This window comes from Balaenoptera acutorostrata, chromosome 3 (assembly GCF_949987535.1).
Source record: "Balaenoptera acutorostrata chromosome 3, mBalAcu1.1, whole genome shotgun sequence".
Taxonomy (NCBI): domain Eukaryota; kingdom Metazoa; phylum Chordata; class Mammalia; order Artiodactyla; family Balaenopteridae; genus Balaenoptera; species Balaenoptera acutorostrata.
The window spans coordinates 134,968,145-135,232,236 of NC_080066.1; the positions used below are offsets into that span (position 1 = coordinate 134,968,145).

Here is a 264,092-nt window from a genome sequence, read left to right on the forward strand (position 1 = left end):
TGGGGCAAAAAAAAAAAAAGGAATGTTTCTTGCATTCCTAGTTTAGGTGATTAGGTTCACTACCTACAGGCTACGGGGTCCTTCAAAGAGCAGCAGGCCACTCCAGTGGCCCCAGCACCTGGACAGGTTGACAATCAGTGACGGCTGGGGCCTCTGCCTAGGTGGAGCAGGGAATGGGAAGACCACCCAATAGAGGGAATTATGTGGTCACCAGGCATGGACAGAAAAGAGGCAGCAAAACCCTTGCTCCTACTTGGAAGTTTTGCCCAGGCAGGCTTTTCCCTATAAAAGGGAGGGAAACTCTTCCACTCCCTGCACTGCCCAGCTCCCTGCCCCAGCCAGCTCTTCCCTCCTCAGCTGCTCCCACACAGAAAGCAGTGGAGTTCTCAGGAGCTGCAGTTATGCAAAGTTAGGCTTAGAACAGGGACATGAGGGCCATTCAGATTCCTTACTCTTACCCCACATCTGTCCTTCCCATTACTGCAATAGGGTGAGGACAGTAATACCCAAACTGAATACCAAAGGGAAACAGAGAGACTGGGGTAAATTTATGTCTGGGATTTATATTCTAATAGCTTGATGGCTGAGACAAGCCCTTATGAAGGGTATCTTTGCTAAAACAATGCAGTAAAAATAATTGAATTTATTGACATATCTATAGCAGTGGTTCAAAAAGAAACTACTTTCACAAGAACAAAGTCATAACACTTTAATAATTTGAATAAAACCAACTTCAGGAACAATATACATACAATTTGAACAATTAAACTGAACAGTGTATTTAAATGCATTGAATTCTTAAAAATCCTCAAAATGAACTCAAGTCCACAGATATGAAAAGGTAATTTTGAAGTACTACAGACCAGAGTAAAACAGACAAGGTAATTACTTTGCATTTATCAATACTCTAGACCAATATTGTGGATACTGTAGACCTTTATGAGAACACTTCTAAGGAATGTTAGAATAAAGAGTCATTAAAAAGGAATACAATTGATCTCAGAAAGATGAATTAACAGCTAACAATTTCTTTGGTCCTCCAAGTCACAGGTGTAAAAACTTTAAAATACCAAATGTGAGCTGAATGTTTAATTCTATCTCTAAATGTTAAGCAGGATAATGTTTATATCAGGTTAGATTTTAAAAGGAACTCAGAATCAACCACCACTCTACTTTAGAAACTCCAGGTAAAAAAAATATATATAGGAACTAGAAGTAGGGAAGATTTAAAATTCAAAAAACAAACAAACAAAAAAACTGCCATCTGGCCCTAGCGTAAGCCAAATGGCATCAGAGTGGCAGAGGCAGGACTACCAGAGTTACAGCAAGCATTGTAGTTAATCCTTGCTAAGGTAACGGGATAAATTTGAAGAGCACAATGTCAACCAAATAAGAGACTTCTCCATGGAATAATTGTGTTTGTTTTTGCGGAGAGTTGGGGTTTTTTTCGTTTGTTTGTTTTAATTTGGCCCACACTGCCCCAGTGGAGGAAATTTTAAGATAATCATTAATAAGGCAGCAGCTTCCTGGACTAAAAGACCTATCCCACTTGAACAGTTACACAGAAGACAAGATCCACGTGGACCACAAGGGAAACCAGAACACTGGTTTCCAGAAGCTTCCAATCACTCCAGAAAATGACGGTGCATTTTTACAGACACCAACAATACAGCTTTCATTAGACATGGGACGTAGCTCAACACAGTCCACAGTGCAATTCTGCATTCTCTCATATTCACAGAAGCTATGGTCCTGCAGACCTGAAAATGATGGACACTTTCAAAAGTTTCTGTAAATACTTAGAAAAATATTTGATAAGTTAAAAAAAAAAGTTTTGAGGCATCTACAAGGAACTCACAAAGTAAGGTCCCAAGAAACGTGTAAAGGTAGAACTGTGAGAGCTAGTTATTTGCAGTGTCAGTACTAAGTCTTATAAAATAATGGCTTTTAAAAAAAAGGCGAAGGTATCTACACTCTAAATGGTGTGATATTCTCATCAAGGCACAGAGAGTTAAATGTCTAAATCCCTGTATACTGACATGAGAATACACTCGTAAACAACTCCAGGAACTAATTCCCTGTACTTGAATTTTAAAAAGAATAGAAGGTAGAAATTGCCTTTTTAACTCACAGTGAAATTAAAAAACATAGATATTCCACCACCTTCCCTTGGTGACATATGTTACAACTGGATAGTTAAAAAATAAATATATAAAAAATAAAGTGTCACTGGCAGTTAAATAAACATGATTAAAGTGGAGCCTGTTGGACTTTGAATATGCAGAGCAATGCTGCACTCTACATACATTATTTTAAGCACTAGGCCATTTTTGCTTGGGGAGGATAAAATAAATATATTGGTCATAGTTTTCTCCCATTCCCAACACTCCTGTGCTTCTGAATCAAATTACCATACTCTGAACAAAACACATGAATTCTTCTCCCTTCCCAGCACCCTCAGGTTACCTGAAAGGCAGTGGTTTTATGCAGGTAACTTACACTATTGGCAGTTTGCTTGAATGTTGCCACTAAAAGGTGGCCAGAAGAAAGTAGATTAATTACCCCTTTATGAATTATCTTTATTTGACTTGCTTTAAATAATTATTAAATACAGTTAGTGACAAGGAATAAGCAACAAGTGGAAATGGAATGTACAAACAATTAAGACCAAATGATTCTACTAGCTGCACAATCTGTAAACCATGTGGCACACGCTGAGGTTCAGCTCTTAATGAGAGTCAGAAACTCTTCCCGGGTCTTCGGGTCCTCGCGGAACACCCCCAGCATCGTGCTGGTCACGGTTCTGCTGTTCATTTTCTGTACCCCTCGCATTACCATACACATGTGTCTGCAAAACAAGGCAACAAACGTGGCTTCAAGGAGTAGACAGTTGCTGGTTTGGTATTTAAAATAAAAGCAGCCTGAAAGATTAAATCTGATTCAACTGAGTTCACAGTTACCAACTATATCAAAATGTCGCTTCTTAGACAAATTTGGTCTAAAACTTTTTTTTTTTTTTTAAGTTCCTAAGCTTTATAGCTCTTATTCTTATCAGTGGTTGAGTCCTTAAGGCATCCAGTCGGAGGGGGAAAAATAGAATTTTCTTCCTGGGTGAAACTAATACAAAGTGTCTACAGAGATACACAACTTCTAGATAAAAAGAAATTCAGGATTCTCACTTGATCCATCTTCAGGATCGAGACAGCACTAAGCTAGCTTAGGTGTTCCGAGAAATACTGAGGCACGCTGGTCTCACCAGGCAGAATCCAGAGAACGGTGACCACAGTGGGTGAAGCTGGACAGCACCCATAGTGCACAGTTCACGCCATGACAAAGAATGGGTGAAAACTGCCCACAAGATGTTCGCAATTCTCATAATTCATTCTAGCTTCAAGTGTCTTCAGTTGCCCTTTGTACCTATTCTTAAGTACAACTCTTTATTTTTCAAATGTGTGACAAAATATTGGGAAAACTCTGCTCTTAGGAACAAAGAGCTAAAGAAGAAATCAAGAGAAGACTGATTTGCACTGTTGTGCAAATTCTCTACACCTAAGCCTATGACTCTCTACACCTCCAGCCCAAAACACCACTGGGACATTATTATAGGCAAACACGGACTTACGTCGCTTCAACCACTACCCCCACTCCAGCAGGTCGCAAGGCCTCTGTGATTGCTACAGCAATTTGTTTCGTAAGGCGCTCTTGAACTGTGGATATGACAAGGAGCTCAGTTTAAGAGTCTGACACGAACAGAGACCTGGAAGCTTTTGTTGTCTCTAGAATATTTGAAATCTTAAAAAGCAAGACTTTGGTGAGGTTTAAGAGCCAAGACACACCACCTTTTACCAGTTTGCTTGCTCTGCTGTCTGGGCCACAGGACGCCCCTGTTCAGTCCCCTCACCTGCAGTACAGGTGCCAAGGGGAACTCAGGAACCCCCGGTGCCCTCTAGAACCACTGGAAGGAACAGATCAGAATGACAACTGTCTCTTTAGGTGTGCGGAAAGACTGACCCAATATTGATAACAAGCACCCCCGTGGAGGCAGAGTAAAGTAAAATAAATAAATATTATTAAATAAATATTTAATAATAAATAGCTTGAAGCAGGGTTAACAAAGGAGCTACAGTCCAATTATTGAATTGTACTTAGAGCAACGTTGAAAACCAACGATTTAACCTAAATAATGTAGTTCCTGTGCTGAATAAACAACATCTTTGAAAACATTAAGTGTTCAGCACTGCATCTATTTGAAAACCAACAAAATCCCCAAATATCAGAGCAGGAACTGGTTAAATCAAGCCACAGCGTAGCTGTACAATGGAATGCTGAACAGCCAGCAAAATGAATGAGATGGTTACATGTATGTGAAAAAAATGTTTAAGATTTGGTAAGTGAAAAAGTAGGGAAAAAAGGTGACACCAATTTTCAAATACTATAAAAAAGTAGATTGATTTTTTAAATGTTGGTATATGCAATAAAATGTGAAGGAATGTGCAAATACAATGATTTGTTCTGGAGGCTTGAAACGCAGCAGACTTTCTGTTTTATAATTTTTTTTTTTTTTTTTTTTTTGGTCACACCACACAGCTTGGGGGAATCTGAGTTCCCTGAACAGGTATTGAACCCCGGCCACCACAGTGAACGCACCGAGTCCTAACCACTGGGCCGCCAGGGAATTCCCTTGATTTTTTATAAGCCATATGTATTACACTTGTAATAAGAACAAAAAATACTTTTTCCTTAATAAAAAATGTTTTTCTGTAAATAAAATAGTTTCAAAGTTTACCTTGTAATCTTCTACTATAGATTTCTACAATCCTAGAAAAGAAAGAATTGTTTTAGTTAATTATAAATTGTTTGAAGTGAAACTGGCAAGGCTTCCCCATAAGTCTAAAGAATAATTGCTTTATTGAAGTAAATGTAGGGTCTGGGCAGGAGATAAATGCTTACAGGAGGAGGATAGAAAGATACAAAAACTACAAGTAAATGAGAAGAGGAAGGGTCTAAAGGAGACCACAAACCATGACACAGTGGTGCTTCCCTAAGTCCCCAAAGACAGAGAGAAGTAAGAGTAACATTCACTTAGGAAAAACAACAATTAGAGGTGAGTAATTTTCAAGCTCCCACATGATCAATTTTAGGTCACATCTCATGTGTTCTAATTAATCATACTGTTTAATAAGAGCTTAAAGCTCAAGTTAAAAATAAAGACTATTTGTTAATTAATAGCAGACAAATATCAACTATGTACCAACTAAACCTATTAGGATAATCAGATTAGACCTAAACAGACTTCTTCAGACATTTCTTTATAATACAGGTCTACGTAAGCACTCAGTAGGATTAACCGGCCCCTCCAAATAAAAGCCCCTGATCTTAGCTCATAACACAATCTGTCAAGTGATGAATTTCCCCTTTCAACATCTTTTACTCTGGCTGTAAAATATAAAGATGGCTACAGAATTACACATTTGAGGATTGCAATTCACGTGAAGGGTCTTTTCTTTAAAATTTGGCCTTTTAGTCATGAATTTGGACTCAGTTTAAGGATCAGCTTACCTATGAGGTAGGTTATGGCCCTTTCCCCCACTGTGCCACTCAGACAGAACTGATGACTTGCTTCTTGATACCTGTGACAGCCAATGAAGTCAGTTACAGGTGGGCCGCCTACCCTAACAGGAATGCCTCTAACATTTCACTGCCAGCCCGGGTGTCTGCCTGTTGCTGGCGACCGTGCCAGAAGAGGGTCATTCGTTATTGAGTGCCTACTGTGCATATGATTATGTGGCGAACAGGGCCCCTGTGCTCAGAGTTTATCATTTCTTATTCCTAGTTTGTTTTTCTTTTTCAAGTAAAGAATAGGTGTCGGATTTCTGTCTTCTCAGCATTAAAGATAATCACATAGTGTATGAAGGCCATTCAAGATGGCTGTTGTCTTGCTCTCCCTACATCTCCTGCTTGATGAGTCCCTGCTTCACTCACATGACTATCCAATCCTCTTCATTACAGGGCTTAATCAGTAACTGCCTCCATGCTTGCCCCCTGCCCCAGCCGCTGGTTTCCCTGGTAACTGATGAACCAACCTGATGTCAATTCCCCCTATAAATGGTAGCCTCCTTCTCCCCCCGGGGAGTGAAGGTTGTTGCCGCGCACGGTGAGGTGTTGCTCCAGGACCTGGCTTTGGACTGGTAAGATCCTCCTCTCCACTAAACCGTTGATGTCTCTGTCACTGTTTTGGGGCTCATTCTTCAGTCTTGAGGCTGGGCAATCAATCATAAGGCTTGCAGGCCTTCGAGGCGCAGCCCAATAATTGCTGAGCCAGCCAGGAGGCCGAGGAAACTCCCGTGAATGCAGACATGTCGGGAAATACGGGTGGGGAACGGAAAGCTGGGGGTGGGGGGGAGGAATCGCGAGGTGTCTGTCCACTAGCCATGTGGGGCCCTGTGGCAGCTGACTACCATGAGAGACGCCTTCTTCTTCCATTATATTGATGATAGCCTGTTACCCTCAGAGTCTCTTTCCAATTGAAAAGTAGCAGCCCCGCGCTCATAGCTCATCTGACTGCACTGGGCTGGCTGGTGAACGCAGACAAAACCCAAGGACCTGGAATAGCTAGAAAATAGAAGCATACCCCAACTCACCATCCCTAAACAATTACAGACACAGGCTTTAGGGATACTAACTCAGGGGCAGGCTTGCAAATTGGACGTGGCCAGTTACCTGGGAGGATTTGGTTGGGGTCTGTGGCAACGGCAAACTAATACGAGTACCCATGGGCTTCTGGTCCCAGCTGTGAAAGGGGGCGGAGCAACCATATAGTGTCATGGAACAACTGCCATATGCAGGCTACAGTGCATTACAGTAGGTGGAAGACGCTACAAAAGGCCTACCCGCGTCATCGAGCAATGCACAAGACCATGATTTGGGATCTAGAACAGCTGCTTGTGACACAAAGGACCCTCGTGGACATCGATAGTGACCAAGGAATCCACTTTGCCAGCTGTGAAGTTCAGGAATGGGCTGATAGAAATGACACACTGGCATTTCCACCTGCCCTACAACCTCACTGCTGCCGGCTAATTGAAAGGCTGAATGGACTACTTAACAACTGAGATGGGAAACCGACTCTCTCAATGCATGGGCCAGGAGGCTAACTCAAGCCCTACAAACTACAACTGAACATCCCAGGATCAGTTGTCCCAGTGCCTACGTCATGTTCACCCAGAGGTAACCAGTCAACACCATCTGAGTTCAGCTGTTGACCACAGGACAATAACTCGTTTTTGCCCTTGTCACAGGATCTAACCCCAAGGGGAACACATTATAAAATGGCCCTGGAACTGACAGTAAGTCCCAGGTGGTTTGGGTTTGCTGCCCCATTGGGAAATAGGATTAGAAAGGGACTTAGTGATTTCACCTGTCTCCTACCCAGCCCCGCCTAAGACTGCTGAGGTAATTAATCTGGGCCCCTACCGGAGAAAGGCAGCGTTATATTAACCCTGTGGTCGGTTGTTACACCACCTCTCCAATACTAGGCATGGCTGTGGGGACTGAGGGTGGACAGGCAGTGTGGTCCTGCAGGCCAGGACAAAAACCACGTTATCTCAGGATGCTATTATTGCTTATGTTTTGCTTAATGGTCATGACCTCCCCTGTATTGTGCCTGTTAAACGTCTTATATTTTGTCCCTTGCCTGAGGGGAGGGAATCCGTTCCAGGGCTGGGTGACAACAGTGGGCTCACCACAAAATGAGCCTGCCCCTGAGTTAGTATCCCTAAAGCCTGTGCCTGTAATTGTTTGGGGATGGTGAGTTGGGGTATGCTTATATTTTCTAGCTATTCCAGGTCCTTGAGTTTTGTCTGTGTTCACCAGCCAGCCCAGTGCAGTCAGATGAGCTATGAGCGTGGGGCTGCTACTTTTGGAAAGAGACTCTGAGGAAGAGGGGTGACCAAGGTTGTAAGGGTTGTGCAGTGTATGTAAGGGTAGAGGGTATGGTCGGGCCATTCAAGATGGCTGTCCTCTTGCTTGATCAGTCCCTGCTTCACTCACATGACTATCCAATACTCCTAGTTATAGGGCTTCATCAGTTACCGCCTTTGTGCTTGCCCCCTGCCCTAGCCGCTAGTTTCCCTGGTAACTGATGAGCCAACCTGACATCAATTTCCCCTATAAGTGGTAGCCTTCTACCCCGAGTAGCGAAGGTTGTTGCCGAGCACGGTGAGGTGTCACTCCAGGACCTTTCTTCGGACTAGGAAGATCCCTCTGTCCACTAAACTGTGGATGTTTCTAGGTTCTTTCTTCAGTTTTGAGGCTGGGCAACTACAGGGCTTGCAGGCCTGTAAGGTGCAGCCCAACATATAGCTTCACTGAATTTAAAAAAAAAACTTTATTTTGCCCTCATCTGTCAAGATAACTTGCCGAGAGGTACTTATTGGGAATAGAATTCTAGTTTGACACTGACATTTATCTGCCTTTCAATACTGCCATAGGCAAATCAATGGTCAGTCTAATTGCTGTTACCTTGTAGGTAACACTTTTCTGTGTGGCTGCTTTTATGGTATTTGAGTATGTGCACTCTTGCCTATGTTGTGTCTAGACGGGGGTTTAATTTCATTTGTCCTGTTTGGGATCCATTAGGCTTCCTGAATCTGAAGACTGATAGGCTGCATATGCTCTGGAAACGTCTCAGCTGTTAACTTCTCTAATACTGCACCTACCCCATTGCCTCTTACCCCCAGGAATTTCAATGAATGGCATATTATACCTTCTTAGTCTTCCATGTCTTACACTCTCATTCATACTTCCCACCTGTCTGTGTTCCATGCAGTTTCTTCAGACCTTTCTTCGGGTTAACTCATTTTCAGCTGTGCCAAATCTGTTTGATGTGAGTGTACTGGACTTCGGATTCCATTATCACATCTTTTCTTCCTACAAGTTATATTTGGTTCCTTTTCCAATCTGCCTAGATAATTCTGGAAGTTTCTTGCCCCTTTGTCAAACTTTCAGTACTCTTATTTTTCTAACACACTTGTATATTCTGTATCTGATAACTCTGGTATCTGCCCTATTTGACCAATTGTTTTAGCTGAATCTGGCTCATGGTGACTTTCTTTTACTTTCAGTGAACACATGCTCTTAGGAACATTTGTGGGAATTCTTTGAAGCCTGGATAAGGGTATCCAAACACGCACTTGTTTCTGCTAGGTGCTAGAAGGCTACCTCCTTAGTGACATCTTAAATAATTGCCTTAGGTTTTTTGAGGACCACACAGGTAATGTGAATTCTGACCCCACACCTGAGTGACTATGTGCCTAGGGGTGGTTCTTCCTGCTCTCCCCAGAATATTTAGGGGAGAATAGGGAGGACAAAACCCTGACTTTGGCCCCAGTGCTGGGTAATTCCTGTGGATTCTTACAATAACTGCTTCATATTTCCCCCAATGTGTGAAATGTTAATACATGTTATATCTTAGTAGCTATACCAAGATATCATTACAATCTAGTTTACCACACTCTTGGAATCAGTAGTTCTCAAATTTTAATGTAACCTATTTTTGTATTCTTGAAGTAAAGCTCCTTGGATGATGAAAACAGTACTTGTAGCCTACTGAAGTAGGTTTTTTGATATTTAGGATTTTTACGACTACTCATAATTGAGGGTAGTCTATAATTAACAGCTTTATCAGGCTTTGTTATCAGGGACAGACAGCTTCATCTAATTAATTGTATAGCTTTTCAGGTTTTTCCATGCTCTTGAATTACTTACACAACATGAAAACTAGTGGTTACTTAGAAGTTTGAAAGAATGCCTAGTAAATTGACTGGGTCCAGCCCCTTCCCCTCCACCCCTCTCCCAACATTAATTTTACTTTTTCTAATGGTTACTAGCTGATCCAGGTTTTCTAATGCTTGCTTCATTCCTGTCCATCTTTTTCTTTAACCTGTTTTTTAAAGTTTTTAAAGCATATTCTTAGTTACATAACCCCTCATTTCTTTTTTTTTAATTATTTATTTATTTATTTATTTATTTTTGGCTGTGTTGGGTCTTCGTTTCTGTGCAAGGGCTTTCTCTAGTTGCGGCAAGCGGGGGCCTCTCTTCATCGTGGTGCGCGGGCCTCTCACTATCGCGGCCTCTCTTGTTGCGGAGCACAGGCTCCAGACGCGCAGGCTCAGCAGTTGTGGCTCACGGGCCTAGTTGCTCCGGGGCATGTGGGATCTTCCCAGACCAGGGCTCGAACCTGTGTCCCCTGCATTGGCAGGCAGATTCTCAACCACTGCGCCACCAGGGAAGCCCCCTCATTTCTAAATAGAATTATTCTCTCAGACTTATAAGCAACTTATGATAGATTTTCATGCTTTCAGCTTGTCACCATTGAATAAGATGTTAGCTGTGGGCTTGTCATATATAGCCTTTATTACACAGGCAATGAGGTAGGTTGCCTTTCTACTCTGAGTTTTTATCATGAATGGATATTGAATTTTGTCAAATGCTTTTCTACATCTAATGAAATGATATGATTTTATCCTTCATTTTGTTAGTGTGGTGTATCACATTGATTGGTTTGCAAATGTTGAACCATCTTTGCACCCCTGGAATAAATCCTGCTTGATCATAGTGTGTGATCCTCTTAATGAATTAACTGATTTCAGTTTGCTAACATATTGTGGATTTTTGCATCTATATTAATCAGGGGTATTGGCGTGTAATTTTCTTCTTGTAGTGGCCTTGTCTGGTTTGGTATCAGGATAATGTCTTGAAATGAGTTTGGAAGGGTTCCTCTTAAATCTTTTGGAAGAGTTTGGGGAGGGTTGGTGTTAGTTCCAAAGAATGGCTTTGTAGTAAAGATTGTATACAATTTATATAGTGTTAGCATCATGATTTTTTATCATGTCTAAGGAATTTTTTTAAATTCTGACTTCTAAGTAGTTGGGTTTTTAATCTTGAATTTCTAGTTTTCTTGTTACACAACAGCCTGTTCAATTTTCTTAAGTTTAAGCTTACCTTTTGGCCAAAATTCTATTACTCTGCTGTGTACATCCTTTTTGTCCACCTCAAAGACTGAGAGGTAATTAGTGTTCCTACTCCTTTCAGGTTTGTTTCTCTATGCACTTCAGCCAGTTCATGTTTTGTTTTGAACCCATTTGATGAAGATTCACGCCCACTTTTATTATACAACCTTCTCAAAATAAGAGGACTCACTTTATCCCCTTTGACAAATTTTGCCTTGATTTTTATTAACATTTTATTATTTTAAAAGGGGGACACGGTTGGAGACTAGATTTAACCCAGCGGACAGCTTATTTAAATAGCCTACTCACTGGTCTTATAACATCTGTGCTCGATCCTCTGTTTTCTCTTGCATTATGCTTTCTCTCCTCTTCCTCCTCTGGCAACTAGGAAAGTAATCTGGTGATACTTTTGCAGGAGGAACCCCATGGATGGTATAATTTAACCCTTGCAAACCTTAGAAGTATTCCTGATGCCTTCATATAACTTGACAAGCTAGACTTGACACTGGGCTGCAAATTCTCAAGTGTGGCTAGAGCAAAAAGTGGAAGAAGAGCAAGAAATAGAGCCAGATCACAGTGGGACTTGTCAGCTAAGGTAAGAAGCTTGAACTTTATTAAAAGCTATGGAGCTGCGAAGGGGCAGCATGGTCAAATCCACACTTGAGAAGGAACATCCTAGCAGCATATGAGAGCAGATTTAAGGATCCTAAGAGATGAGAGGACAGGACTTAGGAATTTAACACGTAATCCAGGAGGAACATGAAGGCCCAGAGAGTGGCAGCGAGAATAGCAAGAAGGCAGCGTGGTGGTGATGCGAGGGAAGTGGAGGTGTTACAGGGGGTCAGTGAGCATACAACAGCAATGGATGGACTCCCCCTTACCCCTTGCCCCAAAATACATTTCCAGATGAAGCAAAGATCTAAATATAAAAATAAAGCCATAAAAATAACCCCCAAAAACATGAGTTTATGGCTACATAAGTTTTAAACTTCATGAAAAATACTAGAAAACAGACAAATGACAAGCCTGGAAAAATTATTTGCAGCTTTAATATTCAGAGAGCTCATACAGATCAGTAATAAAAAGACAAGCAACCCAATGGAAAAATTAGCAAAGACTAAGAGCAGGAAGTTCCTGAAAAAAATTCAGCCTCACCCAATTAAATGCAAATTAAAACAACGGGTACCATTTTTTACTTACCTGTTTGCGTTTCACACTCTTCAATGTTTGCCAGTGTTGGCAAAAGGGTAGAGAAACACACACCTTTAATCTTATTATTAGAGTATAGATCAGTATGATCTTTTCTGGAGAGCAATTTGGTAATATCAAAAATTTAGCTACCCTTAACCCAGCAAATCCTACTCCAATGTTACAGACTCAAAGTAAGGAAATAGATAAGAACGTGTTCACCAAAGTTCTTCTTTTTCCCATTTTTGACAGTAGTCTCAAACTGTAGGCTATACTTATATCAAAGACTGGTTAAATGAATTATATTAAAGAAATACTATGTAGCCATTAAAAGGAACTTTTTTAGACTAAAAGATGTCCAAGGAATTTCAAGGTATTTTAAGTTTTAAAAAAAGAGTAGTATAGAATGTAGGATATGATCCCCTTTTGCCTCGTTTAGCTAGTAGTTTTAAGGCTACATGTTCGTGCTTGCGTTGACATCTTCCAGGAGGATAGTGAAAGATCTCTAGTGGGGAATGGGAATAGGAAAGAAAAGTTTTCCCTTTACTCACTCACTTGTATTTAAGTTTAACTGGTGTGTTACTTTTATAGCATAGAGAAACAGGAAAACAATGTTCCCTTTGTAATCTAATGTTCCCTTTGTGATCTAATCTACCCTTGTTAACTATCTCCCAGTCACCTCTGCCTAAATCTCTTTTATCAATCAACCTGCTCCCCATCCACTGGAAGATGCCTTGCTCCTACCCTCTGATTTGCCTTTGTTTATGCATTCACTATACCTACAGGAATTTCTCTTCTGTTCAGAATTCTGTTCAGCCCTCTACCTCTGGGTCTCCTCAGTCCTGCCAGGCCACCGCCATCTTGGCTTCTCTGAACTCAGACCTCCTAACCAGGCACGTCTGTGGCACCTGCTGCCGAGTTCTGTCCGCTCTCCTTGAGGGCAGTGGCTCTGTCCTACTTCTCTCTAGCGGCCACGATAACTGGCACATTGTCCTTTCACAGTAGGTGCCCAACAGTTGAACCATGGCTACCTGAGGCACTGCAATTCTATATTCAAGATTTAATTGTGTTCAATTTTCTAATTCAAGAAAATGAATACATGTTCAATGGATTTTCAGCAACAGAAGGAATTTCTATTCAAACTAAATTCACTCTAGAATTCTACTAGAGTTAAACCAGATCAACTCACTTTTGGCATTTTCTTGTTACTTAAAGCTTTACTGTTTGATATTTGACTTCCCTGGCACTGAAAGGTCATTCGTTTAAAGGCAAGCATATAACAAACTTCACATACAAGATTAAAACGAGCAGTGAAGTTTTGCTAAGACATTTAGCCTTATTTATTCCTCTTCATTCCCTAAATATTCCAACTTCTCATAAGGAATAAGAAGTTGGATAATATCTTAGTCTCCTGTTTCATTTAATAGACCCTTTATTCAAAATTTTTACAAAATATCTGAGTTCAGTTCTTTGGTTTACTGCTCCATTTTTTTTTCTTACATTTTAATCCTATTAGTGTAAGGACAAATCCCCATGCTAATAATTAACTCCTTTGTATTGTTCATAAAAGCTTAATTATTGGAGAGCTTTTCCTTTCACTAGGAAAGGAAATAACCAAAGACTATTCCCTTCTACCCCCAAGTCACCACTTTTTCCAAGATCTCACTAGATCACTCTCAAATCCATTTCTATAAAGTGTTACCCACGGCCTACATAGTGTGGTCTTCTAGAGAAGACGGCTTACATTAAGACCATGGCCTAGTGTGGTCTGCCAAGCTTTTTATAATATGAAAACTGTCTATGCTACACCTTTCACACATGGGCGGTCTGATACAGGCAGGAGCAGTGTCAGGATTTCTATATAAGGTGTAGGATTGGCAATCTTGCTGGAAGAGAGGGAACCAGGGGAGTGAGCCTACAGCTATGTTTGCACAGCAAGCCTACTGATCTTAGACCATGTATTATAAAACAGTAAGAATAATCAATTATAATAAAGACACTTGTATTCAGCTGATATAACTTTATCGCTTGGGAGTAAGTTATTGGAGAGGAGGTTGCTAATAGAAATTATAAGGTTGATTACCCCCATCACCACCAATACTATTTTTCAGCCACTCCTTGGCACCGCCATTGGGTACAGATCACTGAAAGGCACCGACATGTTTGCGTATTTGTATTAAGAGCCTGATTGCAGTGAAGCAATTATAGTTATGATGTAATAACATCCTTTCATGGTACCAAGTAGTCCTGTCTGGTAGTGAGATTGCTGAGTAGGAATAAAACTAGGGAAACTAGTCAGAAACTAGAGAAGTTAAATTTCTCTCTTCTACCTACTTTCTCCTTAATCCCTAGAAGAAATGAGTAAGAAAGTGGAAGTGAAAACAAAGTAAAAAGAACAGCTGTGGAGAGCAGGCATCAGATTGCAGGGGTGGTGTTTACAGAGTCCAACACAGAATTGAAAAAGATCTGGACCACCATTTCAGGATTGTCTAAGTGGAGAAGAAGCAGGAACATATCAGAGCCACAGATAGTCAGTTGGTCACAAAGGTATGTTTATTCCAATTTTGATATGGTCACTTTCACCTCAATCAAGTTATCCAAACTTAGCTTGGCTTATTTTTAGAAGGAGGGGGACTCTTGACGGCATTTCATTACCTACTCCTTCATTTTAACTCTCCTTTAACACATACACCTCCCAATATTTTCCCATCACCCACAACTCGCTAACTCTATACAAGGAAACTACACAAAAGGGTATTTAGGTCTAGTCCCCAGTAGTTTATTGTCCCTATCAGAGATATATGAACACTGACTCTCAGTTTGACTTCTAGTTAAACACAGGAGACCATGCTTGTATATATCACCACTCTTTCCTAAAACTCAAAAATGATAGCAAAGGCCAGGACCCACAGGATAAAGAATGAAAAGACTGTAGCAGAAAGAGAAAGAGAGAGTTAGTATTGTCCCAGAATAGAGCTGAGGGGAAAAAAAAGAAGCTGAAAAAGCCAAGGAAGGCATGGTCTTGGGTCTGTAGAAGCAACAGAACCAGATGTGAACCAACTGGCCCTACAGGATGCAGAGATGTGTGGAGGTACCCAGGTACAGTGGAAGGCAGTGTTGAGGCCCCCACTTCAAAGTGCAGTGCAGTTAGACCTCTGTGCCGGTTTCCTCTCCCCTGCAGTTAGCTAAACCACCCTTAAAGAATGGGGGCTGAACTGAATGCACCCTCAGGTGCTCTCCAGTCAGCGAAGGCTCTGCTGAGAGAAGTGTGAGGTAAGGCTTCAAGGATGTGCAGGTGGGAGGTGGAGAAGGAAGGCAGGCAATAGGGGAGCAAGAAGGAAAGGGCATTTGTGTTTTCAGGTCCTCTTAGTCTGTCTTAGACTATACTTATTGTCTATATATTGTCTCTGCAACTATGAAGTAAGTTGCAATGTACCTTCCAAGTTAGATCCACACTGATCAAGAGACAAAGCCTGATAAGATTCTCACCATGTAGGGGCAGGTCCTGTACACCTGTCATCTTATTCACTACACAGTCATACTTACCTAGCAAGTTTGCTGAGGCCAAGAACTTGCTTGTTAGGAAGATAACCGATATGGACCTTCAGAGAAGAGACAGAAATCATGAGCTAAGTGAAAACACAGTACTTCTTTGTGACGAAAGGAAACATAATACAGTATACTTACAATGCAGTTCAACACAATGAAAACATATTTTTAAAACATTTAGAAGCTTTAAGACATAGAAGATGAAGCACTTACATAAGCAGTTAAAAAATCACATAAATTAAGTAAAAGGAAAATAAGAATGACTATTAATAAAATGACAAATTTGAAGTACAGTCGTGGTATTTCCTGGTGAAGTTAAGCTCTTGATGCAATTCTTAAAATCTTTCCTCTGTTGAGGGGAAACTTTCTCAGGAAAGTGCTAATTATCCCACAGCAACATTAAAATATAGCTAAGAAAACCTCCTTTAAATGGCTGAAACTGTAAGTATAAATATTGCCATTCTACACATCATGGTGGCCTTAAAAATCTTGCCCTGTTGCACAGAAAGAGGGTCTCTGTGCTCTTTGCCATCCTGGGCAGTCCCATTTCTAAGCTGCTAGAGAACACCATCCTCCTGACAGGAAGAAAAGGACACAGCTACAAGTTGTGACTCAGAAAGAATCTGGATCCTAAGACCTAAGTTCTTGTAGGACCTACTGTAAGGCAAAGCCATTTTTATAATCTTAAAAAGCACTGATTAATATCTAATATGAAGAAGTTACATGTCTTTCAGCCAAGTGTTAAGTATGAGAGAATATTAGTTCTCCAAAAAGATTAATAAATGGTCACTTATAGGCAATCAATTTACCTAATATAAAATGATCAACTCATTTGCATCATGGTTTGCCAGCATTTGTTGCATTTGTTCACCTAATATTTACTGTACACTTGAATAAGCCAGGAGTAATTAGTGGTTTTGTTTTTTTTTTTTTTCATCTATTAGGCACTATGCTTTGGGAGTCTGAATACCAATTCATTGCCTTCCTGCTCAGCAGAAGGAGAAAGTTAAGTAGCACCTGAACACTGGGTATTTCAAAGAAAAATTAGAGTTGAAACTTTCCCATAGAACCAAGGTACAGAAGTACCACTTGAAATTTATACACTTATATACAGAGCTATAATTTATTTGTTTATACTATTTTTAGTCTTCCCAAAGATCCTGTCATCTAAATGGTCACTTTTTATTTTTTTTGGCCATGCCGTGCAGCTTGTGGGATCTTAGCTCCTTGACCAGGGATCGAACCTGGGCCCTCGGCAGTGAAAGCGCGGAGTCCTAACCACTGGACCACCAAGGAATTCCTGTAAGTGGCCACTTTAGGCAATCATCACTGAACAATATGTTTAAAAACCGAGTTAGTAAGAACACAGACACAGAAGTAATCAGAGCAGAAGGTAGGAGGATATAGTGGAGAGAGGCTGAGTACAGGATCAAGTTCCTGGGTCTGACCCCAGCCAAGTCACTAACTCCCTATGTCCTCTTGGACAATTCACAGCTTCCTGGGCCTGATATTTTCACTTAAAATAAAAGGTAGCCATGAGCTCAAAGGTTCCCTCATTTCTGAAAATCCATAGCCCTGCTGTCACGGCCCAGCATCATTAGTTGTGGGACTACCAGACCATATATGCCTCCTCATGTGATGGAACACAGAATCCTCAGCACCCCGATGAACTACTCTTGTCAAATATGTTTAACCTTAAACTTAGGAAGTTTTAGATCTAATCCAGTTTATAGAAAAATGCAGAGATTGAATGGAGCAAATCCAGAAACTGAGACACTCTACAGAACAACTGGCCTAGTTTCTCCAGTAAAGAACGTCATCGGGGTGGGGCTGGAGGTGGGGCTGGCAGAGGAGACTATTGTAGATTAAGAGACTTAAGATGCATAACAACCAAATGCAATGTGAGTGCAAATTTGTAACCCTTACTTGGATTCTGGTTTAAACCAACAAGACAGCTGAGACACCTGGAAACATGTAAATATCAGTTAGTTATTAGATGCTATTTAGGAATTACTGTTACTTTTGTCTATGGTAGTGCTACTGAGGATAAGTAAGAATATTTTAGAGATAGGTAGTAATAATTAGTAATGAAGAGTCGTGTTGTCTATAACATACTTCAATATATTGAAGGATTTACTGCCAACTTTTTAGGTTGATAATCAAATCAGTTATGTTTCTTAAAAAAATCCTTATCTTTTAGAGAAATATGCTGGAAGAAATTATAGAAAAAAACCAATGTTATCTAGGATTTGCTTCAAAATAGTCCAGTGGGGGACGTATATAGAACAAGATTGGTCCTTTACTGATAACTGTTGAAACTGGTTGATGGGAACATGGAACGTTATATACTAATATACCTATTCTTAGATATGTTTGAAATTTTCTGTAATAAAAGGTTTTAAAAAGAGATACCACTACACACACATCAGAATACTAAACTTAAAAAGACTGAAAGTGCCAAATGTTGATGAGGATGTGAAGTGACTAGGACTCATGAGAGTATATGAAATGTAAGCTGGTACAACCAATTTGGAAAACTAAAAGTCTGTATTCAATAAGTTGAACACAGGTATACCCTGTATCCCTGTGCATCCACTCCTAGGTATATTCCATAGAAATGCATGCAAGAGGAGGATCAAGATGGCGGAGCAGGAGGACGTAGAGCTCATCTCCCCCAACAAGCACATCAAAAATCCATCTACACATGGAACAATTCATACAGAAAACCAACCGGAAACTGGCAGATTTCTTATATAACCAAAGCTATAAGAAAGTTCTCTGTGTAACCAGGTAGGATGAAAAAAAAAAAAGGCATCAGGACAGGACCAGTGCCCCTGGGAGGGATCTGTGAAGGAGGGAAGGTCCACAGGGGCAGGCCCAAGCCCTGAGGGGCCCCCTTGCCTACTGGGAGGTTTGCTGGAATAGACAGAGGGGCTAGAGGGGCCTGGACTCTGCTTGCAAGGAGTGCGCAAGCTGGCTGGCCAGCAATCAGGGGAGAGAGGGGGCACCGCTGGCACCCACCTGGCCACACTTCCAGTCCAAGACGCTTGCCAGGGCTGGGAGGGGTGCTGCTAGTACACACAGGGCTTAGGCACTGAATCCCGGATGGACAAGTCCGAAGAGAGGACCCAGCCTAGCTGCAAAGAGACAGTCCAGAGGGCCTGGGGTGTGGTCGGGGCCAAACCTCAAAGTCCACTGTCAGCATTCACATGGTAGGGGCAGTCCAACCATGGCGGACTTGGTCAGCACGCACACTGGGTGGTACCACAGAAACGTCTTGGGTGGACAGCCTCTGGGGAGGAGTAAACAATGGCTCACTACCTGCCAGGAGCACTCCAGGTCTGCCCACCCCACACTACAGCTCGGTGCCAGATCTGGGGCAGATAGGTCCTGGAAGAGGTCCACCACAGAGGCAGCCCAGGTCCCAGGCAGCAGCACAACCACCTGGATTCCTGCAGTCATCGCACCCTGGCCCCCTGCACCAGCCCACTTCACATCACAGCCTAGAGCTAGGCCTGGGACGAACACAACAGAGAAAGGGACATGGCCTTGGGCTGCTGCTGAGCAGAGGTGAGGACACCTGCGTGGGCGGTGCCTGGGTTCACTGTGACCATGTGGGCTTCACCTGCTTCAGCAGCCACATGCTTTGAGACAGGGCATGCATTCAAGGGCCATGGAGCCTTACTGAACCTGACCCTCTGGGCTTCTGCTCCAACAACTGGGGAGCACACCCCACCCCGTGTGTCACAGCCACGGAGCAAAGAGGAGACCCCACCCGACATCCAGCTCAGGCTCTGGACACACCACCAATCACATCCGCTATCAGGAGGATGACGGCCAGTACACTTTGAGGAAAGACGTGGCTGGCATGCATACCAAAAACAGCCCTTGCATCAAAAATACAGGACTCACACAGTCTACACAGGGACACTCCCACATTAAAACAGCCCTTCAAAACCACAGTAGATTAACTTTATGAATTTAGGAGAAACAGTTAAGTAAAATGAAAAAGCAGAGGAACTGCTCCCAATTAAAAGGACAAGAGAAATCCCCTGAAAGAACTAATAATGAAACAGGCTTTACCAGTCAACTAGACCCCAAGTTTAAAAATTAGGTAATAAAAATGCTAAAGGATTATAGATGGAAATGCAGATCACTGTAACAAGGAACTAGAAACTATAGAGCAATCAATCAAAATTAGACAACTCAATTCCCAAGATAAAAACCAATCTAGAAGCAATAAAACAGAACAAATAAGTGATCTGATAGAATAATGGAAATCATCCAATCAGAACAGCAGACGGAAAGACAAACAAACAAACAAAAAAAAGAAAGCACCATATGAGAACTATGGGATAATATAAAGTGTGCCAACCAACTCGTAACGGGTTTCAGAAGGAGAAAAGAGAGAAGATCAAAAATGTATCAGAAATTATGGCTGAAAACTTTCCATACCTAAAGAATGAAATACATTCAGGTACAGGAAGGATAGAGGGTTCCAAACAAGATGAACACAAACAGACCCAGACCAAGATATATCATAATTGAAGTGGCAAAGGTTGATGCAAGGATTCTAAAGGCAGCAGGAGAAAAACAGTTACAAGGGAACCCCCATAAGGCTAGCAGCAGATTTCTCTGCAGAAGCTTTGCAGGCCAGAAGGGAGTGGCATGATATATTCAAAGTCCTGGAAGGGAAAAACCTGCAACTCTACCCAGCAAGAATATAATTTAGAATAGGAGAGATAAAGAATTTCTCAGACAAGCAAAAACTAAAAGAATTCAGCAATACTAAACCTACCCTTAAAGAAATATTGAATGGTTTTCTCTAAATAGCAGAGAAGCAAGGATCTATAAGGGGACTTCCCTGGTGGCACAGTGGTTAAGAATCCACCTGCCAATGCAGGGGATACGGGTTCGAGCCCTGGTCTGGGAAAATCCCACATGCCGCGGAGCAGCTAAGCCCATGCACCACAACTACTGAGCCTGTGCTCTAGAGCCTGCGAGCCACAACTACTGAAGCCTGCACGCCTAGAGCCCATGCTCCGCAACAAAGAGAAGCCACCACAATGAGAACCCTGCGCACTGCAACGAGTAGCCCCCGCTCGCCGCAACTAGATAAAGCCTGTGTGCAGCAGTGAAGACCCGATGCAGCCAAAATTAAATTAATTAATTTAAAAAAATGTTCTCAATTAAAAAAAAAATCTATAGGATAGGGAAAAATCACAATAGGAAAAGCAAATATATGGGACTTCCCTGGTGGTCCAGTGGTTAAGAATCCACCTTCCAATGCAAGGGACGTGGGTTCGATCCCTGGTCAGGGAACTAAGATCCCACATGCCATGGGGCAACTGAGCCCATGCTCCACAACTAATGAGCCTGTGTGCCGCACCTACAGAGCCTATGCGCTCTGGAGACTGTCTGCCACAACTACAGAGAAGCCCAAGCGCCACAATGAAGAGCCTGCATGCCGCCATGAAAGATCCCACATGCTACAACTAAGACCTGATGCAGCCAAAAATAAAATAAATATATAAAAAAAGAAAAGCAAATATATAAAAGGATTGAAGATCACTTAAATAAGCCAGTACATAGATTAAAAAACAATAACTGAATCACTGTGCTGTACACCTGAAACTAAGATGACATTGTAAATAATGTTTACATTATTTACACTGCAAAAAAATCAAAAAAATTTGTAAATGCAATTATAACTACAATTAACAGCAAAAGAATAAACATGAAGATGTAAAATGGGACATCAAAGCCATAAAATATGGGAAAGGAGAGTATAAAAATGTAGATCTTTTAGAACATGTTCAAACTTATATGATATGACTATCAGTTTAAAGCAAGTAGATATAGTTATGGGTCAACATACTTGAAAACCAGGATAACCACAAATCAAAAACATACGACAGATTCACAACAACCAAAAAAGAAAGGAACTCAAGCATAATATAAAAAAGAACCATCAAACCACAAAAGGAAAAACATAAAGAGATGAACAAAGAAGAACTACAAAATCAACTGGAAAACAAGGTTTCAAATGGCAATAAGTACATACTGATCAATAATTACTTTAAATGTCAATGGACTAAATGCTCCCGTCAAAAGACATAGAGTGGCAGACAATAAAAAGACAAGAAACTAAAATGCGCTGCCTACCAGAGACTCACTTCAGGGCAAAATACACACACAGATTGAAAGTGAAGGGATGAGAAGAGATATTTCATCCAAATAGAAATGACAAGAAAACAGAGGTAGCAATACTCATATTGGACAAAATAGACTTTAAAACAGAGTCCATAAAGAAAGACAAGGACATTATATAATAAAGGGATCAATACAAGAAGAGGATATTATACTCATTAACATATATGCACCCATTCTGGAATAACTAAATATATTAAAATACTAACAAAGGGAGAAAGTGACAGGAATACAATAATAGTAGGAGACTCTTAACACCTCACTGACATCAATGTATAGATCTTCCAGACAGAAAATCAATAAGGTAACAGAGGTCCTAAAATGACACTAGACCAGTTGGCCTTAACTGATATCTATAGGATGGACATTACATTAAAAAAAAAATCTTTTCAAGCACACATGGAACATTCTCTAGAATAGACCATATACTAGGTCATAAAACAAACCTCAACAAATTTAAGAGGACAGAAATTATTTCAAGCATCTTTTTTGACCACAATGGTATGACATGAGAAATCAACCACAAAGAAAAACAGGAAAAAACAAAACAAACACATGGAGGCTAAATAATATGCTACTAAAAACCCAATAGGTCAATGATGAAATCAAAGAAGAAATCAGAAAATACCTTGTGACAAACAACAATAAAAACACAACCTTACAAAAATCTATGGAATGCAGCAAAAGCAGTTCTAAGAAGTTCATAGCAATACCGGATTTCCTCAAATAAGAAAAATCTCAACCTAACCTATCACCTAAAGAATTAGAAAAAGAAGAACAAACAAAACCCAAAGTCAGCAGAAGGAAGGAAATCAGAAAGATCAGAAAGAAAATAAATAAAATAGAGATTAAAAAAAAACAGAAAAGATCAATAAAACCAAGAGCTGGTTTTTTGAAAAGATAAAATAGACAAACTTCTAGCCAGGCTCACCAAGAAGAAAAGAGAGAGGACCCAAATATACAAGAAGTGAAAGAGGAGAAATAACAACCAATACTGTGGAAATACAAAAAAAAAAAAATCATAAGACAATACTATAAACAGTTGTATACCAACAAATTGGACAACCTGGAAGAGAAGGACAAGTTTCTAGAAAACTATGGCCTGCCAAAACTGAGTCAAGAAGAAAGATAATTTGAACAGACCAATCACTAGAAGTGAAACAGAATCTGTAATAAAAAGTTTAAAAACAAAACCTCCCTGCAAACAAAAGTCCAGGACTTGATGGCTTCACTGGGGAAATTCTACCAAACATACAAAGAAGAACTTACACCTATCCTTACCAAACTATTCCAAAAGACTGAAGAGAAGGAAACACTCTCAAATTCATTCTAGGAAGGCACCATCACCCTAATACCTAAACCAAAGACACTACAAATAAAAGAAAATTACAGGCTAATATCTTTGATGAATATAGATGCAAAAATCCTCAACAAAATGTTAGCAAACTGAATCCAATAATACATAAAAAGGATCATACAACATGATCAAGTTGGATTCATTCCAGAGTTGCAAGGATGGTTCAACATACAAATCAATGTGATACATCACGTTAAGAAAAGGAAAGACAAAAACCACATGATTATCTCAATAGATGCAGAAAAGTTATTTGATAAAATTCAACATCCACTCATGACAAAAACTCTCACCAAAGTGGATATAGAGGGAACATATCTCAACATAATAAAAGCCATTTAAGACAAACCCACAGCCAATATAATACTCAACAGTATAAAGCTTAAAGCCTTCCCACTAAATTCAGGAATAAGACAATGATGCCCACTCTCACCACTCCTATTCAACATAGTATTGGAAGTCCGAGCCACAGCAATCAGATAAGAAAAAGAGAAGGTACCCAAATTGGAAGTAAGGAGGTAAACTGTCACTATTTGCAGATGACACAGTTCTCTATATAGAGAACCCTAATGACTCCACACAAAAACTATCAGAATAAAAGAAATCAGCAAGGTAGCAGGATACAAGACTTAATATACAGAAATCTGTTGCATTTATTTACACTAACAATGAAATATCAGAAAGAGAAAGTTAAAAAATTCTGTTTAAAATCACATCCAATTAAAATAAAAAACAAACCTAGGAATAAATTTAACCAAGGAGGTGAAAGACCTACACGCTAAAAACTATAACACATTGATAAAGTAAGTAAACTGAAGATGATTCAAAGAAATGGAAAGATATCTCATCCTCTTGGATTAGAAGAATTTATATTGTTAAAATGGCCATACTACTCCAAGCAATCTACAGATTTAATGGCAATCCCTATCAAAATACCCATGACATTTTTCACAGAATTGGAACAAGTAATACTAAAATTTACAAGACCTAGAATTGCCAAAGCAATCCTGAGGGAAAAGAGCAAAGCTGGAGGCATAACTCTCCCAGACTTCAGACAATACTACAAAGCTACAGTAATCAAAACAGCATAGTATTGGCACAAAAACAGACACATAGATCAATGTAACAGGACAGGAAGCCCAGAAATAAACCCATGTACTTAGAGTCAATTAATCTACGACAAAGGAGGCAAGAATATACAATGGAGAAAAGACAATCTCTTCAAAAAGTGGTGTTGGGAAAGCTGGACAGCTACATGTATATCAATGAAATTAGAACACTCCCTCACACTGTACACAAAAATAAACCCAAAATAGTTTAAAGACCTAAATATAAGACATGACACCATAAAATTCCTAGAAGAGAACATAGGCAAACCATTCCCTGACATAAGTCATAGCAATATTTTCTTAGATCAGTCTCCCAATTCAAAAGAAGTAAAAGCAAAAATAAACAAATGGGACCTAATCAAACTTACAAGCTTTTGCACAGCAAAGAATACCATCAACAAAACAAAAAGACAACCTACTTAATGGGAGAAAATATTTGCAAACGATGTGACCGACAAGGGGTTAATATCCAAAATATACAAGCAAGTCATACAACTCAATATTGAAAAAAAAAACCCAATCAAAAAATGGGCAGAAGGTCTAAATAGGCATTTCTCCAAAGAAGACACACAGATGGCTAACAGGCACATGAACAATGCTCAACATGTTAATTATTAGAGAAATGCAAATCAAAACCACAATGAGGTATCACTTCACGTTGATCAGAATGACCATCATCAAAAAGTCTACAAATAATAAACGCTGGAGAGGGTGTGGGGAAAAGGGAGCCCTCTTACACTGTTGGTGGGAATGTAAATTGGTGCAACCACTATGGAGGTTCCTTCAAAAACTAGAGTTACCTTATGATCCAGCAGTCCCACTCCTGGGCATATATCTGGAAAAGATTAAAACTCTAACTCAAAAAAATACATGCACCACAATGTTCAGAGCAGCACTAGTTACAATAGCCAAGACACAGAAACAACCCAAGTGTCCATCAACAGACAATTGGTTTAAGAAGGTACAGTATATGTATACAATGGACTATGACTCAGCCATAAAAAAGAATAAAGTATTGCCATTTGCAGCAACGTGGGTTGACCTGGAGAATACAATACTAAGTGAAGTAAGTCAGACAGAGAGAGACAAATATCATATGATATCACTTATATGTGGAACCTTAAAAATAATACAAATGAATGTACAGACAAAACAGAACCTTAAAAATAATACAAATGAATGTATAGACAAAACAGAAACAGACTAATAGACATAGAAAACAAACTTATGGTTACCAAAGGGGAAAGGGATAAATTAGGATACAAACTATTATACATAAAATACATAGGTAACAAGGATTTACTGTATAGCACAGGGAACTATATTCTATATCTTATAATAATCTAGAATGGAAAATAACCTGAAATACATATATATATACACACACACACACACACACACATATACATACAGCTGAATCACTTTACTGTACACCTGAGACTAATACAATATTGTAAATCAACTACACTTAAAAAATAAATTAGTGAGTTCCCTGGTGGCCTAGTGATTAGGATTCTGGGCTTTCACTGCCGTGGCCCAGGTTCAATCCCTGGTCAGGGAACTGAGATCCCGCATGCTGTGTGGCTCGGTAAATAAATTAAAAATAAATAAATAAATAATTTCAGAAAATTTAAAAATAAATAAAAATTTTAAAAAGAAATGCATGCATCTGTGCGCCAAAAGAATGCTGGTAGCAGTACTGTTTGTAATAGCCAAAAACAAAAAAAACACCACCAACAACAACCAAAAAACCCAAACAGAGAGAGAGAGGAAACAATACAAATGTCCTCCAAGAACAGAATAAATTGTGGTATGTTTGTACAATGGAATTATATATAGCAATGAAAATATAATGACAGGCAATAACCTAACATCAAGGACTCTTTCAATATGGAACAAAAGAAGAGAAACACAAAAGAGTACATTCTGTAGACCCCACCTATTTATATATAGTAATTGAAAAACAAGCAAAACTAATCAATCTATAATGTTACAAATCCATATACTGGTTACCTGTGGGGACAAGATGGGTTAGGGATTAACAAGGGGCACAAGGTGAGCTTCTAGGACACTGATAATGTTCTAGTCCTTGATCTGTGAGGTAGTAGGAAATACCCTAATGATTTGTGCATTTTTCTACGTTTCACTTCTATAAAAAATGAAAAAATGCTTTAACAAAAAAATATAAAGCAAATGTTAACACATTAAATTTAGGTGATGGGTGTTTAGATATTCATACCACTATTTCCTGTAAGTCTTCTATTTGAAAATTATTAACAAAAAGTCAAAATAAAATAAAATTATGATATGCGGGGAGGGAAGAGAAAAGGACAACTCTTGGTAACCCACATGTTCTCAAAAGTAGGTTTAACTACAGCAAACTAGATAACATTATCTAGCTCACAGATTCATTTTTCCTAAAATAGAAAGGGTTGGAAACAAATTAAACCCACTAATACTATAACCTCTGCCACAAGAAATTCTGCAATCATTACTGCTCATGTCATATTATACAAAAGTATATCTTGGATCAAGTCAAAATAAAGGGCAAAGGTTTTCAGAGCCTGCAGCAGTTACCTAAAACAAAAAGATGGTCTTTTTAATCTCATTATTTTAACCTATTAACATGGTATTGACTGTGAAATGCTTGCCCAGAGGGCCTTCTGCTACTTTGTTTTTATTTTGTTAATTTCCAGCTATTAGATTAGTAGGGTTGATAAAGAGTAAATGTTTATGTGTCATTCTAAATATCTGGGATATTAGGAATTAGCAGGTGACAATTCAAAATATAATTATCCTAACTTTAAAACTGTGATTGTGCTTTTAAACACTGTTAGGAGACAACATAGAAAAACTTACCTTTCCAACAAATGGAACTAGATGATGTTCACACATGGAAAACATGTCTATGTCCTTCACAATCACCATCTCATCATGATCTTCATCAAATATAGCATCGTTTAGGACATCTGAAATCAGAGGCTTGCTTTAGTAATGTTTCCAATTTTATAGTAAGATAAAGAATAGAAAAGCTAACACCCTGTAGGTAAGTGTAAATTGACAGTCAACATAAGAATGTTAATCCTAACTAAAATATTAATGGCATGCAAATTAAAACTAGTTATTTTTCTCCCACCACATTAGCAAAGTCTTTTTCTTTAAATGGTGGGGGAAATCCTTATGATGTGGTATTACATAAAAAGTGCAGGATTACCAATGTATTTGTAGCATAGGAGAGGGAGAGAAAAAGAGGGAGGGAAGAAAGGAGATAGATTATGAAAAACAAAAGAGTGGGTATTTCTGGTGATAGGAATGGTCTACTTTCATGTTCTTCCTTACATTTTCCTGTACCTAACACTTTCTCTATAACAAATGTGTAGAAAACTATGTCTGAGAAAAAACCAATTCTTACCTCTCTGATTTCTGAAGCTAGATCCAGATACCCATAAACTTGACCTCTGTTATTACCACCCCAAATAATTTTCTATTCTTATAAAATTTTCTAGTTATTGTATGCAAGCATCAGACTCATTCTAAATAGTTGCCTTCCTCCTCCCTTCCTAAGGAAATTAATTCTATAGTTTCTATGTGTGTGCCTGTCCAGGTTGGCTTTGGGTGATGAACAGTGTCTTGTTTAACCTGTGGACTCTGTCATATATGGCCAGGCTTACAACAGACATTTAGAAACAAAAACTTTATTTTTAAAAACTGCACTCATATCTGAACAACTTGGCAGACCAGATACATTCAAGTCATCTAGGTATGTGATTTCAAGCATTTGGGGATACCCAATCTACACAGCATGAGACAGAAGGGAGGAGATGAACAGAGCTTTGTAGCCACTTACTGCTATCTCCCCTTGGAAAGGCAGGCTGCTGAGTGAGGCACAGGGAAGATGTGCAAATGTCCACCCACACAGCCTGACCTTCAGTGGCTCCGTTGCTACCAGAAGAGAGGCTCACAGATATTGAGTTATCATTTAACCACAGGTGTCATCCCCTGATTTAGGCTATCCAGGGACACATCTGACTCTGTAATACAGCAGTTATTAGTGTGGTAAACAAAAGTGAACATGTGGGGTTTAGACACACAGATAAACATGACACCCTGGTTAAGAGAGGCTAAAAAAATCCAGGGAGGAGAAGGCTCAGGGCCATTCTTTAAGTAAATACTCCTCCAAAAGCAGTTTTCTCTTCTGAATACTCTGTCCTAACCTTCAGTCCTATTTTTGAAAGAAGTCCAAAAATAGATCCTCAATGCTCCCCAAAGTATCTTGGAGTTCTCCATGATTTTAATGTAATGTTACTGCCATGCAGAGCTGACTAAAATCTTTAGTCACACAAGGAATCTTCCTGAAAGTAAAAACAAAAAAATTTTTCTTAAAGAACAAAAGAGAATTGTCAAATATAGGAAGTGTTCATTTGTTTTCTCTGGCAAAAAATGAGAGCATCCCCATTCTAAGCTCTGACAACGACCATATGGCACGTGTTAAATGCTGGCCCTCAAGTTAGGCTTATGTTAGCATCTGGCTCCACTGCTAACTGCCAAACCTTGGGCAAGGCACTCTGTGCCTCAATCTTCTCAGCTATAAAATGGGCATGAAAAAAGTATCTACTTCAAAGAGGTATCCTGAGGATTAAATGAGATAATCCACTTGTGTTTAGAAATATGCAGGTGGGGTATGCGATAGATAACATTATTACTATTACTATAATTAAGATTAAGAGAGTTGCTAAACTATGTTCCCATGCACATTGATGTACACCAGAATTTAAAAAGCAATAATTTGCTTCTAAGGAACAGACTGCAGAAAAGGAAAAGTAATAAATTTACTATGGAGAAACCTGGCAGACACTGCTTGAATCAAATAATTAAGGTTAACTTTACCAGTAATAAGACATACTGATATCATGTAGCTCCTGACATAAGACCATGAGAAGCGCACATCACCTCTCTGGAATTCTTCCCCAAAATCTGTAACTGCAGTCTAATCACCACACAAATTGACGGACATTCTACAAAATACCTAAACAAGAACTCTATTTAAAAAGACATGGAGGGAATTTCCTGGTGGTCCAGTGATTAGGACACTGCACTCTCACTGCTGTGGGCCTGGGTTCAATCCCTGGTCGGGGAGCTCAGATCCCACAGGCCAAGCGGCGTGGCCAACAAAATAAATAAATAATTAAAAAATAAAAAGACATGGAAAGACTAAGGAACTGTCCACGCTAGAGGAGACTAAAGACACATGACAACTAAAAGCAACAGATAAACTAAAATCCAAATAAAGCCTGTAGTTTCGTTCATAGTGTTGATGATTGCACCATGGCCATGGGAGATGTTAGCATTAGGGGAAGCTGGGGAAAGGGTATATATAGAATCTCTCTTACTATTTTTATCATTATTCTGTAAGTCTAAAATTATTTCAGAATAAAAACTTTAAAAAAACACAACAGAGGGACTTTCCTGGTGGCGCAGTGGTTAAGAATCTGCCTGCCAATGCAAGGGACACAGGTTCAAGCCCTGGTCCGGGAGGATCCCACGTGCCGGGGAGCAACTAAGCCCATGCGCCACAACTACTGAGCCTGCGCTCTAGAGCCCACGAGCCACAACTACTGAAGCCTGTGCACCTAGAGCCCGTGCTCCACAACAAGAGAAGCCACCACAATGAGAAGCCCGCACAGCGCAACAAAGAGTAGCCCCTGCTCGCTGCAACTAGAGAAAGCCTGTGCACAGCAACAAAGACCCAATGCAGCCAATAAATAAATAAATTTTTAAAAATTAATTAATTAGGGCTTCCCTGGTGGCGCAGTGGTTGAGAATCTGCCTGCCAATGCAGGGGACACGGGTTCGAGCCCTGGTCTGGGAAGATCCCACATGCCGCGGAGCAACTAGGTCCGTGAGCCACAACTACTGAGCCTGCGGGTCTGGAGCCTGTGCTCCGCAACGGGAGAGGCCGCGATAGTGAGAGGCCCGCGCATGGTGATGAAGAGTGGTCCCCGCTTGCCGCAACTAGAGAAAGCCCTCGCACAGAAACAAAGACCCAACACGGCCAAAAATAAATAATAAATAAATTTTTAAAAAATTAATTAAAAAAAAGACACAACAGAACAATGTCCATCAACTGGAATATATAAGCAATGGAGTACTACTCAGCAATAAGATGGGATAAAATAATGATGCAAGTACTAAGATGGTTGAACCTCCAAAGAATTATACTAAGTAAAAGAAGTCAAAGACATACACACAAAAAAAACTATGCGAGATTCTAGGAAAAGCAAATATAGTGACAGAAAGCAGACAGAAAGTTTACCAGAGACCTCAGAGGTGTGACAGAGGGATTGGCTGCAAAAGGATATGAAGACATTTTTTTTTTGGTTGATGGAAACCATCTAAACCTTCGTTGTACTGGTGGCTATGCAACTGTATGAGTTTGTCAAAATTCAAATTGTGCATATAAAGTTGGTAAATTTTATTGAATATAAGTTACACCTTAATAGAGCTAACTTTAAAAGAAACTGTGGTATACAGGGACTCCCCTGGCAGTCCAGTGGTTAAGACTCCACACTTCCACTGTGCCGGGGTCACAGGTTCTATCCCTAGTTAGAGAAGTAAGATCCCACGTGCCGCACAGTGCGGCCAAAAAAAATAATAAAAACAAAAAAAGTTTAAAAGCTGTGGTATATTATGAAACCTTTTGTGTAAAAGTCGAAAGGAGATACGAACATATACACACATATATACACTTATCTTCAAAAGGAAACACTAGAAGAATAAATCAAAAAGCAAATAAAAATGATTACCCATAAAGGACTAAAAGAACAGGCAAAAAGGGATATGATAAAATGAGACATCTTTGAATAAAATTTGTTACATAATTTTGACTTTGAAATCATGTAAATGTTTTACATACTCAAAACTAAACTAAAAAGAAAACAACTAGCGACCCCATACGTTGTGATGCTTTGTGTGACAATGGGGTATTGATGCTTTGCCTATATCCCATTTCATTAAAATGGACCCAGACTATAAACTTGACCCAGCCTAATCATTTTTCTTCAGTAATGAAGTCTCCCTGCTATATTTATTTATGTTTTGCTCCAACATATCTGAAAGCTACCATCTGTGGCTAATAAGAACAAAACACTATCACGGATTGTTTTAATTTCCTGTCTGTTATCAGCAGCAAGGAGGTAACCCTGGAAACAAGGATTTATGGCATTCTATTTCCTACTGTTGGTCATAACCAACAAAAGAAACCACAGCCACCTCCAAAAGTTAAAGGCCTATCTATAACAACACCACGCACAAAAAGTATAAAAGCATACCTTTCTCATGTCATTAATGACTAAGCAATGACAACAAACAACCCTGCTGGGCAGCCATCCCTCAAGCATTCTGTCCCCTCCTGAAAGTGCATTAAGGCAGGCCCACTAATGACCCAGAGTTAAGTATTTAAGCACCCTCTGAAGCAGGAGTTCTGACTCCCCCAGTGAGCTTGCTAAAACACAAATCCCTGGACCCCACCCCCAGAGCATCTGATTTAGGAGGTTTGGGTGAGCCTGATAATTTGCATTTTTAACAAGTTCCCAGAAGATGCTAATGCTCCTGGTCTGGGAACCACACTATGAGAGCCGCTGTTTTGAGGTGTTCCATGTTCTGTGCTGCTACATAGAATCTTTACACCTTGAAAATGCTCCTACGGATACATCATATACATTAAGGAACACAGACCTGTTTCTGCTGGGGTAAAAGGAAACTCCTAGGGGAAATTCCACACAAAAGGAAAATTATATCTAAGGAACTTTCTTTTGCATGAGTGGTAACAGTAATTAGCACTATCCTGGATGTTTTGTGATCAGCACCAAAAATTAGAGATCTCTGAGGAAGTCAGAATTGCACAGATGATCCATCTTCCTGGGGGACAGCATTTAAAGACAATGGAAGAACACCTGGAATGCTGAACATGCGTCCATCCTAAGGGACAGGAAAGAGAGAATGGGGTCTTCTTACTGGTTTTCGAATTAAGAGAGAACAAGACGCAGAGAGTGAGACCTAACAAGGCATCAGGCTTCTTCGCTCTTGGCTGGAATTAAATCAACTCAAGGGGCTAACAAAGACAAGCCCACCTGATTTAGCGGAGAAAGATCTGAATCACTGGCCCAAACCCTCTAACATTAGAGCTGCCTCAACCAGCATAGAGTACTTACTTCATTGTACTTCCTGGTACCACTGTTATCTGTGCTGATTTCTCCCAACCTTGGAGGTAAGCGTTGTAGCTGAAGGCTTTGGAGTTTCCACACAGTACCCTACACACCACGCACAGAGCCAAAGCTAAACAGAGATCTTCCATTTTATCTAATTAATATCTCAGTCTTTACCCTGTGATTTACTTCCTTAAAATAGAAGAGACTCCAAAGAAGCTCACGTGGCCAAGGGAACATAAGAATTCTCATTGCAACATTATTGGTAATAACAGGAATTTAAATGTGCATCAGAAGAACAATTATACATCTTACTTAGAAAAGCACTAAAACCATTAACTAAGGTATCTCTTCCTTGTGAGTAGCAGTAACCTTCGACCAAGATGTGTGCTTGATTATCCTTTGTCAAAATCACATATGTACTGACCTCCCCGCTTACCGCTTCAGAACAGTTCTCAAAGTTCTCTGAGAGACTGTCTCTCAGGTTATAATCCTCAGGTTGGCTCAAATAAAATTTTCCATTTCTTACTTAGATTGACTATTGATTAATTTTTTTCATTGACAAGAGTATGTCCATTTAAATGAAATAGAAACAATACTACCTGTTGTTTGTGGACACACACATAAAATGAAAGTATAAAAACAGGCATGAGAGTAAGAGATCAAATTCAGGATAGTGGTTAACTCTGCGGAGGGAGGTTAGCAGGATCAGAAAGAGATAACTATGAGCTTTATCTGTATTTTTTAAAGCAATTATAGCAAAATATTAAAATATTTGCTAAAATTGGATGAATGTTGGCTAAATTCATTCTTTATACTTTTCCTTGTATATTTGAGATATTTCATTAATAAATATTAATATTAATTAATATTAATTTGAGATATTTCATAATAATAAAAAAATTAATATTTTTAAACTGAGGAGTTCATGCACATGCTGGTGTTTTGTTTTTTTCCTGAAAAAACAGCAAGCAACTGAGGTTACCCTTGCACAGAAGAACTGGGACTGGAGAAGGATTCCACAGGAAAGGCACAGCCTGCTTCACGCAATGCTGCAAACGCCTTCGGAGACCTCCCTAAATCACACTCTGCCATTAAAACAAAGGCTTCTGCCCTGAGTGTGGCACTGAAACTTTTTGCTTTCCACCTCCTGTTTGAAAAGTTTGTCCTATGAGTAAGAGCAACATTAAAAAAAATTAAAAGAGAAAAGAAAATCACTATCTCTGCTTTCATTTGCATCATGGTAGTACACCTCTTGTTAGTATTCCAACAGGCAGAGCTTTTTGCACTTAACAAGACAGAGCTAACATTTGTAAACTGGCCAAAATAAGCATGAACCCGAACATTCCACAGACTGACATAATGACAGAAACTAAGATGACTTTAGACAACCATTCGCACCATCTGCTGAAGTAGGCAGAGCTGCTGCGCAGCTTTGATATGCTCCATGAACTTACTTCGTAAACTGCAAGTTTGTCAGCAGGAAAGATCCAGTGCATTGCAAAGAAAGTCAAAGTTCGGTTATTTTGGAAATTTTCCTTCCTGCCATCCTTGGCAGAGATAAATTCCCATGTTGCAACTAAGCAACTACAATATAGCTAAGACAACATGAATGGACCTTGAGGGCATCATGCTAAGTGAAATAAGTCAGATGGAGAAAGACAGTGTATGATCTCACTTACATGTGGAATCTAAAAAAGCCGGACTTGTAGAAACAGGGAGTATAATGGTGGTTCCAAGAAGCTGGGAGGGTGGAGGAGATGGGAAGAGGTTCGTCAAAGAGTACAAACTTCCAGTTAGAAGATGAATACATTCTGGGGATTTAACACACAGCTTTCTAATTATAATTAACAATACTGTATTAAATATTTGAAAGTTGCTAAGAGAGTAGATCTTAAAAGGGTGGTAATCATATTGCAACATATAAGTGTATCAAATCAATACATTGCACATCTTAAATTTATACAATTTTACATGTCAATTATATCTTAATAAAGCTGGGGAAAAAATACAGAGCCAAGGCTATGGAAATAAATGTGCTGGCTGCCCTCAAAAGAGTATGGATATGCATGTTTCAGCAAATATAGTAGCAATATGCTCTTCCCATCCTCTCAGCAGCCGTTGTAATGAACACAACATCTCTCCCTGAGAGACAAGTTTCATATATGAAGTTAATTAAGACCTTTTTCTTGATCACAACAGTAATGTTTGTTACAGTTTATCTACAAGACATTAAAACACTGGAATGAGAAAATGGAAGCACATAAAATCTCTCTACCCACAATGACTTAACTGGCTCTTAGGGAACCACACGCACAGTCGTTCAAGAAGTAGTGTGGTAAAGTAGAAGGAATGAGTTAAAAGAGTCCAGAGACCCGAGTTCTCTTTCAAGCTCTGTGCAGACTGTGACCTGGGTGGCCGGGTCCTCACAAGTAAGAGGATGGTTTTGAAAAAGGAATTCAACATGACTCCCAGGTTCCTGGTTTGCACAACTCTGCGAGTGTTGGAAATCGATGCCAAATTACATCAGAATTACCCTCCCACTCCACTGGTCAGCTTCTGAGATGTGCACAGCAACGGCTAGTGGCTTTCTGTACTGAGGAAGAGAAAAGCACCTGTTTTAAACTATTCAGATTTATTCATGGATAAAACTGAAGCTTCCCAATCATATACACTATTAACTCTCAAAGTTACCTAAGCCAAAGAACTCTCATTCTGGTCACAGTTTACTACTCTGAAAATCTGTGGTAAAAGTTTCTTATTTGTGGAAAATAAGATCCTTAAAAGGCTGTTTAAAGAAAGAAACACGGTGTATTCAAGGAATCATTAAAAAAAATACACACCTGTCAAATTTAGTTTTTTAATTGGATAATTCTGTATACCTTTCACAATCCAGCTGTTAAACTGAAAATGGAATTTACAAAACAGATGGTGGTAACAAGGTCTGGTGTACAGTTCTGAAGAAAGAGCACACCAATCTGATAAACTATCCATTTGCTTCAAAGCCTTTAATAGGCTCATCCCTTATCATCCTACTTTCACTTCTGCCATGAGATTTCACACTGACAGATGTTATGGAACCATTTGTAATGCTATCCGACAAATAAGTACCAGCAGGGTGTGCAAGTCTCTATCATTCATGACAAATGATTAAGGGACAAGGGATCACCTTTTAGAACAGTGGCTCCCAAATATAGCCAATCATAGGGAGCCTTGGAAAATACAGCTTCCCAAGCCACCCTGACAAAGTCCGATTCACTGGGTGTTGGGGTGATCCCAGGATTACGTCTTTTAAAAACCCAAACGATTCCGATAACCAGTCAAGCTGGGAGCATAGGCTCTTAAGGGGTGAGAGAGGATGAAGGTTGAAAATGGACCCACTACTGGCTCTAATTTGCTGTTCAGCAAGGCCGAATGGTGGGCAATATAATTCCTCACCATAAACCCTCACTACAGTCACCAAGTCACAGGGTGACAACTTGCACGGAACACTGTGAGCTCTGCAAAGGAGGCCTGGAAGAGACACTGAGGTTGGAGGTGGTGGGGTGAGTGACAAGGAGAGACTAAGGGAAGAAGCTGGAGTCACCTTCAGAGCGGGTGGCAGAGAGGACCACATGGCCCAGCAAAAAATAGAGGAAGGAGGATCTCACACAAGAAAGTTGTACCCATCTCCCAGAAAAAATATCAGCCATTTAAGAAACCAACTGGCCCCTACAGCCAATGCACTAGAAATCAGTTTCAAAGGTAACATGATCACGTTTTCATAGAACTCCTATACTAATTTACAAGCTGGACACAAATATATCAGACTGTGACCTCAAGAACCTTAAGATCTGAGGAAATAAGAAGTCTATGTGTAAAAATATTTGGAGAATGACTATAGCTAAACTACAAAAGCAATAGTTTACATAAAGGGAAAATTATGGGCCAGGAGAAGAAATAGGGCTAAACTGAAGATAAAGATTTGAGCCAGGCCTTAAGGATGGATACGAGGAAAGGAAGAGAGGGTTTTCTAGAGGGCGCGAGGGAAGGAGGTACTATATGAGATGAAATACAGAGGTGGGAAACAATAAAAGGAGAGGTACACTGCCTGAATGGATCATGCACTGGGCAGAAACCAAATTCCCTTCTGCTTTAGAGCATTTTTCAAGTTAAAATTTACATTTAGTTCGTAACCTCTTTCAAGTCCTGCCACACTCTGCATTGGTCAAAAGTTATTATCCTCATTTGACAGATGAGGAAACTGATGCTCTATTTGGAAACACTAAGTGCCTGCTGAAGAAGAGCCAACTGCTGGTGTGAGGGCTGGATTTTGACCCCTGTCCTCTGACTTCCAGAAGCCACCAGAAGTCTGAACCTGGTGAGCCCAGTGGCTGGAAAGCCAAATCAGGAGTTGCTGCAGCCATGAGGTGACAAGGCCTAGAACAGCAAAGGAAGTGAAGAGAGCAAATCTGATTCTTTAAAAGAAAAATAAAATATCAATAGTTATGTATATGGAGGCTGAAGGAGAAGAGAGGGTCAAGCTAACTGCCAGCCCAGGAGAGCAGCTAGAAAGAGTGGCCTGATACCAACTATCTGCTAGAGCCCAGAGCTGGTGCACCTCAGTAGCAAAATACTGTTTAACCAACTATTTATTTGGTTTATATGCAGGAAAATTCAGTAATTTAATGCTACTTTGACCTTTACTTTTCGAAATCAAACTGGAACAGTTTCAGGGGAAAGGAGAATCACATTAAATCTTCAAACTAATAAAAAGGCTTTTTTTAAAAAAAGGAGCTTCTCTATGGAAGTTTATCCTAGGAAACCAGTAAAAGCTTTTCAAACCAACTAGAGTCTTACAATCTTCAAGATCCAAATATTGTGTCTCTCCTGATTGTGATATTGCATGAAGAAAACAGCATTCCTAATAAAAATGTTTTCCCTGAATTTAATCAAGTCTTTAGACCTAACTTCCAGTTTCCAGGAATATGAGGGATAGAGAAACAAATTAAATGAAAACAAGAAGAAAATAATCATACAAATCTCAAAGGTGGAATATCTTACAGGATAGCTGACAATCTCTGATAAATCAGGGGGAGGAGGGTAGTAGGAACTTTTCTAGATTTAAACCTAACAATCAAATGCAAATGTATGGATACTGAGTGGGTCCTAGTTTGAACAAATCATGAGTGAAAGACATTTGGGACAACTGGGGAAATCTGAATGTAGATTAGGTACTAAATGATATGAAGGAATTAATAGTTTTACTAAGGATAGTATAAACGGTTAAGAAGAAAAACACCTTCAAGGGTGACATTTCACCTCTAAATACACATCTCTGATTTGCTCTCAGTAAAAGAATAGACCATACCAATATGACAAAACGTTAATTTTGAATCTAGGTAGTAAGTATACAGCTGCCCCTCATACAATTTTGTCTACTTTTGTGTTTGGAAATTTTACATAATAAAAATTAAAAGTAAAATAAAATGTCATGATTCTAACAGAATATCAGTTTTCTTGGTATTACTGTTTAACCAATGAATCCAATAATTCCTCTTCTAATTTATATAAAGCTTTATTAATAGACTAAAACCTCAAGTGCTAGTATGACTAGCAACTGCTTACTCTTCTTGGAGAAGTGTCTACAATACTCCTGAGGGGAAAGTCTTTAAATAAATGTTTTGTCCAAGCAAAGGGGCTATAGGTTAGAAGATCACCAACCCTAAAGAGCATATCCACGAAGAACCTTTTAAAAAATCTGCGTCACAAGAAAAATAAGAGAGACCTGTTACCATAGAAACTATCTGTGTGGCTTGAATGTTTCAAAGGAAAACAGCACCTCTAGCAACAAAAGAAGCCTGAGGTCCTTGCTAGGACCTCACCTGTCAGCTGCTGGAAGTCAACAGAGTGAGCAAAGAGAGAATGCCGACAAGCGTGCCCATACTACAGAGACCTCGGCGAGACAATCCAACTCTAGCGTAACTGCCTTTCCCTGCAGACCAGATCCACAATAGTCTTGAAAGTGACTTGTGCAGGGTCATAAACTAGTTAGTGCAGATGCTGTGACTAGTCCAGACTAGTTGTTCTTCCCATTATACCAGGATGAGGCTTTGTTAACACACTAAAATGGTTTGAGAAACACCAAATGGACGCTTAGCATCAATATTATATCAGTGAACATTTCTAACATGCTAAATATGTAGCTAAAAGACTTGTCCCTCTTATAAGCTACTTGACTTGTAAAGGGCCACCCTTGAAAAGGCTCAGTTTGTTGTGCTGGAGGGGTACAGAAAGAGAGTTAAGATATTAAAATGAGAGAAAAAAAACAGCATGGGCTAAGCTTGGCCTCCACGGAGGCAAATCCTGAAGGCGCTGACAGCTGGAGGCTGTCAGCTAACTGCACCTTACCCTTATGGCTGAAAGGCAAATTGTTTCTGATGGGAAACCAGAGTGGCACTCCTCCACAGTTGCCTGTGCATTAACAGAAGCACTTGTATCTTGAAGGGGTGGTGAGCTGGAGAGGTGTGATCTACAGCAGCTCTACCTTAAAGTGGTCTGGAGTTCTGCAGAGTCCTCGCCGAGTTAACAGCCTCTCAGTTGAACTCCAGCACCCAGTACCTTCATCACTGCTCAGGAACATCTTACTGCGAGTGCATAAACTATACCATCAGTGTAATTGTATTTTAAGCTATTTTAGTGACAAATTCCTTGTTCGGGACATTTGTCAATGGCCTCTGTTGAACTGGGCTCTGATTCCTACTTAGAATAAAAACTAATACATGTATGATCATGCCTCACATCAATAGCCAGGAACTTCACTGAAACAGCATCTGGACCAACCAGATCTCAAAAAAATTCAACCCAGAACTCAGCAACTGCCAATTTCCTCACCTAAACCTGGGTGCTTGTTCACAGAACTCTAGAGAGGCAAAAGGTGTTGAGTGGTGGAGGTGGCAGGGGGGTGGATTCTCATGGTTAGCAGCCAAAACCAAAAAAAAAAAAAAAGCGGAACGATTAGAGGAAGAGAGCAGGCATAAGGGCCAAATATTGCAGAACAAGCCTCATATAGGACTTCTGCATCAGTCTCCAGCTCCAGTGTGAGAAGGAGACAGGGTGCATTTTCAAAACAGGCTATGCACCAAGCTATGCACTAAACTAAAATGCTAAGTTGCCCTCGTGAGGAGGTGGTGATGGAAGAGAATTTAAAAATGCAGGCAAGAGGCTGGAACACAACAAAACATTACAGCCATGGTGAGGAAAGACAGGAGGAAATCAGTCAAGTGTTTCTGGAAGGAAGAGATCTACTCGATGTCTGTAAAATCACTCTGGCACTGATGGATGGGAGCAGGACAAGCTAGGAGGCAAGACAGCCAGTAAAGAAGTGAGAAATGACTAAGAGTCAAAGCAAGAGAAGGTAAGAGAGTCTAGAGATATTCAGGAAGTATAAGAGTCAGGACTTGGGGCACGAGTAACCAAGGGGATTAATGAGAAGGAAGAATTGCAAGATGAAACGAACGACCAGATTATAAAGCCTGGACAAGCAACACGTGTTCAGGTAAAGTTGTTCATCAGAAGGGCTGACTGGTCAAAATGGACTTTAGAAACATCAGAGAAAGGAGCCAGCCCTAATGCCTTCCCATGCTGATCTTTAAAAAGTTTAAAATAAACCTGCTTTGAGGGCTTCCCTGGTGGTGCAGTGGTTGAGAGTCTGCCTGCCAATGCAGGGGAAACGGGTTTGAGCCCTGGTCTGGGAGGATCCCACATGCCGCGGAGCAACTGGGCCCGTGAGCCACAATTGCTGAGCCTGCGCGTCTGGAGCCTGTGTCCCGCAATGAGAGAGGCCGCGACAGTGAGGGGCCCGCGCACCGCGATGAAGAGTGGCCCCCGCCTGCCACAACTAGAGAAAGCCTTCGCACAGAAACGAAGACCCAACACAGCCATAAATTAATTAATTAATTAATTTAAAAAAAAAAAAAACCTGCTTTGAAAGCTTCATTTAATTTTAGCTCTATGGTACAGACAACTATGAATATTAGTGTATTCTTTTTATTCCAGAACACCTAAGAGCATAATCTTCTCTTAACTATCATGGACTATTTGTTTAAAAAAAAAAAATTCAAAATGAATTTCCTTCTAGGTTCAGCTCAAAATCTACCTCCTCCATAGTCATCTGTGGTTTCAAGTCTCTCCGCCATAAGAACCCACCTTCCTTCTGACCACACAGCACCCCACTTGCTCCTCTCTGCAGGAACTTAGTGTCTGGTTCCGGCTAGCACAGACCAGAGGCTCCCTGAGGGCCAAGCCAAGGCCAACCAGTTTTGCTTCCCTTTTAACAGTTAGCTCAGGGTCATTCACAGGCCTGATGTTTGATAAATAAATATGCACACAGTTAATATATCTTCAATTCTGAAGATTTCTTAAAATAAGAAAATAAAATACTTACAAATTTAAGAACATACAACATTCTACAGATGAGTTACTGGCTCAAACAAGGACCAAACGGTTCTTCTCTAACTTTAAAATGATGCTCTTAACATGGACGAACCTTGAAGACATTATGCTAAGTGAAATAAGCCAGACACAAAGGATAAAATGATATGATTCCACTCATATGAGGTCCCTAGAATACTCAAATGCAGAAAGTAAAATAGAGGTTACCAAGGGCTGAGAGGAAAGAGGACCAGGGAGTTATTGGTTGATGAATATGGTTTCAGTTTGGGATAAAGAAAATGTTCTGGAAATAGCCTGTGGTGATGGTTGCACAACAATGCGAATGTACTTAATGCCACTGAACTATATACTTAAAAATGGTTAAAATGCTAAGCTTTATGTCGTGTATGTTTTAAAGCAAACAAATAAAAAAAAGAATATACAACATTCAACTGTATGCATTTCAACACAGTTGCAAACATGCAGTAGGAAACACAACTGGGTAAGTTGGTAGAGATGCAACATAATTATGTTGTATTATTTTGCCTAATTATTCAAAGAGAAGATAAAATAAATTGTATCTCTGAAATTTACATACCACTGTAGTTACAGAAAAAATTACTTCAAATAAAAGGAAAGATTAAGAATTTATAACTGCATTTAAGAAAAAGTACAAACCCTAAAAACAAAGATTTAAAACAAAACTGAAAAGTTTCCAAATAGTAAAACCATTAAAACAGACTCACATTTGTAAAGTATAAATGATCAAAATATAATTAAATGTGCTTTAGACAAAATGTATAAAATTTTGGTTTTCAAATATCTCCCTCAAAAGATTAAGTGGGGAAAAGTTTGTTAGTTATTAATCTACCTTTGAACTGAATGTAATTTAGCTAAATTTTCTGCAATTATTCACAAATTCCCCTGATTAAAAATTTCATGAACTATCTTAAAGTCAGGATGTTAAGAAATGCCTCAAAACTAAAACTACTTGGCTTTCTGTTTGCTAGAATTCAAGAAGAAAAACAGAATGCCTGTGGATTACACTGCTCACATCTTAATTAAATGGATCGTCATATGAAAATGTAACATAGGCACTTAAAACCGGAGGGGGCACGATGTCCATTGGAACATGAGCTCTGTCGTCACACACACCTGGGTTTTGCTCTGTGCCCTCTGGCAAGTGACTTGACCAGAGGCCTCTCAGTTTCCAACTCTTTATAATGAGTACGGCCTCCAAGTTGACAGGAGGATCATATGAGATCACACGTATACAACCTGGCCCACTTCCCAGGGTTTGGGTGCCCATGCTCTTCTCCTCAACACCTAACACTTTCATTCACCAGCAACCAGCACACTGCTGCCTTGATACACACCAAGGGGAAGGCTCACGTGATCCTACCGGTCAGGAAAAAATACCTCAAAAAATTTCTTATTTTCTGTAATTTGTTAAATTACTCCCTAAAGTCCTACAATCTGGCTTCTGAGCACATTAAGCTATTGAAACTACTAACACCACCTTCAAATAAAATCTCAGTACTCATTGCTAACACTGACAAAATGTCTGTAGCACTTCATACATGCTGGGCATTTCTCTCAGCACTTTATATGTACTAACTCACTTAATCCTCACAATAACCCTATAAGATGGATGATTACTATTAACTGCCCCATTTTACAGATGAAGCAATTAAGGCACAGCTGGTCAGTAACAGGATTTGAAGCCAGGCAATCTGACTCAAGTCTACTATGTCTCGGGACCTTTTCCTTCTGTTCCACGTTCCTTTTAAAACCATTTTCTGCCAACACTTACACTCCTGGATCTCCTGCCTCTCACATCTCCCTTTAGGGCGGTCTCCGCTGGTTCTTCTCTCACTCTCCTTAGTGTCAGAATGCTGACGTCTCCTCTTCTCACTCCTTTGAGGAGCTCAGGCACTCTCCGAGCTTAACTCTCAGCTTTATACTGATAATTCACAAATTTGAATTTCTAGCCTTAAACCACCATGCCATCTCTTGGCCTGTTTAAGTCACTCCCTTTTCCTCTGCACAAATGCAAATTTTAACCACCCTCATCTCAAACTCTGGTCCAGTTGCTTTTGGTGCATAACAGAACATCCCAGAATTTAGTGGTGTACAACTATTTTATTATGTCCTGGGATTCTGTGGGTCAGGAATTCAGACAAGGCACAGGAGAGATGACTGGCCTCTGGTCCACAACGTCTGGGGCTCAGTGGGGACAACTCGTTGGCTGGGGGCTGGAATCACCTGGAGGAGTCTTTACTCGCATGTCCAGTGTTTGGTGCTAGCTGTTGGGTGGGACCTCAGCTAAAGCCATCAGCTGGAACACCCAGTTGTGGCCTCGCCACGTGGCAGAGCTTCCTCACAGCATGGCAGCCTCAGAGTAACTGGACTTTTTACACGGTGGCTCAGGGCTCCAGAGTATCCCACATTCTTAAAACACTTTCCAATTAATCCAACCCCATAGTTCTTCCTCATCATAAAAGCAGGAATATATTAAGCATCAGGTGCTTTTCGCATACCTTCTTAATTCTTGTAAGAGCCCAGGCAAAGCAGGTATTACCATCCTTTATAAAAAGAGAAAGATGAAAATTAAGTTTGGAGACATGCCAGTAATTATACAGATAGTTAAGGGACAAGGTCACATTCAAACTCAGTCTCTTTCTTTACACAATATGGATCACAATGAAGATCAAGCTTGCAAATATATACATCTAACTATTTTTCTCTAATTCCAGGGTAAAGGTTTTCAGTAACCAGATTTTTCTTATTAGCTAGCCCTTAAAAAGTTGTATTTCCTTTGCTCCTAGATTTGAAACAACTCTGTCACAATGTTTTTAATTTATCTATTTGAAAATACATGTACATACTTCAAAGATCAAAAACTGAAAATATAGTGAAAAGTCTTGCTTCTACTCTGGTCTGCCATCTGCCCAGTTCATATCCCTGATTAACATATAACCACTTGTGTATCCTCCAATTCTTAATGTCAATATAAACATTTTATTGTCCCCCCCAACATAACTCCTCTGCATCATTTAGCCATTCTAAGGGACTAGACATATAGGATGGTTCTTTTCATGGCTGCAGTGACTAACCTTGAGCATATGTCATTTCGTGTATGCAATTCCCAGAGGCAGGATTTTCAAATAGGATATATGTATTTGTATATGTATGTATTTGTATTTAATATATGTTGCCAAATTATCCTCCATAAAGATAGCTACACTCTCAACAGTAATATTTGTTTCCCTATAACTTCCATAATGTAATGCAGTATCAAGTTTCTAGACTTTGGCCAATCAAACAAGGAAAAAGTATATCTTTGGGTGGTCTGTGTGCATTTCTCTTATTGAAGGTGAGGTCAAGCATCTTGCCATGTATTTAAAAGTCATTTGTATTTCCTTTCCTGTGAATTGTCTGCTTACATGTCTTGCCAATTTTTCAATTGTGTTTTTGGCCTTTCTCTCACACTAATTCCTAGCATCTCTTTTATATTAGTATGATTATCCTGTTGTCTACATTATGAATTGTAAATATTTCTTCCCAGTTTATAATTTCTGTTGGTATTTGACCTGTGAAAGTTCTTAGTTTTTATATAAAGTAACAATTATTTTCTTTTATGGCTTCTAGACTGAGGCATAATTAGGTCAATCTCCAGTGCAGAATTAAAGAAATATATTAGAGAAATTAACAACCTTATATATCTTTAAGCTTTATTTAAAATACTTTTAAACTTACTGAATAGTTGCAAAAATGGCCTAAAGAGTTCCCATGTATCTTCTTTATAGAAGAACTCCAGTTAATAAATTCAGAAGGAATTAAAGAACCAAACATCATTATTTTTCAACTTCTAAAAAATACTGGATCTAGGCAATCACCAATGGCTTCTAAAGTCAAGTGAAATGCTGGTGAGAAGCTCTGTAATGGACAACTTAGGCTGATAACGCTTAAAGCTAATCGATTATAACATCACAAAAAGACAACTAGATATTTAACTGCTTACCGATGGAAGCACATGCCACCACCTATGAAGTATTCTTGACTAAATTTAAGAGTTATTTGGTGGGGGTGGGAGTGGGGAGAGGCAGGAAGGCAAGTGTCTAAATCTAACTGCTAGTATATAAGCAACACAGGTGCTAAAGGAACATGTTAAATTAAATCGTGAGAAAAATAACGAGCAGAACCCAGAATGTGGGAAATTCTATAGGACAAATGACCCTGGTTCTTCAACAAATTGTTAGGGGATAAAAAAGAATACCAAACTAACAAATTTTTTAAAAACTTGAAGACTTTTATCAAATATAATACGTGAATCTTGTCTGAATCCTTATTCAAACAAACCAATTTGTAAAGAGATATCTATGAGAAAAATCAAAGAAATGTAAATATTGGTTAGATATTTGATATTAAGGAATTACTGTTGATTTCAAGGATGACAATATTTTTAAGTCTCTATTTTCAAGATATAGTAAAGTATTTATCAATGAAGTGACATATCTAGGATTTGCTTTAAAATAATTCAGTGGGGGAAGGTGTGTGACAAGAGGAACGAAGCAAGACAGACCTATGTTTATGTTAAAGGTTGGGTGATGGGCACATAGAAACTCATTATACTATTCTAATTTTGTGTACATTTGAACACTTCTACAATAATTTAAAAACTGACTGCAGTCCTGACAGATTTTCTAGAGATTCTTCCCCATGAGAATTTTGATGTGCCCGGGAAACACGCCAGTTGCTTCAATTGATACCTTGGAATAATATGTTGACTGGATATAGAAGAAGCCATCTCGCCAAATAGGTGAGTTTCTACAGGCGCAGGACTATGAAGGACACAAAGATGTCTAAAGGATGACCTCTGGCCTAGAATAGAAGTGTTCAGGAGATCCAGTAGAAATAACTTCCATGGCTTTTCCATAAAGCTAATCCCCTACGTTTTTCTTTAGTGTATATAAAAAAGCCAGCATTTATTGAGCACCTATGCACAGAGCACTGTGGTAGGAGAAAGACAAGTGTTAAGAAGGGGTTCTTGTCTTTTTTTTTTTTTCAATATTTATTTATTTATTTATTTGTCTGCGCCAGGTCTTAGTTGCTACACACGGAATCTTAGTTGCGGCCTGCGGGATCTTTAGTTGCAGCATGCAGGCTCTTAGCTGCGGCATGCGGGATCTAGTCCCTGACCAGGGATCGAACCTGGGCCCCCTGCATTGGGAGCACGGAGTCTTAACCACTGGACGACCAGGGAAGTCCCAAGAAGGGGTCCTTGTCTTTAAGAAATTAATTCAAACATTCATCAAGTTATCTACATGTGCTGGGCAATTCGCTAGGCATTTAAAGGTGAGTACAGACAGTCCCTCTTCTAAAAAACTGTGACTGAGGCTATAACAGAACCAAATTCTAGTGAGTAAATGTCCTCTCACTCTTGAGTATAACAAATTTACCTTGATTCAGACAATCTTTGATTAACCCCAATCTAAATTATCCCTCAATCTAATTGCCATAAACTCAGTAGAAAATGTATAACCATAGGGAACATATTCATTACATAAACTGGAGTTATGAATTGTTCATATAATCTAGGATTCATAACCTAGGATTCATCAAAGATTAGATAGTTGCCCTCTCCTGGCAAATTTTATTACTGCAGTCTGACTCAACCAAATACTGGACTCAAATAGAGGTATACTGCAAATGAGTCAGTGGGGGAATGCCCAGGCATAGAAGAGTTTCTAGAGCTGGACAAAGAAAACAGCAGAGGGCTTCCCTGCTGGCGCAGTGGTTAAGAATCCGCCTGCCAATGCAGGGGACACAGGTTCAAGCCCTGGTCCGGGAAGATCCCACATGCTGCAGAGCAACTAAGCTCACGCGCCACAACTACTGAGCCTGCTCTCTAGAGCCTGCGAGCCACAACTACTGAGCCCACGTGCCACAACTACCAAAGCCCATGTGCCTAGAGCCTGTGCCCCACAACAAGGGAAGCGGCCGCAATGAGAAGCCCGCGCACTGCAACGAGAGAAAGCCTGCGTGCAGCAACGAAGACCCAACGCAGCCAAAAATAAATAAATAAAATAAAATAAAATAAAATAAAAAAGAAAAGAAAACAGCAGAGAAGATACAGAAAGGGAAGGGGAGGGGAGGTGATTCAAATAAATCAGTAAAATATTATGATTAAAATTAAGTAGACTATGAGAGATTATGATGATTCTCATTCTCTATCATTCTCCCAGTGCTGCTACTTTTCAGATATGATCTTGTGCAAGTTCTCTCTGTGCCCCAGTTTCCTTATCCCTAAAAACAGGGCTAATATTACCTACCCCGTAGGGTTATTGTGAGGGTCAGTGAGGCAATACATGCAAAGAACTCACAACTGTGTTCAGCACATAGTAGTCAGGAGTGTTTGTTGTTATTCAGATGTCAGCTCAAGCATCCACACTTCCCATCTCCTAGCACAGATCAAGTTCCTTTGGTAAATGCTCTCACTGAGCTGTGTTCTTTTTATCACTAGATTTCTCCATCTATAATCACACTCATTCATGTGATTCTGATGAATATCTGTTTTAGCCTAATAGACTGTCTGTTCCATGAGGGAAGGAACCATACCTGGTTTTGCTGAACCTGCTTCCCAGCATTCAGTGCAGTAGTTGGCACTCAGTGAATAAATTAAATGAAATTATAAAGTTCCCAGTCAGTCTTATGAATAATAGCATTTAACACTGGTATAGGTTAAACTGTGTTGAAGGTTAAGTTGAAGTCCTAAATCTCAGTACCTCAGAATGTGACCTTGGAAATAGAGTAACTGCAAACGTAATTAGCTAAATTAAGATAAGGCATACTGGTGTAAAGTGGATTCACTCCTATGTGACTGATGTCCTTAAAAGAGGAAAGTTTGGACACCGACAGAAGCAGAGATGGGAGTAATGCAGTTGCAAGCTAAGGAACACCAAGGATTGACAGCTACCACTAGAAGCTGGGAAGAGGCAAGGAAGGACCGCACTCCCCTCCCCATTCCCTGTGATTTTCAGAGGGAGTATGGTTCCACCGACACCTTGATTTCAGACTTCTAGTCTCCAGAACTGTGAGACGATAGATTTCTGTTTTTTAAACAGTCCAGTCTGTGGTACTTTCTTATGGCAGTCCAGTGAAACTAAAACAAGTACCAGTTTGTTTAGTATTTCAAAGTTATGTGTAGGACTTTTCCTCCCAGGCCAGAAACAAATGTTAACAGATAATACATTTTTAAAAGAAACTAGTAAGACTAGATTTTCTCCTCCATTCTCAGTGACTCTTAACAGCTTTAATCAACTTTGACTACTCCCAAGTTCCAGTCATATACTTCAATAGTCTTGTTATTTTTTCTTCTTTATTCATAGTACCTTTTCTGGCAATACACAGAACTAAGTCCTATGTAAGAAGTATTCATTAACAAAATGAAAATGAAACTTATTAGTGAATCAAGATTTAAATGAACTATACACATCTAAAATAGCACCTCTCAATAATGACATTAACTCTTCTACAACCTACTTTAAAACATGGGACATAAACTCACCTTTTGCCCACAATATGGGAGGCTATGATAAATAAGTATTATCACATCTTAGAAGTTGTTACAATTCTTAGTTCATCATGGCAGTCTGATTTGGTAAATCACAGACGTTCATGATTCAAAAAGAAAAACATTTTGTGAGTGCTGGCACGTTTCAGTATGAAGTGGCTAAGACTCATTTTTGTGTAAATAAACTATCTAATTGCCTCGCTTTAGCTTTAGAGAATAGTTGTCATCTTGCAGTGAACATGGTTGAGGCAGGGTGGGGAAACAGTCAAGAAGTCCATCACTGGGACTTCCCATGTGGCACAGTGGTTAAGAATCCGCCTGCCGATGCAGGGGACATGGGTTCGATCCCTGGTTCAGGAAGATCCCACATGCCGCAGAGCAACTAAGCCCGTGCGCCACAACTACTGAGCCCGTGTGACACAACTACCGAAGTCCGCACGCCTAGAGCCCGTGCTCCGCAACAAGAGAAGCCACCGCAATGAAGCCCGCGCATCGCAATGAAGAGTAGCCCCTGCTCGCCGCAACTAAAGCCCGTGCACAACAACGAAGACCCAACACAGCGAAAAATAAATTAAAAACATAAAATAAATTTATAAGAAGTCCATCGCCTGTGATACCATCTCCACTTCCTGCATTATATACAGGCTCACAGGCTTCCCAAATTTGGACCACTGTCAACTTGATTTATGAAAACTGCCTTGGCATCCTGGATAAGACAAGCTAAAACCTACTTCAACTAGAAATGTGACAGAAGACTCAAGACTCTTGTGTACTCCCATAAACTTATAAAAAGGACAATTGATGAGACAAGTTACATTCACTTAACCTTTGATGGATAATACTATCTAAGAGGTTGTTCCCATTTACACCCAGGACAGGACAGGGAAAGGGAAGGGTCAGACACAAGAACACGAAGATCAAAGACCTCAGGCAACAGCAGACCCTCCAATTTAATTAGGATTCTGAATTTAAAAAATAGTGGAAATACAGGAAATATATAGAAAAGAAGACCTCATCAAAGGTTCTCTGAATATGTAAGAGAACTAGGATATGGTTAAATTGAAATGGGATAGCAACAGATAAAGATGAGCTGGTCCAAGGATCACCCTGTGATGCTATTCAAAGGACAGCCATTCCTGGGAGAGGTGATAGTGTCTCTTCCAGCACCCCCTCCACTACAAGCTACAGCCCAGTGGTGAACAGTAACCAGGAGACTTGCACAACCTTGACAGAGCCCCATTACAGGTGACCACAGATGCACCCATTATAAGGTACATACTGGAAAGTAAAGAAAGGTGTACCACGCAAGGGTCATGAAAATACGCTGCAGTGCAGGGAGAACTGACAAATACCCCAAACACCAGAAATTAGCATCAATTCACTCAAGAGGAACTAAAAAAAATAACAATTTGGGGAATGTAAAGTACCAACTTATTTTATTTATGTTTTACAAAACTTAAGTCAACACTAGTAACAAGTAATTAATATACAGAGATATAAAAGATGTTAAGTAGCTTATCTACAAGCACAGAAAAGTGACAGTTTCAAAGAAGTTTGCTTCTATCCAAAATAATCTATAGTGGTCATTGACTTATACTCTCTAAAGAAGTAAAAATTAGGGATTGGGTAGGAGTGTTTTCTCTATTACTTACTTCTGTATTTTCTATAGATTTAAAGTATCCTTCCTTCTCCCACCCAGGTTGGTCCAAGGCCTGGACCACCACCATTTCAGGTTCATTCCTTTAAGTTCAGCATCATCCTTGTCATCCTCTCCTCTCTGTCTTCTATTTATGTACCTCTAAGTAATCAATATTAAGTCCTTAAGTGTGATCCTCTAGACAGAGGCTTTCAAACTTTTGACCACAACAAATACAAGAAATACTACATTCTACAACTGGAGCCAGTACATACCAGAAAAAAATCACACCTATAAAACCTACTTGTAAGCTTCTCAAAACATTTACCCTTACAACATATGATAGACTGATTTTCTCCATTCTACTCCACCTTATTTTAATGCTGGTGACCCAAGTATTAGGTCAGAACTCAGTTTGAAATGCTTAGTAGAGAAGATACACTGACATATCTCACTAAGTAGCAACATAAGGAAGCAGGTAAGAGTTCTGCATTCAGGCTGCATAGATTCCATCACCAGCTCTACCACCTGAAGCTGTCAACCTCTCTGCCTCAGTTTCCTTATCATGGGGTAAAAGGACAGTGTTTACCTCAAAAATGAGGATTAACCAAAGACCATCCACATAAAGCACTTAGAGCATAAAAAGTATTCAATTAATGGCTATCAATAATTCTTAAATGGTCTGTGACATTTTCACTGTCGTAAAATACATATAACTCATCATCTTAACCATTTTAAAATGTGCAATTCAGTGGCATTTAGCACATTCACAATGTGTGCAACCATCACCACTCTCTAGTCCTAGAACATTTTCATCATCCCAAAAGGAAACCTGGAACCCATTAAGCAGTCACTCCCCATTCCACCCTCTCCCCAGGTCCTCTTGGGTAGGGAGATGATTAGAGTCCCCCTAATCTGATTTCTGTTCCTAGGTCCATGGACTTTTTAAATAAGAAATTAACACTTGACTAGAACTGTCTTCTAAGGTAGAATGAAGTGTTCTTTGCAGTCATTAGTCCTATGGCTCATGAGACAAACTTCTGCTAATCATTTCTTAAGTAAACCTTTTGAGACACTTTAGGTCTCAAAAGTCGGGAGGACCCCCCCTACTCTCGAGGTCAGAAATCCCTCTCTCCTGTGAATTCCATTAGGGCAAGATTCCCAAAGCCTGACCAAGTGCGGTGGACACTTTCAGTGTCCACAAGAGGCAGACTGAGCAAGGCCCTAAGAAGATGTTTCTTCATTACATCGTGGAATATCACCAAATGGTAGAATATTCACCAAATGAAGAATGTTTATTCTTAAGTCTTTGCATTTTGAAATTCTGTATTTTTGGCCCCAAACTTTTACCAACAAGGGTTTAAAAAGTAAACTTGGACACAGAACTAGATATCTATTTCTTGGCTTTAAGATGTAGTGTCATTTCCTTTATGTGCCTCACCCCTCTCACACTGATTTCCCACCCTTCCTTTGGGGTGGGGGAGACTGGGCAAAAATAACTGTTTTTCCCCAGAATCTATTCAGGAAGTCTCCAGAAATTTGATTGGGGAAATAACCTGAGCAGGGAGGTTACCTTGCAAAGCAGCAGCACTGTTATTCTTTGAGAAATGGTGACGGCAGAAGGCTTCTTAGGCCAAAGGAATAAATGTCACCAAGAGGTACAGAAGATGTGAACTGGAAAACAATGCCCTTGGTCCGAGCTGTGCAAGACAGAGCTTTTTTAACTTTTTTTTTTTTTTAATTAATGACCAACATCGCTCACCCAGCAATTAGGCAGCGAAGTTCTCAATCATTTTCCACCGCCACCCCGCGCCCCCTGCTTCCCGGCCTCCTGGGCAAAAGCCTGACCCTCCTCAGGCGCCGAGGGCACTGGGCCAACCCCGCTCCTTTGGGATGCGTGGGTGGGAGGTGGGTGATAGAGGGACTCCGGGTCCCACAGCCCAGCGAACCTCCCCGACTCCCAGGAAGTCGCTTTCCTGCTTTGGGGTTTGGGGAGTGGGGGAGAAAAGGGGGAGAAGGCTTTAAGCAGCAAACTAACCCCCCAAAAACCTCACACTTCAAACTCCAGGAAAGCCCATGCCCAGAACTATGCCAAATTCTGGCAAAGTCCTGAGCTGGAGTGAACTGGATGTGAACAAAAGAGAGAATTACGACTTTCGGAACACCTGGGTACCCTGGCAAGTCAGCGAGAGTGAGGGTCCCCGAGTTTGCAGCAAAGGATCACCCCCGGCTCCAGACACACAAAGCCAAGGCTTCACCCCAGACCTACCAAAAATGAGACCTCCAGAGCAGAGATGACCTAGGAAGCCGTCACTTCCACGAGCCCAGGTGCACGTTCCTCGGGCATCCGGCCCTGGGCGCTCAGGCGAGAAGGGCTCCAGGCTCCCACCCGGGGGCGGGGGTACGGGGCGTGGGGAGGCTCTGTGACCGCGGTCCCGCCAACCCGAGGCTGGAGGAGAGGGCCGCGTGCAGTGAGCGGGGAGGACCCCGCGAGGGCCGCTTCAACCAGTTCCCGGGTGGAGAGACCGCTGACTCCCACCGCGCCCAAAATGCGTCCCACGCAGGGCCCTCTCCTTGGCCAGACGGCTGGGCCAGGGCCGAGGGCAGGGTTCGGAAAGTGACAGCACTCGGCTTCCTCCGCCAAGAGTGAGCAACTCCGGGAACTTCCCGGAGCCGGCGCGCGCTTCCTGCAGCTACCTCCCCAGTGCCCGGCACGCCGGCCGGCGGGCGCACTGACCTGAGATGGTCTCCTGGTAGCCCTTGGTGAAGAACTGCATGGCCGTGGCCGCCCTCCAGGGCGTCTTTAGCAGCCCCTGCCGCTGGGGGTCCTCGCCCAGCGAGCGCAGGATGGACGAGTAGGCGGCCGCCAGGGTGGGGAGGTTCAGCTCGTTGTCCTCCTCGCTGCGGGGCCGCTCGCCCTTCCAGCCGTCCGCCGGCTGGACGCTCTTGCTCTCCGGCCGTGGCGGCTTCTCGGTGGGCGTGCTGGGCCTGGGCCGCGGCGGCTCCCCCTCGGGGAACCCATTGCTGCACCGGGCGTCCCGCGGCTTCGCCTGCACCCGCCCCGGGCCCTTCTCCATGGACCTGCCGCAGCCGCCCCGGAGGGATCCTCGGACGCGTCAAGGGCTGCAACTGAACTTCGCCGGCGGGCAATGGGCTGCGACCGGAGTCACCTGAAGAAGGTAGGCCTCGGGCCAGGGGTACACTCCGAGCCCGGAACAGACGAGACTGAGAAGTGCTGGAGCGCCTCCTTTTTATGGGCTGGCGGCTCGGCCGGCGCCGCGGGGCGTTTCCATTGGCCGAGGCTCCTGGCGTCATGGCTCTCACTCCGCCCCCTCGCCCTGCCCTCCGCCGGGTGCTCTGGAAGCCGGCGACTGTAGCGCGGACTTTGTCCGAGTCCCTCCCGCGCCAGGCAGGAGGATTGGGTTGGACCCCTCCGGCTATTGCCGGATGAACCGAATCCTAAAGGGGGCAGGTGTCCGGAGCTGGAACCTCGGCGAGGGGAGGCAAGGTCTGGGTGCCCCGTCAGCCCTCTCCTCTTAGGGCAAAGAGTACGCTGCATCAGAAGTGTTCTGGTCGCCTCGCCCTGTGAAAGATGAGCAAACAGGTGGCCTCGCTGGGGAAGAGACTGGGTTAAAATGTAGGTATAGAAACCAACTCATACTTTTAGGGCAAGAGAATAATGTGAATTGAAACGACTGCGTTTGTTAGTTAAAAATATGTCCAACGCACCGGCCTCCAGCTGCTGTCAGGAGGAATGTTACACCAAGTGGTCCTTAAGTGAGTCCCTATATCTAGGAGGACGGTATCTGTGGTGGTAAGAACTTTGACCCTGCAGAAATTGGTTTGCGAGCGAAGAAAAATTAGGGCTCTCATTAAAAACCCATTTGCGTTTTGTGGAAACGCAATTGTGGAAATTTGGTGCTGATCGTTTTAAGAGTGACATGCTGAGTGCCTTTCTCCTGATGCTGACAGAGATTGTGAAACGTTATTGATCAACTGGACTCTTAACCAGTGACATCTGCTTTGACTGTTTAAGATTTTTTAAATGGACTTTTTTTTCTCACTAGAGGGATTATTTCATAACACCAAAGGTGAGTTTTAAAACATGTATCAAATTAATATTTTATGATTTGCCCAGAGAGTTTCTAATGCTGATTTTCTGACATATAAACACGTATTTAAAGGCTTAGGATCAGACAAACCAGGAGGGAAGCCCCTGGAATTATTCTATACTAATAAAGTAGCTCAGTTATTTTTATTAGTAATTTGTATTTATTGGATGTCTGCTCCAGGCATATTCCTGTTCTAAACATTAAGGAAAGAAATATGGGAAATACCTAGCCTCCTAGGTACTTTTAGTCTAAAGTAGAAGGATTATTGGTGTAAGTGGGGTTTTTCAAAATAGATATTGGATTTCTATATACATTAAATATCAAATTACATAGATCAAGAAATATGAACATCCCTTGGAAAGCCTCTTTGTCACTCTCCTAATATTTATTGTCAGTGTTCCCCCCCGTCCCCATCGTTAAGGTCCTATAATATTTTTTCCCTCTAACTGCTCTGCCCACTGTCCAATGATACTTCCTGGTCAGAATTATCCACTGGGTCTCAAACTATTTCAAGCTGGAGACAACATTAAAGGATGGCCTTTTATGTAACAGATGAAAATAAAGATACCAAATGAAGTATTTTTAAAACAGAGGGATTCAATGGAGATGCTTTCCATGAGATTTTCTTTTTTTTAGTGGCAATCATTTGCCTTCCTTTAAAAACACTTGTAAACATTAACTAATATATTTCCCAAAGCAATTTCTAATGAAATTTTTACCCTAAAAATTAACTTTGTCTTATAAACACTGCCACTAAGGCATTAGCATTTTTATTGCCAGTTACCAGTACAAGGTCTCTGGATTTGTTCTATATTTACTTGTAAATTGGAGGCAGTGTATTTCAGCCAAATGCCCAAAGGCAGTACAAGGAAGCTTTAAAATCATGAACACTATGCAAACAGTTTAACAGTGAAATGTAGGTAATTGGCAGGGATGGTTATAAGTAGAAATGGGAGAAGAAGAGGGAATAAATTAAGACAGGAGGGATATATCCCACAGAATTAATTAGCATAAAATGGTTCAGCAGTGAAACTCTGAGCATTCCAACCAGGAATTACAACAGCATTCATGTTTTTAACCCAGTAAGGGGACTCATTTTCACCTTGGACCCAACCTGGGAGTTGCTTTCTATCAAAAAGCCAGGAATTTTTTTTTCTAAAGTTCTCCCATTTCTAGGGCAGTAGCAAAACAGAGAAGCAGATGAGTGAGATACACAGCACCAAAGACTGAAAATACTGCAGGGCTACAGACATATGTAGTCACTTGCCAAGGGTAACAGGTAAACTAACATTAGGCATTTGGCAATGGTAATTGGAAAAAAGCAAATTTCTCTAAGTGTGCTTGATGAAGGTTCTTTATTTGAAATCCAAACTTTGGAGGAGATTCTGGATCAACATTGGACATAGGGCTTCCCTGGTGGTGCAGTGGTTAAGAATCCGCCTGCCAATGCAGGGGACATGGGTTCGAGCCCTGGTCCGGGAAGATCCCACATGCCGTGGAGTGACTAAGCCCGTGCGCCACAACTACTGAACCTGTGCTCCTGAGCCCGCGAGCCACAACTACTGAAGCCCGTGCGCCTAGAGCCCGTGCTGCGCAACAACAGAAGCCACCGCAATGAGAAGCCCGCGTACTGCAACAAAGGGGGTAGCCCCCACTCTCAACAACTACAGAAAACCGGCGTGCAGCAGCAAAGACCCAATGCAGCCAAAAATTAAATAAATGAATAAATAAATAAATTTATATAAATAAATAAATAAAAATAATTTAAAGATTGGACATAGATAATAACAAGGTGGAAACAAGAAAGGTGTCCTTGTTCCACTCCTAACTTCCAGAAGCTAGCCTGTGGAGTCAATGCAATCCTGAGATGTCTCACTAAATCCCCCAAATGTAGGGAGAAGCAAAGTGAATGGAGGCCCTTATGTTTCTTCTCTTCTGAATGAGGAGGAATGGAACAAGAGAGAAAATGGGAGAATGTGAACACTGAGCTGACTTTCTGAGATGGAAGGGAAGGCTTGAGGGCACCTCACTGAGTTGAGAAAACTATCCACAGCCCAAAGGTACCTCACAAGGGAAGAATAGACATACCCCAGATAGTCACCTGTCCCTGGTAGAGGATCTTTAATACCACCTCGGAAGAAAGGGCAGATGCTAAAAAGGGGATGTTAATGGAGAGTCCAGCCACCACAGCTGAATTCTGTCCTAATCATCACGATCCCTCAGGGAAAATGAGATACAACACAACCTCCTCCAGCCCCAAACTGTAGCAGAGTGAGGGAAACAAACAGGCTTCCACTGTAATAGGAAACACAAAGAAGTCACCCTCAATAATATGAGGCATGGACAGGAGGCAGAGAATCAGCATGGCGACCGTGCAAACATACTGTACAATGGCCAGATGGAACAAAACTAAACAAAGAAAGATAACAATGTAGCATGTAAAAAACACAACATCAAAAAGTGCAACTGAAAACAAACTCACAGAATAGAAGAAAATTCTTCACAAATGTTTCGTTTGTTTGCTTGGTGTTGGACACCCATTTAATGCGGACACTCAAGGCCTGGGCAGACTAGGGAGCACGCAGGAGTTGGGCAGGCAGGCAAGGTGGGTGGGTCACTGGCCCACACCTGGCCCCAAGAGGGGATGCTGGAGGTGGGAGCTGACCCAGGCATGCCAAGGGAAGTACCAGAGGGTGGCCTAGGCAGGCAGACCCCCCAGGAGACCCGTAGGCCGGCCCTGGAGAAGGTGTCTAAGCCAGAGGATGAGTGCTCAGGCCAGAGCCTTGCCCAAGGAGGCAGGGCTGAGGCCTGGCTGGGGGCTCCCGAGCTTAGGGGCTGGCATCGCTGGGTGCCTCCCCAGTTGGATTCAAGCAGCTCCTGGAGGCTTTATTCTTTATTCTTCTTCTTTATTGAAGAAGTTCCCAGAACTTCTGCTACCAGGGTCCTTGTCCCCACCATGAGCCACAGCCACTGCCCGCCTCTGCAGGAGACCCTCCAACACTAACAGGTAGGTCTGGTTCAGTCTCCCCTGGGGTCACTGCTCCTTCCCCTGGGTCCCGATGTGCACACTACTTTGTGTGTGCCCTCCAAGAGTGAAGGCTCTGTTTCCCCCAGTCCTGTCGAAGTCCTGCAGTCAAATCCCACTAGCCTTCAAAGTCTGATTCTCTAGGAATTCCTCCTCCCGTTGCCGGACCCCCAGATTGGGAACCTGACGTGGGGCTCAGAACCTTCACTCCAGTGGGTGGACTTCTGTGGTATAAGTGTTCTCCAGTCTGTGAGTCACCCACCCAGCAGTTATGGGATTTGATTTTACTGTGTTTGCGCCCCTCCTACCGTCTCATTGTGGCTTCTCCTTTGTCTTTGGATGTGAGGTATCTTTTTTGGTGAGTTCCAGTGTCTTCCTGTCGATGATTGTCCAGCAGCTAGTTGTGATTCTGGTGTTCTCGCAAGAGGGAGTGAGAGCACGTCCTTCTACTCTGCCATCTTGGTTCCTAATCTCAACTGATTTTCAACAAGCGTGCCAAGACAGTTCAATGGGGTAAAGAAGAGCCTTTTCAACAAATGGTACTGGGACAATTGGATATCCTTTTGCATGTAGCAAAAGAAATAAGTTGGGACTTCCCTGGTGGCACAGTGGTTATGAATCCGCCTGCCAATGCAGGGGACACGGGTTCGAGCCCTGGTCCAGGAAGATCGCACATGCTGCGGAGCAACTAAGCCTGTGCACCACAACTACTGAGCCTGTGCTCTAGAGCCCACGAGCCACAACTACTGAAGCCCACATGCCACAACTACTGAAGCCGTGGGCCTAGATTCTGCACAACGCAACGAAGAGTAGCCCCTACTCACCGCAACTAGAGAAAGCCCACACACAGCAACGAAGTCCCAAAGCAGCCAAAAATAAGTAAATTAATCAATTAAATAAAAAAAGAAAAAGAACTAAGTTGGATCTCTGTCTCATGCTACAAACAAAAATCAGCTCAAAATAGATCAAAGACTAAATCTAAGAGCAAAAATTATAAACCTTTTAGAAGAAAACATAGGCATTAATCTTCATAACCTTGGATTAGGCAATTAGATTTACTAGAAATGACACCAAAAGTGGAAGCAACAAAAGAAAAAAAAAAACAGATAAATTAGACTTCATCAAATTAAAAATTGTTGTGATTCAAAGGACACTATCAAGAGAGGAAAAAAACAACCCACAGTTAGGAGAAAATATTTGCAAATCATATATCTGATATGGGACTAGTATCTAGAATATATAAGAACTCTTACTACTTAATAATAAAAGGACCAATAACCTAATTTTAAAATGGGTAAAGGATTTGGATAGACGTCTCTCCAGAGAAGATATACACATGGCCAATAAGCATGAGAAAAGATGCTCAACATCATTAGCCATCAAGGAAATGCAAATTAGGGTATGACTGAATACTACCTCATACCCACTAGGATGGCTATATTCAAAAAGATAGGTAATAACAAGTGTTTCTGAGAACTAAAGAAATTAGTATCCTGGGCTTCTCTGGTGGTGCAGTGGTTGAGAATCTGCCTGCTAATGCAGGGGACACGGGTTCGAGCCCTGGTCTGGGAAGATCCCACATGCCACGGAGCAACTAGGCCCGTGAGCCACAACTACTGAGTCTGCGCGTCTGGAGCCTGTGCTCCGCAACAAGAGAGGCTGCGATAGTGAGAGGCCCGCGCACCGCGATGAAGAGTGGCCCCCGCTTGCCACAACTAGAGAAAGCCCTCGCACAGAAACGAAGACCCAACACAGCCAAAAATAAATAATAAATATATTAAATTTCAGTTAAAAAAAAAAAAAGAAATTAGTATCGTTATACACTTCTGGTAGAAATATAAAATAGTCCAGCTACTTTAAAAACAGTCTGGCAGTTCCTTAAATGGTTAAACATAGAGTTCCCATATAACCCAGCAGCTCTACAGCAATTCCAAGAGTAATAAAAACATATATCTATACAAAAACTTATACATGAATGCTTATAGCACCAGTATTCATAATATCCAAAAAGTGGAAACAACCCAAATGTTCATCAACTGATGAATGGATAAACAAAGTGTGATATATACATGCACTGGCATATTATTCAGCCATAAAAATGAAGTACTGAATACTAACATAGCCTATAACATGGATAAATCTTTTTTTTAAATGTATTTATTTATTTATTTGGCTGCGTTGGGTCTTTGTTGCTGTGTGCTGGCAGCAACTCTTCATTGCAGTATGCGGGCTTCTCATTGCAGTGGCTTCTCTTGTTGTGGAGCACGGGCTCTAGGTGCATGGGTTCAGTAGTTGTGGCTCGCGGGCTCTAGAGCACAGGTTCAGTAGTTGTGGTGCACGGGCTTAGTTGCTCCACGGCATGTGGGATCTTCCTGGACCAGGGATTGAACCCGTGTCCCCTGCACTGGCAGGCGGATTCTTAACCACTGTGCCACCAGGGAAGTCCCACATGGATGAATCTTGAAGACATTATCCCAAGTGAAAAAAGTCAGGTGCAAATGGTCACGTACTGTGTGATACTATTACATGAAATGTTCAGAATAAGCAAATGCATAAAGATAGAAAGTAAATTAGTGTTTGCCATGGCCTGGGCAGAATGGGAAATAGGGAGTGACCACTAACAGGTATGGGGCTTCTTTTGGGGGTAATGAACATTCTTTGGAATTAGATAGTGGTGACGATTGCATAATTTTGTGAGTATACTAAAAATTACTGAACTGTACACTTGAAAAGGATGAACTTTATGGTGTGTGAATTATACCTCAATAAAAAAAATTAGTTCTCTTAAAAATACAGTTGGCAAAAAATACATATATTTGATTGGCAAAAAAAATTCATTCGGGTTTTTCCATAAGATGTTTCAGAAAAGCCCGAATGAACTTTTTGGCCAACCCAATAGTTTTCTAGAACATATTGTTCTAGAAAACATTGAGACAGAAGGCTTAACTTAACTCCAAGCTAGATAAAATTCAAGGACAAAGACAGCTTCAAGGATAGAGTGTTTTAAGCATCCAGGCAAAAACCAAGCCAAACCAAAACAACAAATTGCCTAAAAGAAAGGGGTTGGGAGTAAGGACATAGGCTACCCTCCAAATTTTCCACAGCAACGTCCATTGCCAAAAAACAAACAAACAAAAATTTGGAGGAGACAGCTTTATAGCTTTAAGGAAAGTAAGCTATACTCAGTGAAGAAAGCATTCAAGTTATAAGGGTGCACCATCTCAAAGATCTATGAACTCAGAAAGCACAACTCCTATAAGTTTTTATTGAGAAAACCACTTGACATGAGATCTTGCTAATTGAGATAATCAAAATAAAGAACTCAAGAGTGAAGAAATTATGGTAAACATTTAAGTGTAAAACCAATTTAAAATATTTAAATATGAAAACAGTGCTAAGTATAAAGCCAATACTAAATAACTTTTATAATCATCATTACAAACCGAAGAACATGAACAGTGTGAACCTGGACAACATAAGAATAAGAATACAATCAACCAAAACTAAGAATTGGAGAAAAGGAGATATGCACAGTCTTCACCCTTCATAAAAAGAAGTCAATAATATTAGTTAAACTGAAACATAGTAGTAAAAAAATCTTCATGGAGTTTATAATTTCTTTCTTTTTTTTTTTTTTTAACTTCAGAGAGATTGTTAAAGAAATATTACTGGAGTGGGGATGTGAAGAAATTTTGTGTCAACTTGACTGCACTAAGGGATGCCCAAATATCTGGTAAAACATTTCTAGGCATGTCTGGGAGGGTGTTTCCAGGAGAGATTAGCCTTTGAATTAGTGAACTGAGTAAAGAAGATTGCCCTCCCCAATGCGAGTGGGCATCATCCAACTCCTTGAGAGCCCAAATAGAACAAAAAGGCAGGGGAAAAGCAAATTCACTCTCTCAGCTTGAGCTGAGAGATCCATCTTCTCCTGCCCTGGGCCTCAGTCATCAGTCAGTGCTTCTGGTTCCCCGGCTTTCCAACTCAGATCATGGCTTACACCATCAGCGCCCCCTCACTCCACCCCTGTTCCCAGGCCTTTGGACTCAGACTGAATTACAGCACTGGCTTTCCTGGCCTTCCAGCTTGTAGATGGCAGATCGTGGGACTTCTCATCCAACATGACCGTGTGAGCCAATTCCTATAATAAATCTCCTCTTATATATATATATATATATATATATATATATATATATATATATATCCTATTGGCTTCATTTCTCTGGAGAATCCTTACTAATACAGATTTTTCAAAATAGATTCCTTCAGATTTGCTTCAGATCCCTTTTCTTCTATTAAATTCAAATAAAATGAATTTAAGTGTTTCTATTAAAAATAGCATTTCTGGTAGGATGCCATTTGGCAAAGAGTTTCAACCAGTTTGTAGTGAAGAATTAGAAATTCACATTGGGATGCCACTGCATGGTATTCATAGTTACTGATCCAATAAACTGTATTTGGTTCTCATCCTGCTGGGTAGGTTCAGTTATAAATCACTTTAAAGTCCCAAGTACGTCGGAATTCCCTGGTGGTCCAGTGGTTAGGACTTGGCGCTTGGGCCGGTTCAACCCCTGGTTGGGGAACTAAGATCCCCCAAGCTGCAGCACGACCAAAAAAAAAAAACAAGTCCCAAGTACAGAAGAAGCCATGTGGAACCCCAACCGAAGATTGGATCCTGATGCCCACAGTCAGCAATCACGTAAATGCCACTGATTTAAAACACTGAAGGCTGTTTTAGCAATGATTCTTCTCTGGGTGTACCACGTGTTAATTGCAGCACAGGAAATATGGTCAGAGAGGACAAAATCCAAGCTTCTGTTTCCTGACGAGCTATAAAAAAGTCAGGCAACACAAGCTGTCACACCCTGAGGTGCCTTAGGGAGAATTCATAGGGAGAGCTGAATGTGAAGCATTCTTTAGTCTGCTTGATGATGGGGGCTGGGAGTGGAGCTTCAGTCCTGGGATCCCTTCCTCCAGTTACTGCCCTGGTTCAGGACCACCTGCCCACCCACAGGTGTGTTACAATACAACAAGCCTCTTTCCATCCATATTCCATCTAACCTTGTCCATATCAGTAGGCACAGATAGAAGACTCCCTGGAGACAGTTTCCCCTATTCTATACTGGATCCCAAGCCAGATGTGAACATTGAGATTGAGAATCCAAGCCAAGAAGGAGATATTTAAAATTTCATATAATTGTCCAAATGTTTTCACTTTGAGCCAAGTCACTCAGGATTTCAGTCAGTTCGAGTCAGGTGTTTGTCCTTTTTGGTCTATCACCTGCAGTGTGCAAAATATTTGTGGTTTTAAAGACTAACAAAAATTAAGCTTGTAAACTACCCTGGCAGAGTTAAATTTCAGAGAGGGGCTCTACTGCCATGGAGAAAGAGTGCCCTCATGATGCCATCAGGATTAGGTGTCATTCAACAAATATTCAGTGACCATCTGCTACATGCCAGGGTCTGTATAAGGCATAAAGGAGTACAACAGTGAACAAAAGAAACAAAAACTCCCTGCCTTCAAGGAGCTTCCATTCATTCATTCAACAAGTTCTTTGATGTTGTTACCTCTAAGGCATATGTGCTTTTTTTTTTTCTTCATTGTTTTTGGAAGAATTCTAGGGGCTTTATTGCCACTTAAAAAGTAAAACTGGGGATTTCCCTGGTGGCACGGTGGTTAAAAAATCCTCCTGCCAATGCAGGGGACACGGGTTCGATCCCTGGTCCAGGAAGATCCCACATGCCACGGAGCAACTAAGCCCGTTAGTTGCTTCGTGGCAACAACTACTGAGTCTACGTTTTAGAGCCCGCAAGCCGCAACAACTGAGCCAGGGCGCCTAGAGCCCATGCTCCACAACAAGAGAAGCCACCGCAATGAGAAGCCTGCATGCACACTGCAATGAAGAGTAGCGCCCGCTCGCCGCAACTAGAGAAAGTCCAGGCACAGCAACGAAGACCCAATGCAGCCAAAAATAAATAAATAAATAAATAAATAAATTTTTTTTAAAAAAGTAAAACTGGGTAAGCTCACAAATTAGAAAAAATAAGGGCTATGTCATGTAGTGGTTAAGAAACAATCTGAGGTGTCACCCTCCCTGGGTTCGTGCCCTTGCCTCCATCGGTTATCAGCTTGTTGACCATGGGCACGTTTCCTAATTTCTTTAAGCCTCAGTTTCCTCATCTGTAAAATGAGTATACTAATAATAGAATATTCTTCATAGGCTTGTTAAGGGAGTTTGAGATAATCTATGTAGAGAATTTAGCAACAGTACTAGAGACAGAACAATTGAGTGATAAATGTTAGCCATTGTTAATGGCAAGAGTGTTTAAAATACAAAAAGAATATTCTGATTATAGAAAGATCCCTTGGAAAATGAATATTTAACTGCTAATTTACTTAAGGGAAACTAAGTACATACCAGAAAAAACTTAGTGTTATATCTTATTAACTGAAAACTAATCAGAAGTTGAAATAAAATATTTCTGTAATTATAATGTAAATCCATAAGAATATGATTTGTTTCAAGCTTTTCAGTAATAGATTGTGTTAAGTGAGGTAAAACTGTATTGTAAATACTGTGAGTTTGGTTTTTTTTTTTTTTTAAGCACACTGTGCAACCCCTGATCATGGAAGTACAGAATTATACTTTAGACAATGCATTTTGCTGAATATTGTTTCCTAGTAAACATCTATTTGTTGAGTTCCCAACCAGGCATTGTGAAATGGCACAGTTCAATAAAAGGTTGTCAGACTCATGTATGATGAGAACACTGGGCTGGAGCTCTGTCATCTGAGACAAAGATGATCTGAACACTGACCAACATTTATCTGCAAAGAGTGCCATCTCCAACACAGCCGTGTCTGATGGCAAGGCTATACATCCAGCCACATATTTCCACTGCTCATGCCTTCTCCCTGATCCCCTCTATCAATTAGTGTGGGAGTTATTTCTGGAGGATGCCTAGTTTATCCAGAGTAGAGGATTTGTTTTCTAGTCAGCAGATGCTTTCAAGTGGTAATTTAACTGTCAATGAAAAATAAATAAATGGTGTTGCAAATTCTGGATGATCTTAGCAATTCTTGGAAGCTCTGAGTTATTGAATGTATCTCCCTCTCAGTTGCCTGGGGAACTGCATTTTAATGTCACACGTCAAGCAGTTCTTTCCTGAATGTAATTGTAGTTTTTCTGATGCCATGCTTAAAGCTGTTCAAATGTTTGGCTTCTGGCAAATATTTCCTAACATCATTCATGACAGTGATGGATCTGAAGCAATTTTAATACATTTTTAAATCCCACTAACTTGTTAAATAACCAGAGAAAGAATCCTATATAAATTGAAAACATCTTTATTACCAGAAGAGATGTCTGGGAAGATATATGCGAATCTGTATTGATCTGATGTTTTCAAGACCATGGTTGGTCCTTTGCAGGATCAAATCTTAGAAGCCAGTCATGCATCTTCATATAGTGAGATGAAGCCCAATACTGGGTAGACCATTGGTTTCTGGAAGTCACTGCTAGATGCCTACCCAATATTCTTTCTCCCCTTCTTTTTTTACTGAAATATCTCCAACTTAGTTCAGAGAGGCAGTGTGCCTGGACTTGGCTAAAAACACAAATTTTCCAAGTTTCCTGGAGCTGCAATGATCACATATTCTGTCCAATGAGTTATCCGTTGCTAGGTGGCACTTCTGGGAAAGGCCTTTGAAAGGGTGAAGATAGGTGCTCAGCCTATACGTACCTCCTGCCCTTCACATTCTTTCTCTTGCTAGGAATGCAGAGGTCATGCAGAAGTGGATTAGCCATCTTGTGCCACAAGCACATGCTCAGGATAACTGAGCAGAAAGATAGGAAGATCCTGAGTCCCCACTGACACAGCAGAACCTCTGTTCCAGCCCTGGATCACCTCACCCCGGCTTGCCATTACTTGAGAAAAGTGAAACAAATTACTGAGCCACTGGTGTTTGAGTCCCTGTCATTAGAAGCCAAACACAGTTCCTAACCTGTAGTGGAATGCTACAAGTAAAATGGGAAACTAAGTGTTTGACAGAGGGCTTTAAAGATCCACCTACTGGAGCCTGGAAGGCTAGTGGTCCCTGTTTCAGCAAGGTAAAGCATTTGGTCAAACTGTTCTCTGCTATACCTTTCTTGCAGTACTTCAGTCGTCACTCTGATAGCAGAAGAGGAAGAGAGATGGGACCTTGTTCATTGATAGTATTGCCAAGTCATTCTAGACCAGCTCTGCCACCCCTAGACCTCTTATTGGGTAAGAAGAATGATCCTTTATATTTTCTTTGCATTTTACATTATAGAGTGCATTCTACTTAAGGCATATAAATGAGAGGAATAATTCCAAATACCCTGCATGGTACCCGGCATATGGAAACTATTTAATAGAAATTTGTTGGGGGGGCGGTGGTGGTGGGATGAATTGGGAGGTTGGGATTGACATGTATACACTGATATGTATAAAATAGATAGCTAGTAAGAACATGCTATATAAAAATAAAATTAAATTAAATTTTAAACCCCCTGATTCCTGATCAAACCGGGATAGTTGGTCACACTGTTACACTTAAAATATGTTATCCTATTTCTTTTCTCAGAGCTTCTCAGTTTTTATCTACCGCTACCTTTCTACTTTCCTTCTTACTTTCATTCTCATGTGTCATTTGTTGTCCACTATGTGTCAAGTATAATGTTAGGTGTTGGAGAAGTACAACAAAGAGTAGTCGGATCAGAAAGTTTCCATCTACTAAAGGAGACAGATGTATAAATCTAATTATAATACAGTATAGTACATTCAGTTGAAGAGGTAAGTGTGAAATATTTTGGGAATGCAGAAGAAGTAATTTAAGGTACTGAGTGATTTAGGAAAGGGCTTCATAGAGAAGGGGACATTTGATGTGCATCTTAAAAATGATTAGATAGTCATCAAGCAGGGAAGTTGCTGAGTAGTTGCCTCTTACCACTTAAACCTTCCATTTTAATGGAGCTTTAATCTGAACAAAAGATCAGTATAAAACAAATCCAGGAAAAGGATGCTCATTATTCATGATTTCTTATCTTTTATGAAATTTTTATCTGAATCTTTCTCCCACACAGAAGCAAGTTCTAGTAGTTCTGGCTAAAGAAATGCAAACAGAAGTTGTTGGATGGGTGGGAAGACTGATTAAAAGGGACAGACAGAGTGTCCTTGTCCCCACAGTGAGCTACAGCCAGCACCTGCCTCTGCAGGAGACCCTCCAACACTAGCAGCCCTGTGGCTGACAAGGTCTTGGTGCTCCAGCTGGGTATCAGGCCTGTGCCTCTGAGGTGGGAGAGCCGGGTTCAGGACATTGGTCCACCAGAGACCTCCCAACTCCACGTAATATCAAATGGCAAAAGCTCTCCCAGAGATCTCCATTTCAACACTAAGACCCAGCTCCACTCAACGACCAGCAAGCTAGAGTAGTGGACACCCTATGCCAAACAACTAGCAAGACAGGAACACAACCCCACCCATTAGCAGACAGGCTGCCTAAAATCATAATAAGGTCACAGACACCCCAAAACACACCACCGGTCGCGGTCCTGCCCACCAGAAAGACAAGGTTCATCCTCATCCACCAGAACACAGGCACCAGTCCCCTCCACCAGGAAGCCTACACAACCCACTGAACCAACCTTAGCCACTGGGAACAGGCACCAAAAACAACGGGAACTACAAACCTTCAGCCTGCAAAAAGGAGACCCCAAACACAGTAGGTTAAGCAAAATGAGAAGACAGAGAAACACACAGCAGATGAAGGAGCAAGGCAAAAACCCACCAGACCAAACAAATGAAGAGGAAATAGGCAGTCTTCCTGAAAAAGAATTCAGAGTAATGATAGTAAAGATGATCCAAAATCTTGGAAATAGAATGGAGAAAATATAAGAAACGTTTAACAAGGACCTAGAAGAACTAAAGAGCAAGCAAACAATGATGAGCAACACAATAAATGAAATTAAAAATTCTCTAGAAGGAATCAATGCAGAATAATTGAGGCAGGAGAACGGATAAGTGACCTGGAAGATAAAATAGTGGAAATAACTACCGCAGAGCAGAATAAAGAAAAAAAGGAATGAAGAGAATTAAGGACAGTTGTAGAGACTACGGGGACAACATTAAACACACCAGCATTTGAATTATAGAGGTCCCAGAAGAAGAAGAGAAGAAGAAAGGGGCTGAGAAAATATTTGAAGAGATTATAGTTGAAAACTTCCCTAATATGGGAAAGGGAATAATCAAGTCCAGGAAGCACAGAGAGTCCCATACAGGATAAATCCAAGGAGAAATACGCCAAGACACATAATAATCAAACTATCAAAAATTAAATACAAAGAAAAAATATTAAAAGTGGCAAGGGCAAAATGACAAATAACATACAAGGGAATCCCCATAAGGTTAACACCTGATCTCTCAGCAGAAACTCTGCAATCCAGAAGGGAGTGGCAGGACATATTTAAAGTGATGAAAGGGAAAAACCTACAACCAAGATTACTCTACCCAGCAAGGAGCTCATTCAGGTTCAGCAGAGAAATTAAAACCTTTACAGACAAGCAAAAGCTAAGAGAATTCAGCACCACCAAACCAGCTTTATAACAAATGCTAAAAGAACTTCTCTAGGCAGGAAACACAAGAGAAGGAAAAGACCTACAATAATAAACCCAAAACAATTAAGAAAATGGGAATAGGAATATACATATTGATAATTACCTTAAATGTAAATGGATTAAATGCTCCCACCAAAAGACACAGACTCGCTGAATGCATACAAAAACAAGACCCATATATATGCTGTCTACAAGAGACCCACTTCAGATCTAGAGACACATACAGACTGAAAGTGAGGGGATGGAAAAAGATATTCCATGCAAATGGAAATCAAAAGAAAGATGGAGTAGCAATTCTCATATCAGACAAAATAGACTTTAAAATAAAGACTATTACAAGAGACAAAGAAGGACACTACATAATGATCAAGGGATCAATCCAAGAAGACATAACAATTGTAAATAACTATGCACCCAAGATAGGAGCACCTCAATACATAAGGCAAATGCTAACAGCCATAAAAGGGGAAATCGACAGTAAGACAATCATAGTAGGGGACTTTAACAACCCACTTTCACCAATGGACAGATCATCCAAAATGAAAATAAATAAGGAAACACAAGCTTTAAATGATACATTAAACAAGATGAACTTAATTCATATTTATAGGACATTCCATCCAAAACCAACAGAATACACTTTCTTCTCAAGTGCTCATGTAACATTCTCCAGGATAGATCATATCTTGGGTCACAAATTAAGCCTTGGTAAATTTAAGAAAATTGAAATCTTATCAAGTAACTTTTCTGACCACAACACTATGAGACTAGATATCAATTACAGGAAAAAAACTGTAAAAAAATACAAACACATGGAGGCTAAACAATACACTACTAAATAACCAAGAGATCACTGAAGAAATCAAAGAGGAAATCAAAACATACCTAGAAACAAATGACAATGAAAACACGAGGACGCAAAACCTATGGGATGCAGCCAAAGCAGTTCTAAGAGGGAAGTTTATATCAATACAATCCTACCTCAAGAAACAAGAAACATCTCAAATAAACAACCTAACCTTACACCTAAAGCAATTAGAGAAAGAAGAACAAAAAAACCCCAAAGTTAGCAGAAGGAAAGAAATCATAAAGATCAGATCAGAAATAAATGAAAAAGAAATGAAGGGAACAATAGCAAAGATAAATAAAACTAAAAGCTGGTTCTTTGAGAAGATAAACAAAATTGACAAATGATTAGCCAGGCTCATCAAGAAAAAAACGGAGAAGACTCAAATCAATAGAATTAGAAATGAAAAAGGAGAAATAACAACTGACACTGCAGAAATATAAAGGATCATGAGAGATTACTATAAGCAACTATATGCCAATAAAATGGACAACCTGGAAGAATTGGACAAATTCTTAGAAAAGCACAACCTTTCGAGACTGAACCAGGAAGAAAGAGAAAATATAAATAGACCAATCACAAGCACTGAAATTCAGACTATGATTAAAAATCTTCCAACAAACAAAACACCAGGACCAGATGGCTTCACAGGCTAATTCTATCAAACATTTAGAGAAGAGCTAACACCTATCCTTCTCAAACTCTTCCAAAATATAGCAGAGGGAGGAACACTCCCAAACTCATTCTACAAGGCCACCATCACCCTGATACCAAAACCAGACAAAGATGTCACAAAGAAAGAAAACTACAGGCCAATATCACTGATGAACATAGATGCAAAAATCCTCAACAAAATACTAGCAAACAGAATCCAACAGCACATTAAAAGGATCATACACCATGATCAAGTGGGGTTTATCCCAGGAATGCAAGGATTCTTCAATATACACAAATCAATCAATGTGATAAACCATATTAACAAACTGAAGGAGAAAAACCATATGATCATCTCAATAGATGCAGAAAAGCTTTTGACAAAATTCAACACCCATTTATGATAAAAACCCTCCAGAAAGTAGGCATAGAGGGAACGTACCTCAACATAATAAAGGCCATATATGACAAACCCACAGCCAACGTTGTTCTCAAGGGTGAAAAACTGAAACCATTTCCACTAAGATCAGGAACAAGACAAGGATGTCCACTCTCACAACTATTATTCAACATAGTTTTGGAAGTTTTAGCCACAACAATCAGAGAATAAAAAGAAATAAAAGGAATCCAAATCGGAAAAGAAGTAAAGCTGTCACTGCAGATGACATGATACTATACATAGAGAATCCTAAAGATGCTACCAGAAAACTACTAAAGCTAATCAATGAAGTTGATAAAGTAGCAGGATACAAAATTAATGCACAGAAATCTCTTGCTTTCCTATACACTAATGATGAAAAATCTGAAAGAGAAATTAAGGAAACACTCCCATTTACCACTGCAACAAAAAGAATACAATATCTAGGAATAAACCTACCTAAGAAGATAAAAGACTTGTATGCAGAAAACTATAAGACACTGATGAAAGAAATTAAAGTTGATGCAAAGAGATGGAGAGATATACCATGTTCTTGGATTGGAAGAATCAACATTGTGAAAATGACTATACTACCCAAAGCAATCTACAGATACGGTGCAATCCCTATCAAACTACCAATGGCATTTTTCACAGAACTAGAACAAAAAATTTCACAATTTGTATGGAAACACAAAAGACCCCGAATAGCCAAAGCAATCTTGAGAAAGAAAAACGGAGCTGGAGGAATCAGGCTCCCTGACTTCAGACTATAATACAAAGCTACAGTAATCAAAGACAGTATGGTGCTGGCACAAAAACAGAAATATAGATCAATGGAACAGGATAGAAAGCCCAGAGATAAACCCACACACATATGGTCACCTTATTTTTGATAAAGGAGGCAAGAATATACAATGGAGAAAAGATCGCCTCTTCAATAAGTGGTGCTGGGAAAACTGGACAGCTACATGTAAAAGAATGAAATTAGAACACTCCCTAACACCATACACAAAAATAAACTCAAAATGGATTAAAGACCTAAATGTAAGGCCAGACACTATAAAACTCTTAGAGGAAAACATAGGCAGAACACTCTATGACATAAATCACAGCAAGATCCTTTCTGACCCACCTCCTAGAGAAATGGAAATAAAAACAGAAATAAACAAATGGGACCTAATGAAACTTAAAAGCTTTTGTACAGCAAAGGAAACCATAAACAAGACGAAAAGACAACCCTCAGAATGGGAGAAAATATTTGCAAATGAAGCAACTGACAAAGGATTAATCTCCAAAATTTACAAGCAGCTCATGCAGCTCAATATCAAAAAAAAAAACAAGCCAATCCAAAAACGGGCAGAAGACCTAAATAGACATTTCTCCAAAGAAGATATACAGATTGCCAACAAACACATGAAATGATGCTCAACATCACTAATCATTACAGAAATGCAAATCAAACTACGATATCACCTCACACCAGTCAGAATGGCCATCATCAAAAAATCTACAAACAATAAATGCTGGAGAGGGTGTGGAGAAAAGGGAACCCTCTTGCACTGTTGGTGGGAATGTAAACTGATACAGCCACTATGGAGAACAGTATGGAGGTTCCTTAAAAAACTAAAAATAGAACTACCATATGACCCAGCAATCCCACTACTGGGCATATACCCTGAGAAAACCATAATTCAAAAAGAGTCATGTACCACAATGTTCATTGCAGGTCTATTTACAATAGCCAGGACATGGAAGCAGCCTAAGTGTCCATCGACAGATGAATGGATAAAGAAGATGTGACACATATATATGATGGAATATTACTCAGCCATAAAAAGAAACGAAATTGAGTTATTTGTAGTGAGGTGGATGGACCTAGAGTCTGTCATACAGAGTGAAGTAAGTCAGAAATAGAAAAACAAATACCATATGGTAACATATATATATGGAATCTAAAAAAAAAAAAGAAAAAGAAAAAATGGTTCTGAAGAACCTAGGGGCAGGACAGGAATAAAGAAGCAGACGTAGAGAATGGACTTGAGGATCTGGGGAGGGGGAAGGGTAAGCTGGGATGAAGTGAGAGAGTGTCATGGACATATATACACTACCAAATGTGAAAAAGATAGCTAGTGGGAAGCAGCCACATAGCACAGGGAGATCAGCTTGGTGCTTTGTGACCACCTAGAGGGGTAGGATAGGGAGGGTGGGAGGGAGACGCAAGAGGGTGGAGATATGGGGATATATGTAAATGTTTAGCTGATTCACTTTGTTATAAAGCAGAAACTAACACACCATTGTAAAGCAATTATACTCCAATAAAGATGTTTAAAAAAATTAAAATAAAAAATTAAAAAATAGTCAAATTCAAGGAGACTGATTAGTAAGTGAATAGAAATATATCTTTTAAAATAAAATATTGGCTGTCTATAAAAAAGGGGGGGGGGGACAGACAGCTGGGCAAGCCCTTTTGCCATTTCCTCTTTGCTTTGTTGGAATTCAGAGGTGATGACTAGCACTCCCGCAGACATCTTGGACCATGAGGCATCTTTGAAAATGAGTGCACTAATGGTGGCAGATCAGAAAGATATAAGGAATCTGGTCCCTGATAATTGTGGAGCAACCACAGACTCCTGAACTGCCTACCTCAGAACTTTTACAAGAGAGGAAACTAATCTTCCGTGTATTTATAACAATTGCTATTTAGGGGTTTGGGTTGTATGAAGTTAAACCTAAACACAACGGTTATAAGTAACAAGTCAAATTTTTAGTGATAACTTTAGTGTATTAACAGTCATATACCCACAACTACTATTGAGTAAGAATTTTCTGACATAGTACAAAATATGCAGACATCATTGTAGATAACAGCAGACAACCTTTGGCCATATTCCTCTTCAGTCCAACTAGGGCTCACATCTCCCTCCAGATCCTGGATCCCTCTCCTACCACTTCCCCTCTTCTCAAGGTTAGCTTTGTTTGCCTACCACCTCAACCATCTCGTTCCTGTCCGTTTATTCTGTGAATGAGTTAATCTACCACTCCAGACCTCAGCCTAGCTCAGCGCTGATGAACATGTACTTTCTACTCCCCAAAGATATTTTGCTTATTGTAGGTAATTTTCCTCCCTAAAAAGAATTCCGATTGTAAATCAACTATATACTCCAACCAAAAAAATAAATAAATAAGAATATTGTATTAACTCAAACTGATATTTTTCCTCTACTACATATATTTTTTAAAAATATTTTTGTTTAAATATTTCTTTATTTAGGCTGCACCGGTCTTAGTTCCGGCACACAGGATCTTCATTGTGGCATGCGGGCTTCTTAGTTGCGGCATACGTGTGGGATCTAGTTCCCCAACCAGGGATTGAACCCAGGCCCCCTGCATTGGGAGCACAGATTCTTACCCACTGGACCACCAGGGAAGTCCCTCCTCTACTACATATATTATCTCAAAAATTCCAAAACTTACTCAACCAATTTTTACCTATTTGTTGAAGTCCTGTGTCATTTACTATCCATGGAAAAGCTTGGTCCACGAAGGAAACTCCTAACCAAAAATGTATAGATTGAGTTTATCGTGTTAAAAGATAAACTGAGGCATATTAAAATTTTAAGTTTATTTAAGCAAAAATCAATTCCAGTTGGGCAGTGCTAAATCAGAAGTGGTTTGGGTGCGCCACAGAAAGGAGCCAGCGAAAAGACTTTTATAGAGAAGTCACAGAAGCAAAGCAAGGAATTTATTTGATTGGTTATAGCTTAAGCAGCTGCCTTATTTGGGAAAGATTAGCTGGCTGTTTGTGATTGGTTGTCCTTAGGTTTTGATTTCTTAACCTTGAGGCATTTACAGGTTTAGGATTTGGTTTTCTTACTTAGGCTACTAAGGCATTAAAGCCTCCTCAGTCTAATGACCTCCTTGTTTAATTAATTTAACAATCCAAAGCCCTAACAATTTCTCCACACTCCATCTGCATAGCACAAGTTGCTTTCTAAATCTCAGAAATGTGATAAGAAATATGACATACCCATCACGTCCCAGAAAAAATTCTGAGTTAATGTGCAGTCCTATTCATGTATCAGTCTTACATTTTCTTGATGAAACCTAGAGACAAAAATGTTAAAATTTTAGGCTGGTAAGGAGGTATTTTTGAGCAGGTAAGCCTCAGTCCCCCCTCAGTTTCCAATGTACAAGAAGTACCCCTGACCTTCAGCCTCTGAATAGATCTGTCTTTGGCTTCCATGTACTGCGAGGTATAGGGGAGATGAGAGACACTTCAATGGAATTGGACAAAGGGATATCCTAGCAAGAGCAGTGAATCCTAGGTCTTGGGAAATAGCATCAGGTGGGTCTGTGTATTTGCAAAGTTGTGGAGAATCTAAAAGGAAAATTGTGGAAACTGGGACTTCCCTGGTGGCCCAGTGGTTAAGAATCTGCCTGCCAATGCAGGGGACACGGGTTCGATCCCTGGTCTGGGAAGATCCCACATGCTGTGGAGCAACTAAGCCCGTGCGCCATAACTACTGAGCCCACGTGCCACAACTACTGAAGCCCACACGCCTAGAGCCTGTGCTCTGCAACAAGAGAAACCACCGCAATGAGAAGCCCGCGCACTGCAACGAAGAGTAGCCCCTGCTCGCCGCAACTATAGAAAGCCCATGCACAGCAACGAAGACCCAACAAAGCCAAAAATAAATAACTAAATAAATAAAATAAAAGGAAAATTGTGGAAAATTTCCTCTCCAAGATCACCTCATTTTCCTTCTCTTAACTCCCTAGTTTTGCTTGACCTGTTTCTTTCTTCTTTTGGCTTCTTTCATACCCGCCAAAGTCTGCTCTTCTCACTTTTATCATATACATAATATTAATTATTATTTTAAAAAATGAAATATTTCCAAACTGCTGAGATTATATATATATGTGTGTGTGTATGTGTATATATATATATACATATACGTATTTTTTCTTATTGAAATCTACATAGAATAATATAGAAGCAGACAGTTGTAAAACTTGTGAATGCATTTGGGAGATATAGTTTAAAAGATATAGTTGAAAGATCAGTGAGACTTTCCAGAATGTTAACATGATAGGAGCATGTGTTTAAACTGTATATTGCAAGCTTCAATCATTCAAATACTATCTGGCTGTCAGGATTGTCCCTGTTTCTCAGGATGTTTTAAAAGCTCCGGGATCCACCCCATACAACCAAAAACTTGGAGGGAAGTTCAAAAATGTTCCCAGCCTTGTATGTTATAATTGTTGCAGGAAGGGAGACCCCTTCCAGGGCCCGAGAGTGGGCTCTTGTCTAACACTGGGTAGTGAATTGTCCGAGGAGACACATGTGCTGACAAAGCAAGAGACTTTATTGGGAAGGAGCGCCTGGGAGTAGAGGAAGAGGGTAAGGGAACCCAGGAGGACTGCTCTGCCACGTGGCTCACAGTCTCGGGTTTTATGGTGATGGGGTTAGTTTCTGGGTTGTCTCTGGCCAATCATTCTGACTCAGGGTCTTCCCTGGTGGCGCGCGCATTGCTCAGCCAAGATGGATTCCAGCGAGAAGGGTCCTGGGAGGTTGGTAGGACATATGGGCTGGTGTCTTCTCTCTCCTTTTGACCTCTCCCGAATTCTTCTGGTTGGTGGTAGCTTGTCAGTTCCGCGTTCCTTACCAGGACCTCCTGTTGTAAGATAACTCATGCAAATGGTTACTATAGTAACCATTTGGCCAGGGCGGGCGGTTTCAGTCAGTGCTTCCCCTAACATAATCACCAAACTTAAATAGATTCAAACCATGAAAGAGAACAGGCCCTTTGGTAGCCAGGCTGGAGAATGGTATCCATCTGAACAAGGACGAGACAGAAATAACCAAATGACCAGAAAGCAGAGAAACTCAACACTTACCCCAGGTCCCTTCACCACACTTGCTCGAGGTAAGGGAGAAGGCCACAGCCAAGCACCAGTCTAATCCAGTCTTTGCAGGAATTGAAAGGACAGGGATTCTTTGGGAAGAGCCTCTGAAAGGCACTGGTTCTGGTCTTCTGATCAGAAGCTAAATTGATAGATTGTTCCATCTCATTAAACCAGTCTCTTAGTCTTGACACTAGGGCAGTCCAGTTAAATTCATTTAAGAAGGCAGTGATATAGGTGGGCTTTCAAAGTTAGGCCTATAAAGTGCAAGCAATCAGGTATTTAACAAGAGGCATTTCTGTGGAGACAAAAGAAAAACAAATGTTAATGATTGGAGCAAATTATAAACCAGTTTCTGAACCTGGGGGCAGTCGTTTGAGAAGAATTCTAGATGTCAGAGCTGAAGCATTTTGCAATTTAAAATGTCTCTGGGGGCTTCCCTGGTGGTCAGTGGTAAAGAATCCACCTTACAATGGAGGGGACGTGGGTTCGATCCCTGGTCAGGGAACAAAGATCCCACGTGCCGCAGGGCAACTAAGCCCATGCGCTGCAACTACCGAGCTCGCGCGCCTCAACTAGAGCCTGTGTGTCGCAAACTACAGAGCCCACGTGCCCTGGAGCCCAGGCGCCACAACTAGAGAGAGAAAACCCACACACCACAACTAGAGAGAAGCCCACGCACCACAACGAAGATCCCGCATGCTGCAACTAAGACCCGACACACCCAAAAATAAATAAAATAAATAATAAATTTAAAATAAAAATTAAATGTCTCTGATGATGTCATCAGGTGTTCAGGTAATTTTTCTGAGTGGCTTACACAGCAACAAGCATGAAGATTGTGTAAGCATGGGCTATTGTGGTAATCTCTATCACGTTTATATCAAGTTGTTCAGCTTCAGAGGGCTTCAGGAAAAGGGCAGCTTTAGTTCTCAATGATTCCAAGTCAAAAGTGGGAGAAAAATTGGAAATGTTACTTCGGAGAGTTGTAGTTAAATTTTTGAGGAAACTAGAAGAATTTAGAATCCAGTCCAGTTTACAGAAAAAGAAAACCTCAAAGATGATTAACAACTAGAATCTAATATCCACAAGTGTCTATTATAGTTTCTGCTGAAACACAATCTTTTCTCTCTAAAATCACCCTCAGTTCTACCAAAGATAGCCAAATTAAGACAAATTTGTTTGCAAAATAAGTTTAGTCTCATTAAACTTGGCCTGCTTATTTACATAAGTCCAGCAAGAAAAGCAATTGACCATAGAGGTTCTTTTGAATCTGCTTTGCGTGCACGTTTCATAAGGAATCCCCAGATTGAACTTTTACATGCCTCTCGAGACCAGGACACCATACCAAGAACATGCCATCAGACTTGTCTGTAATACCTATAGATTTGGGTGAATTCCTCTCTTCTTAAGGTCCCCCGAAGATCCTGAGGTTCCTGCATCTGCTGGGAAGTGGCCTCCCTTACTCACCTGGTAAGGCTGCTGGGAACCCTGTAATCAAGGTACCAGGCTCTTTTTCCAAGGGGCTTTATGGCTTCATAAAGTCAACCTTAGTTCCTTAAAGCCATCCAGTCATATCTGAGTCTATGCATGTCTTTCTCAAATATGACATTCTAGTCAAAGCCTTGGTAATATAACCAATGTTCCCAAATGTGTCCTATTATAATAAAGAAGACAGATTCTTAATGAACTTATGTAAATAACTATATTGCCATGAGAATAAGAATATTCACTAAGAGTTTCCAAATTCTGGAGGAATCAGGTAGGGATAAATGTTTCAATTCTGTTTACAAATGCATAATTTACTAAATTGCTGTAAGTCATAGTATAAAAGGAAATGTTTCTTTATATCTGGAAAACAAAAATTTAGTATTTCAGACAAAGAGTCATAAAAATTATAATCATATTCATCAGTTTATTCAGTCCCATGTGATTAATTCTTGTTGATCTTGGTCTTCTTTTAGCAGTTTTATGGAGCCATCAAGTTTTTCATTAGTGTTCTGTAATTTCTTGCCCAATTCAATGGTATGATCTGAAAGTTATCAGAAAACTGTATATGTCAAAAAGTCCATTCTATGAATCTTCTTGAAGATGAAGCTTTTTTGCAAAAGCATCAGAGTAAAATAATAACTGTTTATAAATAACAAAAATGGCATGGTTAAAGATCTAATCGCAATGCAGTTGACAAAGAAATTTGGTTATTTCTGCAATATACAATATTTTAAGATAATAACTAGAATTGTGATGGGTAATATTATATCAGGACATATCTGAATTTTAGAAATTTCATATAATTTCTAGATCATTTGTATTAATAATGTTTATCCACACAATATAACCTAAGAAGGTTTACCAACACCCTTTGACAATGCTTCCCATGTAATTTAACATACCAAATAAAACTAATTAATTTAACATTGCTCTTTTGAGATGTTTCAGGGCCCTCTGAAACATCCCAAAGTTAGCTAGAGGTCAAAAGGACTCCATTTAGAATTTGATTGCAGAAAGTTTGTCAAAGATATCAAAATTTGGGCTTCCCTGGTGGCGCAGCGGTTAAGAATCCGCCTGCCAATGCAGGGGACACAGGTTCGAGCCCTGGTCCAGGAAGATCCCACATGCTGCAGAGCAACTAAGCCCGGGTGCTACAACTACTGAGCCTGCGCTCTAGGGCCCGCAAGCCACAGCTACTGAGCCCATGCACCACAACTACTGAAGCCTGTATGCCTAGAGCCCGTGCTCCAAAACAAGAGAAGCCACCGCAATGAGAAGCCTGTCGACACAACTAGAGAAAGCCCATGCGCAGCAACGAAGACCCAACACAGCCAAAGATAAATAAATAAAATAAATAAAAATTAAAAAATAAAAGATATCAAAATTTGTTTAAACACTTGGTCAAATAGGATCATAAGTCACTGTGAAACAATATTTATTCATGTAATCAAAGTGACAATAAAAGATTTCAAAGGCAAATAAAGAAAGTTACAACAGATTACTTAAAAGGTAAAAAAACTTTATAATCTGTTATCAAAAGCAGATCAATATTCTAAGAAAACTCTGTCCTCTTAACAGAAAGAAAATCAAATTCTAGTTTTGTACCAGCTTATCTTTAATATTAAAATGCATTCACTCACCAAAGCTATCTTGAGAAAGAAGAACAGAGCTAGAGGTATTCATACTCCCTGACTTCAGAAGATATTACAAAGATACAGTAAACAAAACAGTACAGTACTGACACAAAACAGATACACAGATCAATGGAACAGAAATAAACCCACACACGTATGGCCAATAAATCTACAACAAAAGAGGCAAGAATATACAATGGAGAAAAGACAGTCTCTTCAATAAGTAGTGCTGGGAAAACTGGACAGCTATGTGTGAAAGAATGAAATTATAACATTCTCTAATACCACATACAAAAATAAACTCAAAATTGATTAAAGGTCTAAGTGGAAGACCAGAAACCAAAAAACTCCTAGGAGAAAACATAGGTTAAACAATCTTTGACATAAGTCATAGTAATATTTTGGGGGCCTGTCTCCTAAGACAAAGGAAACAAAAGAAAAAATAAACAAATGGGAGCTAATCAAACCCAAAAGCTTTTGAACAGTAAAGGAAACCATCGACAAAAGAAAAAGACAACCTACCAAATGGGAGCAATATTTGCAAATGATATGACCAATAAGGGGTTAATATCCAAAACATATAAACAACTCATACAACTCAATATCAAAAAACCAAACAACCCAATTAAAAAATGGGCAGAAGACCTGAATAGACATTTTTCCAAAGAAAACATACATATGGCCGACAAGCACATGAAAAGATACTCAACATCACTAATCATCAGGGAAAAGCAAATCAAAACCACAATGAGATCCCCTTGGGAGATCCCAGTGACTGGGGCAGGACCCTGAGAGGTATTTCTGGGTGTTAGTCATGTTTTATTTCTTTATCTGTGAGCGAACTACATAGGTGTACTTACTTTTTGACACCCATGATTTGTGTACATTTCTTTATGTATGTTACACTCAAATAAAAAGTTTGCTTGAAAAAAAAACACAATGAGATATTATTTCAAACCTGTCAGAATGGCTATCATCAAAAAGAACACAAATAACAAATGTTGGCGAGGATGTAGAGAAAAGGGAACACATTGTACACTGTTGGTGGGAATGTAAATTGGTGCAAACACTATGGAAAACAATATGGAGGTTCCTCAAAAAACTAAAAATAGAGCTACCATATAATCCAGCAATTCCATTCCTGGGTATATATCCAAAGAAAATAAAAACACTAGTTCAAAAAGATTCATGCACCCCATGTTCATAGCAGGATGATGATGATGATTATCAATAGCCAAGATATGGAAGCAACCTAAATGTACATCAGTAGATGAATGGATAAAGATGTGATATATATATATATCACATATGTATATAGGAATATATATTCCTATATATATATATATATATAGGAATACTACTCAGTCAAAAAAAGAATGAAATTTTGCCATTTGCAACAACATGGATGGACTTGGAGGATATTATGCTTACTGAAATAAGTCAGACAGAGAAAGACAAATACTGTATGTTATCACTTTTATGTGGAATCTAAAAAATCAAACAAACAAATGAATATAACAAAATAGAAACAGACTCCAATATATAGAGAACACACTAGTGGTTACCAGTGCGAGAGGGAAAGGGGTAAGGGCAAAATAGGGGTAGGGGACTAAGAGGTACAAATTACTATGTATAAAACAAGTAAGCTACAAGGATATATTGTACAGCACAGGGACTCTATAGACAATATTTTATAATATTGGGTTGGCCAAAAAGTTCATTCAGCTTTTTCCGTAAGATGGCTCTAGTAGCACTTAGTTGTCTGTAACTTCATTTGAAACAATTTTGTTAGATTGTATTGTGACAGCTGTCATATCAGCGTGCATTAAAAAAAAAATTATCAAAGTTGGTGAATCTTTGTGTAGCCATTTTACTATTAAAGATGGAAGAAAAAAAGCAACATTTTTGGCATATTGTGCTTTATTATTTCAAGAAAGGTAAAAACACAACTGAAATGCTAAAGAAGATTTGTACAGTCTATGAAGAAGGTGCTGTGACTGATTGAACGTGTCAAAAGTGGTTTGCGAAGTTTCATGCTAGAGATTTCTCGCTGGATGATGCTCCATGGTCGGGTAGACCAGTTGAAGCTGGTAGCGATCAAATCGAGACATTAATTGAGAACAATCAACGTTATACCACGTGGGAGATAGCCGACATACTCAAAATATCCAAATCAAGCGTTGATATCATTTTTCCAGCTTGGTTATGTTAATCGCTTTGATGGTTGGGTTCCACATAAGTTAAGCGGAAAAAAACCTTCTTGACCATATTTCCTCATGCGATTCTCTACTTAAAACGTAACGAAAACGTTCCGTTTTTAAAACAAATTGTGACGGGCAATGAAAAGTGGATACCGCATAATAATGTGGAAGAGAAGAGATCGTGCGGCAAGTGAAATGAACCACCACCAACCACACCAAAAGAAGGTGATGTTGTGTATATGGTGGGATTGGAAGGGAGTCCTCTATTATGAGCTCCTTCCACAAAACCAAATGATCAGTTCTAACAAGTACTGCTCCCAGTTAGACCAACTGAAAGCAGCACTCAACAAAAAGCGTCCGGAATTAGTCAACAGAAAACGCATAATCTTCCATCAGGATAATGCAAGACCGCATGTTTCTTTGATGACCAGGCAAAAACTGTTACAGCTTGGCTGGGTAGTTCTGATTCATCTGCCCTATTCACCAGACATTGCACCTTTGGATATCCATTTATTTCGGTCTTTACAAAATTCTCTTAATGGAAAAAATGTAAATTCCCTGGAAGACTGTAAAAGGTACCTCGGACAGTTCTTTGCTCAAAAAGATAAAAAGTTTTGGGAAGATGGAATTATGAATTTGCCAGAAAAATTGCAGAAGGTAATGGAACAAACAGTGAATACGTTGTTCAATAAAGCTCTTGGTGAGAATGAAAAATGTGTCTTTTATTTTTACTTAAAAACCAAAGGAATTTTTGGCCAACCCAATATTTTATAGTAACTTTAAGTGGAATATAATCTATAAAATTTTTGAATCACTATGTTGTACAACTGAAACTAATATCATATTGTATATCAACTATACATCAATAAGGGACTTCCCTGGTGGCGCAGTGGTTAAGAATCCGCCTGCCAATGCAGGGAACACAGGTTTGAGCCCTGGTCTGGGAAGATCCCGCATCCCATGGAGCAACTAAGCCCGTGTGCCACAACTACTGAGCCTGCGCTCTAGAGTCCGTGAGCCACAACTACTGAGCCCACGTGCCGCAACTACTGAAGCCCTCATGCCTACAGCCCATGCTCCGCAACAAGAGAAGCCACCGCAATGAGAAGCCCATGCACTGGAATGAAGAGTAGCCCCCGCTCGCCGCAACTAGAGAAAGCCCGCACACAGCAACAAAGACCCAACTCAGCCAAAAATAAATAAATTTATTTTAAAAATTATACACAAATTCTTTTTGCACAGAGGCTTGATAAGGGCAATCAACAAGAGACTTTCAAAAAAGAATGTTGAATAAAGTTCAGTAGAGGGAAGAGAAATGGACATATAAATTTAAGGAGAAAAATGAAGAAAAAGAAGAGCTTATTCAATAATTTGTTTAACTGGATGGTGGTAACAAACTACTATGTATTTACATTCCATTGGCTACTCTCAGAATGCTGTTCTGGTTTTGTTTTAAAGTTCGTGTTTAAAATACACCACATCTCCAAAGAAGACATACAGATGGCCAATAGGCACATGAAAAGATGCTCATCATCCCTAATTATTAGAGAAATGCAAATCAAAATAACAATGAGGTTCCATCTCATACCAGTCAGAATGGCCATCATTAAAAAGTCTACAGACAATAAACTCTAGAGAGGGTGTGGAGAAAAGGGAACCCTCCTACACTGTTGGTGGGAATGTACGTTGGTGCAGCCACTGTGGAAAACAGTATGGAGGTTCCTCAGAAAACTAAAAATAGAATTACCATATGATCCAGCAATCCCACTACTGAGCATATATCCAGACAAAGCTATAATTCAAAAAGATACATGCACTGCTGTGTTCATAGCAGCACTATTCACAATAGCCAAGACTTGGGGGAAAAAAAAAAAGACTTGAAACAACCTAAATGTCCATCGACAGATGAATGGATAAAGAAGATGTGGTACATATAAACAATGGAATACTACTCAGCCATAAAAAAGAATGAAATAATGCCATTTGCAGCAACATGGATGAAACTAGAGATCATCATACTAAGCGAAGTAAGTCAGAAAGAGAAAGACAAATACCATATGATATCACTTATATGTGGAATCTAAAATATGACACAAGTGAACATATCTATGAAAAAGAAACAGACTCACAGACATAGAGAACAGACTTATGGTTGCCAGGGGGGAAGGGGGAGGGGGAGGGAAGGATTGGGAGTTTGGGATTAGCAGATGCAAGCTAGTATATATAGGATGGATAAACAACAAGGTCCTACTGTATGGCACAGGGAACTATATTCAATATCCTGTGATAAACCATAATGGAAAAGAATATGAAAAAGAATATATATATAACTGAAACACTTTGCTGTACAGCAGAAATTAACACAACATTGTAAATCAACTATACTTCAATAGAGTAAAAATAAAAAATAAAATAAAATACACTGCAAATATATCCTTTACAACTACAATCTTATAAAACTTTTAGTAATCAGTCTAACAGTGTATGTGTGAGGCAGGGAAAAGGTAGACGGACACATAGATTTCTAAAATTCTTTTGGAGGTACTTGAGCAAAAATGTTTGGTGACAACCACTGTGGGATTTGGAAACTTAAGTGGCAGCATGTAACCTCACTTCCCCTCAACCTGTGCTGTGCAGTGCAGTAGCTACTAGCCAATATCACTCTTGAGCACCTGAAATATCGTTAGTCTGAATAAGAAACAAATGCTATAAGTGTAAAATACATACTGGGTTTCAAAATTTAGTATTAAAAAATGTAAACTATCTCATCAATAACTTTTATATTGATTACATGTTGAAATGACAATATTTTGGATATACTGGGTTGAATGAAATATATTATTAAAATTAATGTCACATTTCTTTTTTAATGTGGCTAACTAGAAAAATTTTAATTGTATAGGTGACTTGCATTTGTGGCTCACATGATATTTCTATTGAACAGCTCTGTGCCTAGACAAATGTTTCCCACATCCCAGGCATCCCTGGAGCCCTGCAAGAATTTTGCAATATCTGCTATTACTGGTGGTATTATTATTATGTACTTAATACTGACTCACATTTTTACTTAAAGTTATTTTTAAAGGAAGCTATATATCATGGGCTTAATATATGAGCTCAAGTTGTTAATACACATTAAGTAAATATATAACCCTTAAAATAAAAATTGCTTGTGTCTCAGGACTTCCCTTGTGGTCCAGTGGTTGACTCCGCCCTTCCACTGCAGGGGGCATGGGTTCCATCCCTGGTCGGAGAGCTACGATTCCACATGCCGTGTGGTGCGTCCAAAAAAGAAAAAAGAAATGTTCTGTCTCAGTGTACCTCTGAAATCATGTTATGATGTGGTAGTAACAGACCCACATGTGTTGGGAAACTCTTCCTTGGACGAGGGAAGAGGAGTTTGGGGGGAATTTCCCCAGGTGGTAGAAGCTCTAGGCCCACTCCTGAACAGTGCTATTTCCGGCCACCCAAAGACTGGCCACCACGAGCCGTGGCCCTGGAGGCAGCAGTGAGGCAGAGTGGGATCCGAGCTTCCGAGGAGGCGTGGAGCTGCCTCTCTGATGGGGATTCAGACAGCTTAGATGGCAAGCATCTCAGTAGCAATCAGGTGGACTGAGCAATAAAGACCTTTATTTTCCATACCCCCTCAAACACCCACCTCAACACCCCATTCTGGTGTAGTCCTCCAAGAAAAGAGTGCCCCACCTTGACATAGGGGTTGAAGTCAGGTTAAATTTGATTTAGAAAATAACATGATTTCTTTTTTTTTTTTTTTATAAATTTATTTATTTTATTTATTTATTTTTGGCAGTGTTGGGTCTTTGTTGATGCGCGTGGGCTTTCTCTAGTTGTGGCAAGCGGGGCCTACTCTTCGTTGCTGTGTGCAGGCTTCTCACTGCAGTGGCTTCTCTTGTTGCGGAGCATGGGTTCTAGGCACGCGGGCTTCAGTACTTGTGGCACGCAGGCTCGGTAGTTGTGGCACATGGGCTTAGTTGCTCTGCGGCATGTGGGATCTTCCCGGACCAGAGCTCGAACCCATGTCCCCTGCATTGGCAGGTGGATTCTTAACCACTGTGCCACCAGGGAAGCCCCAAACAACGTGATTTCTGCCTCCAGGATTGTGAAGTAAAATTCAGATCCCTTATACGCCTCTGCAACATGGGTACTGTTATCCTTATATGTAGATGAAACTCAGATGATGTAAGGGACCCCTCCAAGGTCATGCAGCTAGCAAGTGACACCTAGCTGACTTCAACCTTGGAGGCTTTGCTATTTCCCTCTGCTCCCATTTTGCAATAGGCATCATGGACACAAGAGAGATGTGATCCTACCCTCTACACACTTGAAATCTAATTGGGACCCAAAATATTTTCCCCTCATATTATCAGGAAAACATCAGAAAAAATTTTCACTGGCAAACATACATCCAACTCATTTCCATAAACAAAATTTAAAGCCATATTCAACATCCTTTTGGGCCCACAAAGTAGTTTCTTTTATTTTTTTAATTTATTTATTTATTTTATTTAATTTTTTATTTTTGGCTGTGTTGGGTCTTCATTGCTGCACACGGGCTTTCTCTAGTTGCGGCGAGCGGGGACTACTCTTCATTGCGGTGCACGGGCTTCTCATGGTGGGGGCTTCTCGTTGCAGAGCACGGGCTCTAGGCGCGCAGGCTTCAGTAGTTGTGTCATGTGGGCTCAGTAGCTGTGGCTTGCGGGCTCTAGAGCTCAGGCTCAGTAGTTGTGGCTCACGGGCTTAGTTGCTCCACGGCATGTGGGATCTTCCTGGGCCAGGGCTGAAACTCGTGTCCCTTGCATTGGCAGGCAGATTCTTAACCACTGCGCCACCAGGGAAGCCCTAGTTTCTTTTATTTTAATATTTTCCTCTGACCACAAGGAAATGACCATTTGGCAGATATGGTAAAAATAGTCCAGGCTGATGTCTGACAGACCTGGATTCCAAATCCTAATTCTGCCCTTTACTGTGTGACCTTGGGGAAATAATCTCTCTGGGCTGCAATCTCCTCACTTGTAAAAAGGGAAAAGTTGTTTTGAGAATTAGAAATAATGTATGCAAAGGACCTTGCAAAAGTACCATAAGTAATAATTATGATGATGATTATAGTAAATGATCATTCCTTACGCCTCTTTGTCCTCAAAGTCTTCCTTCAGCTTTAATACAAAATGAGACCAAGGCTTTCGTCTTTCAAAGAAAAAAAAAAGCCTAAAGGGTGTTTATGTGGCTGCACCTGTCTGTTCACTTACTTAGTGTCATCATCTCCTGGGAATCAATATGATTATTTGCCCCTGGACATAGTTTCCCGGCAACACACATCTTGAGCCAATTCAGGTGAATTTTCTCTGTCATTATGGTCACCTGGCTCCTGCATCAAGTGGCTCCTTGCAACCTTCCATAAATATTAGAATTACGTTGGCTAGAGGGAAATTGAGCAAAGGTTATGTTTATACACCGTCTTTCTCTTGGGATTTTACAACACTGAGCAAAGAGTCATCAGCTGAGGCCACCACAGTCTCTTTGAAAGCAGCTGGGTGGGTATTTTTGTGCCATGCAAACAGAGCAGAACAGATTTATTCCCAGGGTTTTCTGACCAGAAGGAAAAGGAGTACCCTCAGTGAATCCTCAACAACTATTGTTGACGATCGGGAGAGACCCAGGAAATAATCTGATTTTTCTGAACAAGGGTCTACCCTGACATTTTCTCTTTCTTTCCACTGGGAGCAGGCTGGCAAATACGTTTAAAGCAAAATAACAGTCAAGTTATTGCTAAACCATTTAGCAAACAGTATATGAATTTTCCATGTTTTAAGTGTAAATATTCTTCACTTTAAATTCCCTTTATCCTTCCAAGTCTGATTTTTTAAAAAATTTTTATGTTGTTTGAATTCCTGCAGGCAAGCCTTTTACTTTGATATTCATTAAATAGGTTTTTGTGATTGCTAAGCAAACATATTTTTATTAATTATGTATAGGTTTTCTAATTTGAAAAATGATGACAAGTATTTTTTTTAAATTTATTTATTTATTTATTTATGGCTGTGTTGGGTCTTCGTTTCTGTGCGAGGGCTTTCTCTAGTTGTGGCAGGCGGGGGCCACTCTTCATCGCGGTGCACGGGCCTCTCACTGTCGCGGCCTCTCTTGTTGCGGAGCACAGGCTCCAGACGCGCAGGCTCAGTAATTGTGGCTCACGGGCTCAGTTGCTCCGCGGCATGTGGGATCTTCCCAGACCAGGGCTCGAACCCGTGTCCCCTGCATTGGCAGGCAGATTCTCAACCACTGCGCCACCAGGGAAGCCCAAATGGTGGTTTTATTTTGTATTTTTATATTACATTGGCAACATACTTTTTTCTTTTACCACTATATTAATTTTTCCATGTTACAACAAAACTTTCATAACTACTTTTTTAAAAAACTGGCTTACTACCCAGTTAATTTGATAAAAATCTATTAACGATAGAGTACTTCATCACTATCACTCAAGGACAATCACTTTAAGAGAACAAATGTATGGGGCTTCCCTGGTGGTGCAGTGATTAAGAATCCACCTGCCAATGCAGGGGACACAGGTTCGAGCCCTGGTCCAGGAAGATCCCACATTCCACGGAGCAACTAAGCCCATGCACCACAAGTACTGAGCCTGCGTGTCACAACTACTGAAGCCCACATGCCTAGAGCCCGTGCTCTGCAACAAGAGAAGCCACCGCAACGAGAAGCACGCGCACTGCAACGAAGAGTAGCCCCCACTCACTGCAACTAGAGAAAGCCTGTGTGCAGCAACGAAGACCCAACGCAGCCGAAAATAAATAAATTAATAAATTTTAAAAAAGGGAGAACAAATGTATGGACACCAAGGGGGGAAAAGGGGGTGGGATGAATTGGGAGATTGGGATTGACAGCCATATGTACACTACTATGTATAAAATAGGTAATTAATGAGAACCTGCTGTATAGCACAGGGAACTCTACTCAATGTTCTGTGGTGACCTAAATGTGAAGGAAATACAAAAAAGAGGGGATATATGTATACGTATAGCTGATTCACTTCGCTGTACAGCAGAAGGGTCTTCAATTTGTATTGATAAGTAAATTACTGTTTGCTTGTAAGGTATTTTTCCTTATTCTGAACTTACATAAAAATCTAAAGTACAAGCAATGTGACCTTGTGTAAGTTATTTAGCTTCTAAACTCTGCCTCTTTATCTGTAAAATGGGAATAAGAGAACCCAGCTCAAGAAGATGTGAGATCAGTGCCTCTCATACGCTAAGCCATCAATAAATGCTATTGATAAAATGTATGTTTTAAACAGGATTCATTTCCCATCAAAATAAACGGAAAAGGAACAGTTGGACTTTTCCTAACAGATGTCCAATTAGGTTACAATCTTGCCCAATGTGTAGGGGGCAGCTAAAGGAATGTAAGTTGTACAGTCAGTGGAGAATGTTATCTCCTGATCCAGCAGTGTAAAGCTTGCCTTCGTCAGCCCCTGCCAGCTCTGTCTCTGGCAGAGTCACAGACCACAGCACAGCGGCACCTCCGGGCTCTGCACTGGTCAGCTCAGTGCCTACCCCCCAAGCCTGCCCATCCTGTCCCTCTCAGCTATCAAGCAGATCTTAATGCTTTCCTGCAAAGCACAGGACCTGTTATTTCTCTTTAGCCTTCAAATATCTAGATGTTATCCCAAACACAATTTTGTAATTTGGAGCCCACATTTGGAATTTATTGAAAGCTACTTTTCAAAGATTCTGAAATGCCTTTTATGGGGAAGAGGAAGAAAAACTACCTGATTTTCAGAGTTTTTAAAAACATTTCATACTGAAATCATTTTAGATTGAAATTCACAAAAATAGCACAAAAAATTCCCCTGTACCCTTCTACAAGATCCCCTAACTGTGAACATTTTACCACGCTTGCTCCTTCCTTCCTTCTTAAAGTCACTCAGTACTGTGTATGAGTTCAACACATTTCCTTTACAGCCACTTCCTTCATGTGAACTGAGATGTTCTCTATGATATTTGTCCTATAATTTACCACTCAGTGTATGCTTTAAAAATATCTATCTATATCTACACACACACACATTTATAATTAAAGTGATACACACATATAGTCCAAAAACCAAATAGAAAAGATGACCTTATGATGTGGGAAGCCACAGTTCCACCCTCAGCTCTGCTCATCAGAGGCATATATATATATATATATATTATATATTATATATATATATATATATTTTTTTTTTTTCGGCTGCGTTGGGTCTTCTTTGCTGCGCGCGGGCTTTTTCTAGTTGCAGCAAATGGGAGCTACTTTTCGTTGCAGTGTGTGGGCTTCTCATCGCCGTGGCTTCTCTTGTTGCGGAGCCTGGGCTCTAGGTGCGCGATGTTCAGTAGTTGTGGCACGCGGGCTTCGGTAGTTGTGGCTTGTGGCCTCTAGAGCACAGGCTCAGTAGTTGTGGCGCACAAGCTTAGTCGCTCCGCAGCATGTGGGATCTTCCCAGACCAGGGCTCAAACCACTGCGCCACCAGGGAAGCCCAGAGGCGTATTTTAAGCAACACTTTTTTTTTTTTTTTTTTAAGGATTTTCTTTTTAATTAATTAATTAATTTATTTTTGTCTGTATTGGGTCTTCGGTTCGTGCGAGGGCTTTCTCCAGTTGCGGCAAGCGGGGGCCACTCTTCATCGCGGTGCGGGGACCGCTCTTCATCGCAGTGCGCGGGCCTTTCTCCATCGCGGCCCCTCCCGTTGCGGGGCACAGGCTCCAGACGCGCAGGCTCAGCAATTGTGGCTCACGGGCCCAGCTGCTCCGTGGCATGTGGGATCTTCCCAGACCAGGGCTCGAACCCGTGTCCCCTGCATTAGCAGGCAGATTCTCAACCACTGCGCCACCAGGGAAGCCCAAGCAACACTTTTTGCTTTGGGTTTTTCGCAAACCCACACATCTCAAAACAATATGCTTCTACTGCTATTTCTTACTAATCAACTTTGGACATTTAGTTTTAACTTCCCACCATGAAAGACAAGAATTTAGCCCATTTAATCCCTCTCTCCCTTAGTGATATCATTGTTCTTAGTTCTTACTCTAGTCACCTCTGTATCTTCAATCAACATACTTAAGTCTCAGCTTTGGCTCCAGTCACCAAGGAAAGTGAAATGACCTGCTTAGTCAGCAGAGGATATTAACATTCTAATTCCTTACCCTCTTCCCTTCACCTAAAGGCTGTACCTTTACTTTTACATTGTCAATATATAACATTTTCATTCTGTTCCAGAAGCACCATTCAAACGTCCATAATTTGTCTATGAGTTCACCTTAACAAGGTGGAAAGCTAATAATGTACATTTCCATGACGATGTGACCAAGTAGCATGCTAGGAGTCCTTCTCCACAGGGCGGGATCATGACCACCTGTCACTTAGTGGAGAAGTTCCCTGTGTCAAACTGAAGTGGGATTCTACCTTTTACCTCCACCAAATCCCTGAATCTTATCTTTGTGATTTTCCAAATCCTGGCTACTACCTGATCAGTCATTGTCCTGGCATCTGTGTTTTGTCTCTGGCTTATTCCTTCCTTCTCAGTCTTTGTAACCATCAGGAACACCACTCCCTTACCCTCCGCCTTCCCCTCAGCCCCCCACCCCTGCCTTCGGAATACCAGAACTCACTGCTCTGGTTCCCCCTAGGAAATTTGCTCACTTTCTTTAGAATAGCCTTCCATTTTAATTAGTTGCCAAAAATGAAACAAATTCAGGAGACTTCACACAAATTCTAGACTTCTGTCTTCTACCGAAAATTGTAAGATTGGGTAACTCTGGGCTCAAATTCTACAGCAATGGCCTAGGGTGCAACTGTACTAGCTTTCTTCCCTTTACCTGTCTGGACCCTATGGTAATGGGTTCTCAACCCTTGAAATACAGACTTACACTTAATCTCCTTGGCTCCAGCCCCACGTCTCACTCCTGCCCTGATCGGTATCCTCTCTCATGTTCCACAGGGCAGGCTGTGCCCTCCTGGGCCATAGCCCCTCCTTATATATTCTCCCTTGTTACTTACTCAACAGGTGGTCCTCGGACCAGAACAGCCTCAGTGGCATCACCTGGGAGCTTTTTAGAGATGCAGAACCTCATGCCCCACCCTAGACTTACTGAACCATAATCTGCAGTTTAATGAGATCTCTTGGTGATTAGTAGGCCAGTTAAGAAAACAGCTGGCCTAGGTTATAATTTCCCTGCCTTGCTTCATTGGGCATCCCTCTCTTTTTGTCCTAAATTTACTGAATTCTGTCATGCATGGATGTCCCTCATCCCTTTCACTTCATCATTGATTTTGTGGATTTATTTACTTTCTATTTTCATTTCTTTTCCATTGTTTTGTGGGATCTCTGGAGGCAAAGGGAAAAAAATTTTGCATGGTCAGTAATTCAGCAAGCAGTTTGACAGTTTTCGGACACAGGTCTTAAAACACTGGAGTGTTTAGAGTAAACACTAGAGTAATAGAAAGTGTTGCTATGCCCTGTTTTTGTTTTGTTTTGTTGGCTCAGTTGTGTTTTATAGCTGTTCTCTCAGTAAGAACACAGATGTGAGAGGGGATGATAGATGTTTATGATCTTGATGGAACAGTTCTTCATGTGAGAGTCTCCTGATGCCCTTTGGTTGCCTGACTGAGCAAGGGCTTGTGTGCCTGTGGGTAGAAAATCAAACTCTGACAGCAGGTGTTTGCAGCAAAGTAAGGGTTTACTGGAGGGCGCCAAGCAAGGGAGTGGGAGACAAGCCTCAGATCCACTGCCACTTGGTCTTTTTTTTTTTTTATTTTTGTCTGTGTTGGGTCTTCGTTTCTGTGCGAGGGCTTTCTCTAGTTGCAGCAAGTGGGGGCCACTCTTCATCGCGGTGCGCGGGCCTCTCACTATGGCGGCCTCTCTTGTTGCGGAGCACAGGCTCCAGACGCGCAGGCTCAGTAGTTGTGGCTCACAGGCCTAGTTGCTCCTTGGCATGTGGGATCTTCCCAGACCAGGGCTCGAACCCGTGTCCCCTGCATTGGCAGGCAGATTCTCAACCACTGTGCCACCAGGGAAGCCCTCCATTTTTTAAAAATTGAAGTATAGTTAATTTACAATGTTGTGTCAGTTTCAAGTGTACAGCAAAGTGATTCAGTTATACATATATATATTCTTTTTCAGATTATTTTCCATTATAGGTTATTACAAGATAGTTAGTATAGTACCCTGTGCTATACGGTAGGTCCTTGTTGTTTACCTATTTTATATTACAGTAGTGTGTATATGCTAATCCCAAACTCCTAATTTATCCCACCCTCCTTCTATCCCCTTTGGTAACCATAGGTTATTTTTCTATGTCTGTTGAGTCTATTTCTGTTTTGTAAGTAAGTTCATTTGTATCATTTTTTAAGATTCCACATATAAGTGACATCATATGATATTTGTCTTTCTCTGCCTTGTGAAATTTGTTTTTTTTTTGGCTGCACCACGTGGCATGTGGGATCCCAGTTCCCCAACCAGGGATCGAACCTGCACCCCCTGCATTGGAAGCATAGAGTCTTAACCACTGGACCCCCAGGGAAGTCCCTGTGACATTTCTTAATCGTAGTTTCAAGAGTCTGGATGCCTACAGTTTATGAGTCTCTGGTCTGATGGTCCAATGGCCCGGGTGATCTGTTAGCTCATCCTGCCCTAGAGAAAACAACCTGTATGTTACTGATAAGTAATTGACAATAGCAACTTTAGCACATTACCAAGGTTATTGACAACAGAAATTTTAGTCCTCTGACTCTGGTTGATTAGTCTTCAGCATGCACAGGATTGAGGTCAGAGGGGACAAGACAGGGAATAAAGTTTTGTACAGAGAGGTTAACCATAAACTCTTCAGGGGAGCTTGGTTTTAGGGGGACCTGGTTTCAGTTGATTACTTTACACCTGAAAAACTCAGAGACACTGCTGCCTGTAAGACTGGTGGCCACCATTTTGCCAGAAGATATCAGCATTAAAAAAGCAAATTGGAAATTACAATAAAGACAAAGGGAATGGATATAGCCTCAACCACCAGAGGGCAGACAACAGAAGCAAGAAAAACTACAATCCTGCAGCCTGTGGACCAAAAACCACAGTTACAGAAAGACAGAGAAGATGAAAAGGCAGAGGGCTATGTACCAGATGAAGGAACAAGAAAAACCCCCAGAAAAACAACTAAATGAAGTGGAGATAGGCAACCTTCCAGAAAAAGAATTCAGAATAATGATAGTGAAGATGATCCAGGACCTCGGAATAAGAATGGAGGCAAAGATTGAGAAGATGCAAGAAATGATTAACAAAGACCTAGAAGAATTAAAGAACAAACAAACAGAGATGACCAATACAATAACTGAAATGAAAACTACACTAGAAGGAATCAATAGCAGAATAACTGAGGCAGAAGAACGGATAAGTGACCTGGAAGACAGAATGGTGGAATTCACTGCTGCGGAACAGACTAAAGAAAAAAGAATAAAAAGAAATGAAGACAGCCTAAGAGACCTCTGGGACAACATTAAACGCAACAACATTCGCATTATAGGGGTCCCAGAAGGAGAAGAGAGAGAGAAAGGACCAGAGAAAATATTTGAAGAGATTATAATCGAAAACTTCCCTAACATGGGAAAGGAAATAGCCACCCAAGTCCAGGAAGCGCAGAGAGTCCCATACAGAATAAACCCAAGGAGAAACACGCCGAGACACATAGTAATCAAAGTGGCAAAAATTAAAGACAAAGAAAAATTATTGAAAGCAGCAAGGGAAAAACGACAAATAACATACAAGGGAACCCCCATAAGGTTAACAGCTGATTTCTCAGCAGAAACTCTGCAAGCCAGAAGGGAGTGGCATGAAATACTTAAAGTGATGAAAGGGAAGAACCTACAACCAAGATTACTCTACCCAGCAAGGATCTCATTTAGATTTGATGGAGAAATCAAAAGCTTTACAGACAAGCAAAAGCTAAGAGAATTCAGCACCACCAAACCAGCTCTACAACAAATGCTAAAGGAACTTCTCTAAGTGGGAAACACAAGAGAAGAAAAGGATCTACAAAAACAAACCCCAAACAATTAAGAAAATGGTCATAGGAACATACATATCGATAATTACCTTAAACGTGAATGGATTAAATGCCCCAACCAAAAGACATAGACTGGCTGAATGGATACAAAAACAAGACCCATATATATGCTGTCTACAAGAGACCCACTTCAGACCTAGGGACACATACAGACTGAAAGTGAGGGGATGGAAAAAGATATTCCATGCAAATGGAAATCAAAAGAAAGCTGGAGTAGCTATACTCATATCAGATAAAATAGACTTTAAAATAAAGAATGTTACAAGAGACAAGGAAGGACACTACATAATGATCCAGGGATCAATCCAAGAAGAAGATATAACAATTATAAATATATATGCACCCAACATAGGAGCACCTCAATACATAAGGCAACTGCTAACAGCTATAAAAGAGGAAATCGACAGTAACACAATAATAGTGGGGGACTTTAACACCTCACTTACACCAATGGACAGATCATCCAAAATGAAAATAAATAAGGAAACAGAAGCTTTAAATGACACAATAGACCAGATAGATTTAATTGATATATATAGGACATTCCATCCAAAAACGGCAGATTACACGTTCTTCTCAAGTGCACACGGAACATTCTCCAGGATAGATCACATCTTGGGTCACAAATCAAGCCTCAGTAAATTTAAGAAAATTGAAATCATATCAAGCATCTTTTCTGACCACAACGCTATGAGATTAGAAATGAATTACAGGGAAAAAAACGTAAAAAAGACAAACACATGGAGGCTAAACAATACGTTACTAAATAACCAAGAGATCACTGAAGAAATCAAACAGGAAATAAAAAAATACCTAGAGACAAATGACAATGAAAACACGACGACCCAAAACCTATGGGATGCAGCAAAAGCGGTTCTAAGAGGGAAGTTTATAGCTATACAAGCCTACCTAAAGAAACAAGAAAAATCTCAAGTAAACAATCTAACTTTACACCTAAAGAAACTAGAGAAAGAAGAACAAACAAAACCCAAAGTTAGCAGAAGGAAAGAAATCATAAAGATCAGAGCAGAAATAAATGAAATAGAAACAAAGAAAACAATAGCAAAGATCAATAAAACTAAAAGTTGGTTCTTTGAGAAGATAAACAAAATTGATAAGCCATTAGCCAGACTCATCAAGAAAAAGAGGGAGAGGACTCAAATCAATAAAATCAGAAATGAAAAAGGAGAAGTTACAACAGACACCGCAGAAATACAAAACATCCTAAGAGACTACTACAAGCAACTTTATGCCAATAAAATGGACAACCTGGAAGAAATGGACAAATTCTTAGAAAGGTATAACCTTCCAAGACTGAACCAGGAAGAAACAGAAAATATCAACAGACCAATCACAAGTAATGAAATTGAAACTGTGATTAAAAATCTTCCAACAAACAAAAGTCCAGGACCAGATGGCTTCACAGGTGAATTCTATCAAACATTTAGAGAAGAGCTAACACCCATCCTTCTCAAACTCTTCCAAAAAATTGCAGAGGAAGGAACTCTCCCAAACTCATTCTATGAGGCCACCATCACCCTGATACCAAAACCAGACAAAGACACTACAAAAAAAGAAAATTACAGACCAATATCACTGATGAATATAGATGCAAAAATCCTCAACAAAATACTAGCAAACAGAATCCAACAACACATTAAAAGGATCATACACCACGATCAAGTGGGATTTATCCCAGGGATGCAAGGATTCTTCAATATACGCAAATCAATCAATGTGATACACCATATTAACAAATTGAAGAATAAAAACCATATGATCATCTCAATAGATGCAGAAAAAGCTTTTGACAAAATTCAACACCCATTTCTGATAAAAACTCTCCAGAAAGTGGGCATAGAGGGAACCTACCTCAACATAATAAAGGCCATATATGACAAACCCACAGCAAACATCATTCTCAATGGTGAAAAACTGAAAGCATTTCCTCTAAGATCAGGAACGAGACAAGGATGTCCACTCTCACCACTATTATTCAACATAGTTCTGGAAGTCCTAGCCACGGCAATCAGAGAAGAAAAAGAAATAAAAGGAATACAAATTGGAAAAGAAGAAGTAAAACTGTCACTGTTTGCGGATGACATGATACTATACATAGAGAATCCTAAAACTGCCACCAGAAAACTGCTAGAGCTAATTAATGAATATGGTAAAGTTGCAGGTTACAAAATTAATGCACAGAAATCTCTTGCATTCCTCTACACTAATGATGAAAAATCTGAAAGAGAAAGTATGGAAACACTCCCATTTACCATTGCAACAAAAAGAATAAAATACCTAGGAATAAACCTACCTAGGGAGACAAAAGACCTGTATGCAGAAAACTATAAGACACTGATGAAAGAAATTAAAGATGATACCAACAGATGGAGAGATATACCATGTTCTTGGATTGGAAGAATCAACATTGTGAAAATGAGTATACTACCCAAAGCAATCTACAGATTCAATTCAATCCCTATCAAATTACCAATGGCATTTTTTACGGAGCTAGAACAAATCATCTTAAAATTTGTATGGAGACACAAAAGACCCCGAATAGCCAAAGCAGTCTTGAGGCAAAAAAATGGAGCTGGAGGAATCAGACTCCCTGACTTCAGACTATACTACAAAGCTACAGTAATCAAGACAATATGGTACTGGCACAAAAACAGAAACATAGATCAATGGAACAAGATAGAAAGCCCAGAGATTAACCCACGCACCTATGGTCAACTAATCTATGACAAAGGAGGCAAAGATATACAATGGAGAAAAGACAGTCTCTTCAATAAGTGGTGCTGGGAAAACTGGACAGCCACATGTAAAAGAATGAAATTAGAATACTCCCTAACACCATACACAAAAATAAACTCAAAATGGATTAGAGACCTAAATATAAGACTGGACACTATAAAACTCTTAGAGGAAAACATAGGAAGAACACTCTTTGACATAAATCACAGCAAGATCTTTTTCGATCCACCTCCTAGAGTAATGGAAATAAAAACAAAAATAAACAAGTGGGACCTAATGAAACTTCAAAGCTTTTGCACAGCAAAGGAAACCATAAACAAGACGAAAAGACAACCCTCAGAATGGGAGAAAATATTTGCAAATGAATCAACGGACAAAGGATTAATCTCCAAAATATATAAACAGCTCATTCAGCTCAATATCAAAGAAACAAACACCCCAATCCAAAAATGGGCAGAAGACCTAAATAGACATTTCTCCAAAGAAGACATACAGACGGCCACGAAGCACATGAGAAGATGCTCAACATCACTAATTATTAGAGAAATGCAAATCAAAACTACAATGAGGTATCACCTCACTCCTGTTAGAATGGGCATCATCAGAAAATCTACAAACAACAAATGCTGGAGAGGGTGTGGAGAAAAGGGAACCCTCTTGCACTGTTGGTGGGAATGTAAATTGATACAGCCACTATGGAGAACAATATGGAGGTTCCTTAAAAAACTAAAAATAGAATTACCATATGACCCAGCAATCCCACTACTGGGCATATACCCAGAGAAAACCGTAATTCAAAAAGACACGTGCACCCGAATGTTCATTGCAGCACTATTTACAATAGCCAGGTCATGGAAGCAACCTAAATGCCCATCAACAGACGAATGGATAAAGAAGTTGTGGTACATATATACGATGGAATATTATTCAGCCATAAAAAGGAACGAAATTGAGTCATTTGTTGAGAAGTGGATGGATCTAGAGACTGTCATACAGAGTGAAGTAAGTCAGAAAGAGAAAAACAAATATCGTATGTTAATGCATGTATGTGGAACGTAGAAAAATGGTACAGATGAGCCAGTTTGCAGGGCAGAAGTTGAGACACAGATGTAGAGAATGGACATATGGACACCAAGGGGGGAAAACTGCGATGAGGTGGGGATGGTGATGTGCTGAATTGGGCGATTGGGATTGACATGTATACACTGATGTGTATAAAACTGATGCCTAATAAGAACCTGCAGTATAAAAAAACAAACAAAACAACTAATACTAAACTTTCATTGGGTTATTTGTATGGAAATATGTTAATATAAATGTTTCAGACATTACATGAAATTTCTAAAAATCTTATATTTGTATTTGTATGGAAATATGTATGGAAATATGTTAATATAAATGTTACAGACATTACATGAAATTTCTAAAAATCTTATATTTGTATTTATATGGAAATATGTATGGAAATATGTTAATATAAATGTTTCAGACATTACATGAAATTTCTAAAAATCTTATATTTGTATTTGTATGGAAATATGTATGGAAATATGTTAATATAAATGTTTCAGACATTACATGAAATTTCTAAAAATCTTATATTTGTATTTGTATGGAAATATGTATGGAAATATGTTAATATAAATGTTTCAGACATTACATGAAATTTCTAAAAATCTTATATTTGTATTTGTATGAAAAAAAAAAAAAAAAAAAAGACAAAGGGAATGGAACAGCTTAGCAGAGTTGTGCAAAGCCATGTTTCTTTGTTGTTCTGGGTGTATTTGTATTTTTAGCATCACAACTGCTACTGTACACTTGTCCCAGCCAGTCATCCAAGTATTTGTGGAAATTAACTGCAATGTTATGAATGTTTCACAGATGGATGAACCAAAACTGATGAGAAAACAAACTGGTTCTGATCTTTTCACCATTTGGGGAATCTGAGTTTTATCTGGCTGAAATAAATGTTTTCAATCAGAAACTGTATCATGAAGGATATTTTTTTCCTGCCAAAAGTGGAATACCCAACTAAAAGTGGCCTGGACTGGTGGTTCTCAAAATTGGCTGCACATTGGAATGACCTGGGAAACCTGACTCCTACATGGTGAAATCTGATTTCATTGGTCTGGGCTATGACCTGGGCCTTGAGAGGGATTCTCAAGTGCAGCCAAGGTTGAGAACCACCTGCTTAAACAATTCAGACACATTGTTTCGCTTAACCAGAGTCCTGGAGATGGCATTGTAGGCATGGCTGGGAGACTCAATAATGTTATCAAGGACCCAGGCTCTTCCCGACTTTCTCCTTAGTCATTCTCAGCATGTTGTCAGTGTCTGCCCTTCCAGACACAGATGGCTGCTGTCGCTCTGAGCATAAAGTGTTCAAACACAGCAGGGAAAACGAAACCACCTCCTCCTCTTTCTTTGTCAGCGAGGAAGACTTTCTAAGAAGCTCCCCACCGCCACCCACCCCAGGAGATTTCTCATTTCTTTGGTTAAAACACAGCCACCCAAAGACCAACTGCTGGCAAAGAATGGCTTACATCAATTGTTGCTGTTACAAAACAAAATGAGGGTGCCATTAAACTAAGTAAAAAGAGGGAAAGGCTGTTAGGTAGGCAACCAACAGTGTCTCTGTAGCCTTGTTATCCAAAGCAAATTAGCCATACTGTATAGCCGATTGTGTTAGTTGGGTACCTAGGCTAACTTTATTGGACTTATGAACAAATTGGACTTACAAACATGCTCTAGGAATGGAACTCGTTCATATGTAGGGAACTTGTTCATATGTTAATGATGTAATTCATCATTAACCCGTGGAATACCATCAGCCTCCACTGAACCTGATACTAGTTTTTTTGTTTTTTTTTTTAAATTTTATTTATTTATTTATTTATGGCTGTGTTGGGTCTTCGTTTCTGTGCGAGGGCTTTCTCCAGTTGCGGCAAGTGGGGGCCACTCTTCGTCGCGGTGCACAGGCCTCTCACTATTGCAGCCTCTCTTGTTGCGGAGCACAGGCTCCAGACGCGCAGGCTCAGTAGTTGTGGCTCACGGGCCCAGTTGCTTCACGGCATGTGGGATCTTCCCAGACCAGAGCTCGAACCCGTGTCCCCTGCATTGGCAGGCAGACTCTCAACCGCTGTGCCACCAGGGAAGCCCCTGATACTAGTTTTTAAATTTTCTTTTGGAGCAGTTCTAACTATTTGTAAGAAGTAATTTTTTTTTTTAAATTTATTTATTTATTTATTTTTGGCTGCATTGGGTCTTCGTTGCTGCGTGATTACCATATGGGCCACTGACACTTTTATAAATCTAAGATACATTAGGGGATTTTACTGATCTCATTTTTCTTATTTCAGGTTTTGCCATTTCATCATTTAAGAAATTCTTTTTTTTTTTTTTAATAAATTTATTTATTTATTTATTTTTGGCTGTGTTGGGTCTTCGCCGCTGCGCGCGGACTTTCTCTAGTTGCGGCGAGCAGGGGCTACTCTTCGTTGCAGTGCACGGGCTTCTCATTGCGGTGGCTTCTCTTCTTGCGGAGCACGGGCTCTAGGTATGTGGGCTTCAGTAGTTGTGGCACATGGGCTCAGTAGTTGTGGCACGCGGGCTCTAGAATGCAGGATGAGTAGTTGTGGTGCACGGGCTTAGTTGCTCCGTGGCATGTGGGATCTTCCTGGACCAGGGCTCGAACCCGTGTCCCCTGTGTTGGCAGGCGGATTCTTAACCACTGCACCACCAGAGAAGCCCTAAGAAATTCTTTTATCAAACACTTCAATTTTTCCCAGCTATATTTAAAAAAGGAATTAAATTATAAGAAAATGGAAAAATGATGGAATCACCTAAAAGGATGATGCAATGTTTAAAAAAATGTTATCCTGCAGTTTTCTTATTATAATGCCCAAAGTATTGCCTCATTTTCAAGAAGGAAAAAAAGAAGACTGGAGGGATTATCTTTATAGTTTGCTTTAAGATTTCATAGAACAAGTTGAGAATTCAGAATTTTTCATTTTCCATCCATAGTGGCAAAGAAAAGGAAATTGACAGGGGAAGATGTTTCAAAGTTATTAGATGAATCAGAAGATAAATGCAAGGAGACAAATAGCAGCACTCTAGACTCTATTAATGATGGTGGAATTGGTCATATAAATGAAATGTCAGGTTATGAGTTTTCAGATGAAGTTATCGTAGATGAATTTTTCTCAAACTCAAGAATTAATGTGACCTATATATTCCTAAGGACACAAAAGCAATGTGGTATTTTCATCCAGTTAGTCATTTGACAGGAAGCATGTCATCATGCAATATTTTGTGACAAGAACTTGTACCATCTTGTTTTGCCAAAATGATGTATGATGATATTCTTTAATTCTTTTTATTGTTTGTGCACCGGTGTTTTGAGTTGAAGAGGTTTGCTATGTTTTAATTCTTGTGAACATTCCTAATAAAGTTTTCTTCTTACTATCCCTTTATTCTTCTGCAAATTAATCATACAATGACTTCAAAAATATAATGAATATTTTTCTTGGTATATTGACAAAGAACATTCAGATTTCTCAGTTGTGAGCTCAAAATCCTTTATCAGTGTTGACAAGAGAAACATACTGATTATCTTGTTTAGGAGAGGCACTGTGCCAGGTTCTGACAATACAAAGAAACCCAGGTCTGCTCTTAAAGAGCTTATAACCCTGTTGGGGGGTCAGGAATATAAATTCTCTTCCATTAGCTACAAATGCCTCATTAGGGTTTTTCATTTCCAGTTGCAGGATATCCTCAGATATCCCCTCCCAGTGTTAATATCTTACAGAACGATAGTATAATATCAAAACCAAGAAATTGACACTGAAATAATCTGTACAATTTATTCAGATTTTACCAGTACAGACTTACTTGTGTGTGTGTACCTCTATGCAATTTTATCACATGTAAATCCTTGTGAAACCACCACCATAATCAAGATACTCAATTATACCATCACCACAAGACTTGCTCGTATTCACCCCTATATAGCCACATCCCTCCTTTCCCCATCTTTAACTCTGGCAACCACTAATACATTTTCCATCTCTGTATTATTTCATGAATGTTATATAAATGGAATCATGCAGTGGAATAGAATCAAAACATCCTTTTGAGATTGGCCTACTTTCACTCAGCTTAATTTTCTTGAGGTTATTCCAAATTGTTGCTTGTATCAATAGTTTGTTCCTTTTCATTGCTGAGTAATATACCATGCATGGTATGAATGTACTATAGATTAACTATTTAGTCATTGAGGGACATTTGGGTAGTTGCCAGTTTGGTGCTATTAAAAATAAAGCTGGGGCTTCCCTGGTGGTGCTGTGGTTGAGAATCTGCCTGCCAATGCAGGGGACATGGGTTCGTGCCCTGGTCTGGGAAGATCCCACATGCCGCGGAGCAACTAGGCCCGTGAGCCACAACTACTGAGCCTGCGCGTCTGGAGCCTGTGCTCCACAACAAGAGAGGCCGAGATAGTGAGAGGCCCGTGCACTGCGATGAAGAGTGGCCCCCGCTTGCCACAACTAGAGAAAGCCCTCGCACAGAAATGAAGACCCAACACAGCCAAAAATAAATAAATAATTAAAAAAATAAATAAATAAAGCTGCTATGAACAATCATGCACAAGTTCTTGTGTGAAAATAAGTTTTCATTTCTCGGGGATAAGTGCTTAAGAGGGCAATTGCTGGTTATATAGTAAGTCCCTTTTAGTTTTGAAAGGAACTGCCAAACTGTTTTCTAGAGTGGCTGTACCATTTTACATTCCCACCAGCAACATGAGTGATCCAGTTTCTCTGCATCCTTACTTGTATTTGGTGTTATCATTATATTTCATTTTAGCTGTTCTGATAGGTGTGTAGTGAAATCTCACTGTAGTTTCAGTTTGCATTTCTCTAATAATTAATGCTATTGAACATCTTTTCATGTGTTTGCCTTTTGTATATCCTCTTAGTGAAATGTGTTTGTGTCTTTTCCTAATTTCTAATTGGATTATATGTTTTGTTTTTAATGCTGAGTTTATGAGTTCTTTATATATTCTAGATATGCCCAGCTACTTTTTTTAATCAGCTGCTATAACATTTGAGGGAGAAATGATGTCATGAAGAGTCTCTATCTCATTGAAGCACATTAATACTCCTCCCTCTTTAGAAAAACCATCTGTATCAATTCCAATCCAGCTGTTTTCAGAGAGGAACACTCTTTGTGGGGGCCAGTTTCCAACCTTCAGTGAACACTTTATTTGCCACTAATCTGCTCCACACTATTCTTGAGGAATTAGAGTGCCACTCTTCATCCTCCTTTCTCTAGGATTTTTAAATGTTTTTTTTTTAAAGTTATACAATTGTTATTTATTTATTTATGGCTGTGTTGGGTCTTCGTTTCTGTGCGAGGGCTTTCTCTAGTTGCGGCAAGTGGGGGCCACTCTTCATCGCGGTGCGTGGGCCTTTCATTATTGCGGCCTCTCTTGTTGCGGAGCACAGGCTCCAGACGCGCAGGCTCAGTAATTGTGGCTCACGGGCCTAGTTGCTCCGTGGCATGTGGGATCTTCCCAGACCAGGGCTTGAACCCGTGTCCCCTGCATTGGCAGGCAGACTCTCAACCACTGCGCCACCAGGGAAGCCCCTCTCTAGGATTTTTGTTACCAGGGCCACCAAAGCAGCTGAGATAATGTTGACCTGACAATTTTTGTTTTTCACTTTTTCCTCACTTTTCCGCTTTCACTAGATGTATTTCCTCTGCTCATTTCTCTGCTTTCCCACAACTTTAGCTTTCCCCTGCTGTTGTTATGACACTTGCTTCTACATCCCTGTGCAGCTCAGTTCCTCAGATTAAACGATTCTGCTTCTGTGTCCAAATTCCAAATATCAGGGAGAGAGATGGGATCACTGAATACTGGAGTCAGTCGTGCAATTCTGGTGCAGTGTGGCCTGCGGAAGTGACAACAAGTGATATGTGACTATCCTGGGATGGTTCTCTGAGAAGGAGATCTGAGCAGAAAATTGCTGTCATTTTTATTACAAGGACCATAGGAGTTAGAGAGATTAAGTGGTTCCCAGAGCCACATAGCTCCAGTGGTAGAGGCAGTATGTAAACCCTAAGCCTACCGAGTTCCAAAGATTATACTGTATCTATTATGCCCATCACCCCACCAACACAGTTCCTGCCCTTGAAAACCTGGGTCTCTTGGTGAGATCAACAAGCATCTACAATTATTGATATAATAGAGACACATACAATCCGACAGAAAAATATACCCGGAGAAAACAGAAGACAGAGGTCTATTAAATGAAATACAATTTACAACTAAAAGAACAATAGCATTCTTCTCTTTTAAAAAAGTTTGGCAGTAGTTTAAATTTATGCTTATATTATTACCCTCTTGTGTTTATGAGCCCTTGGGTGAAATGGTTCAGTAACATACAAAGTTAATTCCATACAGTGTCAGAAAAAACCAGAATGGCACAAATCCCTTTAAACAAGATACATACTTTTATGCAAGACACTTTAATTTTGTCCTTTAATCATCATTAACTGACTTTCTAATGTTACACCAATGTTGTATTCTTGTGGGTACTAAATAGTATCTTGTTTTATACAATGTTGGATCTGGCCTACTAAAATTTTTACTTAGGAGTTTTCTTCTATGTTCATGAGTGAGATTTGTTTAAAATTTTCCTTCTTAAAACTAACCTTGTCAGGTTTCAACATCAAGGTTATGACAGCTGCTATACTAAATAACTTGTAGATGATTGTAACTTTTACTTGACTGTGATAGAACTTGACTCTTCACCCAGAATTTTAAATATAGACTAATTTTTTAAATTGGTCATAGACTATTCAGATTTTCTATTTCTCTGAGTCAGTTTTTTTTCTTCCAGTTTTATTGAGACATAACTGATGTACAGTACTGTATAACTTTAAGGTGTAAAACATAATGATTTGGGACTTCCCTGGTGGTGCAGTGGTTAAGAATCCGCCTGCCAATGCAGGGGGACATGGGTTCGAGCCCTGGTCCGGGAAGATCCCACATGCCATGGAGCAACTAAGCCTGTGCGCCACAACTACCGAGCCTGCACTCTAGAGCCTGCGAGCCACAACTACTGAGCCTGTGTGCCACAACTACTGAAGCCCGCGCACCTAGAGCCTGTGCTCCGCAACAAGAGAAGCAATCGCAATGAGAAGCCTGCGCACTGCAATGAAGAGTAGCCTCCATTCACTGCAACTAGAGAAAGCTTGCATGCAGCAACGAAGACCCAACCAGCCAAAAATAAAAATAAATAAATTAATTAAAAAACAAAAAACAAAAAACATAATGATTTGACTTACAACATGAAGTAATTACCACAATAAGTTCAGTGAATATCCATCATCTCATATAGATAAAAAATTAAAGAAATTAAATATTTTTCTTGTGATGAGAACTCAGGATTTACTCTCTTAACTTCCAATATATTGACATAACATATAGCAGTGTTAATTATATATATCATGTTGTACTTTACATCCCTAGTACTTATTTATCTTACAGCTAGACGTTTGTACCTTTTGACTGTCTTCATCCAATTCCCCTCCCTTCCACCCCTGCCTCTGGTAACCACAAATCTGATCTCTTTTTCTGTAAGTTTGTTTGTTTGGAAGTATATTTGACCTACAATACTTTGTTGGTTCCCATTAACACAATGTAGTGATTTGATATTTTTATACATTTCAAAATGATCACCATAAATCTAGTTATGATCTATCACCAAAGATATTACATAATTATTGACAATATTCTTCACACTGTACATTTCATACCCATGACTCATTTATTTTGCAACTGGAAGTTTGTACCTTGATTCAGTTCTTTTTATAACTTTAATAGAGACATAATTCACATACCATGTTCACCTGCTTAAAGTGTACAATTCAGTGGTTTTTAGTAAATTTAGAGTTGTGCAATCACTGCCACTATCCAATTCCAGAATATTTTTGTCACTCCGAAAAGAAACCCTGTACTGATCAGCAGTCAGCTACCCACCCTTTCCTCTACCCCCAGCCCAAGGCAACTACCAATCTACTTTCTGTCTCTATAGATTTGCCTAGTCTGGACATTTCATAGAAATGAAGTCATATAAAATATCATCTTTTGTGACTGGCTTCTTTCACTTAGCATGTTTTCATGGTTTGTCCATGTTGTAACATGTATCAGTACTTCATTTCTTTCTATTGACAAATAATATTCCATTGTATGGACATACCACCTTTTGTTTATCCATTCGTCACTTGATGGACATTTGGGTTGTTTTAACTTTTGGGCTATTATAGATTAATGGTGCTCTGAACATTCATGTACAAGTTTTTGTGTGGACATGTTTTTATTACTCTTGGGTTTATACCTAGTTGTGGAAATGCTGGGTCATTTGATAACTCTGCGTTTAACCTTTTGAAGAACTTCCAAACCACCATCTTACATCCTACCAGTAAAGTCTGAGGGTTCCAATTTCTCCACATCCTCACTAACACTTGTTATTGCCCATCTTTTTCATTATAGCCATCCTAGTGGATGTGAAGTTGTATCTCTTTGTGATTTGATTTGCATTTTCCTGATGCCTAAGGATACTGAGTATCTTTTCATGTGCTGATTGGCCATTTGTATATTGTCTTTGGAGAAATGTTGATATATTTTAACATTTAAGAGTTGTTGATACATTTTAGTTACAAGTTCCTTATCAGATATATGATTTCCAAAAAACTTTTCCCTTTCTGTGGCTTGTTTTTTGCACTTTCTTGATGGTGTTCTTTGAAGCACAAAAATTTTTAATTTTGATGATGTTGACTTCATCTATTTTGCTTGTGCTTCTGGTGCTATATCTAAGAAACCATTACTTAGTCCAAGGTCACAAAGATTTACACCTATGTTTTCTTCTAAGACTTGTAGTTTTAGTTTACATTTATGTCTTGATACATCTGGGATTAATTTTTTTATTATAGGTGTGAGATAGGGGTCCAACTTCATTCTTTTGCACGTTTCCAGTTGTCCCAGCACCGTTTGTGGAAAAAGACTATCCTTTCCCCATTTACTTGCCCTGGCACCTTGTCAAAAGTCAACCGACTGTGTGAGAGTTTATTCCTGGACTCTCCATTCCATTGATCTGTAGGTCTATTCTCATGCCAGTACCACACTGTCTTGATTAATATAGCTTTGTAGTTAAGTTTTTAAATTGGGAAGTATGAATCCTCTAGCTTGTTCTTTTTCAATATTATTTTGGCTATTCCAAGTCCCTTGATTTTCTAGATGAACATTTGGATTAGCTTGTCATTTTCTACAAAGAAGCCAGCTGGGGTTTTGATAGGATAGCATTGAATCTGTAGATCAGTTTGGGGGGTATTGCCATCTTAACACTAGTAAGTCTTCTGCTCCCTAAACACAGGATCTTTCCATTTATTTGTGTCTTTTATGTCTTTCAACAATGTTTTGTAGTTCAAAGAATAAGTTTTGCACTTGTTAAATTTGTTCCTAAGTATTTTAGTCTTTTTTGTAGAAACTTGTTCATTTCATCGGAATTTTCCAACTTACTGTCAGAAAGCTGTTTAAAAGTCTTGAATTAGTCAGTGTTCAACTGGAGAAACAGAACCAGTAGGATATATATATTGATTTATTGCAAGAAATTGACTCACATGATTATGGAGGCTGGAAGGCAGGTCTGAAATCCCAAACCATAGGGGAGACCTTCAGGAAAGGCAGGCTGAAAAATCTCAAGGCATGAGTGGAAGCTGCAATCTACCGGTGTCGTATCTTCTTCTCCCTCAGGGAAGTATCAGTTCCTCTCTTAAGGCCTTTCAACTGATTGAGGTGGGACCATGCAGACTATCTAGGATAATCTCTTACTTAAAGTCAACTGATTATGAACTTTAGAACAATCTATAAAACTACCTTCATAGCAACACATAGGTTAGTGTTTGATTGAATAACTGTAGCCTAGCCAGTTGACACATAAAACTGACCATCATAAGCCTCTTACCTTTAAAAAATCTGTACTGTTTTTGTAGTTAATAATTTCCTTTTCATCCCTAATATTACTTATTCATGCTTTTCTCTTTGTATCATGATTAATCTTGTCAGATATTTTTCTAATTTATCAGTCTTTCAAAGAACCAACTTTTGGCTGATTCCATTATGTTTACTTTCTACTCCATAAGTTTTTGCCCTTTATGACACAGCTCCAGAGCAGGTAGAACACTACAAACAAAAGGCCACACTTTAAACTGCAGGCTTGAGTTTTTTCCTTTTCGCTTCTACTTAGCATGAATTTGGACTGCACACCTATGTAAAAAAAACAAAAAACCACATATACAGAAAAAAGCCTAATGACATACACTAAAATGTTAACAGTGGTTATCTCTGGATATTAGGATTAGGGATGATGTTCTTCCTCACTCTTTTCTGTATTAAAAAGTATATACTTCTATTAATTAAATACAATTCAATATTCTTTTTTTAAAAAATATTTTATTTGTTTGTTTATTTATTTTTGGCTGCATTGGGTCTTCATCATTGGGTCTTTGTTGCTGCATGCAGGCTTTCTCTAGCTGTGGCGAGCAGGGGCTACTCTTTGATGCGGTGCATGGGCTTCTCATTGCGGTGGCTTCTCTTGCTGCCGAGCACTGGCTCTAGGCGCATGGGCTTCAGTAGCTGTAGCACGCGGGCTCAGTAGTTGTGGCTCACGGGCTCTAGAGTGCAGGCTCAGTAGTTGTGGTGCAAGCGCTTAGCTGCTCCATGGCATGTGGGATCTTCCCAGACCAGGGCTCGAACCTGTGCCCCCTTCATTGGCAGGCGGATTCTTAACCACTGAACCACCAGGGAAGTCCCAATTCAACATTCTTGATTGATCCTAGATTTGGGGGGAAAAAGGCTAAAAAGGGCACTTTGGGGGAAATTTTTTTTAAAAATATATATTTATTTATTTATTTGGCTACGCCAGGTTTTAGTTGCAGCATGTGAACTCCTAGTTGCAGCATGTGGGATCCAGTTCCCCAACCAGGGATTGAACTCAGGCCCCCTGCATTGGGAGCGTGCAGTCTTGCTCACTGGACCACCAGGGAAGTCCCAAAGATTTTTTTTTCTTAAAAGAAGTTTAATATTATATAGAAAAGGAATAAGTATGATATTTCTTGGTTTCAAAGTTCTGATTTGTAAGTTAAACCAGGTCAATACAAAAACCTTCCTTCAACCAAACAAAAGTAGGAGATTAAAAAAACCTTTTGCAGGGACTTCCCTGGTGGTCCAGTGGTTAAGACTCCATACTTCCACTCCCAGGGGGTACGGGTTCAATCCCTGGTTGGGGAACTAAGATCCTGCATGCCGCATGGCGTGGCCAAAGGAACGAAAGAAAGAAAAAACTTTTTGCAAATCCTTGGTGTTATCAGGTTCCTATGGATCTGAAATATAACACTCAAGGATTATATCCTTAAGTATTATACACTGTGGTAATAAGTAAGTTGAGGAAGTAAAAACAAAATACATGTCAATAAACATGCTTTCCAAAGTAATATAAATAAACTTTTACTTCAGGATCTTGAAATCAAAATTAATTCATTCATAATTAATTCAGAATCAAACCTAATGACAAAGCAAGATGAACCAGCCAACAGCATAGTAACAATAGCTGATATGTATATAAAACATTACTATGTGCCAGGTAAGTGCTTTTACCTCATTTAATTCTCATAACAACCCTCTAAAGTAGTTACTATTAATATACCCATTTTACAGATGAGTGGACAAAGGCTAGAACTTGCCCAAGGTTATTTAGCTGGTAGTATTGCAGTGGTCCTTTGAGCCCAGGTAGTCTGGCTTTGAAATCTGTGCTCCTAACCTCTATGCTACAGTGTTTCTCAATACCAGCTACTAATTAAACAATCAGAAATGTATTCCTTCCCAACCTTAATCATCATGAGACAAAGAATATCCTTTGGCTCCTACACATCTAAATTTTCAACATATTTTGTTCCTTCCAACCTATAAAACTACCCTCGATTTTGAGCCACCTGACTTTACTACTATCCCCCTATCCCAACCCCACCCCTTGTACTTTGTCCTCATTAAGTGGCTGCATTTGTATTAAGTTCTGCTTAGAATACTAACCAAAAAATGTATGAACTACTTAATTAAATCTTGTTTGTTCAAAATAAAAGAGGAGTTAAACACTTCCCATTACTCTTCAACCACTCTCTTATCAAGGCTTCAAAGACTTGCTCAGAAAAGCACTGCTGATGCTGATAACCAGAGTAGCTTACAGGAGCACATCATGCGCTGGGCTGCAATGCTATCAAAACAGTATCTTCAATCCTCTTCTGTGTGTATACTGTGTAATAGGATGGGGGGTGGTAGAAATTACAGTAATAAATATACAATATATTTTCTAGAAACACTTCCATTTCATGGAAATACAATGTGAAGGGCATATCAAGCTAAATATGGAAATGTGAAAGTTTTATTTAAAAAAAAAGGCTACACAAATAATTAAAAGTAATATATGAAGAAACTGCCAAAACAAACAAAAGGTCTCATCTACAAAATTATTTACATGTTTACGGCCCATATAAAAAAAATACATGGTCCCCTGGGGCCAGTATAGACATAGAGAGCAGTCTATGGTAACACACTTGGGAAGAGGACTTCTGTAGTACTTCCCAGTACATGACATGAACCAAACAAGGAAAACCCTACAAGGTACTTCAATGCTCAGAGGTTTTAAGACCTTGGCTTTGATGATTTTGAAGGTAAGAAACAAAATCAAATCAGCTTCCAATAGGACATGACAGTGGCCTCCAGTCAGTGACCATGACCACAATGCTTCTGAATGGCCCTCCATTTGGGGACAAAGTAATCTGAAGACATGATAGTTTTTACAGATGCCCTGCTACCTACACCAATATAATTACTACATTATCTTATAAAGACAAACAGCAGTCTTTAAACTCTTTTAAAAATATATAAAGAGTTTCCTAAAGATTTTTTTAAAAGGTCTGGATTCATCAAAGATGAGTAAAAAATCCATTACTTTCCTAAGTTCACTTCCTTACTCTATTCCTGATTAAATGCAAAAGCTGACAGTTTCTGATTTGTAGAAAGATCTAAAGGTTTTTGCTTTTTAGGCAAATTCAGATTCTCCTTCGTTCTTTCTTTCTGGTTTTCAGTTTCGTGACTATCCTCGACCACACGTTTTCGTTTCTTTTCTTCAGCTCCATCACTTGCAGTTCCTCCTTTGGCCTTGGCAGCCCATGCCTTTATAAAAATATTGCAGGAGAAAAGTTTTTAGGCACTAACAAAGAAATAGGAAGGACATGATTTTGTTACTTTTGCAGGCAACATTCCTTTATGTAAAGCAGCATAATTAGCACTTGAATTGTTAAACTAATCATTAAGGGTTCTTGTTTTTTTTTTTTAAACAAATCTCTTATTACTTAATTGCAGGGCACCTTAAAAAATTTACATTCTACCTCTATAACATTTCAATCTAAACTCTGCTTGTATTTAACCATATTAAGTGCAAAACACTATAACTGCAGGTACTTTTTTAAAAAGAAAACCTTTTATTTTAAGATTATTATAGATTTCCATGAAGTTGTAGGAAATAATACAGAAAGCCACCGTGTTCCCTTTACTCAGCTTCCCTCAATGGTGGCATCTTGCAAAACTGTAGTGCGCTATTACAACTAGGATATTGACATTGATAAAATCCCCTTTTTTATTTCTACTTGTTTGTGTGTGTGTGTGTGTATAATTCTATTGTAGGCTGTGTATTTATCACCGCATTCAGGATACAGAACAGTAGTTCCATAAGCATGAGGACCCTACATGTTGCCCCACCCCACTCCTCTCCCAGGCCCTAACCCCTGGCAATCAGTTCTCTGTTCTTCATCCCCATCACTTTGTCATATCACGAATGTTATATACAGTATACGCTCTTTTGGGATTGGTTTCTACTCACTAAGCAAGAACCTAACAAGCTTCACTCATTTCATTTACCTCTTAAACCTCTTTTAATCTATAACAATTCCTCTTCCTCCTACTTTATTTTCCTTCCTAGTCATTATTGTTGAAAAGGGACCATCTGACCTGTAGTATTTTTCACATTAACAGACTGGATTTAAGAAATGTTTAAGGTTTACACTAAAAATATTGATTACATTTTTAAGTATTCAAAAACACAATCACAACTTTTGCCAAGTCTCTTCCTCTTTTCCTAATATGGTCTTATTCACTCAGATGTCATTTTATCTAATTCTTTACGATTTTTATCCTTTTATAAATACTTATAAAAAATGAGACATACAAAGATGCTAATGAGATTCTAAAGGAGGCTAGAGGTGGTAAGACCAGTTTCTAGCTTCCTCATTTTGCAATACTTTTATTTGTAAAAACCAGCTTATCAAGGTAAGTAACTATGCCACAAGGTGCCCATGCTGCACGCAGCCATTCCTAGGGAAGGGAAGTCTGAGATTTATTGATACGACACACACAATCCTTCCCCTTGCAAAAGAAAGCTGCTCTTAGCCTTCTTTCACATGGCAGAAACTGACATGAGGAGCAATAGGTACAAGCCACCTGTCCTAAATTTCACATGAAAGGCTAGAATAGAACATCAGATTTTTCCCCCCAAAGCAGTATTCTCATTTAGTATTCAATGTGGAAGTAAATAGCATTTTAAGAAATTCTGCTTACAAGGACTTCAGAGTAGTAGTCCAAAAATGTGAATTAATTTCATTTTTACTTATTAATCTTTTTTGCTTTTGATAAGTAATGCACTTTTTTTTTCCTCTCCACCAAGAGTTTATCAGAATGTATTCAATTTCTAAAAACAGAAAAAGGCACTTTCTTTAAGAATTTTTAAAACCTGGGAATTCACTAAAGTCCCCATCTCAGTACAATTATCCTTACAAATGGGACCTAATGAAACTTAAAAGCTTTTGTACAGCAAAGGAAACTATAAACAAGATAAAAAGACAATCCTCAGAATGGGAGAAAATATTTGCAAATGAATCAACGGACAATCAAAGGATTAATCTCCAAAATATATAAACAGTTCATGCAACTCAATATCAAAAAAAAAACAACAACCCAGTCAAAAAATGGGCAAGACCTAAATAGACATTTCTCCAAAGAAGACATACAGATGGCCAAGAGGCACGTGAAAAGCTGCTCAACATCACTAATTATTAGAGAACTGCAAATCAAAACTACAATGAGGTATCACCTCACACAGGTTAGAATGGGCATCATCAGAAAATCTACAAACAATAAATGCTGGAGAGGGTGTGGAGAAAAGGGAACCCTCTTGCACTGTTGGTGGGGATGTAAACTGATACAGCCACTATGGAGAACAGTATGGAGGTTCCTTAAAAAATTAAAAATAGAATTACCATATGACCCAGCAATCCCACTACTGGGCATATACTCAGAGAAAACCATAATTCAAAAAGACACATGCACCCCAATGTTCACTGCAGCACTATTTACAATAGCCAGGTCATGGAAGCAACCTAAATGTCCATCAACAGAGGAATGGATAAAGAAGATGTGGTACTTATATACAACAGAATATTACTCAACCATAAAAACGAATGAAATTGGGCCATTTATAGAGACGTGGATGGACCTATAGATTGTCATACAGAGTGAAGTAAGTCAGAAAGAGAAGAACAAATATCGTATATTAACGCATATATGTGGAACCTGGAAAAATGGTACAGATGAACTGGTGTGCAAGGCAGAAACAGAGACACAGATGTAGAGAACAAACGTATGGACAGCAAGGCAGAAACAGAGACACAGATGTAGAGAACAAACGTATGGACAGCAAGGGGGCAAAGCGAGGGCGGGGGGATGAATTGGGAGATTGGGATTGATATATATACACTAATATGTATAAAATAGATAACTAATAAGAATCTGCTGTATAGCACAGGGAACTCCACTTCACTGTACAGTAGAAACTAACAGAACATTGTAAAACAACTATACCCCAATTAAAAAAAACAAAAAAAAACCCCTGGAAATTCACTCAAGTCTCAATCTCAGTACAATTAACCTTACTTACCTTCCTTTCTTCAGTTGACAATACTCTAAATCGAACCATTCCTTCTTTTATTATGTCTGCTTCATCTGAAAAGTCAGGATTGTCAGACAAAATATTACATCTGTTTTCTTCCAGCCACATCTGGAACCCGGTCTTTGGCCTAAAATAGCAGTTATGTAAAAAAATTTTATAATTAAGACACAGTCTTAAAGTGCTTCATGATTTTTCAGGTTAGTGATTAACCATTAGCATACCTATATATAAAGTAAAAGAGACACAGTTAATTACACTTGTTAATATTCATAATTACATATTACTTAAAACTGCCTAGAGACTGCAGGAATAATGAGCTGAAAAAATCCTTTATAAGATCAATTCAAAGGGATTACTCACATTTGTATTTTCCAAGTGCAGCAAAACTCTGAACTTTCAACTCTTTTATGAATGTTGACAGGCTCAAGGTCTCCAATCCTACTTAGCCCCTCTAGCCCAATATAACCCTTCCATGTATCTTTGGTAGCCTTTCTCCATTTCCCAAACCAGCTATTTGAAATCGTCACAACTTCTCTCAAGCTCCTCACCCCTGCCCTCACAGCTGACCTGGGAGTGTGGGTCCTTTCTTGTACCATTATTATGTAAAGCATGAACACAGCATACTTGTCAGTTTTATTAGATTTCAGTTCTGACACAAACTGTCTTTAGGTCACAAGTGAAGATTTAATGCAAACATTTAATATTTACTGAACACTTTTTTTCTGTATAGCCTGTTGATAGTATAAAAAATGGAATCTTCTTAAATAAAAATTTCAGTGTTTAATATCTAAATTAAATTCAGAACAAAAGAGGAAAAATAAAAACCACAGCTATCCCTTCAAATTAAATTGGTTAACATGAGATATTGGTTAAATGAGATACATAACACTAAAAATGAGATGGTGACTTCTGCAATTTAGCTGATGTATTTTAAATAAATCTAGCATACAAGAGATCAAGAAATCTGGTAACACTGAGTTGGCGGACAAACAGGATATGGACAAATAGGAACTCTCATATTGCTGGGGGTGTACAAAATAATACAACATCCATGCAGAACAATTTTGCAATATCTATCGAAATTACAATTGTACATTAGCTTGAACCATACAGGAATCCATCTTACAGCTATAGGTATATAATATTCATATAGTTATTCACTGTACTACTATTTGTACTAGCAAAAGACCAGCAACTACCTTTTGTCCACCAGTAGAGAACTAAATAAATTATGGTATAGCCATTCAATGGAAGTAAAAAGATTAAAGAAACTCTTCATGTAGTAATAAGAAATCATCTGCAAAAGCTATTAAATGAAAAAAATAAGGCACAGAACAATGAGTATACTACCATTTCTGTAAAACTAAAAAAAATAGATAAATCTAAGTGTACATGCATAGGATAATTCCAGAAGGCTATATAAGAAACTTGTGCAGTGACTATTTGTGGAGGGGAAACTGGGTGGACAGGGAAAAGATTTACTCTTCATCACACATCTTTTTCTATCTTTTGACTGTGTTTCTCCCATGTAACTATACTAACGATTTAAAAACAAACAAATGAAAAAATGAACTAATTATAAAATATAGTGTCCCAGCAAAACGTATCCACAATTTAAAACATGTATGCAGTTTATCAAAGCATACTTTAATAAGTAATATAAATAGACATTAATCAATATTTGTGGCTTCCCTAAAGTTACAAGTGTTCAGAATGCCTACTACCTGTGCCAATGTAGTATTTACATGAATGAATAATAGGGCCACATAATTTTGTATTGCTACTTCTGTATGCCTTTTATTGGAATACTACATCTTGAGAACACTAAATTTCTCTATGTACTGACCTTTGATTTTCAGTGTTTTGAGGACACATAGCTGGGGTTTCAGGTGATGGATTTTTAGGATTTTCTTCTTTTACTTCCTCAGTCCTATCAGCTTGGGAAGTTCTTTTCTGGAAAAAGGATGCTGCAGATGCCTGTAAACACAAACATAATGAATACCGCAACAAAATCTAGTATGATTTTATATGTTACAAGCAAATTTTGAAAAATGTGGAGAAATATTTATAATTATTTAGAATTCTTACACCAACATGTGAAGTCCCGAGAGGTTCTCTGTCGAAAATAAACATGTATAAACACACACACAAAACCCAAAAAAACTGTACCTCAAATTTCATGTATTCTAGATGAATAAAATTATATGAAATGGAAAATACAAACGGCAGGTCTATTTTACTGATGACAAATCTGTGATAAAATACCAAAACTGGGACAAAATCTGGGAGGCAAAATCAGAATACAGAACAAGGAAGGATTAGGGCCAGGTACTAAACCAGCTGTCATTAAATAGGGACATGCATCAGAACCACTTGGAAAATGAAAAAAAAATACAGATAGATGCATGAGTCCCTGTCCTGGGTCTACATATTTTTAAAAAGTGATTCTGATGCAAAACCAGAATTGAGAACCATTGCCCTCACTAGACAATCACTTATAAACAACTGGAGCCTCGTGTCTCATACCTGAAAGAGTGAACAGAACTAAAGTAAGACAAACAGACTATGAGTTGTGTACTGCAGATGGGGGCAGGTGAAATCATACCTGCTTAGACTTTGGTTTTGGAACCAGAGGCTTTATAACTGGAGACTTTTCATAATTTGTAGCTCGATTAAGTGCAGTAGATTTCTTGGATGATTTGTTCATATTGTCTAAAATATTAGTTGAACGTACTGAATTCACTGAAATGGATGGCTCTTTGGAATTGCCTGATACCTAAAAAGCAAACTAATATTAGCATTTAATGTTTAAAGAAGAAAAAAAAATGCCAAGAGATTTATTTTTCCTTTAAATTTCTGTTAAGTTTGTACTGTAGTCTCACCTTCGGAATTGAATATATTTGGTATAATCCAAATTAAGACTGATGCGCATATTCCCAAATACCACATCCCCAAGTTTTGAAAACCTTCAAAACTGTAGGTTCTCAGAAGATAAGTAGAAAATGTAACTCTTGGTCCAAGCAGGAACTAGTGCTGCTTTCATCTTTGTTTATTTTAAAATATTTACTTATTTAAATATTTTAAAATTTAATCTGTTGTAGTCTTTAATGCCTCTTAAGTCTGGGGAGGGTCATCTGGTAGTTTGGAAATATTTCTCTGTATGGAAATGTATTTAAATAATAGAAAACGTCACTGAAAGTTTACCTTGAAGGGGTTTATTCGTCCTTGGTTGCTAGAGGTAACTGCACCTTTCATAAGAAAGAAACCCTCACTTAATAGTGGTAAAACTCAGAAGACTTATGACTTCTATAAGAATAATGGAATATTTTAATCTGTATTATATGAAAATAATGTACTTTGCAACTTTAAAACTATTAATAACTATATATGACCGCCTTCCTATTTCTAAGTCAAAATAAAAGCTATTAGATGATGGGAACTATCCCAATTTGCCACTATGAAATATACAGATACAATATGTAGAGATCTATTCTTTTCTCCTGTTACCAGGGAAGAATGGTGCCTTATTTTAGCTAGTTAATAATTCCTCTACGAATGCTCTAGATCCCACCCACTCCTGCTTTTCAAGAAACTTGTGCTATCAATGGCTACATGTGTCATCTTTGACTTTTCCTTCTTTATTGGCTCAAGTTTCCCAACTTAAAGAAACAAACAAAAACCAAACACGTTCTCTGCCACATCCCCTTCTCGCCCCCCACATAATTTTCTTTCACCTCCCCTAAGCAGCCAAATTTCTCAAGAGTTGTCTACATAGCTATTCCCATTTCCTCACTATTCATATGTTCCTCCATCCAATACATGGCTTCCAGCCCTACTACCCTGCAGAATCTGCTCTTGCTAAGAACTCAGTAAACTCTATGCGGCCAAAACTGGTGGATCTTTTCCAGCCATCACCTTGTTTGACCTCTCATCAGCACTCCACACAGCGGAGCGTTCCTTTCTTCTTGATACTATCTCCCCTTTGACTTCTGAGATACTGCATTCCCTGGCTTACCTCCTTCCTCATTTTCTTTTGATGGTTCGTCCTCCTCCTCCTCCTCCTCTCTAGGCCTAACCTCCTTTTCTCCTCACTTTGATCCTCCCCCAGTGCTCACTCACCCATACCCATGGTTTAAACTGCTATACTTATGTCAACAATGTTCACTTTATATCTCCATCCCAGAGATACTAGTTTCCTGAGCTCCTGACCCAAACAGCCAATAGTAATTCATCGTCCTCCTATCTAAACCTACGTTTCCCTAGTGTTTCCTGACTCAGTAAATGACACCATCATTCACTCAAGCACTCAAGCCAGAAACTGACAGTTATTCTTCACACCCTGAACTTCCATACTCTCTATATCATCTTCAGAAACACCTCTTCAATTCCTCCCATTCTTTCTACCAGCAATCACCACCACCCCAGTCTATTCAGTCTCACTTGGGACTACCTCAGAAGTCTCCTTATATGCAGTCCTCCTCTTCACAGTGCGCCATACTCTGCCCCTGATTAAAGCCTACAACAGCCTCCCAGCAACCTCAGAATAAAGATCAAAATCCTACCATGGCCTACATGGATCTGCACAGTTTGGCTCCAAAACCATTCAGCACCCCTTTCTCTTTGCTCTCTGTGCTCTTCAAGCCTCTCTTACAGTCTTCACACATGCTGTTCCTTAAGCCCACATGCTTTTCTTCTGCTCCCACCCACCTTTGCCTGGCTGACTCATTCATCCTTTAGATCTCTGCTTTAAACATTCCACGTGGTGGCTTCCCTGGTGGCGCAGTGGTTAAGAATCCGCCTGCCAATGCAGGGGACACGGGTTCGAGCCCTGGTCTGGGAAGATCCCACATGCTGCAGAGCAACTAAGCCCCTGCGCCACAACTACTAAGCCCGTGTGCCACATCTACTGAAGCCCGCGGGCCTAGAGCCCGTGCTCCGCAACAAGAGAAGCCACCGCAGTGAGAAGCCCGCGCACTGCAACAAAGAGCAGCCCCCGCTCGCCGCAACTGGAGAAAGCCCGCGCACAGCAACAAAGACCCAATGCAGCCAAAAATATATTTAAAAAATAAATAAACATTCCATGAGGCCTTCCTTGGGGTCCCAAACCATCCCCCACCACTGACTAGATTACAGCCACCTGTTACATGCTCTTTTTTTTTTTTTTTAATTTATTTATTTATTTATTTTTGGCTGTGTTGGGTCTTCGTTTCTGTGCGAGGGCTTTCTCTAGTTGTGGCAAGCGGGGGCCACTCTTCATCGCGGCGCGCGGGCCTCTCACTATCGCGGCCTCTCTTGTTGCGGAGCACAGGCTCCAGACACGCAGGCTCAGTAGTTGTGGCTCACGGGCCTAGTTGCTCTGCGGCATGTGGGATCTTCCCAGACCAGGGCTCGAACCCGTGTCCCCTGATTAGCAGGCAGATTCTCAACCACTGCGCCACCAGGGAAGCCCCTACATGCTCTTTTAATAATCTGTACACATGTAAAAGTATATTAAAATCAAACTTATATATATATATATACTTCTAAAAGCCAGCTGGTACTATAAGGTTTATGCAGGGATCAGACATGCATGTCTACTTGACCGCTGTAGCCCCCCACCCCAGGCAAATACTAGACACAAAATAGGCATTTAATAAGTATTTGTTAAATGACCACTGTTTCACAAACATTTCTGATTAAAAACAACAACAAAACAGGCCCTGAAGAGTAAGGTGTATTTGAGTAGATGTATCACTGTAAAGACTACTTCAAAATTTTCTCGATATTACAAAATCAAAATTTTCTTACCTGACTTAATAGCTGGCATATCAGAGGAATTTACACTTTTGAAAAATGGGTTTTCTCCTACAGAATAATTAAGATAAAACAATACAGTGTAACTGGGAAGATAAAGTCATCTTCTGTAATCAACAATCAGATAGGAAAGATGTCTTGAAAACGTATGGGTATTCAATTTCCCTCAGCCAAGTAAAAGGGGAGAAGTCACACACATGACACATCTCATCTTTAAACTGCCTTAAAAATGTTATCTTACCATGTTTGTGTATTTCTGGTTTTTCTTCTATATCATCAGCTTCTCCAGTATCCTCTGAATCTTCTTCAACTTGATTTCTGAGCCTTGGCTGACTCCACTCTGTAGGAGTATTACTGTAACTAAAAGACAATGATATTATTCAATAAAGAGCTATAAAAAGACCAAGTCAACATTCAGGATGGTAAAACTCAAACGTTTCTTACCCAGCATTCAACTTTTTTCTGAAATCCTCTTCTTCTTCTTCCTCTTCTTCAGCTTGGGTGGCTGCCGATTCTGCTGCTTTCTCTACAGCCAGTTCACTAAGTCTCTGGGCCAGTATTAATCTCCGAGAACGAGAAGCATATTTAATGGCTAAATTCACAGCATTTTGAGTCATTAGATCAGCAAGTTCCACACAACGAAATTCCCTCTCCAGTTTACAAGAAAGCTAAAGGAAAAAAAGGGGGAAAAAAGTCAAATTATGTTGAATAAAACTTTTTAAAAATAAAAGAATGATACTACTAGTAGAACTGAGAAAAGTTTTCTAGATACTGTATCCCTGATTCTAAGAGGCACATTTTTACACATTTTAACATCTCTCTCTGAAGTTGAGAAGTGTCTTACAATTGATGGTGAGTCAGTTTAATTGGCAGCATTTCTTTCTGTCTTAGTGACTTAAATAAGTAAAATAATGGTGCATTTTACAATCAACCATGAAATATGACATATCATTTCAAGTTATTGATTGCAAGGAGAGTAAGAGATTTATTTAAAAATTCAAAAATGGTTCTCCTAAATTTGTTTTCCTGCCCATTCCACCACCTGCACTCACAAAACAGGGTAGCAAATTGAAAGAAAGAATAAATTGTAAATGATTTGTTATTATTTTGCCTAGAATTGGCACACAAATGCTACTAAGTGAATGTGGGTAGGCAAATAGATTCATCCATTAGCTTTTTAAGTATGATTGTCCATGATCTCTAACTACCAGAAACAGTTATACAACTTCAACTACAAATTAGCAAACAACCTCCTTTTTCTTGCTCTATTTTTTATACTTACAATATAAAATGAAAAACATTCATTTATCATGACTTTTTCTTTTGCTATGAATTTTGACAACTCAAAGTGAGGCAACTGAAGTACAATGTGAGGAAAACTAATACTTCGAAGACCACTAAAGGTCTCATAATTCATAGAAGTATTACTTTGTTACTTAGACATGTCAAGTCTGATTCATCAGCACAGACGCTTCAGATATTTACCTGCATGTCCTTCTCAAGTTTTCCAGAATCACTTATCTGTAAGCAGTACTTCTCAATCAGGGTGGTACTCTGCCTCAGAGGGCATTTGGAAATGAAAGTAGTATGGTTTTCCCAGTAATTAGGTGGAACTATGGGCATCTGCCTGGGGGCAGGAATGCTAAAGAACTAACAGGGTGCTACTAGCACCCTGCTAAGGAACACTTCACCCCAGCGGAAAAGCTCCTCTATGGCTAAATGGTAAATACATCAAACATGTTTGCTTACATATGTTGCAGGAAATAAAAAGGTTACTAGTTCATGTTGGTGTACAAATGGGACTTTGTGAATGGAACAAAACTTACTCTATAGTAAACTAATTAAACTTCTTTAACACTAAATGCAAGGCAGTGTTGCAGAGGTGACAGTAGTGAATATCACCTTTTGGAGACAAGTTACAATAAGCTCAGATATCAGTTTTCCCTCAGGAGTTTTTTTCCTCAACTTTAAAATGAAAAGTCTGGGCCATTTACTCTCTTAGGAAATACTGAGGTGCACTATGTATCAGACACTACATCAGTGCCTGGCATACAGTAGTGAACAGCACATGGTCACTGCCCTCAAGGTGTTTACAGTCTAGTGCAAGAAGAGCACAGAAGAAATTACATTATACTCCTCCTCATAAGCCAACCTGGAATGAGGACACAAACTTATGAATCTTATGTTTCAAAAAGTTCTTTTGTCTCTAATGATAAATGTACTTAAATATCCAGGGGACCAAACCTGGTCACTGGCTACAGACAAACTTTTACCTAAGAGGATAACAAAAGGCAGGCATATCTAAAAGCCTGATCAAAGTTCTTAAGACTGCTCAGCCTGCAGACCTAAAAGTCTACACTCAAACTTTATTTGCTGCACATGATAAGAGAGGAGCTAGAGCCAGTTCTCAAACTTTATTAATGAGCATCTGAATCACCTACAGGGCCTATTAAAACACAGACCAGGACTTCCCTGGTGGCGCAGTGGTTGGGAATCTGCCTACCAATGCAGGGGAGACGGGTTCGAGCCCTGGTCTGGGAAGATCCCACATGCCGTGGAGCGACTAAGCCCGTGAGCCACAACTACTGAGCCTGCGCGTCTGGAGCCTGTGCTCCGCAACGGGAGAGGCCGCGACAGTGAAAAGCCCGCGCACCGCGATGAAGAGTGGTCCCCACTCGCCGCAACTGGAGAAAGCCCTCGCACAGAAACGAAGACCCAACACAGCCAAAAATAAATAAATAAATAATTTATTTTTTAAAAAAACAAAAAACAGCTTACTCTTTAAAAAAAAAAAAAACACAGACCAGTCGGCAAAAACAAAAAAGGGAGGTAGCACCAGAAGAGTTTATTTCCTCCTATGATCTTAGATACAAGGCAATGTCTTAAATATTTTAACTGCAACGTGAACTGGGAAACTGAACTTTTAAGGGAGAAAAACACCACCAGATACAACTTAAGAATTCTAGGTTGTGGAACCTGGTGCTAATTCACATACCATTAAGAAATATATGTATAACTGATTCACTTTGTTATAAAGCAGAAACTAACACACCATTGTAAAGCAATTATACTCCAAAAAAAAAAAAAAATTATCAGACAGAACTAGTAAAAGATCACTCTGAAGAATATGCCCCTGGAATATTTCCCCTACGTTTGGGTCATTCCAGGAACAATAGCAGGTACTAAACTGTATGGGTAAAAGTCAAAGGTACAATAAAGAGATGTTTCCTATACATAGGGGCTCTTGGGTACAAAAATTAAATTTCAATAATTGTAATAAAAAATGGGAATGATTAACAACCTCTAAGTGGAATTTTTATCCTATATAAGTAGAATTTAACATTCAGTTCACATCAGCACAGTATGATGTTAAAGACCGATTAAAAGAAGAAAAAAAAAAAAGAAATTCAACCTAGAGAAAAGCAATTAACTTTTCTTCCCCACTATACTTATTTTACTCACCGCAAGCATTTTCATTAAAAGTTCCTGTTGTTCTTTTATTGCTTGATTTTTAGTGCTCTCTTCATATTCATAACCATTTTTAGCTAAATAATCAAGGTGGTTGTGAAACGTAACTGAACGCCAGTACTGTTCCTGCAAAAGTGGAAAAACTGCTTAGAGCCAACTATCAGCTGAATACCACGCAAGTGTTAAACATTTATCATACGACACCAGTTTCTGAATAAAATATTTTCTGAAATATTCCTTTCTACAGCTTATTTTACAATTCTAATGTGATATTATGCCTTGACTTAATCTTCTATCCTTAAAAAAAAAGAGGGAAATACAGTGACCCTTGAACAATGTAACAGGTAGAGGCGCCTACCCTCTGTGTAGTTGAAAATCTGCATATAACTTATAGCCAGCCCTCCATATATATGCGGTCCCTCCATATCTGAGGTTCGGCATCCTCAGATTCAACCAATCTTGCATGGTGCAGTACTGTAGTATTTACTACTGAAAAAAACCCATGTATCAATGGACCCACACAGCTCAAACCCATGTTCTTGAAGGGTCAACTGTATATAGCATTTTAAAGTTTCCTAGCTATCATAGCTGATGCTCAGAGAACTTGGTAAACTTGATTTTTATAAGCTGATTTGTTTCTTGTTTAGAATAACTAACTGCAAGACAGCGAATGACTTTTGATGACACAGGGCTGGGAGTACGGTGAGGCAAGCCTGGCGCCCAAGGGAACAAAATTCATGGAGGCACGTCCTCTTAGGCGCTTGTCCAAGCCCGACAGTGAGCGCCTTACCCTAGTGAGGCCCTGACAGTCACACCCATTTACCTCGTAGACAAAGTCCCTGGAAGCAGCCCTCTTCCCTCACAGCTACTGCTATTTCTTTAATTATAAAATAATGAATACTCAACACTGGTCATCAGAATAATTTTAAATGTCTGTGTCACAGGCAGGGTATTATCAAACTCAGAGTGTCGAGGTAAGATGTGTGCATACCTCCATTTGTCCTTTCTCTGTGGCAGTCTGACAGTAAGGAAGCTTAAAGGATAATACAGCTACCGCAGGGCGTGGAAGGGTGGGAGGAAATCGAGAACCTTTGCAAGGAATACACCTGTCAGGAAAGAAACAGTCTCACCATAAAAACTTTCTAAAATATCATAAAAACTGCTACATTATAAATTTTCCAAAAGTTAGTAACTTGGAATAATATTATTCCAATAGCTGGCTTAATAATATACAAAAGATTCCTCTTTTAAAAAAGTACTTTAGACCTGATTAAGTATCAAAATTATCCCTCCACGTACTTCAAGAACTTCAAAAATCCCTCCTCACATCAGCTTTATTAAATTAACAATCACTAAAAGTGAAATCAGCTCTTTTCAGATTTTCCTTAGCAAAATGCCCACTTTCAAAATACAGAAATTGTGTCATAAACACTTGTTATGGGATCCACGTTATAAAACAGACCGCCCTAAGATAAAATGCTGATAAAGAATATTCACTTTCATTCATCAGTTGGAAATACTTGGTACTGTTGGTAGAAAGTGTCATATAAGAGAAAAAGAGGGTGAAATGTCCAATAAGTGTTTTTTATTAAGATATTGGTGAGAGTGAAGCAGAAAATCCATTATCATTATAAAAAGGTTATACTGTATATCTGCTCTGCTAAATGAAGCATTGCCTTATGTGGTAATAGTTCAGTTGGCAAGGACTTTTCTGACTAGAATATGTAAGGCACTCATATATGCCCATCAGGATGAGTACCAATGCAATTTATGAATTAAAAAGCATTCATCAGGGCTTCCCTGGTGGCGCAGCGGTTGAGAGTCTGCCTGCCGGTGCAGGGGACACGGGTTCGAGCCCTGGTCTGGGAGGATCCCACATGCCGCGGAGCAAACTGGGCCTGTGAGCCACAATTACTGAGCCTGCGCGTCTGGAGCCTGTGCTCCGCAACAGGAGAGGCCGCGATAGTGAGAGGCCTGTGCACCGCGATGAAGAGTGGCCCCCGCCTGCCGCAGCTAGAGAAAGCCCTCGCGCGGAAACGAGGACCCAACACAGCCAAAAATAAATAAATAAATAAATAAATTTAAAAGAGAAACCTTTCATTAAAAAAAAAAAAAAAAGCATTCATCAGAGTGATTTATATATGCAGAATACTCTTTTAATGTATGTACTCCAAATTATTTATAAGAAAAACATAATTGCACACTCTAAGTACTATAGACAAATTTTCTAATTTTTATAAAGTCATTTAAAAAACATAGATCCTTGTTCAATGCTTACTAACATCCATCCGGTAATACAGCCTTTTCATCAGGGCTTTAAGTTATGACTTTCTTGAAGGAAAATACTAAGTAGAAATTAGGCCCTTAGGTTTAAATTTTTTTTCATAAATATCTTCTAATATTATCAAATGTCCACTAGAATAGTTAAAAAATAAGTAAGTGGCATTACCCAGGAATATTACATAGGCTCCCTTTCTAGTAAGATTTAAATACTCCCTTTCCTTCTTTTTGCGAAAATATAGTAAAAACAAACATGTTTTTAGAGTTCCAATATTTTTTAACATAAATCCTCATTTCTTTCTACCTCCTCCCCTTTTATGATTTCACATAAATCAGTGGTTTTCACCACATAGTATGAGGTGGCAATGTGAATACTCAGCGTTTGAAAAACCTCTTGTAGCAATTGTTATGCACCTATTCACAAAACCATTTTAGTCATGCAAAACGGAAGACAGAACATGTGCATTCAGAAAGGACGAGTGCAATTACATACGCATATATGTACATTAACAAAACTAGGAGGAACATTGGGAGTAATCTTAATTGCCTTAACATTCTTTTTTCTATAAAGTGACTTAGACTCTCCTGTTTAAAAACATTTTACAACTCTAATACTTTATTTAGTCATAGTAAGCGATTATCATAAAGAAAAATTGATAAGGATTTTACTAATAGCTTTTTTAAAGCCACATTTACATCAAAGCAGAGCACCAATTCACATTTCTTATCCTTTTCTTAGCTTTAAAGACTTGAAGTAAAAAGACCTTTTCTCTGTTAGGTATCTCTTTCATGGAAGAGGAGGAAAAAACAAACTCATTTGACTGCTAATTTGATGGGTTTTGCCTACAATGAATGAGTTTCCTGGAAACTGTGGCTAAACCATTTGGAGGATAAAATGTGAAAAAATAAACCACAGTTTACTAAGGAGACAAAATTACTTCAATTCCTTTCCAAACAAATCACAAAATTTGTTCTCTTATATTAAAGAGTTGAAAAATATCAAACTGGAGAAAACTGGGGCCAATGTCCAGATTAAGTTTCTAAGAGTTAGTGAGTTTTGCTTGTCTTCTGTGTTGCATGGGACTCTTTTAGTGTTCGAGGGGATTTAACTCTTTTAGAGCACTGACTCAGGAGTAGATAATGATTTTACCAGCCAACTCTTCAAGGCTGCTGGCCCAATTTAACTTCATGTAGCACAGGACATGTAGTCAGTATTTTTAGCAAATGCTTGTTAAATGAACATAACTTGCAAAAAAAAGTTTGTTTTCAAGTGCATTAAATAACTCTTAAGAGTTTTTAAAAACCAAAGAGAATGCCTGATATGATATGAAGTGCCTGCATAAAATATCGTTAAATAAATATGTTCCAACATCAAAAAGTAAAGCAGAATAAGGTAAAAAAACAAAAACAAAACTAAACTAAACTAAAGAGAAAAGGAACGCTGATGTTTGTAGAAAGCAAATTAGATTGTGGCATGAAAATTAGTAAACTCTCAGTTATGTATTAACCAGTGGTGACAATAAAAAAAATCTTCAGAGGAAACCATAAAGACAGTTTCTGCTAAACTGAAGTTCATTTCAAACAGGTAGGAAATCAGATACACTACACAGCAGTAATTAAAGGCAGGTGTTTTGTACTGATTCAAATGAATTTTTTAAAAATTATTTTTAACAAAATGTATTTCCTCACCAAAAAGAAAGCATAAATACTGCTGAATCTGGGTTAGAAAATATATTTTAAATGGAAAGATTATAGAAACAGATAATCATTAACCATGAAATACAAGGCTAAATGCCTTAAAGTAGTGACGGTAGGAAAACTACTGTTGTTATTAACAACTGACATTCAATGAACACTCACTAAGGGCCAGGCACTGTTCTAAGTACTCCTACATCACTTCATCTTCACATTAGTTCTTTGAGATGGGTACTAGCTTCATCCTGGTTTTAGAAATGAGGAAACAGAGGCACAGAGAGTCTAAATGTCATGGCCAGGGCTACACAGTGAGCATTTCAGCCAGGATACTGCAGCAGGCTCCAGCACTGGACCATTATGAAATGCTGCCTTTCCAGAGGAGCAAGTGGTTTGCTATCTTTACCACGAACACTGAGAGCAAACGGAAGCGTTAAAGATTTAAATAAATATAAGAATGAATTTCTTGATAGCAAGGATAATTAAGTCTCATTAAACACAGCAGCAGGCTACTAAAGATGGTTGTACAGTTTTCTTCCCTGGGCTTTCACGGACCTCTCTATCAACAGGAAGGAAATTAATCATCCTCTACATGTGTCTAAATGTAAGGAAAGCTAGTATGAGAAGTGCAGTAGGCCATACTGAGAAATGTAGCTTCCAATCTTTGAAAAACATTCTTATTCAAGTTGATTCTTCCAGAATAAAGCCAGGAAAAAAATGAAAAACATCCTGATCAATTTATCACGGTATATACAAGTACATATATTTTTCAGCATTATCTTCTCAGTGTTTCAAACGTCAGCCGTATGCGATTCCCCTCAGTAATTCAATTATTCCCCTAGAATAAGCCAGTCCTTAAGGGGTAAGTTTATTCTTTCAATCTATTTATCAACTCAACTTCCACTGTTCCTGTATTTCAACAGAGAAAATATAGGAACTTTTTTGCTACTAACTAGCTGTGTGATCTCAAGTTACTTAATCTTTTTGGGCCTCAGTTTTCTCACCTGTAAAAATTGGGGAAAAGGACCAGGAGTAAAGACAGAGCACAGGAACTAGACCAAAAGAAACTGGTGGTTCTCACTTTTTTTTATCCCTGTAGGGCTGCTGAGCTTTGCAAAGTGACCATGCATTCACACGGGCACCATGAACTGTCTACAGCATGAATAAAATAACTTCCACTTTATGTACTAGAATTTTCACATGCATGTACATGATATAACTTACAATACAAATTTATGTTCAAATATAATCTTTAGGTCTACAGAAACTTTCTGCTATTACGGATTTTCTCTATCAACTGATACTCACTATACAAGCTGCTATCATTTGTAGGTCATGAAATGCTTTGACATTTAAAAGGACTCTTATGCTTAAAAATGTCAGGAGCCACTGGCCTAGACAATTTCTAAAATCCTTCCAAGTCTAAAACTGTAATTTAGAGTCCATTATTTTTTTTTATCCCATGTTGAATTTTTTTTTTTTTTTTTTTTTAAAGGATTTTCTTATTTATTTATTTATTTATTTATTTATTTTTGGCTGTGTTGGGTCTTCGGTTCGTGCGAGGGCTTTCTCCAGTTGCGGCAAGCGGGGGCCACTCTTCATCGCGGTGCGGGGACCGCTCTTCATCGCGGTGCGCGGGCCTTTCTCTATCGCGGCCCCTCCCGTCGCGGGGCACAGGCTCCAGACGCGCAGGCTCAGCAATTGTGGCTCACGGGCCCAGCTGCTCCGTGGCATGTGGGATCTTCCCAGACCAGGGCTCGAACCCGTGTCCCCTGCATTAGCAGGCAGATTCTCAACCACTGCGCCACCAGGGAAGCCCTTGAATTTTTTTTAAATTAATTAATTAATTTATTTTTGGCTGCGTTGGGTCTTCGTTACTGCATGCGGGCTTTCTCTAGTTGTGGTGAGCGGGGGCTACTCTTTGTTGTGGTGTACAGGCTTCCCATTGCGGTGGCTTCTCCTGCTGCGGAGCACGGGCTCTAGGCGTGCAGGCTTCAGTAGTTGTGGCTCATGGGCTTCAGAGCGCAGGCTCAGTAGTTGTGGCGCACAGGCTTAGTTGCTCCGTGGCATGTGGGATCTTCCCGGACCAGGGCTTGAACCCATGTCCCCTGCACTGGCAGGCGTATTCTTATCCACTGAGCCACCAGGAAAGCCCTCCCATGTTGAATTTAAGTTAAATGTTACCAGCTGTAATTATCATGTCTTTTAATGACAGTTAAAACTCTTCACAGATCTTAACTATAAAGCAAGTAAGAAAAAAAAGCCAGCTGTACAAATTATTAGAGGGTGTAAAAATTGAACTTGACGAAATAGTTTTAATATTAAATGAAAAACCAAAATTATTCATTACAAATGAATAACTTCACATACTTCCTTAAGATAATGATATTAACAAACAAAATGAATCATCTTACTTGAATAAACATTAGATGGAGTAGTAAAAATCCTTCTAGGTTCAAAACTAAACCTCTGATTAAGATAAAATATGAATTCTTTCATTCAAGTTACTAAAAACTTGATTCCTGGAAACAGACATGTAAAAAAAAAAAAAATCCCTGAGAACAACCTACACTCTAAGAGCTGTTAGAAACAGTTAACTAGGGACTTAGCCGGCGGCGCAGTGGTTAAGAATCCGCCTGCCAATGCAGGGGACACGGGTTTGAGCCCTGGACCGGGAAGATCCCACATGCTGCAGAGCAACTAAGCCCGTGCACCACAACTACTGAGCCTGCGCTCTAGAGCCCGCGAGCTACAACTACTGGCCCGCGTGCCTAGAGTCTGTGCTCCGCAACAAGACAAGCCACCACAATGAGAAGCCCATGCACTGCAACGAAGAGTAGCCCCCGCTCACCGCAACTAGAGAAAGCCCACGTGCAGCAACAGAGACCCAACGCAGCCAAAAATTAATTAATTAGAATTTTTAAAAAGTTTAATAAATTCCTTCTGATACTAAATATGTCAATAATGGACTATCTGGAGACTTTGAAAACACATAACATACAGAAATAATAACCAGCAATTCCTCTATGATTTTCTACTAAGTTCAATTTCACATTCTTCTCAAACATCCACACTGCCAACCAATGCCTTCAAAAATACCCTCTATCTTGCTTCAAAATCTGCCACCAAAACAGAAGGCATCAGACAGGAATTCCTGTCACCTTTCATCCACTAAATCTATCTGCATTTGCACCTATCTTCTTCCTTCTCATTACATATGATAAAATATCTTTAAAAAAATCATGTATATATACATCTTCTTTATCCATTCAGCTGTCGATGGACACTTAGGTTGCTTCCACAACATAACTGTAAATAATGCTGCTACGAACACTGGGATGCATGAATCTTCTCCAATTAGTGTTTTTGGTTTTCTTCAGATATATACCCAGCAGTGGAATTTCTGGGTCATTTCTGGGTTTATTTTTAGCTTTTTAAGAAACTTCCGTACTATTCTCCACAGTGGCTGTACCAATTTACATTCCCACCAACAGTATATGTGGGTTCCCTTTTCTCTGCACCCTTGCCAACATTTATTATATGTGTTCTTTTCCATGGATTATACTTCAAATAGCAAGTACTAGTTTTTCAGCAGGATAAATCATAAAGACACATTCACTGGGTCAAAGGGCATATGCATTTCTAATTCTGATAGTTCTTGACAAATTGCCTTCCGCAGGGATTGTGATCAACTTACACTCCCGTCAGCAATACATAAACGTGGTTATTGCCCCACAGCCTCACCAGCTAAGAGTGTTATCAAATTTTCAGATTTTTCTAATTTAATAGGTAAGAAGAGAAATCTCTTTTTAGTTCTGATTTGTGTTTAATCTTACTTCAAGTGACATCAATCATCTTTTCATATATTTGAAAGCCACTTTTATTTCCCTTTCTGATTATTGCTTCTTGAAATAGTCTCCACTTATAGTTTCTATGACATGACCCTCTCCAGGCGATTTTTCTCTTAATTGCTTAGCTAATCTTCCTTTTTCTCATTCAAAAGCTTCTACTCCAATAACTGACCTCTAAATGCTGGAATTTCTTTGGGGTTGGACTGATATCTTTTGTCTCTTTCTTCTCATTTATTACTATAACTTTATATACCTTCTATAATTTGATGATTCCCAAATGTATATAACCAGCCAAAATTTCTGAGTTTGAATCATATATTCCAATACCTTCCTTTTTTTTTCTTTTTAAAGTTAAGCATTTTCTCTCTTTTTTTTTAAATTTATTTTTGGCCGTTTCGGGTCTTCGTTGCTGCGAGCGGGCTTTTCTCTGGTTGCGGTGAGCAGGGGCTACTCTTTGTTGTGGTGCGCAGGCTTCTCACTGCGGTGGCTTCTCTTGTTGCGGAGCACGAGCTCTAGGTGCGTGGGCTTCAGCAGTTGTGGCATGCAGGCTCAACAGTTGTGGCTTGTGGCCTTAGTTGCTCTGTGGCATGTGGGATCTTCCCAGACCAGGGCCCGAACCCGTGTCCCCTGCATTGGCAGGTGGATTCTTAACCACTGTGTCACCAGGGAAGCCCCCAATACCTTCTTGATATCTTCCTTTGGATACTGTGCAGGCTTAACACACCCAAGAGAGTATTCATTTTTATCTTCCTTATTTCTATAAATGGTACCACTATCTATCTAGTAGCTTTAACTAGAAATGTAGGTGTCATTGATTCTTCTCTCATTCCCAACCTCCAAACTACCTGCAAATCCTGTTTCTATCTTGAATCTGCTTCTCTTCATTTCCACTGCCCCACACTAGTTCCAGCCTACTCTGAATGATAGAGTAAGTCCTAATCCTTGTGACAACTAAAAACAATACCCCACATTTCCAAACATCCCCAGAAGAGTGGAAAAACCCCTGGTTGAAAAATTGGTCTCCCTGCTTCCAGTCCTACCCTTGCCAATCCATTTACCACATACATTTTTCTTTTTATAGTATAAATCAGATTGTATCATTCCCCTGGATAAAACCCTTGAATGACTTCTTGGTATACTTCAAAGAAAATCCAAACTTCTCTATCATGGCCTATAATGCAGCCTATGCCTAACTTACTGATACCAACTTGGATTTATGCTCCCTGCTACCCCTTGCTTCTTTGTACTCCAGCCACATTTATATCCTTTTAATTCCTCAAACACACCAAGTTCTTTCTGACCTCACAGCCTTTGTACATGCTGTTTACTCTGCATGGATTGCTTTTCAATCCATTCTTCCATAACAGACCCCCTTGGCCTCCAGGTCTCATTCTAAATACTACCTCCATTAAGAGTCTTCTATGACTGGGACTTCCCTGGTGGCGCAGTGGTTAAGAATCCGCCTGCCAATGCACGGAACAGGGGTTCGAGCCCTGGTCCAGGAAGATCTCACATGCTGCGGAGCAACTAAGCCTGTGCGCTACAACTACTGAGCCTGAGCTCTAGAGCCCGCGAGCTACAACTACTGAGCCATGTGCCACAACTACTGAGCCCGCAAGCCTAGAGCTTGTGCTCCACAACGAAGTGTAGCCCCCACTCACTGCAACTAGAGAAAGCTTGTGCGCAGCAACGAAGACCCAACGCAGCCAAAAATAAATAAATACATAAATTTATTTTAAAAAAAAAGAATCTTCTATGACCATACTATCTAGAAAATGCTCTTCTGTTATTCTTCATCATGGGTCTGCTCAGATTAATGGGCATTTATTCTAAGTAGTAATTAATATTTACTTGTTTCTGTTATCTGTCTCCCCAATCAGACTATAAGCTCCATGAAAGCAGAGACTTATTTGTTCACCAAGTATCTGTACAATGTCACTGACAGTCTTTTAGACCAAGAAGATATCTGGTGTCAAAAAAGAGGTAAATACTCAACACAATACTGAATAGGGACTATATGTACTGAGAATTCTACACTTGCAGTCAACTACTAAATTTCTACTAGCTCACTCCCCTATAACAATAATTAAGCTAAAAATCTCAAAAAACACCTAAATTATATATTCAATCCTAAATCAAAGTTTAAAATGAAAGGCTATAATAAAAGATGAAATGTGAGGTTTACCCAAAACTCCCCTCCTTATCTGGCTGAAATAATGCTAGTCACACTAATAAACTTGTTTTCTTTTCTTTTTTTTAGGCCATGCAGCTCGGCTTGCGGGATCTTAGTTCTCCGACCAGGGATTAAAACCATGCCCCCTGCAATGGAAGCGCAGAGTCCTAACCACTGGAGCTCCAGGGAATTCCCTTAGTTTCTATTTTGCTCAATAGGTTCCAAGTCAAGCAGTTGGTTGAAAACTTCAAAGTGAATGTAAACAAATTCCTAATTTAGTGAATATGGAGAGCAAGTAAATGAGCTAAGGTTAAAGATTTTAAAAATACCTTTAAAGATAAGCATAATAAAGAATTTCAAAGTACTTTTTAAAAAGAGTCAACTAAGCATTTTCTAATAGCCCACCTCAGTTGCTGGGGATTTTCATGGATACCAACCACCCAGTAGTGATCAGATTTTCCTTTGCAGTGTTCTCTGGTGTTACATACAGGAGTCCACGTATGACCAAGTCCTCTGTTAAGCATTCGAACAATGCCTTCTGAATCCACATAAAATGGGGTACCTATATAACAACAGAAAAACAAATCACCTGGAAACATAGCTATGTATTTGTTAAATAAATCCTTTTTCAAATACACACACCAATCAATCAACTTTCAATTCAAAAGCAAAACAAAAAACAACCAACCAAACAAAAAAAAAAAACCTCCCCAAAACCAGAAAGACAAATAATCCAAGATTATTTCCCATAAAATTTCACTAACCACAGAGAGTAAGACCTAACTGAATCAAAGGAAAAAAAATTGCATGGGATGTGACTAAAATTTATCCAAAAAAAGAGGGAAAAAAAAACCCTGATCAATTCAGTGAAAACTATGCCACCTGCTGGAATAGAGCAGTTTTTTAAAGCCAATTTCAGTAAAGAAGTTAAAATTGAATCTGAAGTTTCCTTGGTCAAGAGAGACTTGGAAAAATGACGAGAACCTAATGCAAGGTGACAATGTAGAGAAATCTGTCTTTAGTACTCTTCTTCCTCCCGCCTCTCTTGGCCTTGTCACTGTTCTGTTCCCCAACAGTTCCCCACTGTTCTGCTCCTAGACTTACCTAGGAAACAAGTAAGCATCCCTGTTTCCCACCTACTCTGCTCCCATTTCAGGAAGTACATGGCAAATTCCCTAATCATCCTTTATTTATCTGTGACTTCACACCCCTCTTACTCTGCAAACAGCAGTTTCCTCAGGGTCTAGATCTGATTGGTAACTGGGAGAAAAAAATAAAGCTATATAAATGGAAGTTATTAATGGTCACATTATTAAAGCATAAGTGACTAATAATATCCCAATAGAAAACACATCCAGAAATGGTTGGGTTTTTTTAAAGACAAACTGGAGTTTCCAATGATGTAATTAAAGGGCATGAATCTCCAATAATAGAAATATTTAAGCCAGAAGACAGGGTTAACAGGTGCCTTAAAATAAGGTACTCCTCAGTGTCCTTCAAATCATCTGTCATAACCCACTATTAAGTGAGTCTACAACAGCACACTGTTCAATAGAAATATCATGTGGGCCACAAATGTAATTTTTAATTTCCTTCTGCCTCATGACAAAAGGGGAAAAAAAAGTGAAGTTAATTTTAATAATATATTTTGTTAAATCCAATATATCCAAAATATTATCATTTTAACATGTAATCAATGTAAAAGAATTATTGAAATTTTTTACATTTTTTTTTCATACTAAGCCTTCAAAATTTGGAGAGTATTTTATAGTTATAGCACATCTCAACTCAAATTAGACACTTTTCAAGTGCTCTGTATATAGCCACATGTGGTTAGTGGTTACTATAGTGGAAATCAGTAGAAAATTCCTGATTTTCATGTAGAATCTGCTAAAAAAGCCAAAACTTGAACACTGATTTGTATCTCCTTTTTGCTAGCTAATAAACTTTCAGAAAAGTTTATTTCCCTCTTTGTAAGTTTTCTAATCAGAATTCTGATGAAGAAGGGATCTTGTACACAGAAGAGTGGCTACCTCGCCTGGAAATTCCAGTTTCCAGTTCTGCCAATATATTAAAATAAATAAATTTAAACATAAAATATAGACAATTTATCTTTAAGCAAATTAATTAGGAATAAATAATGAAGCAATTTTCTTCTTGAAAAATGACTTTAATATAAATGAATTTATCTTGCCTTCAGCTGAAAAGCCAACCCACACAAGGTAGGATTTCCTTGTAAGAGGAAGAGGATCCCCATGTAAAATTTGTTTTTTCTTCTTCCCCAGCTCTAGCAGTTGAACTCCAAGGCACTGATCCCCATCAAATCCTGTACCTAGTGAGAAAATGTAAATATAAATCAGGTATCAAAGGTTATTTAGCTATGAGGCAGTTTAAATTATTTTCTCTGAATTGAATTTTATTTTGTGATAAATTCCTAGATTAATTAGCAGTACTTTTTATAGATAATCCACTTACCTGAGGCACCATTCAGGGATTAGAAGCAGAATAGTATGTTACATGGCCTATTTATATAAAGTGTTTATAAGTGGTAATTCATTCACTCAAGAAGTATTTAAAGAGAGCTTACTTTGTACCAGGTACTGAGGCTACAATGGTAAACAAGACAAAGTCAGTGTTCTCCTGAAACTCATATTCAGGTAGGAGAGGAAAAACTAATTTAAAAAGAAAGAAAATACTAAGTGTCATTATCAAAGATTAAAATACTAATGTGATACAGAGTGTCAGACTGAGTGGCTACTTTAGATTGGACAGACAAAGGTGGCCTTTTGCGAAAGTGAAATTTAACCTGAGATATGATTTGCAAGTTGGAGTCAGCCATCCAAATGATAGGCGGAGGAGCACTACAGTAGACAGGGAAAAGCTAATGAAAAGGGCCTAAGTTGGGAACAAGCTTGGTGAGTTTGAAGAACACAAAGAACCCAGCAGGGCCAGAACCAGTAACAAGAAAAAAAAGTGGTAAGAGATGAGGCTGAAGAGGCAGGCAAAGGTCAGATCATGTAGGACCTTGCCACCTGGGATAACAAGTTTGATTTTTATTCTAAAGCAATAGGAAGACATCAGAGGATTCGGAGCAGAAGAGGGAAGTGATTGGATTTGTGTTTTTAAAAAATCACCTAGGCTGCTATGTGGAGAATGGATTGTGGCAGGCAAGAACTGAAGCTGAAAAGCTAGTTAGGAGGTTATTCCAACAGGCCAAGAGATGATGTCTGGGTTGCACTGGGGTTTTAGTGGAGATAAAAAGAGACAGATGTGCAATGTGTCGTGTGAACTGACATGATAATGACTTTGCTGACAGAGTGATGTGGGGATGTGAGGGAAAGAAAGGATAACTCTTAACATTTCTGGCTTGAGTAGCTAGATTGATAGTATGCTGTTTACTGAAATGGAAAAACTAAGAAGCAAGTTTGGAGGGAAAAAGAAAGCCCAGAGGCTTTATTGTGACCAAGTTAAGTATGAGATAAATATCAAAACTCTACATAGAGATTTCAAGTCGGCAATTGGATATGTAAGTCTGGAGACACAAGGAGGGGGTAGGGCTGGTGATATTAATTTAGAAGTCATGAACACATAGATGTATTAAAGCCATGGGTGTTAATGAGATATCCCAAAGTAGTTTCTCAAACTGCATTTTTTGACCTGTGAGTCATGAAATCAATCCAGAGTTACAACCAGAATTTAAAGAAAAATGAAATCAAAGAGTAAATATTGTCCATGAGACTTTCATTCTAGTTCTATCTGCAGGTATGTATAGAATAGCAACATAGAATATATTTCTCACTAGGGCTAAGCAGTCGAAAGACTAATAGCTCCTGACCTAGTGAAAGGAAGAGAAGGGGGCTGTGACTGCGCCCCGGAGTACTCCAGCTAAGAGGCGGGCATAGGAATAGGAGCCAGCAAAGGAGCTGAAAGAGTTATCAGCTCCTAAGGAAAAAAAATGGGAGAGTGACATCACAGAAGCCAAGAGAATAAAGTATTTCTGGTGGAATTACTTAAATAAATAAGCATAAAAAGATCATCGGTAACCTTAATAAAACCAGTCTTAGCACAGCGATGGGGACTGAGGACAGAATACGAAGTGAGGAAAAGGAGGCAACAACTTTTAAGTCACATTCAAAGTTGCTTTGGTCCTTCACACAAGGAGTTAGTTTATTTTTTGAGGCATTTAAACTCTGATAATTCTTATAAGATATAAATATGGAAGCAATTAACCAAACTCTACCTTAGAATTCTTTCTATAGTACAGTTTTTCTATAAATAAAATGTTTTCGTTTTCATTGCTATTAGTGAGTACAACAAAATTCTGTACAAAGACTATATTGATTCAAATACTAAAATAAATGCAAAAGGAGATACAATCCAAAACAGAGAGGAGAAAAGCTTAAGTAATTTCCATTTTACTTCAGGTCACGGTAAAACTATAAAATAGTAGAAAAAATCTACCTCTGTGATAAACAATGACAAGCTGTTCTCCATGTCCTGCCACTGACACAACAGGCCCAGGGAGACTGAAGACCTCTTTTTGAACACCTCCAATGGTAAACAAGCGAAGGAGCAAGGCGCTAGTGGCAGCAGCAGCCCATCCCTGACCAAGACATATGGCTTCAATGTTTTCATTCTGAGGCATGTCTACTATCCACTCTTTGCTTGAATCCCATGAACTAAAGTGCAGGCAGTGAAGCTTGCTAAAAATTAAAACAAGACAGAAACAATCAAACTTTCACATTTGATATTTTACACATATATATAACTAATCATTACACCCAGTAACAATCAAATAGTTTATTTTTCTATTATACACAAATAATACAAAAATGGCTTTAAGGGCTTCCCTGGTGGCGCAGTGGTTGAGAATCTGCCTGTCAATGCAGGGGACACGGGTTCGAGCCCTGGTCTGGGAAGATCCTACATGCCACGGAGCAACTGGGCCCGTGAGCCACAATTACTGAGCCTGCGCGTCTGGAGCCTGTGCTCCACAGCAAGAGAGGCTGCGATAGTGAGAGGCCCGCGCACCGTGATGAAGAGTGGCCCCCGCTTGCCACAACTAGAGAAAGTCCTCGCACAGAAACGAAGACACAACACAGCCATAAATAAATTAAAAAAAAAAACAAAAACTTGACCTTTAAAAAAAAAAAAAATGGCTTTAAGAAAGTAATTATGAAATATCCTTAAAATGAACTATGTTAAAACCATTAATAGTCATGTTACTGAAGAATATTGAAAGATACAGGAAAATGCTCACAATATAATGTTAAATGAAAAAAAGCAGGATAAAATCAGTAGAGTGTGATCCTAGGCTGCAAATACACACAAAAATCACAACCAAATTTTTAAAAGGGAAGGAAGCATCAAAATGTTAGGCAAGGGCTTCCCTGGTGGCGCAGTGGTTGAGAATCTGCCTGCCAATGCAGGGGACACGGGTTCGAGCCCTGGTCTGGGAAGATCCCACATGCCGCGGAGCAAACAGGCCCGTGAGCCACGACTACTGAGCCTGCGCGTCTGGAGCCTGTGCTCTGCAACAAGAGAGGCTGCGATAGTGAGAGGCCCGCGCACCGCGATGAAGAGTGGCCCCCACTTGCCGCAACTAGAGAAAGCCCTCGCACAGAAACGAAGACCCAACACAGACAAAAATAAATAAATAAAATTAAATTAAAAAAAAAATGTTAGGGCTTCCCTGGTGGCGCAGTGGTTGGGAGTCTGCCTGCTAATGCAGGGGACGCGGGTTCGAGCCCTGGTCTGGGAAGATCCCACATGCCGCAGAGCGGCTGGGCCCGTGAGCCACAATTACTGAGCCTGCGCGTCTGGAGCTGTGCTCCGCAACAGGAGGGGCCGCGATGGTGAGAGGCCCGCGCACCGTGATGAGGAGTGGCCCCCGCTTGCCACAACTAGAGAAGGCCCTAGCACAGAAACGAAGACCCAACATAGCAATCAATCAATCAATCAATTAATCAATAAAAAAATTAAAAAAAAAAAAAAAAAAAAAAAATGTTAGGCAAGAGTCCTCTCATTGCAAAAAAAAAAAGAAAATTTAATATGGGAGAACAAAGAGAAAAAGAAAAAAAAAATTCATAATCCCACCAGCAAGATTACCAACCACTGCTAACAATCTGATTTGTGTTTCCAGTCTTTTTTCTTTGCATATTTACATACATGCAAGTTATTATGAAACTTAAGCTTCAAAATGTAGATACCATAGTATTTAGAATCAGAGGCAGTACTGACTTCCTAAACAGTAATTTTAAATTCAAATTTAAAATAAAGGGAGATGAGGGACTTCCTTGGTGGTCCAGTGGGTAAGACTCTGTGCTCCCAGTGCAGGGGGCTCGGGTTCCATCCCTGGTTGGGTAACTAGATCCGGCATGCATGCCACAACTAAGAAGTCCGCATGCTGCAACTAAAAGATGCTGCATGCTGCAATGAAGACCCAGTGCAGCCAAAATAAATAAATAAAATAAAATAAAGGGGGATGGGAATTCCCTGGTGGTCCAGTGGTTAAGATTCCGCGTTTTCACTACCGAGGATGTGGGTCAATCCCTGGTCAGGGAACTAAGATCCCTCAAGCCATGCAGCTCAGCCGGGGAAAAAAAAGGGGGGCGGGGGTGGACCTAGAGATTATCATGTTAATCGAAGTAAATCAGAAAGAGAAAGACAAATACCATATTATATCACTTATATGTGGAATCTAAAATACGACACAAATGAACATATCCACGAAACAGAAACAGACTCACAGACATAGAGAACAGACTTGTGGTTGCCAAGCGGGAGGGTGGGTGGGGGAGGGAAGGATTGGGAGTTTGGGATTAGCAGATGCAAACTAGAATATATAGGATGGATAAACAACAAGGTCCTACTGTATAGCAGAGGGACCTATATTCAATACCCAGTGATAAACCATAATGGAAAGGAATATGAAAAAGAATATATATAACTGAATCACTTCTCTGTACAGCAGTAATTAACACAACATTGTAAATCAACTATACTTCAATAAAATATTTAAAAAATAAAATAAAAGGATAACATTGTATATGACTGTGAAATAATATATCTAGGAAAACAAAGAGAAGAACAATCATCAATCAGGAAATCATAACAATCTTAACAATCTGAAATCAAAATTGCACATGGAGCCAAGGGGGAAGGGGGATATGGGGGGATGGATTGGGAGTCTGGGGTTAGTAGATGCAAACTATTATATACAGAATTGGATAAACACTGAGGTCCAACTGTATAGCACAGGAAACTATATTCAATATCCTGTGATAAACTATAATGGAAAAGAATATAAAAAAGAATGTATACATATGTATAACTAAATCACTTTGCTATACAGCAGAAACTAACATAACATTGTAAAACAACTGTACTTCAATTAAAAAAAAATTGCCAGGGAAATAAATGTTCTAATTATGTAAGATATTCTGAGTTAGAGACACTGAGTCAACAGTGATTATTTTAGTAAACTGATTTAATTCAATAATAAAGTATTGAGTTGATTTTACAATGTGTAAAATTAGGAAACCAATTAAAATATCAAAATGACCCAATTTGGTGTTTCTCAGGCTTTAATGCATACTCTATCACCTGATGATCTTGTTAAAATGCAGATTCTGACTCAGAAGGTCTGGGTTTGGGTCTGTGATTCTGTGTTTTCAACACGCTCCCACGTGACCCATGCCCCTAGTTTGTGGACCATAATTTGAGCAGCGAGGAACTAATGTATCCAGTCAGAAGGAATTTAATTTCAAATCACCTGGGAGTTAGTAAAATCTATGATCAAGTGTATAACCACTATGATCAGCTGAAAAAATTACCAGGGCAAGCTGGCTGAAATAACAAAGCTGAATAAAATATTTTTTCTTCTTTAAAAAAAATACAGATTCTGCATCCATTGCTTTTCCATCATAATTTTCTTGTCTCTATATCTACATACCTACCTGGCAACCAACCAATATATCTAAGAAGTCTAAAGTTTTTTAAGTTAAAAAGTCAAAATGACAAATAGTACTAATAACATTTTTAGTGTGTTTTTCCTTTTTTTTTTTTTTTTTAAAAGAGAAGTTTCAAATCTAATCTATAGTGACAAAACCCACATCAGTAGTTGTCCAAGGCTGGGATTAGATTAACTGTTAATTGTTAACAGTAGTTATATCTGAGAGTAGAATTCTGGGGGGAATTTTCATTTTCTAAAAATTCTGTACTACTTAAGCTTGCTTGTTTACAGTTAATCCGTGTATTACTCTTATGTAAGAAGGGGACAATTAAGCAAAAACAGACATATGTTCTGAGGTATTACAGGTGTGCTGCTATTTGTACTAAACTCTTCCTTCTGAAATTCCATACTATAAAAGACATAATTTTGTTTTTTGTCTTACAAACTTTTTGTACTGAATTTCAACATTTTAGTATAACAGTTCAACAGTAACAAATTCTTCCTAATAATCTTGAATTTACCTTGCTAGTTCATCAGTGCTTTCACATGCCAGCAAAACAGCTTCATGGGAAAGATCTGCTACTGTGTAATTCAAAGTGTTTGATAAGTGTGTTGCATGGTGTATGGAGGTATCATGGAACTCCACATCTATGGCATTGTCTTGCTCATCATTATAGCAGCGAATAATTCCAATAGAGTTCCACACCTACAAACATGTAAGGTTAAATACAGGTCTGAGAAAGAGTAAAGTTCTTAGAATCAATAGACTAAAATAGTACAGATTAACAAATAATGTAGTCTGTATCAGGGATTAAGTTATGGGAGCAACCACAGCTTACTTACCTCTAAATAGTTTCAGGTAATAGTAGTAACATCAGAGCAACAATTACTAATTATTCTTTTCCTCATGAGGAGAAGGTACATATATACTTATTTATTAGCAAATGGAATATTTTACCTAATATTTTTAAAAATTATATTACTGTCATAAAAAAATACTTTACAATTCACCTTTGAACAACTGAACCATTAAATTCCTCAAACAAAACATTTCAAAAATGTATTTACTTACAAATATGGATATAAATGACTGCATATTTCTTTTGGTCCAACTAACTGGTTTATAGTTATGGCATAAATATATACATTTTAAGGCAGCATAGGACTTCCCTCATGGCTCAGTGGTTAAGAATCCGCCTGCCAATGCAGGGGACACAGGTTCAAGCCCTGGTCTGGGAAGATCCCACGTGCCACGGAGCAACTAAGCCCGTGTGCCACAACTACTGAGCCTGCACTCTAGAGCCCGTGAGCCACAACTACTGAGCCCACGTGCCACAACTACTGAAGCCCACGTGCTCTAGAGCTCATGCTGCAACTACTGAGCCCGCGTGCCTAGAGCCTGTGCTCTGCAACAAGAGAAGCCGCCGCAGTGAGAAGCCCGCGCACCGCAACAAAAGAGTAGCCCCCGCTCGCCGCACCTAGAGAAAGCCTGCTCGCAGCAGCGAAGACCCAACACAGCCAAACCTAAATAAAAATAATTAATTAAACACGCATGCACGCACACACACACACACAAAACAGGAATTTTTAAAAAAAAGAAGGCAGCATAAATTGATACCATTTGGAAAACTTGTCTTCTACTCATGTACACTACAGGCTCACACTAGGCAGGGTAGGCCCTAGTGTTTCCTTTCCTCTACCACAAATACAACTATAAAGTACTTGACAATATTAGAAAAATTAAGCTCTATTACTTGATGATGATTACTGACGGCAATAAAAAGGTTGTTTTTTTTTTTTTTTTAATAAAACAACACCTTTAATATTTATCTACAAATTTATGCCAGGACCATACCATTTAAAAAGGACAACCGTCAAAGTCCTCAATGGAAAACCTCAAATAATCAACAAATAAAAATATTAAACTTTTTTAGCGCTCAAACTTAAGACGAAAAGTTAATATAGTCATTCATCCATAAATATATCTTGAATGCCTATTGTGCCATACCTTGTTCTAAGTGCTATCAGTAAACAAACCAGGAAAATCTCTGTGCTTGCGGAGAATATGTTCCAGTGGCACGGGGAAAAGGGGCAGATAGCTTTTTTTTTCATAGCACTTATCACCTTCTAATAGTATACCGTACCAGTGGTTGCTTTCTAAAAAGCACCTTCTAACTAGTGTTCTGGAATCAGTACAATCTCCTATATAAAAACTAATGTGAGAAGTAAAGTTTGGAAGTATAGCCAAGAGGTACTGCAAGATATACATACAGTCACATTTATTATGTTCATTATATGTCATTTTGCAAAGCAGAATTTTATTTAACACAACATTCAATAATAAGGTTGAAATAAGATTAAAACTGTGAGTTAACCATAAAATCAATCAAGCACAAAATTATAATCAACCAAAGTGCTCCAGGCCAGTTAACCAAGGTTTTTAAAAAAATATTTTTACCAAACAAAATTAACTACAGTGAGATAAAATGCTTAAAAGTGAGATAAAACTATTTAAAAGTTACATGTAGATGCAAGGCTTACCATGAATCTGTGAGTGAGATGCAAGGGTGTAGAACCTGACTGGAATGGCCTTTGCCGGGGCGTTGGCATAGGACCATCATAAAATGGCCTTTGGGATGTTACAACTGGTAGATTGTGAATGCTGCCTGCCTGATCATCTTCCTCCTCTTCTTTGAGAAAACTAGAACCAGTTTTTATCATTGTAACATCTAGAAAACAAAGGATTATAATTAGAGAATCATAAATACCTATTACCTTGAAAAAGAAAAGCATTATGAAATCTAATAACCTTGTCCATTCTTAGTTAGTAATATTAACATTTTAATACTATTTGCCTCTTTCACTGTGTTAACATCTGCAGTGATAATTCGAAAGCAATGGAGGGTAAAACTGCTGGTACCTTAGCATGAATCAAAGCAGTGGCACCAATCTGTATTAGTAGTCAGTGTATTGTTAACCAATTGCAGTAAAAATATTAATTTTATTAAATCTTGATCTTTGCATAGATTTTTTAAAAATGTTCTCTGTGTTAAAATGGGAAGTGTGCATAAAGAATTGTGATGGGGGATTTCCCTGGTGGTCTAGTGGTTAAGACTCTGTGCTTCCAATGCAGGGGTTGTAGGTTCGATCCCTGGTCAGGGAACTAGATCCCACATGCTGCGCAGCACGGTCAAAAAATTAAAAAAAAAAACATGCTGCGTGGTGTGGCCAAAAAATTAAAAAAAAAAAAAAGAACTGTGATGGTTATCTCAAAAAAAAAGCATTTCTGCAATTGAGTTGTAAGCTGAACTAGCTAATTTTTTCATGTAACACCATTTTTACTTGAAATACCAGATAAACTATGGTTATACCAACTCAGTATGTGGCAAACATTTTCTTAAAAATGAAGTGAGCTGGTCATTTAAGAAAAATAACTGACAGAATTTGTGGTCAATGATAAAATTTGAGCTTTCAAGCGAAAATCAGAATAGTGAAAAATGTGTACCTGCCACCATGAGCTTGACTGCTTTGTAATATTTAAAAACTTCTGATGAGATTGGCGATGATACTAACAAATATTATTCTGGATAACGTGTCAATATTAGGAAGGTCTGCAAAGCTCAGGAAACAGTATTTTCCAAATTACCAATGCATATGTGAAAAAAATCAAACATGGTAAAAGATCCATTCAAGTTAGACCAATGGATTTTAATGTAATAATAGAGTTGAAAAGTTCACCAAAAAGTTTTCAGATTCGACATCGCAAGTAATCTTTAAGAAACTATCATTTGTTGCGTTTTGGTGCAACATCGAAGAATATCCGCAATTCTTTCAATAGGCTATTAAAATACTTCTCCTTTTTCAAACTACATATTGTGTGAGGCTAAATTTTTTTCACATACTTCAAACAAAAACAAATATATGGCAGTAGACTGAATCCTGAAGCACATGAAAGAATCCAGCTGTCTTCTATGCTAAGATCTGCAAAAGGGTAAAATAATACCATTTTTCTAGAGTTGTTTTATTTTCATAAAAAATGTTATTTACGTTTACATATAATGAGTTTATTAATGTTACTTTAAAGTGAATAAATATTTTTTAAATTTCTCGGTTTTAATTTCTAACATAGTAAATAACAATAAATATAACTCCACAAACAATTTTTCTTTGGGGTCCTCAAAAAATTTTAGGAATGTAATGAGCTCCTGAAACCAAACATTTGAGGAGTGCTATCCTATAAACCCTATATGCTTTAAATGCAGCACAACCACTGTACACTGGCATTTCACTTGGTAATGTTCAAATGTGTTAATTTTAGCATATAAGTTTAATAGTCACTTCATTTAAAGGTTTTTCATTACAATCCCAATATCTTTAACAGATACCAAACTATTCAGGTTACCTATTTCTTTTTGTTTAAAAATTTTAATATTTATTTATTTATTTAATTGGCTGCACCGGGTCTTAGTTGCCACGTGCGGGATCTTTAGTTGCAGTACCCAGGATCTTTTAGTTGTGGCCAGGTTACCTATTTCTTGAGTTAGCTTGGTAGTTTGTGTCTTTCAAAGAATTTGTCCATTTTATCTAAGTTGTTGAATTTATGGACACAAAGTTGTTCATAATATTCACCTATTAAACTTTTGTTATTAATAGCAGTGCTATCTTACAGAAATATAATGTGAGTTACATATGTAATTTAAAATTTTCTAGTAGCCATATTTTAAATAGTAAAAAGAAACAGGTGTAATTAATTGTAATAATATACTGCATTTAAAATATAATCTCAACATGTACTCAATGTAAAAAACGACCAAGATATTTTACATTCTCTTTTTTGTACTGTCTTGAAAATCTGGTTGCATTTTATACTTAAAACACACCTCAATTTGAACTAGCCACATTTTAAGTGCTCAAAAGCCACAAGTGGCTAGTGGCTATCATATTGGATAGTGAAGATCTATGGGATACACGGTGATGATACCCCTTTCATTTCTTATATTAGTCATTTGTGTCTTTCCTTCTTGACCAATCAGGATAGAGATTTATCAGTTTTATTGATCTTTTCAAAGAATAAGCTTTTGGTTTTATTGACTTCTCTATAGCTTTTGGTTGTCAATTTCACTGAATTCTGTTCTTTATCATTTCCTTCCTTTTGCTTGCTTGGGGTTTAATTTCCTCTTCTTTTTCTAGTTTGCTAAAGCAGAAGCTTAGATCATTGTTTTGAAACCTTTTTCAACATACGTATTTAATGCTATAGCTACATTCTACCAATCCAGTACTGACTTTAAATAATAGTTTTTTTTTTTTTTTTTTTTTTTTTTTTTTTTTTTTAAATATTTATTTATTTATTTATTTATTTATTTATTTATTTATTTATTTTTGGCTGTGTTGGGTCTTCGTTTCTGTGCTAGGGCTTTCTCTAGTTGCGGCAAGCGGGGGCCACTCTTCATCGCGGTGCGCGGGCCTCTCACTATCGCAGCCTCTCTTGTTGCGGAGCACAGGCTCCAGATGCGCAGGCTCAGTAATTGTGGCTCACGGGCTTAGTTGCTCCGCGGCATGTGGGATCTTCCCAGACCAGGGCTCGAACCCGTGTCCCCTGCATTGGCAGGCGGATTCTCAACCACTGCGCCACCAGGGAAGCCCTAAATAATAGTTTTAATAAAAAATTGAAAATATTGATCAGTAAGATGGATCATCACATTCACAAAGTCAATTCATACCAACTGAGTTTTCATCATCTTCTAGGATATGACTTCGCTGTCTAGGACGACCTGAAGCCAGCATGAGGTCATCATCATCTTCCTCATCATTTATAATCCCTTTTGAAAAAGAGCGGGTTTCGACTGCATTGTCATTTAGAAAATCACCGGCACTACTTGTATCTTCTCCATCAAAAAGATCGTTATAATCCTTTTCTACTCTGCTAGATACCTTGAACAAATGAATACAAATTAGAAAGTATTAGTGAACTACTTATATAAACACAATTACTCAAAAGGCAATCTTTTAATATGCACCTATAAACTCTACCAAGTAAGCAAGTGACTTGGTAAAAATAATTAGCAAATATGTTTATGAGGATTATATTTATATTTATATAAGACCTAGTCCTTACTTTAAATGCCTTATAGTCTACGGATAAGGTGGAAGTATAAGACAGACATGTAAAGAAATACATGTGTACACCCAAATATAAAGCAAGATTTTAGGGCTTCCCTGGTGGCGCAGTGGTTGAGAATCTGCCTGCTAATGCAGGAAACACGGGTTCGCGCCCTGGTCTGGGAAGATCCCACATGCCGCAGAGCAACTGGGCCCGTGAGCCACAACTACTGAGCCTGCGCGTCTGGAGCCTGTGCTCCGCAACAAGAGAGGCCGCGATAGTGAGAGGCCCGCGCACCGCGATGAAGAGTGGCCCCCGCTTGCCACAACTAGAGAAAGCCCTAGAACAGAAACGAAGACCCAACATAGCAATCAATCAATCAATCAATAAATTAAAAAAAAAAAAGAACTTTAAAAAAAAAAAAAAAAGCAAGATTTTATTCCTCACAATCATTCTCCAGAAAAGTCACCTATGAGTCCTTACAAAGTCTCTCATTGTAAGATATTCTCTCATTTACTTTTATTTTGAACAAGATACTGCTTAGGTAAGATGTTTACTTTAAACGATCTCAGTTAAAGCTCATCTTTGGGGTATTTTTTTGATGCTTATAGAAGTAAACAAATAGAACCAAAAGAAAAACAAAAGTGGCAAATAAATTCAACATTAATCATTGATTCCTAGGAATATGAACATATCATTGCAAGTACTGAATGTCACTGTAAACGATTTTTGAGATCACTTTAAAAAGTGAATAGTAAGCAGATACATTGTAAGGATCACAATTATTCCTATAGAATGAATAAAAACTGTACAATGTTAAGTCAATGGAAACTTATAGTTGGGTATAAAAGTCTAATGAGAACACCATTAATGGATTCAAAAGGGACTATATCACAAATCTTTTAGATGGAAGTGCATATAACTGTGTTCTGGAAAGTTGACATTTAAAGAAATGAGAGAACAGAAAAAATACTTCTAAATTCAAAAGTTTAAACAAATGATTTGAATAATTAAATTAATAACTATTGATAAGTGCTATAAGAAGATATTTAACTATTTTATCCATAGTCCTAAAAGTTTATGTACTCAAGTTGGTTAAAAACTTTTTTCGGACTTTATCAAAAATGAGGGTTTTAACTTATGGTGAGAGGTGTTGTAACAGAAACATGTACTATGAGAAGTAAAAGCAAAAAGGAGAGAGTGGGCAATTCTGGATAGAAGGGTTAAGGTTTTATAAGAGGTGACATTTGAACTAAAATTTTTTTAATTTTTAAAAATTTTATTGACATATAGTTGATTTACAGTGTTGTATTAATTTCTGTTGATTCAGTTATACATATGTATTCTTTTTTATATTCTTTCCCATTATGGTTTATCACAGGTTACTGAATATAGCTCCCTGTGCTATACAACAGGACATTGTTGTTGAACTAAAAATTATTTCTCAATTTAATTTGCTTTTTTATCAATGTTAGACATGCATATAAATTAGTCAGCGTTATAAGGTTTAATATAAAAATGAAAACAATCCTCTGCACAGCCTCTGACTTACTTCTCTGCTCTCAATTGTTTCTTTTGATACTTTCCTCCACACTTGTAAATCATATTCCAGTGAAATTTTTTGATTTTTCAGTTTTAATTATCTATTTAATAGACGTTACAAACTTCTTTCTGTTAAGGAAGATGAGGATTTGGTGCCATTTTTCAACCACCACTACTCCCCTTGTATGCATATGCACCATTCTCCTACTCCTGTCCACCCAATGTAGATATATTCTCATTCTGCTTGGATCAATTTACAGTATTTAGATTTATTATGACCACGTAAATGCTATTCATAGCTGAACCCTAGAGCAAAGGAAATAAAAGCAAAAATAAATAAATGAAACCTAATTAAACCAAAAAGCTTTTGCATAGCAAAGGAAACCTTTGACAAAACAAAAGGACAACTTACTGAATAGGAGAAAATATTTGCAAATGATATGACCGATAAGGGGTTAGTATCCAAAATACATAAACAGCTCATACAACTCAACATCAAAAAAACAAACAACTCAATTAAAAAATGGGCAGAAAAGCTGAATAGACATTTTTGCAAAGAGGAAATGCAGATAGCCAACAGGCACACAAAACGATGCTCAACATTGCTAATCATCAGGGAAATGCAAATCAAAACCACAATGAGATATCACCTCACACCTGTCAGAATGGCTATCATCAAAAGGAACACAAATAACAAATATTGGCAAGGATGTGGAGAAAAGGGAACCCTCCTACACTGTTGGTGGGAATGTAATTGGTGTAGCCACTGTGGAAAACAGTATGGAGGGTTCTCAAAAAACTAAACATAGAACTACCATATGACCCAGCAATTCCACTCCTGGGTGTACATCCGAAAAAAACCAAATACGCTAGCTGGAAAAGATACATGCATCCCAATATTCATAGCAGCATTATTTACAGTTGTCAAGTTATAGAACCAACCTAAGTGTCCATCAACAGCTGAATAGATAAAGAAGATGTGATATAGATAGACAGATAGATAGATATTGGAATACTACTCAGCCATAAGAAAGAATGAAATTTTGCCATTTGCAACAACATGGATGGACTTAGAGCTTAAGGTATTATGCTAAGAGAAATAAGTCAAACAGAGAAAGACAAATACTATATGATATCACTTACATGTGGAATATAAAAAATATAACAAACTAGTGAGTATAACAAAAAGAAACAGACTCACAGATACAGAGAACAAACTAGTAGGGAGAGGGGTGGGGGGAGGGGAAATATATGGGTAGGGGATTAAAAGGCACAAACTATACTGTATAAAATAAGCTACAAAGATATGTTGTACAACAGGGAATATAGCCAATATTTTATAATAACTATAAATGGAGTACATCCTTTAAAAATTATGAATCACTATATTGTACACCTGTAACTTACATAATATTGTACATCAACTATACTTCAATAAAAATAAAAAAAAGAATCTCTCTGTTTTGGTTTTTTCTTACACGGATTCCCCAAAGATCTTCCAATCTCCTGCCTGAAAAACATAAGACTGGCTGACAATGCTCTGGGAGCCAAGTATGAAAAGTGAGCTGGGAATTTCAACATTCAAGTATACACACTTTCATTTAATCCTTTTCAGTACAGTATTCCTCCTTCACCCAACACCACTCAATTGTACCCAGTGTCCCTGGATCAGTGACCTCTGTTTTACCTCATCTTAGAGAATAAATCTCCAGCTTTCTGCCAGAATGTATACAGGGATGAGGGAGGGCAGTTACCTAGCTGTGCCCACTGTTGCTGAGATTGGAGGGATCTACTTGCTTGTTAAATCAACCCTCCTGTTTTCAGCCCCACTTTTTTTTTTTTAAGGTAGTTGTCAGCCATATTGTTCTTTTTTCTCCCCCCTAGCTTATGTATTTATTTATTTATTTTTATATTTATTTTTGACTATGTTGGGTCTTCGTTTCTGTGCCAGGGCTTTCTCTAGTTGCGGCGAGCGGGGGCCACTCTTCATCACGGTGCGCGGGCCTCTCACTATCGCGGCCTCTCTTGTTGCGGAGCACAGGCTCCAGACGCGCAGGCTCAGTAGTTGTGGCTCACGGGCCCAGTTGCTCCGCGGCATGTGGGATCTTCCCAGACCAGGGCTCGAACCCGTGTCCCCTGCATTAGCAGGCAGATTCTCAACCACTGCACCACCAGGGAAGCACCCCCCACTTCTTTTTTTTTTTTTTAAATATTTACTTATTTATTTGGCTGCACCGGGTCTTAGTTGCGGCACGCAGGATCTTCAGTTGTAGCAGGCAAACTCTTAGTTGCAGCATGTGGGATCTAGTTCTCTGACCAGGGATCGAACCCGGGCCCCCTGCATTGTGGGCGTGGAGTCTTAGCCACTGCACCACCAAGGAAGTCCCTTCAGCCCCACTTTTAAGTGCCTACTGCTACCAAATTCTGAATCTTTGGGGACTCAAGCAAGCTAAGTGGCACCTCAGGGGAAATAATGAACCAAAACAAGGAAGTATAAAACAAGGCAGCCTGTTTAGAGCAGTTCAGTCAGGCTGTGCAGCTAAGCATAAGAAGTATATAGTTAGCTCTAAGAGTTAAGGCCAATTCATGACAGAAAAACTTAGGCTAAACTAAGTTACAGTTATTAATAATTTTCATCTATAAAACATTTATTTAATTAAAAACACCTAGAACACCAGGATACTAAAATATTACAGTTTTTTACAAAGGTATTCCTTGGAAAGCCATGAAATATTAATGGATATTATATGGAGGGAAAGAAGTTCCTTAGTAAAATGTATTTGGGAAACATTAGGTTAAACAAGTTTAAACATTCTTTGTGATAGAGCATTACTGGGCATCTAATAACATAAATTATAATTTTCAAAGAAAGTAATGTAGTTTGTGGTGTTTCCCAAATTCATATGACCACAGAAAGACTTTGAAGAAACTGTTCTACCCTATTACTTATTACCTTACTGCTTGACATCTTTCCACTGGGGTCACAAACATTCTCCAGGACTCCTAGATTTCCTTCTGCATCAGTATAAGCTATTTGACCACAAGTAGGATGCCATGACAGGCCACAAATTGCATAACCTTTCTCATGTTTCACCCTAAAATTTAAAAAGTGAATTCTTAAAACACTGTCAAGAAAAATATAAGCTATACATTTCTTTAGGTAAATTTTAGTTAGAAAAAATTTTGATAAACATAGCTATATGTCTGCATTTTAACAATCTAATGATTGCAGATTTGAAATGTTTAATAATATAAAAAACAAAAATCTAATAGAAATAAGCAAAAAAGAGACAAAAGATTTACTGAATCATACCTTTCCATGCAATCTTTGGTTTCCACATTCCAAACTATAATTAAACCATTAATACTCCCTGCAGCTAAATATTGTCCACAAGGAGACCAGGTTACTATATTTAGGGTCTAGTAAAGAAAAACAATAAATAAATAATAATTCATATAATTTAAAACTAAAAACTCATTTTATTACCAAATTCAAATTTTTATAACCCTTATTGTATGCAATTTCTAATTAAATCTGATACATAAACAGCAAGACAAAGTTTGCTTACTTTTTAACTTTCTTTTTCAATAATATTCAACAATCAAAGTAATAGCAGCTATTACTTTATCACAAGAAAATTACACTAGCACAATTTTAAAAGCAAAAGCTAAAAAATGTTTTTATCCCAGAAAGAAAGACAATGCAAGTTATCCTCTTAGCAGTCACCATCAAGATGAAGAGAACCAGGAAGTGAAGTGAATCATACTAAGCCATTGCTGACCTACTGGGCCTCTGTTTCCTAACTGCAAAATGGGTATGTATGAGAGAAGGGGGCGGGGGGAGGGAGAGAGAGAGAGAAAGAAACACAGACTAACAACCTTTCCTGCTCTAAAATTCCAGTGTCTATAGTCACAAGTCTCAATGAAACTCACTTAACAATAAATATTACTAATAATGTGAGAATTACCTATTCTAATACTATGCTAGGGTTAAATTTGACTTCTTATAAATTAAAAGATTTTTCTTATCAAATTTCACAAAGGAGAAAGGTCAGATAGGACCTAGCAAAGACTTATCTACTAGTTATTCACTAAGTGAAGAAAAGCTGAGGGGTAGAAGGTGGACACATGCACAGCAGTCCGGAGTTGTTCTCCATTTCCAACAATATTTAGCTGTAATTGTATTAAAGCAAAGTATGCATTAAATATTCCCATTAGCCTACTGAAAGTATCACTTACAAAACCTACCTGAGAGATGAAATTATCTGAAAGATCAAATTGATTACTCCAAGTTTCTCTTCTATATAGCTTAACAGATTTTTCCACAGGAACTGCTAGTAACTATTAGGAAAGATAAATGATTTAAACAAAAGTTTACACTAAATTAAGTTTAAAGAGAAAAAAAAGCAGAAAATTCATCTAAATAAGACTACAAAACATAAAAGCAAATTTGTATTTTAATTGGCAACTAACAAAACTCAGAAAGCTACTTAAAATTTTGATAAAGAATGGGTGATGATCACTGTATTGCTTGCACTGAAAGACAGAGAACTTATAGTTACTAATATTTTTAATACTATTTCTTAAGGAATATAAGCCCTTTGGATCTAAAAATTCATCGTATTTGCTGGAAGGAGAGAAACAGAGCCAGAATACTTTGAATATCTTTGGAAAAGGAAACATCTTCTTACATATACTTCCAAAAAACAGATTAGTAGAAAAAATAAAACTGACATATTCTTTCCACGCTTATCAAAAAAAAGAAGAAAAATGTATTATTTATGAATAGTAAAACTATGTTTAAAATTTTTTTTAATTATTAGATTAACTGATGTTTCATAAGCAAAGAAGAAATACATACTGGATTTCCCAACTATCACTTTAGTGCAGAATGTACCCTTAAAAGTTTACATGACACAAAAGGTCATACATTGAAAAGAAAGTCTCCCTCCAATCCCTAAATCCTATTCCTGCTTCCCAAAGGCAAAAAACATAAGCATAGACTATATAAGAATGCGTATGTACATATATACAAGTAGACACACAATTAAACAGTAGCATTATCTACTATCTATACCTACTGCTCTACAGCTTGATGTTTTTAATATATCTAAAGACTGATTATTCCATGTGAAGACACACAGATATACCTCATTCTAACAGTTGCAGAGTATTCCATTTTCAGGAATAAATTCCACAGTTTATTTAACCAGTTCTCTATTAATGAACATTCAGGATGTTTACAATCTTTTGCTACTACAAACAATGATGCAACATTTTCATTATACATACTCTGTAGTGCATATGTATAAATATGTTTAGAGAATATATGCCTAGAACTAGTACTATTGGTCATTCGTTCTAATAAAAACTGCCACATCCTCTTCCACACAGTATATATCAAACTTCTGATCTTTGACCATCTGACAAATGAAAAACAGACAATCATATTTCAATTTGTATTTCTTTTAGTATGAAAGGTTGCATGTATTTTCATATGTTAAAAGCCATCTGTGTATCTTTTTCTGTACACTGCTCATGTCCTTGTTCATCTTTTTACTGGGATCTTATTGATTTATAAGAACTCTTTGAATATTAAGGAAATTAGCTCTGTCATATTGTTTCAAACTTTTTCTCAGTTCATCGTTTGTCCTTTGACACTGAAATATTTATTATTTTACTTTTCATATTGTCGAGTTTATAAATTTTTTCTGGAAATTTTCACATATACAGAGAAGTTAAAAAGATGATACAGCAAATACCTATATAATGAGATTCACCATGTGATAGGAAGTCTCCAAGATGGTCCTCGGTAATTCTCACCTCCTGGTATTCATGCCCTTTGCCAGTACATTTATTAAATCTCCTTTTCTCCACCTTTATAATACACTAAATTCCCGTATATACTGGCTCTATCTCTCTGTTTAATAGATAGCTGTCTATTCATGAATTAGTATCACACTTTTAATTCCCATAGCATTATAATGTTATATCTGATTGAATTAGACTTTACCACTTTTCTTTTTCAAGACTTTTGCTTTTCCATATGGCTTTAGAATCAGTTCTATTTGGTCCCCCCAAACATCTTACTGATATTTTATATTGAATGTTTCAAAACTATAGATAATTCAGGGAAGAACTGACATCTTTATAACAAAAATTCATTTCTAAGAATAGGATATATTTTTCTATGTGTTTTTCTAAATGTTGCCATTTGCAACAACTTGAATGAATTAGAGGGTATTATGGTTAGTGAAATAAGTCAGACAGAGAAAGACAAATACTGTATGTTATCACTTACATGTGGAATCTAAAAAATAAAAATAAGTAAATAAAATGAATAAATATAACAAAATAGAAACAGACTCAGAGATATAAAGAACAAACTAGTGGTTACCAGTGGGAAGAGGGGAGGGGGGAAGGGCAAAACAGGGGTGGGGGATTAAGAGGTACAAACTATTATATATAAAATAAATAAGCTAAAAGGATTTATTATATAGCACAGGGAATATAACCAATATTTTATAATAACTTTAAATGGAATATAATCTATACAAATTTTGAATCACTATGCTGTACACCTGAAACTAATACAACATTGTAAATCAGCTATACCTCAATAAATGAATAAATAAATAACAAAAAAGAATGGGATATATTTTTCTATTTAAGTTTTCTTTTACTCTTCTTTGTAGCATGTTTAAATTTTCTTTACATAGCTCTTCCACATTTTTTGGTAAGTTTATCCCTAGTTATTTTATATTTTTTTAAAATTTTTAAATCTTTTTTGATTTCACAGTTAGTGCATTATTTTCTCTCACCATATCTTCTAAATGGCTATTGTTTGTATATAGGACTATAGGCTTCATATATTAATTTTGCTTCCAACTATCTTACTGAATTTTCTTATTAGTAATATTTTCCCCCCAGCTGATTTTCTTGGGATTTCCTCGTATACAAGCATTTCATTTTCAAATAATGAGCATTCTCCTTCCCTTCTTTCCAACCTCTCATATCTTTCTATTGTCTAACTGTATCAGCTAGTACCTCCAAAATGTTAAACACTAGTAGTAAGAGTTGATATAACAAGACTGTTTCCAAAGTTGTCCCATTAAACAAGAATGTAAAGAAAAAGGTAAAATCAATTCATTCCTGCCAAATGTACTCTTCAAAAAGAACCTTTAAAAAGTTGAAATGTTTCTTACAGCATTTCAATAATAATTAATTTGCTTGGAGCTCTAAAATTTATAATCTAAATGAAATAGTTACAATTAAAAAAACTATTCTTACATTCAAAGATAACAAGGACTGGAACATATAATTAAAACAAAATAAGGGACTTCCCTGGTGGTACAGTGGTTAAGCCTCCATGCTCCCAACGAAGGGGGGCCCAGGTTCCATCCCTGGTCAGAGAACTAGATCCCACATGCATGCCAGAACTAAAGAGTTTGCATGCCACAACTAAGGAGTCTGTGTGTCGCAACTAAGACCCAGCACAACCAAATAAGTAAATAAATAAATATTTAAAAAACAAAACAAAACAAAAAACAAAATAAGAGTCACTCACCTTCCCACTTTTTGGCTGCCAAGCAAGTCTGCAGATTGATTTTGCATTTACCACATCATTGCATTTTTGCAGCAGTGGCCAACTAATAGCACATGTCTGATTTAAAAAAAAAAAAAAAACAAGAAAATGTAAGTCTTGTGACTGAATAATAATCTTTTTAAATAACTAAAAATGAAAAATAAAATGCCAAAAGAAAAAAAAGAAAATTTATTTCCCCTTATGAAAATTCTCCCAAAATAAGATATGCAGCACTGAATACATTTAATAAGTGGTTTCTTCAAACTGATAGATAGCTCGGAAAAAAGCAACTTAATTCACTTTAACCTAATTATAATACTTGATTTACCTAAGTTACTTTAAGTTTTTCACAGTTATAAAGAGCACAAGTCTTAAATAATTAACTCAAATAGGAGTATTTCCTATGTAGAATAAGCAAACAGTATACTCACTGAGTAAACGTACACAAACAAAAAAAAACCGCAATACATTAAAATCTTAAAGTAACTATGAAAATAAACCTGAGGGCTTCCCTGGTGGCGCAGTGGTTGAGAATCTGCCTGCCAATGCAGAGAACGCGGGTTCGAGCCCTGGTCTGGGAAGATCCCACATGCCGCGGAGCAACTCGGCCCGTGAGCCACAATTACTGAGCCTGCGCGTCTGGAGCCTGTGCGCGGCAACGAGAGGCCGCGATAGTGAGAGGCCCACGCACCGCGATGAAGAGTGGCCCCCGCTTGCCACAACTAGAGAAAGCCCTCGCACAGAAACGAAGACCCAACACAGCCATACATACATACATACATACATAAAAAGAATGTAAGCAGACAAGAATATCATTAAAAAAAAAAAAAAAAGAAAGAAAATAAACTTGAGAGATCTACTACGAAATGTTAAGGTGTCAAAGTCAATCCTTTTAAATAGTTCAAATGTGAGGGAAGAAACTGTGGCTATGAGCTGAAGCATATCTGTGAGGGATGTTTTTCTCATCAGCCGCATCATTCCTAGAGACGCCAAGCCTTCTCTGATTGCCTCAGGAAGAATTCATTGTTCCCTCTGCCAATCCAGAAAGCATTTTCTTCATAACTCCTTTAAAGCTATTACCAGGCTGGGTCAGAGTAAGTTATGTGACTCTCCAAATCAAGTGTGGCCCATGCCTTACTTTCGTATCCCCAACATCTGGGGACCAACATATGGTTTAGCTTATAAATATATAATGATTGAATTTCCCTTTGTGATTGGATACAGAATCAATTAGTCTTCAACATATTTACTTTTGCTTAGATTGTTGGGGAATTTGATCACAAAACCAGTATTTAATGCTACTCAAAAGAAACAAACTATGAAGAAGAAGAATTATTAATTTGGTCCAATAATATATTATGTAACGCCCAATATATGATGGAAATAGGCAAAAAGTTTTAAATTCAAATTAATGAGCTTACCTGATCTGAAATTTGCCACACCTTGACAGATCCATCACAACTAGCTGATGCCTGCAGGAATAAAACAATAGATTTCTCTATAGTTACAGCCATAATACTATATGGAGACTGGTTCAACTGATAAATTAAAGAGGCTTTTAACAATTGTGTGAAACTTTTTGCTAATTCTCTTACAGTTTTAAACATATTCGTAAAAAATGCAAAAAGAGAGGGAAAAAAATGATTACCAGAAAGATGTCCTTAGGGTCAAAGGAAAGACTTAAAACAGGTGCATCGTGTCCTCGAAATGTTTTCTGTTGGCTGCAATCCACCACATCCACAACTTTGACTAGAAAATCACTAAGAACAAGAGTAACGTACATCAATAAATGCCAATACAAAAGGCTCTCAAAAGCTATGACTCAAATATTTCAAAGTAATTAGAGTAAATGCCATAATTTCTTTATAGCAACATGTGAAATTTGGCACCCATATTACCTTTTAGTTTTGGTCTATAAAGATGCTAAAAATACAACTCAAGATTTCCCATATGTTAAAATACAAATACTTTTAGAAAGTGGCTTCCTTAGTTAGATCTTAAGCTTCTATTAGTTGCTAATCTAATTACAGCCACAACCATTTTTAAAAGCACTATGCCTTTTACTCCAACTCAGCAATTCACCAATTACATTTTTTTCCTATGACAAATAAGCAACAAGAAAAACAACAAAAATCCTGATTGTACAGTCTAGGTTGTACCTAAAATAATTTTTTAAATTTTGTATCCAACTATCATCTTTCCCCAAACTTTTCCAGCATTTACTGAGCAGGCTGTCGGCAAAGCAATATACCTCAATTCACAAAGAAGCACAAGTTTGTCATCAAAAACCTTTACCAGAAAGAAGACTTGAATATAATAATTAAATAACAACAACAAAGAAGGAACAGAGTCCTGAAAATGTTACCCTGAATCCAATGAATGAGGCCATTTTGTTCTAATATTATTTCATTTTCTGATATAAAAGAGCCTTACCTAGATCCAGCAGCAATTTTTGCACCATCCCCATTAAAGATCACATGGTTTGCATTTGTGGTGAAGCGAGTCAATATACCATCTGGAATTCCTTCAGGAAACGTGTGCACTTGAACAGTATTGTTAGATACTGCAGTGACCAATTTCCCATTCTAAAAGAAAAATGAAAGAAACATTGGCAAAAATTAGTTAATTAATTGGGAGTCTCTCCATAGTTAAAAATCCCGTAAAAAACAAAAAAAAACTTATAAACGTAGTTCATGTCAAGAGAAAAATAATCAATATATAATTTTTCTGAAATGGCTATTAGCGAGAAAAATTTACTTGCTGCCTTTAGAAAATTTAATTCCCTCTTCATCAGCCAAACTTTTAGCCTCTGATTTCTCTTGTACTTCCGGCAAGAAAAATATTTAAATAGTGTTTTTGTGGATTCCCAAATGTCATAAGAAGGAGACTCAGAACAAGAAAACATAGCTAATCTCAATGAGAGAAGAGCACAATGGACACTATTAGTATTGCCCTGTGTTTCCAGAAAACAATCATTAGATGTCTTTTCAGAGTAGGGTAAAGTCTAAATGCGAACCCACGAATCCATGTATCCTTTTTTATTTTTATTTTTTTGGCATACTGCAGGGCATGTGGAATCTTAGTTCCCCAACCAGGGATCGAACCTGTGCCCCCTGCAGTGGAAGCGCAGTGTTTATTTAGTGTTTTAAAAACACTAAATAAATAGAAAGTTTTAGGATCCGAAAATGATCTGCAAACACCGTTGTTCTGCACAGCTTTCAGCTAAGAATCATAAAAGGTCAGGGATCTGCCCTACCACCTTAATTTTATTACTTACCCAAGAGGAATTAAGTCTTGATGGACTAAATCATAGTCTACCAACCTCATACACAATTCGATATATCATATGGTCAGTTTATTAATTTATATTAAATGATAACTACCAAAAGAAACAAACTACTCAAGTTTGTTAATGAACATACTTTACCCTATAGCAATAGGTCTCAGCCATATTTGCACACTTAGGACCCTTAGCTTATCTACAGCGTCTGCTCCCTTTCTAATGAGAAAAGAACCTGGTAATACAATGACATGTTACCATATAGCAATATTTGGGGAAATGTATACATCTGTTCAAATAACAGTATAGATGATTCAAATTTGAACTGTGATAAACACCTTCAATTATTGGAAAACTGGTGAAAAATACTGTTTATGCCTACATTGCAACTACTGTATATAATTAAATCCATAATAAACTAAATTCATAATGTTGAAGTTAAGCTAACAATAATTTAAATGTGAAAACCAGAAGAGAATCAACAAAAACCTATAACCAACTCAATACAACACTGATGCTGCTAAGTGTTCTTTGGCAAAACTGCAGAAACACCAACTATTTATTTGTGTGCATGTACAGAAATTTTGCAACCTTGGCTGTGCTTCACTTCGCAGACAGATTTCTTAGTAGAATACTGACTAAGCATCCTCAGTTAGCTCTAGTAAAGAATCTTGGTAATTCTTTAACAAAACGTTAACTAGCCCTCTATTCATGTGAAAATGTTAAAGTATATAACTGCACTAACTCACCTGGGAGACCTGAATAAAGGCCTTGCTTTGAAGTCATTTTCAAACAAATCTTCTGGGAAATCAAATCACTACCAGTGTACGGTGTCAACTAGTAAAAATTTTTAAAAAAGAAACCATGCAAAGGATCAGAGCTGTGGTCCGGATCTGGTCAGACTATTCTCTCTGGTGGATAGGGAGGAATGGAACCCAGCACAGGATGACTTGGGCCCACTGTGTTCCTTACTATGTCATTTGACTTTCCTCTGAGCTTTGATTTTCCCAAGAATAAAACGGAGATAATTCCACGTACCTCTCCTTACCTTTGTTAAAGACAACGTAAAATACTATGCAAGCGTTAACTATTACTACCTACAAATATGTTGATATATCCCAGTTTCACTATTTTGGAGGGTGATTTTTTTTCTGCTTTGTTCTCAAATAAAGCACCTAATTGTACTTCCCTATACCACTGAATCCATAAAGTGCGTATTTATAAGCAATTAGGCTTTAAATGAAATTGTCAACTTTGCATGGCTATTTGGTAACATCGTTTCATTGAAGAACTGTAAACTCCATTCCTAAAGCCAAACATTTTAGCACTGAATATGAGCCTTGTAGTCGGTTGAATAGTGGCCCCTAAAAGACATGTCTAAATCCTAAGCCCAGATACCTGCTACCGTAGCCCTAGGAAACTACCATAAGCCCACTTTCATTTTTTTCTTCTTTAAAGTCTTTTTCGTATACAAAAGCGGTACATACTTATTGTAGAAAAAAAAATACGAAACTGTCCTGAGCAGACAGTGAGTTTCCCTACTCTTGAGAAGTAATTTCCATTAACATGTTGGGGTTAAGTCTTTTTAACTTTATTCTATACATATGCGAATTACAAATATTTGTGTACTTAAATCCTTTATTTTAACAAACATAAGACTATTCTATAAGACTGTTATGAAACTCTATTTTTCATTTTTTCAATTAACTGTAAACATCTTTCCAAATGAAGGTATACAGCACTCCCACATTTTTTTAGTGGCTGCATAGTATTACATTATATGACTACCAAAATATATAAAATGTATTCTCTATTCAGGGACACTTCAATTGTTTCTTTTGCTATTATAAACAATGGTTTTACTAATATTCTTGTCCACACAAATGAATGTGTGTACTTCCTTAGGGTAAACAGCCAGAAATGACAGTGTGCATTCTAACTGTGATACATCATATCAATTTATTCCAAAACAAGTTCATCAGTTATACTTCCAGCAACTGTTGTGTGAAAATACTGTGAAACAGAAAATATATATTGGTCTCTACCCTCAGTTCCTGGCACAGAGCTCCTAAAACCCTTCAACTGTCCTAAGTGATAAGAGCACCAGGAGCATCTTTTGTTCCAAAATTTGGTCTTTGACTGATTCCTGACACAAAGCTCCCAAATCCCTTGGAACCTTCTGGGTGACAGGAATGTCTTTTGTTCTAATGAGGTGCGTCTTGGTGGGCTCCTGGATAGCTTCAGGATGGTGGCTGGTCACCAGAAAGATCAAATCATTATCAGAAGCTTGGAACTTTCAGTCCCACACCCCTATCATCCAGGAAGGGGAGAGGGGCTGGAAATGAAGTTAATAATCAGTCATGCCCATGAGATGAGCCTCCATAAAAATCCCAATAACACGGGGTTCAAGGAGCTTCCAGGTTGGTGGTGCACCCCAACTCCACATCTCCACTCTCCAGACCTCACCCCACGTTCTCTTCATCTGGCTGTTCATCTGTATCCTTTATTACGTAATAAACTGGTAAACGTATTTCCCTGATTTCTGTGAGCTGTTCTAGCAAATGATCTTATCCAAGGAGGGGGTCATGGAAATCCGCATTTGCAGCCAAGCTGAACAGAAGTTGTAGGTAATCTGGGGACCTAATACTTGCGACCGGTGTCTGAAGTGGGGGCTAGTCTCGTGGGACTGAGACCTTAACCCGTGAGGTCTGAGCTAACTCCAGTTAACGTCAAAATTGAACTGAACTGTAGGACACCCAGTATTGCAAAGAACTTATTGATATGGGGAAAAACCCATATATCTGGTGTCAGAAGTGCTGTGAGCATGGTAGTGTGAGAGTAAAGGAGAAACACAGGAGAAGAGTTGTTTTTCCTTTATAAATACTTCTCCAAGCCCTCACTATTACTGGGATCAGGAATATTTTTCATCCTTGTCAATCTTACAGGAAAAAAAATCCAATTGTTTAATTTGCATTTCTTTGCTCATTAGTGAGATTTAGCTCATATTTAATGTACATTAGTCATTTATATTTTTTCTCCTGCGAATACATTTTCCATTATATATGACCATTAAAAAAAAAGTATCTAAAGACCATCTCATCTACCTTAATGAGTCTGGGTTTGAAAAAAAAATGAATTCTGTAGAAAGATTTTTTTTTTCCTATCCAAATACAATACACTCAACTTAAAATTCATCACAAATAAAAAGGTTAGATACTTAGTTTGCAAAGTCCTTCTGAAAACATATCTCCATTCTCCAAGTAACCTACATCTCATTCCTATATTTACATTACATAAAACATTAGAAATGCGAAATAAGTATATATCTTGAAAAAGTTAATGAAACAGTCCTTTTTTCCAGTACAATTCCTCAAGTCATCTGAATTAGTGAGCTAAAAATTTGAAACTGCACTGAGTTTTCTTTCAAAGAAAAAAAAAGATACATTTAAATCTCTTAAAAGATAAAGTATAATTTCCTGCATATATTGTAATTGGCTCATCATTACTATCCATTAATCACCTTTAATAAACCATTCAGATTTTACCTGTAGAAGTTTTGGGCAAATTATGGCATTATTACACATTTTTAAATATTATTATTTCATAAGAGAAATGAAAAAGTTTATCTGTATTCAAAACTTCTATAAAAATATTTTTCATCCAAGTATAAAACATCACATGGCAGTATCATTTCATATCAGTTGCTGTAATTGTTTTAATACCTTCAAAGCACATGAATATGCTTTTTCTCCAACATTAATGGACTTAGGATCATCATCATCCAAGTCTTCCCAAATCCTCACATCACCATCACTTCCACAAGTTACAATACAACTGTGAAGGAAACACACTCGTTATAAAGTCACCCAGTTTTAGGCTTATTAATTTTTTTGGAATGCTACTTTATCTCTTTTCTAATAAAATCAAGGTATTAGCCAATATGTTTCCTCATTTTTCATACATAAACCTCAATAACAAGGACTGTTAACCTCCTATTCTGTAAAATGAAAGGTAAGTTTATGCTTTCTACAGTTTCTCCTTGGCATAAAATTCCTTATATATTTGTAACAATGTAAGAAAAATGAAGGTAATCTCTGTAACAACAGGGACCAGGTCTACTTTGCTTACCATTGTGTCTCTAGCACAAAGTAGTCTCTGACAAATAGAAGCTTTGATAAATGTTGAATGAATAAATGGATGAATGGAAGAGCTCAATTAACCAAAGCTGATTATTCAAATGGCTATCTGTCAACTCCCAAATCTCGTTTTCTGAGTGCTTTTCTTCATTCGGTATGTGTCCTCTCTGGGCACATACAAAAGCAAATAAAATACAAAAATAAAATGGTAAATGGTGGAGTCTCGATGTGCAACTGATCCCAAGTTAAGATGGAGCAGGGAGCCAAGGGCCTAAGCCAGTGGCATGTAGCTCTGCACCAGTTCACAGAGACCCGCCCACAGGATTCCCACTCAGGATACTGAGAAGTCAATGTCCATCTTGGACGTGTCTTCATCTCCCGGAAGCAGTGGAGTGCACACCTCTTGGAACCATGGCCCATCAGGCATTCAACCTGTTCCTCAGTGCACAGAGCTGGGGAGGATCGCCTTGGTCTCTGCAGAGGCACCCAGGCAGAATGCCAGTGAAATGGGGCCACACTTCAGTATGTCGCTGCCTGACCACAGTGTGAGCTACTGCCCTCAAGTGATTTTCACTCCTTCCCAGATGATTTACAACTCAGGGAATGTCTCCTTCCCAGCCAGGAATGATGATTTTCAAGGGGCCCCAGGTGATGCCCTTAGGAGAGCCCAGGATTCCAGGGGTGGCCCCAACCTTTGGTGGAAATCTAAGGATGCCCCCCAGGGGGCCGCCAGTCTCACCTGCCAGTGGAATCCCAATGATGTCCCACATCAGAAGGTGAACAATGCCTTATTCTGGCCTCCCAACAGTAACTTCTAACAGAGGCCCTTTAACACCTAAAACATTATTGGATCCAACCATGCCTTCCACTGAGGCCCCAGCAATGCTCCCCTCTTTGGATCAGATGTTGCCTCCTAGAAACCCCACAACTTTGGGATGCCCCCAGCTGTATCCCCATTATTGCTGGCTTTGGAATCCCAGGGCTCTTTTGTGAGCCAGCCAGTCTCCCAGGAAGACCCCTTCCTACCTAAGCAGCCCTTACCTGCTCCACGGAGAGCAGAGCAGTACTCTGGGGCCCAAGAAAGGGCTCCCAGGAGGAGATCCCCAGTTTCAAGGCCTTACCACTGTGACTATGAGAACTGTGAAAAAGCTTATACTAAGCACTCCCACCTCGTGAGTCACCAATGCAAACACACAGGTGAAAGGCCCTATAGATGCATGTGGGAAGACTGTACTTGGTCCTTCTTCCGTTCCAGTGAACTTAGAAGACATACTCGGATACACACCAAATACCGACCACATAAATGTGACCAGTGCGGCCGACAATTTATGAGATCTGACCATCTCAGGCAACACCAAAGGACTCATATGCGGGTGCCAACATCCCCAGACCCTTCGGCTGACAGTGGACATATGGCTGGTCCTCCTCCTGCTCCTGGTTTTTAGGTCAATCTGCTCTTCCCCTCATTTTGGCTTCTCTGCCCAGATCCTGTCTGCCTCTGACCAGCTAGTCTCTTTGATAGGTGTAGGCTTTGATGAAGACAGAAAGATTATGAGACAGTGTGGAAGCCCATATGAGCTCTGGACCTAGTCGGGGCCCCTCAAAAACTGTCTTGGATGTCCTCACATCTCTGGGGCCACCTACTTTTGTGCCAAGTTCAGCCACATGGGAAGATGGAGCAAAGTAGATTGGGAGCTTTAGAAAAAGCTCTTTATCTTATGTCACTCCCAGCTTGAAACCCTTTAGCCACTCTCCTTTGCCTGCTACATAAAATTCAAGTTCCTTATCTTGGTCTTTGACAGTTTCCAGAGACAGACTATGTTCAAATCCTGAATTTACCACTTACTAGCCATGTGACTTTGGGAAAGGTCTTTGATCGTTATGCCAGGTTCCCTCTTCTGGTAAAAGAATAACAGTACTGGACTGTTGTGAACACATCTTATGTACAAAATCAGATTCTCTCCGGCACTCACCAGCCTCATGCCCAGAGTTTGTCTCCTCCCATCATTTCCAGACTTGGATGGAATGCCCCCACAGGACATGGGATCTGGCACCTCAAGTAGCCACCAGCAACCCAGGAATGTGGAAGAGTTAGTGCTCCTGGGGTAACATTTGACTAATGGGAGATGGGAGAAATCCAGGCCGATAAATTCCCTCTTCTTCCCTCCCTTCCCTGAACTGGTGCAAGACACCATTTCTCCCAATGGGGAGACCTCCCAAGTAGCCAGTGGACACACCTTCTGCGCCTCTTCCAGGCTTCTCATGAAGCAGACTCAACCTATCACCTGGCATTGCCTCCCATTCTTCCTTGCGTTGAGTCCCTTTTCTCACTCTCAATGCTCTGTATTTGCATCACCCAAATAAAACATTGGTACTTAAAAAAAAAAAAAAGAAAAAAAGGTAAATGGTGGGACTTCCCTGATGGTCCAGTGGGTAAGATTCCACGCTCCCAATGCAGGGGCCCCAGGTTCGATCCCTGGTCAGGGAACTAGATCCCGCATGCATACCACAACTAAAGAGTTTGCATGCTGCAACTAAGAAACCCGCAGGCCACAACTAAGAGCCCCCATGCCACAACAAAGGTCCTGCGTGAAGACCTGGTGCAGCCTAAATAAATAAATAATAATTTAAAAAAGGTAAATGGCAAAGAGAAGCCATATAAAAAACTATGGATGTTCAGAAGACAAAACTTAATTCCCACTTGGAAAATCAGAAGGGTTCATAAGCAAAGTATTTACATTGGGAAATTAAAGGACAGGTAGGAGTGGATATGCTGAGATTGGTGAAAAGGACAGTTCCAAACAGACAAAACTACATGAACCAAAATATGAACTTAGCAAAGCATAGGAGAGTTGACATGGAGCAGGCAGGCCAGGAAATTGAGGGGGAAAAAAGTAGATTAGGGTCATCCTATTTAAGATGACCTTAAAGCCAGAGTAAGGAGCTTGGTCTCAGTTCTATAAGAAATAAATAAGAGGACTATAAGTCTCAGTTTGCCCAGGACATTCCTGATTTATGCATCCAGCTGGTTTGGCATTCGTCCTGATTTTTCACTTTAAAACACATTAGTATTAGTTGCATCAAAATTGGTGAGTTTGACAGACTTCTTTGCACTTCCAGCTTCTGCCATGATCTTGTTTGGTAGTATAACATGTGCAATGAATAGTGTTCTCACCTCAACATGTAGGTAAATCTGAAAGACAACCAGTGATAACCCATCTCTCCCTTTCCAACCCTTTCTTGATGCAACATAACACCTCCTTTCAAGGACAATAGGTGTTAACTGATAAATAACTGGAGTCAGACATGAGCCCCTAGAAAGAGCAATTTCTTTCCGTCTCCAGTGGTGATGGGAGGAGCATTTCATATCCCCGTCCCTACTGGCTATTTGGTGTATCAGCTAGGTGCACCGAGGGAGATGTTACAGGTGCCAGATGGAGACGCCAGTGGGAAATTACAATGAAATAATAGCGGAATTAATGAGAAATATATGGAAGAAATAGAGTTAAGCAGTCCTTTGAAGGGCTTTTGGAGTAGTCTGAACATTCTTCCTACAATGTTTTGTCATTTACTGTAGGAATAAAAGTAACTACATATTAATTTTATTGTTGGCTATGCTTTTAAAATTTTGCAAAAAAACAAAACAAAACCCTTTCAGTAATGAGATGGAAAAAAATACATCAAGTACATGTTTAATAAAAAATTAAACACTAAATTTCTGCTTCTCGAAAAGTTCATAATGAAAGTATAAGTTGAACTAAATGTTAGTTGACATTTACCATGAGGGGGTGTGGTAATACCACCAACCACAGCAAAGTCAGTAGACACAGAACTCCTGAAGAAGCATCAGCATCTACTTCATAACATAGTAGTTACCTCAAGACTGCCTGAAAACGTTGCTTCTGCAGTAGCACAAAGTGAGTCTGCATCTTGTCAAGCATGACTTTTCATAAGAATTCAGTGCTATTCAACAAAACTTTCTGAGATAATAGAAATGGTCTACATCTGGCTACTGAGCAATTAAAATGCGGCTAGTGTGACTGAGGAACTGAATTTTTAATTCAGCTAATTTTAATTAATTTAAACCTAAATAGCCACATGTGGCTAGTAGCTACTGTATTGGACAGATCAGTGTTAAAACAAATGACAGTTGTTTAAATTAATTTTGTTCATATTTCATTCTAAGTTTTCTAGTGCAAGTATGAAAAGTAAAGTAATAGCTATCAATATGTTGTCTCCCTTAGTAAAAAGACTTTCCACACAGTTAAATGATACTGGTTTTATATCAATGTTATCAGAGGTTTTAAAAAGAAAATCAGTCAGATATCCTATAATGGTTTGGTTTTCCCTTCAGTTCATGGAAACAAAGTAAAGCTTCTGGAAGTTCATTCCATAGAAATTGAAATATCTGACATTACTGGGGGTTCTATCTAACTTCATTTGAAAAGTTCAGTGCTAAACATAAAATTCTTAATTTTTATAGTAATAATACATATTTTGCTAAAGTACAGCACTGTAGTAAAAACAATATTCTTACTAAATTAAGAAATCTATGTCCTACTGTATAGCACAGGGAACTATATTCAATGTCCTGTGATAAACCATAATGGAAAAGAATATAAAAAAAAAGAATGTTGATACGTGTATAACTGAGTCACTGCTGTACAGCACGGACTGGCACAACATTGTAAATCAGCTACACTTCAGTTAAAAAAAAAGAAATCTATGGAACACAAATGTACTTGGAATTGGAATTATAATTCATAACTGTGCCCAATGAATTGTGACAATGTACCAATCAAAACAGAAGCCATAGTTGTCAAGTTCTTAAATAATTTTATTTATACCCAGAATAACTGAATGAAATTTTTGTAACAAACTTATGTTAAATACACAAAAATACTTCAACTGAAGACGATACTTTCTCTGCTGCCTATCATCCATTAGATTTTTTAAATATTTGAGTCTGAAGAGTGATCCTATAATAGCTGTCTTATAATGATGGTATTATTATTATTATTGGAAGCAAGTTCTCTAAATCTTAGTTTCATTTTGTTCAAAATCAGTTAGAAATCTTTAATCAGAGTATTGAACTTAAGCCTTTGAAGCTTTTAGTGAAATGCAATTAATGATAACAGAGCTTGTACAGAGGAGACACTGAAATTTAATCTCTACAGAAGCAAATGAGAATTGAACAAGCTGTATATTAAAACGTGAAATGGTGAATGATTTAATTCTGAAATTCTGTGATTGCTCTTTGGAATATCTTGACTTTTGGGAAGAATCTTTTGATACACCTCTTCTTTTTAATTATATAAATTTATGTTCTGTGCCAAAATGAAATGAAGTAGGCTTAAAATTTGTGAAACATTCAAGGGAATCATGAGTAGAGAGAACTTACTTGATGAATTTTGTCTTTAAAAATATTGTAGGCCTTACTATCGAAAAAGGGTATTCTAAAAGCAGGTGAAAAGACAGAACCTGTAAAAATACTGAAGGTGAAATACTTATCCATTTCAGGTAAGGCAAATTTTTAAAAATTGAGACTCTTCCATTTAGTAGAATTTGCTCTAAGCTTACCAGGTATTGAGAACCTAAAAAAGAGTGTTTTCTCGGGCTTCCCTGGTGGCGCAGTGGTTGAGAATCTGCCTGCCAATGCAGGGGACGCGGGTTTGAGCCCTGGTCTGGGAAGATCCCACATGCCGCGGAGCAACTAAGCCCGTGAGCCACAGCTACTGAGCCTGCGCGTCTGGAGCCTGTGCTCCGCAATGGGAGAGGCCGTGACAGTGAGAGGCCCGCGCACCGCGATGAAGAGTGGCCCCTGCTCGCCGCAACTGGAGGGGGCCCTCGCACAGAAACGAAGACCCAACACAGCCAAAATAAATAAATAAATAAATAAATAAATTTAAAAAATAAAATAAAATAAATAAATAAATAAAAAAAAAAAAGAGTGTTTTCTCATTGAAAAATATTATGATATAAAGAAAAGAATTAACTGAAGGTCTCACTTCAAATTTATTAACCATAAAATGCAACTCTGAAGAAGACTGCAGCCAGTTTTATAAGAAAAATAAATATAAGAGTATAGTGAAAAAAACATTTTTCAGAAAAATATCAGCTACATCATGTTAGACTAAACAAATTAATTAAAGTACATGAATATGTGCCAAGAATGACTATTTTACTTATGTTAATGTTTAGATGGTACATTCAATGTAAAGAAAATTTTTTTAATGTTTTAATGTCAAATTTTTTTTAGGAAAAATTGTTTTGAAATAGTTTTTGAACAGAAATATGTTACAGACCTACCAAAACAGAATAATTTGCCAATCAAAAAATAATTCAAAAAAAACTGTACTTTTAATTATTGTGAAATCCTTCTCCCCATTCTCAATGGTGTGCTGGTTTAGGTGATAAATTAAGAAATCCACTGTAAGTTTCAGAGCAAAGGACTAATTTTTTTTTTTATTTTTTTTGATGTGGACCAGTTCTAAAGTCTTTATTGAGTTTGTTACAATATTGCTTATGTTTTATGTTTTGGTTTTTTGGCCTGCAGGCATGTGGGATCTTAGCTCCCCCGCCAGGGATCGAACCCACACCCCTGTCTTGGAAGGTGAAGTCTTAACCACTGGACCACCAGGGAAGCCCCAGCAAAGGACTACTTCTATCATGCCTTTATCCTCTTTATGACATAACTCTAAGAAGCCAATGATTACCAAGGCATTTCTCACTATCTGGATCCTCCATCCTCCCACAGCAATGTTCTTTCCCTAATCTGACCACCCCTCCCTAACCCTTCCACTGGGCCTCATGAGATTTCATCATCAGGCACCAGCAAAATCAGCATTTTTCTGAACATTCCTCTGAGGACACCATTTCCTCTTCAGCCCTCTTAAGTGGTGGCTGATTTCTTTTCTACATCCCTCTGGGATCTGGAGGTGGGCCTTTCCTGCACTTCATTACCACTTCCATTCTACTGCCACACCCTACTCTCTCTTTAAAAAAAAAGGCCTGAAACTGTCATCAGACCAGCTACAAATTCCTCAAGAGAAATCCCCCTTGCTCCCTAAAGATTTTTGGCACAAGGCTCATTGTTATTCCTTCTCTAACAACACTATTCCTATCATAATTCTTAGTATTTTCAATAACCATGTAGATGAAACCTTCTGACACTCGATCTTGTCCTCCACCCCATCTCAGACTCCCGTGGTTACAGCCTAGATTCTGTCTTTACCAACATTACAACTGCTTCATAATCTCAACTTCAAGCATTCTAATCACTTATCGTTTCATCTTATACCCTTAATATCCTAACTCCAACAATTTTTAAATTCTATTAGGATCTACAATCTATGGAAACTACCTTTCACTGTTTCTCACTCCCTCAAATTCTCACATCCCTCCTAATCTGGTTTAGATTCCATAGTCTGTCATTAAAATCACTCCTTTGCATTACTCTCAAATCCCTTGGCCTTCTTTCACTTTGTCATACTTACCCAGAAAAACCCGAACCCTGGTTAAATCCAACTCTCTGCCTATTAATAAATTTGCACTTACAGAGCTAAATAGGGCTGGAGAAAACACATAACCAGGTTGTTTGATCTCACTTTAAATTCATGATCACTAATTTGAACTAAGTCTTTAATCCTGCCCTGCAATCCAATTACATTTTCCTAGTCCATTCAACTTTCCCTCTCTACTAACCATCTATCTCATATCTACTTCTCTTTCTTCAAACCTCTACCTCCTGTCCACTCTCGACTAATGACTTTACTTCCTATTTCACTCAGAATACAGAAGCAATCTATAGACATTATTCACATGTTCTCCCTATTCCTCCTAGGTGTTCCTTCCCTCTACTTATAAAATTGACCATGTTCCTATCTTTGGCCAATCTCTCCTGCTTTTCACTGTATCGTAGCTCCTCTCATCTACTCAAAGACACCACTCCAGCAACTTTCCCTCTTTCTACTCTAACAACAGCTTATCATCCCTCTCTGTTGGATCATCTCCACTCACATATATGCTGTAATCTCTCTCACCTTAAAACAAAAATCACCTTTCCTGACTCCACATTCCTATCCGACTACCCTCATTCTTTGAGTGTCATCCTCATAAAACTCCAATTCCTCCCTTTCCATTCTCCTGAATCCACTGCAACAAAGCTTTTATTAACACTCTGTTAAAAAAAAAAAAAGAAAAAAAGCTCAAGCTCATCCATAGCCTCCACATCACTACAGGCAGCATTTGCCATAGTTTATTATTTCCTCCTCCTTAAAATACTTTATATTTGGCTTACTGATACCATTCTTGTGTCTTGGTTTTCTACTTTTCTAGCCATCCCTTATTATTCTCTTTAGCTGGCTCCTCCTTCTCTTACTTAATCTCTAAATATTCTGGAGTACCCAGGGTTTAGCCCTCAAACCTTTTTTTAAAAATACATTCACTCCCTCCCTAGGTGGTTTCATCCAAGTTCACAGCATTAAATATCACTTGTATATTGACAACTCCCCCATTTAGATTTTCAGCCAGTACCTCAATCCTGAATTCCAGGAGGTATCAGCTGAAGATGTAGATTTCTATCTTCTAACTCAAGTTTCTTCTCTGATCTTTTGACCCATTTATCTAACTGTCTACATCTCTACTTGTATTTCTCAAAGAAATCTTACACTAACTAGGTTCAAATGCAAACTCATAATCTCCACCCCCTGTTCTACCTCTGAAATATGCTCCTCTCCAAATGTTTCAGGTTATCTCCTAATGGCCAATTACTTCCCCAAACATCCAGAAACGCAGATGTTATGCCAGAAACCTCCCTCTTCTTCAACTTTAATATCTGATCCATTCTACTGATTTCACCTTTTAAATATTTCCTGAATATATCCTCTTTCTCCATACCCATGTCTACTCTAGTCCAAGCTTCCATCACACTCAACCGGACTAATACAGATACCTCCTAATAGTCTCTTTGCATCCATTCCTGCTCCTTTTCCAATTCATTCTCTATGTATCTTTTCAAAAACAAGACTGATCACGTCTCTCTGCTTCAAATCTTTAATACCCTCCTACTGCTTTTAGGATAAAAACAGGATTCCTTAATAAAGCCAAAAAGGCCTTGGACAGGATGACCACTCCCTACCTTCACAAATTTCTCTCTCACCAATCTTTGCACCACTCTCTACACTTTAGCATGGCTAGCTTTCTTTCAGTCCTTTGAGAATATCATGATCCCTAACCCCACTAGAACTTTGCAGAGTGTTTCCTCTGCCTGGAATGCCAACATCACCACCCCACTGCCACCATCACCCATCTCTTTATACTTCTGAATGTCTAACTCAATCTTCAGATCTCATCTGAAGAAACACTTCCTCAGAGACGCCTTCCCTGCCTTCTCAAATTAGACCAACTTCCCCTCATAGATGCTTATCACTGCATATATCACTTAATATTTCTAAGTGTAATTCTAAATGTACATTTATTTTTGCGATTAATCTGTACTCCATGTCTGTCAATCTACAAAGACCTTAAGGTCAATAAGGGAAAAGACTGTGCTTTGTTTGCGCTATTGTATCTCTAGCCCCAGTGGAGTAGACATGCAAATATTTGTTCAATGAATGAATCAATATAGGAGTGACAGCAGAAGCCATACAACTGGACAGTACTGCATAGGAATGGGATTTAGAAAGACAAAAGGGATGATGGAAAAAATATTCACATATTGAGGTATGGGGAAATCACTGTGGCTTATGCATGATTTAACTTAAATTTTATGCTAACTAGATCAGCCTGTCTTATGGCCTGTCAAACATACACCATACACCTGCTTTAACCATAAAAGAAAAGAATACACTTAAAAATCAAAAAGGAGTAACTACAGTTCAGGCATTCAATATGGAGCTGGGTGGCCATTGTGGATACGGTTTTAGACACGTTCCTGCATTACTGAGAACTTGAATTTTCTGAACTGTATCATACTCAAGGATATCATCAGCCGTTCTCAAAACAATATCTGAGAGCAGCTGCCAACTGCAACCTTATGGTCTCAAGGTCTCCCCTTATAACTAGGCATCATATTGGACCCTAATCCTTACTTAACAAGCACCCTTACTTCTTGCAACTCCAATTATAATTCTCACAAGCAACTTATGTAATTTTGCAGTCTGTGCTGTTATAAGCCTCCCCCATTTTGTAGTCCGACAGAATGCAATTCAAGTGCTTCTTTAATCTGTGTCTCCTGGGCTATAGTCCTCAGTTTGGCTCAAATAAAACTCTTTTCTATTCCTTGCACAGATTGTTTATTGATTATACCCCTCCACAGGGGTTAGAATAACCCTGAGAAAATATCACCATTTAGGAATCAAGCAGAGGAAATAAATTAGAAAAAAAACAGTCAGAAAGTTAAAAACAATTTAAAAAAGGAAAGAGCATCACAAAAGGCAAGGGAAGATAAAATACCGAAAAGTTAGAATGGGCCACTAAATTTGACAAGCAGGCAGCTACCGTTCGGACAAAATAACTGATAATGTGAGCTGCAGAAAGGAAGTGAACAAAGGGGAAATGTAGGGAAAAGCTCATATCATTCCAACTCCTCTGGAAGTAAGATTTCACACTCGTTGCCTTTCTTGATATACTAAAACTGCCATGCTGGTCCGAATTAAGCAGTAAATCTAAGAACATTTATGTGCCGTTTTAGATATCAACCTTTTTTCTATCTGGACGAGTAATTTTAGGCAGAACTGCTGACATGACATACAAGAATAACTGTTCTAATGTTCACACCTGAAACGTTCTTTTTGCTTCTCAAAGTACCTTACCTCCCAGAATCATCAAAACAGACATCTGTGTGTCCCTCTGTGTGCCCATATCTCATCGGCTTCTGTGTAGCAGGCATTTTTTCCTTTACCTATCTGAAAATGTTTTATAAAAGTTAGTATTATTTTAAAGGACAGGAAAGCCGGGGGCTGAACAGGAAGAAGGGAGGTTAGTCTCCTGCGGGACACGCCCTCGGCAGCCCCTTTTCCCCCACCCGAGGGGCACAAACAGGGAATAGGGATGGGTCTGTCCGACACTAAGCCGGGAAGAGGACACACTTCTCTTCGTTGGGCCGCACGCACGCGGGCAGCGGGAGGGAGCACTCACCGAAGCTCCACGACTGAGGAAAGGTGACGAGGAGCAGCACCGGTGGGGTAGCAGCACCAATGCAGGGCGCTTCCCGCGCTCGGCGTGCTCCCACACTGCGCCTGCGCCGGCCCGCCCACGCCCGGCGCGGTCCCGACCCAGGTCGCTGGGCGGTGGCGTCAGCTGCGCGCCCGCCGGCTGGGAAAAAGCCGGTTGCTGGGGGAGTGAGGAAGAAAGGGAGGGACCCGAACACGGAAGTGGTGGCAGCGCCGGCGAAGCAGGTGGAGGCGGTGACTGCGACGTCTGAGATGAGAACCCCGCACGGAAGGGTGGGGGCTTGCAGACGGGCATCCGCCTTAGAGGACCTACATGAGGTGCCGGAGTGGTTGGGTCTCCCTTCTCCAGCTTAGCGAGCACCCAGAGTGATGGCGGTGGTGATGGCGGCAGTCACTCGGACAGCCCCAGTTAAACTGCGCTCCGAGAGGTGAGTGGGGGAAGGGTGGTTGCTGCTTGGCCTTGCCCAGCGGGGTCTGCTTCTACTTTCCGGGCGCTCCTCACAGGCAGCCATATCCGGGTCCCCGTACGGGTCCAGCCCCTCCTTGGGACCCGGCTAGAGAACGAGATGTTTGGGCATGTTCTTTCGAGAAAAGGAAGCCGAGACCCTTCTCAAGCCTTTAATCTTGGCATCCTTGGCGCCTTCATCTTGTCATTTCTATACCGGTAAAGGAGGGAAGACTTAATCTCAGTTCATGGTTCCTGGAGGTCTGGCGTGTACATTAATGCTTATTCTATAGGACATTTTACATATATCCCTTAAGAAGAAAGTAATTCGGGTTTCCCTATTCAAACCCAACCTAAAGTTCACTGAAGTGCATATTTAGATATAAAAGAAGAGCTAGAACTAAAGTATATTGTTGAATACTTCCTTCGATCCTTACAGTCTTTGCTAAGGTCTTGGCCATTAAGTTTATGCTTTGCTTGGGTCTTCACGTTCTCCATGTTGGGAGACCGGTCTCTGATTAAAACCTTCACAATGATATTTTTCGTGCTACCCACCTTCTAGTCTCAATCGGAACTTGTTTATGACATAAGAGAAACGTTTTTCTGTTGTAGTGTTTTCCCCATTGTTTTTCAGTCTAGTTCCATTGGGAAAAGTTGCAAACACATTTAGACAAACCGTGGTATAGTTCTTACCGTGGTGGCATTGTGAAGGATGTTGCTTTGAGTACTAGGGCTCCAAATAGGCTTGCTAGACACTGAGGTTTGGTACGTGAATGAAGAGGAAGAGTGATTGGCTGAAAAAGAACTTGGGATTTGTGGAAAAATAACCAACCTATCCTTGATTTCCCACAAGAGCAAAAAATACCTGAGATGATTCTTTCCGCGTGACTTAATTTTATTTGGAGAGCATTCGTTGTTTAGATAGACTGATTTCTAATTTTTTTTAAATCCAATTATCACTGGATAGACTGGGGTTCAAGAAGAAGTCCGATAATACATCAAATAAATCATCATGAGATTTCAGTGTAGTGCTTTTCAGAGCTCAGCATAAGAAGAATCTGCCAATTTGGAACAAGATTTATAGCTATAAAATGCCGTAACTATAAAATATGTAACACCATGTGACTTTAAAACTATGAATGGTGTTTGCGCTTCTCTCCTTTCACTCTGCTTTAGCAATGAACACGTTTGATTCATAGGGTTTTTTGTTTTTTGGGGTTTTTTTTTACAAATTTCACATGTATGGAAAGAGCTAGGGCCTTAGAGTTGAACAACCCTAGATTTTAATTTTGACTCTGACAGTTACTCGTGTGACCTTGAATATACTTCTTTACTTTTATTGAATGTCAGATTCCTCATCTCTAAAATGAAGATGACCCCTTCTTCCATAGAATTGTTATAGTATATAGAAGATACTCATGGATGTATAAAACTAATTGTCTTGTGTTATTAATGGGGTACTTTGGGTGGGCATTTAATGGTTTCATTTAAAATGGAGTTGTCTGAATCATTATCCAGTAAATTTTTTCAAATGTTAAAAGATGTATTCTTGCTTTTGCCAGTATGTTTTCACGTGTCCATTTCTGTTTCAGTCAGATTTTAAAAAGACAAATTTTAATGTCCTCAGTGAATTCATGATCTTGGTGAGGGAAACAGACATTCAAATAATATGTACAAGACAATAGTGTGGTAATGAAATGTGTAACTTAAATCTTAGTTAAATTGCCTGGTTATTTAAGATAATATAGCTTTTAAAAAGAAACCAGTGTAGCTGTCCGTCACCAATGTGGCTGTCAGGTACATGTCTCATAGGAGTGGATAGCTGAATGGACTTACTGAAAATCATGCCAAGGTCGCAGCTTCAATTGCAGTGAAGGTTAGTTACCGTTTCTCTGTTGTGACCATGCTTAGTACCCTTAGGCTCACAAATATTGTTGTTCTCAAGGACAGTAGGGTGAGAAAGCATGAATATATTACCATTCTACTTGTGGCAGTATTATCTATATAAATAATAATGACATATAATCTTAGTTTATCCAGGAAGCATATCAGTATTGCCTTATGAGAGGAGTTTTAAAAATTCCTTTTTAATAAAATATGTATTGATATTTGATGTAAACATTATTAATCCTATAAAAGATAAGGCTAGAAGAAGAGAGTAATAAGAAAACTGAGAACAGAGTATTGAAAAAAAACATTGAAGGCAGTTTAGAAATCTGAAGATTTTTATATCTCTGAAAGTGTCCTGAATCTTACCAGCCTATTTAATTTATTTTTAGGGTAAATAATACTTGTGCATGTATAAACTTTCTAAGGTATAAAAGGGAATAGAGGAAAGTCCTACTCTCAACCTACCCAGTTCCTATCCCAGTTTCTAATATTTGACTCTTGTGTTGTTACAGTGGCAGTGGATCCTTACCACAGCGAGACAGATATTATCATTGTTTTATGAATGAAAAAACCCAAGGCTCAGAAAGGTTGTGAGTTGTCCAAGGTCACACACCTAACCAACTGTCTGAACTAGAAATAGAACCCAGGTCTATTAACTTCTGATCCAAGTAGTCTACCATACTGCCTCTCCAAGTCATAACTGTTGCCATAAAACTTAGAATTTAGTTTTATCAGAACATGAGAACAATTTATTTAATTCTAGAATAACATTATGCTAGTTTGTAGGTAAAACTTGTTAACCCAAGCTTAAATGTAATCATACATAGTTATCATAAAACTATGAAAAGAATAATCTATGATCAGTTTTTTTTTAAAAAACTTTGCCTACTATTTCTGTTGAAATCTGTTTATTTACTAAGTTAGCTTGTAAGAAATTACAAACTTTTATAATTAAGTTTGGTTATTTACACCCATACTACTTTTCAAGAATTTAAAGCTTAAAAACACTTTTTAAAAGAACATGTTTAGTATCAGAAGTAATAGAAAGTGCTTTATGATATTTCAGAAATGCCAAAGCATCCTCAGCCTCAGGTTTTTGAGATATGTTTTTGTCTGGATTTTCTAGCCTTATATGTAGCCTTTGTTTCCTTTCATTCTTTTTCCTTAATTTTGCCACTTTCCCATCTCTCATTTTTAGAAATTAGCTTATTCTACATGGAAGGTTCTGAGAAGACAGAACGTGTTACAGAACGTAGTATGTATTCTCATTAAGCTCAATGTATGCTGTTTTCATAGATTTTAATCCTGGCAGTAAAAACTTGGGGCAGCTGACAGTATCCAGATTTAACAATGTGAACACTGAAGCTAAATGAGATTCTAAAAATCAGGAGAGATAGCTAGTAGGTGACAAAGTCTAAATTTTAGACCATGTTTGATGATTTAGCAACTCATGCTGTTGTTTCATCTGTACCATGCTTCATTTTTAAATATGGTATAGTGAAAAACTAGATTGTTAATTTTTTATAGATCTTTATAACTTAAAAATTTCCTCTTCAGACTAAATTGCACTCACAGAAAGAAAGACTACAAGGAAATTGGCCAAAATGTCTAAATTGATTGCCTCTAGGTAATTGAATTACAGGTTTTTTTCCTCCTTTTTGAACTTTTCTGAATGTTCCATACATTTTATAATGAGCATATATTATTTTTATAATTAAAAAATTACAAATTGAAAAGAAGAAGTACATCTGTACAATCCAGTTTATTCTCTAAGAGTCACAATTGAATATCTTAAATATTCTGGTTTCTAAGATTCTGTTAAGGTTCTTGCGCTTTTAAATTTTTTTTTAAATAAATTTATTTATTTTATTTTTATCTTTGGCTGCGTTGTGTCTTCATTGCTGTGCACAGGTTTTCTCTAGTTGCGGCGAGCGGGGGCTACTCTTCGTTGCGGTACGTGGGCTTCTCATTGCGGTGGCTTCTCGTGTTGCAGAGCACGGGCTCTAGGCGGGCGGGCTTCAGTAGTTGTGGCTTGTGGGCTCTAGAGTGCAGATTCAGTAGTTGTGGTACATGGGCTTAGTTGCTCCGCGGCAGGTGGGATCTTCCCGGACCCGGGCTCGAACCCGTGTCCCCTGCATTGGCAGGTGGATTCTTAACGACTGTGCCACCAGGGAAGTCCTGGTTCTTGCACTTTTAGAAGTTTATAGTGCCAGCTCTTAGTTTTCTGTTCCCTCTTCACACTAAATTAACCCTCTTCAGTGACAAGTCCTAGACATTTCTCTTTATCTTTAGCTAGCATGCTCAGGGAATGTACACTTATTTTAATGTTAGCCCAAGTTAATGTTTCTCCCACAGTTTCTTCCACAGAACGGCTCTATGATGAGTTAAATAAAGGAAACTGTGGCTTTAAGCAGGTTTCTTAACTGAAGGACCTCTTGGAACCTTTTGCTAAAGGTGCCTTGTAATCTTTCAGAGGGGAAGTGATTCCCGAACTTGTTTAATAAGGAAACCTCTGTTTCTCTAGAACATGTATATATTAACATCTTTTAGCACTCGTGTACACAGGAGTTCAGATTGGGGGACACTGACATAAGCAAAATATAATTAGGAAAGTAAGTGGAGAAAGTTTGGAGAAGGGAAGTAAGGGTGTAGTGGTGCTAATCAGTGTGTGTGTATGTGTGTGTGTGTGTGTTTATGTTTGTTTGTTTTCCCAAATAAATCCAGTTAAGTCCCAAGAGCCATGGCTTGGTAGCATGAAAAAGGAGATATTTTAAAATATTTACTGGAAAATGAACCTCTATTGCTTTGGTAATGAGAAAAAAACACTTTATAGTTCAGAGATGTTTCTCATTTGAACAAACCCATTTTTTATGTTTTTTCATTAACATTCTGAGGAATTTACCTATCTTGTACTATCCAGTATATTCCATTCATGGACTCTTAAGTGTTCCCGTAGAATCTGACTCAAATATTAGGCGATGATCAAACATCAAGGGCTCTAACCCACAGAATCCAATTCAGATAACATGCACTATGACCAGAATGCATTCAAGGAGTTGGGGACACATAATGGCAGGTACACTTTGGAATCACAGATTGGATAAGGAAATTCCCAGGGTTCAATAACTACCAGAATAATAATTTATTTGTGAATTCTTTGTAGTATAGGAAATTATTCTTTATAACATCAAATTTCATATTTACATGAATTCTGGCCTTAGGTAGACATCAGCATCATAGACACAGTAGTTCAATGAATGATTAATATGTACAATAATGCTCTATTATCCAACATCATAGAGAATACAATGAAGTTTCTAGATGAATGAAGTTTAACCCTTTAATTACTGGCTTTAAAAAAAGTTTTCAATGGGAATTTGAATTAAAATCACCTTCCCAACCTTATTCAAGAGTACTAACTAAATGTTACTTAAATCTGTTGTTAGCATAGAAGGGTCACATTGGGTATTCATTCGTTTATCACTGTTCAGTGCAATTGATTATAGAACCTGGGATCAAATGGCTATTGAATCCGAGAACTTGATTTTTTGAAAAAGGTTTAAATAAACTTGCTTTAGACATTTGCCTCTTGCTCATTAAGAAATAACAATTTTAAAAAGTCACTGTGTATTCCCCAGGGCATTGTAACTTAGATGCCTTCATAAAAAATTAATTATTGAATCAAGAGTCAAAGCAACTTTCTCCCAAGTGATTCTTTCATCCTCTTTAAAAAAAAAAAAAAGCTTCTTTGCAGTTTTGTTGACTGACAAAGATTGTTGATTTGTGAACACTTTTCAAAGTATCATCGTTGATTTCTATACTACATAAAGATGGTATTAAAGTCACTTTTTTCCATTTTGTATCTCATCTTCTACTTCATTTCTACAAAGTTTGTATAAAATTCCAACAATTAATGATAGGGTATTTGAAAGGACTCATTCAGATTCAGAACCTTACACTTTTTTTTAACATTCAGATTTTACATGTATAGGCAAGACACCAAAAGCACTTTTTTAAAACTCATTTTTAGTCTTTAAAAATAAAAAAAATTTTTCACTAAAAATTAATAATGTTAACACAACATTGTAAAGCAATTATACACCAATAAAGATGTTTAAAAATTAATAATGTTATTTTTATTGAGAGCAATGTGATTGAATTTTTTAATTTTATGAATTTTGATTTAATGCAACTTTTGGAAGAGATTAGAAGATCTTTTGCCATCTGTTTAAAGTGTAAAGATGCGAGAGTTATATGCATGATGCATTTTTATCATTATTGTAATAAAGTCATGTGATAGTGAAGGAAATTCTGAATATCTTTTTTTCTAAAAAGATCTCACCATAGCGTAAGTTTTTTTTTTAAGTTACCTGAACCATGAAGAGACCAGTTAAATGTTTTGTTTTGCCTTTTTTCTTAATGTATCTGCTAAGTAGCTTCTCAGAGCCACTTATTATCCCAATAAAGGTCATCAAACTTAGAACACTTGTCATTTTGTAAAAGAAAAATACATAACTTGTCTTAAAATTTCAGCAACTTAAGTACTTTGCCCTGAGATAACTAGCAAACCTCGTGTGTTATAAAATTTCTGTGATCATGTCTATTTACAAAGTATTGTAAAGATTCTCTTACGTAAGATAATATAATCCACAAATGTATTCCAGCAACATGGAATCAGTTGCGGTGCACTAAAAGTACACAAAGAAATGGAGAGGGTTGCCATCAAGTCCTTAGCTTTTTGGAGCTCCCACTCTTCCCTCAGGAATAGCACCTCATCAGACAAATAACCATCTCACAATGAGTGATGGGAACATTGTCAATCATATATTCAATATTCATAAATTTTAAGTTTTCTAATTTTTAGACAAGTATAAATAGAAGTTAAATTGTCTTCCTACTTTGAAGATTACAACATTAAGTGACATTCTGGCCCATATAGTGATGCGGTATATTTTACCAAATATGTTTTTTACCATAACAATTTATAAAAGTGGGACTTCTGAAGCATGAACTCAGTTTTCTATCACAAGAATGCTATGTAAAATTTATATAAGGCTGTAGTTCTTAGATACAAAAAGATAACCAGTCAGAAGAAGATTTTCTATGCATTAACTCTTTAAGTACAGGTAAATGTATGGAAAATTCATCTAGGGCAATGGCATTTTTTGCTTTATTTTATGGATCCCTGTAGCATTAGCGTATGTAAGAACAATTAACCTAAAATCCAGAGATACTTGATGGATTGCTACCTATTATGTACAAGTTGGTAAGCCTTGCTAAAGTAAATCTGTTATGTTAGCATGTAAACTTGTATAGAGTAAGGCTGGAAATCAGTTCTCTGAGGGAAAATGTCAAATTGTTCTATAGCTTCATGGTCTGTTGAGTTTCAGCTATATCTAGTGTATCGATCCTTTTTTATTTTGAAACATTAGTTATCATCCTGAAAATTATATTTGCTCATAAACTTAATAGTTAGCATGGGCTAGAGACAGAGGTATTTCTGTGATTTCTTCCTTTATGAACTATTTCTATAAAACTGGCGTGGGTGCTATAATAAAACATATGTTATATCTGTTTCTTTTTTTAAAAAAGAAAAAATATGTTAAACTTTATTGTATACTTGGTACATTTAGAATCTGAGCTAAGTATATACTTCACATACATTATTTCATTTAATTCCCACCAGCCTAATGAAATAGATAGCATCAGTATCTCCATTTTACAGATGAAGAAACTGAGGTTTCAAGGTCATATGGCTAGTACAAAATAAACTGGACTCAAACTATATTTCTAATGCCTGCCATCATTGTGCTATGGAACTGCATCCTTGTCATGTACATGTATAGAGATACTGAAAATGTTATAATGGTTACTGCTGGGTGGTAGGTCTATGGATAGTTTTTACTTTTTTCTTCATAACTTTAAATTTGAATTTTTCACAGTGAGTATAAAGTACTGTTATTTTTATTTATGGTCATCAAAATGATATGTGTACATAGGTTCAAGTTAAATTAAGCTGAAAAGCTTAGATAAGCTAAGAAATGCTGCATTCCTCTCCTACCCATCTCAAAGGCTTCTACTTTCATAATTTCTGTTTCTCTGATATTTATCTTCACATTTCTAAATCATATGCTTATACTACTCTCTTGATGCGTCAATTATTAGACATTATTGGTTGAGTTCCTCTTCTGATAGATGAGGATTTACCTCTCTTTTAGTCTCCTTACTCTCTTTCCATTCTCTTATTACACAAAGAGCCTTATGTCCTTATGTGGTTATATGAGCTAGTTGCTCTCTAGCAGCACCAAACACCCTGTTGTCTGGAAACTTCCCTTCTTAATCATCCCAGGAATTCACATTTCCTTTCTCATATGTTAAATACCTTGTTTCCTATGTTATGCCATTTGTTTTGGGTTTACACTCTAATTTTAGAAGAGCACATCCTCCAATATGAGGTAAAATTGTTGTTACTTTGCATGTCTGAAAATTTCTTTATTTTATCCTATTTGATTGATTGTTAGGCTGGTTATCTTCAAGGTTGGAAACTATTCCCTAGCTTCCACTGTTACTTACTGTTGAGAAAACAGATGCTATTTTATTTACAGTCCTTTGTGACTTTTTTCCCTCAGGAAGGCTTCTTTTTTTTTTTTTTGGCTGGGTTACATACATAAATCGATTGATTGAACACTTAACACAAGGTCTACTCTCTTTAACAGATTTATAAGCATACAATACTTATAGTATCGTTGTCTATAAGGTAGGAAGACTTTGGTATCACCTCTTTATCTCTAAGGTTCTAACATTTTAGAATAATGTAACTTGGTGTGTATTTCCTCTTGTGTGGGGCACTCATTGTGCTCCTTCTGTATGGAGACTCATGTCCTTCAGTTCTGGGAAATTTTCTAATATATTTTCTTTTATAATTTCCCTCTCCATTTTGTTTTTTTCTGTGAAGTGTCTGTATTGATCCTCTAATTTTCTTATCTTCTCTGTCTAGTTAACCATTTTTTCCCTGTTTCCTATTATTTCCTCAGCTTACCTCCAACTTTCCTATTGAATATTTTTTTTCCTGCAATCATGGTTTTAATTTCCAAGTTTTTCTTATTCTCTGATTGTCCCTACCTCATTTTATTCATTGGTGTAATATATTCTCTTAACTTGGAAGAAATCTATTTTATTTCCTGCTGCTTTCATGGTTACTTTTTTCTCCAAGTTCTTTGTTTTAGTCGCTTGTTTATTTTAGAGGCTTTCCTCAAAAGTCTGGTGACCTGTCATATTCTAGAGTAAATGAAGCACAACAGTGCTGCCTGAAAGCACTATGTAAGTAGGCTGGGCTTATGGATGGATGAGCTTCACAGCATGCTGGGGTGGCCCTCCAGCTTTTTATTGGAGGATTTCCAGTTATCAGCATCTATAGGTCTTTTCTCTTTGGCCATTCTGTTTCTCCAGCATAGTATCTTCCAGTCTCCTATTAGGAGGTGTAAGTTTGGCTGCTGGAGTTCTAGAAGCTGGATGGAAGAAGGGAGCAGGGAATTTTCTTTCTGATTTTAGTCCCAAGCCTCCCATCTGTCCTCACCATGCCTAGTATCCAAAGTCCTGAGCCTCTCTGGTTCAGTTTCTCCAAATAACATTGATAAATTTCCCATCTCCTCTAAGTATGAGAGTAACAACCAGAGAGATCTAACTGCACGTATGCAAATTTTCAACCTGCCTCCCCATTTTCTGCCCTGTTCTCCATCCATACTTTCTGTAGCACCTGGTACCTCTGGGTGTCCTGGACTTTGCCTGCTCTGTTGGCTTGCTTCTCATCAACATTGCCTTTGTGCCTGGTGTCACCTTCCTCTCCGCTGCTGAGTCAGTCATTGCTCCTCTGTTCATTTTCTGTCCTTGTATTTTGTCACTCAGGTTATAGATATCTGCTAGTTTCATTGAAGATGAGGTTTGTTTTTATTTCTCATTTTCCCTTGTTTTGGGCTGACTTCTGAGAGAAAGATGGAGCAAAAAGATTTTCACATAGCCATTTTAAACTGGATCATTATTTCTTTCATAATTAGAGAGAAACAAAACTATTTTCTTTTTGAGAGGAAATCAAGTTATACTACTCATTAAGAAATTTAATATGGAAAGCAGCAATTATAACTAAAGGAAGCATTGGAATCACTAAAAGAGTTTATAGGAGACTTGGTTGTTTTTGAAGGCAGAGAGAAGTTAAGAGCTAGCAATGGAAGCAGGCCCTGGTAAAGGTGGGAATGTAATCAAGAGCAGAGGTACGGGGTGGGATAGGGAGGGTGGAGGGATACGCAAGAGGGAGGAGATATGGGGATATATGTATATGTATAGCTGATTCACTTTGTTATACAGCAGAAACTAACACACCATTGTAAAGCAATTATACTCCAATAAAGATGTTTAAAAAAAAAAAAAGAGAGAGCAGAGGTACAGACTTAGCTCTGATATAGAAATAAAGGAAGATGAAGACGCTCACACCCAGTGGAGTAAAGTTGATCACAGAGTTAATAATCTGCTATTTTGATATTTTTAAAGTAAATAAAAACACCAGGTATTTTAAACCTTACATGATATACTTTTCACATTATTATGCTGAATAAAAAAGTTGAAAGTATGTAGTGTTAACAAAAAAATATCTGCTTGGGGCTCCTTTTTATTATTTTATTTGAAAAATATGAGTGTAAGCTGTTAGTAACAAGCGTCTCTTCTGATCACTGACTCTTCATTTTCTTCAGCCTACTTTGTAGCTTCTGCCTGTTTATTTTTGTTCAGTGGTATTTAGTCAATGAACAACCAAGACATGCTGTTGAATATAATTTTGGTATACTAAGTGATGATGTTTCTTTCAAATTTAGATTTTCAAATATTTTTTCCCTGTGGATTTTAAATGATTATGTACCAGTGAGCTCACTAAATCAAAATAATAAGTATAATCACCCGATGCTATTCATTGTTTAGTAATGGGATACTTTATATGGCAAGCCTATATCATTAGTTCACACTTTTAAGCACTTCCCAATCATATTTGCCTCTGCAGATGCTTGTTTCAAACCCTACTGCTATGAAAATAGATTCACATAGCTCTAAACATTTACTTGACTGTTGGGATTGTTAATGTTCCTCTGATATAATCAGAAGCTTAATCATGATCAGAATGTTGAGTACAACTGATTTTCTCAGTCTCAAAATTCAACTTTCACTTGTAAAATATTTGAGATTATAGAATCCCTCCCCCCAGTTCTGGGCTTAAATCTTTTTCCATCTAAGAATAGTTAAGTAGTTTCTACCTACGACCAATCATTACTATTAGTCTTAATAAAACTTTATTTACATTATAAATTCTAGTATATCTAGCCAATTTCATAGGAAAGGCATTGTCCTATAGAACTTTATCTGCTTGTTTTTTGAAATTATCAAGAAGAATATAAGGAAGTGTGTGTATGTATAAAATAACAAATTTTTATCCAATTCCAAATTTTCTACAAACTGCCTAGACTGATAGTGAAGTTGACCAAATATTTAAATGAGTTGACAAAAATTGCATTGGGAATTCTTGCATGACATTCCTACTATTCAGTGGTGATTATTTATTTAATAAATTCTTAACAGCTTTTATAACTTAAAACTGTTCGTATTTTCAATCAATAGGAAAGAAAACAAGGAGAGAGAAGGAGGGTAGTGGTCATCAAACACCAGCTCATAGGTTTCTCATCTCTTAACAAAGAATTTCCTGGTCTGCTGTGAAATTAAAAAATAAGGGGAGGAGAGATTGGCATAAGATGTACCTCAAAACCAGATATTGTTCACATTTCAGACATATATTTTGGCTGAGAGGATGCTTAGCTTTTTTGATTCACATCGAAACTAGCTGTGGGAAAAGAACTCAGATTCTTGACTCCATGGCACTATGGAATTATTAGCATAAGGTAAAGTAGTTTATTTAAGTGGGAAGAAAATATCTTGGAACTGCCTTCCAACGTTTCCAGTAGTTTGTTTTTAATGTATTAATTATCCTTTTTTATCTTTTCATCTTATGTATAATTGGGGCTTGATATATAATCTGTACAATGTTAATGACAAACGTTTAATGATCTTTTTTTTCCTTAGATATATCCAGAAAGTGCCCAGAAGAAACATTCTACCGGAAAAACTGAAAGAGCAGTATTTATAACACTGGAATTTGTGGACAGTTTGTTAAAATGGCAGAAAATAGTGAAAGTAATAGTAAAAATGTAGATGTAAGGCCCAAAACTAGTCGGAGTCGAAGTGCTGACAGAAAGGATGGTTATGTATGGAGTGGAAAGAAGTTATCTTGGTCAAAAAAGAGTGAAAGTTGTTCAGATGCTGAAACAGTGAGTGCTGTAGAGAAAACTGAAGTTCCTTTAAGGAGCCAAGAAAGGAAGCACAGCTGTTCATCTATCGAGTTGGATTTAGATCATTCCTGTGGGCATAGATTTTTAGGCCGATCTCTTAAACAGAAACTGCAAGATGCTGTGGGGCAGTGTTTTCCAATAAAGAATTGTAGTAGTCGGCACTCTTCAGGGCTTCCGTCTAAAAGAAAAATTCATATCAGTGAACTCATGTTAGATAAGTGTCCTTTCCCACCTCGATCAGATTTAGCCTTTAGGTGGCATTTTATTAAACGACACACTGCTCCTATAAGTCCCAAATCAGATGAATGGGTAAGCACAGACTTGTCTCAGACTGAATTGAGGGATGGTCAACTAAAACAACGAAGAAACATGGAAGAGGTCAACTGCTTCTCACATACCAGTGTTCAGCCCTGTGTCATAACCAATAACGATTCTTCAGGTAGAGGTGGTTCTGGGACTGGCTCTATAATGAACCTGGCTTCAAATAACAGTATAGAAGATAGTGATATGGATTCAGATGATGAAATTATAACACTTTGCACAAGTTCCAGGAAAAGAAACAAACCCAAATGGGAAATTGATGAAGAAATCCTGCAACTGGAAACACCTCCTAAGTACCATACCCAGATTGATTATGTCCACTGTCTTGTACCAGACCTCCTTCAGATCAATAATAATCCATGTTACTGGGGCGTTATGGATAAATATGCAGCTGAAGCTCTACTAGACGGAAAACCAGAGGGTACCTTTTTACTGCGAGATTCAGCACAGGAAGACTATTTATTCTCCGTTAGTTTTAGACGCTATAGTCGTTCTCTTCATGCTAGAATTGAACAGTGGAATCACAACTTTAGCTTTGATGCACATGATCCTTGTGTCTTCCATTCTCCTGACATTACTGGGCTCCTAGAGCATTATAAGGACCCGAGTGCCTGTATGTTCTTCGAACCACTTTTATCCACTCCTTTAATTCGGACTTTCCCCTTTCCCCTGCAGCATATATGCAGAACAGTTATTTGTAACTGTACAACTTATGATGGCATTGATGCCCTTCCAATTCCTTCTTCCATGAAATTATATCTGAAAGAATATCACTATAAATCAAAAGTTAGAGTACTCAGGATTGATGCACCAGAACAACAATGCTAGGAAAAGGGTAGGAACACGGGAGTGATTATATACATATTTTCATTTAATATTTTATTTTTCTTATTATGCCACTTTGAATTTTTCTACAGGGGCAGTTGAAGTCCAAAATAAACTTATGCCCTAAATTTTACTTCCAGATCAGTTTATTTTTCTTAGGATACAATAATTGTTTAACAATAATAATTGTTTAATAATTGTTACAGACTAGGAGTTAATGGATATTTTTGACTAGGTGTTTGGTTTTTGTTTTCACTATGTAGATTGTATACTTAATTTTTTTCTTTTCTTAACTGTAATTTGCATATGATCCAGGGATATTTGAAGTTGGGTAGGCATTGCAAACACAGTTAAATAATCTGTATTTCATACTTTTCTTTAAAAATAATCCTGTCCTTTCTTACATATAAAATGCTTTGTTATTCCTATGCCATTGGCATTCCTATACATAAGATATAGTTTCCCCATCATCCTTTTCAGTTGTTTTAAAAGTCTTCAGTAAAGCTGAGTGTGTTGTAATTTACAGTCCATACTAATGTAATTGACTTTTATAATTTACTAATAGGGATGTTAAAGGTTAGCAAAATGGCTTAAAATCAAACTTCATGTGTTTTCATTTTAAATATTAACTGTAAAGCAGAATTACTAAATTTGATTAATCAGGTCAGTAAGAATCAAATGAGGACATGATATTTTGGGGGTGAATTTATTCTTCTATAATGTGGCATGGTCATTTATTATTCCTTGAGTAGATCTTTCTCTCACACTTGGAAGAGTTACCATCTTCAGAACATAAGTATTGTTCCTTTCTCACTGGAAGCTTTAAAAATAATGATAACACTATTAGTAACTAGTAGCTACTAAAGTAATAAAGCAACTGAGGTTTTTCTGTATTTACTTATGAACTGTTGCTTCTGCTTAGCTCTTTTTTAGAAACTCTGAGCCTGTTAGTTTGGAGAGATGCCACAGTTTATAAACTTAGAAACTCTGAGCCTGTTAGTTTGGAGAGATGCCACAGTTTATAAACAGCCACAAATTTCCATTGGTAACCAAAGAGACCTAGGTAGTTTTTCATTATTTTAAATTGAGCTTGAATAAAGATTCAAGAAGTAAACATGGAGCCCAGTATTCAGGGAGCTTAATATTGGTTTTGATCTTCAGGTTTCAGATAATTATTACTATTTTCAGAACTAGCATGTCTTCAGTATGGCTTCAAAAAAAGGGAAACATTTTGAGAGCTACGTGGCTTATGCCATACTGAACAATACTGGGCACCAGGCGTAATATTTTGAATTTAACATCCCCAGAACAGGGAAGTATTTTTAGAAATGTTATAAGATAGATGGTATGATAGCCTACTCTTCTTTCTTAAAGAATCAGTGAATAATAAATTTCCTAGACAGTTACTCCTTCTGGCGAGTTGTTTACCCCTTTGTACAAGTTGGCATTTTTAATATCATAGTAACTGATTTCTTGATGGTAGTTTAGCTCTAGTAGGAAGCTGCTTCTACCTGGATTGAAAGAAATTTGACTCAGATTTCCACGTTAGAATACAGGTTTCTTAAGTATCATTGCTTTTATGTTGAAGTAGCGTTTCCCTTTCCTGCAGTTCTGCTGATAACATAAAGATGGCATTTAAAAATAATTGCTTTAAAATAAATTGTTAGCAATTATCACAAAACTAAACAAGAAAATCTGTTACCATTGTCTTCTAGCATATTTTTTCTCAGTGATCTCAAGATTGTCTTGGTTCCAGTGAGGGTTAGCTACTAAAATAGCACCTCTCCTAGCAGTGATGAGGCTCAGGATATCAACACCAATGTCAGGACAAACATCTCTTCTAAAGATGATATTTCCCTTTTACAAGAGTGGGACAGTCTCATACGACCTCATCTTTATTGTGGCGCTTTTGTAGATCACTGAGAAGCTTATCTTATTTACCAATATAGCACTTCCTAAATGTCCATCTTTGGTGAAAGAAAATTAATAGTATGGTAAGACTCTACCCATAATTATAGTTTTTTATCAGAATTTGATATTGAGACTTTCTGTTTCTATGAAACAATGTTGTTTTAAATATTTTTCTTTTAAAAATAACTTTTTATCAATACAGAAAAACCTAAGGAATGACTAGCTAATGAATATTCTGTTGAAAGGTAATTTTATAAAGAAAAATGAAATATTACGTTGTCTTTTATAATGGTAAAAATTAGTATTTATATGAAAATCAAGATCTAAGTAGCCTTTCGTATATTCAAACTGGTTGCTTGTGATATATTTTCTCTGGCTTTCTTATTTTTTCAACTTCAAGGTATTGATAGCTGTTAACATTTTCAAAACACTGCCATTTATATAGCCTTGAAGTAGGTGATCTAGTAAATGAGAGCAGGAAGGAGACTCATTTACGCTGAAACGGTTTGTATTTTTTCCTTTGGTATTTGCTACAGAAAAGAAATCGGGAAAGTAGAAATGTAAGATTTGAGAAAGGAATTGTTTACCATGAAGGAAAAAGAAGAGTAATAATAAATTTTTTAAAGCATGAAGGGATTGGAATGTAGAAAGGTTTAACCCTTTCTCAGTGACTTGTGGACACATTTGGAAGAGCATTTGGTATTCAGAAACTTAACTCATTAAAAATGTAATTACTGAAATTATGTGTAAGTAAATGAGTATAATTTTTGAGAGGAACAATGTGGGAAGATACAAATATATCTAAATATATTGGATTGGCCAAAAAGTTCGTTCGGGTTTTTCATAGTATACAGAAAAACCCGAACGAACTTTTTGGCCAACCCAATAAATTTTGTAACTAAGTTGGACGTGGTGAGCGTTTGAAAAGTGTAAATTTCAGAGTTGAGAAAGCATTCAGCATGGTGGAAATGTGTGGCACTTACTGGTGAGAGAGGATGGGGCTAAAAGAAACAAGATAAAATATTAAAATTAAGACTTTAGGCATTACCTCAGGGGAAAGCCTTGACAGTGAAAGGGGACTACTTGATCACTAATAGCTAGTCTGGACCAGACACTTAAATGTGCTTTGGGAATCATCCTGCCCTAACCAGGAAATAAACTTGACTTTTCTATTTCTCTCTGAAGCTTTCAGGAATACCCCCAAGCCCCCCTCTCCTTTTTTAAGCTACAGCATCTTGATCATACTATAATTCCTGAAACATGCTGAATGGATTTTTTAGGTTCCTTGAGCATTTTTGTATGAAGAATCATATCTGATCTTTCTATAACCATGCCATTCACTTAAATAATTCACAGAGGGAATGGTTTAATTTAAAGGAAGACCTAATCGGAAGAAGATTAAAGGAAGCTTTTAGTCAGTCTGTGGCTAGATTTATTGATTTGGTGATCAGACCTGTGTTCCTTCCTGAATATCAGCTAATGGCAAACTGTGGTCAAAAAAATGGCTTTCAGTTAAAAGTTTTGACTTCTTATTGTAAATAATATAAAGAATGTCTAAGTAATTAGAAATCCTTTTTTAAAAAGTAGAGCAAATGTGGTAAAAAGGACTCATATCATTACACAAATTACATTTCTTTTTATAAGAAAAACACAAATCATTATCATTTATTCATGAGCCAAAGCCATTAGGAAGATAAATCAAGTTATCAGCTTTCTGTCTCTCTGAAGTTTGGATCATTTTATAGATCCATGTAATAGAGAGCTTCCTTCCTATGAAACAAAAGCCTTGAGACCTAACTCTTACAAATATACTCTTAGTTTTCATTAAAAATCTTTTTTGTCACTTTTAGCTATAATCAGAGTCAAATAGGTTATATATTGATTTTGGTAGAGCAAATTTCACAGGAAGTGGAATGTTAATTATATAACATTCCTGGAGATAACACAAGGGAAACAGTGTTTAAACGTAAAATAGATTGTGTGTTAGGTAACTTAATGCCCAAATGAATAAAAGATTTTAAGTCAAGCAGATTATTGTTTCTACTTCGGAAGAAAATCTTTACAATCTTAGTTTTACATAATCAGTTTTACATCCATTTTTATTTCTAAAGATTGAACAGAAAGCACAAGAGGTTTTTCTTTTTTAATGGTCTATTAGAAATGAGCAACACTACAGGAGTCTATACTATTCTTAACACGTGAATATATTAGAGACAAAATGGAGGTAATTTTGGAAATGGTTTGGCTTCTAAATAGAAATGTAGACTAAATAGAATAGTAGACTAATGGATATAACCCAATGGAAAGGAATTTAAGGCACATGACTCCTGTTTCAAATAAAGCCAGTCTTTTTGATTTACTTTTTAATTTTGAATAGATTACTCAATCCTAAATCTTTCTTTACTTTCATTTCCTAGCACATAAAATATAGATAATAATACTTGTCTCTTGACTTCCTGAAGGTTAATTCTTCAGTTAAGAGGTGACCCTTGGAGCATACTTGAAAATAATTTCTGTACAGCTGTTAAGTACTAATGTGATGATAGGTTTTCAACATATTCCCTTAGTGGACCCTGCAGATTCACATTCACTTCTTTTAGTCTGTAATAGGCTTTCTTGACTTATTTGACAATAAAGATAATGTTACAATTTGAATTTATGGTTTAGACTCTGCAATTAGATGAACAGTTGCAATTTCCTCCTACCCTTAATAAGGTTTGTGTGAAATTGATGTTTGCCTAAGTTATTTTAAAAGTTGATTACATTTGCAGGAAGTAAAGATAATCACTTTTGCCATGGTTATAATCAAATCTAAGCTTTCAGACTTGAGAGTGTAAAACTCAAGGAGATTTACTTAAATTATGCTGACTTTGCTAGAATTGGATAAATTCTGTATAAACCAAGTACGCACTCGATATATACTTGAATATACAGAGTTTAAGTAGTAACTTCACAAAGCTATTAGTACTCTTATCAGGCTTGTATCCACCCCTTACCCAAAAAGAAGTAGAGTGTTCCCATTTTTATTTCTAATCCTGAAGTTGAATGTTTCTTCTTGGATGTGAGTTCAAATAAATTGATCTGAATAAATTTTCGTTTCTTATTAATTAAAACTTCATATATAATATCCAAAGGCTTTGCAGTTTGTTTTAAAAACATTGTGCTGTATGTTACCTGGCACATTCAACATATATAAGAGAAATTTTAAAATCTGTATTACACATTTTCCTTTCAGTTTTTTGTGTCATTTTGGGTCTTCCGGAAACATGTCAAGATGTGATTAAATGTGCAAGAGATTTATTGAAGGGGGATGGACACCTATGAAGAATAAAAGAGAATGGGACTTCCCTGGCGGTCCAGTGGTTAAGACTCTGGGCTTCCACACAAACACACATACACACACAAAGAATAAAGGGGAAGAGAGCAGGAGAAGGTGGGGAAATCTTCATACCACACTGCAGGTCTGACATCTGTGAAAAGAAACTGAAGGAAGCATTGGGTAGGGTGGGCAGTGTAGTTCTAAAAATGCTAGGCGAGGGGCTTCCCTGGTGGCGCAGTGGTTGAGAATCTGCCTGCCAATGCAGGGGACACGGGTTCGAGCCCTGGTCTGGGAGGATCCCACATGCCGCGGAGCAACTGGGCCCGTGAGCCACAGTTACTGAGCCTGCGCGTCTGGAGCCTGTGCTCCGCAACAAGAGAGGCCACGACAGTGAGAGGCCCGCGCACCGCGATGAAGAGTGGCCCCCGCTTGCCACAACTAGAGAAAGCCCTCGCACAGAAACGAAGGCCGAACACAGCCATAAATAAACAAACAAACAAACAAAAATGCTAGGCGAGGATGTAGTTCCCAACAGGTTACCTGTAGGAGCCCACATGGGACAGGAATGGCCTACCTCTAGAACTCCCGCCATGCTCGGTTATTGACTGGGAATATGGGAAAAGCTGGAGGCTGTTGGTCACTCTAATGCACGTGAACAGGAGTAGAGTGAGACACTCAACGTGGGCACAAAATTTTTTTGACCATAAACTCAGTAATGAAAATAATTTTTTGTGCAACATTTAAAAATCCGAATGCAAAAAAAAAAGCCCTATGATGAGCAAAATATCAAAAACTTAAATATAGCACTATTTTGCTGACTTACTGTTGCCTCAGGCTTCCTATGGCACTGCTTCCCGTGCCACAAGGCACTGCTGATTCACTGCCTCCCATTAGGGCAGGGTAGGTAGTTCACACTAGTGGTATCATTTTCCATAGACCACTGCCCCTAACCAAAAACATGTCTTACCCAGGCTTAGGTATTTGAAGTTTCTCTGTTGCTCATTTTTCAGAATGAGAATTATGTGTGCTGTGGAGTAAACCCAAACAAGTCTTCGTTTAAGAAGTTTATAGTAAAATGTCCACCCACCGATCCACTAACAGCAAATGAAAACAAAGAAGTAAAATGTTGTAAGAATATTGCATACTTTTAATTTTTACATTAAAATATATGTATGTTATGTGTGTATATTTTGTACACCACATAATTATGACATCTTCATTACTAGCTAGCATGTTCCCTGACGGCTGGGGCCATGTGTGAATCAATCATCCTTTGGGCCTGACACAGAGTAGGTAGGTAAAGGTTTATTCAAAACTGAACTGTGGGAGAAGAAATACTGATCAGAAAAAAATCTGCAAAGACATCCGTAGTTAATATCGATTTGTCAAGCCATTTGCAAACGTCTTCCCCTTCCTGTATTGCTTTTAGCTCTCTCCAATTTTGGCCAACGGATCAGTGTCCCGGGGTTAGGCTGCATTCACACCTAGCCAGCTTCGAGGCCTGGCTCTAAAGACCGCAAGCGTAGGGAATCCAGAACCTGCCTTCAACCTTCTCTTCAGGAGACAAGTTAGCAATTTCCGCCAGGCTGCCCAGAACGCCACCGGCCACTGGCGTTTCCTCCAGACTGCTCAGAACTCCGGAACATCGGGGCGCTTTCCTCCCGCCCACCGAGAGAAAACAAGCCGCCCGGGAGCGAGCGCAAGGAACAACCGCGCCGCCGGGGCCGGGCGGGCCGCAGTGCCACCCGGGCCCTGTAGGGGGCGCGCGCGGCCGGGGCCGGCCGACCGGAGGAGAGGCGGAGCGCGGGCGGGGGCAGCGCGCTCGAAGCTCGGCGCTTCCTGTTCCGGCGCCAGGAGGAGTCGCGCGCTGCTGGTGCTGCTGCCGCCCCCGTCTCCGTCGCCGCTGCCGTCGGTCGGGCTGCGCTCAGTTCTTCAGCGCTCAGTTCCCTCGGACCCATCGCCGCTTCTAGACCTTGCTGCGGGTTCGGATCTTGCTGGGTGAGGCTGCCTCGGCGCTGGCGGGGTCGTGGAGGGGAGCAAAGAAGCACGCCCAAGCGGGACGCGGGCGCAGTAACGGAGATGCCTGAGTCGCCTCTTTGGGAGCCGGGGGCTAAGGGTTTTTCCCAGTCATCTTCCTCCCGGCTGCGGGATGTCGGCTCTCTCGCCCCCCAAGGAGAAGGCGTCGGAGACGGGTGACGTCGCGTCCGATGGGTTTCTCCGCGCGTGACGTCAGGCCTGGCTGGGGGCGGGGCGGGGAGCGGCCTGGCCCCTCCCCCACCCCTTCCCGGGCAGGCGCGACCCGCTCGGAGGCCGGTTCGCTCCGGTTGATCCCGGACTCCTTTTGTTCGTTTGGCCCTTTAGGGCTGCCGGCCTCCCGCCCCTTGGCCCTGACCCCCTCCCCCACTCAATAATTTCCAATGAAAGGGAGAGGGAGGCCTAAACAGATTCTTGGTGGAGTCTGTGACGCTAGTTTAAGATTTTTCGCATTGTGACGTTTTGGTCATTATTTTCTAGAGGAGTTGCTAGCAGATACCTTAGATGAATACCCCTGACAGAAACGATGAGAAGTGTTGAGTTCTGTAATACTCCCTTTTTTTAGGATTTAGGAGCGCTTGGTGGCTTTGGACCGTTTTCTTCTGAAAAACAAGAGTAGTGCTTTTTTTTTTTTTTTTAAACATCTTTATTGAAGTATAATTGCCTTACAGTGGTGTGTTAGCTTCTGCTTTATAACAAAGTGAATCAGTTATACATATACAATATGTTCCCATTTCTCTTCCCTCTTGCATCTCCCTCCCTCCCACCCTCCCCATCCCACCCCTCTAGGTGGTCACAAAGCACCGAGCTGATCTCCCTGCGCTATGCGGCTGCTTCCCACTAGTTATCTATTTTACATTTGGTAGTGTATATATGTCCATGACAAGGAGTAGTGCTTTTAATAAGTGAGGATTCTAATGTTGAAGCATCGAACCGTACTCACCTGACTGAAAAAAAATTTTTTTATAGCATTGCTACTAAAGAAATACACACTCGTACACGTGGTGGTTGTATGGGCCTCATAACAGGGGAAGGTAGCCTTCAGAAGTCTTTCAGAAGTTCTTTGTTTAGGAGTGTTCATTGGGCAGGGAGAACAGACATTTTTCTTGCTACTGGTGTCTTGAACCTCCTATTCAAAACTAGTTTGTCTCAGAAACTTGAGCTGTGTGTACTGGAATGTCCTTTTCCTCTCTCCAGGAGGAACGGAGACCCAGAGACAACCCCTTAACCGAAATCCTTGGGACCAGTGTGTTTTGGAATTCAGACATCTTTGGATTTTATCTTTAGATTTTAGAAAGACAATAAGGTGCAAAGATGAGAGATCACACCAGCAGAGTCGGGGCAGCATCCCCTAATCCAACAGTAATATTTGTGCAGCGAATAGGGGAGAATTAATGGAAACTGTAAATAGCCTCACGTCAGGTTTTGCCACCAAGTAAGTCATATGCCAAACCTGGGAGCATTTCTTGCATTTTCAGAGGTTTCTGAACTGAGAGCTGTAGATAAAGGTTTGTGGGCCTGTCGTAGCAATTTGTAAAAGCTAACATTTGTTGAGTTTTCACTATGTGCCGGACAGTGACCGAGAGAGTTGTTTATTACGTGAGTCTCTCAGCAAATCTATGAGGTGGATGCTACTCCTGTCTGCTTTCACCTCTGGGGTTTGCACAGCTCGGCTTGTGCAGAGCCAGCCAGTGAAGTGCAGTGTTATGTAGTCTGTCATACTGTTGGCGTTCACTCTTTTAACCATAAGCAATATGCCCGTACGCAGAGGAAGACAAGATAACGTGTCTGTTTTCCGGGCACTTTTATTATAGGCACTTGATTTACCAGTCCCATTTAGTCTCTCCTGTGACTGGCCCGTTCTTTATAGTTGAAGTAACAGGTTTATTCAGGTGAGCTGACTCAGACATTCAAACCTTGGTCTAGAGACTCTCTGCTAAGGCTTTCATATTCCTCCAGTTTCTACATTCTAACCAATCTGAACTGCTTACACCAGGGGCCCCCAACCGCCAGGCCACGGACCCATACGGACCCGCACGTCGGTGGCCAGTTAGGAACCGGGCCGCACGGCAGGAGGTGAGCTGCGGGTGAGCGAGCGAAGCTTCATCTGCCTGCCGCTCCCCATCGCTCGCATTACCGCCTGAGCCATCCCCCCCACCCCCACTTCCGTGGAAAATTTGTTTTCCGTGAAACCGGCCCCTGGTGCCGAAAAGGTTGGGCACCGCTGGCTTACACTTCCCAAAGATCTCTTGTCCCCCTCTCAGCTTTTGTACAAACTGCTCCTTTCCCTAGGGCCTATTGCACCTCATTGTTCTCCCAGACTGCAAAGGCACCACTCCTCGGGACTCCTCGTCTGATACTCCTTTCCTTGATTCCTTTAGGAGCTTTTCGAGGTGCTCCCATAGTGCCCTGCGCTTACTCCAGGTAACCTACTGTTTAAGTGGTAGTTCTCCGCCATACTGTGAACGCCTTTAAGCGTTTATTCCATTAAGTCCTATTCATTTCCCCAAGGCCCAACGCAGTACCTGGCACTTATGTTCCAATAAGTATCTGAATGTAGAAAATACGGCTGACATGAGGTTGTGGGGAAAAAATTTTTTTAATTACATGTTTTTAAGTAATTTAAAATGTTCAAAAACTTACAGATCCCCAATTTCTTGAGTTGCCCAAATGTAAATTAGTGTATCTGATAAGCGCCAATACTAAAATTTATCCTATATGTTCATTCAAAATTTATATTTTCAGTACAATATATTACCACTACTGTGTCCTCTCTTCATACTAAACAAAACCATGCAAAAACCCTGATTTCCCTTAGTGACTCTTAATAAATATGTTACTTGTTTATAACTGTAGATTATTAAATATTTTACTTATCTGTGAAGTAGTCGGGAATTATAACTTTTGCTGATGGGAAGATGGTCTCTGGTTAAAAAGTTTGCCTTTGTCAAAAGATTCAGACAAAAGGATTGGTGTCCATGTTTCATAACTGTGTAGTCCCATACTGTTTATGACTCCACTACAATTTGATGGCCTATTGAAATATTCCTTTTCCAATAGTCACTAGTAATTTATGGAGTTCAACTTTTTTAAACCTCCCCATGATAGAATTACCATTTTTACTCTAAAGGCCGTACGCTTACAGAAATGTTTTACTTTTCTAGTGCATGTTGAAAGAAATTTTGTACTCTTGTTTTAAAATTGCTCCTCAGAAAATACAATGATTGGGCTTCCCTGGTGGCACAGTGGTTTAGAATCCGCCTGCCAATGCAGGGGACATGGGTTCGAGCCCTGGTCCAGGAAGATCCCACATGCCGCGGAGCAACTAAACCCGTGCGCCACAACTACTGAGCCTGCACTCTAGAGCTCGCAAGCCACAACTACTGAGCCCTTGTACCACAACTACTAAAGCCCACACGCCTAGAGCCCATGGTCCGCAGCAAGAGAAGCCACCGCAATGAGAAGCCCGTGCACCGCAATGAAGAGTAGCCCCTGCTTGCCACAACTAGAGAAAGCCCACACGCAACAACGAAGACCCAACACAGCCAAAAATTTAAAAAAATAAAAATACAGTGATTATTCTTCACGTAATGTGTACTGCCATAAAGTATTAACGGAAAGTTTTGGAAGTGATAGCTTTAGATTATTCTGAAAAGAAAAATTAAAATCTTCCTTGATTTTACACTTTTTTTTTCCTAGTTCAAGGTTGCATTGGCCTCATCTTAATTAGCATAATCCATATGTTTGGGAATCGTTTTTTAGAAAATCTAGGGTTTGGAGAATCCCCTGGTGGTCCATTGGTTAGGACTTGGCACTTTCACTGCTGGGGCCCCAGGTTCAATCCCTGGTAGGGGAGCTAAGATTCCACAAGCCACGCAGCACGGCCAAAAAAAGAAATAAAAAAAGAAAACCTAGGGGTTTTTGTGGGGGTTTTTTTACATTCTGCAACTCTTCTCATATTGGAATAGTGATGTCCAACTCTATTTTTTAACCTTTTTATGATGAAAGTATTCTCCAAATAATAAATTGGAATGTTTCCAATTAATATGAACACTTTATTCTAGGCATAGAGAGCAGGTCACTTTACTATGCAGTTCTGTAGAACAGGAAGTGACTTATTTCTAATCCCTTTGGTCAGGGCTTTATTATTTCCTCTGTCTTCCAGGATTTGATTTTGAATTTAAACTTTTGAAAGCCAGAGTTGTGAATCAGTTTGATATTATTAACTAATGGAATACGATATTTTAATGTAATGCTATGATTAATTAACCATAGGATTTCAAAAACTAAGAGGGAGATGAGTAATTCTGAAAACCCAAACTGTAAGACCACGTGAGATTCAATGAGTTTCTTATTTGGTTAGGTTTTCTGCTCCAGAATTAGTGTGAACTTTGATACAGAACTATTTTCTGTTTCGAAAAGGCTCACCCTGTTTGAAAAGAATGTTAGTCGTAGGTAGACTTTAAACTTGTTGTGCACGGATAAACTTTAGTCCTAAGAATTTACTATTGTGTGATGTGACATTTTAGTATAAAACAAACCTTAACATGGGAATGACTAGGTAATTGTATTTGCTATACATTCATGATGTGTTTTTTAATATTATGAATTAAGAGCAGGGTTATAGGAGTTGCAGCAGTAGGCTTCCTGTTCATTTTCTTTATCATTCTTCATGATAACCAAATCATAAATAATAAATCTGTAAATGCAAGGATGGCTCAATATTAAGCAATATATATGTAACTATATTGTGTATTGATGGGACAAAGGAGAAGAACTGCAAGATCAACTCATTAGATGCCAAAAAAAATCATCTGAAGAAATTCAGTGTTGGATTTTTTATTTTTAACTAGCAAAATGGGAGTAAATAAGTCTAGCAAAATAGGCATAGATAGAAACTTTCTTACTGTAATTTTTTTTAAATCTCAAAACTAAAAATGAGTCATATATAAACATTAGAAGCATTGCAGGAGAGTTGAGAAGAAGACTACTGTGCTCACACTGTCTTATTTAATATTTCATTGTTGTTTAAGTCCTAGCTTAGGAAAAAGAGAAAATAGGTGTAAATACTGCAAAGAGAAGGTAAAATTATTTTTTGCTAATGGCATAATTCTTTATCTGCAGATTCCAGAGAGTCAACTGAGAGACTTTAAGGATAAAATAATTCAACAATGTCACTGCTTACAAAAGTAATACACTAAAATTTGAAAGGCTTTTCCATATATGAACAACCAATTAGAAAGTATAATGGAAGAACCAATTTACAACCACAAGAAAACGTTTACCATTTAGAAATCTAACTCACAAAAAATGTGTAGGAGTCTTGATTTTTAAAAACTACTGAGTGATAATAAATGACAGTGATGGGAACTAGGAAGACATACCTTGTTCTTGAATGAGAATATTTTATACTTTAAATGTATGAAATGTCCCCTAAATTAATCTGTAAATTTAATGTGTTTTTTTGTTGTGTTGTTGGGTTTTGTTTGTTTGTTTTGTTTTTTTACAGAATGATCTAGAAAAAAATAAGCATGAAAATATTCAGGAAAATCTGAAATAAACAGTAATAGTAGGTCATAAAATTTGTTTACAATTTAAAGCTGCCCTGATAAGATGAGATGTTATAGTGTGGATCAGTAGAAAAGAATAGAGTTCACAATACCTTTGGGAAATGATGGAGGCTCTATGACTTGGTGGTTAAGAGCCTTGGCTCTGGGGGCTTCCCTGGTGGCGCAGTGGTTAAGAATCCGCCTGCCAATGCAGGGGACAGGGGTTCGAGCCCTGGTCCAGGAAGATCCCACATGCCACAGAACAACTAAGCCCGAGCGCCGCAACTACTGAAGCCCACGCGCCTAGAGCCCGTGCTCCGCAACAAGAGAAGCCACCACAATGAGAAGCCGGCACGCCGCAACGAAGAGTAGCCCCCACTCGCCGCAACTAGAGAAAAGCCCGTGCGCAGCAACGAAGACCCAATGCAGCCAAAAATACATAAATAAATAAATGTATTTTTAAAAAAAAGAATCTGCCTGCCAATGCAGGGGACACAGCTTCGAGCCCTGGTCCGGGAACATCCCACATGCTGCGGGGCAACCAAGCCCGTGCACCACAGCTACTGAGCCTGCGCGCCTAGAGCCTGTGCTCCGCAACAAGAGAAGCTACTGCAATGAGAAGCCCGCGCACCGCCAAGAAGAGTAGCCCCTGCTCACCACAACTAGAGAAAGCCCACGCACAGCAACAAAGACCCAACACAGCCAAAAATAAATAAATAAAATAAATAAATTTATTTTAAATATATATATATATTAAAAAAAAAAAAAGAGCCTTGGCTCTGCAGTCAGATGATACCTGGATTTGAATCTCTTCTCTGCTTGTCACTAGCTTTGATCTTAAACAGGTTAACTTGCTAAGCTTCCTTTTCTCCAGCTGTACACTGGGAGTGGTAATAGAATCTGCATCTATTAAATGAGGTTATATACCTAAAGCACTTAGCATGGTGCCTGTTCCATGATATATTTACATATATGTGTGTATGTATATATATTCAGTGTTTGTTGTCAATAGCAACTGTAGAATGTGTTAAAGGTAGCTTGTCAAATGGGTTCGAGCCCTGGTCTGGGAAGATCCCACATGCCGCGGAGCAACTAAGCCTGTGCGCCACAACTACTGAGCCTGTGCTCTGGAGCCTGTGCTCCGCAACAAGAGAAGCTCCCACTCACCGCAACTAGAGAAAAGCCCATGCACAGCAACGAAGACCCAACGCAGCCAAAAATAAAAATAAATAAATAATAAATAAATTTTTTTTTAAAAAGGTAGCTTGTCAAGTCTGTTGAAAAAAGATAGATTATTCAGTAATTGTTGTTTGAAAGAACAGAAAGATTTTAAACAAGTTAAACCATAGAAGTACTATTAGAAAGTATAGGTGAATTTTTTTGTCTCATATGACAAACATCTGATTTCCTTAATGTCTTACAAAGCATTAAAAAAAAAGATGTACTACTAAGTAGTAAAATGATCAAAGGCAAAATAGAGTCCATACTGTGTTATTCTATTTATATGAAGTCAAGGAATAAGCAAAAACTAAGAAAGTGATTGCTGAGTGGCAAAGGGGAATTGATTGGAACAAGGCACAAGTAAACCTATGGAGTGAAGGAAATGTTCTGTCTTGGATGGTTACAGGGGCATATGCAACTGTCAGAGCTTGTTTACCTGAACACTGATCACCGTGCATTTTATTGAAAGTTAGTTATACTTCAATTATAAAAATTGATAAAAGTGGTCCAAGGGCATGAGCATATTCACAGAAAAAGAAGTCTAAATGTGGTATTAAATTTAAATGATGCTCTACTTTCCACTTAATTAAAGAAATGTAAGTTAAAACAAGATGACAATTTTTAACCTATCATAATGGAAAATGATTTATAAATTTAATAACATCCAGTGGTGAAGAGGAGTTTTAAAAAAGTAGAGTGTAAATTGGCATGGGCTTTTTGAGGTGGATTTTAGATGACCTTACCTGTTGACTGTGTATTTCACTTCTATACTTTTTCCTGGTGATAGACTCGAAAAGATAGGTGTTTAAAGGTGACATGTTCACTGTGTCATTGTTTAAAACAATTCAAACTGTGAACAACCTAAACTGCCACCAACTTGAGACTGTAAACTAAATTATGGATCACTTTTATGTGATGTGCAGCCAGTAAAAAGGGATGAAGTTTACAGAGGTGTATGAACTATTATGGAAATTTTTCCTGTATAAAGAAAATCATTATATAAATGATTAAGATTCCATTTAAGTAAAAATAGTGTATGCATAGTTCCTTAAAGAATATATAAGAAATTAAACACTGGTTTTGAAATATTCCTTCTTTCTTTTTTTTTTTTTTGTTTGTTTGTTTGTTTGGTTTTGTTTTTAGGAAAATGTCTGATGAATTTTCGGTAAGTTGATGCATTTACTCTTCATAAGTTTTTTGGCTCTTAGAAAAAAGACATGGTCCTAACTGTGGGCCCTAAGTCTTCCAATGTAAAAGATGCTTTTTGTGATTCTTGGTTTTTGTTTTTGTTTTTTTAGCATGTGATTTTGATAGATGATTTGCCTTAATTTACTTAGCTATGTTTGAAAATGCATTCTGTTGTATTTATTTCTTTATGAATCCTTAAGTAAAAAAAATTTTAAAGGGTTACTTCTGTTCTCTTTTAACCTGATAGTGTTAATAATAGCCAACATTTATTGAAAATTATATACCAGGCACTATGTTAAGTGCATTAAATGAGTTATCTCATTTAGGCCTCAGGTTAACCCTAAACTGTTGTTTTGAAAATGAGGAAACTGAAGCTCAGAGAGGGTATGTAACTTACTTGAGGTAAAACCAGGATCGAGATCACACTATGTTGATCAGTTGTATTTAGAAAACTTGAACTTCTCTGAGGAATTTGCATTGTAAAGCTGCTATTCGAGGTAACTCCTAAATTTTGTATTAAATGAGTTGTTTTTTAAAAAACTGAACAGCTTGGCTTTTGAAGAATCCCTGACCCTATAGCTTACTATCCTTTATGGGTTTGTAATTATGTTTGGCATTGCTTGTCCCTGAATAAGGTCAATAAGACACGCCTGTTTTGTATTCCAGTTGGCAGATGCACTACCTGAACACTCCCCTGCCAAAACCTCTGCTGTGAGCAATACAAAACCCGGCCAACCTCCTCAAGGCTGGCCAGGTTCCAACCCTTGGAATAACCCAAGTGCTCCACCTTCTGTGCCATCTGGACTCCCACCAAGTGCAACACCCTCCACTGTGCCTTTTGGACCAGCACCAACAGGAATGTATCCCTCTGTGCCTCCCACCGGACCACCTCCAGGACCCCCTGCACCCTTTCCTCCTTCTGGACCATCATGCCCCCCACCTGGTGGTCCTTATCCAGCCCCAACTGTGCCAGGCCCTGGCCCCACAGGGCCATATCCTACACCAAATATGCCCTTTCCAGAGCTTCCGAGACCATATGGTGCGCCCACAGATCCAGCTGCAGCTGGTCCTTTAGGTCCATGGGGATCCATGTCTTCTGGACCTTGGGCACCAGGAATGGGAGGGCAGTATCCCACCCCTAACATGCCATATCCATCTCCAGGGCCGTATCCCGCTCCTCCTCCTCCCCAGGCACCAGGGGCTGCACCACCTGTTCCGTGGGGCACTGTTCCACCAGGAGCCTGGGGACCACCAGCGCCATATCCTGCCCCTGCAGGATCATATCCCACACCAGGACTCTATCCCAGTCCCAATAATCCTTTTCAAGTGCCTTCAGGACCTTCCGGTGCTCCACCGATGCCCGGTGGCCCCCATGTGAGTGTTTAATTTGTTATTTAACATGCAGTAATAGTCCCATAAGCACAACTGAAAGATTGTCTCCAGTTTCGGATGGAAGATTAGAAAGCTTTTAAACCTTTTTTTAAAAGGTGTGCGTATATTAAAAAAGTAAATTTCAAACTTCAGGTAAACTTAGGTAAAGCATTTAAAAGGATGAAAACACAATATTCCTGGTACTAAAAATAGAAAAGTTCCCCAAATATCCCCAAAGACTTTGTAACGTAGTAAGCAGTGTCCTCAACAGCATCCTTGAGGTAAAAACTCAAAGATGTGTTTCATTGGATTTTTTTTTTTTTTTTAACATTTCTCAGTACTGTTTTATAGCATCACACCAAAGCACAAGTTCACTAAAAGTAATCTCTGCCAGTCTGGCTAGATATAGAGGTAGATTTTTAGAGAATCCAGGGCAGTGAATGTGTAACGTTGCCCATCTTTAATGCAACTGTCCATAGTGTTTCTCAGCCAAGGTTTTGTTAGATCCTTAACAGTACTGAGCTCAAGATTATACCACTCTCTGCATTGCCAATTATATGTAATGCTGTGTGCTTTACTGTCAGCCAAGCTGGAGTAGGGTTGACATCTTATTTGAGGACCCTTTCTTGGGCGTATGACCAAATAGAAAAGCACGCAGTTTCCCCATGAACTGAGCCAAGTCAGATGCTCCATAGGGGCGAAAAAATCTATTTATTCTTAACAAAGTACTAATCAGATCTCCAACTAGGTTAATCGAACATCCACCTCAATTGCAAAGGAGAAATATCTTAATAAAGTGCCCCTAAAACTTCTTTTCGTTAGTGTAACTTTCTGCTCTATATATGTTGTCTTAAAAAATTACTTTTGTAAATTGTATGCCAGAATAAGTGAGGTGATTAGCTGTTTGGCTTTATTAAGCAATAAGTTTATTTTAAACCACAGCAAGGAGTTAATAAACTCCATTTACAAAATCTAGAAGTTTACTTTTTCTTTTTTCTATTGCAGTCTTACCATTAAGTTAACAATGGATGAAGAGATGACGCTTTGCTTTTTGAAGTACATATATGTATATGCACTTGAATGCATATATAAAAATTGCTGTTTCACTATTCTTAGAGGGCATTCATGAAAGAACAACTCTTGCACCTCTCAGAAGATATCTGCCTCTTGTGCTTGGATGTATAGTACATCTGATGGAAACAATCAGATAAAAATGTAAAAGTAAATCATTCAAATGTGATTTTTATTCGGTTTTTATGGAAAGTTAATTAAGTATATTGAATAGCTCTTTGATACAATTTGTTTAAGACAAACTTTCGATTTGTTTAAATTATGAAACTAAATACTTATTATCACTTTTTCCCCTAAATAAACACACTTTGAAAACAATCACATTGTCATAATTTAAACAAATGATGCCTCTCAACATCTTGAGCTGCTCTATCTGTAGGATCAATAAACCTGTTCCTTCTGAGGTTATCTTTTGGATATACATTTTAAAACTGTTGGTAATTATTGTCAGATGTTGAGTTCATTTTTATCCTTGAGCTTTTAGTAAAAACTTTACTTCATTTTGAGTTCCACCTGATTTATTTTTAGCCATATGTGTCATACAGCTCTAAAATCTGCCCTTTATGGAAACTGTTTTCTTTTTAATGCAGGCCAACATGTATATGTAAATTATATTCTTAGAGAATTGGTGATCTCTTTGTACTTGTAGAATAGATTATGATGTGTCCATATTACTTTGGAAAGAGCTCAAGGAAGGAAATATTTCTCTCCTTTGTCTTGAACCTCAAACTAGAAGAGACCCTAGGAACTGCTTCATAGTAACAAGTAATTTGCATTCCCACAAAACACTCTTCTACAGGACCCTTCCTGTAGCCCCCGCTCCCTCGGTTCTTTAGAAGGAGCACTTCCCTTAATTCCATCCTGATGTGGAAAACTGGCACACTCTAGGGGTCTGTCACAAACACAGAAGTTATGTTTAGAGAATGTTAGTCATACAGACATGACTGTTCTCTTTGTACAAGTGTGATCGAAACACGTTACGTCTTTCAGAGTCTGGTTAAGCTATGTCATCGTCTCTTGCATAGTTTTCCTGGATCTGTTTGTAACGTGCTTATGGCTAACAGTTCAGTTCTGTATTTGTTGACAGGTAAGACAGGTAAATAGGTAGAAGAATGAGTGCCATCCTCAAAAATTATTCTCTAGCTGTAACACTGAGAATAATCATAAAGTGTAGATCTCTGCAATTGAGTTTAAAGCAGTGTGACTGTGTTACTTAAAAATAAGTGTTGTTTGTAACCTCCAGAATAGCTTTTTGGCACCTTATCTTTAAATCCGATTTTTAGATTTGGGATAGAACTGACCATGTTATTTGTCAAATTTTGAATGTATCCATTAGGTTACTAAAATGTATTGTGACTTTCTTGACCAGTATATGAGAGATTTATGCTGGAGCTCTTACCTTTGCTTAGAAATAAAATATTTAGTAGTTTATTTCTCTTATCGTTAAAATGTCAAGAATGCCAAATGCTGCCAATTTAATGGTTTGATAGCTACCTCCTTTTAAGAAAGCAAGATTGTCACCTTTGAGAGGAACATTCAGTATTTAGGCCTCCCTTAAGTAGATGATAGATTCAGGCTTTCAGAATTGAAACTAATTTGTTTAGATATTTTCAGACTGGGGAATGTTAGACAGCCCTTTCATAGTGGCACAGTCCTTTTTTCTTTCACTTCTTTGTAGGGACAAGTGGCAGCTATCTGTAACACTCTTGGAATCTGTTATAGCCTTCAATTTATAAGGCAGTAGCCTTAGAAGGTGTCATAGCTTAACTTATCAATCAACATCATAATGTCAGCTAACTCTGGAGGGATGAAAGGCAAAGTGAGATGGCAGCAAAGGTATCTCTCCTTTTGGTTATTTTGGTTGTTCTACCTTGGAGTAAGTTGACAACTCTGGCTTTAGAAAAATATTTAACACTAGAGAGGATAACGTTTGACTACAAGAAGAATAGGTAGCAAGTTTGGGAATCTGTTATCGTGGAGTCCATTTACTATCAGAGAAAATCTTATGCTAAAGGATTTGAAGGGCCATGAATACAAGATTTGGAATTATTACCCCTTATAAGTATATTAACTGCTGGTGACCCATACTGCCCAGTGTGCCCTAGATGATACTGCCATTTTAAATTTGGCTTTTCGAGGATTTTCCAACTGATTTTTGGGAAATTTTTTTTAAACATAAGAATTGAAATCAAAGGGAATAGAATTTGCTTTTACATTCTTTTTAATTTTCAAGCATCATTTCTCAACTTGAGGGAGGGGCATCTCAATTCTTGTGGGTACTTGGGGGCAAAAGGTATTTTTAGGTTCGGGGTGGAGTTAAGAAAAGCAGAAGTTGTTTCAAGGGAGGAATGGAGGAAAGCATCTAAGAAGGTTTTTGTCTTTAAAAGGGAATTATGTTGCTTTTAAAACAAGTTATGCTAGGCTGAGATTGGTTTGTGGAAGAGACTGCTTGTTAGAAAGTATGTTTGGTCTTAAGGGAACATGGAGTACGGAATATGCTGGCCTTTGGACTTTCAGAGCAGGAATTTTAAGGTAAATTTGATGGAGATAGTTGAGATGTGTTGAGTAATAGTGTTTCTGAAGTTAGAATCTTAGATTTTGAAATGTTGAGCCTAAAAATGACAATGAAAAATTGAAGTATAGACCTTAGGTCCTCATTCACACACTCAGTCCTCAAGAATCAAGGCTCCTTAAAGGAGTGCTTACAATGCCTTGGCTTGTCTGAACTGGACCCGGCCTGACACTTTTTCATGCTTTTGAAGATGGCTGTTTACAGCTGTGACTCCATCGCCCTGTTTTCTGTAAAGTAATATGTTGATTATTTGGGAATAGACAATACATTTTTTTAATTACCCAAGGGCCTCCTTCATTCTTTGTCAGTTTTACTGTTTATTGTTTTCAGTAGAGAATAATAAAAGGGCAGAGAAGAAAGGGGGTGAATTTTGGGCCTTGGTCTGTCATACCACTACAGTGGGATATTGGAATATTTTCTAGGAAAGAAGTCAGTTTTTCCCCTGCTTTTTTTACCTCACAGTTATTAGTGCTACCTGTTGTAGTCAGATGTACAGCTTTTGAAACTATTTGTGTGCATCAACATAGCTCTACTCAGAGTTTAAATTAAAATACTGTGCCTAGTTTGCATATCAATCAGTTGCCTACACTTCCAAAAGATTCGTGCCAGTGTCTTCCTTCCTCACCCTGAATAATCTAGTGCTAGATTTATAAAATGCCTGGTTTATAAACCTTGGAAATTAAACCTAAGCACAGACCTTCAAGTGTTCAAGTTTTTGAAAAGCGTAAGGCTTGATTCAGATGAATCACACTGATCCACTGTACTGTGCATAGAAAGTGGTGGGTGGCTTTCAGGGAAGACTATAATTTTATTTTAATAAAGCAATATTTAGTATTGAAGACAGACACTGTTTGTTTTATTTTCAGAATTCTGCCAAGTAAAACAAAAATTGCCAATAAAATAATCAGTATTAAAGAAATGGCCATGCAAGCTTCTGGCAATAGACAGCATCTGAAAACTGCATTCATTCAGCAGACTCTCAGATGTCCATGATCCAGGTGCTTTGCCAGATGCCAGAGATACACGGAGATGAAGAGAATGCCTGTCTTTCAGAGGCTTACAGCCTAGGGGGAGGCATTACAGAATTGATGAGTACATCCAGTATTAGTTTACCTGGACAAACATATTTTAGTGTTGCCGCTGGTGGAATTTATAGACTAGCCTTTGGGCGTTTAAAGAACAAAGTAGGGCATACCTTTTTTAAAGTAAGAAAATGCTTTCAAGACTGTAGTGTTTGTCAGTGCAACTATCAAGAGTGCAAAGTAATGGGATGTTTTTTTCCTCTAATTTTCCCCTGGATAAAGGCACTTTCACTGCCTGTCACTGATTAGTAGATCCTGATTTATTGCCATTAAGTAAACTTGACTTCTTATGCGTGTTCTATAAAGCATTTTTTCCTTGATATTTTTGTATTTTTTCTTGATATTGTGATTTTTTTTCATTGACTTAATAATGACAAATTTAATGTATGTAATTGTCTATGCATTTTAAGTTAAACTGCCTAAAATGTGATTTGACACATACACATTTGTTTGTATTATGAACTGTAAGCAATCTGTTTGAGATGTTAGGTTTTATCACCTGCTGCTGTATTTGTAAACAAAGACAAATGTTGCTTTAAGACATAATTATAATTAGGAATAGTCTATGGATGTGATACTTGACATTTTTTAAGATAAACTTGTTTGCTTTTGTGTATTACACCTGAAAAGTTTTTTTAAAAACGTATTTTCATGGTTTCACAGTTTTTCCATTTATTTTCATCTTTAGGCCCAATTCTGGGCTTCCCAGAGCAAGTCCAAAGCTTGATTAACTGCAAATTTGTTGTCATAAAGAGAGAAAGAAAAACAGCCCGAGACATCCCTCTGTATGTGACCTGCCATTCACTAAGGCATTTAAATAGGCTGCCTGGGAACAACCCCTCCTCCACAAACCATCTTTCAGCAACACATTGTCCGCTGTGAGGATTTCCTCTTCTCCCTTCAAGGCTAGCCTATGCTTTGTAACCAGTTTATCTACACATGAAGTCAGGGAGCTTTCCCTATCTGCCCCTGCTGCCACCACCCTGCTTTCTTTTATGAAAGATACTGCTATGCCTGTAGTAAGGGTCACATTATTAAACTTGGTGTATAGTTGCTGTTTTCTTTCCACAGGGGGTTTGCTAGCCTTTCTTGAAACCCAGTGTGAGTGGGGCTATAAACAAGTGAATAATTTGTGGTATATTCTGTTTTTGGAAAGGATTTCTGCTTTTTGCCTTTGGACAAAAAAAAACAAAACATAAATTTTTAAAGTTGTATTTGATGTCTTAACATACCTCCTAAAAGTACCCACCTAAAATGGAGCTGTGAAATAGGTAGTGAAATATAAGATCACTGGAGCAGGGCTGGGGGTTTCCCATCGTGAAATGACATTCCTTTGACAAACACATTCTTGCCTGGGTACCTGACACAAGCAGGTTCTTTTTTTTACCACCATTTTAAAACTTAGCACTAGTCCTTTTGCAACAGTCCTTTTGCAAAATAGAATCCTAACTGTAAGTTCACTTATTTTAGATAAGACAAGGCAATAGAATTCTAATACCAGAAGAGAATTTGGGCCTTCTCATAGAGTTTGTTCCTATTGCGTCTGAACAGTATTCTCAATGAGGGCAGGTTTTTATGTCGATGCGTTAAAACAATTTCTTTTCATACTATATCTTGCAGTTCTCTGGGATTCCCAGAACGAGGAGGAGACAAAGCAGGTTCAGCTTAGTTCCTCTCTGCTTTCTCTAGAGCAATTCACAGTTCCACTGTATGGCAGTTTGGGCTGCCATAACAAAATATCATAGACTGGGTGGCTTAAACAGTAGAAATTCTTCTGGTTATGGAAGCTAGGAAGTCCACGATCAAGGTGCTAGCTAGTTCAGTTCTCAGTTTCGATGAGAGCTCTTCCTGGCTTGCAGATGGCTCCTCACTGTTTCCTCCCATGTGGAGAGAAGCAAGCTCTCAGTTGTCTCTTTTTATACAGACACTAATCCCATCATAAAGGCCCTGTCTCCAAATACCATCATGTTGCAGGTTAGGACTTAAACATGGATTAAGGTGGCAGGGGCACAATTTGGTTCATAGCACTTACAGATAAGGTGTTTGAGGGGACAAAAAGTTTTGCTGCTTTTAAATTCTTAAAACTATTGTAGATGACCACATCTAGTTGAGGTTAGTTAAAATCAATCAGATTCACAAGTATAATAGAATCTCCATCCATCCAGAATTCTAAGCTATGCTTAAAGTGTTAGTGTCACACAAGAAAAGAGGATTATTTAACATTTTAAGTTTTTGCTCTGCCTTGTTTTATATTAGGCCTTATTTTTTAAGATGGTCATTTGGAGGAGCATTCCTTAAAGATAGGTAGGTAGATTTAAAAGATAGCCTTTTTTTAGGGATAAGGAAATCTTTAAAAGAGGTTAAGTAAATCCCAAGGTCTCCTTACATGACAATGGCATCAAAACAGGGTTTGTCCACTAGATGATATTTTGCTCAGGTATCCAGTCCCCTTTATATGCAGTTCCTTGATTACCAATCTAGACCCTTGCCTTTTCTCTTCCACAAGACATCCTGACTTGTTCTTGTCCCCTTAACCACTGAGTAGATTCCAAAGCTATGGGAAAACTAGGAAAACACTCAACTGGTTAACTTTTTAGAAAAAGAGGCCAAGTTAAACTGAGCTTCATGTATTGTCCTACTTCTTACCCAGCTTCATTACCTGGGAGCTAGTAACTATAGTTCTTCTGTACACTTTACATACTTTAGCTCATGGAACTCAACACCCTGCATTTGAGATATACACAATCTAGGAGAAGACAGAAACAAGTCTAGTTGACTGTTTAAATGCACTGTCCCAATTAAGACACAACAAACCTCTAAGACAAGGACAGTTCTTAATCCTCATTTTATAGATAATGAAACTACAGCTAAGAGGTAGAGATTACATAGCTGGTATGTTATGGAACTGAGAATCCTAGGTGTGACCAATAGCAAAGCTTTGCTGTGTTCCACTTTGCTGCAGAATGCTGCTTTCCTAAGAACAGTTTCTCCATCTTACACGTGCCTGCCGTGGTTGCCTTAGTGCTGTAGTTCTGCTTCCAAAATTGTATACCTGGAAAGTCAAATCCATCTAACATGTATTGAATGTTATGTAGCAGACCTTTTACACAGTTTATGTCATTGAATAAGTTTCATTAGATATTCACTTTAAAAATCTAGTGTTTGTTTGAAATGTATATCCTTAGTGTCTGGTGAATAAGCACAGTTCTTAAACTGATAACTTGGAGAGTTGTATTTTCACAAATAAAGACAAATAATATTCAAAGGTGTAGCATTCAGGAGTAGGTTAAAATATGGATGTGAGAATTGTTACAAAAGGTACTGGATGATCAAATCACTGGTTTTAGCCCTACCTTTTATTGAAGACACTGGTTATCCAGCTGCCCCAAAGTGGGAAAGGCTTGGACAAGGCTGTCAGAGCGGCTGAGACAAAAGAGGTTTCTGTTAGCAGTAGATGAGCAGCCAAGATGTACAAGAACTGTACAGAGGGTGGGAGAGTCCAAGGGAGGTTCTACCAAGTATGGCTTGACAGTTCTTTTTTTAAACTTGCCGATGCAGGACATGCTAAGTTAAGACATCTAAACTGTTGCTTAGTTACTGCAACATAGAAAAATCCCAAGTACTAAACTTAATGAATACCTGGATCCCTTCTTGACTGCTCAAAGAAATCTTTACTAAAAAAGCCCCAACTACGTGACTAATGATCAGGACTTAGTACTTGGGCTCTTTATAGAAGGGGGATGAAGAGGATTAATGTGAAATAGGAGAAGCCTGTTGACAAACTTCACAAGACTTCTTATCTGAAAGGTGGTAACAAGTCTCCACCTCTGGGGAGTCCGTAATAGAAATCTGATCAAATTCTAGAATGCAGTTTTTCATGGTTCAGTGAGCAGCACAATTACTGGGGATTCAAGGGCAGAGTTTTTAGCTTTGAGCTCAGCCTGGCAGTGTAATTTGGTGCAATTGACTAGCTTCCTGTGCTGATTTACCTTATCTATAAAACAGATAATAATGCCCAAAATACTCAAAGCACCAGGAGGGAAAAATGGAACATTCTTTCTTGGAGGGATTCTATTTAGTGTATTAGCATTAACTAAAAGATTACACATCTAATATATAGTATCACTGTTAATGCTTTTTAAAAAAAATCAGGGGCTTCCCTGGTGGCGCAGTGGTTGAGAATCTGCCTGCCAATGCAGGGCACACGGGTTCGAGCCCTGGTCTGGGAAGATCCCACATGCCGCGGAGCAACTTGGCCCGTGAGCCACGACTACTGAGCTTGCGCGTCTGGAGCCTGTGTTCCGCAACAAGAGAGGCCGCAATAGTGAGAGGCCCGCGCACCGCGATGAAGAGTGGCCCCTGCTTGCCACAACTAGAGAAAGCCCTCGCACAGAAACGAAGACCCAACACAGTAAAAAATAAATAAATAAGTTTATTTTTTAAAAAATCAGATTGTCAAGCTTGAAGGCTAAAATTTACACAACGTGATGATATATTTATTAAACACAAAGATTGCCTTATACGTGGTCATACATGCCAGTTTGCCTGGGACAACTCTGGTTTATGTTGTCCAGGCGTAATTATTAACAGTACCCTCCTTGCATTCTCAAAAGTGTCCCGGATTTAAGGATAAATTATATGGTTATCTTAACTATAACAAAATAGAATGCAAGTGAAGATTTTCCATGTTTGTTTCCTGAGATAAAAAACATCCTAAACATGTTTTAGCATAGAATTAACCTTTCCTTCACATATATTATCTAGGGTGCAACTTACACTGCATCTTATAAAGGTGAAGAAAAATATCCCAGTCACTTAATTGCAGCTACAATTGTCTTCAGAAAATCCCCAAAGAAGAGAGCACGTTCTAGTCCTAGAACAGGAAGCCATGCCTTTTTTAAATACAGAAGCTAGATAGAGAAGGGGAGATGGGAATAAGGCTTCCTACTTTTCTGGGCATCTGTCCAAAGGTTCTTGCCTCGTAGCCTCAAGTGTGTCTTTTTTTTCCCCCATTCTGAAAGCAATTTCCCTTAAAGCTCCAAGTTCTTTCCTAACATAATCTTCTCACAAACTCAGTAGCACTGAAAATTATGTCCAATTTTGGGGGTCTTTAGCTGCTACATACAAACATCACCAAATCTCTGGTAGAACTGCATTTCATTTCCTCTAGTCCTGGGCTGACATGAGTGTTTCTAATTCACAGTAATGGTGGAGGGGAGGGAACAGTGAAATTATTATTTCATAGAGTCCATTAGTGGCAGGAAATAAATGATGAAAACTTAAGCCATTTCAGAAATATCTGTTGGCTGGAGTAATAGTTTTCCATTTTTTGCTATTTAAGCACATTTTTTAATACTAGAACTTGGGATCTCCTGTAAGGATTCAGTGCTTCAGGGGTTGCCACGCTAGTCTTCATCAAGCTGTTGGTAGAGTGTCTGCTGCCAGACCAAGTTCTCACAAGGTCTCTCACATGGCTGCATGGCGAAGAACTTGGAGTTGCTGGAAACCATGTTTCCTCGGTGCTGGTGTGCTAGCACACTCCGTCGCCCCTCCTGCAGTCTGAGTCCTGCCCTTTACCACAGGCGGCGCCTTCTTAGCTTAGCATTCCGACAGCACTGCCATAAAAGTACATGTCCCCCACGGTGGTAAAAATCAGTTTTGCACGTTGACCACAATTTAGTGACACATCTGTTCTCAGCACACTATTATGCTGCAGTGATTGTGAAATTAGAATCGGAAACAGCTCACTGAAAACATCCGTTTGAATAGAAAGTGAAACCTCAAAATAAGTTTGAATATCCATTTGCTGCTAGTACCTTTCATAACAAAGTACTTGGGAATCACATCTGACTTATTCATCAGAAAATTATTGCTCTCAAACAGCCCATACTCTGTATAATGAAAAGCATATTAGCATTACCGGGGGGGGGGAGGGTTGGAAGGAGATGCAATTGGGATGGGTACATGGAGGACTTGTTAGAGTCTGATAATGTTCTGTCGAGTGGAGTGAGGGCTATACATGAGTATTCGTTCTATTTATTTAACTCCAAAGATATGTAATACTCTTTTGTATGTACAATTTACTTGTTAAAGCATATGGGGCCTGAGCACCTAATATTGAAAGGAAACCCCAGTTTCACCCAGACTCTCTTTGAGAAAGGTAGAAAGGCCAGGCTTCAGTGTGACTGATTCCTGAGACATGTAACAGTAGCATAGGGCCGTGCTTAGCGTCAGTTTTTCCTTTGTCCTAATAACTGAAGATCTCAATTGCTTTAGGAGACAGATGGTTGTCATTAAGAACACAAAACATAAAGGGTTGGGGCTTCCCTGGTGGCGCAGTGGTTGAGAATCTGCCTGCTAATGCAGGGCACACGGGTTCGAGCCCTGGTCTGGGACGATGCCACATGCCGCGGAGCAACTAGGCCCGTGAGCCACAACTACTGAGCCTGCGCGTCTGGAGCCTGTGCTCTGCAACAAGAGAGGCCGCGACGGTGAGAGGCCCGCGCACCGCGATGAAGAGTGGCCCCCGCTTGCCACAACTAGAGAAAGCTCTCTCACAGAAACGAAGACCCAACACAGCCAAAAATAATTAATTAATTAATTAATTTTTTTAAAAAAACCAAAAACATAAAGGGTCTGCATAGTGGTCCATTCAGTCTAGCATCCAGGCTGACAATGACAATAAGAAATGTTCTGTGAAAGAGCATAACTGGTACCTAAACCCAGCACGAGACAAGTGGAGAGGCGATTGTAAAGCATTCGATTCTATAAGGCACTGTGTTAGGCTAGTACAAAGAGAATCAAAAATAAATATAGCCCCTCCCACACAGGAGGAGATGATAGGGATGGTACGCTCCATGGTGATATTAGGATAAGTGGAGGAAAACACAGACTGAGGATGAGGTGGTGTAGGACCATGTAAAGAGCACAAGTTCTGGAACCTGACCAGCCATATGTACCACTTACTAGATATGTCACATTGGGTGAGTTACTTAACCTCTTGGTGCCTCCATTTCCTCAGCTATAAAAGGCGGACAACAATAATTCCTAACTCCATAGGGTTTTTTTTTTTTTTTTTTTTTAAAGTTTTTACTTGATTTTATTTATTTATTTTATTTATTTTTGGCTGTGTTGGGTCTTCGGTTCGTGCGAGGGCTTTCTCCAGTTGCGGCAAGCGGGGGCCACTCTTCATCGCGGTGCGGGGACCGCTCTTCATCGCGGTGCGCGGGCCTTTCTCTATCGCGGCCCCTCCCGTCGCGGGGCACAGGCTCCAGACGCGCAGGCTCAGCAATTGTGGCTCACGGGCCCAGCTGCTCCGTGGCATGTGGGATCTTCCCAGACCAGGGCTCGAACCCGTGTCCCCTGCATTAGCAGGCAGATTCTCAACCACTGCGCCACCAGGGAAGCCCTCCATAGGGTTTTGAGAATTAAATGAAGCAATCCAGGTAATGCACGCAGTGCTTGACATCATAACCACTCAACAAATGTGAATGTACCATGGGACCTGGAAGGCACTTTTCTAGGTGTCAATAGTCTAGCAGAAGAAAGAGAAAAGTGAATAGGTCGTTTTCATTCGGTGTGATGTTCCAAATGCAGGAGGTGCCGATGACTCAGAAGACCCAAGAAGCACCTGAGAGTTAAGCGGCTACCATGTTTTGAGCACTATAGCCTCCTAAGGGCTTGAATCACGTGATCCCGTTGAGTCAGCTGGTAAAATTCAGCTCTGTGAATGCAGAGCCGCATTCTTTCCCCTTTGCGATGCAGATCTCCATTAGTGATTCAAGGCATCTGGCACTTCAGAAAAAGTCCTGTCTCAGAGAAAATGAATACAAGAGGGAGACTGTCCTCACTTCCAGCCTGTTTGCCCCTGGCCACATTTTCCTAATCACATCCATACTCTGTTTGAAAGCAGCTGACTTCGGGGTAGGCTAAGGAATGGGTATGTGAGTAAGTTTCCGGAGGGATGCGAGGCAGGCAGGTACTCTGGGGAGGAACTGATTGAAGCTGCTTGAGTGTAACTATTCTACCGCTGAGGAGCGGTAGAATAGAGCCTGTGTTCCCAACATTCCAGAGAACAGCTAGCCCCACCCTGGAACGGCTTTCCCAGCATTATTTCCCAATGACGTCAGCAGCATACCTGCGAACACAGCTTGCTTCATGGCTGCCCACAGCTACACCATTCCTTCTTGCTGGGCTTTGGGAGTACACAAGAGCTATTCATTACAGAGTCTCAGGCCACTAGGAACTCTGAACACCTCATTTTTAAACAGAGAGCCCTGCTTTTCCAAGGCTCCTTTGCTCCAGATTACATGAGAGACTTTAGCCCATATACAGGGATGCCAACTACTACTTTGATCAGGGAATAGATAAGAGAGGCACTTCTTGGAATGAATATGGGAGGATCTGAGCCTTGGATAAAGGGAATTGAGAAGACTTTGACCTAAGGCAAAGGAAGACAGAACAGTCCTAACTTAAATGAGCAAAAATGTATCAGCACATAGAGTTTTTCATTCAACTGGTATTTTTTAAAATTTATTTATTTTATTTATTTATTTTTGGCTGAGTTGGGTCTTCATTGCTGCCCGCGGGCTTTCTCTAGTTGCGGGGAGCGGGGGCTACTCTTCGTTGCGGTGTGTGAGCTTCTCATTGCGGTGGCTTCTCTTGTTGTGGAGCATGGGCTCTAGGCTTGCGGGCTCAGTAGTTGTGGCTCACGGGCTTAAGTTGCTCCGCGGCACGTGGGATCTTCCCAGACCAGGGCTCGAACCCATGTCCCCTGCATTGGCAGGTGGATTCTTAACCACTGCACCACCAGGGAAGCCCTCAACTGGTATTTTTATTAACCACTTGCACTGTGCCATGTGCTAGTAATTCAGTAGTGAACTAGTCAGTTTCTGCTCTCACGCAGCTCACAAGCTAGTGGAAGAGACAATCATTAGATAACATTAATTGCACTTGTGATAAGTGATGGGGAGAGAAGCATAACGTAGTTTGTAGGAGTCAAGTAAAGCTCGCCAGAGGAAACAACATTTGAGCTGCCATCTGAAGGGTGAGCAGGATTTAGGCAGGAGACAAATTGGGAGAAGGGTGCCAGGAAGACAATATAAGAGGGGCAAGAAGGCAGTCCTCGTGCGCAGGGAGGGAGGGAGGGCCAGGAGTGGGGGTACCTGCCTCCATGTTGATGGTGCTGGGGCAGAGGATGTGAAATGGAGCACACACAATAGGGTGGAAGCCTTGTGATTGGCTCTACTTCTTTCCCCTGTTTTGTCTACTAGATTAAGTCAGCTATCTTCCTATTGACAAATGCAGAGACTCCAATAAACTCAGTTTCAAGTTCTTTAGAATCCCTTGACAGTCCAGGGTAACCGTACCAGGGAGATCCTTTTCATAGAGATCTGGGTTCCCTGAGGTCTCATTAAACTAATATTTTCCCAGCCTGGTGGAAGAGGAGGTCTTCGTTTTTGTTTTTTGTTTTTTCTTAATTTCTTCAACTTTATCTTTTTATTTATGTATTTATGTATTTATTTATTTATTTATTGGCTGCGTTGGGTCTTTGGTTGCTGTGCGCGGGCTTTCTCTAGTTGCGGCGAGCGGGGGCTGCTCTTTGTTGCGGTGCGCGGGCTTCTCATTGCAGTGGCTTCTCTTTGTTACAGAGCACAGGCTCTAGGCACGCAGGCTGCAGTACTTGTGGTATGCGAGCTCAGTAGTTGTGGCTTGCAGGCTCTAGAGTGCAGGCTCAGTAGTTGTGGCGCACGGGCTTAGTTGCTCCGTGGCATGTGGGATCTTCCCGGACCAGGGCTCGAACCTGTGTCCCCTGCATTGGCAGGCGGGTTCTTAACCACTGCGCCACCAGGGAAGTCCTGGTCGTCCTTTTTTATAATCTTAATATCTTTCAAAGTGCCTGCCTATGCAGCTATATAAGCCAATAGTGGAAGAATTATTGTCAGCACTATGCTGATTGGGGGATGGGGAGTCCATCCCTGGGTTTATTCCAAAGGAGAAATTAGAGAAATCCTTGACTGAATAATTTGGTCAGTTCACACCTGAACAACCCCAATTTCCCTATCTTGCTTCTTGCCATAGGTTTATTTCTTTTTTACAATATTTTTTATAGTTTTTCTTTTTTATTTTTGGCTGTGTTGGTTCTTCCTTGCTGTGCGTGGGCTTTCTGTAGTTGCGGTGAGCGGGGCTACTCTTCGTTGCAGTGTTCCAGCTTCTCATTGAGGTGGCTTCTCTTGTTGCAGACATGGGCTCATGGGCTCTCAGTAGTTGCAGCGCGCAGGCTCAGTAGTTGCAGCATGTGGGCCCTAGGGTGCAGGGGGCGGGGGTGGCTTCAGTAGTTGTGGCTCGCGGGTTCTAGAGTGCAGGCTCAGTAGTTGTGGCGCACGGGCTTAGTTGCTCCGCGGCATGTGGGATCTTCCCGGACCAGGGCTCGAACCCGTGTCCCCTGCATTGGCAGGCGGATTCTTAACCACTGCGCCACTAGGGAAGTCCCCATAGATTTATTTCTAACCCAGAAAAGCTGAATGTCTATACCTTATAAGGTACACAAGGGAATTTCAAATCAACTGCTTAGTCTATGGCTGCCTTAGGAAACATCTACATTTCCCAGCCCTCTTTAAGGCCTTGCACAGAGCAGTCCTCTAGGGGGCATTTCCCGGGATGTGTTCTATAGAACACTAATTGCTAGATATATACCTCGAGTAGAGTTCCATGGGTCAGTAAGTTTGGGGACACTACGTGTACTATCACTCATGGAAAGGTACCCCTACATGAGTGCGTTAAGGCACTAACAAGTCCTGCAGTAAAGAAACCCAATAGTTCCCACGTGTATTTAACTACAGGAACTTTTTGTTTGAATAATTATATTTCTATGGCAAGACTACAAGAGGGTATTGCTTATTTTTTAAGATTTATTCAGTGTACACCATGTCCAAAGCAGGTGAGTATGTCACAGAGAGATGAAGGAATAACAGATGGGGAGAGTTTAGTACATTTGATGTATAGTTTTAATATATTTAATTCTGTAGACGATAAGAAATGGATGGATAAACTCATAAGATACATCAAGTAAAGGTCAGAATTAGTAAATAGAACATGTGTGGGTCAAACATTGATGAAAAAGGGCTAGAAGAACCAAGAGTACATGAGGTAATAAACTACATGAGGGGTGCCTGGGCACTAAATATTCAATGATACATTCAATATCAATATTCATGAGTCCTTAATTCGGCCACCCATTAGTGATACCTAGTCTGGCTCCATGTGCCCTCCATGGCTGTTCAACAGACGATTTGACAAGCTACAACTGTGGCTATAACTTCATGTCTCCAACAGAGCAAGTATGTATCACTGACATAGGACCCCCTAGCTCGAACCTCAACTCTAGTCTTTGTATCTGCATTGCCAGCAAGCACGGAAAGCTGATACAGCACAGAAAGAGAAAGATAGAAGTCCTATGAACATAGCACACCCCAGGATTCCAGTAGCACGGTCCTATCAATTCCACTTGTCTCTATCCTAAGTGTTTAACTTAGCCATTTCCACTCCCTTGTTTCTCACAGTGTGTTTTACATTGACTTAATAAACTTTGTGATCCAAGCATTTCGATTTGGTGTGTGATCTTTTATATTCCATGAACCCTGGGATAGCTTGCCTAGTAGTGTATTTAGAGGCTACTATTGGATGAAGGTAATTTTCCACATAACAGAGTGACACACACACCTAGATTTTTAAAAAATTAGCTAATCTAGTCAATAGCATTGATAAACCTAGGCTAGATTGATCAGGAAAAAAAAAGGAAGAAAACACAAATTACCAATATTAGGAATGAGAGAGATGACGTTTCTACACTTTCTGCAGATACTAAAAGAAGAATAAGGAAATATCAACAACTTCATGCCAATAAATTCAACAACTTACATGAAAGCGGCAAATTCCATGGAAGACATAAACTATCAGTGCTCACTCAAGATGAAATAAATAATCTAAATAGCCCTATCTTTTAAAGAAATTGAAGTTGTAGTTTAAAACCTTCCCATAATTGTACAGCCACTTGGAAAACAGCCTGGCAATTTCTTCAGAGGTTAAACCCAGAGTTACCATATGACCCAGTAATTCCACTCCTAGGTATATACTCAAGAAAAATGAAGACATATGTCTACACAAACAACTGTACACAAATGTTCATAGCAACATTATTCATAATAGCCAAAAAGCAGAAAGAACCCAAATGTTCATCAACTGATAAATAGATGAACAAAATGTGGTATATCCATACCATAGAATATTATTCAGCCATAAAAAGGAATGAAATACTGATATATGCTATAACATAGATAAACCTTGAAAACATGCTAAGTCAAAGAAGCCAGTCACAAAGGACCACACCGAGTATGATTCCATTCATATGAAATGTCCAGAATTAGAAAATCCGTAGAAGTAGATTGGTGGTTGCCAGGGCCTGGGGAGAGGGGGGAAGTAGGGAATGACTCCTAATAGGTACAGAGTTTCTCTTTGGGGTAAAGAAAATGTTATGGAATTTTGATTGCAGTAATGGGTGCACAGCTCTATAAATATAGTAAAATCCACAGAATTGTACCCTCTAAAAGGGTAAACTTTATGCTCTATGAATTATGTCTTAGTAAAGCTATTATTAAATCAATCTATGTAATTCACCATATTAAAGACTAAAAAGGAAAAAAAATCGTAATTGTATCGATAGATGCAGAAAAACACTTGGCAAAATCCAACATCAATTCTTGATTAAAAGAAAAAAACCTCTTAGCAAACTAAGAATAGAAAGGAACTTCCTCAACCTGTTATAGGGCATCTACAGCTAACATCATACTAAATGGTAAGAGACTGAATGCTTTCCCTCTAAAATTAGGAACAAGGGAAGGATGTCTGCTTTCATCACTTCTATTTAATATTGTACTGGTTCAAGCCAGTATAATAAGGCAAGGAAAAGAAATAAAAGGCAATCAAATTGAAAAGAAAGTAGTAAAACTATTCATAGAGGACATGATTGTCGATGCAGAAAATCCTATGGAGTCTACAAAAATAACTTATAAAAATAATAAGTGAGTTTAGCATGGCTCCTGGATATAAGTTCAATATATAAAAATCAACGGGATATCAATATATTAGCAAACAACTGAAAACTGAAATTAAAAATCGTACCATTCACCCTAGTACCAAAAATGTCAAATGCAGAACAATAAAATTGACAGAAGTGCATGTCCTGTACACTGAAAACTACAAAATATAGCTGAGAGAAATTAAAGGAGACCTCAATAAATAAAGAGCTACTCTATATTTGTGGACCAGAATACTCAGTATTGTTAAGATGTCAATTCTCCCTGAGTTTACATATAGATTCAATGCTATTCTAATCAAAACCCCAGCAGGTTTTTTGTATAAAACTTGACAAGCTAATTCTAAATTTTATTTGAAAATGAAAAAGATCTAATAGCTAAACAACTTTGGAAAAGACACAGTAATCAAGACAGTATAGTATTGGCATGAAGACAGATCACTGGGGGAAAAATAGAGTGTGGAAACAGACCTACACATATATGGTAAATTGATTTTTCAACAAACATGTAAAAGTGATTTAGTAGAGAAAGGATTGTCTTAACAGTGCTGAAATATTGCCTATCCAAGGGGAAAAAAACTACTTTGATTCATATCTCACACCATACACAAAAATTAACGTAACATTTATAGACCTAAATGTAAAATTTAAAACTATAAAACTTCTAGAGAAAAACATAGGAGAAATCTTTGTGACCCTGGATCATAATATCAAAGGCATGATCCATAAAAGAAAAAATTGATAAATTGTATTTCTTTACAATTAAGAATTTCTGTTCTTTGAAAGACAGTGCTAGGAGAATAATAAGACAAGTTACAGACTTCAAGAAAATATTTGTAAGTCACATAAAGGATTTATATACAGAATATATTTTTAAAGTCTCAAAACTCAAAAATAAGAAAACAAAACCCCATCAATATTGGGCAAACAATTTGAACAGATAATTCATCAAAAAGATATATGGGGCTTCCCTGGTGGCGCAGTGGTTGAGAGTCTGCCTGCCAGTGCAGGGGACACGGGTTCGAGCCCTGGTCTGGGAGGATCCCACATGCCGCGGAGCAGCTGGGCCCGTGAGCCACAATTACTGAGCCTGCGCGTCTGGAGCCTGTGCTCCGCAACAAGAGAGGCCGCGAAAGTGAGAGGCCCGCGCACTGCGATGAAGAGTGGTCCCCACTTGCCACAATTAGAGAAAGCCCTGGCACAGAAACGAAGACCCAGCACAGCCATAAATAAATAAATAAATATTAAAAAAAATATATATATATATGGATGGCAAAAAAAAGCACATTTTAAAATGCTCAACATCATTAGTCATTAGGGAAATTAAAATTAAAATCATAAAGAGATACTACTACATACCTATTAGAATATCCAAAATTAAAAAGACTGATCATACCAACTATTGTCAACAATGTGGGGCTTCCCTGGTGGCACAGTGGTTGAGAATCTGCCTGCCAATGCAGGGGACACGGGTTCGAGCCCTGGTCTGGGAAGATCCCACATGCGGCGGAGCAACTAGGCCCGTGAGCCACAACTACTGAGCCTGCGCATCTGGAGCCTGTGCTCCGCAACGGGAGAGGCCACGACAGTGAGAGGCCCGCGCACCGCGATGAAGAGTGGTCCCCCTTGCCACAACTAGAGAAAGCCCTCGCACAGAAACGAAGACCCAACACAGCCAAATTTAAAAATAAATAAATAATGTGGAGCAACTGGAACTCTCATATGCTACTAAGGGGAATGGAAAATGGTACAACCACTTGGAAAATAATTTGGCAGTTTCTTAAAATATTTAACATTTACCTACCTTATGACCCACCCATTCTACTCGCAGGAGAAACATAAGTTTGTGCCCATATAAAGACTTGTACACAAATGTTCATAAAAGTTTTATTTCTAATATTTCAAAACCGAAACAACCCAAATATCCATCAGTAGGTGAATGGATAAACAAATTGGGGTATCTACTTAGCATTTGATATACTCAACAGTGGAAAATTACTGAGCAACTGATAGATACACTCAACAATATAGATGAATTTCAAAATAATACTGAGTGAAAGAAGCCAAAAAAATAGTGCATACTATATGATTCCATTTATATACAATTCTAGCAAATGCAAGCTAATCTGTAGAGACAGAGAGTAGATAGTGGTTGCCTGAGGACAAGTAAATGGATTACAAAAGGATATAAGGAAACTTTGGGTTATGGATATGTTCATTAACTTGACTATGGTTTCACAGATGTGTACATGTTAAAACTTATGACATTATATACTTTAAACATGTACAGTGTATATTACATCTCAATTACTTCAATAAAACTGCTTAGGGAATTCCCTGGTGGTCCACTGGTTAGGACTCCGAGTTACCACTGCAGGTGGCGCGGGCTCAATCCCTGGTGGGGGAATTAAAGTCCCACATGCCTCGCAGCAAGGCCAAAAAAAAAAAGAAGGAGTAAAAAGATCAGAGAATAGATAGAGTTCTCCAAAATAAATGGAGTACTTACTTAAAAAATAATAGCCAATATTTATTGAACATTTTTAAATGCCAAACACTATGCTAGTTAAGAGTTACTACTTCCTTTCATTCCCGGTAACTTTATGAGGGAGGTACTATTGTTTCCATTAAGTAGTTCACTCAGATTATACAAGCCAGTGAGATGCTAAGCCAGTATGTGAACCCTGGACCATTTGACTTCATTACCCACAATCATAACCACTTGATAACATGATTCCAGGAGGCCTTCAAGGAATTTGAAGTCCAGGGGAGAGAGAGACACCACCCCTCCCCAACTACAAGAGAATAACTGAAGGGGAAAGAAAGAGAAATTTTAGTAAAGCTGAAACTAATCTCTTGCAAGGTTCCAAACCAGACCATTGGCACTGCATGGGCAAGGCTCTAGATACAGAGTCCTGGCACTTCTGTAGGGCCACTGGAGAAGAAAGGGGCTGGCAAAAGATGGGAAGCCTCTATGTAGACCAAAGGAGATTGGACCGTGCGCACTCGGTGCAGGCAGTCCCACCAGGCAGGGCTCCTCCAGTTTCTGCCCAAGTTAAAGACAGTCAGAAGCAACTGAGCAGACATTGCCTTATCCCATTTCAGGAGTACCAAGAGAGGAGTTTTTCTTTTGTTTTTCTGTTTTGTTTGTTTTTTATTAATTTTTACTGAAGTATAGTTGCTTCACAATGTTGTGTTAGTTTCTGCTGTACAGCAAAATGAATCAGCTATACATATACATATACCCCCTCTTTTTTGGATTTCCTTCCCATTTAGTTCACTACAGTGCATTAAGTAGAGTTCCCTGTGCTATACACAGTATGTTCTCATTAGTTGTCTATTTTATACATAGTATCAATAGTGTATACGTGTCAATCCCAATCTCCCAATTCCTCCCACCACCCCCCACCAAGAGAGGTTTTTGTTTGTTTGTTTGTTTGTTTGTTTTTAGAAATTCACGTTCTTATTGATTGATTGATTGATTGATTGATTGCTGTGTTGGGTCTTCGTTTCTGTGCAAGGGCTTTCTCTAGTTGTGGCAAGTGGGGACCACTCTTCATCGCGTTGCGCGGGCCTCTCACTATCGCGGCCTCTCTCGTTGCGGAGCACAGGCTCCAGACGCGCAGGCTCAGTAATTTGTGGCTCACGGGCCCAGTTGCTCCGCGGCATGCGGGATCTTCCCGGACCAGGGCTCGAACCCGTGTCCCCTGCATTGGCAGGCAGATTCTCAACCACTGCGCCACCAGGGAAGCCCCAAGAGAGGTTTTTAATTGAAGGACCTAAGATTTAGAACCTTGGGTGAGTCCTTTCACTGCTCAGTATTCCTACTTCCTCATCTCTAAGATGGGAAAGTTGAACTAGGTGTTGCTGAGGTTCCTTCTAGGTCTCACATGCTCTGTCCCAGCCTGTTATTATGGTTTTCCCAAAGAGTATGAAGGCTCTGATGGCCATTCATGAAGTGTCTAGTAAGGTGACTTGACTTCGCTCAGCAGCTCTGCTGACTACAGGGAAATGTACTGCAATTACAAAGCAGCATCATTAAATGACTAAAAAGGAAAATCATTAACTTCAGATGCCTTTATATTATTAGTTACTTTTCTGATTACCAAAGTAACAGAGGCAAATTATAGACATTTAAGAAAATTCAGACTGTGAGGAAAGAGTTAACACAGCAGGTCTGGTTGCCTACTCCCTACCTGTCTTCAAGGACCCATGATTAACCCTTGGCCAACCGCTAGGAATGTGGGCTTAGAGTGTTCTTTTTGTTAGTGATTGATGGATTTGTTATACACACCTGGAGCAGTGGACTGTATCATACCTGCTTGTCAGGTTGCTTTGCACAAACATCAAAATCTACGATCTGCACCTGGTTTCATCGTTAAGGTCCTGAGTTTCGGTTGTCATGGTTGGTTGCATAACAGGATATACCTATGTGACCAGCTCCCCATAAAAGCTTTAGACTCTGAGATTCAAACAGCTTCTATGGGCAAAGACATTTCACACGTGTTCATAGTCAACAGTGAGAGAAAGAGTACTCCTGTGTGACCTCAGAGAAGGAAGGACTTTGGAAGCCTGTTTTGAACCTCTCTGGGCGCCATTAATGCATGTCCTTCTCCTGCTGCTTTTGCTCTGTACCTTTGTTATCATAAATCTCAGTGAGTATATAACCTGCTATTGGGTCTCGTGGGTCCTTCTGATGAATCACTGAAGGAAACACAAATATATCTATGTATATGTTTATGTATATATTTTAAAATATCTATGTATATAGATATGTTTAAAACCAAAATCCCTCCACCTAGATATAACCATTTGGCTAACTTTAAAAACAGGTTTTGACTGCACGAAGATGGCACGTAAGGCGAAGAAGGAAGCCCCTGTCCCTCCCAAAGCTGAAGCCAAAGCAAAAGCTTTGAAGGCCAAGAAAGCAGTGTTTAAAGGCATCCACAGCCACAAAAAAAAGAAGATCTGGACGTCACCTACCTTCCGATGGCCCAAAACACCGAGGCTCAGAAGGCAGCCCAAATATCCTTGGAAGGGCGCCCCTAGGAGAAACAAGCTTGACCACTATGCCATCATCAAGTTCCCCCTGACCACTGAGTCAGCCATGAAGAAAATAGAAGACAACAACACACTGGTGTTCATTGTGGATGTCAAGGCCAACAAGCACCAGATTAAACAGGCTGTGAAGGAGCTCTATGACATTGACATGGCTACGGTCAATAGCCATGATCAAGCCTAATGGAGAGAAGAAGGCATATGTTTAACTGGGCCCTGACTATGATGCTTTGGATATTGCCAACAAAATTGGGATCATCTAAACTGAGGCCAGCTGGCTAATTCTAAATACCAAAGTTTTCCCTATTAAAAAAAAAAAAAAGGGCTTCCCTGTTGGCGCAGTGGTTGAGAATCTGCCTGCCAATGCAGGGGACACGGGTTCGAGTCCTGGTCTGGGAAGATCCCACATGCCGCGGAGCAGCTGGGCCCGTGAGCCACAACTACTGAGCCTGCGCGTCTGGAGCTTGTGCTCCGCAACAAGAGAGGCCGCAACAGTGAGACGCCCGCGCACCGCGATGAAGAGGGGCCCCCCTTGCCACAACTAGAGAAAGCCCTCGCACAGAAACGAAGACCCAACACAGCCATAAATAAATAAATAAATAAATAAATAAATAACAGGTTTTGACCTACTAAATCATCGTGCAAAACTCCTTCTAAGTTGTCAGAAGGCAAACAAAACTGCTAATTGATGATAAGTTGCATTGTGGCGTGAAGATTAAATTTTATGGAAGCCCCATATTAAGACTTAAAAGAATAATTTTGCTGTTTTTAAATAATTACCAAGATTTATTGTACTTTGCTTTTGTGACATAATAATGGCTTAGTCCATTAAATTGGAATCCAACTTTTAAGCTTGATTGGGTTCTGATGGGAAGAAACAGGACACTCTATAAGAAATTGCTTTATAATATCCCCCAGGAACAGGCAGTGAAAAGCAGAGACTGCCTGTAAGTGAGAGTTTGGGGAGACAAGGGGGGGAGGTGAGCAAGACCAGCTCCCCTGCCATGTACCCCTCACTCTGTAAATCCCCTTCTTTGACAACGCCCCTCAATAACCTTAATAATAATAACTAACATTTATTGAGTACTTACTCTGAGTCAGACACTATTCTACGCACATGTTTTGTCTTATTTAATCTTCATAATAGCCTATTCAGTAAATATTACTATTTTCTCCTTTATACAAATGAAGAAACCAAGGCTAAATATAATTGAGTAGCTAGTTCATGAAGCTAGTAAGTGAAATGGGACTGGAACTTAAACCTGAACTCAGAAAGTCACCTGCTATATACTTCATGTCTCTTTACATTCAATATATTCAAATGAGATGTCACTGATATAAAATGGAATTTGGACTAGGTTTTGTATTAGTCAGGGTTCTCCAGGGAAACAGAACCAATAGGAGATAGATAGATAGATAGATAGATAGATAGATAGATAGATATACACACACACACATATATATAGTATATAATATACACACATACATACAGTTGAAACGCTTGAACAATGTAGGTTTGAACTGCATGGGTCCACTTTTACCTGATATTTTTCAGTAGTAAGTACTACAGTACTACACGGTCTGTGGTTGGTTGAATCCATGGATGTGGAGGAACTGTGGATACGAGGGCTGACTATATACTGGATTAAACTGCACATTGTTGAAGGGTCAACTATATACACACACAAACACACACACAGTTTTATCTTAAGGAATTGGCTCACACGATTGTGAGGGCTGACAAGTCTGGAATTCGTAGAGCAGGCTGGCAGCCTGGAAATTCAGGAAAGAGTTGATGTTGTGGTATTGAACTCAAAATCTGCAGGCTAGAAACACAGAGTTCCTATGTTGCGGACTTGAAGGAGAAATTCTTTGGGAAACCTCAGTTTTTGCTCTTAAGGATAAGGCCCAGCCATATTCGGAGAGTAAAAAAAAGTACTGATTTAAATGTTAACCACACATAAAACCAACCATCATAGTTCTGATCTTTCGTTTTTGAAGAGGAAAGGAAGGGTGGATCCCCAAATGTGATTCACCCAAGACTAACCCCAAGGTGAGCCTGCTCCCGAACGAACAACCAGCCCGGGGTCACAAGCCCCTCGCCTTAGCCACAGCCATGCAAGTGTGGCCTTGGCCAGAAGAGGGCACTGCCATCTACTTGTGTGACTATCTGCTTGGGAACCAACAGGATGGAAGAGGTTTTGACACGACTTTCAATTAATTATTAATTTTTACAGCCCCTGAGTTAGCATAGTACAACCTTGGGGAGAATAAATGGCTGTGAACTTTTAGCTTCACTGTGAGACCAGAGCACCTCCCTGACATTACTCAAACCTGACATTCAATAATGCAAGAGGGTGTGGAATGCTCGTGTCCTTTGGCTTTCCTGGTGCCTTAGACCTGGTCCAGCTGGGCAGAGCCAAACCAAACAGTTTTTCCAGATCAGGACAACTCAGGGTGATGCAGAGGAAAAAAAGAAGTTGGGCATTTGGGGACTGAGAGGAAAAACTGGGAGGACCCCTGGGGTTCCAGGCAGGTGAGGAATCTTCTGGTAACATACAGAGGAGGACAGGCTTGGGAGGTTACTCTATGTGCCTGGGTTTGAGAGAATAATATTACAGGCCCCTCTGGCAATACCACTCTGTCTAGCAGAGTAGTTAATCTAATCTCTGGATTCTTCATTGGAAATGGAAATTCACATCAGTATAGTTGTTCTTTAGTTCTCATTAATAATTAAAAGGCTCCCTCCCCTGCTTCCATGTTAATGACAGCTTCCATTCATGCAGCTTGAGACTTTGCAGAGGGCTTTCCCACCCACAGCAAGGAATAGAGCAGGTACTGATTATTTCCAGTTTACAGTTGAGGAAACACAGAGAGTGAGTGGTTTACTCTGGCTCCCCTGTAATCCAAGCCTGGGAGGTGACCAGAGGTCTGGGGCCTGATCTTAGCCCTGTGCTCTGTCCCCTATCAATACTACATTCCTGGGCTTCCCTGGTGGTGCAGTGGTTAAGGATCCACCTGCCAATGCAGGGGACACAGTTTCGAGCTCTGGTCCGGGAAGATCCCACATGCTGTGGAGCAACTAAGCCCGTGCGCCACAACTACTGAAGCCCGCATGCCTAGAGCCCCTGCTCCACAACAAGAGAAGCCACCGCAATGAGAAGCCCGCGCACCGCAGCAAAGAGTAGCCCCCGCTTGCCACAACTAGAGAAAGCCCACATGTAGCAACGAAGACCCAACACAGCCAAAAATAAATAAATAAATAAATTTATTAAGCACCCTGTGACCCAGCAATTCCACCTGTAGGAATGTATACAGCCGAAGTGCGTGCCCATAGCCACCAAAAGGTATGTGCAAAACTGTTCATAGCAACATAATGTGCAATAGCCCCAAATGAAAACCAACCCCAAATCCCACCAACACAGAATGGATAAGTTGACTGTGGTATATTTCTATCATGAATTCCATGTGGTAATGAGAATAATGAACAGAATCTATGCAAAATGTGAATAAATTTCACAAATATATGTAAAGTTCAAAACAGGCAAAATTAATATAAAGTGTTGAAAAGTTAGTGGTTATACTGGGAGGGGGGGATACAGGGGTCTATTGGGGTGCCAATAATGTTCTACTCCTTGACCTAGGTAGGAGTTACGTGGGTGACATAGGTGTGTTCACTTTGCACAAATTCACTAAGCTGCATGTTTATAATTCATGCACTTTTCTGCATGTAAGTTACACTTCAATGAAAAGCTTTAAAATCCTGATTTGTCTAAATAAATTACTTTTCCATGAGCAACTTTAGTAATGCTCAAACGTAGCTCATCCCTGATTAAAGCAGACTTGTTTGTTGCTCTGCTCTGACAGTGACCACACCACCATTCCCCAGAGAGTTCCCAAAGGGTTGAGAGAGCAGACCAACATCTGCCTTTGCATTTGTGCGTGCAAGAATACATTTCAGGAGGCTGCCACATGGGAAGTTCAGACCCTGCCTCCACTGCTACAAACATATGTTCATTCTGTGTGTCCAGAAAGTAAAAAAGAAGGAAACACGCAAGCAGGATAAGCCAAACACAGCAAACACCTCCTCCAAATGGCAAAGCTCCCCTGCCTGTCCCATTTTTAACAGCCAATGACACTAGCACTATCTTGCAGGAAAAACAAGAGCTCTAACCCCAGCATCCCAAAGATGCAGATGGCACCTCTAGACAAGAGACCCAAAGCACAGGGCAGCAAACTGAAGCTGTTCAAAATTTCATGGTAGGGCCTGATGAAGTCATAAATGGAACCAGGTTTCCTGTTTCCCAGAGTACAGCCTGCTTCTCATTAGCCCTTATTGCTTCTTACAGGACCAGGGGGCTTGCAAATCTTAAAGGACAAAAGTACAACAACACGTTAGATCAAGGACTGGCTATCTCCATCCATGGGCCAAGGACATTTAGTCTAGGGCTATACACACACACACACACACACACACACACACACACACACACACACACACACACAAACCATACTCCCTGCTGCTTTGGAGAGCTTCTAACGCTACTTCAGCTCCTTGTATCTCCTATGTCAGTTCCCAGGGGCAAAAGAGTGAGGATCTTGAAAACCACTTTGATAGGCGGCCACTTTCAGACTTTCTCCAACTGGATTGCATTTGGAAAAGCTGGCCTTCTTTCTTCCCTCCCAATGGTCAGAGGGACACTAGCCATACTATTTGCACCTTTGCATGATGTGGTGGTGTTGTCAGAACTCTGGAAGCTGGGCCATAAGGTATACTTGACCACAACAGCAGAAAAATAGGACGAGAACAGAGGTCAGGACTGAGCCTGGTCGTGCTCCTCCAAAGCCTAAATGAGTACTGGACGTAGCGGAGACACCCTAGGGTAGGCATAGTTGAAGCCCAATGCCAGGAATTTTCTGGCAGTGGCAACACTCCAAGTCAGGTAGATGGCAAAACAACACGCACACAAATGAGTTCACTGCAGCACCGTCGTCATAGAGAAAAATGAGAAGCAAGTGAAGCATCCAACAACAAAATGTGTTACATTATATGATATCATTATATACAATGGATTATCATGCAGCCATGAAAAAGAATCAGGCAGCTCTACACTAACTAACACGGAAAGTGGTCTACACTTTAAAGTTAAATGATAAAGGCAAGTTGGCAATAACTACATATAGCATGATTCCATTTATATATTTTAAAAATCCTGTATGCATACACACACAATCTCACACACGCTAGCACTGTTAAATGATCTAGAAGGATACACACTTATCAGGTTACCTCTGGGGAAGGGGATGGAAGTAGGAGGTGAGGGGGAATCTTTCCAAATTTGCCGTTTTTGTTTCTATATTGTTTGTTTATGCTGTACCAGTAGCTCTTCAGTAATTTAAAAAGCAATCTAAAAAACCAAGGCTATGGGAATGGGGTATGGAGGAGGCAATTCTGATGGGGGTGGTCAGCACAGCCAGAGGTTTCTGTGAGTCAGGACCAAGGGCTGGGAAGTAGATTCACCCAGAATTTTGGGAGAGGCTCCAATCTCCTGATTATGCATAACAGATTTTTCTCCTGTTTTCCCTCTTTGGGATCATGTGCTCTTGGTTCTCTTTGGGTCACTTCCAACCCAAGGCAGCTGGAGGAGAAGAGCCCCTCCCTAGAAAGGCCCAGGGAGGATGGCTGGGGCCCATTTGGCCTGAGGCCTTCAGAGGAAACCTCCTTTTCTGCTTGGTGCACATTTCCTTGGGGTTCTTTTCCTGGGCCTTTGCCACCATTGGACAAGATCTCCAGGGGCTGAGGAAAAGGGCCCCCAGCACTTGGCCAACCTTTAGTCAAGCCTACTGTTGTCCTCTTGGGGAGGTTTTTTTAAAATATAAGCCTCAAATATAGACATACACATTGAAATATAGAATAAATGCTTTGTTATGTTAGCAAATGATCGATGCTGGGTAAAATGGAAATTTTCACCCATTCTGGAATGAGTGTAAATTGGTTAAAATCCTTTTGAAAAGCAACTGGACAATATCAAGAGCCTAAAATATTTTCAGGGACTTCCCTGGTGGCGCAGTGATTAAGAATCCACCTGCCAATGCAGGGGACACAGGTTCGAGCCCTGGTCCAGGAAGATCCCACATGCCACGGAGCAACTAAGCCCGTGCTCCACAACTACTGAAGCCTGTGTGTCATAGAGCCCTCAGGCTGCAACTACTGAACCTGCGTGCCGCAACTACTGAAGCCTGCGCACCTAGAGCCCATGCTCGGCAACAAGAGAAGCCACCGCAATGAGAGAGAGTAGCCCCCGCTCCCCACAACTAGAGAAAGCCCGTGCACAGCAACAAAGACCCAGTGCAGCTAAAAATAAAAAATAAAATAAAATATTTGCATACTATTTTATCCACTAATAAAACTTCTGGAAATTTCTCCGAATGAAATACATAATGCCTCAAATAGCAAAACTTATGTGAAGATTGCTCTCATTATGTTTCCTTTTATAATAGCTAAAAATTGGAAACAAACTAAATGTTCAACAAACAGCAGGCGACTGGTTAAATACGTGTGCTCGGGACTTCCCTGGTGGTCCAGTGGTAAAGAATTTGCCTTCCAACGCAGGGGACACGGGTTCGATCCCTGATCGGGGAACTAAGATCCCACATGCCGCGGAGTAACTAAGCGCGTGCGCCACAACTACTGAGCTTGCGCGCCTGAACTAGAGCCCGTGTGCTGCAAACTACAGAGCCTGCGCGCTCTGGAACCTGCGTGCCACAACTAGAGAAGAGAAAACCTGCACGCCGCAACTAGAGAGAACCTCGCGTGCCGAAATGAAAGATCCCGCATGCCACAACGAAAATCCCGCGTGCCGCAACAAAGACCCAACACAGCCAACTAAATAAATAACTAAATACATTGGATTATGGTTTTTTTTAAAAAAAAAAAATGTGTGCTCCATGGAACATTGCACAACAATCAAAATTATAAAGAAAATTTGTAATAGTAAGTTCAAATGTACTAGTGATGGCCTTGTAGCTTTTTTTTTTATACAAAAGTACTTTTGTACTTATATAAAAGCTCATTTCATAAGAAAGAATAAACATGTTCAGGCCTCATCCAAGTCTAATTAAATCAGAAGCTCAGGAAGTGGGGCCTGGACATCAGAATTTTTTTAAGTTTCCCCAGATGACTCTAATTGAAGCCAAGGGTGACAGAGAACCACTGGCTTTAGATCAAAGTGAGACCACCCACTTCAGTTGTGGCCCAGTCCAGCTCAACTGGATGGAGTTCTACATGGGGTACTGAATGGCCTATGTTTCCCTGGCCTTGTCCCCAAATATAATGACTAGTGGTTTGGGTGGTGGGCCTCCCCAGTAGGAGGCTAATCATAAATTTGAGATTAGGGCCAAATAGCTTTACACTTTATCACAACCAGCGGGCCGGCAGACTCATTAGGAAGTAGATAGTTCAGATAATCTCAGTAAGATGCATTAGGTCAGAACGGGGTGAGAGGCATGGCAGAGGCAGATCCTCCACAGCTAGGCACCTGAGCTAAAGAGTTGGAACCAAATCCCGTAATGTATGTCACCTGTCGAGGAGGGGCTGCAACCTTACAGAGCCCCTGGCTGCCTGCCTGCTGGTGTCAACCTCCACAGTCTTGCCAGCAGGGATAAAAGCAGAAAGCTTTAGAAGATTTGCCACTAGGAGATTCTAGTTTCTACAGGGCTCTTTAGAAGAAGCTGTGACAGCAAATTTGCTGTTGGGCCAAAGGAAACAAATGAAAATTTAATAGGAGAGAGAAAACTCAGGAAAGGTAGACAGCAAAAGGGAACCGTCAGCAGAATATAATGACCCCTTTATGGCATCCAGGCTCCCTGTTGCCTGTAATTCCACTATGAGATTAATTCCACTTGGGTTATTAAGAATTGCCCCTTCGTAGCTGTCCTCTTTGAAAATGTGGACTCCTAAAAGGAACGACACTTTGATTCAGCAACAATTTAATGGAATTAGCTCATGATTTACTCAGCCAATTTGAATGCTTACTCTGGGCTTGGTACTGCACTGGGAACTGGGATACAGTGGAAGGAAGACCTCATTAAGGTGACTAAGAAGACTCCATTTATTTTATTTATTTATTATTTATTTATGAATTTTTATTTTTGGCTGCGTTTGGTCTTCGTTGCTGCTGTGCGCAGGCTTTCTCTAGTTGGCGACGAGCGGGAGCTACTCTTCGTTGCAGTGCGCGGGCTTCTCATCGCAGCGGCTTCTCTTGTTGTGGAGCACGGGCTCTAGGTGCGTGGGCTTCAGTAGTTGCGGCACGTGGGCTCAATAGTTGTGGCTCACGGGCTCTAGAGCGCAGGCTCAGTAGTCGTGGCGCACAGGCTTATTTGCTCCGCGGTGTGTGGGATCGTCCTGGACCAGGGCTCGAACCCGTGTCCCCTACCTTGGCAGGCGGATTCTTAACAACTGCGCCACCAGGGAAGTCCCAGAAGACTCCATTTAATCCAGAAGTATCTACTGAACATGTCTTGTCACCGGACAGGGAGCTGGTGCTGAGACAGGAGGAAAACAACAGTTACCTCCCTCAAGGAGCTTCTAACCTTGCTTGGGGAAATCCAAGCACACAAAAGACAAAACAAGCAACTGTTTATTAAACTGCTAATATAATCAAGGGCCAACATGAAGAGTGGAGCTAAGTGCCTTCATGTCAAATAGCCTTTTCAGAAACCCTCATGATTAAATCACACTAAGTATTTTCATTAGGGAGCCTGGAAAATAAGCTATTATAACCCCACTCTTTTCTAAATATTAACACGAGTGCGACTTTCTGGTTCTGAAGCCTCACCTTAGTTTCTACCCTACACCCTATAGCTCTGGCTAGGCTGAGTGCTACTTAAGGGGAGTTATTCATTAAGCATTTACAGGGTGCACGGGGTCCACCCACTTTCTCTGCCTGTGCCCCCAACTCTGGCCACTTGCCATGTCTTGGTGGTGAGCTGAGTGGTTTCACATTGACTAAACACGCACAAGATACATGGTTTCTGTCTATCACAGTCATGCTCACAAGGCTCCAGCTGTCACTGGGAAGGAAGAACTGTGACTGTCACCCAACTGCAGTAAGGAAGCAAGATTTAGGAACGGAGGAATAGGTGTGGCTCAGAATCTAGCCATTGAGCAGGACCAGACAGGGAGACATTACCAAGTGTTGAGGTGCTGTGCCTTTTAATGAAACTATCATTAGTAAATTGTGTTATTCTGGAAGCACATTCCAGGCCAGATATTCTTTGGAGCTGCGTCAAAAGTCCAGTAGGAATGAGGAGTGTAGACTAGTGCAGGAACTGAATCAGCATCTAACCTGTAGGAGGAGCAGACTCATTGGCACCAGAGATTGCAAAAGACTGGAAGAGGAACTGCAAATCAAATCTGGGATTGCCAAGGAAGAGCAGCACAACAAAATCTAAGTCCAGGCACTGAGGTGGCATGAGCCTTGGAGCGGGAGAGCCCAGAGTAGAGCACAAGATGAAGATGGGGGTTCAAAACCAGGGCAGCCAACTGATGTCTTCAGACTAAGCAAAATACTGGAACAGTGGTTGCCTCAGGTTGGGGGGAGGACTGATTGGGAAGAAACACGATGGGACTTTCTGAGAAGATACAGAGATGAATGTCCCATATCTTGAAAGAAGTGTGGGTTATGCGGGTACAGCTATTTGTCAAAAGCCGTTGAACTGTATACTTAGGATTTGTGCATTTCAATGTATGTAAATTTTACCTAAAAAAAAAGTAAACAAATCGAACCCTGGTTAGGTTTACTTTTAGTAGTGCTAGGAATTAGCAATTCTGAAACTACAATCTGTGTATTCTTGGGCATGAGGTAAGTGGGAGTCTGATTTCCAATTGTTGGGGAGAGAAATTACAGATACAGAAAAGGTATTTTTTGCATTGGAATTGGAGTTATCCATATAACTATATATGGCTAATATATCTCTATATATGTCTCCAATATATTTCTAATACATTATTAGAAATAATAATCTATTTATAGATAGAAAATAATCTATTTCTGTGTGTTTATGTAGGTAATATAATCTAATTCTGTCTGCTAAAAGGGACTAGAAGTAATGACACAGTAGGAATGAGCATATTGAACCCCCAGACCTTGGTTTCTAAATACCATTCCCCACGGAAGGAACCAGGGGTCCTTGAGAAATGGCTTGTTCCAGGGTTGGGGGCAGGAAAAGTACAGAATGAGCCTGGAACATCTTGTTGAGCCAAAAAGTAAAGAAATACTCAAAGAATCATGTTGAAAGGACTCAGAAGCTAGCTTGATGGGGCTCCCACTGGCCCAATCTGGGACAATTTCACATCAAAATAAATAATATTTGTAATGGATTATACCCCACTAAATAAAATAAGAATCCATATTGATATAAATAAATAAATGAACAAATAAATACATGGAGGTAAAGGGAAACCTCTTCACTACAGTAGAACACCAAAATGACAGAGGTAGAAAACTGATAGGGAAAAGTTTGACAAAAAATTGGATAATTACTGGACTTCCCTGGTGATGCAGTGGTTAAGAATCCGCTTGTCAATGCAGGGAACGCAGGTTCAATCCCTGGCCTGGGAAGATCCCACATGCCGTGGAGCAACTAAGCCCATGCGCCACAACTACTGAGCCTGCACTCTAGAGCCCGCGAGCCACAACTACTGAGCCCGTGTGCTGCAACTACTGAAGCCTGTGTGCCCTAGAGCCCGTGCTCTGCAACAAGAGTAGCCACCACAATGAGAAGCCTGTGCACCGCAACGAAGAGTAGCCCCCGATCACTGCAACTAGAAAAAGCCCGTGCACAGCAATGAAGACCCAACACAGCCAAAAAAATTTTTTAAAAAAAGTCTCAAAAAAAAAAAAGGACAATTACAGAGTTGCAAAGTATGCCCCCCAATTACTTATTGACTACAAAGGAAAAAATAATAACTTCACAGTGGCAGAAAACACTTAAGTTATCAAACCTAACATCTCTATATTGGTATAAACCAATATCTAATACCATGTGCCTCGGATTGGGATGCTTGGAGAAGGACACACCAACAATTCTGTGATATTCCTGCCAAAAATGCATAACCTGAATCTAATCATGGAAACATGAAACAAACTCACATTGAAAGACATTCTACAAAATAACTGGCCTGTACTCTTTTAAAATGTTAGGGTCAAGAAACATAAAGAAAAGCTGAAGGAATGTTCCAGAATAAAGGAAAATAAATAGATCTGACAACTAAATGTTGTGAAAACAAAACAAAAAAAAACCCAATCAAAGAATGAGCAGAAGACCTAAATAGACATTTCTCCAAAGAAAACATACAGATGGCCAATATGCACATGAAAAGATGCTCATCATTGCTAATTATTAGAGAAATGCAAATCAAAACTACAATGAAGTAGTGACTACCTCACACGGGTCAAACTGGCCATCATTAAAAAGTCTACAAATAATCAATGTTGGAGAGGGTGTAGAGAAAAGGGAAACTTCTTACACTGTTGGTGGGAATGTAAATTGGTGCAGCCACTATGGAGAACAGTATGGAGGTTCCTCAAAAAACTAAAAAATAGAGTTGCCATATGATCCAGCAATCCCACTCCTGGGCATGTAGCCAGACAAAATATAATTTGAAAAGATGCATGTGCCACTGTGTTCATAGCAGCACTATTTACAATAGCCAAGACATGGCAACAAACTAAATGTCCACTGACAGATGAATGGATAAAGAAGATGTGATATATATATATATATATATATACACACACACACACACACACACACACAGTGGAATATTACTCAGCCATTAAAAAGAATGAAATAGGGCTTCCCTGGTGGCGCAGTGGTTGAGAGTCTGCCTGCCGATGCGGGGGACACGGGTTCGAGCCCTGGTCTGGGAGGATCCCACATGCCGTGGAGCGGCTGGGCCCGTGCGCCACAACTACTGAGCCTGCGCGTCTGGAGCCTGTGCTCCGCCAACAAGAGAGGCTGCAATAGTGAGAGGCCCGCGCACCGCGATGAGGAGTGGCCCCCACTTGCCACAACTAGAGAAAGCCCGCGTGCAGCAACGAAGACCCAACACAGCCAATCAATCAATCAATCAATAGAAATGCTGTAGAATTATTAAAAAAAAAAAAAAAAAACCTCGGGGGTTAGTTCTGTCAAACACTGCATAAAATTAAAAAAAAAAAAAAAAAAAGAATGAAATAATGCCATTTGCAGCAACATGGATGGACCTAGAGATTATCATACTAAGTGAAGTAAGTCAGACAGAGAAAGACAAATACCATATGATATCACTTGTATGTGGAATCTAAAATACAATACAAATGAACATATCTGTAAAACAGAAACAGACTCACAGACACAGAGAACAGACTTGTGGTTGCCAAGGGGTGGGGGAGGGGAAGGGAAGGATTGGGAGTCTGGGATTAGCAGATGCAAACTGTTATATATAAGACGGATAAACAACAAGGTCCCACTGTATAGCACAGGGAACTAGATTCCATATCCTGTGATAAACCATAATGGAAAAGAATATATATATGTATAACTGAGTCACTCTGCTGTACAGCAGAAATTAACACAACGTTGTAAATCAACACTATACCTCAGTGCAATTTTTAAAATAAATAAGTAAAATTAAAAGATCCTCCCCAAAATGAAAGAAAGCAAACAAATCTATGGGTGTGGTCAGGAACCAGGCAACACTCTGGCACTAGCAGCCAAGAGGCCTGCGTTTCCTGCTGGGGCGGGAGCCAGTCCAAAGTGTGGTCATTCCAGGGACTGCAGGAGGGGAGCGGTAGCCACTCCGTGGGGTAGGCTTAGTGGGCTGGGACTCGCGTTATGTAAATTTTGTCATCCACTAGACCACAAACTGGGGTGCAGTTCCTGGTAGAGCATGGAACTTATACCATCATGTCCTGAGAGCAGAGAGGCCTTACAGCTGTTTTGTGTCAGATGATTCATAGATAAGATGCAGCAAACAGAAAATCATTGGGAAATGTGTGAACTGTGGTCAGATTTCATCTCTTTTCATAAAACTGACTATTGTTTAAGTCTACTGCTTTTGTTACAGCCCATCTAGAGGTAGAAATGTGTTTGCATTTTTGCAAGGAGGCCTGAATTTTTAAAATCTGGTAAAAGAGTTTAAGGTTAAAAGAATTTAAGGTAAAATCAGTTAAGGTTTTCCCATTTAGCAGTAGCAGGAATTAAGGCATAAGCTTTCCCTAAGCAGTTCCTTTCCAGAGAGAAGCATGTGTTTAAACGTAATTCATTAATATCTCTTCTGTGGCCATTATCCAGTGTTTGGCCTTCTGCCACAGCTCTAGAGCACAGTGATTTCTTTTTCTGTCATCTCTTTTTTTTTTTTTTTTTTTTTGGCCAGAGACTCTGAGAATCTCTAAATTGCTAATTCTATGATTTCCTCTGGTTTGCCCCCAAAAGCTTAACAGTCAGATTTTTTTTTTTTCCAGTAAATTGAATGCCCCACAAATCTAAGACCAATTAGCTGAAAATAAGACAGGCTTCTTCACACAACCCCTAGGTGGATATCACCACTGCCTTTTCTCAGAGTAAGAGATAGCCACTCTGCTATCTCTGACTCTGAGAAAAAAATGGATCACAATGGATCTCAGTACGGAAGTTCTTCCTAACCCTTAACTGGTGCCTCCCAGGCTGTGCCGGGGAAAGGCCTAGAGTGGCTGCAGTATTGGGGAGTGGGATACACCGGAATTCACCTTCCCTTTCCCTCTGCCTGCCTGTGGGGAGTGTTTCTGACTCGCGTCCCGGCTCAGGCAGGGCTCTGGTGGCCTAGGCATCACCTGGCCGACATTAGAGGGGGCGCTGCCCCAGGAAGGCCTGCAACACACAGCTCATTAGAGCGAGGCTGAGTCGTGGGGTATGGAGGCTGTTGGGTCCCATTCTTGCAACATAACAAGCAAACAGAGTACTGGCAGAGAAAATCCAGACTGTGGAGTCTGTAAAACTTTTTCAAGGCCAGTTCACAAAGGCATTCACCAGGTCTGTGAGAGTGAAATAAAAGGTTAACAGAGCCGGTCAGAACTGCACAAGGTTAGGTTAGCCCGGGGCTGACCTGAAAGAAGAGGCCTCTGGAAAGGCAAATACCTTTTGGGGTCTGAAGTCTCCAGCAGAGGGAGGGCATGAAGCCTTACTTAAAAAAACGGCTAGGGGCTTCCCTGGTGGCGCAGTGGTTACGAATCTGCCTGCCAATGCAGGGGAGACGGGTTCGATCCCTGGTCTGGGAAGATCCCACATGCCGTGGAGCAACTAAGCCTGTGAGCCACAACTACTGAGCCTGCGCGTCTGGAGCCTGTGCTCTGCAACGGGAGAGGCCGCGACAGTGAGAGGCCCGCGCACCACGATGAAGAGTGGCCCCCGCTCGCCACAGCTGGAGAAAGCCCTCGCACAGAAACGAAGACCCAACACAGCCAAAAATAAATAAATAAATAAATAAATTTATTTAAAAAAAAAAAAAAAAAAGGGCTAAAGGGACTTCCCTGGTGGCGCAGTGGTTAAGAATCCACCTGCCAATGCAGGGGACACGGGTTCGAGCCCTGGTCCAGGAAGATCCCACATGCCGTGAAGCAACTAAGCCCGTGCGCCACAACTACTGAGCCTGCACTCTAGAGCTGCGAGCCACAACTACTGAGCCCACGTGCCACAACTACTGAAGCCCACGCACAACAAGAGAAGCCACCGCAATGAGAAGCCCACGTACGGCAACGACAAGTAGCCCCTGCTCACCACAACTAGAGAAAGTCCACACACAGCAACGAAGATCCAACTCACACAAAAATAAATAAATTTATAAAAAGATTTTAAAAATAAATAAAAGGGCTAAAGATTGAGAAGCGACCTCTCTCGGGGCGACCTGGTAATCTCTTACAAGACTCTGGGCTCCAGCTTTAACTACTCTTGGTCTTGAACTCCTACCAGGACAGAGTTTACCAAAGCAGGATGTAGCCCTTCATACCCTGAATACCAGGCAGAGAGGAGTGCTTTGAAACTGAGATCTGTTTCCAGGGCAAAATTGGTTCAGACCTCTGAAACTGGAAGATGAAAATCCGGTACATCTGAGAAGCAGGTTTGCTGGAACCTGAAGGTTCATGTAGAATAATTGAGACAGGCCTAACTTGTTTTCTTTGTAGCTTAAAACCACTTCTTTCAGGCAATGATCTGAAGGGGAACACCTGGCCCTGAGACCAAACTAAGCATTCATCCTTACGAGGAAATGTTTCCGATAGATCAAATAGTAGGAGTCCACGCAAGCCAAGAATGCTGAGGCTAACACACTGGTGTCATGGCCACACCCATCTCCGGTATGGACACCATCTCCCCAGCAGGACATCTTGAACCTGGCATTTAATATGCTATGAGAGGGGCTTCCCTGGTGGCGCAGTGGTTGAGAATCTGCCTGCTAATGCAGGGGACACGGGTTCGAGCCCTGGTCTGGGAAGATCCCACATGCCACGGAGCAGCTGGGCCCGTGAGCCACAATTGCTGAGCCTGCGCGTCTGGAGCCTGTGCCCCGCGACGGGAGGGGCCGCGATAGAGAAAGGCCCGCGCACCGCGATGAAGAGCGGTCCCCGCACCGCGATGAAGAGTGGCCCCCGCTTGCCGCAACTGGAGAAAGCCCTCGCACGAACCGAAGACCCAACACAGCCAAAAATAAATAAATAAATAAATAAATAAATAAGAAAATCCTTTAAAAAAAAAAAAAAAAAAATTTAATATGCTATGAGAAACATGAAACATGAAACATGTTTTCACTCTCATGATCAAAGGATGAGAGATGCTTTCTGCCTTCTTTTTTTTTTTGGCCATGGCATGCAACTTGCGGGATCTTAGTACCCTGAGCAGGAATTGAACCCGGGCCCTTGGCAGTGAAAGTGCCAAGTCCTAACCACTGGACCGCCAGGGAATTCCCGCTTTCTGCCTTCTTGCCTTTGGTTAGTTTTCTCCCATTTCCCAAGCTTGGCTGAGGAAAAGAAAAGGAAGGAGAACCCTCGAAAGAGAAGAAACTTCCTCCTGTCCTCTCACAAATTTCTGTTCTGCTCCTGTGGCTGCGGAGCCAGGGCCTGCAATGGGTAGTCTGCTCACTCACATTCTGGTCATTTTCTTTCTAAAGTAGGATGACTAGCACCTCCACTTGTGTTGAACGTTTCTGTCCAGGGCCTGTGTATAGTCCTGCAGATGTGTCGCTGGCAGCAAGGAGGTGCCAGGTGTGGCTGTGTATGGTGAGATGCAAGTGCCTCTTGCCTCTGGGAAAACAAGTCAAAGGCATGCCTTACTCAAGGTAGGCAGACCCCCTCTAAACCCAGTATATTTTACTGTATTATGGGATGCAGAAGAGATGAGAACTAACATTTGTTGGGGGCCAGCTAAGTGTGCTGGACACTTTAGTTATATTCTCACTTAACCTTGCAACAACTCTGAGGCAGACGGCATTATACCCATATTACAGATGAGGAAACTGCGGCTGCATATTTGATAAGGTGCTAGATGCAGGACCTTAGGTAACCAGCAGAGTTAGGACTTGAACCCAGGTGGTACATGCAGAGGCCTGTGTGCTTTCCAAGGGGCCGTGCACGCTGTGCTCGTCTTTTCCACTGGCTTGACCTCCAGCCATTTGGTCATCTCTGGTCACCAAGAGCATCTTCAATCTTCCATGAGTTTTTGCATATTGTCGGGAATGATGGAGAGGTCACTAGTGATTTGAATTTGATTTGAATTTCACCTTCTAGCTATATTTGATTTGAATTTTATATTTTAAATATACCTGGATTTCATTTTTAACATACATTTAAAACTATTTTTTAAAACTATAATTAAAAACACAAACATGCAGCTGTGTTAGCTATCAAATCATAAGACAATGGAAAACACTGCCACATAAACTTTTGTTTTAATATCTTTATTGGAGTATAATTGCTTTACCATGTTGTGTTAGTTTCTGTTGTACAACAAAGTGAATCTGCTATATGTATACATATATCCTCATATCTCCTCCCTCTTGCGTCTCCCTCCCACCCTCCCTATCCCACCCCTCTAGGTTGTCACAAAGCACCGAGCTGATCTCCCTGTGCTATGCAGCAGCTTCTCACTAGCCATCCATTTTACATTTGGTAGTGTATATACGTCAGTGCTACTCTCTCACTTCGTCCCAGCTTCCCCTTCCCCCCTGTGTCCTCAAGTCCATTCTCTATGTCTGTGTCTTTATTCCTGCCCTGCCACGAGGTTTATCAGTACCATTTTTTTAGATTCCATATATGTGGCACATAAACTTTTGCTGACAAGTTTATGAGCAAATCTTGGGATAGAGCTTCTTGGGCCCTCCCTGCTTCTCTCTCTTCTCCCTCTCTCTTTCAGCCAATTGGACTTTGAAGTATAATTTACCTACAGTCAAATGCACAATTCTTAGGTATACAGCTCATGAATTTTCATACATATATACTCCATATAACCGCCACCCATATCAAGATATAGACAATGTCCAGCACTGCAGAGAGTCCCCTTATGCCCTTTCAAGTCACTGGCACCCTTCCCCCATCACCATCTGACTCTACCACCATAGACTAGTCAGTCATGTACCACTGATTAGGAAGGTTATGGGTCTGCACTGACCTTTTATGTCTGTTCCTGTAACAAAGTTCCCCAAAATGCAGCACTCAGTCACACCAGACTCAGAAGCATCTATTTGGTCCCTGCTCTTCTCAGGCTTCAGTGATCTTTCACAAGTGAATGCGTAACCTGTCACCTGGCTCTACTGCTTATAAAAAGTGTTGGGTAGTTCATGTCTGACTTTTGTATCCTGGACAAGAAATGCAGTAGTCTTAATTATGATTATCTGGAAATTTTTAAATGTTCTGGTACTCCTTTTTTCAAACTTCTGGATCGGTTTAAATAATAGGTGATAAGGCAAGCTGTTTTTGTTTTGTTTTCTAATAAATATTTGTTTACTCTTTGCAACTAAAATAATGTATAGAAGTAAATTAAATGCTGAGCTTATGTAAGATTGCAATGGTCATACCTATATTAATTGTTCCAAATTTGGTATTCATCAAGACAATAATTTTTCCTCAGAGATTAACTTTATAAGAAGTGAATGCTAAATAAGTTTTAACTTTAAATGTATACAAAAAAATTATTTAAACATTAGAAAAAATTAGGGTTCATATAAGATTTGTCTGAAAAAGTTATAATACTAAAAAGTTGCAACCCACATCCTGGGACATAATATTTCTGGACATAGAAACTTGATGGCCCTTAAAGTAGCTGGATTTTCTCTTCTTGACATGCAACTGATCTCAGGCTTACATTCTTCTGGACCGCCCTTGTTCTTTTCCTATCCAGCTTGAAGTGATTTCTCTATTTGTGGGAGCAGTGGAAACAAGGTAGTTAATATTCTACCACTTTCACCAGGACAACCCTACCAGTCCCCTTCCATGTAAGCCTGGTTTTTGAAAGCCCCTTTTGGAGAGTGTGTGTACGTGTGTGTGTGTGTGTGTGTGTGTGTGTGTGTGTGTGTGTGTTATTAACAGCAGCATTAAGGATTGCTGTTCTTATTCCGTGTAGGTGAGAAGTATTTTTCTATTCTTAAAAAAAAAAAAAGTGAGACCGTTCTCAAAAGTCATTTCCTGAAATAAAGTGGGGAGGGAAGGCATGGGCGTGAGGGCAGTGAGTCATCAGAATGCAGCTTGGGGAGAGCACGGGGTTGCTGGCATGAGCTGGGGGAGCCTTGCTTAATCCTGCACAAGCCTCTCCGATCAGTGAGCTGAGCAGGATATCAGGCCCTTCTGATGTGAGAAGAGGGCCTCGTGAGAGGTCCAGAGGGAGCTGATGTACAGGATGGTGGGCAGCTGGAGGTACAGGGGGAAGGCAGACAGACAGGTCCTGGGATTTCGGCGGGGGCCACTCGGCTGCTGGAAAATGAGGTTCACAAAGTTGCTTGGACTGTGTGAATCTGGACTTAGGATAGACCGAGCCGTAACACTTGGTTAGGTAACACACACTTCAGGCACCCTGCACAGGAATGTGAACTGGATCATGGGAAAAGGGAAGACTTTGAAGGTGAGAAGTGCAAGAGGGCAGAGGGAGCATAAGGGGGCAACTCTACAATCAGTGCACCAGCCTGCGGCCCTGAGAGGAATCACGGGGCTCCCAACTTGAACTTGATTCAAGCAATTGCAGAGAAGATGGGCCAAAGGGCAACCAGGAGGCCCTAACCAGAGGAAAAACTGAGGAGGAAGTTCTGAAAGAGGTTGCAGAATCCATGGTCAGGCAACTAGGGCAACCCAATTCTGCTCCCAGCTAAAACTGGAGATCATGACTCTAGCAGCTGACCCTGTAGGTGGTGGGTGAGTGGGAGGATGATATTCTAGATAAAACCTAACTGACAGGGGCTTCCCTTGTGGTACAGTGGTTAAGAATCCGCCTGCCAATTCAGGGAACACGGGTTTGAGCCCTGGTCCGGGAAGATCTCACATGCCGCGGAGCAACTAAGCCCGTGTACCACAACTACTGAACCTGCACTCTAGAGCCCACGAGCCACAACTACTGAAGCCCGCGTGCCTAGAGACGGTGCTCTGCAACAAGAGAAGCCACCACAGTGAGAAGCCCACGCACTGCAACAAAGAGTAGCCCCTGCTCTTCGCAGCCAAAACAATAAAATAAAATAAGCAAACTAACTGACGAGTCCCACTAGAGCTTTGAAGACGGAATTAGGAAAGAGGGACCACGAGTTGCCTAGTCCCACTTGTATCAAATTTAGAGTAAGTCTCACATGACCAGTGACTTAGCCTAAGTTTTGCTGTGTTAACTGCTCTGTCATTTGCTACCTTTGCTATCTTCTATTTCTCAATAATTAGGAGTGCACTGCAGTGAATAACAGTGGTCAAGAAATCAGACTGCCTGGCTTCATACTCTAGCTCTGCCACTTATTAACTGTGTGGTCTTGGCCAAGTTTTTTTGTTTTTATTTTTGTTTTTGTTTTTAGCCAAGTTTTTTTAAATGTCCCTGAGTTTCTACTTCTTTATCTGTGAAGTTGAAATATTGATAGAAACAACTCATGACATAAATGTGATTAAATCAAATCATGCATGTAGAGCCTTTGGCACAGGGTAAGGGTTCAATAAACATTTGCCCGTTGTGATGATGGGGCTAGAAATAATAGCACTAGGAGTAATGATAGCGACAAACCAAATGGCAGTCAGGGACTTGTTTCAGGGATGGGAGAATGGAAGAGAAGTTGAGAGTGGTGCCCTACAGGTTTGGGCTTCCTTCTGTGGTTAATCTCTGGGCACCTCATCATCCCAGGTTGGTTCCTTTAAGCCTGCGCATAGCTCTGGAAATACTCCTTTCCTTCATTCTCTGCACTGGAACCATGACAGTGGATTCCTTCTCCTGCTGGGACCCTGACTGATCCAGTACCTGATGGTGGTGGTGTGTCTTTCCATCAGTCTTTTGTGCTAGGACTCAAACCAGCCCCTTCTTCCAACTTCTCCCCTTGGCTGTGGGTACGAGCATTTTCCCAAGCACCCAAATATTACTTTCAGTCATCCCTGACTGGTTCTTCCCTCTCCCTGAGCCCCCCACAATGCAACATCCTGAGACCCTACATTCCCACCTCACAGAATACCTCATGTCCTCCCCTCATCTCCCTTCCCATGGCTTCTCCTTCCCATTCAGGTCCTTCTTCCTGCCCCCTTGGGCTATGACAAGAGCATCCTAATTAGACTCACAGCCTCCAGTTTCCTCCTCCGCACCCCTAATTCAGCCTCTGATTTGTCATCAGATTAGTCTTCCTAACTCTGGGGCTTTCAAAATTTTTTGGCCATGACTCACAATAAGAAATATATTTTAGGGACCTTCCGGGTGGCGCAGTGGTGAAGAATCCGCCTGCCAATGCAGGGGTCCCGGGTTTGAGCCCTGCTCCGGGAGGATCCCACATGACGCGGAGCAACTAAGCCCGTGTACCACAACTACTGAGCCTGCGCTCTAGAGCCCGCGAGCCACAACTACTGAGCCCTCGTGCCGCAACTACTGAAGCCCATCCGCCTAGAACCCACGCTCCGCAACAAGAGAAGCCACCGCAGTGAGAAGCCCGAGCACCGCAATGAAGAGTGGCCCCCGCTCGCCGCAACTAGAGAAAAGCCCGTGTGCAGCAACAAAGACCCAATGCAGCCAAAAATAAATAAATAAATTTAAAAAATATATATATATATTTTTTACCTCACAACCCAGTACACACATACAAAACACACAAAGCAATACTGCACTCTGATATTTTTTTTATCGTGAGACCCACAAAATTGACTTTGTGAGCCACTAATGGATCATATCCCACAGTCTGGAAACACTGCCTCCCACAGAGCTCTAATCACATCACTACCCCAGTGAAAGATGTCAGTAGTCCCCATCATTGACTGAATTTAGTACAAGTTGTTTAACCTGGCATCAAAGGCTTCTATAGGATGCCCTCAATTTGTCTGCCTAAACATTTCTCTCCCTACCTCCATTTATGTCATTTTAACCTCTCTGAGCTTTTGTGGTCTAATATATAGAATAAGAACAAAAATATTTCTCCAGCATGAAGGCCAGGGGTAGACCAGATGATACGTTAAGTTTCCTCTTTAAGGGTTATAATTCTGGGATTGTAAGTGCCCAATATCCAGTAACCAAACATACCTCCTCTCTGGTCTCCATACACTCCCAGATCTATGTCATCCACGCTCCTATGGTTCCCTTTAGCCATCTTCCTCCATCTCCCTCTATCTTCCTCTGTTGAAATCCCATCAAAGTCTAGCAAGGGCAAAGGACACAGGAAGGAAGGATCAGAACGTACGTGAGCAATGCAATTAGTCCCCTAAGAGTGGAGCCACGAAGGCTGGTATGTTACACACAGGTGGGAAGAAAGATGAAACTAAAGAGGTGGGCTAGGCTAGATTATGCCAAACCGAAACCCTCAGGCTGAGATTTCATCTTAATTTAGAGGTCATGGGGAGTCACTGAGAGTTTCTGAACAGGTGTGATATGACCAAAGGTGAAGTTTAAGAAAACTGATTTGCCTGGAGCTGGGGCATCAGAGGATTTTCAGTAGTAAAATTGACATAGCCTAGATGTAGTTGGTCTCATGACAGGCCGGGTCAGGGATGGATCCCAGAAATTCAGGCAGGCAGCATCAAGGAGGTTCAGCTTTGGCCACAGATAAGCATCCTGGAGAGCAGAAGGAATATGATGTCGAGTTATAAGGAGCAGACTTGAGCAGAGGGCCAAGAGGGTGCCTGGCTTCCGCCAGCTCTGGCAACACAGTGCAGGGGCCCAGCCAGGAAGTGGGACTCAGGGGCAGGAGGCCGGTCCTTGACAGGGCTGGTGAGAGCAAAGCTTCTGGCAAAAAAAGAAAAGGAACCACACCCTTTACTCAGATCCTGTATGTGACAGCTTCTCTGCCAGGCACTTTTGCACACTGGTCCATCTGACTCCAAAGCCTGAAGTCTGAATGACACCACACTGCTCCCAATGTCTCTGAGGACAGGAAGCGAATTCTCCCTCCTCCTGAGACCTGGCACAGTGCTATACAGAGTAAGCCTAGATAAATATTTGTTGGATCGAACTGCAAAGAGATTATCATTCCTATCACCCCATGGATATTGCTGCCCGTTCGTCTATCTTGACTGGTGATTCTTGGTGTCCTGGGCCTTACACTGTTTAACTGAAAGAGCCTGAATACCAAAGCTCTGTGGCTGATTATACTGATACTCAGAATTCACTAACCTAAATGTATTTCTAGATGAAAGGCTTCAGGTGTGGCTTCAACGACTGACTATGTGTGAACAGCCAAGGGAGAAATGAGCGTTAGTGTCGTCTTTCATCCCAAAGGCTTTGCGGGGCAGCGAGAGCTCAGCTCTGCAGCAAAACATGAACTATAAATCATCACGAGATTTGTTTCCCCTCGTGCAGTGGGAGAAACCTGCACTATCATTATGCCTCTTTTCACGTGCCCTCTTCCAGATATATCTTGGTCTCCCCACCACCCAAGGTGCTCAGTAGATGTGTGGAGCCGTTCGAGGAGCAACAGGGTTGGGAGGAAGCTGAGCCTTGTGCTAGAGCTGCTGGGCTCTGTGTGGAGCTCACTGCAGCTCTGGCAGCCCTGGCGGGGGTGGTAGCAGCTGGCTGTGTCCCCTTGGGGGCAGTACATTCTCGGGGGCGAACAGGAGATATATGACTGCCAGGAAAAGGGTGTAGAACTGTTTCTCTTGGTAAACTCTCCATAATCATGTATTATTCAGACTCCCTGCCTCCTAGTTATTCAGTCAACACTTACTTACTAACAGCCCCTCTGTGAGCAAGAAAGCAGAGTGAAGGCAGGTCAATTCCATCTTTGAGGCTCCTAGTATATTTAAAAAATGAACAATGGCTAAATAAGATTTTAAAGTCATAGTAAGTTTTAATGTTTGTGCATTTAAAATTAAAATTATATGGTGAATACTGTCTTCTTTCCCTCCTGTAACTACAGCTTTGTGTCTGAACTCATAACCTCATTTGCAGGTAGTGCAGAAGTCCAAATTTGAGGCTCTTTATCAATATGGGAACTGGATCTCTTGCCCCTAAACCCCCAGGCCTCCTGCCTTGTTGCCTACCAGGTCCAGATGCACAGAGGACTGAACCACAGTTCATATGGCTTTGACTAACATCAGACCGTCCACTGCTTCCATTCAACCACAGAGGCTCCCTTTGACTTCAAGTCTGGAACTTTGAACTGCCCTGAGGGGCTACACCCAGATGCAAGACTCTGTCCTTGTCTGAAGCATGTCTCCTGGGTCGTGAGAGTCTTTACTGCCAACTCAGCCAATAAACCATGCTACTTGGCTTGAGTTCTATCTATGTTTTCCTCACATGCACTTAAGCTGTGAGGACGCCCTATTTCTAAATGCTTGGACACACTCACCTGTAGCAACAGGAGACGAAGGGATTCCCCAGAGAGGCTCTTATGCTTAGGCACATGACACACACCTCTAAACCCACTGAGCCAGGAATAGGAGGTACCCTGATGTCCAAACACAGAAGCACATGATTTGATGCCATTGTGATAATATGAAGAACCGCCAAGCATCCTCTTTTAAAAAACAGCCAAAGGGACCTAACCCAAAACATTAACACATCTACTCCGTAAGATTTTGGCTTTAGGGAACGATGGTCAGAGGGACCCATTTCTTTGGGATGGCTGAATCTGCCTCTTCTCCAGCTTTGCGAGGACCCACCCTGGGGGCTCCTACAAGGCCAACTGACCTCCGAGTCAAAACCACATTGGAATTTCCTCACTCAGACCTTTCCTCTAAGAATCTCAAATCTGTTTTGAGAGAATTAAGGAGTTAGCAACCAACCTGTAGAGTCCCCATAAAAAAAAACAGGGGTTCTGTCTCTTCAAGAAGTGGGAAATCTGAGGCCCTGGGGCCTGTTCTGTGTCCTGGGGTGGCAGACCTGATTCCTGCCCCAGAGTTCTCTGACAGTTGAAAATATAAAGAGGTGGTGAGGAACGGGGAGTGACGCAGTTAGAGAGAGCTGTCTAAATATCTCAGTAACCTGGAAACTACTGACATGTAAAAGTGTCTACCCTTCAGAAAAAGCAGATAAGCAGGTGAGAAAGAGCAGAAGGAATAACATAGATTCTACAGTATCATTAAAGGAATAAAAATATTTTTTCAAGCCTCATCTTAATTATAAGGAGGTACAAATATGATGACGTAGCTGCCAGAATTATGTTCTTTTGGCAAAAAGCTATGCAATTTTGGGGCTTCCCTGGTGGTGCAGTGGTTGAGAATCCGCCTGCCAATGCAGGGGACACGGGTTCGAGCCCTGGTCTGGGAAGATCCCACATGCCGCGGAGCAACTAAGCCCGTGCGCCACAACTACTGAGCCTGTGCTCTAGAGCCCGTGAACCACAACTACTGAGCTCACATGCCACAACTACTGAAGCCCACGCGCCTGGAGCCTGTGCTCCACAACTAGAGAAGCCACTGCAATGAGAAGCCCGCACACCACAACGAAGAGTAGCCCCCACTCGCCGCAAGTAGAGAAAGCCTGTGCACAGCAACGCAGACCCAACACAGCCAAAAATAAATAAATTAAATAAATAAATTTATTTTTTTAAAAAAGCTATGCAATTTTGTTTCCTCACAGGCTATGTCAAAGGGAAAACACTGAAAAAAAAAATTTTAATCCCAAAGGGAAAAAAAGACACAAGTGGAAGAAACACTTTTTTCCCAGACCTGATCACACTTATATTTGAAAAAATAGTGCACCTCTATTTACTTTAGAAAGTTTCCACCTATCAGAGAAATGCTAGAAGACAGAGCTGGTTACTCTATGTTTGTCTGGGTGTTATCTCTTGAAAGAAAAGTATAAAGGAAGTACCATGTCCATCATTAGTCACTGAGCTTTAGAAATCCTTAGTCACATGACTTTTAGTGTGTATTTCTAAAGGAAATATTGACTGTTGCCTTTCTTTCTTTGTCTTTAAGAGTGAAAATTCTGGTATAGCTTTTATATGAATTCTGGTGAATTTGATCATAACTGGACCACCAGTTTCTCTGCCCACACCTGCACTCTTTACCACCTTCTTTATCACCAGTTAAAAAAGATGGTCTCGGGACCTGGAGGAAGAGGCTTGTCCAGCAAGAATAGAATGGGTGAGGCGGCTGCGCAGTACAACCCAGAGCCCCCGCCCCCTCGCACCCATTACTCCAACATCGAGGCCAATGAGAGTGAGGAGGTCCGGCAGTTCCGGAGGCTCTTTGCCCAGCTGGCTGGGGATGACATGGAGGTCAGTGCCACAGAACTCATGAACATTCTCAACAAAGTCGTGACCCGACATCCTAATCTGAAGACTGATGGTTTTGGCATTGACACATGTCGCAGCATGGTGGCCGTTATGGATAGTGACACGACCGGCAAGCTGGACTTCGAGGAATTCACGAACTTGTGGAACAGAAAGTGGCAGGCCATATACAAACAGTTTGACATTGACTGTTCAGGGACCATTGGCAGCAGTGAACTCCCAGGGGCCTTTGAGGCAGCAGGATTCCGCCTGAATGAGCATCTCTACAACATGATCATCCGACGCTACTCAGATGAGGGAGGGAACACTGATTTTGACAACTTCATCAGCTGCCCGGTCAGACTGGATGCGACGTTCCGTGCCTTCAAATCTCTTGACAAAGATGGCACTGGACAAGTCCAGGTGAACACCCAGGAGTGGCTGCAGCTGACCATGTATTCCTGAACGGGAGTCCCAGACCTGCCCCCTCATCGCCTCGCTGTAGGAGTCGCCTTGGACTCTTCGGTCTCCCCCAGGCCTGATCCTGTTTGCAGGCACATCTTCACGGCTCCTGCTGACCCACAGGCCTTTCTGTTCTCCCAGCCCTTGGCACCCGGATCCTCAGTCAACAGCCAGGGCCCAACACGCTTCAACACACCCTGCCCCAGCACGCCCATCTCACATCTACTCCATAACCCCTCTCTTGCGTCTGTGCCAAGCCCAATGTTCGTGTTGCTTGCACACCCCAGGGGCCCTTCTCGCAGTTCTGGGAGGATCACTCCAGTCCCTACACACCCTGGCACACCCACTCAGTTACCACCCAGGCAGCTGAACTCCAGGCCATAAAAGGTCACATGCCCCAGTGCCTTTGTCTGTATTCTGCTCCCAGCCTGCCAGGCCCAGGAGGAAATAAACGCACCCTAGTTGCTGCTCTCTCTGAAAAAAAAAAAAGATTGTCTCCACCCCTTGCTATCAAGAACATTAGTCCTAGTGACTCCTTCCTTCATGTCTAAGAAAAGGGGATGCTATTTAACCATTTATTCACTTTATTCAACATGTATTCATTCAGTGCCTGGTGGTGTTTTTTTTTTAAAGACCATTTTTATTTATTTTTTAATTAATCTTATTTATTTTTGGCTGCTTTGGGTCTTTGTTGCTGTGTGCGGGCTTTCTCTAGTTGCAGCGAGCAGGGGCTACTCTTTGTTGCGGTGCAGGGGCTTCTCATTGCGGTGCCTTCTCTTGTTGTGGAGCACGGGCTCTAGGCACGCGGGCTTCAGTAGTTGTGGCGTGCGGGTTCAGTAGTGGTGGCTTGCAGGCTCTAGAGCACAGGCTCAGTAGTTGTGGCACACAGGCTTAGTTGCTCCACAGCATGTGGGATCTTCCCGGACCAGGGCTTGAACCCATGTCCCCTGCATTGGCAGGCGGATTCTTAACCACTGCGCCACCAGGGAAGTCCCAGTGCCTGATGTTTTCCTGGGCACTGGGGATAAAGTAATGACCGAAAAAAGACAGAGCCTTGGACTGGTGGTCAGAGTCACACCAATAGATGTAAATTACACTCTGTGATAAGTGCTTATCTTTCCAAGAGGAAATTCTCCCTGTTCTTAATTTGTCCCTTTTGCCGCCTTGTATCCCAGCTGCTTCCCCTCTCCAACGTCAATCTCATCCACCTTCTTCCCTGTCAGCAACGTGCTCTGGTTCTTCCCTTTTACCCTGCCTCCAAACATCTTGACAGAATAGTTTTATATTCCTCACCTTCTTTTCAGCCAGCAAACCATGTAAGTTGGTTTCCGTCCACCCCACACTACTGAAATGCTCTCTCAAGGTTGGCAACAAGGATCCCACCATTACGAATCCTCATCACCGCTTCATCGTGGCTCTCAACCTCTCCCAGGACCTAACACCCCAACAACTACCTCCATCTGCAAACGTTCTTCCCTACCAGATGGTGCTCTCTTCTTTCTCCTTACACTGCCAAGCCACTGGTGTTCCCAGGGTTCTGTCCTCAGCCCTCTCTGTCTTCTCTCCAATCTGGGAGATGCCATTCACTTTCCAAGCATCAGTGACACTCTCTCTAATCATAGCTCCAGTTTGGGTCTCTCCTGGGCTCAGATCCATATTTCCATCTCAGCCTTTACTCTTTTTTTTTTTTTTTTTTTTTTTTTTTTTTTTTTTTTTTAAATTTTATAGCTACTTTATTTATTTATTTATTTATTTTTGGCTGTGTTGGGTCTTCGGTTCGTGCGAGGGCTTTCTCTGGTTACGGCAAGTGGGGGCCACTCTTCATCGCGGTGCGGGGACCGCTCTTCATCGTGGTGCGGGGACCGCTCTTCATCGCGGTGCGCGGGCCTTTCACTATCGCGGCCCCTCCCGTTGCGGGGCACAGGCTCCAGACGCGCAGGCTCAGTAGTTGTGGCTCACGGGCCCAGCTGCTCCGTGGCATGTGGGATCTTCCCAGACCAGGGCTCGAACCCGTGTCCCCTGCATTAGCAGGCAGATTCTCAACCACTGCGCCACCAGGGAAGCCCTCAGCCTTTACTCTTGGATGCCCTGTTGAACTTCAGATCTAAGGATGTGCAAAACAAAATTCATGGTTTTCCCTCCCACCCTGCTTCTCCATTTCTATCACAATCAACAATATCACTTTCCATTCAGGCACCCAAGTCAGAAGCCTCCAAGTGATCTGTGATCACACATTCCTCTTCATTCAGGCATTCTATCTGCCATTGAGTTCTACACCCAGAATGTCTATCCCAACAAGGGATGGCAAGTAGATTTCACCTAATGCCCCGACTCTAACCAGTTTGTCGTGGCTGCCTAGAGCACTACTGTGTTGAGAAGGATGCTGAGGCAGCTTGCGGCCTCACTGTGATCAGCTATCAGTTCTGCTTTGGGTGGTGGTACACGTGCCAGGTATTTGCCATCCAGCTCTAAACCTTCCCTGGTGAACAAATGAGATCACCCTTTACCATTCCCATTGCCCCTGCTCTGGATACTCTCTGAAAACGTATTACAATAGTCTCTGGGGGTTGCCTCCTTTCAGTCTCTCTCTTCTCCACATCATCAATCATCCAGACCTTGGTTTAGCTCTCCGAAGCAAAGATCTATCTACTCATGCCTGTTTAGAAAGGCCCCCTCATACTAGAATAAAGCATACAGCATTAAAGTCCATTTAGACTCTGACTACAGCACACCTACCTACTGCCGTATGCCCTGTGCCTCCCAGATCAGGCAGTATAGCATCGTGGTTCACGGTACAGACTTGAGACCGCCCTGCCCGGTTTCAAACTTCAACTCTGCCACGTTGGTTGTGTGACCCTGAGCGAGTTATTTGACTCTCTGTGCCTCAGCGATCTCGTCGGCAAAATGAGAATAATCCTACCGAACTCATAGGGATTAAATGAGTTAAAGGATAGAAAACACTAGAAGAGTTCCTGGCATGTGATAAACCCAATATAAACATTGACTCCTATCATTGCTACTACGCCTGGCACACTTACCCCAGTGACTTTGGCCAAGCTGTTTCCACTGACCCTGCCCCACCTTTCCCCACTCCCAGGAAGAATACGTGTTCCTTGCTCTGTCCTCCCACAGAATGTGTCATACTCCTCAACTCCAGCAGTTATCACAGTGTACTGTACTTAGTTGTGCTTTTTGTTTTTTTGGCCGAGCACAGCATATGGGAATCTTAGCTCCCCAACCATGGATCGAACCTGCGCCCCCTGCAGTGGAAGGGCGGAGTCTTAACAACTGGACAGCCAGGGAAGTCCCTGTACTTAATTTTTTATGTGTGTGCCTGACCCAATAGTTGGGGGCTCCTTGAGGGCAGGGAAGGCTCACGAGAGAAAGTTTAGAGACGGATGGGAGGGTGTCTTATTTACTTCTATGTCCTCTACTTCTACCATGGTGTCTGGAAAATAGTAGATATGATTACGTCTGAATGACGACATGATGGATGAAGGAAGAAATGAGTTGGCAGAGGCAGAATGAACACTGGGTAGTGATAACGATTATAGCTGAAACTGTGGTTTATCTACAAGGGAGCTAATAACAGTCAATCTATTGGAATCCTATATCAGTAGCAGGTATATTTGTTCTTACTTTTATACCAGTACATCACCAGGAATCGATTACCCAGTTCTGACTTTTTCTTTGACCCCAGAAAGGGCTTTTATTCACTTAAATGTTATAGTGCCCATTCTCATCTCTATAAACACGAACTGCATTCTTCACGGCCCAATTCCGATGTCCCCTCCAATTCTACGCTAGATTTAGCACAAACAGAAGCTCCTTATTGGACTGTAAGACCCTTGAGGGTCCCATGATCCTGACTATCAGGAGCCTGTCAATCCTGCTCTAATCCTACAGTTAATGGTAAAAAGGGATTTGGAGAGATTTGATTTACCACTTGGATTAGAAAGAATTAGGCCTCTTCTGAAAAGTACTTATCACATCACTGCCTAACACTCTGGGTATGATTCAGAATGTACTTTTTTTTTTTTTCTTAACATTTTTATTGGAGTATAATTGCTTTACAATGGTGGGTTAGTTTCTGCTTTATAACAAAGTGAATCAGCTATACATATACATATATCCCCATATCTCTTCCCTCTTGGCCCCTCCCTCCCTCCCACCCTCCCTATCCCACCCCTCTAGCTGGTCACAAAGCACTGAGCTGATCTCCCTGTGCTACGCGACTGCTTTGCACTAGCTATCTATTTTACATTTGGTAGTGTATATATGTCCATGCCACTCTCTCACTTTGTCCCACCTTACCCTTCCCCCTCCCCGTGTCCTCAAGTCCATTCTCTAGTAGGTCTGCGTCTTTATTCCCGTCAGAATGTACTTTTGTAGGCAATAGATTTCCACAGTTTATAGTAAACAGCCAGGCATACTTATGTGCCTCTTAGCTTCTCTTCGAGATTTACAACCTTGGTTCTGCCCTTGTGGGTTCAGAGCACATGGCATGCCCTTCAAAAGTGCAGAGGGGGGAATCCTCCTCCATGTTCTCTTATTTTCTGCACAAACCAGATCTCCCAGTTCATTCCACAGAGATATTTGTTTGCTGACCAGCAGATGCATTGAAAATATGCACAGCACGTTGCCAGTGTGCAGATTGGAAGAATCTGTCAGCAGGAGCCTGTCAATCCTGTTCCACACCACCCTGCCACAGCCCCGGCAATGTCCAGAGTTCTGTTTGCTCCACAGACGAGATGCTTATCTATAGCGGCTGACGTGCTTTCCAGCTGGCCTTCTCCTCTTTGCTTCCCCTAACCTAACAGACAGGCAGGTTGGAGAAGACACACACAGAGAGTGTATTGACTGTTCCAGTTTTAGCAAAAGGCTGAGGGAAATTCATGTAAAGCAAGCCTATGTGATTCTGTGGTGGGGGGAGAGGAGGTTGCATAATTTGGGGGTGTGCGTGTATGATTTGGGGAGGGAGAAAAGAAGAGGATAGAATCTGCTGAGGGATAGGTGGGGAGAAAAATGACAGTCCTGGAGAACGCAGCGAGGTGGAGGCCAGCATCCGTGAGCATTTGTTGGGGACCAAGACCAGGAAATCGTGAATCTGAGCAAGCCTGGGCTGACAGTGGACAGGCCACCTTGTAGAGAAGGTGTAGCCCAATGCCAAGTTCCCAGAAAAGACCTCCCAAGAGCAGGGTGTCCCCCAGGCCCCTGAGTTGTGGATGGGCAGTGTGAGATTCAGTGGGGAAATCCTGGAACATGAGTAAAATAGCAGCAGCTATGGCAACAACACAGAAAGCCAGTTCTGGTTCAAGTCTTTCTTTCCTTTTCTTTTTCTTTCTTTCTTTCTTTCTTTCTTTCTTTTTTTTTTTTTTTTTTTTATTCATTTCACCTGCTCCTTTTTTTTTTTTAAATAAGCTGATTTTATGTTACTTTTATAGCTACTTTATTTATTTATTTATTTATTTTTGGCTGTGTTGGGTCTTCGGTTCGTGCGAGGGCTTTTCTCTAGTTGCGGCAAGTGGGGGCCACTCTTCATCGCGGTGTGGGGACCGCTCTTCATCGCGGTGCGCGGGCCTTTCACTATTGCGGCCCCTCCCGTTGCGGGGCACAGGCTCCAGACGCGCAGGCTCAGTAGTTGTGGCTCACGGGCCCAGCTGCTCCGTGGCATGTGGGATCTTCCCAGACCAGGGCTCGAACCCGTGTCCCCTGCATTAGCAGGCAGATTCTCAACCACTGCGCCACCAGGGAAGCCCCGCTTTTTTTTTTTTTTTGGCCACACTGTGTGGCTTGCAGGATCTCAGTTCCCCAACCAGCGATTGAACCCGGGCCCCAGCAGTGAAAGTCCGGAATCCTAACCACTAGGCCACCAGGGAACTCCTCCAATTTTTTTTTCTTTCTTTTTTTTTGGTGGGGGGAAGACCCAGCCGTCCACAAGTTACATGGACTTCAGTGAAGCCCCATGAGGGCCTGTGTTCTACATTAAGACTCCGTGATGGCAAATGACAGAAACCAGCTTCAGCAAGCCTAAGCAGAAAAAGGGGGGATGGGAGTGACAGCAAGAGTGACATAGAAAATCCACATGCAGAAATGAGACTTGGCCTCTGAAAAGGCCTGGAACCAGACATTTAAATACTACGTCAGAACTCTCTGTGTGTCTTGTCTCTTCTCCCCGTGCAGCTTCTTCTTTTTTTTTTTTTTTTTATAAATTTATTTATTTATTTATTTATTTATGGCTGTGTTGGGTCTTCGTTTCTGTGCGAGGGCTTTCTCCAGTTGGGGCGAGCGGGGGCCACTTTTCATCGCGGTGCGCGGGCCTCTCACTATCGCGGCCTCTCTTGTTGCAGAGCACAGGCTCCAGACGCGCAGGCTCAGCAGTTGTGGCTCACGGGCCCAGCTGCTCCGTGGCATGTGGGATCCTCCCAGACCAGGGCTCGAACCCGTGTCCCCTGCACTGGCGGGCAGACTCTCAACCACTGCGCCACCAGGGAAGCCCATGAGCAGCTTCTTGATTCAACTCTGCAGACCAGCTTGCTCTGCTCTTCATTCCATGCGGCAGAACATTCCATGTGGCTCCCAAGTTTACATGGTACAGATGCAGCCACACAGACCGACTGACTGATGGTCTCTCAGGGCCCCAGATCCAAGCTCCCAGGTGAGAGAATCCAAATGCTCAGCTTGTTTCAAGAGTTCGCTCCTGATCTTATCAACTCCAGCTGGGGCAAGAGGTCGTGCCAACAGGGCTGCTGGATGGCGGGAGGGAACTTCTGAGAGAAGTGGGCCGGAGAAGACGTCCAGTAGATGTCTACCCTGTCACTTGTCTCTGCTGCTGCTCTCAGTGTTGTTCTTGTTGGTCCCTCTTTCCCCAGGTCTTTACATGGCTGCTGCCTCCTCACGTTTACGTCTCAGCTCAATTATCATCTCCCTGGAGACGGGATCCTTGACCATGCCAATTAAAATAACACCCTCTCTCCACCCCTTCCCATTCTCTATCTGTTGTGTGCTGAATCGTGTCCCCCCAAAATCCATACGTTGAAGTCCTAACTCCCACTACCTCAGAATGTGACTATTTGGAGAGAAGGCCTTTAAAGAGGTAATTAAGTCATTAGGGTGGGCCCTAAGGCAATATGACTGATGTCCTTATAAGAAGAGGAAATTTGGATAAAGACATGTGTAAAGGAAAAACCATGTGAGGCCACAGTGAGAAGGTGGCCGTCTGCAAGCCACAGAGAGAGGCTGAGAAGAAACCAACCCTGCTGACACCTTGATCTCAGACGTCCAGCCTCCAGAACTGTGGGAAAATACATTTTTGTTGTTGAAGCCACCCAGCCTGTTGAACTTTGTCACAGCAGCCCTAGCAATGAATTCCTTGTTTGATGTTTCCTCAAAGAGGCAGTTTAGACAGTGGTTGATGCCCAGACTGTGGCTCTGGGCTCTCTCAACAGTAATGGCAGCAGCTGGTGTGGCAGGTATGGGGGTTTTGGTGGTAGCTGGGGAGAAGGCAGGCCTAGGTCAGGCTCCAGGGACAGGCAAGGCACGGCTCAGGTGGCCAGGCCAAGGCAAGGCTGGAGAATGGCCTTTCCACCTGCTTTGGTGCCAGGGAGACCTTTTTACTGGTGCTACTGTCTTCCCCATCCAAGAAGGGGCGGGGGGAGGGAGTGTCTCCCTGCTAAGCAGGCTGTGGCCTCCACTGTACTCCTGAGGGGCTCTAGTAAGAGTATGGCAGGGCACCTTGCAAACCAGCACTGAGCTTGTCACTGCCACTGACCCCATTTCACTTGTTGATCAGGCTTTGATGAACCCATCATCCGGTGACCTAGTGGGGGTAGATTTTGCAAAATGGTTGAGGCACATATTAGGCCCCCATTAAATACCTCTAAAATGAAGGGAGTATGTGCAAACAACCAGGAATAGAAATAGCACACAGGCACAATCACTTTGTCCTGGATTTGGAAATTTCTCTGCTTCACAGGGTATACCGTGTCCTCATAACACCCAGTATCTCCTTCAGTCATGCCAGCCACATGTTCCACATGTTTCCAAGCTCAGAATCCAGTTGTTGGCATCAGATAGACCAAACGTCCCAGTGCCTGACACAACTTCTCACTTGTCACCTGGACGTGTTGATACTCTGTGGACACAGACAGAATTGCCAAACTTGCCAGGGGTTCCAAGATCTGTTTGTTTTCCCTTATCTGGCTGTTCCTGTGTTCTGTTTTCTATAAGACTTACTATCAACATATTTTTGTTTATATCTCATATCTTATATCTCATAAGGGCTTCATCTTTTGTCAGACATTCTTTCCTTATTTGGCCCAGTGTCGTGCTAGTTTCTGGGTAGTTTTTCATCATCTCTTTTCTGGCTTGTTCCAGCTCACTCAGACTTTTTATACGTCCATAATTCTCCTATTGTCCTCTCTATATTCTTCCTCTCGAATTCTATTTTCCTATTAAAAATTTGGCTCTGCTTTCTCCCCCACTTTATTTTTTCTCTCTTTTCTTTACTCACCCTCTTTGCTCCCCTCTCTGTCTACTCTCTCCTGGCTCTAACAAAAGTTCCCCTCATCCAGATGCCCTCTGGATCTTCTGGCATGCCACCAGCTTCCCCAAAGTTCCTCTTCCCCATCCTGGTGAGATGCCTCTCCCAGGGTCCTTGCTCTCGTGGCAGGGTCCTAAAAATCTCTTTATCAGTAGAAATCAGCCAAACTATTGCTTGAGGGCTAATACTGGGCTTGTCCCTTATTTCAAATAGCATAGTGATTTGTACATAGTAGTCACTCAATGATATTTTTATTGACGGTATTAGATTGCTTTTCACACTTATCTTGAAAGAGTTTTATAGGCTTTGGGTAGGGTACTGTTGAGCCATTTACTGCATGTATACAAATTATAAATTCCCAGGCACACCCGGATCATAACAAAACCCTTTTGTTAGCTCTAAGGGGCATGGATTTGACACCAAAGAGTGGTGCATGGGGATGTGCAATTAAGGAAGTGAAGCGAAAAAGATGTTTGAGCACACGATGAGCCCACTAAGTAGCAAGGGCTTTATCTATCCCTGAAATGACCGAGGATTACTGGAAAGAAAGGCAAGAGGGTGACTCATCCCTTGTCTCCATAACAACTGGTTTGGCCATCCCTTTTCTTATTACCAGAGGCTAGCCCTCTAAGGACATCAGACAGCGATGCCACTCCTCGCCCTGTGGCCTCATGACTCAAAGTCTTAAGATTTACAGCATT

At 39.8% G+C, this 264,092-nt stretch overlaps 6 protein-coding genes across 14 annotated transcripts; 4 read left to right on the forward strand and 2 right to left on the reverse strand.

Moving 5' to 3' along the window:
- Nucleotides 1-683: 683 nt before the first annotated feature.
- GCH1 (GTP cyclohydrolase 1) lies at nt 684-53,470 on the reverse strand. The gene is made up of 6 exons (XM_007192887.2): nt 52,985-53,470; nt 27,279-27,388; nt 15,744-15,799; nt 4,787-4,818; nt 3,623-3,707; nt 684-2,848 (listed from the first exon to the last, which is right to left on the reverse strand). The coding sequence occupies exons 1-6, from the start codon at nt 53,322-53,324 to the stop codon at nt 2,722-2,724; spliced, it is 750 nt and encodes a 249-aa protein (XP_007192949.2). The 5' UTR covers nt 53,325-53,470; the 3' UTR covers nt 684-2,721.
- A 24,297-nt stretch (nt 53,471-77,767) lies between these two features.
- WDHD1 (WD repeat and HMG-box DNA binding protein 1) lies at nt 77,768-175,270 on the reverse strand. 6 transcript variants are annotated; one of them, XM_057544360.1, is made up of 26 exons: nt 175,154-175,270; nt 174,829-174,921; nt 163,601-163,712; nt 159,032-159,183; nt 158,247-158,358; nt 158,020-158,070; nt 156,581-156,676; nt 153,262-153,354; nt 152,327-152,433; nt 151,967-152,108; nt 147,092-147,302; nt 143,913-144,100; nt 141,893-142,077; nt 137,879-138,120; nt 135,612-135,749; nt 133,823-133,979; nt 124,413-124,527; nt 123,416-123,547; nt 120,398-120,621; nt 120,195-120,313; nt 119,948-120,004; nt 117,365-117,408; nt 116,766-116,936; nt 116,007-116,137; nt 114,149-114,287; nt 77,768-77,873 (listed from the first exon to the last, which is right to left on the reverse strand). In XM_057544360.1, the coding sequence occupies exons 2-26, from the start codon at nt 174,903-174,905 to the stop codon at nt 77,811-77,813; spliced, it is 3,258 nt and encodes a 1,085-aa protein (XP_057400343.1). In that variant the 5' UTR covers nt 174,906-174,921; nt 175,154-175,270; the 3' UTR covers nt 77,768-77,810. The 6 variants fall into 6 exon arrangements, with proteins under 6 accessions (XP_057400343.1, XP_057400344.1, XP_007192950.1 ...); XM_057544361.1 differs by lacking the exon at nt 77,768-77,873 and adding an exon at nt 103,891-103,990; XM_007192888.2 differs by lacking the exon at nt 77,768-77,873 and adding an exon at nt 110,512-111,333.
- Nucleotides 175,271-175,317: 47 nt separating this feature from the next.
- Nucleotides 175,318-194,089, forward strand: SOCS4 (suppressor of cytokine signaling 4). Its single transcript, XM_007192889.2, has 2 exons — nt 175,318-175,616; nt 187,640-194,089. The coding sequence occupies exon 2, from the start codon at nt 187,732-187,734 to the stop codon at nt 189,052-189,054; it is 1,323 nt and encodes a 440-aa protein (XP_007192951.1). The 5' UTR covers nt 175,318-175,616; nt 187,640-187,731; the 3' UTR covers nt 189,055-194,089.
- Nucleotides 194,090-196,140: 2,051 nt separating this feature from the next.
- MAPK1IP1L (mitogen-activated protein kinase 1 interacting protein 1 like) lies at nt 196,141-210,988 on the forward strand. Of its 4 annotated transcripts, XM_057543159.1 has the most exons (6): nt 196,153-196,279; nt 198,312-198,391; nt 198,697-198,739; nt 204,229-204,250; nt 204,940-205,647; nt 206,650-210,988. In XM_057543159.1, the coding sequence occupies exons 4-6, from the start codon at nt 204,233-204,235 to the stop codon at nt 206,659-206,661; spliced, it is 738 nt and encodes a 245-aa protein (XP_057399142.1). In that variant the 5' UTR covers nt 196,153-196,279; nt 198,312-198,391; nt 198,697-198,739; nt 204,229-204,232; the 3' UTR covers nt 206,662-210,988. The 4 variants fall into 4 exon arrangements, with proteins under 4 accessions (XP_007192953.1, XP_007192952.1, XP_057399142.1 ...); XM_007192891.3 differs by lacking the exon at nt 198,312-198,391 and having other exon boundaries at nt 196,141-196,279; XM_007192890.3 differs by lacking the exons at nt 198,312-198,391; nt 198,697-198,739 and having other exon boundaries at nt 196,147-196,279.
- Nucleotides 210,989-228,308: 17,320 nt separating this feature from the next.
- Nucleotides 228,309-228,701, forward strand: LOC103014812 (60S ribosomal protein L23a-like). Its single transcript, XM_057544113.1, has one exon. It carries the CDS (start codon nt 228,309-228,311, stop codon nt 228,699-228,701), a length of 393 nt encoding a protein of 130 aa, XP_057400096.1.
- Nucleotides 228,702-254,229: 25,528 nt separating this feature from the next.
- LOC102997749 (calpain small subunit 1-like) lies at nt 254,230-255,105 on the forward strand. The gene has a single exon (XM_057542857.1). It carries the CDS (start codon nt 254,256-254,258, stop codon nt 254,850-254,852), a length of 597 nt encoding a protein of 198 aa, XP_057398840.1. The 5' UTR covers nt 254,230-254,255; the 3' UTR covers nt 254,853-255,105.
- The last annotated feature ends 8,987 nt before the right edge of the window (nt 255,106-264,092 follow it).

Coding starts and splice junctions, on each gene's coding strand:
- GCH1 (XM_007192887.2), bottom strand. CDS start 53,324: ATGGAGAAGGGCCCGGGGCGGGTGCAGGCGAAGCCGCGGGACGCCCGG. Junction 4,819..15,743: donor GGCCTCAGCAAACTTGCTAG/GTAAGTATGACT, acceptor TTTCTTTTCTAG/GATTGTAGAAATCTATAGTA. Junction 3,708..4,786: donor CTATAGTAGAAGATTACAAG/GTAAACTTTGAA, acceptor TCATATCCACAG/TTCAAGAGCGCCTTACGAAA.
- SOCS4 (XM_007192889.2), top strand. CDS start 187,732: ATGGCAGAAAATAGTGAAAGTAATAGTAAAAATGTAGATGTAAGGCCC.
- LOC102997749 (XM_057542857.1), top strand. CDS start 254,256: ATGGGTGAGGCGGCTGCGCAGTACAACCCAGAGCCCCCGCCCCCTCGC.
- WDHD1 (XM_007192888.2), bottom strand. CDS start 174,905: ATGCCTGCTACACAGAAGCCGATGAGATATGGGCACACAGAGGGACAC. Junction 144,101..147,091: donor AGATGATGAAAACTCAGTTG/GTATGAATTGAC, acceptor TTTGTTTTCTAG/ATGTTACAATGATAAAAACT. Junction 114,288..116,006: donor CAAAACACTGAAAATCAAAG/GTCAGTACATAG, acceptor CTGCTATTTTAG/GCCAAAGACCGGGTTCCAGA.
- LOC103014812 (XM_057544113.1), top strand. CDS start 228,309: ATGGCACGTAAGGCGAAGAAGGAAGCCCCTGTCCCTCCCAAAGCTGAA.